Below are 260,191 nucleotides of genomic sequence, written 5' to 3'. Positions count from 1 at the left end.
TGGGAAATCCATAGCATGCTTGATGATTAATGAAGCAGACTATATTATCCAACATTCCAATAAGATAAAATAATCAAAATGATTTCTTTTTTGGAAAAATGTTTCTCTTAATTCTCCTATATTATTGTTTTGTTTTTTTTTCTTAAACAGGAAAGATGGTTAATATCTGTAAAAACGCAAAGCTTTTGGGCTGGGTGCAGTGGCTGACACCTGTAATCCCAGCACCTTGGGAGCCTGAGGCGGGTGGATCACCTGAGGTCAGGAGTTCGAGACCAGCCTGGCCTCCATGGTGAAACCCCGTCTCTACTAAAAATACAAAAACCAGTCAGGGGTGGTGGTGGGTGCCTGTAATCCTAGCTATTCAGGAGGCTGAGGCAGGAGAATCATTTGAACCCGGGAGACAGAGGTTGCAGTGATCCAAGCTCACGCCACTACACTCCAGCCTGGGTGACAGAGCGAGACTCCATCTCAAAAGAAATACAATACAATACAATGCAAAATAAATTTAAAAAGCTTTCAATTTAATAAGCACTCAAAGCTCTTCACCGGTTTAAAACAAATACAAGGCCCATTTTTCTACAATCACCTGGACTCTCTAAGCCTTGCAAAGGAAACTGAATCTCTCACTCGATACTTGGCTATGAGTTGCAATCATGAAAACCAAGAATTGTGTTATGTCACTGTGTACTGCTTGTTACGTGAATTTCACACGAGGCTGGGATCAAGGGTTTAATCGTTCATGATTGGCTCCATAACCTGTGTGCTTCTTACCCCAGAACAAACTCAGCTTTTGTCTAGAGTTCTACAATTTATAGTTAGTAGACAAGAGCGGTTCTCAGTAATGTAGTCTCTGGACTAGCAGCACCAGCAGCACCTGAGAACTTTTTATAAGAGCAAATTCTCAGGCCCTACCCTGGACCTGGTGAATCAGAAACTCTGGAGAAGGGCTCAGCAATCTGTGCTGCAATAACCCCTCCAGGTGCTCAGGAACCTCTGGCATACAGCAGGTAGAAAAATGTGTTTCCTTCTGTAGGTCCAAAGCCAGGGATACTATATGTTCTGTCTCGATATGAAACAATGACATGCAATTAAAACACGTAACTCTCCTTGCTACTCCCACCCTCTATCCAATGTGATTTATTTTTATGAGTTCAATAAGAAAACAAGTGGCAATCAGACGTTTAGTCTAAAAAGTATATTTACAAGTATTAGTTGTCATCCAGCCTGATCTCATACGAAACCACTTACATCCTCTTACAGCTAAAGTTTTAAAAAAGTATCTTCACAATGTAAGTCTCGGGCACATTAGGAGTTCTATAACAAAACACCAAGTAGATCAGAATGTCCATGCTTACTAGAGAAGAAAAGTGGAATCATTGGCTATATTTTCAAATTGCGTTCAAAGGAAATTTAAGTTCTGAATTTTTTTCACCTTCATACTTTCAAGTTAATAGAATTTAACCAGAACACTCCATTCCTTCAATCAAAGCCTCTAGCCCGGCTAAGTTTTACTGTACTATTTCTTGCTTTCAATGGATGTAAAGCAGCGTCCTGGTAGGCACATTTTGTATACCTGCAAAGATGCAGAACTAAACAGTTCTTCCATCTGTTCCATATTAAAACAAAAGTCCTGTAAACCTTGGATGGTGAGTGTAATACTTCAGCACTGGCACCAATGCCTCAAATAGGAAAAGATACCAAGAACATCACTAGCAAAGAAAACTAAACTCTCAGCCAGGAGCAGCAGTTCACATCTGGAATCCCAGCACTTTGACAAGCCAAGGTGGGAGGATTACCTGAAGTCAGGAGTTCAAGACAAGCCTGGGAAGCATAGCGAATTCACATCTCCACACAAAATTTAAAAAAACAGCTGGGCGTGGTGGCACACACCTGTCGTCCTAGCTACTCGGCAGGCTGAGGTGGGAAAACTGCTTCTGCCCAGGAGTTCGAGGCTGCAGTAGCTATGATTATGGCACTGCACTCCAGCCTGGGTGACAGAGTGAGACCTAGATAATTACATTCTCTCCTGCTCCTGTTTACACTAAAATCACTAAGTTAAAACGCTTTCCAATTTGGCAGGATAAAAATTAAGTGAAATGTGACTTTGGAGTTTGGAGGGAGAAAGAAGGAAGGAAGGAAGGGATGGAGGGAGGGAGGGAGCAAAGGAATGAAGGAAGGAAGGGGAAAAGGAAGAGGAAAAAGAAAAGAAAGGAAAGGAAAGGAAGAAGGAAAAAGGAAGGAAAAAGGAAGGAAAAGGAAAGAAAGGAAGGAAACAAAAGAAAAAAAGGAAAGAAAAAAGAAAAGAAAGGAAAGGAACAGAAAGAAACTAAAGAAAAGGAAAGGGAAGGGAAGGAAGAAAGAAAAAAATGAAATGACAAATTACTTACTGGGAGAAAGTTTTAGTAAACTCAATGACAAATAAAAGGTTAGTATCCTTAGCCTATAAAGAAATCTTTAACATTACTCAGAAAAAAAAATGATTTTCAATAGAAAATGGGCAATGGAGAATCACGCACTTCTCACAAAAATAAAAATGGCCAGTAGGTATATAAAAAAGATTCAAAAGCACTAGAAATCAAGGAAATGTCATGAAAACAATGACATTTTCTGTATAAAGGTGCAAAGATGACAAATGGAAGGGGGAACCTGGAGCTCTGTCCCTGTTGGTGGGAGTGTAAACTGAGCCACTTTTTCTGGAGGATAATTTGAAAATTTCTATTCAAGACCCTAAACATTATTACCCTCCAGAAATTCTACTTCTATGAATTCAGTCCAAAAATGCTTGCTTGAGTCCATTCAAATGTATATATAAGAAAATTCACCTCTGCGGTAGCAATGATTCAATTAATATACATCCAGCCATTAAAAATGATGATGCCAGGATATATTTACTGCCACAGAAATATGCCCAAAATATAGTAAGTGACAAAAGACTATCTAGTATGATTCTACTTTTTAAAATGTTTACATGCATAAAAAAGTATAAAAAGCAACAAACCAGAATGTTTTGAGTGAGAAATTAAAGACTTTTCTTAATATTTGTCATCCAAATTATTACAGAAAGAATGTGATTTCCTTTGTAATCAGGGAGAAGTGTTATTTTCATTTATTTATATTTAAATCTCTTTTTTTTTTCTTTTTTTTCTCCCGTATGTGTCCCATGTAGGCTAGAATCCCTGCCTCCTGAGGGAAACCAGCCCATTTTTGGGAAGTGCACTATATAAAGCTGCCCCATCTTCCTTTTATTTTAAGAGATCGGGAGACACTTTTATTTCAAATTGTTTTATTGTTCTCAGAATATATATTTTTTAATATATGAAATTGAGGAAAAGATAAAGGAAAGGCTGACTCCCCACCCTCCTGGGGCTACTCTTCCGATTTTTGCTGCTATTGTTATGTATCAGTATTCACTGGGTACTAAAAAGATGGGCAGCCCCTTAGATCCTTTTTTCTTATCTCTTTCTCATAATCCTACTTCATTCCTTTATTCACTTATTTTTAAAAGGGTCATGTGTACAAATACATAGTTCAGAAAATTCCTAAATGTAACTATCTATAAAAGTATGTGGCTAAATCCCATTCACAGTCTTATTCTCCTTGCGGCAAAATCCCATTCACAGTCTCATTCTCCTTCCACAGCCAAACACTTTTAATTGGTTTCTTATATATCATTTCAGAATTTATCTTTGCAAATACACACATACGACGCCATTCCTTCTTCCTTTTAAAAAATACATACATACAGACACACATACGATGCCATTCCTTCTTCCTTTTAAAAAATACATACAATATATCCGAGTTCTTCTACAAGAGTACAGGGGTCTTTCTCATTCTTCTTTGCAACTGCACAGTATGCATCATTTGGATGTACCACAGTTTACTTAACCAGTTCCCTGTTGGTGGACACCAAAATCATCCCTATCATTCTATTACAGGCAATAATGCCAAGCATAACCACCTACACATACCAAGTTCATTTCTGAATCTGCCTTTGATGAAGCCTCTGTTTCAATCACCAGAATGTCGCAAGGCTGAAAAATTAGCCTCTTTTATAGTATTCATTATGTACAGCAGTATGTAGCAAAAGACTCCCCCGGGCAAAGCAAATGTACTCTTTAGGGATTTACTTCATAACAATAAATGGATAAACAGAACACCAACGAGAACCATTTCTATTTAACCATGCATATGTATGTATACAATACATGCATATGCATAGAAAGCATAAATAAATCCATCAAAGCATTAAGCATTGTCCCACTACGGTGGATCTATGGAGTGCTTTATAGACCGCCCTCCTTGACTATCAACTCTTTCTAATTTCACAACAGTAAATATATACACCTTTGCAATATAAAATTTCAAAAAATGCCAACTCCAATTAAGTTGCATATATTCCTTCAGTCTTCCCTATATTTGTATGGTGCTTCAGAGTGCTCAAATATCACTTCATTAAAAACATTTATTTATTTATTTTTCACAGATATAGAGATGTCAAGGTCTTGCTCTGTTGACCAGGCTGGTCTTGAACTCCTAGATCCTCCTGGATACTCCCACTTTCACCTCCAGTAGTACAAGTGTGAGCCATCACCCCCGGCAGGCTTCATTTCAGAACTCTTTCCCCAGCACTCCATATATTATGAATAATTCCTTTCTTCTTCTTTGGATAGCATTTTAGTCATATCTCTATTACCTCACTTGTCACATGATAACCAGTGGCTCACCCATCCATCTCCCTTGATTGCTCATGAGCTCCTTGAGAAGAGTCTGATTTTCAGCACCTTGAACAGTGTGCGACACATACATGCTTCATACGCAGAGAAGGAAATGATTTCACTACAGTGTAATTATTCCCAGAATTCAATACCTGTATTTCTGAATTGTTCTAGATATTCTGCCAACAACCTGAGAATGTTATGTTTTTTTCCCTAAAACTTCCATCCATTACTGTGTGTCTATGGTCATAGTTAACTCAATTGTGACATCCCCTCTGGCCAAGCCCATTAATAGTTTTTTTTTTTTTAGGTGATTTTTAATTTTAATTTTTGATTTTAATTGTTTCATTTTTGTGTTTTAAATCTAGCAGTGTTTGGTAAACTTCAACATCTCTATATCCCTGTGTCTTTGCCCCAGCTGGTCTCTGCTTGGAATAATGTCTCAAGGTTTTAGTCACCTGGAAAAAATTTCTACTCACCCTTAAAGAATCAGCATAAATAGGCTGGGCATGGTGGCTCATGCCTGTAATCCAAGCACTTTGGGAGGCGAAAGTGGGCGGATCACCTGAGGTCAGTAGTTCCAAGACTAGCCTGCCCAACATGGTGAAACCCCGTCTCTACTAAAAATACAAAAAATAGCTGGGCATGGTGGCAGAGGCCTGTCATCTCAGCTACTCGGGAGGCTGAGGCAGGATAATTGCTTGAACCTGGGAGGCAGAGGTTGCAGTGAGCTGAGATCGTGCCATTGCACTCCATCTTGGGTGACAGACTGAGACATCATCTCAAAAATAAAAGCTTAAATAATACCTTCTCTGAGAAGCCTTTATATTTTCCTATTCTTTCAGGAAGTGTTGAAAATTCCTCAACTTTTGAAACATTTATGCCTCTATTACTATGTATCAGGCAGTGAACTGAGTGCCTAGGATAGAAAGATGAAACTGTAGATCCTGCCCTTATGGAGCTCATGGTCTAGTATGGAAAACAGCTGTATGAACAAATAACCACACTATAGGTCTTCAGAGCTCAAGTCCTATCCTAAATACTGCGAAATTAATGTTCTGTGAGGTTTTGAAAGTACGAGGGCCAGAGACAATATGGCTGCTTGGATGACTTTCCATCCAAGTTAACATTCGGCCCTCATCACAAAAGGAATACATGTGTGCCTCTTCCTTGCAACCCACCAGTGCCTAACACATCATATCACCACTTTTGAAATTAGGAAACAGGCTCAGAAGTCCAAGAGCTTGACCAAAGTAACTCAGCTGGTAGGTAGCAGAGCCAGGTCAGTATGATTCTTCTTCAATATCCTGCCAGCTACATGGGCAAGTGGCCTCAAAATCAACAAAAGTAGAGGTGGACATGCATCAATGGAGAGAGGCTCAAAAGGAGGATTTTATACACAAGAATAGAACAGAAATGTTCTGGAAGTATATCTGTGGATGTGAAGCAGGAGGGGGCACATCAGGTTTCACCCTGGCCAAGTGAATCTATAATTCCAACCTAGGCCTGGTCCCCTGAGCTCCAGACTTAGCTACCTGTCTTTCTTACTCTAATATAAAATCCACAGGGCAGGACCTTAATCTCTAGCTTGTTCACACAGATTAAAGCAGAGTCTGGCTTATAGTAAGTACTTAATAAATACATGAATGAATAAATAAACTATCAAAGAAGCTAAAGAAACATTCCACACTCTTGGGGGAAGGGATTACCATGAAACAGACCCTAGCAGTCACTTACAAATACAGTTGACCGTCATTATTTGTGTATCCCATATTTGCAAATTAGCTTACTTGCTAAAATGTCTTTGTACTCCCCAAATTAATACTTGTGGCACTTTCAAGGTGGCTCCTGGATAGACACACAGTAGTGAAAACTCTGTCACTCTTTGCACACGTCCCAAGCTAAGGTCAAATAAAGTGACCTTGGTCTGCTTGTTTCAACTCTCATACAAAGATGACCTGAGGACAGAGACAGTAGAGGACACTGCAGGGTAGTGCAAGAAGCTGTGGCTCTGGGGCCAGTTGGACGGGGTCTGAATTTTAACACTGGCACCTGTTAGTGGAGTGGCCTCAGACAAATCACTTACAATTCTGTACTTCCTTTATTCTTTTTGAAATAAAGAAAATTCAATCTACCAGGATGAGTTGTTTTTAGGAATTAAGATGATAACCTGCATGACATATGTATTTATGTACATATTTACACTGGAAACGAGGGTTTGCTATTTGGTTAATTCAGTGTTCTGGGCAACTTTATAGAATATTACTACTGCAAATAATAAGAGTTGGGTGTAATTATTTATAAAGAAATAACAGAGATGTAGACAAAACAATTATTTGGATGAGCTAGAGGCAGGCTTCAAGAAGCTTCTGAAGAAACAGAACTTCAGCAGGCACTTAAGGTGTAGAAAAGGCTTGCAAGGAGATAGAACAGCACCTACAGAGAGAGGTCCAGGTAGGGTCAGGAAACGGCATTTCAGGAAGTCTAGAGCAGTAGAAGATGAGGCCAGAACATGGTGCTACAGTGCTTCTCTGCGCCCTGTATACACCCTGTACTGCAGAACCTCACTCTCTGCATTTAATTCTTGGTTTCCTGTTCTCTCCTCCATTAAACTGTGAGCCCCTCAAGATCAAGGTCTCTAAGAAGAAACCATAGCTACAGTCCTCTAAATTTGAAAACGAGTTATTAAACACAGATACACCCAAGAAGACCATACAAGAATAATGCTGCATTTCAATTGCAGTCATAGAAATTCACAACTGGTATACATTTGCAATCTGTCCAGGATTTTTCTCTGATGACTGCTGTAACTCTGTCATAAACCCTTTTCATTGTTTTAGACACCGACACATTTGTTAGAATGTTTGAGAAAGACATTCTAAAAGAGCAAGAAAGATCTTGATCTTTTTTGTGTAACTGATTGATTGGTTGACTGACTGAGATGGGATCTCATTATGTAGCCCAGGCTGGTCTAAAACTCCTAGATTCAAGCGATCCTCCTGCCTCAGCCTCCCAAGTGGCTGAGATTACAGGCACATGCCACCATGCTGGGCTCTAGTGTGATGTATTTATAAGGCTTAAACATATGGTTCATTATACAAGGCTGCCACCTCAGAGTAAAGATTTTTTTAAATTCACCCTAATAGACTTATTTCTCTATATGCAAGATACAATTTTACCATAGTAAAACACAAGGAAACATACTGATATACATATATGTTACAAAGAGGATAAAAAAGCAATATAATTTTCTCCACAAAAGCTTGCAAAATCCTGGCCAAAACACAGTAAACAGGATGTTAAACTCACAGCTTACATTTCTCCACTGAGACCTACGAAAAACAATGCCAGTTTTTGTACAGTTACAAAACTAAGCACTGTGAGAATTTACAAGATTTGGTTAACTTGTATATTCTCCCCACCCCGACAGACAAGTCCCAAAGGAGCCTAGCAGTTTTACCCCAACATTTCAATCTCCTCCAACCTCCAAAATAAAACCCTCACAGTCCAATATCTGAATTTATATTTTCAAACGTCCAAAATCTTAATCAAAGAGCAGTGCATTAGCTTTGCCACCATAGAATTCTTGGTATAATTTTACTTAGGCACATCACAGATGGTACTATTACCTAAAAACATATGGGTAGAACCAACATTACTAGAAACCAAATCGAACATATTATGCAGGTGAAAGGGAATAGGGAGTGTTGTTTTTAAACAGATTCAACGCTGTGATTCTCCACTCATAGGTTAGGTGTGATCAAATCACATTGTGCTGTACAGCTAAGTACGTCCTATATTGTATGACAAAGTAGGGTAACCAATTATTTATTGAGGATGCGGTGGGTACACAGAGGCATGCCAGAAGCTGTAAAAGACTTCATTCTTGCCCTCAAGAAACTTCCAAGTTTGTAGACAGCCTGATAGAAGGTAGTCGAAAGCAAATACTTCAAGCACTATCCATCACAATTGCCTTAGATATTTACTCTACCCTTCTACAAGCCTGAATATTTCGAGGCCCCCTTTCCTATCTCCCATGGACTCTATGGCTCAACATTCTTTACAGCCACAGGCTTTCCTGGACTTCACGTTATTATTGAATCAACATGTCTCACTATCTGCCTCCTTCGCCAACTAAAATTCCACTTTCCATCCAACCACCACTTTGGCTTTGAAGCCACTGCCTGATACTGACACTTTGTCGATGTAGAATGACTATTCTTATACGTCTCTGTCTACTGATTAGGATCCTACTTTTAGTAGAAACAGTGCCATTGACTTCCAATCAACTAGTTTCAATAATATCCGAAATACTGGATAATATTTGACAATACTCCCAAAACAAATCATGAGTGATGTTCTCTCAAATACACGTATAATCAAATGTGAAATTGAGAAGATGGGGGCACCTTAGACTCAGAGATTGTATTCAGGCCTTTGTAGATGCATTTATTTGACATAATTATGCATTTAAAACATAAGTTAAATTGTCATCAGCCTGAAATTTATAGAGGCTTTTGTTGGTGAGAAACCTATTTTATATATCATCGTTTACCCATAGAAATGTTTTTGATTAATGTTATCTGTTAAAGACTTCAGTTCACAATATTTCCCCTGTTAATAGTATATATGTTTTTGGAGCTGATCTGGAGAATTCGAGGACCACGTTCTAATTGCTATCTGATGCTATTCTGGGAAGACAATTCATTGGCTTTGGGTTGCTGGGGGTTGGAACTTGAAGGCGCATCTGAGTCTAGAGATCTTGCCACTGACTTTGGAAACTCTGTTGATTCTACCTTTGGAAGTGCCTTTACATGCCTTATGGAAGGCCGGGCATGGTGGCTCACACCTGTAATCCCAGCAGCTTGGGGTTATTGATGAATAAATCAATTTGGGAAATGCTTGGTAAATTCAACAGGACCTCGCAGAGCAATGAATTTATATGGCCACGATGTTTTTTTTTTTTTTTCCAAAGAGCATTCGGAAGACTTTCTAGTACACCAGTTTGGGAACTGTTGGTGGAGGAATCAGGGTAATTAGGATTTGGACTATTCCAGGTACAGGTTGTCACCATATTCAAGGAATTTTTCTCAGTCTTTGTATATATCCGAATTAACTATAGCAAATTAACAAGCAGAAATATAAGAATTGGGCCTTGGAGGGAGGGAGAGGGCGAGAGAGGGGTAGATAGAAGTTTCCTATTTTAACTATGGTTCAATTCTAAGCATTCTACAATTTCATTGGATTTTTTAAACTAGGAATTACCAGGGTGTTTAACTTCCAAATTCATGTAGCTTTTGGTTAATCTCTTCATTATTAACTTCTAACCTTAATTGCTTCATATTTAAATTATAAGTTTTATGGTGTGGATGGTATGAATTGTTTTTCAATCCTCTGACTTGCTTAATGGGTTAATATATAATTAATGTTTCTCCCACAGTCCACATATGCTTGAGAAGAATATAGAATATCTGATTATTGGGTACAGAGGTCTATATTTGTCGATTGTATCATGTCCATTCACGGGTTATTCAAATCTATATATGGGCATTCTGTGTAACTTACTTATGGTAAGCCGGGTATGTTGAAATCTCCAAACACAATGGCAGACTTGTCAATTTCTCCCTGTGGTTTTATCAGTTTTTCCTCTGTATTTTGAGTCTATTTTGATAGGTAAATAAAATATGAAAATTGCTACATCCTAATTAATAGTCATTTAGCATCAAGTTGTTACTAATGCTTTGTGTTCCAAAATCCTATCTTGTTGAAACTGAAGCTCCATCACTTGTTTTTGGTTAATGTATACTGGCATATCTTTATCACTCTCTCTCCTTTATACAAACTTTCAATCTTTTCACATCCTCATATTTTCAATAAGATGGATTAAAACAGCTGGATATTGTTTTATTAGTTCCATCTGTCTAACTGGTAACTTTAGTCCATTTACATTTGTTGTGACTGATTAATGTGGACTTCCTTCTGTCACCTTTAGAACTTCTATTTCTCTCACTTTCCAATATAATTTTAATATCTCCTCCCGGGATTCCACTAAGACATATTTTAGAACTCATTCTGATCTCCCTCTCTCCTCCAACCCCACCAACTTCTGCCCTATCACTTATCCTCATGTCTGTCTGTGTAACATAAGGACTTACTTTTTGGAGATAATGGTCTAACCAATTAATCATTTCTTCTGGTGTCTAATCCACCCACTCAGTTTCTTATTTCAACAATTCCATTGTATATTTCCTTATTCCATTTTATTCTGAGACAAAGTCTCACTCTGTCACCCAGGCTGGACTGCAGGGGCACGCACCTGCCACCTTGGCCTCCTGGGCTCAAGTGATCCTCCTACCCCAGCCTCCTGAGTAGCTGGGACTATAGGCAGGTAGGTGCCCCATACACAGCTTTTTCCTTTTTATTTATTTATTTATTTTTGTTTTGGTGGTGGTGGGGTATTTTTTGGAGAAATGAGTTCTCACCATGCTGCCCAGGCTTGTCTGCAACTCCTGGGCTCATGCCATGCTCCTGCCTCAGCCTTGCAAAAAGTGCTGGGATTACAGGTGTGAGCCACCATACCCAGCTATATATTTTATTTCTGTAAGTTCTATTTCATCCATTTTCCTTTCAGGTCTTCCTCATCATTCCTGGTGGTCTTACTGCTCACTCAATTTTATGAGTCCATCTTTTTTTATATAATAGATTTATTTCACATATAACTATTTTTTCACAATTCTAATATTTGAAGTCTGTATTCTGTATCTGATAATTCCAAAACCTACAGTCTTTGGGAAACATATTATGCATTGTTTCTGATAATTCTCAAATATATTGGGTTAACTACTTGAATGCTATGATTTCACTGAATTCATAGTTGCCTGGCTTTAGTCTTTGGGAATCCTACAGGCTTAAGTTAGAGATGCTTTCCTACAAAAAGTAACTGTGTCTGCTTCTGATGAGAGCTGTGGAGACAACTAACATGAGACTACTTTACCACCGTACGTAATCCTGACATTCTCTTGGATTCTCTTGGAGAATGTCAGGATTACACAAGGTTCTCAAATTTGGCTCCCCAACCTTGCTCATTTATACACAGAAGACTAGACTGTTTAGTATAGGTGGTGACTCACTTCCTCCTACCCTGGAAAAAACAAAACAGATCTCTCATCTGAATGTGATCACAGACTAGGGAATTCCGAAGGTGAATAACTGGAGGCTGTAGGCAGCAGGGAAAGACAGGTGTCTTTCCTGACCATAGAAATAGGTCAGAAGCTGCCCTAAAGGCTGTGTGCTCCAGGATTTCACTATTTAGCTCAACTACCAGTCCCTCCCTAAGAGTGAACGGAAGCTTCTTAGAGCACCATGTTGCCTTTAAACCACAAATTCTTGCTAAAAGTCACGGTCATGGTAAAAAACCTATGGCTTTGGAAGGCTTTCTTGGTCATGTCCTAGAATTAAGGTTAAGCCTGCGTTTCATGGTAACTGAACAGGAAACCAGCCCGACCAACATCCTTCTCCCCCGTGGCTTGCTATCAGCTCCTCTTGGTCGGGCCTTGGGCAGCCAGACGGTCTGGTTTTAATCCTTGCTCTGCCACCTGTAACCCTGGACAAGTTACCTACCTTCAGTTACCTCATCCACAAGATGCAGATATTAGTAATACCCTCTTTTTAAGTTATTAAGAGGATTGAAAGAGTTAATAAAAAGCAAAAAATAAAAAGACTTGGTAAGCATAGGCACAGAGGGAGGAAAAAGCAATAATAAAGGAATGATACTTCCATATTTTCTACAGATCATCTTTGTAACAAGAAGAAAACAAAGCAAATAAAATGAAACAAATTCTCTGAAAAAGAATTAAGACAGGCAGAAGGCTCACAAAGTAATACAAAATATATCTTATGGTTTATGTAAAATTCTTTATAAAATACCTTCTTTGCTCCAAGCTGCACTCTGGCTTTGCCTTTGAGTCAGGTGGCATTTCTTTGTACGATGACTGGTTCTGTCGAGTAGGCACTGCTTCAGCCCTACAAAAAGAAGAAAACATCTCTAGGAAACCTGATTCCCACTTGGGAAGGCCTAACAAAATGGCATATGCCTCAACAGCAGCACATCAGTGTTAAAAAGTCTGGAGTCAAGGGGAAAAAGTAAAATTGGACCATTTCCAGAATCTCACCAAAAACAACAAACTGACGTTCCAAGTGGCCTACATGAGCAAATTAGAACCTTAAATAAAGGTCACTCTTAATGCCTATCCTAGCATAGATTCAGCACCAAGTACAATCTCATTTTACTGGTTTACCTTTTTCATTCTTGAAAGTAGGAGCTATGAAAAAAAAAACACTAAAATTTCTTTAAGAGAACCCTCTACTTACAACCTAACTTACGTAATCGAAACACTCTGTTGAGGGTGAAAATTGAGTATTATAAGAAAATAATCACCTGTTTTGTGAGAAGTTCAATACATAATGCTCCTCCACCCAATACATACCTTAAAAAGAAAAAAGGAAACATACAAAATTATCTCGAGAATTATTCTTGCTTAAACAATTTCTACATGCCATTACTAAGAAAGAATGCACACAGTAAACATGAGAAGAGAACATGCAAGCGCAAGCATGAACATACTTGTTAGGGATATAGGACAATGGGTAACTTAAAAACTCTGTTGGCATTACTCTCATGTAATTGCTCTGAAATTCTAGTCAATTGTTTGAAATGGCTCTTAGAACAGAATACTTTGAATTTTTATGATATCAAAAACTAAGAACTTAGCCCTAAGTATTCCAAAGAATAGGGGCAGAAGAACGCATTTCCTTAAAGTACTACCTCAGAATTCAATTCAGTAATTCCGATGTTGCCTGTAACATCAGAAAACAACTTCCTTAAAAGCATAGCAAGTCGGATTTACCAAGTTGCTGACCAGGTCGCATTCCCTCCTGCCCTCAATTCCATCTTTGTGTTATACTTTATCTCCAGTTCCATTTTGCTTAGTACTCATTGTGCTCAAGTTGTCACTGTGGACATCAGAGCCTATAAATATATATTGTTGCGGCTCCTTCCTCTACATCTTTCCAAGTCATACCTGCTATTCTCCAAAGTCTGTGAATCCCGATACTAACAACTTGGAAATTCAGTTTAAGGTCCTCTGCAGAAGGTCAGTTAGCTCAAGGCAATCACATTTTTCTCAGGACTCATAAGAAATACTCCAACCCCAGAAAAAGGCCCTTCTCTCTGGTATCAGGAGCCGTGGGCCACAAACACAAATCCGACAGAATTTCCATTTACCTCCCACATCGTCCCTTCCCTAACGTTCTAGATAAAGCAGGAAAAAAATCATGAAAACACCACCTGCAGTCATGAATCCTCCAGTTTCCTGGCCAAGATTTCATATTCCCTTCAAGATACCTCCCAAAGAGGACGTGACAAGGGAGGGGCACACAGAGTGCTACAGGTACCGAGAAGCTTTTATTTCTTTTATATATATATATATATTTTGAGACGGAGTTTCTCTTGTCACCAAAGCTGGAGTGCAATGGCACAATCTTGGCCCACTGCAACCCCTGCCTCCTGGGTTCAAGTGACTCTCCCACCCCAGCCTCCCATGAAGTGGGGGTTACATTACAGGCGCCCGCCACCATGCCCGGCTAATATTTTTGTATTTTTAGTAGAGACGGGGTTTCACCATATTGGCCAGACTGCTCTCGAACTCCTGACCTCAGGTGATCTGCCTGCCTTGGCTTCCCAAATTGCTAGGATTACAGGCGTGAGCCACCACGCCCAGCCAAAGGTTCTATTTCTTAAGTTTGATGTTGGGCATATGGATGTATGATTTAATGTTTTAAAAAAGAAAGATACCTTCCTAGTTTTTTTGTATTTTCTTTTTTTGTTTTAGGCCTGTGTGCTTTATTCGTTACCCCATATGAATCTGTAAAGAAGTAGCCATTAGCAAATTCAGGCAATACATACCGGATTCATACTTCAGGAAGACAACCCAGTTGACAACCACAACAATTCCTATGATAACAAAAGTGAGAGAAAATACTGACATTACGGTCATATCAAGAAAGTCATATCAAGAAAGTTCAATCATAAGATATATCCACAAGCAAAAATATACACAAAAAGCTAAGTACGAAGCTTTTAGAAAACTACTACCATTCTTAGAGTAAGTACAAGAAAGTATTCTTATATGTCTGTTTTTTTCATCAAAATACCGCATATAGCCATAGATTTTAAACCATTACATCTTATCTAGATTTTAAGCCATTACATCTTATCTAGATTCCATATTAGATTAACATTTCTTCTAGATTCCATCGTTATTCCTTTGTAACCTTTATTTTTAGTATCTTAAAAATATTTTATTAAATATAACACATACATTCAGAAAATTACATAAAATATACCTTAAGGTATACCTTAACAAGTTATTGTAAATTATTTGCCCATGTAACCACCAACCTGATCCAGAAATATATTCCAGCCAGTATCCAAGAAGCTCAGAGATGTCCCTTTCAGGTCACACATCCCTACCTCCCACCTGGATGGACTCCTTACCCTAACCTCTAAGTGATCACCTCTTTGTTCTTGATAGTTTTACTGCCCAAGTATGAATCCAGAAATAAGTGTTTCTCCGTTTTCTTTTCATTTTTGTCCCCCTAAGAAGCCTTTGTAGAAGTTTTCTTCCTAATTCTACCCCATGCCCCATGGAATTTTAACACCACAGATATATTTATGTCGGTTTATGTTATACGGCCCTTTGGAGGGCAGCAGACCAGTATAATAAGCAAGATTTTCTTTCACTCTGAGGACCAATTTTCACTCCACTGTAGACGATACTGCCTCCACTAAGAATGTATGCCCTAACCAACATTAGTTTTCCCTGTTGTTGAACTCTATATAGAGGAAATTGTACAAAATAGGTTTTGGGGGGTCTGGTCTCTTTTGCTTAACATAGTGTTCAAGGTTCGCCTGTCTTTCCCACATAGCTGTAAGCCATTTTATGAATACCACAATTCTTCATTTTCTTGGAATGAACACTTGGGTTATTTTCCGTTTGGGGCTATTATAAATGATGCTGCTCTAAACATTCCTGTGCCTCTTGGTGTCTATGTAACTCATTTCTTGTGGAGTATATATCCACAAGATTCCTGAACCATAGTGTATGAGTATCTTCCACTTTACCAAATTGTTTTCCATAACACTTGTACAAATATACACCCCCATTAGAAAAACAGAGAGTCCCGTAACAATTTCCTTACCTTAAAAGATAAGTTAAGCAAAATATCTCCTACACCTTCTTTTTCTTTGAAGATCTGAAGATCACTGTACAAAGGACTATCAGGGTCAACCCTAAGAATCACAAAAAAAAAACAGTTCAAACAAAAAGATAATTTTTTTTTTCAACTAACTCAAAAATGAACCAATCTGAAAGCTAAAATAGAGCACCTAGGGTAAGTTCAAGAAAGAGAAGATCTTAAGCTGCTCTATATCCCCAGGAAAAAAAGAGGTCACTATAGCTTCCAGCTCCTTTAGAATGAATGTCCAAAAGAGACCATGATAGCCTACATCTCATCTAATAAGGGGGTTTGGAGTTTGCAGTCATTCTAAAGGAAAAGTCACATGTATATAATTTTCTCAAGAATTCAAAAGAAGTTTAATACGCTTTCCTAAACTTGTATTATTAGCCAAGCGGTTCAAGGAGAACAATTTGCCATGGACGGAACTATGAAAAGTTAAATCACTAAAAAATCGGTATTTTTCCATAGCTGTCCTATATATAGATTTCTAATATGACTCCCACCCCCAACTCCCCCTTTGTCTTTTGTTTTTTGTTTTAAGAGACAGGGTGTCTCGCTCTCTCACCCAGGGTGGAATATAATGGTGCAATCACAGCTCATGTGCAGCCTTGACCTCTTCAAGCTCAAAAGATCTTCCTGCCTCAGCCTCCCACCATCTATAGTAGCTCACACTACAGGTGTACTACACCGACATATTTTAAAAGTAATAACATAACTACATCTACAATAAGAGTTAATTATGTTGCTTTCAAACCTGGGGGAAAAGTCATAAAAATCAGCTTGGCAATCATTCTCTGTATAATGAAATGTATTACTCTTACTTACTTTCCAACCAATGTTATTCAAGCTTGAGCTTTTTGCTACAAGATAAAAATCATGCAAGAGTTCACTCTATCAAGAAAATGACAAAAAAAATTCGATGGACATATAAAAACATTTTCAACACTCAACATTTCAAGAAGTAAAAAAAAAAAAAAGTCCAATTGAATGAAGCATTATGAAGTTTCAGAAAAATATAAAACTAGACACAAGTCTGGTTCATTTCCTATTTCTTATCATCTGAAAAACTCTAGCCAACATGTTCAGACCACCATGGACTCCATGATAGCACAGAATTCAGTATGAGTCTATTTCAAACCTCAGCAATTTGTGAAAATACTAGAAGACACTCAACGTGACACTAACTAAAAGAGACTTCCATTCATAAGACTACAAGCAAGAATATTACACAGATGGTCTAGTTCACACACTGACACACTGAGAAACACGTGTACCTACATGCAACTGGTTTCAGTTTTTCAGTGTGGGGACTTCTCTAAAGATGAAAACACATCCATATCTTATCCTAACACTAAGTAGAAATGGAACTACTTTTTAGTCATGTGAAACTAAAGGTTTTAAAGACTGCACTATACTTTGAAAAAGAAAAAAAAAATCAAGTTTACAAAGATCTTACTTCCTAGATATGTAACCATGACCTCATTTCCTATCTATAAAATATGAGAAGTTTCTCCTATCTCTAAAATATGAAGAGCACCTATTTCACACGGCGGCTATGAAGACTAAATGAGAGGATATATAAAGTATAAAGTACTTAGCATAGTATCGGTCATGCAAAAGTGTTCAATAATTTATACTTGTTTTGAAGATAAACTGGAATCGATCACCAGACACAGAAAATACAGTAACATTATTTCAAATGCTACAAACTCAGTTTTTTAAATAATCAAGATATGAGAAATTGACTAAATTTCTTTCCTCTAGGAAAAATTACTAATTAAATTAATATATAACTAAGACTGAAGGAGGGAGAGTAATCTATCTGGTTTCAACACTTGGCATCTACTTGCCTAACAATTCATTCCCTGTTTTGGAGAACCTGTGCCCAAGACAAAGTAACTGGTCCTCGGCTTTCGTGGAGTTGGTAAATAGCTCTAATACAAGGCACGAAGTAGTAAGTGTTCAGACAATCATCTGATGTTTCCCTACTCTGTCTGAGCATTTCATGTATATACACACATCATTCTCATTGATGTTTCACAGCAGTCATCCAAAAGGTATGGACTGTCTATCCATATTTGAGAGTTCAGCAAAGTGAAACCAAAAAAGGTGTGTTTGTCACCAAACTCAGTGTTCTTTCACATCCGGCCGCTTCACATAAAAGAGATTTTAAGTCAAAAGAGAAGAATTAGTTTTGATTTGGTCAGAGCAGGATGGACCAAAGTCAGCTTCATGAAGGAGAAATAATTTGAGTTGTGTTTTGTAGGAGAGAATGAATGTGAATATACAGATGCCACAGAAGGAAGGTAAGCAGAGAAAACAGCATAAACAGGCTGGAAAGGGGCATATACAGGGATCAGCAGGTGGTTCCAGGATGTGAAGAGCAGATGAACAGGGTAAAAAGTGGCTATTCATAGATGAGAAAGATAACCTTGGGCAAGAGAACATATGACCGTGGCTAGGGACGGTGGCTCATGCCTGTAATCCCAGCACTTTGGCAGGCTGAGGTAGGAGGATCGCATGAACTCAGGTGTTCCAGATCAGCATGGTCAACATAGTGAGACCCCATCTCTACTAAAAATCTAAAAAATTAGCCTGGTGTGGTGGCTCATGCCCATAGTAAGAGACACTTGGTAGGCTGAGGTAGGAGGATCGCTGGAGCCTGGGAGATCAAGGCTCCAGTGAGCTACGATTGTGCCACCACACTCTAGCCCAGGCGACAGAGCAAGACCCTGTCTCAAAACCAATAAACATATGACTGAATCTACCCCTAAGGTAGGGATGGAGGAGGAGAGCAGCTGAGATCGGCATGTTGATGAATTGCCTGGTATTAACTATAATTACTTAAACAAAAATCCAGGCTCTGGCTATTTATACACACTTACACAATTAAATGGTTTTGCCTTTCAGTCTTCCTAATTTTCTCTAATATTGCCAAATTTTCTTTTTCAATTCCTTCATCCTCCAACTTTTTCCCACTAATCGGCTCTGCTTTCATCTCGTAGTGATCTAAGTCTTCTATATCCTGCAAAAAGAAGAAAAATGTTAGCTTATTCAACCTATTTTTCTTCAGCAGTTTCTTCTGCCAGAAGTTAAATTATTCCTGACTCAATGGGGGACAAGAAACAGAATATATCTATCCTACGGGGAGAGAGAAAAAGCCCCCACATTCCATTCAAGAGGCTCCCGCCTTTTATATCCTAGATTTTATTTAAAAGCTAGACTCTGGGTAAAGCAGATTTAAAAGCTTTACAAAGTCATATCTATTATGAAATAAGCCATCATTTATTTATTTACTTCTTTAATTTTTATTTCCTTTTTTAAAATAGAGTCTCACTCTGTCACCCAGGTGGGCGTATACAGGGGTGATCTCTGCTCACTACAAACTCTGCCTCCCAGGTTCAAGTGATTCTCGTGCCTCAGTCTCCTGAGTAGCTGGGATTTCAGACATACATCACCACGCCCAGCTAATCTGTTTACATTTTTAGTAGAGACAGGGTTTCACCATGTTGGCCAGGCTGGTCTCAAACTTCTGATCTCAAGTGATCCACCCACCTCTGTCTCTCGAAGTGCTGGGATTACTGGCATGAGCCTCCACGCCCAGCCAAGCCATCTTTTAAATCTCCTCTTAAGAGGAACCTTTGAGACAGTTTAGCAGCGGGTGTCAAGAACCTTAACTGTTCATAGTTTGTTCCAGAAACTCGACTTCTAGAATTGTATTCCAAGAAACTAGTCTAAGATGTAAACACAAATTTAGGCATAAGGATACCTATCTCAACCTTGCAACCAAAAAAACAAACACAAAATCTGCATGTGCAAAAATAGCAAAACAGTTAACTCAATTCCACGAAATATTAACAGGCCACTGAAATACCAACACAGCATAATTTCTCCTGTATCAAAAAACTTTGAAATGAAAAATGGAATACACAAAGGAATAGAAGAATTTCAATTATGCTGAAATATGCATAGGAAAAGACCAGAAGAACTTATATTGAAATGTTAATTTCAATTAATTTTAGTTGTTCTCTCTGGAGACATTTGGTGCTTTCCCCTAATTTCAGTTTATGGTTTTATGTAGTAAGCATCTATTGATGTTAATAACTAAAAAGTGAGTGAGAAAAAGAATTTGATTTCAGGTGCTCGGGAGGCGGAAATAGAAGGCTCGTTTGGGCCCAGGAATTTGAGGCTGCAGTAAGCTATGATCATGCCACTGCACTCCAGCCTGGGTGACAGAGACCCTATCTCAAAAAACAATAATAATTTAAAAAGAATTTGAATAGTATCCCCCAGAACAACATCTTTATTCACATCATTCTGCTCCCTCCCTTCCCATACTATCTTGTTCTTACACACATACAAATATATGCAGATTTTTAAAAATCCTAACATTTTTCAATTACCTTATTTTTCTACTTTAAATGCCAAAATCTCTAAAGGAGTAGTTTATATTCATCTTGATTTTTTTTTTCCAAGCCGGCTAATTCACTGATTTCTAGACCAGGTTACCGACTACCTTCACTCAAACTCTGCCCATGACTCCATACTTCATGGAGCTCCCTTCTCCCTGTGTGCACCTTTCAGCCCTGATATTCCATCCTACGCTTCTTTTCCTCACAATGCTCACAAATGCCTTTGGCCTGTATTTCCTCCTATATGTTCAACCTCAGTCACGTTCCCATCCACAAAACTTCTCCACCTAAGTATTAATCAGCACATCACAAACAGAATTCAACACAACTTTCTAAAGCAATATCCTGAGCACACTGTTCCCTGCTTAAGGCCTTCCTATCAATAATCACACCAAATAGAAACACACGCCTGTCTTGAATTCAAGACTTCTAACCATCTGCCTTTTCTGGCCAATCTTGCTTTCCATGACTTCAACACATCAACTTTCCTTCTCAAAACAAAAGCATCCAATGCACCCCAACACACCATGTCCAAGGTTGCTCTGGGCCTGTTCCCACCTTATTTTAGGAGCCCAGAATATCTGCTTTTCACCTGTCCTAATCTGACATCTCCAAAGTCCAGTCTCTTACCTTTCTAGATTTCCCTCAACGTTGCGGTCCCTTGTTTATTATCTTAGAGGGGAAAATGAAAGGGTTCATGATCTTTAGTACAATGGCTGCCTGACCCACGGAAAATGTTTAATGTTTTCATGCAGTTTATTCCACCTCAGCTAAACTGCATAAAAACATTAGAACAAACTCTCATTCTAATTGGACAATTCTAAGAAGTATTTTACTCCCAGACTCATAAAACAAGCCTACAGCCAGGCACAGCGGCGCACGCCTGTAATCCCAGCACTTTGGGAGGCCGAGGTGGTGGATCACTTGAGGCCAGGAGTTCAAGACCAGCCTGGGCAACAGAGCAAGACTCAAAATCTACAAAAAATAAAAAAAAGCATTAGCTGGACGTGGGGCACCTGCCTGTAGTCCCAGCTGCTCAGGAGGATTGCTTGAACCTGGGAGTTGAAGGTTGCAGTGAGCCGTGACCACGCTACTGCACTCCAGCCTGGGTCACAGTGAGACCCTATCTCAAACAAACAAACAAACAAAAACAAGCCTATGACACTACTTCTTTAGTTTTGAAGCACTCGAAAGTATATTTTAGATTAATAATTTCCAAACCAAGAAAATGAAAGCCTAAATTAATTATAAGACCCCAAACAGAAAAAATCTTATAAAACAATCAAGACCATAACATTCACATACCTTCTATTTGGTCAATGCAGAGACACAGATCTTTGTTCCGAAATTTGCATTTAAATGCAAAGCTTCAGAGCCTGAAAACATCTAAAATTATACCCAGGACTGACAACTGGCCTAGGCTCAATGTCTTTGGAATGTGCTCTACTAAATTTGCTACCGTTTGAATGTGTTCCCTCCAAAATTCAGGTGTTTCTAATGTGATGATATTAAGAGGTAGGACCTTTAAGAGGTGACTAGGCCAAGAGGGCTCCTTCCTCCTTAATGGGATTAAGGCCCTGATGAATGAAGCTTCACACATTGGACTAGCTTGCTCTCCTGCCCTTCTGCCTTCTACCATGTGAGGCGGCAACAAGAAGGCCCTCAGACACCAAATGTTGGTATTTTCATCTTGGATTTCCCAGTCTCCAGAACTGTTGGAAAATAAATGTCTGTTCTTTATAAATTACCCAGTCTCTGGTATTCTGTTATAGCAGCATAAAACAGACTAAGAGAAAATTCCTGATGATTTTTCAATGAGACAGTTTCACTACTTCTGGTGAGTAGTCCCTAACATGTTCTCAAATTCTCTTTTTATGCAAACATAACATTTTTTAAACTTAGTAGTTCCTCTTCCTAAAAAGAACCAAATGCAGGTTAAGGACTGATCAGTATTACACAGAAATACAACTTTGGTACTAAAATTAAGGGCTTTTGTTATTCAGGAAATCAAATCCAAAGAATTCAGATAAAGCAATTTGCTCAAAGGTGTATCATCAGTTAAAGGTAAAGCCAGACTTCAGAAATTATATTCCATTCCAAATACAATGTGCTTTCAATTATTCCACATTAATAGTAGTTTACAAAGGAGACTTATGGAATTACTCAAATAAAAAATGACATTTATGAAATGTCATTCTTACATCAAATACCTACTTCAACCATCTCCTCTTCTTCCTCTTCCTCTGAAGTCACTTCTTCTGTTGTTCCATTCTGAAACAGAGAAACAATCTGCCAGGTCTACACAGGCTGAATACAGGGCGAGTCCATTAGAAGACCCATGCCATAGCTTTAGGGACAAACTCTCAAACATCTGTCAATGCAGTGCCGCTACCAGAGAGCTTATTAAAATTAAATGTTCATTTTTAAATCCAAGTTTGATTTGACAAACAACAGTTGTCAGCTTTTAAAAATGGAACAGAAAATAAAAGATTTAGGAATAAAGAAAAGCAGTCAAATATAAATGTAAAATACAAAAAATATAAGTCAAATATAAAGCAAAACTGAAAAAATATTAAAACAATCTAATTTGTTTATTTTTTAAAATTTAAAATAAGAAAAGATTTTACTTTCATGGCTACGTGTGTAAAATCAATGGCTTATTTTGTTTAAAATATCACAAGCTATCCATTCCTTAAAATAACTACCTGTTTAACTTTGAAAATCCTGAATCATTACATAAATTCAATTGCCTTACATTTTAAAAGATCAGATGTGTGATTTATAGACACTTCACAAAACTAAGAATTATGAAATGATTACCACCTTACTAAAAGGCAAATTTTAGTTTTCAAATCATGTTATTTACTACAAAATACCTCTCTACAAGACAGAATTTACCAACTGACGCAATTTACAATGATCAAGTTTAGAAATGAATTTAATGGGGTTTGAGGAAGTGCCTTCATACCCAGTTTGGGCAAAGTTCCAAAGATAAGCTTCCTGGCCAGGGCACAGTATATAAATGCATCTTTAACCATGAAGGCCACTTCAGGTTAGAACCCAGAATATGTAGAAGATCAAGAAACTAGGATCCAGAGATCAAGTAAGACCAACAAAGGTCTCAGCAGTTTCTAAGCATCTGTTTTTAGATACTCTGATGGAATAATTCTTAAGAAAAACAAACGCATGATCACAGAGGGTGTTAGAACTCTTCTGGATTAGTGAGCAGGAGAAAGCCATGTAGATAAACATACCCATGCAGAATTAACTTATATTTCCTTTAAATCTGCATCTCTTTAGACATTCTTTGTCTTCTAAAAACTAAATGGAAAAAGGAAGCAAGCAGCAACTTCCAAAACATAATTCACCCCTTCTTCATTTCCCTAAATTGTTATATTCCAAATCAAACTATTTTGGGTATCTAAAGAATATATACTTAGCCTAAAAGTCCCAAAGACTTTGGCTGCATCAGTGATTGAAAGAACATTTTTGAAATGCTCACTGGCCAGGCGTGGTGGCTCACGCCTGTAATCCCAGCACTTTGGGAGGCCGAGGTGGGCGGATCATGAGGTCAGGAGATCGAGACCATCCTGGCTAACACGGTAAAACCTTGTCTCTACTAAAAAATGCAAAAAATTAGCCGGGTGTGGCGTCCGGCACCTGTAGTCCCAGCTACTTGGGAGGCTGAGGCAGGAGAATGGCGTGAACCTGGGAGACGGAGCTTGCAGTGAGCTGAGATCGCGCCACTGCACTCCAGCCTTGGGGACAGAGCGAGACTCCATCGCAAAAAAAAAAAAAAAAAAGAAATGATCATTTCAAAGCCTACCCTGAGAATCTGGGTTTTTGTTGTTGTTGTTGTTTTTTGAGACGGAGTCTCGCTCTGTCGCCAGGCTGGAGTGCGGTGGCAGGATCTTGGCTCACTGTAATCTCCGCCTCCTGGGTTCAAGCGATTCTCCTACCTCAGCCTCCCGAGTAGCTGGGACTACAGGCATGTGCCACCACACCCAGCTAATTTTTGTATTTTTAGTAGAGACAGAGTTTCACCATGTTGGCCAGGATGGTCTTCATCTCTTGACCTCATGATCTGCCCACCTCGGCTTCCCAAAGTGCTGGGGGGAATCTGTTTTTAAAAAGCTCTCTGAGGTGATTCTGACATGCATCCATGTCTGTAACCATCAGTCCAGTTACTATCTTTCAGTTTACAAATGAGAAAGCTGAGCCCCCACCCCTCAAAAAGGGTAATTTAATCAAAACAAAAAGTGAGTTAGGGTTGTAAAATCCTAAGATGAATTTCATTTCAGGATGTGGCCTGGTCCTCTTTCCAAAACCCCACCAAAATGACAGTATTTTGTTAAAAAGAGTAAGTCTGCCGCAGCAGCAGAAAAATAACAAATACAAGGAGATTACCCTTAGTGAACCAAAACCACAGGGACATGCCGGAAGACAGAAAGCAGACGGAATCAGACTGCTGGGCTTGACAAAGCCAAAAACCCAATCCAAATAATGGAGGGACCACTTTTTTCCAGAAGAATCTAACATTCTTTATTGTACTTGTCCCAACTACAGTTGGTAAGGATCACCCTCAGATATAAGAAACCTATCTTGACGGCCTCTTACTATGAGTGTGAAAACCAGAGAGAAAAGACAGAATGTTTTTAATATAACTCAACGCAGCAGCAAAATCTTATAACAGACTCCATCTCTGCCTTTTAACTCAGGAGCTAGAAAGCTCTCCTGCCAGCACCTCTCCATCCTCGTGCCACAGGAGAAGCACGGGTCTGCAAACCAGGAGAGGGAGGTCACGGCAGAAAAGAGTGACAATTCTGAAGACACTTGTGATGGTTAATGCTGAGTGTCAAATTGATTGGATTGAAGGATTCAAAGTACTGATGCCGGCTCTGTGAGGTGTTGCCTAAGGAGATTAACATTTGAGTCAGTGGGCTTAGAGAGGCAGACCCACCCTTAATCTGAGTGGGCACCATCTAATCAGCTGCCAGCGAGGCTAGGATATAAAGCAGGCAAAAAAACGTGAAAAGACTAGACTGGCTCAGCTTCCCAGCCTGCATCTTTCTCCCATGCTGGATGCTTCCTGCCCTCGAACACCGGGCTTCAAGTTCTTCAGCTTTGAGACTAGGACTGGCTTCCTTGCTTTTCAGATTGCAGATGGCCTACTGTGGGACCTTGTGATTGTGTGAGCTTAATACTCCTTAATAAATACATATATGTGTCTGTATACATATATGCTTTAGTTCTGTCCCTTTAGAGAACTCTAATACAACACTCATATCAACAACTGATACTGATCAATGGTATACCTCATGTATAAATGAACAGATAACCATGCACCACAGAGAGTTGAAGAAAACTAGCAATCTGAGAGGAAGGTGCCAAGTCAAATAAGCACAAATGACCGGAAGCACTACTAATGAAGGAAATAATCAGAATTTAAAAACCTAATTGGAATCTTTAAGAGTAATTGAGAAGACTCTGTATCCACAAAATAAAAAACAGATTACTATGTAAAAGACAATTCTAGGAATGAAAGTAAGATACCCTCCCCCCGCAAAACAAAACAAAACAAACAAACAAAAAACCACCTGTAGAAGGGCCAGAGCACAATACACTTCTCAACAAAGCATTTATGATTAGGAAAATCAAACTGTGACATTCCCTTAGAACAGAGAAAAAAAGGCAATGGAAGGGAAAAAAAAGGGAATAGTTAAGGGACATGGAAGATACAGAGATCTAACATTCATCCAGAAGATGGAGGGGAATAGAAAGAAACAAAAGAGACAAATGCTGCTGAGCCAAAGAAAAACTTGAGAATATTAAGTGGCTCTGAATGCCCCAAAGGAATACTGAAAGCTAGACACAGTGGCTCATGCCTATAATACCAACACCCTCAGGAGGCCAAGGCAGGAGAATCACTCGAGCCCAGGAGTTCGAGGCTAGCTTGGGCAACATGGTAAAAACCCATGTCTACAAAAAAATTTTTAAAATTAGCCGTGCATGGTGGTGTGCACCTACAGTTCCAACTACTCAGGAGACTGAGGTGGGAGGACTACTTGTGCCCAGGAGGTAGAGGCTGCAGTCAGCCGTGATCACACCACTGCACTCCAGCCTGGGCAACAGAGCAAGACCCTATCTCAAAAAACAAAGAAATACTGAAAAGTAAAACCCCCACACTTTACAATTACAGAGAAAATCATACTAACTACCAGAAAGAAGTAAGAATCAGATAGGCATCAGATTTTCATTTGTAACAATAAATATCAGAAGGTAAAAGTGTAAAGAACTGGGAAGAGACTCAACTATAAACTGAAAATTCTATATCTAGCTCCATCAAGACAGGAAGCATCTCTGTGTATGTTCGCCTCCGGATTCTCCACACCAAAGTGGATATCATTCAGGGATATACTTGAGGGGCAGGGAGCAGGAGACATAATACAAGAAATAGCAATGAACAAAGACAACAGTAACACCAATAGTGAAGTCTAAACGATTGCTCATAGATCACAGGGCATATTCTCTGACTATATTGATGCACTAAAAGTAACTCAAAAACCATGTGAAAATGCTTTTTAAAAAGTTTTTTTTTCCCCAGATAATTCTTGGGTAAAAGAAGAAATTGATCCTCATGCCCCAGTCATCCAACTCCTAAGTACGTGCCCCAGGGAAATGCTGGCACAAGGGTACCATGAAATACAGACAAGAATAATCATAGCAGCATTCACTGTTTCTAACAACACTGGAAACAACACAGATGTCTGCATATAGTCAAAGGGATAAATGGCATGGTGTATTCAACAATGGAGTAAATACAGCAATGCAAAAGAACTATAGCTACACACAATAGGAACAAATTTCACACACAATGTTGAACATAACAAAGGTATGAAAAATACATAAAATATAATTTTCAAAAGCTCAAAAAATAGGCAACACTAAACTATATTGTTCAAGGATGCACACATGAGTGATAACACTAGAGAAAAGTAAGGAAAGATGAGTGTACAGAGAACAGTGATTTGGAAGCAGCCGGCAGATGGTTTCTGTAGTGCTAGCAATGTGCCTTCTCTTCACCTGGGTGCTATTTGATCAATGCAGAGACACAGATCTTTGTTCCGAAATTTGAACTTAAATGCAAAGCTTCAGAGCCTGAAAACATCTAAAATTATACCCAGGACTGACAACTGGCCTAGGCTCAATCTCTTTGGAATTTGCTCCACTAAATTTGCTACCGTTTGAATGTGTTCCCTCCAAAATTCAGGTGCTTCTAATGTGAATAGGATGCAAAAAGTGAAAACTTTATGCATCTTTACAACAGCCTAGAAGTATGGATGAAGCAATCTTTTTTTTTTTTTTTAAAGAATCTACAGTTACTAAAACTAACTGAAAAAGTGGGAAATCTGGAGACCAATACATAAAAGAAAAACGGCAGACAAAGAGTCACTCTCCAAATTGGACATTTATTTAAACCAGGGTTTCTCAGCCTCAGCAACATGTATATACTGGGCCAGACAATTTGTGGAGGGTTCTCCTGTGTGTTGTACGATGTTTAGTAACATCCCCTCTACCCAAGAAATGCCAATAGCACCTCCCATCATGACCAGTTGTGACAACCAAAAATGTCTCCAGATTATTTCCAAACATCCCATGGGGGCAAACATCTCCTTCAGTTGAAAACTACTGTGTAAACTACAGCTACATCCTAGATCTTAGAAAAAGATGTAAGCTTCCCAAGTCAGCCCTGCATACCATTGGTACGGAAATGAAATAAGAGCCTAGAAGGAAACAAACAGAACTATAATCTTATTTAATATAAAAGTAAAAATGCAAAAATAAAATACTACCATATCCATTCTAACAGTGTTTATTATAGGAATACAAGGATGATTCAAAATTAGGAAAATTTCATCAGGTAATTCACAAATTATATTTCTACATAGAATTGAAGGCACAGTCATGAAAAACAAAGCAGCTCTATATGCATTAAGTCCATGATCTATTCAGTGACAAACACAGGTTGCAGATGTCTTACAGAAGGAAAACTGAACACCAAACACGTATTTCTCCCATCTGCTCTTTGTCCTGAGGCTCCATGGGAATTACAGTGAAGAATAAACATTGTATAAACACACACAATTACAAAAAAAAAGGAATGGGGTTACCAACAGAAGAGAATTCACCTCCAATAGACAATGACAGTAAATGGGAAATGGTTAATTAATGAAGAAAAGCAAACAATGGAGGTTGGGGGATACCGATGACAAGGAGGCTAATTTGTCCCATAGTACCCTGGAGAGGCACTAGACTCAGACACCAGGTACCTCGGAGAGTGGGACTGATAGGCAAGACTGAAAACAGATTAACCAAAAGCCTACATACAGAACTCATTTTCCAGGCCCTGAAACACATTGTTCTCCCACATCTCCTTAAGCAGAACCCCAGCAAACATGCACCTACCTCAGGCAAGAGAACACAGATTTCACTTCCAGGGGAATGGAGTAGTTCCTGCCATCATTTATGATTGCACAAGGAGATAAGATAGAGGAGTGGGGATAACAATTGGGAATCAGCATAAATTCCCCCTAAAAACCCTTTCCCCTAAAAGCTATCAGTTGACAAGTCTTGGCCACAAAGAACTCCCAATCTTTTTTTTTTTTTGAGACAGTGTTTCACTCTTTCGCCCAGACTAGAAGGCAGTGCATGCATGATCACAGCTCACTGCAGCCTCAACCTCCTGGGCTCAAGCAATCCTCCCACCTCAGCCTTCTGAGTAGCTGGGACTACAGGCAGGCATCACCACATCTGGCTAATTTTTTATTTTTTGTAGAGATGGGGGTCTCACTATGTTGCCCAGGCTAGTCTTGAGCTCCTGGGCTCAAGTGATCCTCCCACCTCGGCCTCCCAAAGCGCTGAGATTATAGATGTGAGCTACCACACCCAGCCTCCCATTGTCTTTTAGTCCTTCTCTCAAACATGAATGAACAAAAGGGGGAATTTTAAAAGACTACAAATGATGAGCAATGTAGAACAGGTATTTGGGGAAAGGCTTTTGAAAGAAAAATAAGACCAAAATAAACTAAGAAAAAATTATTAAAGAAAAAAGACATGCTAGGGAGAGGACAAAAGAGTATCAAAATAGCTCCTTAAAGACACTTGTGAATATATTACATCTATAAAACAAAAAATAGAATATGAATAAGGAATAATCAGAGAAGAAAAAGTTCTCAGAACTCAGGCTTCATCTTTGGAGTTGGTCCCCAATGAGCCACAACTCCTGTCATTCACGTCCTCGGAAGGGACCATTCCACAGTGAATCTAGGTTGGCTCCGAGACTTACTTTAACCTATAGAATGTGGTAGAAATGAAACTGCACCTGTTCTAGGTCTAAGCCTTAAGAACAACTGACAGCTTGCACTTTTGTGCTTCTGGAAGCCAAAAAGAAGAACTGACTATTCTCTTGGAGAAAGAGAAGCTACATGAAGAGGGCCAAGAGTATGAGATGCTATGTAGAAAGGTCACACGAAGAAATGCCAAGGCAGCAGACCTGTGGGTGAAGAAGCCATCTCAGACATTTCACTGCAGCTGAGCATCCAGACGACCAGTCCCTGACACTGTCTAACCATGCGGTGAGAGCTGTCGAATGAGACCAGCAGAAAAACTGTCCAGCTAGCCCATTAACCCATACAATAGTGAGAGACAGACAAATTTGCGGTTTTATACCAAACCCTTGTGGAAGTCAGTGTGGCGATTCCTCAGGGATCTAGAACTAGAAATACCATTTGACCCAGCCATCCCATTACTGGGTATATACCCAAAGGACTATAAATCATGCTGCTATAAAGACACATGCACACGTATGTTTATTGTGGCACTATTCACAATAGCAAAGACTTGGAACCAACCCAAATGTCCAACGATAGATTGGATTAAGAAAATGTGGCACATATACACCATGGAATACTATGCAGCCATAAAAAATGATGAGTTCATGTCCTTTGTAAGGACATGGATGAAATTGGAAATCATCATTCTCAGTAAACTATCGCAAGAACAAAAAACCAAACACCGCATATTCTCACTCATAGGTGGGAATTGAACAACGAGAACACACAGACACAGGAAGGGGAACATCACACTCTGGGGACTGTTGTGGGGTGGGGGGAGGGGGGAGGGATAGCTTTAGGAGATATACCTAATGCTAAATGACGAGTTAATGGGTGCAGCACACCAGCATGGCACATGTATACGTACGTAACTAACCTGCACATTGTGCACATGTACCCTAAAACTTAAAGTATAATAATAATAAAATTAAAAAAAAAAGTTTTGGGATAATTGGTTAAGCAACAATAAATAACCAAAACAAAACTTAAAGTTATGACTAGCCAAATAAAATTTCCCAAAAGCTTGTACACACATGGTCACAGCAGCAGTATTCACATTAATCAAAAGGTAGAAACAACTCAAATGTCCCTCAGTGGATGAATGGATAAATAAAACTTAATATAGCCCTCCAGCTGCAGTGAGCCGAGATCATGTCACTGCACTCCAGCCTGGGTGACAAGAGTGAAACTCCGTCTCAAAAAATAAAAATAATTAAAAAAAAATAGCCATTCAGTGGAGTATCATTCAGCCTCAAAAATGAACGAAGTACTGACACATGCTACAACAGGGATGAACCCTGAAAACATTATGTTAGTGAAATAAGCCAGACACTAAAGGGTACATATTGTCTGATCCCGTCTTTATGGAATATCCAGAATAGGCAAATTCAAAGTGAGGGAAAACAGATTTTTCATTGTGGGGGCTGGGGGGAGAGGGAAGAATGGGGAATGACTGCTTAATAAGTACAGGGTCTCCTCTGGGGGCAGTGAAAACGTTCTGGAACTAAATATCAGAGGTGGCTGCACAACATTGTACTAAATGCCACTGAATTGTACACTTTAAAATGGTAAACTTTATGTTACAAGTGTATTACTACAATTTAACAATAATGGGAGAAGCAAGAGTAAGGAGAGCCCTCTAAGGGTCTCAAACATACTGCCCTATAAGAGTCCCTTCACCTAAGCTCTACGGAGGTCACCTCTCAGCTTGTACTGAGCTAACCCTCCAGTGACTCACACCCAGGCAAAGTGGGAGATGGTCCAGGGGAGGGGCTGGGTCATCCAGGCAGCAGAGGCAGCTGTCCGTCAACCACTGAAACCCCCTTCTCCTGGTCACCTGCCTCACATACCAGGTGCCACTCTGGGTCTATTTGTGGGGAAGGTGGGAGCTCCGCCGCTTACAGCCCCGAGAGTTGCAGAACTAGGGAGAATTCCATTTGGTTTTGTTCAATTCTCAAATGAGAAAATCTTCACCAACCCTTTCTAATACCATTGCTTAGGGGTCAGCATGGCTGCTTCTTCATGCTTGCTGCAAACACCTGCAATTTTTCCATCCTGCTAACTTAAAGGCAAGAAGCCCTGTGTGCATAGTTTAACGACAGCAACCTACTGGGGATAAAAATCATTCACGTGGCTCTATCGGAGGCTCAAGCCTGCAGTTCTCTCAGGAGGCTTGACCTGTGACCTCTCCTGTATTCACCCAGTGGCCTCCACACTCGGCCTCCAGCCCTGCACACATTCTGAGAAAACTAGCTTGACATCTGAAACATGAATGTAACGATGGTGCCCAAGCCAAAAGGAAATTAAATGACCAATAGTAAGTCAGCAGTAGACTTCAGTTTCCAGAGGGCATTTTCTACAGTATTTAACTTCCGCTCATTTACACAGGCCAGATCTCTGTTCTCCTAATATGAGGAGTCCACAGTTCCGGTCAATAAGATTAGTCCTAATAAGAAAAAAACTGAGTTTAGTCTCGATGGAACTGCCTAAGGCTACAGACATTAAAACAAAGTCCTATGACTCATAATTTGAAAAACAAGTTTCACCAGATGATCTATAAAGAAGATACCAATGATCCAGTTAACTTCACTAAATCTACCTGTCTACTTTTAGGAATATACACAATAGAATATCTGGGATATTTAAACTTGTGGAAAAGGTGACAGGATAGCAGAAATGGCTGTTATTTGATGGCGGATTTAATGATATATGTTTATTTTAATGACACTCACAAGGCATGACCACAATCACTTTACTATAAGCCACAGCCTGTGGGATCTACGTTCCTTCCACTCCCGCCAAGGGGGGATCATGACCCATACAAGACCTAGGAGAGAAGGGGAGGCTCCCCACTCCCACTCAGGATGTGGTTGTATTATTTACTCATGGCTCATTTTGGTCATGAATGTCCTCCTGACACCTCCCAGGGCTATGCCGACCCACCGCCCCACGACCACACACGCCAGGTCCACAGGCCTGAATGGGTGTAATCACAGCTTATCCCTACTGTGGCTACATTTAAATAGTTTTGATTTGGCCTAAAATGTTTTTGCTTGTTTGTGGGTGATACAGTTTGGATATTTGTCCCCACCTCAATCTCATATTGAAATGCAATCCCCAATGCTGGTGGTGGGGCCTGGTGGGAGGTAGGTGTCTGGATCATGGGACACATCTCTCATGAATGACGTGGGCCATCGTCTTGGTGATAGGTGAACCCTTGCTCTGAGTTCACAAGAGATCTGGTTGTTTAAAAGTGTGTAGCACGCCCCCTGCACAGCCCCCTGATCAATCAATCAATCTCTCTCTCTCTCCCCCATTCTCACCACGTGAAGTGCTAGAACAGCCTAATACAGTGTGATTCTGGCTACATGGGTTCAGACTGGTTCAGCTTAGATTTAGAGGGTCCAAACTGGCTCGAGCCCGTTCGTCATCCAAAAACCTTTTATTTCTTATGTCTTTTATTGTGGTAAGTATACATAATGTAAAATTTACCATCTTAACCATTTTTAGGTGTAGAGTTCAGTGGCATGAAGTGCATTCACACTGTTGTGCCATCTTCACCACCATGCATCTCCAGAACTTTTCCGTCTTCACAACTGCACCCATTAAACACCAGCTCCCCACTCCCTGCTCTCTCCAGCCCCGGCCACCCCCATTTTACTTCCCGTCTCTGTGACTCTACTGTGGGTGCCTCAGAGAAGTGGAATCACACAGGACTTGTCCTTTTGTGACTGGCTCTAGCAGGATGTCCTCAAGGTTCATCCATATTGTAGCCTGTGTCAGAACTTCCTTCCCTTTTCAGGGTGAATGAAATTCTATTGCATGTGAAATCCTTTTCTTTTGTATGGTGTTCGCTATGTCGGCGGCTCAGAAGAGCAAGAGGAGCCCTGACCCGCCACTGCTTTGTCTGTGGAGTGGGTTTTGAGGGCTGGGGAATGGCTGGATGACCCCCCCTCTCTTGAAGATGAACACAAATATTTCTAAAAGTGGTTAATATGCTACTGTTCACATACTTGGGACCCAATGAATGAATCAAGAGGGGGTAGACAGGCTCCAGAGGCAGAATCAGAGGCCACCTGCAAGCACATGAGCCGAAGGACAGAGGCTGATGAGACAAGAGGGTAAATGAGTGATGCCACCACACACAGCAACAGCCTCCACCCTGACATCGCACCCGAGCAGCTCTTGGGGAGCAATGTCTCCCCACCTTAAGTCCAGCTCAGGCTCCCTGACCTGCACAGCTTGGCTGCACCCAGAGCAGACCTGGAGGGACACCCTTGGGGCAGACCCAGAAGTGAGTCAGCACCCAGTGTCTCTTAAAAGGCCCAGTGTCTCTTCAAGGCTGAGTGCAGTAGCTAACACCTCTAACCCCAGCATTTTGGGAGGCTGAGGTGGGTGGATCACCTGAGGTCAGGAGTTCAAAACCAGCCTGGCCAGCATGGTGAAACCCCGTCTCTACAAAAATACAAAAAATAGCCGGGCATGATTGTGGGTGCCTGTAATCCCAGCTACTCGGGAGGTTGAGACAGGAGAACTGCTTGAGCCCAGGAGGCAGAGATTGCAGTGAGCTGAGATCACGCCATTGCACTCCAGCCTGGGCAACAGAGCAAGACTCCATCTGAAAAAAAAAGGACCAGGACCAGACAGAGGCCTGGACCATAGGCAGCTGTTGACACTGCAGGAGCGCAACGGCTTCTATGAGCCTAGCCCAAACATCCTTCAGCTCCAACAGTTTGGGCCTTGGCTTGGTCTCAGCTGGAGAGAGATCAACTTCTCTTCTGTGAAGGTTGACTGGGGAGTTGGGGGCAGACATGGGTGTGGCAGGTCCTGGAGGCCTCTATCAGCCCAGGGGGCTTCATTCCATTCCCCATCTCCTTTCTGCACATCTGAGTTATGCGTAGTTTTCCTGAGCTGCTCATGGTATTATCTGACATAGGATTAGGAGTTATTTTTGGTCAGCCCCCTATTACCATAGTCCCTTGGGGTAAAATTCCCATGCTTACTATCACCATGGGACCTCCTATGCATCCCACAGCCCCCTGTAAACACGGAATTGCTGTGAATGACAGGAACACCCCCAAAATGAAGTCAACTGACACTTAATGTGCTTTAGAGAGAAGACAAGACATTAAAATACAATTGCTGAAAATCCAGGAGTCAATATGATTTCCATTCCAAACCCAAGCTCTCAGTACACACACAAACACACACACACACACACACACACTCAAATTCATGAATTCTTCTCAGAAAAAAATAGTAGTTAAGGCTTAAAAAATATGAAAGCAGTCCACATAATTGGCCAAATAGAAGTTCCTTCACCCAAGTCCAATAATCACATCTTCTTTATATTCTCACAGTGAGGCTTTTTTTTGGAAGGTGGCTTTTCAAATGTGTTTATTAGAATGGACGCTGACTTTGCTATAATTAAAATACAGTTATGCTGACATCCACTGCCCTCATTAGCATGCGTTTCTTCCCCGAGGTTTTGCCAAACTTTCAAAAAATCCTTTCCCAAATAGGTATTCACAGCTAACTGCCCATCAGGTCAAGGCCCCCGGGCTTTAAGAGACCCGTCCATTGTGAAACGCACTCTGGCCCCGACCCCAGCCACCAGGCCACCCAACCCTGGCCGCAGCAGTGTGTGAGCACCAGCACCCCCATGTCTTTGCCACTGCCCTGCTGGTCTGAGTACACCCAAGGGGATTGAGGGGCTCTCCCACACATACTGCCCCACCATGAGCAGACCCAGGGCAGTGGGCAAGAAATCGAACCTCTCTTCTAGGGTGGGAGGAGGGGTGTCTTCTGCGAGACACGAGTCGCCACTCAGCCCTCAACCGGCTTTACTCCTGAGTCTGAGCGGTGGGCTTAAGAGTGGCCGGATCATCCACACAACATGTCTCCCAACTGGACCAATGAAGAGCTCAGCCACCATTAGAACTGTGAGGCACCCAGCACCCCCTACTGCCTCGCTTCAGCATCTGCGAGGCCTGTACCCTGAGGTCCGTTGCTCTAGGGCCCCTCTGCTCCCTTCCCCGGGACAGCCAGAGTCCTACCTGCTCGTGGGGCCACTTCAGCCTCTCTTCTGGGGTCCTGGTCTTGGGCTTGAAGCCTCTCTGGGGGTTTCCATGCTGCTTGGCCTCGGGAAGGAGGTTCAGCGACTTGGGCCTCACCTCGTGCCTGCTGGGTCTGCAGCTGGCCTTGACGGGTGGACAGGCCTCTGCAGAGCCTGCAGGCCCTGGCTCAGGCCCATGCTCGGGGCTGGCCTCACTGGTGCTGGTGATGCTGGTCATACTCAGGCTTATCTTGATCTCTGCCACGATCTGGTCGATGTCCTCCTCCTGGTCCTCCAGGTCCCCGTCCCCGCACCTCAGGGGGTAGGCAGAAGCGCTGGTGTTCCTGTTAGCCTCCGCAGGGTAGTAGTCCTGGCATCCCTCTTTGCTGGGACAGTAGTGACCATCTTCTTCCTGGTCGTGGGCCTCCATGACAGAGGGCTCATCCTCCGTGATGGGCAGTTGGCCATCAGGGTAGTCCTGGCTGCCTTTAGCCCCGTGACCATGGGGGTGCAGGCCCGTCTAGGCCGTCTACTCCACTGCATCCTGGCACCCGTCAATGTCCACTGGGTGTGGTGTGCGCCGTGAGCCAGGTACTCCTCCCTGTTGCAGTCCATGCTCTCCAGGTAGCTGTCATCCTCAGGGCAGTAGCGGATGTAGTAGGGGATGCCCTCCTCCTCCTCAGTGAGGCCCTTGTCATAGTCCTCCTCCTCAGAGGTGTTGTTCACGTAGTCAGAACTGGAGTCCCCATCGGGGCTGTGGTTGTGACACTCCTGTTCCTTAGGCATGGGGCTCTCAGTGAGTGAGGGTCTGTGCTACATTCCAGGAGGATCCAAATGTGAACACAGCTAGGTTCCAGCTCTGGGACTCGGGAAAAGGAGGCACAGGGAGCAGGATATGTGCTGCAAGGACATTAATGCTCCCGTGCTTCATTCACTCACTCATCCAACAACAGCGCTAAGGCTCCACTGTGTGCCAGGCACTTTTCTAGCCATTGGGGATCCAGAGGTGAAGAAAGTCTTTTACATTTGAGTGGTAAGAGACTGACAATAAACAAACAAGTATAGAAATAACACACCGAATGTTGAGTACTGAGGAGAAACACAAAGCAAGGTTAACAAGAGAAGGGGAAGTAACGTTAATTTATGTAGGGCTGTCAGGGAGCTGGCAATAAGTGAGGGGCCGGCCAGGTGGGCATCTGGGGGTGGCTGATGCCAAGGGGGTGGGAATAGCATGTGCAAAGGCCTGGAGGCAAGAGTGGCCTGGCAAATCTGAGGACCAAGGGATAAGAGGGAAAGAGCCCACATTCAGTTGGGATCTCCGGGATGGACATGGGCCAAGATGACAGGTGGGGATGGGGTGGGGACAACCCAGGGCAGATCTGGGCAATGAGCCTGTCTGCCTGGAGCTAGGACAGCCTGGAGGGGCCATTCTTGGGAGCGAGCGGGGGAACTTGAGAAAAATCAGGCTGAGTAACATGGATGTGGAGGGAGCACTGGAAAGCCACTGAAGGCCTGGGCAGTGGTGACACACCTGGCCTGGGCCAACTTGCAGACTCAGGGGTACCCCACAGCCCAACCTGGGAAACCTCACAGCCGGCACAGAAATCATAACGCACACAGCAATGGCACCCCGCCAGTACCTAGGGTTCCACAGAGAGAACCTGGCTGCATGACCTTGAGGTCACCTAACTCCCGGGCCTCCCTTGTGTGTCTGGACAGGGAGAGAGGGGAGGATTGGCTTCAGGAGAGGCGAGAAAAGACAGTGCCCACGACAGCTGACTCAGCCTGTGCCAGCAGGCTGCTCTGAGACATGAGCTGGACCCCACCCAGGCGGTGGGTGGCAGGCAGGTGGGGAGGAACTCTGGGAAAGGAAGGCGCCAGAGAAGCCACCCTGTGGGCGCTTGGGCCAACCACCACCCAAGGGAACAATGAGCACCCCCAGCCCCTGCCGGGTACACAGGCTGCCTCCTGGTGAGCAACCATCTCAAACTTGACCTACATCCGGGAGGCCTGCCTGGTGGTCAGTGGCTACCTTACACCCTACCTGTGCCTCCATGTTCCCAGTCCTCACGGCCACCTGGTAAGGGTGAGGAACTGAGACTGCAGGGGGAGGGCACACAGCCTGTGAGCAGTACAGCCAGGACCGCCGCCCAGGCCCAGAGCTCTCTCCATCCTGTCTGTTTCTCTAAGGACCAGGCTGCAAGGCAGGGCATGTGATCTCTGCCGAAGACATTCAAGCCACCCAGTGATGTGTGCTGGGTCTCAATTCCCACCGACCGCCAGTCCTCTCCTCCCCTGGATAGTAAAGGTTTCTCCAAGACTTCAGACCATGGTGTCCCCTGAGGCCCACACCTGTTGAGTCACCGGGACAGGTATGCGTGGCAGAGGACAGCCAGGAGCGCTGGAGAGGAGCTGAAGCCTGGAGGGGGCCTCTGCAGCCAGGCTCAACCTCCACTCTCCCCACTCCAACAGCCCTCACCGCAGCCACAGCGGCCCAATCCAAACACAGCCCAGGGTGATGCCAACCTTACCATCAACTGTTTTTCCTCTGACTTCCTCAGGTTTGTCTAGGAAAAATCAAGGTGTCTTATCCCACCTCTAAGCTTCCAGGGATGTGATCGGTGTCTTTTACAATTTTCTTTCACTTTTATCCAGCATTTCTTAGCTCAGTTGGCAAACTGGATATTTATGCACCTCCATTTCACAATCCATCCCCACCAATTATTCCTGTGAAACTAACATTTTGATTTTTTTTTAAAGGTTAGAACTACTTAAGAAGGTTATGTAAACAAGTTAACTAGCAGGCTACAACTTGGGTCTGGGGTGTCAGAGAAAACATGCAGGGTGGAAGAGAATGAGGAGCTGAAGGTCACCAGCTTTACCTCCTTCCAGCACACACTCCTGCTCACACACACACACCCCGTGGGACTCAGCCTGCAGCTTCTCCCAGCCCAAGAGCCAGACAGTGGGGAGGGGCACAGACCGCACTTCCTAACAAATGAGAGGGAAGACTTGGTGCCCCATTGCTACTGCCATCACCCAGTCGCAGCCCACCCAGGGAGCCCACTCCAAGGGCCCCCCTGCCAGTACTGGTAGGGCCCACCGAGGGCTGCCGGCACACAGCTGCAAGCTCCAGCTTTATCTACTCATGCCCTGGACAATGCCCGGAGCCCCAGCAGGTTCCACGTGTCCTTGTCACCCCAGCCCTCCTGCCCCACAGATCCTAAGCTCAGGAGACCCTCTCCAGCGCAGCCTGGGGGGGAAGGCAGCCCCCACAGTCACCCAGGAATCAGCGCAGAGGGCAAGGCATCCTGGACTCCCCGGACTGGGAAACCCAGTTCCTGTCCCCCTGCGTAGTGGCCACGCCTCTGGGAGGGGAAAAACCCCTGCCTCACCTCACCGGAGGGACCCTGACCCAGAGACCTGAGAAAAAGCCACCTGCAGGCTCCTGGCAACTGCCAACTGCACCTTAGGGAAACTTGTCCCACTTCAACCTGCAAAGCTCTCAGATCATTACTTCTAAAACCACTGTCCTTTCTCAAAGAGGAAGGAAAATAGAAAAAAAACAACAACAACAACAAACAAAAACAGAAAGAGGCACAGGAGGTTGAAGACGCCAGAAGCAGTTTAGCCCAAAAACAAAGTGCCAGACGCAAGATGCCAAGTTTGGGGCGCTTCATCCACCGCATGCCGGTTTAGGAGCTAACTGCACTCAACTACAGATTCACGTCTGCTGTCCGCCAGGTCGTATCTGAAGAGATCTGAAGAAATAAGCCTTCCTTCTGCCAGTAAATACTAAGACTAGCAGGCCCCTCTAAGGCTCTGCTCTCCACTGGGGTACCGCAGGACAGGCCTCTCAGCGGGCGTTCCCCGCACCCTCCCTCCGCGTCGGCCCCGGGGAAAAGAAGTTCGCCCCTCGCCTGGGCTTACCAAGGCCCGCCGCCCGGCTCATGGAGCCCTGCTTGGGGACCGGGGGCCTCGATGTTCTCCTTCACCATCTGCGGCCAGATCTCCCTCCAGCAGCCTTGCCAGGCAGTGCCTGGCGTGGAGAAGGGGCCCTGCCGAGGGGCAGGTCCGCGCCGTGCCCCCAACCCGGCGCCTGCAGCCCAGGGGCAACAAGCTGTGGGGTTTTTAATTGAGAAGTTTTTCCCTCTGGGCCTTATTATACAGGGAAAGGGAAGGGGCGAAGATCCGGGCTCGGGTTCTCCCGGGGCAGCGAACCCAGAGGCGACCCCAAACTCAGTAGTTGCCCGGCACGGGGACTTGATGCCGGCGCCAAGCGGAGTAGCAGAACGCACCAGCGGCCCCGCCAGCCCGGCGAGACCCAAGCGGGCCGCCCCGCCAGGCAGCGCCACTTGCCCGCGCCGAGGGTGGCCCCTCGCCCCGGTGAGCCCCTCCCGGGATGCGAAAGCCATCGCCTGGTCCCCGCCGCACCCGCCCGCCCGTCGTGGGAGGAGGATGGGCCGGTCCGAGAGGCATAGGGCCGCAGGCTGCACCCCTAGATCCCAGCGGCGGCCTCCCCGCAGCCCCGTCGAGTCCGGGGGGCAGCGCTCGGGAGCTCTTGGCCCGCAGCTTCCGCGCCGCCCCCCACGCGTCCGGGTCCCCGCGGCGCCGCTGGCAGCCCCAGGCTGCCGCCGTCAGCGAGTCAGGCAGCCAAGGTTCCCCAGCTTACCTGGCCAGGGCGCGGGGCTGCCCCGGTGCGCCACCGTCCTCGCCGCGCCGCCGCCCGCTCCGTCCGGGAGGCTGAGCTCCTGCAGAGCCCGCGCCTAGCCGCACACTGCGACTGCTAATTAGCCCGACAGCTGAATAGCGGCGGGGATGTACCGCGAGCGGAGTACGGAAAGCCCGCAGGGCCGCGCTACAGGGCGCACGCGCACTGAGCTGCATAGCTATGTAACAAACGTGCAAGTTCTGCACATGTATCCCAGAACTTAAAGCATGACAAATTTTTTTTTTTTTTTAAACCTGATTCCATTATTAGGAACAATTGGAATAGTTCAGTCACAACCCATATGCTGGCTTCTGGTGTCTCAACTTTTCCTGGCAAAACTTGTAAAGCAATATTATGTCAGTCCTTATATGCTTATCCATCTCCAATCTGGAAAGACAAGCCTTATATGTTTCCTTTTTAGTCCCGTAATTTCTCTTTATGACACAAATCCAGTTGGCAGTATTAAAGAGGGGGCTGATTCTCCTTTACTTATCTGGAATATGCTACCATTCCAGATAAGTAATAGTAAAATGGCCATTTCCTCTTGCTAATCAAATGTCGTTTTTGAACACAAAGCCACTGGGTTTGGAGTATAAAACATAAAGATAAAACGTATCATACACTATCTGTGAGGTTTTCATAAACTCACATGATCCTTTTATATTTTTCTTTTATATAAAACGAAATATTTTACATTAAAAATTATTGAGATAATTAAATGAGAAAATGCTTGCCAATGTTATTAAAATATAAAATTTTCTTATTTATTCAAAGAAAATTGTCACTTTTGGTTTGTGCTAAAAAATAACGGTAACACTAGAGGCCTGCTTTAAAATATTTTAAGTGTGCAATACCATATTACTTCTCATTTACTCTTTGCATTTCTAGACAGCCAAGTTTATTTTTTTTCTCAATTCAGTTTAAAATCAGAGGGAACAAAATTTAAAACGTGACATAATATCAAGGTTAACATGCTAGCTATGTAATAACTGTAAAATTTGGCCACAAATGCATTTGCTTTGAGAAAAATAATCATGTGAAATTCCTAAATATTTGGGCCATATGGAAGATGATATCAGAAGAATAATATATTCTTCTCTGTATGTCAAAGGAGGAGGAGAATAAAAACCATAGTCATTAGGTTAGTACAAAAACAATTACAGTATTCGTCATTGCCAAAAATTGCAATTGTTTTGCAGCAACGTAATAATAAAAGTATGGTTGAGTTTCGGTAGAATTCTGGCAAAGGATGAGCATCCTTAATCTGAAATCCAAAACTCTCCCAAATTTGAAATTTTTTGGGTGCCCATATGATGCTGCAAGTGCAAAATTCTACACCTGACCTCATGCAATGTATCATAGCCAAAGCACAGGTACACAACACACAGTTTATTCAGTGTTTTCAAGAGAAAATTAAAATTAACATGAGGCTACATATAAATAAATTTTGTTTTTAGACTTGGGTCCCATCCCAAGATCTCTCATTATGTCTATGCAAATATTCCAAAATTCAAAAAAATCCACAATTTTGGATTTTTCAGGTCCCAAGCATTTTGATTAAGAGATACTCAACCTGTCCCTGTTTGGAAACAGTTCCCTCTAGATAGATTACACTGGCCTAACAGAGACAAAAGGTAGTATCTGTTGCTGGACTTGAGAAAGAATAAATATTTACATACAAAAGTGAGGGCAAAAGAAGACTACAAAAACATTCTTATTGAAATTAAATAAAATTATGCTCTTTTCTCTATGTAGCTCTTTGGCCAGTTTGAACAATGAATACCAAGAGCCAATGACTGAATTCTAATTATATATTTGGTGATTATGCTCAGATAGACTTGAAGAGAGCAATTTCATAAGCATCATTTTGGCATTTGATTTTCTAATAACAGAGCATCTTCAAAATATTTTTATTCTTCATAATTCCCAGAATTTTTTTTTTTTGGTAAATCTTGCATATGGCTCCAACGTGCAAGTTATTTGTAACACTACCAATAACTTTTCTATTCTTTTGGAGGAGAAAATATTCCATATATGTATATGTATATATATACACACTACACTACATACATAGTTTATATATTCCGATTCTGCCCTATTAATCTATAAATGTATGCATTAAGAAAATATGTAATTACTAGGACTGTAAGCGATATTTATATCAGATAAAATAGATAAATAATTCTATTAGTTTTATTTTTCAAATATATCTGTGTATTAGGCCGTTTCCTCACAGCTGATAAAGACATACCTGAGACTGGACAATTTACAAAAGAAAGAGGCTTAGTTGAACTCACAGTTCCACGTGGCCGGGAAGGCCTCACAATCATGGCGAAAGGCAAGGAGGAGCAAGTCACATTTTACGTGGCTGGCAGCAGACAAAGAGAGCTTATGCAGAGAAACCCCCAGTTTTAAAAACCATCACATCTCGTTGATGAGATGAGAACATGTGGGAATTGTGGGAGTTACAATTCAAGATGAGATTTGGGTGGAGACACAGCTAAACCATATCAATCAATTTCCTGAAATTTGCTCTTTGATAAAAAGTTAAGAGTCAGATTACCTGAGTCAAAAAAGATATAAACCGGCATTTTAGCTTAGCTAATTATAAAAGTATAGGTTAATTTAAGAAAAGCTGAGGGTTTTAAAAGAATATTTAGTTTTACGCATAGAAAAAAGGTATAAAAGTAAAAACCTGCTGCTCATTTGGGTATTAAAGGTATAAGTGTTTAGTATAAATGTTATATGTTCTAATTGGCTAGTAATTTATGTACTTTTATTTATATCTTTTTGTACATTAATTTTTCCCAAAACATACTGAAAGTTTTCGTTTTAATACTTTTCTATTGATTTTCACAATTTTCAACTTCTTCAATCCAAATTTATCAATTAGTAATGATGTTGCTTTTTTCTTTTTAAGTTTTTACCTATTGTGTTTTCTGCCATATTAATCAGTGTTTTAAAAAATCACTAATGGCTGTAATAGGCGACACACACAATTTGTTTGTTAATGAGAATGCATCAAGTTTCTCACCATTAAGGGTAATGTTTATCTGTCTTCATATAGCCATATATGTTTTATATATGTGTGCATGTGTTGCATATGTGTGTGTAGTTATGTGATGACATACCATATTCTTTATTAAACTCATTGAAATTAAGAAATGTTAATATTTTCAGATGCATTTTGGTATCTTTGGAGATAATACTGTAATACTTCTTCAGTAATATGATATGATGAAAAATATTAACAAAACTATCCTCACATTGTTGCCAATAATCTCTCGTGGTCATCGACTATCTTTTTTTTTTTGAGACAGAGGCTCGCTCTGTCACCCAAGGCTGGAGTGCAGTGGCGTGATCTCAGCTCACTGCAAGCTCTGCTTCCTGGGTTCATGCTATTCTCCTTCCTCAGCCTCCCGAGTAGCTGGGACTACAGGCACCCACCACCACGCCCAGCTAATTTTTTTGTATTTTTAGTAGAGACAGGGTTTCACCGTATTAGCCAGGATGGTCTCGATCTCCTGACCTCGTGATCCACCCGCCTCGGCCTCCTAAAGTGCTGGGATTACAGGCGTGAGCCACTGCGCCTGGCTGGACTATCATTTTTAATAGCATGCTCAATTCAATTTGCTAGTATTTTATTTGGTGCTTTTGGGCATACATTTTCAGGTTTTTAACTGGAATGCAATGTCATGCTGACTTCATAAACATAATTCCAAGATTACCTTTCTCTGCAAATATTCTGAAACATTGTAATTATCAAGGGAATTATCTGTTCCTGAAGTTTGGATAAATATTACTCAAAATACTGATGAACCCTGGTATCTATTACTGGAATAGGGGAAGTGATGAGAATAAAAAGGTGAGACCTTTTGTATCTTGGTGATATTCTCTTTTTATTTATTTTGTCTTTATTCAGTAATCTGCTTTGATATCCTGAATCAGTATTTCCTTAGGTGGAGAGAGTTTTCTTATATGGAATATTAGATTCTTTCTCCAATTTTACTTTTAGAACTATAGTTACCATTCTGTATTTAGATCTCCACAACTTATTCATCCTGCCTAACTGAAACTTTGTACAGTTTGACACATATCTCTTCATTTTTTCTTAGCTCCTCATTTATTCTCTTTTTCTATTTTCTAGAAACACTGACTTTTACTTGGGGTATACCTTTTTATTCCCCCATATATATCCTTTTCTTTCTTATCTCTTATTGTCTCTTTGCCCCTTTCCCTTGGATCCTAAGGAAGACTCCTACGTTTTCATTGACATCATTTAGTATTCTATAGCTTTAATTCTTTTCTTCATTGGTTCCAATGCAGCCTCTAGTGTTCCTTTAATATTTTAAGTTTCCTTACAATGCTACCTTCACTCAGCTCTCTTTTTCTTGCCCTGTAATAAGTCAGAAAAAATATTTGCTGTAGTTTATATTTTATATCATGTTTTTCATTTTAAAATATTTTACACTGTTATATATTTTAAAATATCTTACTTTTAAATATTTTAATATATTTTAACACAATAAAATATTTTATCTGAAAGATACATTATATTTCTTGTAATTATTTTATTCACAGATAAACCTTTTATCTGATGTTTTGTTTTCTTATTACATTGTTAAACATTTCTGAAATTATCACGTACTATATATATATGTATATACTTATCATTAAATAAGGCAGGATCTACCCATTTTTTTGATACCCCATAAACAGAGTATACAAGTGTATCTTGGTTCCCTCTCTATCCATCTGTCTCAGCTAATTTTATGCTGCCATAACAGAATACCACAGACTGGGTAATTTATTTAAAAAACAGAAATTTATTGGCTCATATTTCTGGAAATTCAGAAGACAGAGCATGGCACCAGCATGTAGAGAGGGCTTTCTTATTTCTTCATCTTATTTCTTCATGTTATGGAACGCAAAATATGAAAAGATGAAAAGTGACAATGTACAAACCATGTATGTATGTGTATATGTACCTAAAGGTCCCACTTCTCACCACTGTAGCATTGGTGACTGATATGTTTCTAATACATGAACTTTGGTGGACACATTCAAACTATAACCCCATCTGATTATTCGTAGAGTTCTCAACAGATCTCAGGCAGAAGGCTTTTTAATAGATCCAGCCCTTTATCAATTGTAGATAATTAGAAGTGATACACATCTTTACCAGGCTTAATGCCTTCCTTCTGCCAAGCTTACATTCCTAAACATAAAGCACATCCTCATTCACTTGAGTTTTTCACCTATATTGAGCTTCTTGGAATTCTAGGCCTCAAATCAATGCAGAATAAAAGGAGATGATAGTAAATTTGAAGAATTAAATGATCATGACCATTTTTAAGTCAGGTCTTTTGCAATGGCACTGGTCAATAATGGCCAAGACAAATGGAGACGAATTATAAATAGAGTGAATACATTAAAATGTCATCTACTCTTCTTTCTCCAGAAGGCTTCACTGTTCTATGTGGGCGTCTCATCTGCCTTTTTATTAATTAACCTTTCTACTGAAGTCTGGATGATCTCCAACTAGTATTCCTAGTTTGTGGCATTGTAGAAATATATTTTTGTGTTTTAATGAGTCAACAAAGCATTTGTAAGAAATCATCATAAAAATCTATTAAGCATTCATTTTGCATCAAACATTTATTGCATAAAATAAGTAGATACAATGAAAATTCTTCTTGATGGTGGAAAGGTATCACTAAAAAATCATTATCATCTTGGGTTGCAATACAGCAGTAAACACAGAGATTTTGATATACGTAGGATCTATATTGCTGAGCTTAGCTATGCTCTCTGTATTTTGTTTCTTTGCCCTTCTTGTCAAGTTGTCAGCAATCACTTCACACTACTGAAAATATAACTGCCTTTAGCAGTTCCCTCCCTGCTTCTAACCTTATACTTTGAAGCAGAAGCAGAAAATTACTTTGGCTGAGAGTTAGAGCTAAGCTGAATGTTGTATTAAGTAGAGGTCAAAAGTCTCTGAAAATGTACTGGGGGCTTTTTTATGGATGAAACGGTATAAAACCTTTGTTTTATTGATCTGCGCTTCCTACCTTTTATACTTACAATCATTGTCCATAATTTTATATATTGCTTCAGATGTCTTGTATTCCACACCAATGGAAGGTACTGCGTCTTATTCATCCTTCACCTCCAAGTTCCTACCAAAGTGCCTGACATGATAGGTACTTAGTGAAAATTGAATGGAATCAACTTAGTGATTATTCTCCCTTGGATATCTCACATGCATCTGAAACTTAGTATGTGGGAAACTGAGCTCATTTTCCTTTTTCCATGCTCAACATTGTCTTTTCCCTCCTGTGTTTCCTATTTTGATGAACAGCCCATATTCTCAACCAATTACCTGGGCCAAGAGCCTTGGAGCCAGCCTTTCTCTTTTCCCCTCACTACTCACAATTAATTGATAACCAACTCTTGTCTAACCCCCCTGTCCCCCAACCCCCCCCCAAAAAAAACAGCAGATTAATCCACGACCTCCTCTCCACTCTCACTGCACTGCTTTGGTCACGACCCTCACAATTCTTCATCTGGAATGTAATATCTCCTAATAGTCCTATCAATTCCAATTCACTTTCCAGATTCCTGACAAAAATAATTTTTCTGAAGAGAAATCTGATCATTAAATTTAGTTGATTGATCGCAAAATTAAGTTCTGCATGTTAGAGATGAGAGTTTGGGAAAAACAGCAAGAATTCACAAAGAAGAATAACAGAGATCAGAAAACTATCCACAGAGACAGCTTCAGAGATTTTCAGGGGTTGTGCAGATTTATTGAATCTTCCAATTAATACTGATCAACACAAGTATGTGAGGAAATGATCAAGGCCAGGGTACAAACCACTAGAAAGGGAAGGCAAAAAAGTCTCCAGAATTCACATAGGGTCATATGTAATTTGTGTTTCCACTAGCCAGGGTAGAAAATCCTCGGATCAGTTAGAGTACTCAGAAGGGTATTGTCTCACTAATGTGGAAAAAATTCTATCTAGACTGAAAGGTGCTCTGGTTCTACCAAGCAAAGCTTAAAAGCAAACTTCAACATAAGCAAATGATTCCTAAGTAATTTAACTGCATCCCAGAATAAAGCTTAACTATTCAGCACAAAATAAGGTAAAATTCACTATGTCCAGCATTTGATAAGAATATATCAGGCATACAAATAAGCAGAAAAATATGATACATATTGAAGAGAAAAAAATCAATCAAGAGAAACAGACCCACAATGACACAGTTGCTAAAATTAGTAGATAATGACATTAAAACAGGTATCTATGTTTGAAAAGGTAGAGGAAAGCATCAAATGAGAGACATGGAAGAGACAGCAAAATGTGAAATCAACTTCTAGGGATTAATCAAACAAACATGGGAACAATGTCTTAGATGAAAACTATACTGGATGAAATCAAAAGCAGATTATCAATTGCAGTAAAAAAAAACAGTGAATGTAATTGTTTAACAATAGAAAGTATCTGAAATGAAAAATAAAAATGGGAAGAGAACATCAGTGGGATAACTTCAGTGGCCTATTATAAGGGTAACTGGATTCCCCAAAGGATATGAGAGAAAAAAGTTTTCAGGAAATAATGTATGAAAGAATAATTACTGAAAACAATTAAATTTAATAAATTGAGCTTTCCTCAGACTAATGAGTGTCAAAAGTCTCTTCTTTTCTTGGACTTTCTGCTGACCTGAACATTGCTTTGAGACAAGTCTACATGAAAAAAAAATGAGGCAAAGGTAAAGAAAAGGAAACCTTCTCTTGGTCAATCGGATGAGATGGCTGAAAAGAATGCCAAATCCTCACCACAAGTGATGGAGTGAATGGTCACCTTGGTCCGGAGTGAGAAGACTGTGAGCCTCAGGATGGTTCTAACACAGGATTACCCACTCACCTGGCTGCAGTCCCTGTAATTCAGACCCATCTTTAGGGCTTTTCCTCGGATCCACAAGTCAGCTTCCTGTTTTCTCTTATACTCCTCCTGTCTCAGATCTTCTTAGTCTCTCTCTAAGCTCTACAGAAGCGTCCTCCTTGTTGTTTCCTTATATACTTTATATCTACCTATGAATTACCATCCCCTGAATGTTACGGCTTCTATGAAAGATAATGCAATAATGTTTGTAATCTAGTTATTTCTTAGGGACCACCACCACTCACTCTTGTCTGTGTTTAGCACAAAGAGCAAGGGGCAGAGTACTCGTCAACTCAGGGGGAGGAGGAGTCAGTAGAGAAAGCATTCATGAAAAAAGGTTTACATCTCAGCAATCTCTAGGCACAAAAGACTTATGAAATTCTAATATTTTATTTTGACACAGTTCTTTTTTAGTATTTTGTTAGATACAAATACAGATTTTGAAAAATCATTTTATAATAATTATAGTATTTGCCAATCTGTTTAAACCACGTAAATTCTATGTATAAATAGGTGGAGAGGTAGTCATAATATTGAGGGGCACGTTGCATAGTATCTTGCATCATAGCTCACTATCTTTTACATAATATGCTTTAGTATGTTCAGTAAAAATTTTTAGTAAAGGGCTCAGAAATTATGATAGAGTAATACCAGTCACAGAATCAAGAAAGGCATCTAGTTTTATCTACAAAAGATTTTAGAAATAATCTTGTAACATATCCACTAACCTGAATGATGAACATTAGACCACTTTTATTCCATTATAATCTTATTTTCTCTCATAACGCTATCCATTAAAGAACAGATTCTATTGTAAAAGCTTCTAAAAAAAAGTATCAAATCTTCCTTTGTTCCATTCCAGCTGTGTTTCTCACCTGTTCTGTGCTTGCTAAAAGTAAAATGAGAAAATAAAATGACTATCTAAAGTGGTTTTACAAAAGACTGTATCATAGATCCTGTGAAATCCTTCCTGATTTAAATCCTTTGAGTGGCTGCATATCTTGAAATGGCAAATGAATTGGCCACAGAATGTGCACACTATTAAAGGTTTGTTCATGGAGTCTTTTTTTATTTTTTATTTTATTTATTTATTTATTTTTTGAGACAGAGACTCGCTCTGTCGCCCAGTCTGGAGTGCAGTGTTGTGATCTTGGCTCACTGCAAGCTCCGCCTCCCGGGTTCACACCATTCTCCTGCCTCAGCCTCCCAAGTAGCTGGGACTACAGGTGCCCACCACCACGTCCGGCTAATTTTTTGTATTTTTAGTAGAGACGGGGTTTCACCACGTTAGCCAGGATGGTCTCGATCTCCTGACCTCATGATCTGCCCGCCTCGGCCTCCCAAAGTGCTGGGATTACAGGCTTGAGCCACCACACCTGGCCATGGAGTTTTATCACAGTGATCTGTGGGCATAACATAATCTATACAGTGTTCATTTTTCTCTGAGTTGGTCTGGGCATTCTTTTTCTTTTTTTTTTTTTTGAGACGGAGTCTCGCTCTGTTGCCCAGGCTGGAGTGCAGTGGCGTGATCTCGGCTCACTGCAAGCTCTGCCTCCAGGGTTCACACCATTCTCCTGCCTCAGCCTCCCGAGTAGCTGGGATTACAGGTGCCCGCCACCACGCCCGGCTAATTTTTTGTATTTTTTTTTTTTTCAGTAGAGACGGGGTTTCACCGTGTTAGCCAGGATGGTCTCTATCTCCTGACCTCGTGATTCACCCGCCTTGGCCTCCCAAAGAGCTGGGATTACAGGCTTGAGCCACTGTGCCTGGCCCATCTGGGCATTATTAAACCATTTATTCAAACACTATCTTTTCAGTTCTACCTTATAATTTTTATTTCTAAATCGAAGTGAGCACAGACCAGGTACCTGTACCTGGGTAGTGGTTTTCTAGGATATAGTAAAATGCAGGAGACATTGAAAAGCAAATGGGTGCAGATGAATTGAAAACTCTTCCCTCCCCACATCGAAGCCTGGTTGAAGGTTGGCATTTGAACAGAAAACATCTTTATAGAGACGAATGGGAAAAGTTAATGCTCAGAGTCCAGAAGTAAAATGCAACCACTCCTACTCACTGCTTCTAGAAATCACTTTATAAGTGATCCTGAGGAATTCTTTCTCTCTCTCTCTCTCTCACTCTCCCTCCTCCCTCATGTCTTCCCTCTCCTAATTCTGGCTGAAACTGGCACCTAAGTCAAATGTAGCTAAGCAAACAGACTAGAGTCTCAGTATGAGACAGATAGATATGTATGCACAATACACATATATACTTACATGTATATATATACACACACACATATATATGTATTATTTTTCTCCTAATTCTACCCACAAAAGAAGCACTAATACCTTAAGAGCCATAAGTGAATTTTGTGCCCAGATGGTTTTTAATACCTGTCCCTACTGAAAGGAACAAGAGCCTCTTGGAGCAATGTCTGGTTCCAGGGCTGGGACAAAGAAGGTGCATGATGAAACTGGAACACCTTTTTGTGCCAGAAAGAAAGGGAGTGCTCAGGAAAACAACAGGGACATGTCAAAAAGAAATAGGCCATAGCTTCAAGGGATTCCCACTGACCAAATCCAGGGACAATTTGAGTACCAAAATAAATGAGGATTGCAATGGATTCTAACAATTACATAAAATAGGATGATTAAATAAAGTAGGAAAGTATTTGTTTATTATAATAAGCAAACAAACAGATACATGCATACATAAATGGATAAATAGGCAGAAGAGAAAAGAGAACATTTCTTTAAATTAGTATGCCAGCTGATACATGTGAAAGGAAGAGTCATGGAGTGGCCGGGTGGAGGGAGGTGGGGTGGGGAATACCATTTGCAACTATGGTGGTAAAGAATAATTTAGGCAAGAAGTATCAGGAGAATACTTATCTTTGGGAAGAGCTGGATGAGAAGCAGGCTGCTTGCATGTTCTCAAAGTATCTCCTCAGACTGCTATTCATTACAAGGAGAAAAGTACTAATTAAACAGTGAAGAATGCAAATGACACTTTGACCTTTTGCTGCAAAGTAACCTCACCAATAAGAGGTATGTAGATGTCTTGCATTTGGGGACCCTGGTACCCCAAGAAGGACACCACATCACTGCTGCATTATTCCATTTGCAGCTGTATAACCGAGTCTAATCATGAGAACACATCAATCAAGCTCAAATGAAGAAACATTCTGTAAAATTACTAGCCTGAATTTTTCAAAACTCCCAATGCCTTGATAAAGGCAGAGAAATGCTGATAGAATAAAGAAGGTGAAAGAGATATAAAAACTAAATGCAGTATGTGATTCTAGACATGGAATATGGACTACATAGATTAGATGAAAATATTACTTCAGTGTTAAATTTCTTGAATTTTATTATCTTCAGATGCTTATTTGAGGATATTTAATTCAGTCTGGAGAGTTTTATTGCAGTTTATCTTTCTTCCTAGTTGGTTTGGGGGGAAGAATTTCTTCAGCTGAAATGTTTTGACTCATATTTTCTGTTTTCTACAGTAGCTTTTATATTGCAGTTTTTGTAGTTATGTTTTTTATTCTGTTCCCAGGTATCATAGAAATGGAGTTCATAGTTCCAGAGCATCCTTTTCTATAAATAGAGTAAAATGCAGTTTATTTAATAAGAGATGTTGGTACTTTGGGCAGAAAGGGAGTGGTAGGCACGTGGCACTTCTCTTTCGTCTGGACATATTCCTTAATTTTACCTCCTTTTTTTCCTTTCTGTGCCATGACTCCTGATCAATCAAATAGACAACTGAAATTATTTGCAGATCTGAAACGTTTTATTATTTGTTACCAGATTTGTAGCTCTTCAAAGCATGTTTAACCTGTGCACATAGTCTAATTTTCACTGCTGGTATTGACAGAAAAAAATATTTCAAAAATGGAAGCTGAGGTTTGTAATATAGTGTAGGTATATAATGGCAATGGCACTATTTCTGCTTTTCCTGTGCTTTGGGTCTACCTGAACAGTAGTGTGCACTTGCTGTGAATGGTAGAGCCCACCTACATTAGATTGATGATTTATTGTTGAAGTCAAAAAAACTAGTGAAATTTTACTGAGTAGACTCTTGATCAGCAGGGTAGCAGATGTCTCCCAGAATATTTTCCTTCTCAAATTTACAGGGCTTCTACCTTTCATAGAAAACCATCCTCACCTGTGACTCATGTGACTTATCTTTGGGTATTGCCTCCTCTTGGCAATCTTTGGGACTACCTCAAAGCAGAATTAATCCTACCCTGCTTAGTGTTCCCTCGACTCTTCTTCCGTTACATGGTAGTCCACTGGTGTCTCAAAAGGTCTGTACATTATCAGACTGTGAGCTCCCTGCTCCCTCAACCAGATAGAGATTGAAGAGGACACCATCTCTTTCAACTAAATTGTGTGAGGCCATTACAAATGGCCAATATTTGTAGGCCACTACATATGGGCTAGTACTCACTTGTGTTTTAGCCCAGCGCTTGAGTTTGTAAAGTGCGTTGGGTTAAATTTGTAGTTAGACAATTTAGCCAAGTGAAGCTTAAATGTTCTGTGTAGAGCAGTGGGAGAAATATGTTCTTGTTATTTTTGCTGTTCCTGAAACAAAGGAAACAGAAAAGGGAGAAAAGAGGTGAAGAATAAATAAGAAAGAGAAGTAGAAATGCAGTCTGCAACAGATGACGGCAGACTGAAGCTAGCAGACCAGGCCAAGGAACTTTATGATTTTAAGGAGGATGGCTAACACACAACTTGAGGTGTTGGCAGTGCTACAGTGGTCAGTTGTATACATTTTTCTGGCCCTCAAAAACTTAAGTTCAGTTAAAACACACATAGCATGAGTAAGAATCTTGATTTTATGAACACTAAGGAAAATGCTGTGTTTGTTACATGATAGGCCAAAATAATTAGAAAAAGAACCCTACACAGAACAGTTGCATAATTTTGAAACGAAGTTAAATCAGAGGAAGTGTGGGGGGGTAGGAGGAGAATGACCACAAAATTATAAGCCTACAGATAATTTGGAAAAATCCTGAGGAGGATTTTTAAGAAAGTGTTCAGTGAAAGCTTGGAGCAATCTCATCCAGTGTTTAAGAAAAAGGATTTCCTTGCTGATTTCTATGATGTGTTTTTATTCATACACAGGTACAGCACCTATGTAGCACGTAATAGGCTATTTACTTAGATAGCAGGTGAGTCCAAATATAATACCTGTACTTTAGCTGTTATCTTTAGAAATAAACATCTAATAGGATCTATTTTGGCACTGCAATGGAAACTATCAAAATTGGAAAACTACTAAGTAAGTGTTCAACAATAGAGAAATGACTAAACAAATTACAGTATATTTGCTCTATTTTGTGCATGTCACAATCATAAGATTGAAATCCATCTATATAAGCTGACATGTTAAATTCCCTTACACATAATGCCATGTGACAAAAAAATATGTTGCCCTACTATACAACTGCCCTACTTATGCAAATGTTCAGAAAACTATGTATTAACAACAATTGTCCCCAGTTGAAGGATTTGATTGGAGGGAAAAAAAGCAGATCTTCACTTTCCTCTTCCTATCCTTTTATGTTACACAAAATTTTGTCATGAGAATTTATATATATGCACACAATATTAATATATTTATATTAATAGTTATCTTATTAATATATTAATATATTTATATATTAATATATTTATACCAATACTTATATAATTAATATATTTATATTTATATAATTAATATATTATATTATTAATATATTGGTAATATAATTATTGTTACATTAATATTTTAACATATTAATACATACATTAATACATGTACACTATAAAACAGAACATCTGTTTTTGGAACATGGTTAGTTGAGCTAATTCAAAATGCTTTCTGTTACAATTAACATGGTGGAGAATTGTAAAACTTGTGCATAGTGCTGGGAGTTCACAGAAAAGAAATGGAGATGGCAACCCATAGATATTGTGAAAAAATGGAAAGAGGTGAGAACCATATAAGGTAAACTTTGTTGGACTTATGACTCAAAATTGGCTCTCAAAAATATAGGTTTGGAAGTCTCCTTTTATTCAACTTTACTGCAGAATTTCAGAAGGTGACATCCACTAATTCTACTTGCACAGTTCAACAAGTTTTGATAAAAGCATAGTTACATAGGCCCTACCACATTCAACCCTTAAAACAATCCCAGCCAGAAACTCCTCTGGTGCCCCTACATAGTCAATTCCTTTCTACCACGCCCAGCTTCTGTGCCCAGGCTGGAGTCCAGTGGCACGATCTCAGCTCACTGCAACCTCCGCCTCCAAGGTTCCAGCCATTCTCCTGCCTCAGCCTCCCAAGTAGCTGGGACTGCAGGTGCCCACCACCACGCCTGGCTAATTTTTGTATTTTTAGTAGGGACAGGGTTTCACCATGTTGGCCAGGCTGGTTTTGAACTCCTGACTGGGAATCTTTAAATGAATTTTTGTCCTTGTAGTTTTGTGTTTTCTAGAATTTCATATAAAGGAAATCATACATGAAGAAGTAAGTCAAAATCTAACATTTTTATTAGCATAATGCATTTTAAAGTAAGTCTTGTCTTTATATGTATTAGTACTTCATTACTTTTTTTTTTTTGGTTAAATAGTATTTCATTGCATGGATATGCCCCAATGAGTTTATTTATTTACCAATTAATGGACACTACAGTTGTTTTCAGTTTGGGGTTGTTCCATAGAAAATTGCTATAAACATTCATGTACAGATACTGTATAGATTTACATTTTTATTTTCCTTGGTAAAAACCTGGAAATGGAATTCCTCAGTCATACAATAAGTGCATGTATGAATTTATAACATAAAGTGCTAATCTGCTTTCCAAAGTGGCTATAGTAATTTACATTCTCATCAAAAACATATGAGCGTTGGGTTGTTCATCCTTACCAGAACATGGTTTTGTTATCTTATCTTTATTTTTATTTTAAATGTTCCAATAAATAGTGATTTTCCTTAAGATTTTAATTTGCATTCCCCTAATGATTAATAATGTTGATCATCTTTTTGTTTGTCATCACTATCATTGTTTTTTGGTGAAGTGTCTTTTCAAATATTTTACCTAATTTTTTTAACCAAATTGTTTGGCTTCTTGAGTTGTAAGAATTCTTTGTATATTCTGGATACAAATTCCTTATCTGATATATGATTTGCAAATATTTTCTCCCATTCTGTGGATTATCTTTTAATTTTCTTAATGGTGATTTTTAACAGCAGGAGTTCTTAATTTGTATAAAGTCCAATTTTTCTATTTTTAATTTTTTTATTTATCCCATTTTCTTGCCTTATCTAAGAAATCTTTCCCTAACCATGTTCATAAAGATTTTCTCAAATATTTTCTTCTAGAAGTTCTAGAGTTTGACATGTTACATTCAGGTCTCTGATCTATTTCAACTTAATATTTCTTATAACAAGAAAGGTGAAGATCAAGACTCATCTTTTTTCATATGATCACCAAGTTAATCAAGCATCATTTGTAAAAAACTCTCTTCTTTCACCATTGAGAATCAATCATTGTAGAATACTAGCTGACTATATATGTGTAGATCCATGTTTAGACACTATATTCTGTTCCAAATTATTCTGTACATTTCTATACTTTATCTCAACGCAATCTTATCTTACTATAGCTTTGTAGTGTGACTTTAAGTCAAACCATATGAATCCTCCACATTTGTTCTTTTAAAATATTGTTTTAGTTATTCTCAAGGTTTGCATTTTCATATAAGTTTTCAAATCAGCTTGTCAATTCAACAAAAATACCTGATGGGATTTTGATAGGGACTGAATTGAATTTATAAATTAATTTTGGGTAGAATTGAGATTTAAATACTATTCAGTCTTTTATTCCATAAACATAGTGTATCTCTCCATTGCTTTATTTTTATGTTGATTTTTTATCAATGATCTTTAATTTCCAGCACACAAACCTTGCTTATATTTTACTAGATCTATTCTGAATAATTTCATGTTTTTGATATATTGCAAATGGTATTATGTTTTCTAATTTCAATTTTCAGTTATTTTTAGCTCATCTACAAGGGTGTGATTATACATATATAAACATATATATAATATAAACATATATTATATATATATGCTGACATGGCATTCTCTGACCATAGAACTTTCACGTTTAAATCAGTTTAGCATTTTTGTAGCCTTTTTGAGATTTTCTAAATAGCTAATTATAACATCTTTTAATAAAGACAGTTTTGTTTTTCCCAGTTTGCATGCCTCTATCTCTTTTTCTTCCCTTATTATTTTCACTAAGACCTCAGCCTAATGTTGAATAGAAATGGTGAGAAAAGACATCCTTACCTAGTTCTCAACCTTAGGGGGTACTCATCAGTCTTTCAAAATTTAGTATTATATTCACTGTAGGTTTTGTCAACTTGAAAGTGTTCCTTATCTTTCTGATTTGCTAAGATCTTTATAACTGTAACTAACAAATGTTGAATTTTATCAAGTGCATTTCTGCATGTATTGAGATCCTCCAGGTGCTTGGATGTCAGTGCTCCTGTTGCAGGGCCGGGCAATAAGATCTGTATGTGCTTTCAAGCAAAAAGCTGAATCTAAGCTGCCTACATAGGCCCAGGAATAAATGCAGCACCCTCAGTTGACAGGGACTAGAAAATTCCTCCTCTCCAGTTGGAGACATGACAAGGAATCTTGGTTCTGCTCTGATTCTGGACACCAAGCAGATAATCAAACCTCAAGCAGATTTTGAACTCTAATCTGAAATACAATGATAATAATAGAGTTCCTGATTTCAGACATTAACATCAAAGTTGTTTTTGAGTTCATTATAGAATCAAAGGCTAAAGGTTCTGAAGAGACATTTCTGCCATACAGGCCACATGATATCTTTAGTTGAGAATAATGGAAGCTAACTCTCCTAAACTCTTCTTACTGTATTGAAATTTAAGTAGAATATATGACAGAGTATATATTTTTTTCATTCATTCAACAAATATTTATTGAATGTGTCTGTTAGGGGTCCAAGCATTTTTCAGACTCTGATATGATGAAAGGAAAACATGAAAAACCATGTCTTGATCCAAGGGGAGATTATTATTATTATTTACATGGTACTGCAGCCAAATGTGTTCATCTTATTAGAGTACATATTGACTGAATATAACATGATAGCCTCTCTTAGGATATACAGTACTTTTATATCCTAAAATGTTTGTGAGACCTTTTCTAAATAATCACTAATAATCTAAAATATATACATATATGATTTATATATATATATCTTCACTTCATTATTATTTTCAATAATAATATAAAAACTGGCTTTGTTCTTGGAAGTTACTTTGCTTTGTAATGTTTCTGCATTTATTTATCCTCTATACACCTCTTACTAGATAGAATTATGCTGAGTTGCTACAAATGAAATAAGCCAACTTCTATACATTATTTGTTTTGTCAAATAACACCATGTTCAGTCGTTGCAATGTATCTATTCTTCTGGGGTTATTTTAAGATACATACTTCAGTTTATATTGATAGCACCATACTAATCATTTCATAAAAATATATCAAATTTAATTGCTGATATTCAATATTAGACATATTTTATGCTATTTTATCCACCAAAGTAAAGCCTCCTCCTAGTGCAGATCTGAGTAACCACCATTCCCCTCTGCTATCAAATATTTCCAAATTAATTACAGTTATTTCAATGTTTTTGCCCTATTTTGATTTGTTCAACTATTTAATTTCAAATTAAACTCATTTTACCTAAGTTACAAACTAAGTGGATGTCTAGATTGGTTGTTTCCAGATTTATTTCAGACATTAAGAAAGCTACATTCGGTCTTTAATATACTTAACAGAACAAAACTCAAGTTGTTGTTTTGCTAATTATTCTCTATGTAGATTAAAACATTAATCCCTGTTAAAATCATGCTATTTAGTACTAAGTTTTGTTGGATGAAGGGACGATCAAACTGGGGCATGTCATTTTTTTTGACATCAGAGTTAACTGAGTGAGTGGCTCTGAATCGCTCATTAGGTGTAACTTTCCTCTAACACTGTTACATGCGAGCTTCCGGTAGGAGTGCCTTCTCATGGAGAGGGTGGTTATTCATCAGTCAAGAGGATTTAAGTGTGTATAATCACCAGCTAGCACATTCAGTATGCAACAGGCTTCCTTCTGCCTTCGTGTGTAATAGTGGTCTTTAAAGCTGGAGCTTTTGCTGAATGTTGTTGATATATTACAACAATATCCAGAAAATGCAACTCTATTTCCTCACTAATCCAAAGCGGACAATGGAATATTTCTAAATTAATAAGAACACTGAAAACCACAAACATTTAATTCCAAAATCTTGTTGCTGACATTGGGATACATGTAAAAATTTAATCCAAGTTCAACTTAAATACTTCCAACAGTTTTTGTTTGGTTGCTGTGGAGTTTTATAGGAAATTCAGATAGCTATAGGTTTCCCGTATAAGTTCTCTTCAATAATTTGATTCTTGCCAATAATAAATCTGTCCATCATGGTAAGTGATGCTTTTGTTATTCACATTGCCTTATGTTTATTTCACACAAAAGTCTATTTGTATATCTCCACTGAAGTCCTTGGTAATTTTTGATTGTCCATTAAATTGTGTTTTAAAATTGGCATTGAGTTTCAAATCATACTGTATAAACTGCCAGTGGTAAGACACTCACTGTTTATTTTAAAGCCATGATAAGTATAATTCACTTTTCTGCTAAATGGACTCAGTTCCAAGTAGAATTACAAAGGATACCAAAATGTCTTTGAAATAAACTTTGTAGCAGAGAACAAAGTAAACAATCCTTGATAAGAATCAAGAAATTTACATTATCCTCCTGGCCAAGCAACCACCTGCCTATAATTTTGTAAAACAAAGTTGACTTCATTGATGTCTCTCTCCTTGTCAGTAAAGTAAGAGAGAAATAATTGAATTCATTATTCTCCCTATCAGTAAATAGTTTATTACTTTTAAAACCTAATTTCCTTAAACTTTGAAACTATGACTTTATGGTTATTGTCTTTAATTATTGGTAATACTTTGAATAATTTAAAAATGCTAGGCAAGGCATGTCCATTGTACTCATTTTATGCCTCAAAAATATTCACAGTTGATGGATTAGTCGTATTTAGGAAAACATGCATAGCTTTAAGCATAAAAATGCAATGTCAATTTGAGGGTTTTTTGTTGCTGTTTCTCATCATAAGTTCACCTGTAAGATCTTACTTTCAATGTAGCATAGTATCATTGACTTTACTTATGTCTGTTATTTTTCATTTTTCACTGAGTATACAATATATCTAATTCTTCAGTGTCATTATTGTTTATTATGTCAGGTAGCAATGCTGAACATTTAGGGTTTGGAATTTTTCAAAGCCTATAGCATTTTGAAGTCAATGCCGTAGGCCTTCAGGATAACAAATGAAACAGCAAAAGGACTCATTTTCCATTTGATGTCTTATAAATATAATTATATAAGGAAATTCCCTTTATCCATTATAGGATTCTGCCCTCAGAAATGTCTCTGTTTCCAGAGATTTTCAGAGCAAATGGCCTGCAAATGAAAATCTCACTTAATACAAACATGCTTCCAAATGTTTTAGACATGTTACCAATTTTAGTTCAAATTTAATATTTTAATAATTGTGTTATGAATACTAGTACTAAAGCATCAATTATACATCAGTATTAGGGTCTATGCTGGAAATACAGTGCATATATAGGCCAGATATTCTTGAAAAACCACATAATAGTAGAGCTTATGCTTGAATAGTTTAAGACCTTCTGGGAAAAATCAACCTGATAAATTAAAATTTGCATATATTTATGAAAGTCTCTAAGGAGATTTTGCCCATTAATAGACTTTAAAAAAAGACAGCATACCTCTTGTATGAATAATAATTGGTGATGTACAGTGACATTTTTCTTTTAGGGTTTTCTTTTTTAAGTTTTTTTAAAATTGTACTTTATGTTCTGGGATACATGTGCAGAACGTGGAGGTTTGTTACATAAGTATACGTGTACCATGGTGGTGTGCTGCATCTATTAACCCATCCTCTAAGTTTCCTCCCCTTGCCCTGATGTGTGTTGTTCCCCTCCCTGTGTCCATGTGTTCTTATTGTTCAACTCCCACTTATGAGTGAGAACATGCAGTGTCTGGTTTTCTGTTTCTGTGTTAGTTTGCTGAGGATGATGGCTTCCAGCTTCATCCATGTCCCTGCAAAGGACATGATCTCATTCCTTTTTATGGCTTCATAGTATTCCATGGTGTATATGTACCACATTTTCTTTATCCTGTCTATCATTGATGGGCATTTGGGTTGTTGGTTCCATGACTTTGCTATTGTAAATAGTACTGCAATAAACATACACGTGCATGTGTCTTTACAGCAGAATGACTTATATTCCTTTGGGTATATACCCAGTAATGGGATTGCTGGGTCAAATGGTATTTCTGGTTCCTAGATCCTTGAGGAATTGCCATACTGTCTTCCACAATGGATGAACTGATTTATATACCCCACCAACAGTGTAAAAGTATTCCTATGTCTCCACAACCTTGCCAGCATCTATTGTTTCTTGACTTTTTAATAATTGCAATTCTGACTGGTGTGAGATAGTATCTCACTGTGGTTTTGATTCGCATTTCTCTAATGATCAGTGATGTTGAGCTTTTTTTCATGTGTTTGTTGGCTGTGTAAATATCTTCTCTTGAGAACTGTCTTTCAGTGAATTTTTATTTACCTTCCTTTAATTTCCAGAAACTTTTCAAGATTACTTCCCTGATTGTTTTGTTGATATGTTGCTTTACTGAGAGTAATATATATGTTTAGAGATATTTTTGTATGCACGTAATATTACTTTTGATACTTAGACCATTTCTAATTTTATGATTTACTGATACTGACTCCCTCTAGCTCAACTGTGGTTATAGCCAATTAGAGTAATTCCAATCTCTTCCCATCAACATTCATCAACTACCTAAGGGTTATCTCATCTCAGCCTCCTTCACTTTTCCTGATGCTTGTTTTTCAAAGTTGATTCCACTAGTTTATTGCCAGTTTTACTTTTATTTTTTTCAGCCTCCAGTTCCCTGGTTTTTTGTTTGTTTTTGCTAATATTTCCACATATAAGTAAATCGAGGTCTATTTTTACTAAAACCATAACTTCTAAATTGAGGTAAAGGATAACAGGAATGATTTCAGAATAATTAACTGGAATTAATATCTACAAACAATATCCATCATCTGAATTCATAGCTTCTTAGGCATTATATCATCTTAAAAAGTAACTGATTTGATAAACATCTACAAAAAATCCTGCATTATACTTAATGGTGTGGAACTGGAAGTGTTTTTGTTAGGTTTAGAAGCAAGTCTAGGATGCCCTCTCTTATAACTCCTATCCCAGATTTTATTGGAAGAAATAGCTGATGTAATATGTGAAAAAGAAGGAAAATGTTTATAGATTGCAAAGGAATGGAATAAAATGTCTTCCTTTGTAGATGACATGGCTTGCCATGGAGAAAATTCCAAAGAAATGTTAAAAAATAAAAATACCACCAAGATCAATAAAGTCAATAGAATACAAAGTTAATATATAAAATAAATTTCTTTCCTATATTCCATAAACAAACATTTCAGAATTTTAAAAAAGAATGATGCAATCACAATAGCACCAAAAAACTTTCTCGTTAGCACCAAAAAATGAATTACTTATGTATAAATATATAGAGAGTCTATATGTAGAAATCTACAAAACATGATAAAAGACAAAAAGAAGATCTAAATAAATGGAGAAATATTCCATATTCGTGGACTGGAAGACTCAATATTGTTTGATGTCAACTGAATATATAGATTTAAAATAAAAGCAATAAAAAAATTGTATTTAATAGCTCTTAGCAAATTGATTCTAAAGTCTATGTTAAAAAGAAAAAGACCTAAAATAGGCAAGATAATACTGAAGAGAAACAAAGTTTGAAGACTCATGCTACCTGGTTTTAGTATTTAGTATAAAGCTACCATAATCAAGACAGCATGGTATTGGTTAAAATAAAATACACAGATCAGTAGAAGAGAAGAGACAGTCTAGAAGGAGCACACACAAATATAGTCAGCTATCTTTGAAAAAGGTGAAAAGACAACTCCATGGAGAAAGAATTATATTTTCAACAAATGATGCTGAAGCAGATACACATATGTAGGAAAAAAAAAGAACCTAGCAACAAACCTTATACATGTTGCAATAATCAACTCAGAACAGATCACAGATCTAACTGTACAATATAAAGCTATAAAAATTCTAGAATAAAATCCATGAGAAAAATCCACATGAACATGGGGTTGGTTATGCTTTTAGCTTTAATACCAAGAGCACAATTTGTGGAAGAAAAGTTTGATGTTGGACTTTATTCAAACTAAAAGTGCCTGTTCTGCAAAAGACAAGTTAAGAAAATGGAAACACAAGCCACAAACTGGGAAAAAATGTTTGCATAGCAAAAATCTGATAAAGGACTGGTATTCAGCATATACAAACACTTCTTAAAAGGCAACACTAAAATAACAAACATCCTAATTTAAAAATGGGCAAAAGATCTGAACAGACATCTTACCCAGGATGATATACAGATAACAAATAAGCACATGAAAATACACTCTAATAATCTGTCATTAAGGAATTGCAAATGAAAACAACAACCAGATACGCACTTATCAGAATGGCTAATATCCAAAAAACTGAAAATACCAATTGCTGATGATATGGAACAACAGGAAATCTCATTCCTTGCTGATAGTAATGTAAAATGATACAGTCACTTTGGAAAACACAGCGTGGCAGTTTCTAACAAAGGTAAATATAGTATTATCATTTGACCCAGCAGTCATGCTTCTGGGTATTTACTGAATGTTTTTTAAACACATGACCACACAAAAACCTGCAGGTAAATGTTTATAGTGGCTATATTCATAATAGCCAAATTTGGAATCAACCAAAATGTTCTTAATTAGGCATATAAACACACTATTATACTTTGATGCAATGGAATATTATTCAACAATAAAATGTAAGGAGCTATCAAACCATGTAAGCACATGGCTAAGTATTAAAGTACATATTGTTAAGTGAAATAAACCAGGCTGGGCCGGGTGCTCATGCCTGTAATCCCAGCACTTTGAGAGGCCAAGTCGGTTGGATCACGAGGTCAGGAGTTCGAGACCAGCCTGGCCAACATGGTGAAACCCCATCTCTACTAAAGATACCAAAAATTAGCTGGGCGTGGTGGCGTGTGCCTGTAATCCCAGCTACTCTGGAGGCTGAGGCAGAAGAATCGCTTGAACCTGGGAAGTGGAGGTTGCAGTGAGCCGAGATCACGCCATTGCACTCCAGCCTGGGCAAAAAGAGCAAAACTCCATCACACACATACACACACACACAAATAAAATAAAATAAAAATTATTTAGAGGTCAAGGGCATCCGTGGATAGAATGCAGAATGTGACAAAAGGATCTAACTACATTACAAGCTCTCCGAGGGTGGGGAGGATGGGAGTGCTGAAGTAAGGAAGTGCTAAAGCAAAGCAAAGCAAAACAAAACAAAACAAACAAAAATACCCTAAAATGCTCAGTGATGAGGATATGTCAGGGACAAAGAAACCAACTGAAGGAGTTCTCAACAAAAGCTATAGCAATTTGAGCAACAGAAAAAAATACAGTAGTATTGGATTATAACTCAAAGTATAAATAACTATGAATTCATACAAACAATAAATGATGTGTAAATAAATAAATGGGAAAAACGGATAAATATTCTGGTCAGAAGAAGTCCAAATAGCTTATGTGGATACTCTGCCCTCAGTGAGAAAGGGCATAACTCCTTGTTTTTTAAGTATGGGCTGTGCATAAGGACCTCTTTCCAAAGACTGCCATATGTGAGAGTTAATATTGAGTGTCAACTTGATTGAATTGAAGGATGCAGGGTGTTGATTCCTATGTGTGTCTGTGGGTTGTTACCAAAGGAGATCAGCATTTGAGTCAGTGGGCCGGGGAAGGTGGACCCACCCTTAATCTGGTGGGCACAGTCTAATCAACTGCCAGCGAATATAAAGCAGGCAGGGAAACATGAAAGGAGAGATGGACCTAGCATCCCAGCCTACATCTTTCTCCTGGGCTGGATGCTTCCTGGCCTCGAACACTGGACTCCAAGTTCTTCAGTTTGGGGACTCAGACTGGCTCTCCTTGCTCCTCAGCTTGCAGACAGCCTGTTGAGGGACCTTGTGGTCACGTAAGCTAATACTTAATAAACTCCCCTTTATATATATGTATAGCTATCCTGTTAGTTGTGTCCCTCTAAGAGAACCCTGATGAATACACCATATGAAAACTGAAAAAAAAAAATCGAGTAACTTCGCAGTGGAGAAATTTGACAAACACTACCCCAGCCAAGTAATCAAAGTGAAAATCAACAGCGATATGCCTTGTTGATAATATGTCATTGAAATGGTGTGATGAAATGGCACTTCTCCACTGTGGTCTTCTCCAGAACACATGACGTCAGCCTAATCATGGGAGAAACATCAATCAAATCCCAGTTGAGGGTCATTCTACAAAATACCTATCAAGGACTTCTCAGAACTATCACGGTCATCAATAACATGAAGACTGGCAAAACTGTCACAGCCAAGAGGAGCCTATAGAGACATGACAAACAAATGGAATATATTATTGTGGTTGGGATCCTGGAACAGAAAGAGGATACTAGAGAAAAACTAAGGAAATCTGAATAAAGTGTGGGCTTTAGTTAATAATATATCAATATTGATTCATTAATTGTAAAAAATGTACCATATTAATGAGAAATGTTAATAATAGGAGAAATTTGATGTGGGCTGTATAGAAGTCTCTGTACTATCTTAGTAATTTTTTGGTAAATCTAAAACTATTTTAAAATTGGAAGCTTATTAAAAATAAATTTAAAATGTGATTGATAATTAAAGTAGTATAATTATGCAGCTGATGTTATAATTAAACTAGTAAGAAGAATATAATTAGATTCGTGTGTACTGATATGGAAGAAAGCCAAAGATACATTATGCTAAAAAAAGCAAATTGCAAAAACATCGATTGCTGTGACGCACTTTATGCAAAAATGTGAACACATATGCGTACACCCAAATAGTTGAAGAGTACACACTAAAGTATGGTTACTTTAAAGATAGCAGTAACATTGACGTGGTGGTAGAAAATGGGGTGAATGTGGGCATAGGCCTTTTTTCTATACATTTCTCTTATTTGAATATTTTATAACAAACATGTATTTGTAGATACATGTAAGTTATTTATGATTTAAAACGCTTTTCTTAGATATATTTTAACTTCTTTTTGCTACCAAGCCTGCCTTAATCCATTTTTCCCTTTCATTAATGTAACATCAAGTGTCTTCTCCAGTGCTTCTTTTTGCTAGGCACGTAAACAAGAATAAGTTTCTCCCAGGTTAAAGAGGAAAATAACAAAACAAAATAAAACAAAAAGCTACCTTATGCCTTTCAGTTACCCTGTATTTTTTTTCTGCCAAATTCCCTGAAGGTGTTGTCTATGGTCATTATTTCTAGTTCCCTATGTAGTTTTCTCTGTCAGTTCACCACAGGCTGTCTTCTGCCTTTACCTCTCTACTCAGTCCAGTGTATGGCAACCTTCCTGACAGTGTGGTGGAGAGGGTAAAGCTCTGGGCAGATTTGGGCTCTGTGTCTGAGAATTTGCATATTTTAGTTTACTTTCCTAATCTCAATTTCCTTATGTCTAAAATGAGGACAGTATCCTTCTTGCTAACTTCTAGTATAGAAACTGATACATAACATATTTTAAAAAATATTGATCAGATGATCTAAAAAGCAATCTCATCATAGCATCATGGCAAAGATGTAATCCCTCATCATCTTTCCTCTAGATTCTTGCGGTGGTCTACCAGTGTTATAGATGAACTAACCTCCCTAAAGAGTCTCAGTGTGTCTGCCCTCACAACTCTTCAAATCTCTGTCAACACAATATCCAGAGTGGGCCCACTGAAGCCTAAAATTGTGCATGTCTCCTCTCCTCAGAACCTTCCAGAGCTTACTATTGCACAAGAATGTGTTTGTGTAGTGTTTGTATGGCATGTGTATATGTGTGTGTGAGAGAGAATGTGTATTTGTGGAGGTAATCCTAGGAATCAACAACACTGGAGTGGAAAATTATGGCATGGAAGAAACGAAGCCAATAAAGTTTTCTTATCAAGCAGCGTACTGCTGTGGGCACCAGGTGCCTAGGCTCAGTAGGAAACTCAGAAGGATAGGGTGAATATGACCCAGAGGAGTTCCAACCAAGGTTCCAAGAAGCTGAGAATTTGGTCCACATTATCTGGCAGTTTTTGGTTGATGGCTGCCTTGGGGAAGGATGTGGAAAGAATGCATTAGTTTCTAACATGCCCAATCTACTTTATCTTTAAGCCCGGCAAACTGCAGCAGCCAAAGAGAGTGCTCAGTTGAAGAGTTGTCAATAGGGAGCATACCCAAGAATGGTGAAAGCCAAGGAGATATGGATGGGTTGCTGACAGCATCTACTAAAATGTCTTTTTTTTCAAATATCTAATGTATTTGTATTTCCTTTCTAACCCTATGCATCATGTAAGGTTCTTTAGGAAACAGAAGGCATAGTCAAAGGGGATAATTAAAGAGAATTTAACAAAATGGCTATTTATAAATATGTAAGCAGTTTTCAAGAATTTCACAAGTTAGAAGAAGCTAGATGGACTAAAGCTATTTCCATTGTCTAAAGGAGCAAGGGTAAGGAACAGACAATTGAACCTATTAGATGTGGCCTTAAGTAACAGAAATCAGGCACTGCCAAGCTATGCCTCAGCAGGGAAGGATCCTGAGAAATCACACTCAGACTGATCTCTCCTCCAAACTCTGATCTGCTCTGTCTTTTGTTGGTCAAAGCAATACCAAGCCAGAGTATAGAAAGTGAAGCAGTACTTAGGAGTCAGTGGCCAGAGCTCAAACCTCACTGAAGTATGAGAAGTGGAACCAGAGGAGCAGGTGGAGAATATTCAGCATGACTAGGGCAGTGTAAGTTGCAAGAGAGCCTGATTTTTGTCCCCCTGTTTCCTGCACTATCCCCTACAAATAGAACAGTGCGTCATATATAGTCGGTACTAAATAGGTATTTGTTGAATGTTTCAGTCCATTCACAATACTTTTGCTATTCATTGTAAATTATTCCAGGATTGCACTTCATTTAACTTTTGCCTTCCGAAAAGTACGAATTGATATCTCAATATTGTGAATGAATACCCTTAAAATGTTTAAGTGCTTCATCATAGGGGAGTGTCACAGCTTCTAATAATCATGATGTAAAGACTGGTTTTTTAAAAAAGTCATCTTCTTTTGTAACTCAATATTTTCATTTCCTCTTCTCAATGAAGCAATAAAATGGTTTTCCTGAGTTGCCAGATAAAGTCCTTATTCAAAAACTGTTTGACTTCCATGAACCCAAAATAATTCCATTTGATAAAGTATATTTTATTAGTATTTACCATCACTTTTAAGGAAAGGCATATGTAGGAGATTGCCTAGTGTTGATATTGGATGACCATATATCAGAAAAATATATATTAAATTACACTTGATCATTTCTATATTTCTAACTTGAGAGAATATTTCTGTCAGTCAGTGATTCAGGATCCTGTATTTAATTAGCTGTTAAACATTTATTACAATTTTTGATTTTGTCATTTTTTATTATAATAGTTTTAACAAACATGATTCATTGAAAATAATATTCTCATCCCATATTAAAGATAGTTTTCTACTTTTATTTTTTCTACTCAACTCTTTTCACCTTATATTCATCAAAGAAAAGTAGAAGTAAATGTATTCCCCCAAAATTCATTTCTACCTGGGCTCTGTGAATGTGACTTTATTTGAAAATAGGATATTTTCAAATATAATAAAGTTAAGATGAATTTACACTGGATTGCTAAAGATCTGAAATCCAGTATGACTGATGTTCTTATAAGAAGTGGGAAATTTAGAGACGGACACAGGCACATAGAAGAGATGTGTGTATAGATGGAGACAGAGGTTGGAGTTAGGTTGCCACTGGCAAGAGTACCAAAGATTGATGGCAACCACCAAAAACTAGGGAAGAAGCATGAGCTCGATTTTCCCTCAGAGCCCTCAGAAGAAGCCAATCCTATTCACACCTTCATTTCAAATGTTCAGACTCCAGAACCACAAGAGAATGAATATATCTGTTGTTTGAAGTCACCAGGTTTGTGGTGATTTGTTACAGCAGTCCAAAGAAATATATACAGAATAAAATACAGTACCAGATCTGTTCTCATCCACTGACAAACATTTTTTGGAATATTAATTCTGGAAATGAAGAGTTGATTGCCACTTTTTTTTTTTTTTTTTGAGATGGAGTCTCGCTCTTGTCACCTAGGCTGGAGTGCAATGGCACAATCTTGGCTCACCGCAACCTCTGCCTCCTGGGTTCAAGTGATTCTCCTGCCTCAGCCTGCCGAGTAGCTGGGATTACATGCATGCTCCACCATGCCTGGCTAATTTTTGTATTTTTAGTAGAGATGGGGTTTCACCATGTTGGCCAGGCTGGTCTTGAACTCCTGACCTCCGGCGATCCACCCCGCTTTGGCCTCCTAATGTGCTGGGATTACAGGTGTGAGCCACCGTACCCAGCCAATTGCCACTTTTGGAGTATCAAGAGTTGGCCTTTATTAGCAAGTATTTCTATCTGCCAGTTTGGGTTGAGCAAAATTAGAACTGACAACGGACCAGATGCTTCTATTACCAGTATTTCAACCTCCAGAGGATCTGGATAACAGTTTTCAAGTAACTCTCATAGTAGCCTAAGCTTACTTAAACTCTAAAATGAAAGAATAGAAGTAGACTCAGGATGCCAAAAAGTCATATATTTATCTGATTTAAACTCATCAAACTGAAATTTAAAATAAAAATTATCTTGAAAATCTGCTACATAGCAAACACTCTGTTAGGTTCTGGGAATACAACACTGAATAAGACAATTTCCCTGACTTCAAGGAATTTGAAGTATGACTGTAATATACAATGAAATATACAATGAAAAGGGAAACAGGAGGCTACAGAAATAAAATGAGGCATATCATGTTCAGCTATATGCTGAAGGCATTTGCAAGTCATTGAGGAGTTTGAAGCTGGGAAGCAACAGGATAAAATTTGTTGTTTAGAAAACAGCACAGGGTAGAGTGGAGGGCAGTTTGGGCAGATGCAAGCCTGGAATGACTGGGAGATGAGCTAGGCCATTATAGCTGACATTTTGAGAAAAAGTTGAGGTGGCTTCACATAGAGAGCTAGCAATGAAAAAATGAAAGTGAAAAAACGGACGGAATAAAAGGATGTTTAAATGGTTAATCAGCAAAGTTGAGGGATTTAATTGGGGTAGAGATGGGAAGGAAAGAGAGTGGGAAGGGAAAGGCAGATTCCAGTTAGTGGAAGTTAGTGGCATCATGGTGCAGTTTTCTCCAGGCAGGAGGCCCAAGATGAAGGGCAGGGTCCAGATACACAATGGAGAGGCAGGTACAATGGGTGACATTCAAGGAAACAGATTTTCTGTTATTTACATTCAAGTTATTTTTATACACACCCACTCACAAACACTTTTTTATTCTATCAAATGAATTTTAGCCTACTTCTTTCTATTTATGAACACATTTGATGGATTTGGCTCACTATTTAACTAAACTAAGTTCAGTCAACTTTCAAAAATAGCAAAAACAGGCCAAAGTGGGAGGATCACTTGAGGCCAGGAGTTTGAGACCAGCCTAGGCAATATAGTGAGACCCCTGTTTCTACAAAAACAAAACAACAACAACAACAAAAAGTATCCATGCCTGGTGGCATGCATTTGTAATCCCAAATTACAAAGGCTGAGGACAGATGATGGCTCGAGCTCAAGTGTTCAAGGCTGCAGTGAGCTATGCTGTCACCACTGCAATGCAGCCTGGGTGACAGAGACCCTGTCTCAAAAAAAAAAAAAAGTTTTTGGTATTACACAGCTAGATATTTTCAAAACATAATTAAAAAATAAAAGAAATAATTTGAGGTAATTGTAAAAGACATAATTTTAAGTAAAATTTAAAAATCTACATGAATATTCCTTGCTCTCATTAGATGGTGAATATTTAACTGAACTTTGTAGGTGATGGCAAAGACAGGCTAATAATAAACATGATGACTTGAAGTAGTAACTCAATTTATTATTTTAAGGTATATTAAGTATGATAAATTTATTTAAACTAAAAGAAAAAGTCATATTTAATTTCTTGGAAATACTAAACAAATAAAAAGTACAAACATTATTCCAGAAATAAAACTGCAACCCTTTAATGATCTGACCTGAGGCCTCAACCTGGCTCTCAGTTCTAAAGTCTTTTCATTCTAAGTGTTTGCTCTAACACTGGATCCCTGTGTGTTTCACTCCAAATCCAGATCCCAGGGTGCAAGGATAAGACAAATCGCATATAATCAAAAGGGAAAAACCAGTAACTATGACTAAATTAGAGAAACAACTGGCACGCAAGAGCGTGAGTCAGAACTACTAGTTTTCTAGAAGGCTTTTTTTTTCTTAAATTCAAAAATTGAAGTATGGACAGGTGTATTCTGTGTCCTGTGAAGCTGTGGGGCAATTTTAAAGGCCATCCTTTCAGTAGCATCAACATTGGTAACCTACATGTAACCACATGCTCTGCACAATGAATACTTCAAATTTTCCAAGATGAGTCTGCAGAAAACAGGAAATGGATTCTTCACTCTGCAATTTTTTATTTCTAAGGTTACATTCTTTTAACTTTTCAGACTGTTACTACAGTCTATATCATATACTGAGTGTTTCCTAGAAAACTCATAAAGTTGAGATCATCTGAATTGCTTTTCTATTTTTCTGCACACGGGTATGAATCATACTTCTCTAAGCAAATATGTTCCTTAATGTATTACTTTTCTTACTTTGAAAACTCTAAAACTACCTACTTTAATTTATAATATCACAGAACTTTACTCTGTGTTTATTATACATTTACCTACATTCTATCATTTTTATTCTACATACAATCCTCATCAGATTGTCACTGTCTTTCTTATCATCTGTGTGGGTATTAGTCACGAGACTGGAAACTTATTGGGGTAAAAAAATCCCAATATTCGTAATTATATTGGCTAGCTTCCAGCATCATACATGACATAGGTATTTTATCTATTGTTTGAAATTGACAGCCTTATAAAACCATAAAATCACTCATTGGCTTGGCACTCTACATGGCAATATTTAACAATGACTATGAAGAGCAAGACACAATACAAAGTGTGTATTCAATCTTATAGAGAGCATTTGGGGACATCTATGTTGTTGCAGAATTTAGAGTTCTATTTATTTGGATTTGAGAATGATAATGTGACATGCATGCCATTTTAAAGTCACACTGGTTCCAGCACTGGGCGGTACCACGTTTTGCCTCCCATGTTTCCAGATCAGGTGTTGCCACCAAATGAGTTCAAGCTGTGTCAAGTTTTGTTGTGTAATACAATATTTAAAAATCTTCTAGTTTTAAGAGCTGGTATTTTGGTTTTACTGTTGTTGCTGTTGTTTCAGGATTTTAAACTGTGGAACACATTGTCAGACAAACAGTGATCTGAAGAAGGAAGAGATAGGCGTTTCAGGAAAATGACATAAAGCGTAAGAAAACAGAGATGAGGGGAAAAAAAAGAGATACTTTAGAAAAGACCTGTAACCCAGAGAGCTGGGAGTATAGATCTTGGGAAGGGGTCAAGTGCATTACAGCTGGAGCAAGGCATCAAGGTTGAATTACAGGAGATGTATGTTTTGCTCCTGTTTTCTTCCCTGCTTTATTGAGATATAATTGACAAATAAAAGTTGTATATGTTTAAGGTATACAACATAATGAGTTAATATGTTTATGTGTTGTGAAGTGATTACCACAATCAAGCTAATTAAAATGCCCATCACCTCACATAGTTACTGGTTTTCTGTGTGTGGTGAGAACACTTGAGATCTACTCTCGGCAAATTTCAATTATACAACACAGGGTCATTAACTAGAGTCACCATGCGTACATTACATCACTCAAACCTATTAATCTTATAACTGGAAGTTTATATCCTTTGGTCAATTTCTCCTCATTTTCCCAACTTCCTAGCCCCTGACAAACATCATTCTACTCTCTGTCTCTGTGAATTCGACTTCTTTAGATTCCACATATAAGTGAGACCATACAGGATTTGTCTTTCTGTGTCTACTTTATTTCACCTAGCATAATATTCTCCAGGTTCATCCATGTTGTCACAAGTGGCAAGATTTCCTCTGTTTCATAGCTAATATTGTACTGTGTATATACCACATTTTCTTCATCCATTCATCTGTTGGCAGATGCTTTAGTCTGTTTCCATATCTTGGCTATTATGAATAATACTGCAGTGAACATGGGAGTGCAGGTATCTCTTCAAGATACTGATATATTTTCCTTTGCATATATACCAACAAGTGAGATTGCTGGATCATAAGGCAGTTCACTTTTTATTTACTTATTTATTTTTAAGGAACCTCCAATGATTTTCCATAATGACCATACCCAATTAAATTTTCATCAATAGTGTAGAAAGATTCCTCTGTCTCCACACCCTTGCCAATGCTTGTTATTTCTTGTCTCTTTTTAAATAATAGGCATCCTAACGTGTGAAATGACAAATCCTTATGATTTTGATTTGAATTTCCATGATGGCTTGTGATGTTAAGCGTTTTTTCACACACCTATTGGCCATTTTTATGTTTTCTTTAGAAAAATATCAGTCTTGTGCACATGTGCCCTAGAACTTAAAGTGTAATAATAAAAAAAAAAATAGAGAAAAATGTAATTCCAGTCCTTTGCCCATTTTTAACCTGGTTTTTCTTTTGCTATTGAGTTGTAGTTTCATATATAATTTGGATATTAACCCCTTAACAGACATCTGGTTTGCAAATATTTTCTTTCACTCCCTGGGTTGCCTTTTCATTTGGTTGACTTTTTTTTTTTTTTTTTGCCTCTTCCAGAGCAATTAAATACACTATTAGCTATGCTAGCCCTTATTTATTCATGACTCCCTATCTCTAGACAGAAAACTCTGAGGAACAACTGTTCCCTATATCCTCCCACTTACTAGATGTGCATATTGTATAGACACTTCAAATTCAATTTGTCTAACCATATTCATCCATTAATTTAATAAGCCATTATTAGCCAATGTATAAGACATTGGAGGTTCAATGGTGAAAGTCATACCAATTGCATTTTTGGTGCAATTTCTTCAATAATGTCAGACATTACAAAATTACAAACTGAGGCATACTCTGATGGAAGGAATGAATGTCCTCCTCAGAGAGTATATACGAAGGTAGCTTTTCCACATCTGGTAGGGCTGATGTTCTCTGAGGAAGTGAAAGCTGATCTGGGATATGAGAGTGAAAAGGAAAGGAAGGAAGGCTACCAGAATGGGAACAAGCATGTGCAAAACCCCCGTGGTAAGGCAGAGTGGAAGGAATCAGAGAAAGTGAAAGAAACCCGTGTGGAAAGAAAGCCAAGGAACCACTGCTTGTATATGAAACCATCACTGTTGGCCCTCTAGAAGCCTTCTGTCTGCTCTTCCAGTCACAGCCCCCTTTCTTCCACTGAAGGAATAGTAACTACACTGTTCAAATATTTATGGCAATAATTCCTTATTATATTTAGTTACCACTCTTAAGAATTTCCTTTTAAGTTTATATAAATGGAACCATAAAGCATATAGTCTTTGTGTGTGATTTTACCTACAGTACATTTTGTTTTCCAATTCGTTTATGTTCTTGAGTCACATATTTCATTCATTTTGGATGCTCGATAGGATTCTTTGTTTGAATAAACAATAATTCATGAACCTAATGCTTTGATGATGAACAGTTTTGATGTTTCTGTGTTTCTAGTGATCACAAATCATATATGATGAAACATCTAGGCACACATATGCACGTCATTTCTCTAGAATAAACAGCAAGAAGTATATATATGTGTATATATATATATATGAACATGAACATATGCAAACACAAGTTCATGCATAATACTAATATAAAATTATGTACTATTCTATCTCCTTTCACACATTTTCTGTTTTTGTCTCTCTTTTCATTATTGATGTTTTCTTCTTCCCTTTCTTGCATTTAATGATCTCTCTGCATCTTATCCATTGAATTCTTAATTTAGGCTATTTCACGTATTACATTTAGTTCTAGAATTTCTATTACTTTCTTTTCTGAAAAATCTGCCTGATGGATCTCTTAGTCTACACAATCTAACACAATTTTCTATTATGATGGAAATATTCTATAAATCAGTATTGCACAACACAGTATTAACCAACCACACATAGCTATTCAGCTCTTGACTAAAGAATTGAATTTTTATTTTTATTTATTTATAATTATTTCAAAGTTAACATCGGTAGCAACTTCTATATTAGATAGAAGGTCTTCTATGATTCTATTTTCACCATCCACTTACACTTAAAAGTAAAAAAAAACGTAACTCACTCAGGGCAGGCAGGGTGGCTCATGCCTGCAGTCACAGCACTTTGGGAGGCCAAGGCAGGAAGGTTGCTTGACTCAGGAGTTTGAGACCAGCCTGGGCAACAAAGTAAAACCACAACTGTAGTAATAATAACAAATCATTAGCGGGGAGTATTGGCGTGCACCTATGCTCCCAGCTATTAGGGAGGCTGAGATGGGAGGATCACTTGAGCCCGAGAGGTGAAGGCTGCAGTGAGACACATCATGCCACCGCACTCTGACCTGGGCAACAGAACAAGACCCTCTCTCAAAAAACACAAAAAACATAAAAACTACTATGCTCAATCATAAAAATTTGAAAAAATAGACAACCATAATCAATTAAGACTCAATGGTCAACATTCATATTTAGTGTATAAATTATATACACTAAATGAGATTGCATACATACCATCCATATCTACACATATGCACATAATATAAACAAAATAAATTTTGTAATGTTGGTGTATATATTTTATAGCCTATTTTTTCAAACAATATTTATAAAATAATTTTATGGCATTAAATAGTGTCTAAAATCATAGACTGTAATGATTATGTGAGATTTTACCCTTTGGTTCTACAATAATATTCTTGTATTACTCGACATTCAGACTACGATTTTGACACTGCTGCTAACATGATTATTTCTAGTTGATTTCTTAGGATTATTGAGATGAAAGTAAGATTGCTGGAATAAAATATCCAAATATTAAAACATTTTTGGTATTTATTATCAAATTGATTTTTGGAAAAGTTATACCAGCTTAAATTGCCATTAGAGTAAGATAAGAATGCAGTGTGAATTTAAGTCCTGTTTCTCCTCTACCTTTTCCTATCTCCTCTTTTTCTGTATCACCATATGACATTTGTCATAGTCCTGTTCTTCAATATCTTTTTTCCATAACCTCTGTTTTAAAGGTTCCTTCTCCCCATTCCATGTTCAGCTCTGTCTTTTTTTTTTTTTTTTTTTTGAGACAGGGTCTCACTCTGTCACCCAGGCTGGAGTGCAGTGGCCCGATCTTGGCTCACTGCAAGTTCCGCCTCCCGGGTTCACGCCATTCTCCTGCCTCAGCCTCCCGAGTAGCTGGGACTACAGGCGCCCGCCACCATGCTCGGCTAATTTTTTTGTATTTTTAGTAGAGACGGGGTTTCACCGTGTTAGCCAGGATGGTCTCAATCTCCTGACCTCGTGATCCGCCCACCTCGGCCTCCCTCCTGTCTTAAATGCTAAATCTCACATCCATATTTCCAATCCATCAGGTCTTCCAAGATCAAGTAACACTTTTCCAATACGTCTGCTTTATAAATGTGTGCTCGTCCCTACTGACTCTCATCACCTCTAGACCTCAATTTTTAACATTATCTCTTCCCCCAGCCTATCCTAATAACTCAGATCCCCATGTGTTCAGATTTTCCTTTTCTGAAAGCAATCCTACTGTCACTTGAGCACAAAATCCCCACTCTTTGCTCTTTTCCTTTATCTCACAAATGCCGACACTCATCAAGAATGATGAAATTTTCATTTCCCGTATGAATCCAAGGCATATTTTACCTTGCATACTGCTGCTTCCATGCTAGAACTGGCCTTTATCACCATGGCAATTTTCTTTTAAATATTGTTCCTGCATTTCCACTTTCCTTCCATTAATCTATTCTACTTAATGCTTCTAAACTAATCTACTTAATTTAACATTTTGAGGGTACCACTGTCTTCATCAAAAGTCTTCAATGTCCCCCTGTTGTCTTTTAAGCAACCCCAAGTTGTGTAATTTGTCATTTATCCATTTGTCCTGCCAGCCAGCCATTCAAAATTTATTGAGTGCCTACATGATTTTTTTTCCTTTGGAGAACTGCCATTCAGCTACTGGAGCTACTGGCCCTTGCTTAAAAAGGGTGTGAAGTGCCTGGGAGTTTATATCCCCTTGAGATTTCCACTAACCAGTGACTGAAAGATGCTGACGAAAGCCTCACATCCATAGTCTGGATTATAATAGCTCTGAAGCTTAGTTTACACTCCAGTTTCCCTGTGGAATCAGGCTCAAGGCTGTTCTTGGGCTTTGCATGGTGATCACACTCTTGCCTGACTTCCTTGTCTTCCTTGCCCTACTTCACTAGTTGCCTTATTTATCTACCCTGGAGCCCTTCCTTAATAAATTATTTTTACGTGAATTCTTCTCTTAGGTTCTGCTTCTGGAAAATCCAAAGAAAACCACTTTTGTTAAGAACCAAAGACATGATCACTACTGCGAATGAACTCACGCTGAGTAGAAAAATAGACATGCAAGCCAGCAATTTAAATTTTAATATGCTATCTACCATAATAGTGAGATTTGCAAAGTCCTGTGAGATGAGGAAACAATAAATACCTATCTCAGGTAAGGGAAGTCGGACTGCAAGTCTTCACCTAAACTAATATCTGATCTGAAATTCAGATAAGTTTTTTTTTTGGCAGAAATAATAGGTAAACTGGTTATAACAAATAATGTGGGAAAAATTTAATGTTATAAGAACATGAAATTCTTCAGGAACTACAAATAACTCAACTTATTCTTATCAGAGACAATATGTGATACAAGAGAGGGGGAGGGAACTGATTCGAATAGGTGAGTAAGATGGTAGAAATGTGAATTCAAAACATTCTCTGAGTGTTGTAAAAAGAGCTCATCTAGTTTATCTGTCAAAGATGGCAAACAATATAGAGAACCCAGAAGGGCAATGCCTTCAATTATAGAGTTGTAGCTGTTGCTCTGGCAGTATTGTGGAGGACTGCATGTGGAAGTTGCAAGTTAGGGCTAGTTTGGAGAAAGAATAATCAGAAATCAAATACCATGGTGAGCACAAAGGACTGAGAAGAGACAGAATGTGATATACTAGAGGAAGAAATTGGCGGTAGTTGGTGATTGATTGGGTCTGTGGTAAGATTCTAGGCTTTGGATCACCCTGCCAGTCACCAAATCTGAGAGAATTTTCTTTTGACTTACTTTATCAAGATAGCAGCATTTTCCTTCCTTCTTCAGCTTCCTGTTCGATTGTTTTGCTAACTTTTGTACATTTTCCAAATTATCCATATTGACAATACATTATTCTTTTATTTGCAAAGTGGAGTAGGTGGTAAAAATGAAATCATAGCATATAGACAACTTACTAAAAATTATTGTGTTAATCAGAAAAAGTATGTTGATAATTAAAATACATGTGAAAAAAAGTCCAAGCTCAATCATAACTGTTTAAAAAATGTCAATTGAAACAGTAAGAATATCAGATTAACAAAAATCTTGGTTGTAAAACATTCAATTTTAGCAAAGATAAAGGAAAGAAACATGCTAATGCACTACCTGTGAGAGTATAATAGGTCCAAATTTTTGAAGAGCCATTGCAAATATGTGGCAAATTAAAACACTCACTTCCTTTCATCCAGCAATGGCACCACTAATAATTTACACCAAGAATCAATATAGATGAATATATATGAAGATGCTTATTACAGTATTATTTATAACAGCAAAAAGTCCACTAATATAAACTCATTAGCTACACTATAAAATGACCATTCCATGGAATATTATGCAGACGTTATAAAGAATATGTTAATATAAATGTGGTCAATAAATATTGCATTACAAAAAGAAGAGTAGAAATTGAGTTTGTAGAGAATAATTTCATCACCACATAATGTGAATATATATATACTGAAAATTTCTGAAAGGATCCATCCAAAACTGCTAACATTATTTACCACTGGGGCTTGAAAATGATGGAGATTTGCTCTTGTCATTTATTTTTTTCCCCAAGAACAACAGTAATTTGGCCATAAAATTAATGAAAAGAAAGAGGCATTAACAGGATAATTGAGGGACAGTGTTTAGTTTTTCCATGTTTGTGGAAGGAGGAGATGAGAAATTAAAACTTTATATAATTCTGTTGAAATAAAATAAAAATAAAATCCTTAGAGTCACAACTCTAAGAAAGGAAAAGTACTTACAGATAGGAAAATAGAGGCTAATCCCAAATCCTGTAAGAGTCAAACCAAGGACTAGGATTCAGCTCTCCAGACCCTTGCCCCAGTGCTCTTTCTATGATCCTAAGCAATAGTATATCTATGCCTAGAAAAATCAAGCCAACTGAGCTGGAAAAGATCTCAGCCATTATTTGTGTCTGCTCTGAATATACAGGATTGATTTTGAGTTCATAAATAAATAAGAAATGTTGAAGGGTTGTCCATGGGACACTAAATTCCACTGCATTCGGAATCAGAATTTCTTAATTCAGTACCATTGCTCTAAAAGGATGCTTTCTCAAGCACTGAAAAATATGGTCCCATTTATGTCCCTAATTTAAGGGAAGAGACATTTTGAATTGGAGGCAAATAATCTCTGTTGTAACACTTCAAAGCCAGGTCAGGAAGCTTATGCTAAATGCCTTGTGTGTACTTGTGATTTTTGTATTCTGACCTTGAATGTATTTCACACATAAGCTGACATGTCTCCATTAATTTTCCTGCTAAGTACAGTATAAATGAAATGTTAGCACATATTATCTGGGCACCCCACCAACTGATCAGTTCGTTGCTATAAAGTGCAAATGCCCAATCATATAAAATTCCAAGCATTGCTCTGCTGAAAATGAGAAGGCATCACTAGAATGTGAGTGAAAAGAATATTATGTGCTTCCCTTTTCTATATGTTAGATTGCTTCACACTGAAAAAATAAGTTCACTCTGGGAGGCCGAGGCGGGCGGATCACAAGGTCAAGAGATCGAGACCATCCTGGCCAACATGGTGAAACCCTGTCTCTACTAAAAATACAAAAATTAGCTGGGCGTGGTGACGTACGCCTGTAGTCCTAGCTACTCGGGAGGCTGAGGCAGGAGAATCGCTTGAACCTGGGAGGCAGAGGTTGCAGTGAGCTGAGATCATAAATAGGCTGCACTCCAGCCTGACGACAGAGATAGCCTCCGTCTCAAAAAACTTAAAAAAATAAGATAAATAAAAAATAAAAAATAAGTTAAACAATATGCTAACCAAAAACTTGTAAATTACCTTATCCATCTATTTCTAGGAAATTACAAAGAATAAATTTCATTATTTTAGCATAACAGGGATGGATTTTCTTTTGTAATTTTCAATATATTAACAATATATGTTTTTCCTAGTGTTCTTTAGGATACTTCCTGTAATGCTTCATTCAAATTATCAGTGATTTTTACTATGTATTGTAAATGATACATAGCCACCATATACAAATATTTGCTGAATTCAAGATTACTAAGTTAAGAAACTGGGGAAAATAAAATGGAAACAAGACATCCGTGAATATTTAAGGATGTAATCTCGCAATTGCATGTTTCTGCTGGCTTTTCATCATATAATAAACCTTGTTTTTTCTTCTAATTAAAAAAATGCTATCAATAATAAAAATGCTAATTATACATAATCAATATTTTTATACATATGGCAATTCTTACAAATGTTCGAATTTCAGTTTAGTAAATTGATGTGTAAATATACTTTGTAAGACAGACAATTTTTTTTCTATTTATAGGTATTTTATTTTTATGATATTGTAAATAATATGTATATATTTTTTACTTTTATTATACTTTAAGTTTTAGGGTACATGTGCACAACGTGCAGGTTTGTTGCATATGTATACACATGCCATGTTGGTGTGCTGCACTCATTAACTCATCATTTACATTAGGTATATCTTCTAATGCTATCCCTTTCCCCTCCCCCAAACCCACGACAGGCCCTGGTGTGTGATATTCCCCTTCCAAGACAGACAATTTTATAAGAAGATTAACTTGAAGTTATAAGTGGACTAATGAATTAAAATTTCCATTTCCTATGCTGCAGAGCACTTTTAGTGCAATTTGGAGGGAGAACATCAGTGTTCAGCATTTATAATTTATCATTTGACATTTGGACAGAAACTCTAAGTGTATAGAAGAATTACATATATTTCTTAAATTTCCAGTACTACACATGCTACCATAATGCAGGGTTTTACAAAGAGATTAGTGTAATTCAATGGTTAATCATATTTCAAAAAGGAGCTACATTGTGGACCTTATATTCCCCTCATAGTTGCTTCAGGAAGGGATCTCACTTGTCACTCCTTCTTGGCATTGAGTTCTATTCAGTTCTTAATTGAAAATAGGAAAAAATGCTACCCTATACTGAAGCATTTCAACACAATTGGAAACATTATGCATAATTTTCAATAGATGAGGATATACATTTACAAAGTATTCACAAAAAGATATTTTTGGCCAAAATTTGAATTTGTTGAAAGAAAGTACATCTCTGATCTACTTTTTTAGAACTTTCTGGGTTTCAAGGTCTTTAACAGAGGTGTGTGTGTGTGTGTGTGTGTGTGTGCATGTGTGTGTCTGTGGGTGTACGGAAATGTACTGTGTTCATAAAAATGCCAGTGTTGGTGTTTCCAAAGTGAAGCTACTAAAAAACAGAGAATTGGTGTAATCTAGAGGGGAGAGGAATTGATAATGCAGAGAGCACTCGGAAAATAAAACTATGGAAAAGAGGCCACAGTATGGACCAGAGGTAATTACCTGATCACTAAAAAAGAGAGAAGAGAAAGAAAAAGACACAGGAAAACGGTCAGAGAGGCAGAAAGTGAAAAATCTAACAGTGTATTTGGCACTGCAGAGAGTAAAAGAATGAGAGGTTTTTCCCCTTTCTGTTCATGGGTTATGAAATTGAGGTTTTCCATATAATTAAGAAAGGATGGATCTTGGTGAAGGGCATATTGTCATCTATGAGAGAGCTGCAAGAAGTATAGGGAAGATTGGAGAAGACGGCTGACATTGCTGCTTTGGGGTAGTTGCTCTAAAACTTCTGCCATTCAGCCACGCGGAGGAGGTGAACAGGTATTTGGGGACATGTGTGACACTTGATCACATGTAACAATAATATATATTACATGTAGAACAATTCATATCATAATTTATGTGTGGAGCAGGATGTAGCTCAACAACGAATGTTCAGAAACTTTACCTAAAAGCCAATTCATAAGTTCTTCTAAAATTGTTGTTAACCTGGTGGGCATATTTTCTAGGGATTTCAAGTGAGCAAAAATTGTCAAGAAATAAAAGCCGTCAGGAATAACGTCTGCTTGGCCTATGAATCATAGACACACTTAAGAGGCATTTAACATTTTAGTTACAGCTAGAAATGATCTTTGCTTTAAAATTTAAAAATGTGTTTTCTTTAAACTTTGGTTTCATTTTCTTAGGCATTTCTTCAAATAATACATATGTGTGAATGTATGTGATTTTTAGACTATAAAATACTTTGAAACTCTTAGATAAATCTTTGCTAATAATACAGTTCATTATGGAAGAATTTTAGGATTCCTTTTGCTCTCAGCATTGACTACTGTCATTGTAGTAGTTCTGACAATATGATGATTATATGAAGACTCTGAGTTCAAATGCATCATCCTAAGGCAATGCAAACATATTTTCATGTTCTTGTTTTATCATATTTATGTATAACAGAAATGGGAAGACTAAAAGATTTCATTATCACAATTTTGGAGGGCAGAGAAAATACCGACAATCTGCATTTCCAGGCTAAGTTTCAGCTATTTAGAAGCCAAACCTTCTCACTAGTCAGCTGGCAGATCACATTCAGCGAGAAAATGTTTCAGGTTTTTCATAGCTATGTTTAACTTTAAATAAGAGATTACATAATTAATGCTAAAATTGCCTGTCACTATTATATTCCTTAAGGTTTTCCATTCTTTCTTAGCTTAAGTCCTGATTTTTATTTTCATTATTGTCATTGTTATTTTTCTTTTCATAGAAAAGTACTGCTTAGCTCTATAATCTTTTGTTTGACATTAAGGGATAAATATTTTTGACAAAGCAAAAATATGCTTGAATAAGTTTGTGGTCTTCTGTAAAGGTTTAACCTTATGTAGTTGGATTTTTTACACTTTTGATAATAATAATGATTACATAAACTTTATCCAAAAATTGTTATAATTATTCAGATTAATTTTGAATCAATTAAAAAGTTTTAAAATAAATATTATTTGAAGTGTTTATCAGATCAGAAAACAAATGAAAAGATTCATGGTTATACATCAATAATTGCTTATAGTGTAAATGAAAACATTTGTTAATTTCTAGAAATTTATCACATATTTGATTTTACTTTCCAGGCAGTATTCCCACATTTTAAGTTTGTCTTCATTTTAATAAAACTGTATCCAGAAAAATAATAAAACTATAATCTGAATATACAAAAATTTCAAATAATGACTCCATATATGCTCAGGAAGTTTAATGTCTTGACTTTAATCATACCAAAGACTTCTTATGCTAATATAATTTTGTATATATGCAAGGGTTTCACTTCTGTACGCAATCAAGAACTCAGCTAAGCTGTTTATCCTCTCCATGTTCTTCCAGAACATTCTGCCTTAAGGATCTAATTCATGGTTACTTCCTACTCCGTTTTTAAATTTCACCATGATTATGCATCTCATTTACATTTTATTTCCTGGGTCTTTCCTCCCCTCTCAAAAACTACCCAGAGAGCATGATAGCGGCCTTTTCTTGACTTCCACGCCTTACACACACACACACACACACACACACACACACTCTCTTACTTTCACAAATATGTGATAATGGGGACAGTGTTGCTACATTTATATTATTCTTCACAAATGAAACTGGTCAACTGTTTGCTGTATATCATAGTCTTGGCCAACATCAGGCAGATGCTGCCCAGATGGCCTTTCTTCATCTAGAAACATGGAGCCATGGTGGCCACCTCACTTTCCTCACACCCTCAACCTAATTGTATCCAGGTCCTAACCAGCAGTTGAATCCATTTCCTTTCCTTCATTTTCCTTTCTGCTATCCAGGCATTTGTCCTCTTGGAAAGCAAGACGAGGCCTTCCTACCTCATGCTTAATCTGCTCCAGTGGCATTAGCCTACACTCACTCCTCAAAGAGAACAGATCCTTCCTAACTCAGAATTTCACACAAGGCACGTACCCAGGAGTCCTCGCCACTCTATTCCATCCCATGTCTCCTCATATTCAATAGCCATAGGCTTTAGTCTAGAGGTGACACCTCTGGGACAATGTACCTGAAGCCCTAGACAAGGAGCTTTGTTATTTGCCATCACATATTCTATGTTTTTCTACATGACATTTATAGCAATAATTTTTGTTTAAATAATTTTTAATATTTTAGTCCCTCTCCTCAACATATACACTTCTAAAAATCAGTATGTTGCTCACTACTGATTTCCAGCACCCAGCACAGCCCTTAGCATATGGTTGGAACTCACTGAATTTCAGCATTATAAAGAAATGAATTAAATGGATGTTGCACACATGTGTGAGGAGCCACGTGGAATGTAAACGGCAGCACACCTATGTGTAAAGTTGTCAGAATCAAGGAAATGGAGCTAAATTGGGAGCCAGAAAGCTAATCCATATGGATGTCGAGGAGATGAGGCTTGAGACACAGAGCAGTGAGCAATGTGAGGGATCCAAAGGCTAGGGAAGTCCCACAGGAACACAGGAGATGATTCAAAGAACCCTTGGTTGTCCTGAAACATTGCTTTTCTTCATGGGCTAGAGGACTTTCTTGACAGAGGGCTGAAGACAAATGCATGCAAAAGTGCTTTCTCTAAATGTCTCACTAGCTTATGTTTTGAATGTATAATTCCAGAACTATGTATCACCCATCTCTCTGTGCTGTTCAGTTCTTTTCGTCCTGCTAAATCTTTTCTGCATCTCTATTTAGATGATTTCTCATTCTTTCCATCTGAGACTGATGGTTATTTCCATGTGGGGATGTTACTAAGAAGACTATATAGGGTCTAGTTAGCAAAAACAGACCATAGAAATTTTTTTTTAAAGTCTGCCCAGCATTTAAGAAGATATCAACCTGGTCTCCAAGTGTCCAGTCCTATCTCGTGTCTACCAGCTTTTAGCCTTTTTCTTTTTCTAAGGATAAGCTCTCACTTTTCAAATTCTGTGTGACATTTTTAAGGCCACATACATGAACACATTTTCATGTATTCCATCTTGCAGTCCTGAAGCAGTAACATGACTACCTGTTGTGACAAAAAGGCTGCTCCTTGGTCTGATCTGCATCTTCCAGGGAACTTGCTTGGCGGTCTATGATCCATCAAATTTTCCCCTTAGTAAATCTCAAAAAAAGATCACCCATAAGCATAGTACAGGGGTATTCTGAGGTTTGACTAGTATTTCAGAGTGCTGTAGATCCTAAGATGAAAGCAGTAAGAAAGTTGAAAGAACAGTATTATTTATTCAACAGACATGCTAGAAATCTCAGAGCTTCCCTAGTCCCTATTTTCTGTCCTATGTATATAACATAAAACTCTGCAAAATCAGAACTGAGTTCTCTGTAAAGACATTCAGAAAGAAACAACACCAGCCTTGAAGGGAAGGCCTTGTAATCCATGGTTTATTCTCCTTTTCTTGTTATGGCCGATGGCAGCACCTAGATTAGAGTAGGTTCTCAGCCGCGGATTCACTGAAATAATGCTTTAAAAATATACTAATAAAGAAGAAAAGAGAGAAGAATCAAATAGATGCAATAAATAATGATAAAGGGGATATCACCACCAATCCCACAGAAATACAAACTACCGTCAGAGAGTACTATAAACACCTCTATGCAAATAAACTAGAAAATCTAGTAGAAATGGATAAATTCCTGGCACATACACCCTCCCAAGACTAAACCAAGAAGAAGTTGAATCCCTGAATAGACCAAAAACAGGCTCTGAAATTGAGGCAATAGTTAATAGCCTACCAACAAAAAAATGTCCAGGAACAGACAGATTCACAGCCAAATTCTACCAGAGGTACAAGGAGGAGCCGGTACTATTCCTTCTGAAACTATTCCAGTCAATAGAAAAGAGGGAATCCTCCCTTACTCATTCTATGAGGCCAGCATCATCCTGACACCAAAGCCTGGCAGAGACACAACAAAAAAAGAGAATTTTAGACCAATATCCTTGATGAACATTGATGCAAAAATCCTCGATAAAATACTGGCAAACCAAACCCAGCAGCACATCAAAAAGCTTATCCACCATGATCAAGTGGGCTTCATCGCTGGGATGCAAGGCTGGTTCAACATATGCAAATCAATAAACGTAATCCAACATATAAACAGAACCAAAGACAAAAACCACATGATTATTTCAATAGATGCAGAAAAGGCCTTTGACAAAATTCAACAGCCCTTCATGCAAAAAACTCTCTATAAATTAGGTATTGATGGGATGTATCTCAAAATAATAAGAGCTATTTATGACAAACCCACAGCCAATATTACACTGAATGAGCAAAAACTGGAAGCATTCCCTTTGAAAACTGGCACAAGACAGGGATGCCCTCTCTCACCACTCCTATTCAACATAGTGTTGGAAGTTCTGGCCAGGGCAATCAGGCAGGAGAAAGAAATAAAAGGTATTCAATTAGGAAAAGAGAAAGTCAAATTTTCCCTGTTTGCAGATGACATGATTGCATATTTAGAAAACCCCATCGTCTCAGTCCGAAATCTCCTTAAGCTGATAAGCAACTTCAGCAAAGTCTCAGGATACAAAATCAATGTGTAGAAATCACAAGCATTCTTATACACCAATAACAGACAAACAGAGGGCCAAATCATGAGTGGACTCCCATTCACAATTGCTTCAAAGAGAATAAAATACCTAGGAATACAACTTACAAGGGATGTGAAGGACCTCTTCAAGGAGAACTACAAACCACTGCTCAATGAAATAAAAGAGGATACAAACAAATGGAAGGACATTCCATGCTCATGGATAGGAAGAATCAATATCGTGAAAATGGCCATACTGTCCAAGATAATTTATAGATCCAGTGCCATCACCATCAAGCTACCAAAGACTTCCTTCACAGAATTGGAAAAAACTACTTTAAAGTTCATATGGAACCAAAAAAGAGCCCGCATTGCCAAGACAATCCTAAGCAAAAAGAACAAAGCTGGAGGCATCATGGTACCTGACTTCAAACTATACTACAAGGCTACAGTAACCAAAACAGCATAGTACTGGTACCAAAACAGAGATATAGACCAATGGAACAGAACAGAGCCCTCAGAAATAATACCACACATCTACAACCATGTGATCTTTGACAAGCCTGACAAAAACAAGCAATGGGGAAAGGATTCCCTATTTAACAAATGATGCTGGGAAAACTGGCTAGCCATATGGAGAAAGCTGAAACTGGATCCCTTCCTTGGACCTTATACAAAAATTAATTCAAGATGGATTAAAGACTTAAATGTTAGACCTAAAACCATAAAAACCCTAGAAGAAAACCTAGGCAATACCATTCAGGACATAGGCATGGGCAAGGACTTCATGTCTAAAACACCAAAAGCAATGGCAACACAAGCCAAAATTGACAAATGGGATCTAATTAAACTAAAGAGCTTTTGCACAGCAAAAGAAACTACCATCAGAGTAAACAGGCAACGTACAGAGTGAACAGGCAACCTACAGAATGGAAGGAAATTTTTGCAATCTGCTCATCTGACAAAGGGCTAATATCCAGAATTTACAAAGAACTCAAACAAACTTAGAAGAAAAAAACAAACAACCCCATCAAAAAATGGATGGAGGATATGAACAGACACTTCTCAAAAGAAGACATTTATGCAGTCAACAGATGCATGAAAAAATGCTCATCATCACTGGCCATCAGAGAAATGCAAATCAGAACCACAAATGAGACACCATCTCACACCAGTTAGAATGGCGATCATTAAAAAATCAGGAAACAATAGGTGCTAGAGAGGATGTGGAGAAATAGGAACACTTTTACACTGTTGGTGGGACTGTAAACTAGTTCAACCCTTGTGGAAGACAGTGTGGCTATTCCTCAAGGATCTAGAACTAGAAATACCATTTGACCCAGCCATCCCATTACTGGGCATATACCCAAAGGATTATAAATCATGCTGCTATAAAGACACATGCACACATATGTTTATTGCGGCACTATTCACAATAGCAAAGACTTGGAACCAACCCAAATGTCCATCAATGATAGACTGGATTAAGAAAATGTGGCACATATACACCATGGAATACTATGCAGCCATAAAAAATGATGAGTTCATGTCCTTTGTAGGGACATGGATGAAGCTGGAAACCATCATTCTCAGCAAACTATCGCAAGGATAAAAAACCAAACACTGCATGTTCTCACTCTTAGGTGGGAATTGAACAATGAGGACACTTGGACACAGGAAGGGGAACATCAAACACCGGGGCCTGTTTTGGGGTGGGGGGAGGGGGGAGAGGTAGCATTAGGAGATATACCTAATGTAAATGACGAGTTAATGGATGCAGCACAGCACATGGCACATGTATACATATGTAACAAACCTGCACGTTGTGCACATGTACCGTAGAACTTAAAGTATATAAAAAAAGTATACTAATTCACAGAAATCCTCCGCACTTCCAATTACAATAAAACCATCTATTACTCTAAAATTTGTGAATATTAATCATTCTATCCTTCTAGCTTTTATTCTGCATTTGTGACCCCTTTGTACTATTTTTTCTGTTAGGATACAGTCAAGAAAACTGAAATCATGGTAGTAAGTACTTTAAAGACGGAATTGGTTACCACATGTTAGAAAGCTCCAGAAGTTCTTGAGCAGGAGTAATTATAGACATCAGTTTACCTTAAATGGGCAGAATTCAGATAGATAACAACAACAACAAAAAGAGACTGTGGAGGTTATTCATAGTGGGCTAATTTGTTTGGGAAAAATAAGTAGCTATAAATCAGTATATTCTAGTATCTTTGAGACAACAAATATGGGAAATTATTTTTCTTTTCTTTTTTTTTCCCAGCAAGCGCTGTGTTTATTTTCCAAACAATTTTATTGAAATGTGCCAAGAGTACATGGGTAGCACAAATGTATGAACAGGAAAAAAAAAATCACATGTACAACAATTTTTTAAAAGTGAAGGTTAATTTTGGGAGATATCAGTTCCCCTCTCCCTCCCCCTGCAGACTTCCAGCGTTTCCATTAAGGTTAAGCCTCTACGAACCTAGCATTAAAAAAAAAAAAAAAAAAAAAAAAGGAATACAAGATCTTTTGCAAATAACAAAAACAAAAAACAAAAAATGGCATAAAGGACAGAGAAATGTCTTCCTGCTTAGATGGCACTCTTCCTAGGCACCTAATTAGGAGGCGTGCTGAGCGGTGGAGAAACACAACTTCAGAGTGTAAGGGTATGGACCATTGGGTTTTTCATCTGGTAATGGTTCAGGAAGCCCAGAGTCTCCAGGGCATCGCTCTTGGATTCCCACTGCAGCAGTCCAGAGGAGCTGCGCTCACTTTTGCTGAGAATACTTTCACAGAAGATGGCCGTTTCACTCCAAGCTCATCGCAGATCTCAAAGAAGTTCTCCTCAGTCACCTCCAGCGGGGTGTTGAAGAAATGCAGCACGTTGCTGGGGTGCTGGATGCGGTTCTTGGCTGCCTGCTCTGGGGTGGAGAACCGATTGTTCTGGGATTCACTGAAGTCTTTGTAACTGCAAGACCCGTCTTCCAACCCGTATGACTGACCGGGCATGATGGCTGGCTGCTTGGAGACACAGACATTCAGCTTCTGCCCAAACATGAAGTTGTTGTTGAGGTGGGTAATGGCCCGGTCCACAGCGTAGCCATCAGCCATCTCCACCATGGCGGCCCCCGGCTTGCTTTTCATGAATTTCACCTTCTCCACATTGCCATACAAGCAGAAGACATTGAAGACTCGGTCACAGTTCATCTTAGATTGATCCAAGCCATAGACCACGAGCACAGGGCTGTGGGCATGAGGGCCATACTCGGGTGGTGGGGGAGGGGGTGGGGGGGTGCCCATACTGGGGGCCGTAGCGACTTGGGCCCCGACGGTGACCCCCCACTGGTGGACCCATCCTTCTCCCTTAGTAGTGAGGGGTGCGGGGCCGTAGCCCTCATCATGGTAATGGCTGTGGTATCCACCGTGGGGCCCTCCATATTCTGCTGGGTGATCTCCCAGGAGAGGGGGCTGCCTCTGGCGTTTGTTGGGGTTGCTGCCAGGATCACCTTGTCCACTGAGATTGGGGTTTGTGTAGTCCCAAGTATCCTGATCACTCTTGAACACATTCAAGCGTGTAGGCTTTGCGTATTCCATCTTCAGAGCACAACAGCCAGAATAGATATCAGCCCCATTGAGAGAGGCCTTGGCCCACTGGGCACTTTGAACAGAGTCGAATTCCACCATCGCCTGAACTCCATTCTTCCTGAAAATGACAATTCTCTGGACAGGGCCACAAGGATTACAGATAGCGTAAAGAACATCCGTGGTGATCGAATAAATGGGGTTCAGGATGGTAAAGAGAAGCACACTGTTCACGCTCCGGGAGTCATCCGAGTCCCCGGGGCGGGAGATCTTCTGGATGGTAGAGTAGTTGACAAAAGCTGGGTGGCCGGCAATGCATATTTGGTTGTCGGCTGCGTAGCTCACTGCGTTGCAAGCCCCCAACACATCTTCAAACTCCACCAGTGCTTGTCTCTTTTTAGGCATTACCACCACAGAGCTGATGGGTCCAAACTCCTGCAAGTCCTCCACAAGGTCAGCTTCCACCACACCCTCAATCAGGCCCCTGATGTGGACAACTGGGGAGGCAGGGGTTTTGTGCGGGTCATCGTAGTTCTTCCCGCCGCCGCTCGCCGCCCCGCCTCCTCCACCGCCACCGCCACCGCCACCGCCACCGCCTCCGTGCTGGTCGCCGGCGTTGCCAGTCTTGAGCCGCTTAGTGGTCCCGCCGCCCTCACTGACGCCGCCCTGGTATCGGCCACTGCCGCCTCCGCCGCCCGCCACCGCCATCTTCACCGTCGCTCCGGACCGCCTCTGCTGCTCGTCCGGTTGCTGCCTCTGCTCCAGCCGCCGACGCCGCTTCTCCCGGGAAATTATTTTTCTAAGTTAGTTTGGTAAAGTTTAAAAGGGTTGTACTTTATCCTGTAGACAATTGAGAGTAGTTTGCTGTATTTAAGAAGGATAAATAAACTGTTCTGTGTGCAGGGCGGATTAGAAATGGAAGACATTGGAAGCAGAGAGAAGTTAAGGAAGAATGTTGACATTATCTTAAAGTGTTAAGAACCTGAACGAAACTCATTGCAAAATCATTGCCAGGGAATACAATGTAGGGCCATTGACTGACTCTAGTGGTGGATGAGGACAACTCACAGAGAGAAATCTGACAATCCATGCTTAGCAGAGGGAAGGAAGCCAGAAATAGTTATTATTAAGTGCAAGACTTCAGTTTTGTTGGTTTTTTGTTTTTTACTCCCAGCAAGCTAAATTTGACAATAATGTAGCTCAATTTCTCCCAATCTCATTTTGTTAATCTCTATAATCTTGCCCCAGAAAAGCCCCAGCTCAGAAAATTCTGTATTCATTTGTCTTCATAAGATTGTAAAAATTTCAAAACTGTCTGTTCATGATAATTAGAGAAATACAAATCAAGACCACAATGAGATACCATCTTATACCAACCAGAATGGCTATTACTAAAAAGTCAAAAAATAACAGATGCTGGTGAAGTTGTGAAGAAAAAGGGATGCTTATACACTGTTGGTGGGAGTGTAAATTAGTTCATCCATTGTGGAAAACAGTGTGGCAATTCCTCAAAAGCCTAAAGACAGAAATAGCATTTGACCCTGCAATCCCATTACTGGGTATATACTTAAAGGAATATAAATCATTCTATTATAAAGACACATGCATGCATATGTACACTGCAGCACTGTTCACAATAGCAAAGACATGGAATCAACCAAAATGGCAATCAGTGACACACTGGATCAAGAAAACGTGGTACATATACACCATGGAATACTACGCAGCCATAAAAAAGAACAGAGATCATGTCTTTTGCAGGGAAATGGATGGAGCTGGAGGCTATTATCCTTAGCAAACTAACATAGGAACAGAAAAACACCGCATGTTCTCACTTGTAAGTGGGAGCTAAATGATGAGAACTCACATGGACACACAGAGGGGAACAACACACACTGGGGACTTTCAGAGAGAGGAGGCAGAGAGATGGGAGATCATCAGGGAAAATAACTAATGGGTGCTAGGCTTAATACCTGGATGATGAAAGAATCTGTACCACAAACCCCCATGACAAAAGTTTACCTATGTAACAAACGTGCACTTGTACCCCTGAACCTAAAATAAAAGTTCAAAAAGGAAGCAAAAAAAAAAAAAACTTTAAAGTAGCTCAATAAGTTTTATATTAATGTCAACTTTAAATAATTTTTATGCACAATACGTTATGAAAATTCATTTACCTTTTTTAAAAAAAGAATGCGAAATTTTAGCAGAGTTTTCAACAACAATGTTATAGTTAACAAGAGAAAAGCATCCTGATGTTTTACAAACTGGTGTTTCAATGAATTACTCTTTTTTTTTCTGAGAGGGGATCTCGCTCTGTTGCCCAGGCTGGAGTGCAGTGGCATGATCTCGGCTCACTGCAACCTCCACCTCCCAGGTTCAAGTGATTCTCCTGCCTCAGCCTTCCAGTACCAGAAGGCATGCACCATGACGCCTAGCTACATTTTGTATTTTTAGTAGAGACAGGGTTTCACCAGGTTGGCCAGGCTGGTCTCTAACTCCTGAGCTCCCAAACTGCTGGTAGTACATGCATGAGCCACCGTACCCAGCCAAAATGAATTACTCTTGTGTTCTATTCATTTGTTTTTCCTGCATTTTCATTTCATTTCACTTTGACAAACCAACAGAAATACCCGATGCAATACAGTGACAGCTTCAAAAGCTTCATGTTAACAAAGTTATCATTTCACAGTAGATAAAATAATATGTGAAAGTAATGAGAATTTAGGAATTCCTCTAAAATCAGAATTTAAAGACATACCACTTACCCTTTGTTAAAATAGCTTACAGCACAGAAGTCTTAGAAAATGGGCATTAGAGTGTCAGAAAGCTAGTCATGTTAAAAAAAACCTTTCAAATCAAGGCTAGCCACCTCATTAAATAATAAAATGAAGAAACTGCTTATAAAACCGGTGTTCCATTTTCAATTTTAAAAAAATGTTGATAGTAAAATAACCATTAATTTAAAATATTTTTCTGCTCACTTCTAGAAGGTGACCTATTTAAGCCCCACTAAACCACTTAAGTGACCTACTTAAGCCCCACTAAAGCAAATAGCATATATTGGGATTGGATTACCAAAAGTATGCCTTCCATTTGATTGGCCATATACCTTTTGTTTCATGCAGGGATAATGGCTTTTCTCCTTCTTCAGTAACCCAAAGGAAAAGCTGACATTCTAACCTGGAGCTGCACATTCAAGCTTTGACACATGCCTCTCGCTGGTTTCGTCTAATGCTTATAATAAACCTGTAGAGTCAGCAACTTTAGAAAGATGGGTTGAAGAAGTGTCTTTGTCATAGTTTGTATTTTTCTCTGAGGCACTTGGCAGAGTCACCTCTGGTGTTTCAAATGTGCTTGAAAGTTATCTGTCTGCCCTCTGAGAAGTTTGCATAAAACCTGCTTTACTTAAAAGCAGGCAAAATTAAGGTTTCTGTAACAAAACCATAGGCACTGCATTGAGATAGGACAAAGACCAAATATCCTGCTTCCATGTGGCAGAGAAATAATGAATAACTTGGTTCAAGAGCTCATGGAGTGGCATATCATCACGCCATTATTAATAGAGAACATTGCTAATTTCTAAAGGGGCTTAATGTCATGATTATTTTATCCTCTTCTTTCTGTTGAATTTTTAACATGTATGTCTACTGCAAAGTACACAAAGGAAATAAATTAGCACTAAAAAAAGGGCTTCTTCACAACCGCAAATTATATATATATTTCTTTCAGAACATCACTTTAGAGAGAAAATAGCAAAAATTCAGCATCATCACTTTTGTGACACTTCACTAACCAATCCAAATATAGAAAAAGAAAGAGAAATTGAGTACATTTGCATTCACTGTACATTTTTAGCTGTTTGTGTAGAAGAAAAACAATTAGCTTATTTAAAAACCCTAAGGTGAGTACGCAGTTTTTAATTATTATCTTTGCTGTTGTGATTTGTATTTGTATTTTATTTATGTATAAACCCAGTATATAAACCTATGTCAAATACTTCTTTATTTTTGATACTAGTTCAAAATATTGGTGACTTTTTTAGATATGAATATCTCATATGTATCTTTTAGAAATTATCAGAGTTATAAAATAATATTTGGGAGGTAAGGAAGGCACTAGACATAAGAAACTTGTGTAGACAAATACTTTGTCACCAAAGTTGTATATTTAAAAGTCCCTATTCTTTGTCTCTTATCAATTCAAAATTAATTCACTAGAAAACAATTTTCCTCAACATTTAATCCCTAGTTGTTCATCTTTTTCACTAGTTTGTATTGCATTACTCATTGCTTCATAGCTAAACTCTGTTTAAATCTGTTAACTGAAATGATTTTAAAAACCTTTTGGTGGAGCGCTGCGGAGGGCGCGTGCGGGCCGCCGCCGCCGAACAAAGGAGCAGGGGCGCCGCCGCGGGGACCCGCCACCCACCTCCCGGGGCCTCACCGCGGCCTCCCGTCCACCGCCACCATGACCGCCAACGGCACAGCCGAGGCAGTGCAGATCCAGTTCGGCCTCATCAACTGCGGCAACAAGTACCTGACGGCCGAGGCATTCGGGTTCAAGGTTAACGCGTTGGCCAGCAGCCTGAAGAAGCAGCAGATCTGGACGCCGGAGCAGGCCCCTGACGAGGCGGGCAGCGCGGCCGTGTGCCTGCGCAGCCACCTGGGCCGCTACCTGGCGGCGGACAAGGACGGCAACGTGACCTGCGAGCGCGAGGTGCCCGGTCCCGACTGCCGCTTCCTCATCGTGGCGCACGACGACGGCCGCTGGTCGCTGCAGTCCGAGGAGCACCGGCGCTACTTCGGAGGCACCGAGGACCGCCTGTCGTGCTTCGCGCAGACGGTGTCCCCCGCCGAGAAGCGGAGCGTGCACATCGCCATGCACCCTCAGGTCAACATCTACAGCGTCACCCGTAGGCGCTAGGCGCACCTGAGCCGGCGGCCGGCCGACGAGATCGCCGTGGACAGCGACGTGCCCTGGGGCATCGACTCGCTCATCATCCTCGCCTTCCAGGACCAGCGCTACAGCGTGCAGACCGCCGACCACCGCTTCCTGCGCCATGACGGGCGCCTGGTGGCGAGCCCCGAGCCGGCCACTGGCTACACGCTGGAGTTCCGCTTCGGCAAGGTGGCCTTCGGCGGCTGCGAGGGTCCTTACCTGGCGCCGTCGGGGCCCAGCAGCACGCTCAAGGCCGGCAAGGCCACCAAGGCGGGCAAAGACGAGCTCTTTGCCCTGGAGCAGAGCTGCGCCCAGGTCGTGCTGCAGGCGGCCAACGAGAGGAATGTGTCCACGCGCCAGGGTATGGACCTGTCTGCCAATCAGGACGAGGAGACCGACCAGGAGACCTTCCAGCTGGAGATCGACTGCGACACCAAAAAGTGTGCCTTCCGTACCCACACGGGCAAGTACTGGACGCTGACGGCCACTGGGGGCGTGCAGTCCACCGCCTCCACCCAGAATGCCAGCTGCTACTTCGACATTGAGCGGCGTGACCGGCGCGTCACACTGCGGGCGTCCAATGGCAAGTTTGTGACATCTAAGAAGAATGGGCAGCTGGCCGCCTCGGTGGAGACAGCAGGGGACTCAGAGCTCTTCTTCATGAAGCTCATCGACCGCCCCATCATCGTGTTCCGCGGGGAGCACGGCTTCATCGGCTGCCGCAAGGTCAGGGGCACCCTGGACGCCAACCGCTCCAGCTATGACGCCTTCCAGCTGGAGTTCAACGATGGCGCCTACAACATCAAAGACTCCACAGGCAAATACTGGACGGTGGGCAGTGACTCCGCGGTCACCAGCAGCGGCGACCCTCCTGTGGACTTCTTCTTCGAGTTCTGCGACAACAAGGTGGCCGTCAAGGTGGGCGGGCGCTACCTGAAGGGCGACCACGCAGGGGTCCTGAAGGCCTCCGCGGAGACCGTGGACCGCGCCTCGCTCTGGCAGTACTAGGGCCCGCCCGCCCCGCCCTTCCCCGCCCCTGCCCACGTGGCAGCTCCTTCCAACCCTCCCTGCTAACCCCTTCTCCTCCAGGTGGGCTCCCCGGGGCGGGAGGCAAGCCCCTTGCCTTTCAAACTGGAAACCCCAGAGAAAACGGTGCCCCCGCCTGTCGCCTCTATGGACTCCCCACTCTCCCCTCCGCCCGGGTTCCCTCCTCCCCTCGGGTCAGCGGCTGCGGCCTGGCCCTGGGAGGGATTTCAGATGCCCCTGCCCTCTTGTCTGCCACGGGGCGAGTATGGCACCTCTTTCTTCTGACCTCAGACGGCTCTGAGCCTTACTTCTCTGGAAGCGGCTAAGGGACGGTTGGGGGCTGGGAGCCCTGGGCGTGTAGTGTAACTGGAATCTCTTGCCCCTCCTGGCCACCTCCTCCCAGCCCCCCAGGAGCTGGGCACGTGTCCCAAGCCTGTCAGTGGCCCTCCCTGGTGCACTGTCCGGAAACCCCTGCTTGGGAAGGGAAGCCGTCGGGTGGGCTAGGACTGACCCTCGGTGTTTTTTTGGGTAGTGGCTGGAAACAGCCCCTCTCCCACGTGGCAGAGGCTCAGCCTGGCTCCCTTCCGTGGAGCGGCAGGGCGTGACAGCCACAGGGTCTGCCCGCTGCATGTTCTGCCAGGGTGGTGGTGGCGGGGGGTAGGGGTGTGGGGGCCATCTTCCTCCTGTCTCTTTCCTTTCACCCTAGCCTGACTGGAAACAGAAAATGACCAAATCAGTATTTTTTTAGATGAAATATTGTTGCTGGAGGCGTCCCAGGCAAGCCTGGCTGTAGTAGTGAGTGATCTGGGTGGGGCGTCTCAGCACCCTCCCCAGCGGGTGTATCTCAGCCCTCTCTTTCCGTCCTTCCCGTCCAGCCCCAGCCCTGGGCCTGGGCTGCGGGACGCCTAGGCCAGAGCCCCTACTGTGATTGGTGCTCCCTGGGCCTCCTGGGTGGATGAAGCCAGGCGTCACCCCCTCGGGGAGCCCTGGGGTGAGCCGCCGGGGCCCACCTGCTGCCAGCCTCCCTCGTCCCTGACATGCATCTCACTCTGGGTGTCTTGGTCTTTTATTTTTTGTAAGTGTTATTTGTATAACTCTAAACGCCCATGATAGTAGCTTCAAACTGGAAATAGTGAAATAAAATAACTCAGTCTGCAGCCTTCCCCCCCCAAAAAAAACTTTTTGTCCATTTTTTACCTATTCCATTTGACATTGGTCTCATATGATATCATGATACAAAGGAAAATGACCCTACGATGATATGATTCATAATTCCACTATAAATTTCCTTGATGCTTTGAGAGTGTGATTTATTTTGCCCCCGCTCCATTTTTTTTTAACTATAAAGCAAGTACATGTACAATAATGCCACTTTTTTTCCAACCCCAAATAAATAGAAACAGCTATAGGACTGAAGTTTCTAATATGAATCTTATAGTTTACTTAGCACATGCTTTAATAAAGTTTCCTCTTCAGGAAACTAGAATATTGTGTCTGGTGCAAGACTAGATGTTTTGTCAAAAACATATGTAATATTCATATAGCAGAGCTTTGGCTTTATGCCATGAACAAGCAGGAGGTGTTTTTGGAACTGTCCTATTGATTTTCACACGTTATTTATTGGAAATGACTGCTGCCATTCCCACATAGTCCTAAGTGTGAATATTTACCATATGTATGTGGCTTCAAGATTATTTTGTTGTTCACAAAATCACCTATGTCCTCCCATCAAAATACTGTCCTCATCTTAAAGTAAATGGCACTGTTTTATTCAATGATTTACATTTTGGAATCCTAACCAGATATTTTTTTCCTTAAATTTCAAGCACTGCATTACTTCCAAAGGCATGCTATGGGTATGTGGAAATTATATCAAACATGAGTAAATTTTGTTGACCAAGACTACAGAAATAACAATACCATCACATAAATATATGAATACAGACATTGACGGTTGGTGAAAATTACCTCCAAATGTCCAATGCCATGAGTATATTTTGAATAGCTAGTTTGATTTTTATTAATATTATATGAAGGTTATTTCTAAGCCTGCAGACATAATTTATGGAATATACTACTCAGATATTTGACAATGTACTACTTCAATGTTTGGATATATTTATTCCAAATATATCTCCACTGTGATTTTTTAGGAGATACAATTGCCATCACAGAAAGATATTGCTGATTCCGATGAAATTTTTAATTAAGTAGAAAAATCAAAGAACGCAATTCTTTTTCAAGATTTCTTCAAATAAAGAAATAAGCAAAATTAGGCTGTGGTGTTGTGAATAACACTAAGAAGTATGGAGTCAGGCAAGCCTCAGGTTCTGTCACAGTTCTACTGTGAAGTAGATAATTCTAAAGGTGCGTTTCTGTGTCTTAGGTTTGTGGAGACCTACAGTAGCATTCCACAGACCAACACTGAGCCTACCCCACGACTATTCAACCTGCCCATTATTGGGTAGCTTTCATATAACCAGTTAGAAAGAAAACATCTATGAAAACTATTTACTAAAGAATTATATATTTTAATTAAGGGTACCGAACATGGTCAAGTTAGAGAACAATAGAGTAGAAACCTTCTATTCAAATATAATTGAGACCAGTTTTTTGATAGTTAATCTAAAAAGTGAGTTAAGGAGGAGGATCATGGGGTTAAAAAAAAAACCAGAAATGTAAATTATTTGGCCAATATTTTGATATAAGTCCAGGACCCTTTGATTATTACTCTATTAACTGGAGTTTCTATACATTGTCTTCTTTGTATAAATTATGATCATAACAAGTCAGTCATAATTCTAAATTTTTACCTGTTTAAAGTAGAACAAAAAAAAGTAATTGAGGTGCAAAAACCTTTTAGCTTGTTAAAATTTTGCTATTCTGGTTATTCTAATTTTATAATTTTTTCTTAAAATTTTTACATTGCTTAGCCCTCCTATGAATCAACTTAGCTTTTTCTAATCTTTTCAAGACCCAAATATTTTTACATAAATAGTACCACTATATTATAATCACATCACTGATTTTATTTATGTCACAAAAGCCCAACTTGAATACAACCTAAATAAACTGTCTGGTAGGTAAGTTAACATAACGCCAAGTTGAGGCAACAGACTTACATAGGCATAATAGAAAACACACTGTTATTTTACAGGGAGAATGTACAGTGTCAGTTCATTCAACAAGTTGGTTAAACACAACTCAACTAAAACAATGTCATTGAAAAGTAGCAAATTCTGTTTTTGTTCCATGGACTTACAGCCAGTGAGTCCTGAGAAAGAAGAGAGAATTTAAAGAGCTTCATTGGCAGGTGAATCTGTACTTGGCCTTTTAGCTTAGAGACTGCAACTCCATATTAAAAGCAGGAGACTAGTGAGACATCCCATATAAAGAAAGAAATCAGAACAGACATGCAGGGGCAAAAGTAGCCATGGTCTGCGTCCTGGCTCAGGAGGACAGTATGTGTTGAAGAGCAAAGCCTAGAATGGGCTGATGCCTGTAACCTCACCCCATCCCATTGCTTTATCTACTCACACTGCTTGCCCAGAAAATCTGGTGCCCCACAGTGAGAACAGGAACTGGGCATCCCAGCTAATCTTCAGCTGGGTAGGTCTCATAGGGTTGTCAGATTTGAAAAAAATAACAATAGGCTTTGAAGAAAAAGACTTGGAGATGAAGCAGAATGCTCTTGCCAAAGCTTCCCTCAATTGACATAAGAGGAGCAAATTTATTTCCCAAATTAGTTATGGTATAATTTACCAGGTATCCAAATAAATTTGTTTAGAAACTAAGAGTTTTCCCCTGGAATAATGTCTGACTATAATTTTACATATAATTCTTTTATTCAACAAATGCTCAATGTATGTTTGTTTTATACCAAACACTTTTAAGGAATTAGGAATACCATTGTGAATAAAATAGACAGTCTCTACTAAATGCTTAGTTATGATGGGAGGCAAACAAATACGTAAGAAAATAATTAAGAAATACAGTTTTATGCCTAATTATGTCAGATGATAGTAAGTGCTGTGTCCCCAAAACACTTACTCATTTTCTCAAACTATTCTAAAACAGGAAAGGTGCATAAAGAGTGCTGGACATGGGACTGAAGATTCTGTTTTAAATATGGTTGCCAGGGAAATCCTCACTGTGTAAGAACATTCCATCAAGGACTTGAAGGAGATGAGGGAAGTCATCAAGAGGATGGGAAAAAGAACACTCCCAGTAATAGGACCAGCAAATGCAAAGACCAGAGGAGAAAGACATCTGCTTTGTTTAAGGGACAGCAAACAGGTCTCCCTGCTACAGCAGAGTAAATACAGTGGTAATGGTAGAAGAGTTTTTAGTTGTAAGGCAAGAAGGGGACCAACCATGGAGAGTCTTAGATGTCATTGTGGAGATTTCGATTTTACTGGAGGTGAAATGGAAGCCACTGAAGGCACTTGAAATGGAGGCTGATATGGTTCACAGCTTTAATAGTCTGCTGTCTGCTGAGATAAGAATTGACGACAGGACAAAGGGTAGATCTAGGTAGTGAGATGTTATTGCAATCACCTAGGAAAAAGACAGGATGATTTGAACTAGAGTGGTACTGGTAAGAGGTGGTCATATTTTGAAAATATTTTTGAAGTAGAGTTGACAGGATTTGGTGATGAATTTGACATGGGATGTGAGTCAAATTTCATAGCCAGAGCCAAACATCCCTATTTAATTACATTGAATATAATAGAAAAGGTGGAGGGAAATGGATCAGGAAAAGAAAGAATAGAAGTTTGGTGTGGGAAACAGTAAGGTGAAGAAACCAGTAGAGATGTTACATATCTAAATCTCAGTTCAGGAGCTTTGAATGCATAGAAAAGTTGATCATTAGCATGGGGCTGGAATTTGAAGCCATGAGACTGGACAACGTCATTTTAGTTTAGTGTATTTCCACAGATTATATTTCAAGCATCATGCTAGATACTTTAACGTTTGGCCATTTTAAAAGCCCCTTGGTAAATTTCACAGGAATGAGGATTTGACTGACCTGTTTTTCTCAGATGTCTGACCTCAGTAGGATGCATGATTTTATTATATTTAATTCCCTATAAAATTCCAAAATATCAAAATGAGACCTATATTTATTAGCAGGATTTTTCAGGTACAATATTCCTACTCAGATAGAACTATATCACTTAATTTCACAGAAATATCCTTCCCTGGGGTGATGATACTATTATATCACCAATCATGAAATCATGCTGACTTGCAGGCAACAATGGAGCTCACATTTTGATCTAAGCTAATTTGCATGACTTACTTAAATTATGAAAATACACACTTTTAGAGAGCAGACAGATTTTGTTAATTCTGAATTATGTCAAAGTATCACTTAATTCTCAAGGGCCCAACTCTGGCGAAACAAGATGCCGCAGTGTATGTGTTTCCTATTCCCTTCCAACTTTTTTCATCATGATTCATCAGCGAATGCTATGAAGTCTAGAAATTTAATTAATGGATCTCAGGGCCACTGGACCATGCATTTACACAAATTGCTCTGTGAAGAAGGAGCACTCACTCTCTCTCTCTCTCTACCCGCCCCTGCCCTTTCTCCCCCTCTTTCTCTTTCAAGAGCAGAACATTTTAGTGACCTCCAGTTAACTGGCTGAACTAAGCAGCGATCTCTTAGGTAATAATGCACTGCTAACAAACCTCAGCATAGACTATAACGCTACCACTAAAGCTTCCGTTCATGTTGTTCTAGGGCTAATAAAATGGAATATTGTATTCTAGCTCTGAGGAAATTTGAGATTGTCTCATATTTTCTCAGTTAAACCAGAAAATAATTAATTTTAGGGAAGGGACAAGAATTGCTGTGGCAGAGCCAGCCTGATAAATAATTTCTATTCATTCTCAATGTATTATCTGTTTTCTCCCTACAGGCTCCTTTTTGTTACTCTTATATCAAAATCCCACTTAATTTTCTTGCCATCACAACTCAAAAATCATACCTACAAAAGAGCTAAAGTTTTCATCTTTTTGCTTTGGCACAAACTCTATGCCGGCTATGAGAGTGTAAGCTTTATAGTTATATATAGATATTTTTATTTATAATCTTTCTTCTGCAAAAAAGGATTAAAGTGAAGCAAAAAGAACATGTAATAAGATGAATAATGAATAGAAAAATAAATTGCTTTTAAGACAAAGTAAAGGAAACTATAAAAGGGAGATGACTAGAACTATTTAGCAAGAAGAGACCTCATTCTTTCTATCAAATAGTGCGGTGTAATTTGCACAATGTACCCAATGGTTAATGAATACATATTTGTTGAGGATAGCATTAATAAATAACATGACCAATGAAAAACTATAACAAAAGATTCTTACTCTTCAGGAAGTAATTATTAGGTAGGTATTTTAAATTCTAACTTTAAAAGATAGAGGAAAAGATATATTGAGCTGGCCCATAAATGCAACAGGAAGACAGAGTAACAATTACTGCAGGTGAATTTCAGCTCTCGGTCTATCTACCAACCAGTGTCACCAGGAACCTTCTTCAGACCCGTGTATCCAACTGCTTATTTATCTTTTGCACCTGGATATCCCTCAGCTACCTCCATTTAATTCATCTTCTTCCTCCAAACTGGTCAGCATCCAAGCAGATCCAGAGAACTGTGAGGAGCTATTCTAGTCTCTGCCTTCTCCCCTGTTGCTGATCCAGTTAAGAGGGCCAAAGAATATAGTTGAGAGGACACCAGCCCTGTATCTAGTAGATTTAGTTTTAACCTCATCCCTTAACTTAAAATTGGCATGGCCTTCAGTAAGCGATTTAACTCCTCTGAATATCAATTGATAAAATTTAAAAAAAGTCAAAAATTCATTGTAGTGAGGATTAAAATATCATGTTTGGTACATCATGAGCTCTCAATAAACAACTGCAGTATTATTCAAATTGGTACACAGGCCTGTCCCTTCTCCTTCCTTTTAGATTTCTTTTTCCTTCTGTTTTTGCCTCTGAATGCCCCAACCCAATCTCTCTTCCTTGATCATCTTTTTAGGAAATCCATCCCCACCCCACTCACCCCACCACTCCTCATACTCCTTTCTCTCCTACCCCGGCCTCCAGCTCCTCCATTCCCGCTTGTAATCCAGCCTCTGCACCACTATCAGCGCTGCGGTTCTGAAATGCAAATCTCATCATGTTGCACCTTATAACATCTCTGACACCTACTTGTCTCCTGATAAATTCTCAGCTTCTTAGTTTTAGGTTGACCATGACCATTTGTGATCCGACCCTGTCCGTCTCTCCCTCCTGATTCTCATTTCTCTCACCAAATACTCCCCCCTTTGTACTGAACAATGTGGCTGTACTTTCATCTCTTCAGACTTATATTTTTTCCTTGATCCTTAACTTTGCTCACAATGGTCCTCCCATCTGGAATAGCATTTTCCCTGTGGGCCTGGAAAATTTGACTCTTCCTTTGTGACGCAATTCAGTCTTCACTTCCCCGTGAGTGACCTTCTTAGGACAAACTGACAGTATCTTATATTGTAGTCCCACAGTCCATTAGGCAGTCTTCAAGTGTCCAATATGACAGTGCATGATATTAGTTGTTTATATGCCTATTTCTCCCACTGGCTTTGAGAAACTTGAGGGATTGTTGTAACCATTTGTATCCCCAGTGTGTAGCATAGCGTGCATCTATTTGTGTTTTGAATGAGTGAGTGAATTAATGAATGATGAGAAAGCAATGACCTATGTTTTGTCTCTACCAGTCTTACATGAGACTACAAATAGACTGATTCAGCTGAAGATTCCAGGTCCTATTCCTTTTGCAGTTGCTATTGTATATGTTAGCAAAAAGCTTCATCCCTTCCAAAAATTTTTTCAGTGGTAGCAATAAATTCATTGTCTTCTGGGAGCAACTTTCTGCTCTCTCTCTCTCCTCTCTCTCTCTCCCTGATTTGCCTATCGCTACTTTGAAGAGTATGTGTTTATGACTTTATAATTTGTTACAGTGAATGTAATAGGAGTCCTTCTGTTTCTTCATAAGTGGTTATGAAAAAATATTCACACTTGCTTATTATTCTCTCTTACTGTTCTTAATGTAATGCTTCTAAATTAGATATACAAAAGTGCTCATCTAGAAGATAATGGAAGCATAAGCAAAACACAGAAAAAGGCTTACCAAGAATGAATTATAACTAACAAACAAATGTTAGTTTTATTCCAATCGAATTACTGAATTAGTACATGATGGAACAAAAAATCTATAACAAGTTTAGATGTCAGTAATTTATTGGACATGGATTGTATACACTGTACCCACAAAATTCTATCAAATTGTTTCTATTTCAAGAAATTTTCAGTTTATTCATGTTCAATACAAAAGTTAATTATACATGAAATATAAACTGAATGGAAAACATTGGCATTGTATTTCCTGGCTTTCTTGGAAGAATGCGGGAGTAGGGTTAATATTGAAATGCAAGAGAAAACTCTTCACGCCTCTCCTTGTTCCCAGGATAGGACAAAATACACACGGCCAAGAATGAGGAAAGTAGGACAAAACCCAACGTAGTCAAGAGAGTTATGACCCTGAGGTGTGAGGTAAGATCTGGCCCTGGGAATGTTGACTGACACTGCAATATTTAGTATCTAGACTGGAATGATTAAATATGAAGTGGGTTGACCTGGAGTCTTTAGAGATGGCGCTATTCCCAGAAAGATAAATGAGATCCAGTCCTAGGACAAAAGGACAAACATCATTGGTTGGAAAAAGAAAAAATGATTTAGAAAAAATGAGAAAGAGAAACAAAATGTAGAGGAGAAGAAGAAATCCCAAGGATGGAGACCAAAGGGTTTGCCAACAGTCTGTTCCTTGGGAATGTGAGTTACACAGCAACCTAGAAGATGATGCTACTTCCAAGCCCATGATTCTGTCTCCATGACTTAGGACACTAGTCACAAAGAAATAGAACACACCTTTCTCTTTTGAGATCTCATTGTCCGTTGAAGAACTGCTACTCATGGCCTGCAAGAGTGAAACTCACTGGTTCTAGGAATGAATGAAATTGGACTGGCTGGAGGCCTTTAATTATTATGTGGGCCTCAGAACTGATGAGGATTGATGTGGGTGTTATTTCAATAAAGTGTTATAAACAATTCATATATGAAAAATTTATTTTCTTAATTTATAGTTAAATACACTTATATTGTATTTCAATGTTGTTATTCAAATTAAAGACCATGTCAGTTCTTAGACACAATCTCTCACTGTGTATTAATCTCAATAAGACATTGTAGTAACCACATATATATTTATATATATATAAATTAATAGATATTACTTTTTGAGCTATTTTATGTTTACAGGCAAAAATTAGTGAAAGTTAAAATGCCTGTCTGTAGACTCTCTCACTCCACCCCCATTTCTCCGATTTTTAACATCTTGTGGTATTTTTAACATTAGTATCTTACATTTGTTACAGGTGATGAGAAAATGTTGATAAATTATTTTTATCTAAAGTTCATAATTATATTAGGGTTCACTCTTTGTGGTGTCCATTTTATGGATTTTAACAGAGATGTACCCACCATGACAATGTTACACAAAATAATAGTTTCACTGCCCTAAAAATCCCCTGTGTGCTACCTAGTTATTCCTCCTTTCTTTCCTCCCCAGGAACCCCTGGAAATGACTGATCTTTTTACTGTCTCCACAGTTTTGCCTTTTTCAAAATGTCATATACTTGAAACCACATAGTGTGTAGGCTTTCATATTGGCTTCTTTCACTCAGTAATATGCATTTAAAGTTCTTCCATTCCTTTTTGTGGCTTGATAGCTCTTTTTTTTATATAGAACTGATTAATATTCCATTGTATGGCTACACCATAGAGTGTTAGTCTATTTGCCTATTGAAAGGTACTTTGGTTGTTTCTGTCTTGGTAATTATGAATAACACTGGTATAAACATTTGTGTGTATGTTTTGTGTGGGCATAAGTTTTCAAATCATTTGGCAAATACCAAGAAGCACAATTATGGAATCATAGGCTAAGAGTGTGCTTAGTGCCATAAAAAACTGCTAAACCATCTTCCAAAGTGGATGTACCATTTTGCATCCCAACTAGCAATGAATAAGAGTTATTTCTGCTCATTGTTCTTACCAGCACTCAGTAGTGTTACTATTTTGGATTTTGGCCATTATAAGAGCTATGTAGTAGCATCTCATTGTTTTGGTTTGCAGTTTTCTAATGACATATGATACTGAGTATCTTTTCATTGCTTATTTACCATTAGTAATATGTTGCCATCAGTAACTTTCCTTTCCCTTTCCATTGCCAGTGAGATCCAGCATTTTTTTTTTCTTTTGAGACATAGTCTCACTCTGTCGCCCATGCTGGAGGGCAGTAGTGCAATCTTACTGCAACCTCCACCTCCCAGGTTCAAGGGATTCTCCCTGCCTCAGCCTCCCAAGCAGCTAGGATTACAGGCACCCACCACCACGCCTGGCTAATTTTTTTTTTTTTTTTTAGTAGAGGGGGTTTTCACCATGTTGATAGGGCTGGTCTTGAACTCCTGACCTCAGGTGATCTGCCCTCCTCAGCCTCCCAAAGTGCTGGGATTACAGGCATGAGCCACTGCGCCTGGCCAGATCCATTATTTCTTAATGGAAACGAAAAATTCACCAGTTACTGCATTTTTCCCCATATATTTGTAATACGTTCCGATGTCTGATAAGGCAAGTCCAACCCTCTGCATTTTTAAAAATTAATCATTATTTATTAAAAATTAATATTCTATGCACATTTTAAAATCAATGACCATATTAGATTTATTGAAAAAATAATGTAATTTAATATTAATTTATCACATCGATTGACATGATAATTCTCCACTTATTTGGATTTCCTTTAAGATCAGTTCCTAAAATTTTCTATATAGATGGCTTTAGAATTTTTTTTTTGTAGCTTAACTACAAGATACTTTGTAGTGTCTCAATTTTTATTACAGTTTTACCCCTTCAATTCAATTATTGCTGACATAGAAAAACTTTTCTTTCAACATCTATTTTAGATTTAGTGGGTACATATGCAGATTTTTTACATGGGATACTACTTGATACGCAGGTTTGGAGTACACATGTATCCATTAATCAGATGGTGAGCATAGTATGCAATAGTTACTTTTTCAACCCTTGTCCTTTTTCTTCCATCCCCCATATAATAGTCTGTTACTTTGTACTGTTTTCTATTATAAATTGGGGAGAAGCCATTATTATTATATATTAGCTTCAGAACAACTAGGTTCAAGTCATGGAAAACAATTTTGCACAAACAACTTTAGGAAACACTGCTTTGAAAACTGTAATCTGAATTATAGCCGAGGCCACAGAAACAAAATATTTACTGAAGGTTCTTTTAAGAAAAACAAGTTAGCCAGGAATGGTGGCTCATGCCTGTAATCCCAGCACTTTGGGAGGCCGAGGTGGGTGGATCACGAGGTCAGGAGATTGAGACCATCCTGGCAAACATGGTGAAACCCTGTTTCTACTAAAATAAGAAAAAATTAGCTGGGCATGGTGGCACATGCCTGTAGTCCCAGCTACTCAGGAGGGTGATACAGGGGAATCGCTTGAACCAGGGAGGCGGAGGTTGCAGTGAGCTGAGATTGTGCCACTGCACTCCAGCCTGGGACAGAGCAAGACTCTGTCTCAAAAAAAAAAAAAGAAAAGAAAAAAGAAAAAAGCAAGTTTTATTGAAAGAGGACATCATTAACAGTATACCTCTTCAATAATGGTTTATTTTACTATATTCTCATTCCTCTCTTACTGTGTCCCAAATCTCTTTACAGGCTAAAAGAAACTGTTCAGAATTAATCCTATTCATAAAGAACAGCACTTACTGAGTATTGCATTTTCTTCTTCAAATTCTTCAGCATACATTGGGACTACACCATACGGGACCATTTTTATGTTTTCAGTTTTGGGTTTTTTTTTTTTTTTTTTGCTAAAGAAACTGCAACTAGATTTAGGACCTCATTCTATTAGGTCAGTATTTGTCTAATAAACTTCAGCTTAAGCAAAATAAAATATGTGTTGCTCTGAACTGAAACTCCTCAAAAACATATTTTTAAAATTACAGAAAAAATTAAATGAAATTATGTTTTTAAAAATCTTGTAGATGAAAAGATATGATATATAGTAGGTTTAAGTACCTATTTCAATGGTTCCCAAAGTGGGGCCCTCAGACATCCAGGTTCAAACTATTTTAACAGGAATACTAACATAGTGACATTTGCTGTAAAGGTGCAAATACAATAGTGGGTAAAAATGCTGGCACTTTAGCACAAATAAAGGCAGTAACACCAAACTACTAGTAGTCATGGTATTCTTCACTATGCACAGGAAAGGTTTGAAATGGAAGGGCAGGCCAGGCATGATGTCTCATGCCTGTAAGCCCAGCAATTTCAGAGGCCAAGCGGGGAGGATCACCAGAGGTCAGGAGTTTGAGACCAGCCTGGCCAACATGGTGAAACCCCATCTCCACAAAAAATACAAAATTTAGCTGGACATGGTGGTTGCATGCCTGTAGTCCCAGCTACTTGGAAGGCTGAGGCAGGAGGATTGAGCCCAGAAGGTCGAGGCTACAGTGAGCTGTGATCATGCTACTGCACTCCGGCCTGGGTGACAGAACAAGTCCCTGCCTCAAAAATAAAAAGAATGTCTGTGATGAAGCAGTGAAAATTTTACTATATCTTAATCCTTGAATATCTCTTTTTAATATTTCAAGTGATGAAATTGGAAGCACACATAAGCATTCCTACAGACTGCCTGAGAAAAAACCCTTGTGTGACTAAGTCATGAAGTGAATTAACCACTTTAATGGAATATCATTTTTACTTGAAAAGAGTACTGACAAACAATGTTATTTCAACTGGGGTTTTTGGGAGACACTTTCTCAAAAAATGAGATTCTGTCATTTCAAGAAAAACAACAGACAGGCCATAATAAAATTCAATAATAAAACTGCTAATAATAAGATTCAAGCTTCTGAACAGAAAATTAGAATTTTAGAAAACTTATATCTACCATTGCTTTCCAAATGTATTCTAATGAGATTGTTGGTGATATTGATGAATGTATTTTGATACTGTATCATCAAACGTATCAACATGTAGAAGATCTCGGTGAACCATTATTTTCTAAATGACCAATGCATGATGTTACAATATCACGCAAGGGTAAAAGATCCAAAGTTCAAGAAAAACCAAGTTTTGATGGAGTATCAAAAAAGAAGCCTAGGCAACATGGCAAAACCCTGTCCCTACAAAAAAAAAAAATACAAAAAATTATCCAGGTGTGGTGATACACACCTGTAGTCCCAACTAATCTAGAGGCTGAGGTGGGAGGATCACCTAAGTCCCCAGAGACTGAGGCTGCAGTAAGCTGTGATCACACCACTGCATTCCAGTCTGGGTGACAGAGCAAGACCCCATCTCAAAAAAAAATTTATATATACATAAATATATAAATACATATATCCACAGTGATCTAAAATGGCTATCTGTATGAGATTGGACATTGTTCACATTTTTTCAAGCAAATATCACACAATAAATTAAATGCAGATGAAAATGACATGGCAGACATCAAGGAAATTTGCAAAAAATATAAGATTGTGCTACTTTGGGTTTAGAAATTTTTTCATAAGAACATTTATAACAATATGTGGTGAACTTTTAAAGAATAATTTTAATATTTCTGATTTAATTTCTAATGATAAATACCAATAGATATAACCTACATAAACCAAAGCTCCTTGGGCCCTCAATATATTTTTAAGAATGTAAAGGAGTCCTGATTCCAAAACTTTGAGAACTGCTGCCTTCCCCTCCACTTTCCTTCCTTCCCTAGAATTTCTTCCTTGGAAGAAACATCCCTTTGCCATTTTAACTTACAGAGTTCCATTCAGGCCAGTTTTGCTACTACCTCCCTCCCATCTTTCCACTTCCCTCTCTTGACACAAAATCTGACCAAAGGACTCTACCAGCCCACCCCATTTCCAGTGATTAGCTGTCAAGGTGGGCTAAGCCAAGAAAATCTGGGTTTTCTCTGAGACTAGACCTCTTTTTCTGGGAGATCTGCAATCACAGGGACAAGGTTGGCCACCTTGGCGTAGTCAGAATTCATCTTGCCTCAATGGGGAGAGGTTAGGCAAGTTTCTACAAAGCCAAACTGCTTCCTAGAAAGTCAAAGATAATTATACTTTGTGCCACAACTGTGAGAATGCCCATTTTATTGCACACTTTCTAACATTTTTACCAAACTGATAAATAAAAGCTGGTACCTAGAAGAAAAAAAGGCCAGGTGCGGTGGCTCATGCCTGTAATCCCAGCACTTTAGGAGGCCGAGGTGGGTGGATCACCTGAGGTCCGGAGTTTGAGATCAGCCTGGCCAACATGGTGAAATCCCGTCTCTACTAAAAATACAAAAATTAGCCAGGTGTGGTGGCAGGCACCTGTGATCCCAGCTACTTGGGAGGCTGAGGCAGGAGAATTGCTTGAACCCAGGAGGTGGAGGTTGCAGTGAGCTGAGATCATGCCATTGCACTCCAGCCTGAGCGACAAGAGCGAGACTTCATCTCAAAAAAAAAAAAAGTTTCCATAAAATATAATTTGTTCCATCTCTAGAAACCAATTCAGCAATGAGAACTGAAAGCCACCACTTGGAAGGTTTCAAGGATTTAGCTCTACCTAATGATGTCTAAAGCATTAGTTAAGGTAGAAAAAATACAACACACACACACACACACACACACACACCCCTACGTATTTAGTACCAGGAAACATGACTGACTAGATGGTATAGTCATCCAACAGAAAGCACACAATAACTGAAGCTACTGTAGAGGAATAAGTTATGACATGGATCTACAATATCGTTGAGTGAAAAAGCAGATTACAAAAAAAAAATCTGATTTTTCAAGGGAGAGGGAACATATACAAGCACAGGAGAAATAAGATGAGCAGATGACTGGAAAAATACAAAATTCTGATAATAGTACCTTCTGAGTGGGAGAATTCTCGGCAACATTTTCTAGTTTTGCCTAAAATTTTCTAAATGTCTTAAAATAAGAAGGTTTTGTTATCCATATTATAAAATATCCACCACCCCAGGAAACCTAACCTTCAGCACAAATGCTACAACATGTTCAAAGTTTGTTCAGTTTAAGAGACAATCAATTTTGAAAGACATCTAAAATGATGACCAATATGTAAACCTATGCATTAATGTTTTTCAATCATATGCTTTAAATTTTGTAATTTTGATAAGTTTAAGCTTTATATCCATCTTGAAAAAAGTTTTCTATTTGTCTTTAAAATATGACCTACAATATACCAGTTTTTAAACAACGAATGGTGCTCAAAAATTGCAATATAAATTCAGGCAGTGTTCCTTACATAGAATGTTTAAGTGCTTCTAACCCTGCTCTTTCTCACCGGTTATGAAAACACATTACAATTATCTAAGCATCTAATTATTCAGGTCCTTTGTTTCTCCTCTATTCTATTAATTTTATAGTAATTTTAAGGCCTGTGAGGATGAAGTTGTCTGGGACAGCTACCACAAAGGTTATTATAAGTGGACAAATTTCAAACAAGTTTATCACCACTACCATCCCCACCATAAAACTATCTTAATCAAGGGCAACACATTTCAAGGTTAACCAAGACAACCTCTTTACTTGTCACTGCTTAAGAAAAGGATTTTTTGGTCTTATTTAGAAATAACTTTCTCTATCTATTTTTCTCCATAAATCCACTGAGACCAATGTATGGCTCTATCTCAAGCACCAGTAAGCAAAACTGCCTGCCAGAATGTTCAGTTTTTGTATCTTTCCAAATGTAGGACACAGCTATCTTTTGACATCACAATTTTTAAAAAATTGATGCACAAACTTCTTCTTGAAAGTTCAGCCAGGCATGGTGGCTCACGCCTGTAATCCCAGCACTTTAGGAGGCCGAGGCAGGTGGATCACGAGGTCAGGAGTTCAAGACCAGCCTGGCCAAGATGGCTGTTTCTACTAAAACTGCAAAAATTAGCCGGGTGGGGTGGCAGGTGCCTGTAATCCCAGCTACTCAGGAGGCTGAGGCAGGAGAATCTCTTGAACCTGAGTGGCGGAGTTTGCAGTGTGATGAGATTGCATCACTGCACTCCAGCCTGGGTGACAGAGTGAGACTCCATCTCAAAAAACAAAAACAAAAGCAAAAACAAAACAAACAAAAAAAAAAGGAAAAGAAAATAAAGTTCAGACATACAGCAGTTGTAATTCTTCTGAAGGCTGGTTATGGGACACACTAGTTTCATACTTTGCTGTTCAATAAATGTGGGCTGGAGAATAAAGTAAACTGACAGAATTACCATATAAAATAAAATTCTAAGTGTTCTGACAACAAAACAACCTTAAAATACACACACACACAAACACACACACACAGACACACACAGAGTTTTTCCTGCTGATCATTTTACAACTAAACAACCAAGTGACTAAAGCAGAGCCCACAAAATCAGCGTAAAAATTCTAACACTTGGTAAAATAAAAACGCACATACACCCCTGTGATCTAAAAAAAAAATGCTTAAGTATTCAAAGACAGCAATTACAGGTACTGAGAACATCGCTGTAAGCAAACTGAGGCAGAGAAAACAAAGGTGCTGATGAGGATTTGAACCACCTAACATGCAGAAACCCACTGGGTGATTTCCTAGGTTCCAAGTTGGCATCATCTTTCAGAATGATCTTCTAGAAGAGGACACATAACACTGTTACAAAGGATCTGGAGAAAGAGACCCTTGCTTTATCACTCCAGCTCTCCAGTCATGCTTCACATTTTCGCTTCTTCCACTCTTTCACATGAAGTCAATTTACAGACTTCCATCAAGCCCTTAGAGACCTTTTTGTACTATCCCTGACAAGTTCTGGATGTTATCTCTGCACTTTTGACAACTTCTTAGCAGTTAACTTACAGGGCAGTTAAGATTTTGGTTCAAGCACAATATAGCTAGAATAGGGTCATATACTCAATAAAACAAATATTTACCAAGCATTTATTGAGTGGAAGATAAAAAGCACAAAGCATAATTACAAAATATTCTCCCCTGCCACCATAAAAGAATTTTTTTAAAGGCTTACAGAATATAGCATAACGTGACCAAAGCAAAAATTGGGGGGAGGAAGGGAAAATATCAGCATGAACTCAATACGACCCAGAAGAGCCTTGATGGTGAGACATGTAAAGACAAGTTGGGTAGGGTTAAGGGGTGGAGGTCAGGGGCACAGGTCACAGGCACATTCTACAAGGGAAAAACAGCTGATACAGAAGCCTGAAAGGAAAAGTGGGCACAGCACCTGTACAGGACTCTTACCTGCGGCATCTACCATACAATGCGCCTTTCCAGAACACAGCAGTGCGCAGCCAGACCCGGGGGAGAGTGATCACTCAAACAGCACCAGAGGCTGCATTCCAACTTTTCTTCCATCAACGAGTCCGTTCTCATTGTTAGTTTCTCCTTCAACAGAAACTTAAAACTAATTGGCTGAACACGCGGGAGCAAGGAAAACCTGACTGAAGAATGAGGCCTTAAAACTTAAGGGCCTTGGGTCCTGGCACGGTGGCTCACGCCTGGAATCCCAGCACTTTGGGAGGCAGAGGTAGGTCATTTGAGGTCAGGAGTTTGACAGCAGCCTGGCCAACACGGTGAAACCCCGTCTCTACTAAAAACACGTTAGCCAGGCGTGGTGGCGGGCGCCTGTAATCCCAGCTACTCGGGAGGCTGAGGCAGCAGAATCGCTTTAACCAGTGGACTGTCAAGAGACATAGGCTGCAATGAGCCCAGATCGCGCCACTGCACTCCAGCCTGGGTGACAGAGTGAGACTCCCTCAAAAGAAAAAATAATTTTTTTTTTGAGAGAAGGTCTCCCTCTTATCCCCCAAGTTTGAGTGCAACGGCTGGATCTCGGCTCACTGCAACCTCCGCCTCTCGGGTTCAAACGATTCTCTTGCCTCTGCCTCTCAAGTAGCGGGGATTAAGTCGCCTGCCAACACGCCTGGATAATTTTTGTACATTTTAGTAGAGACGGGGTTTCACCATGTTGGCCAGGCTGGTCTCTTAACTCCTGACCTCAGGTGATCCGCGCGCCTCTGCCTCCCAAAGTGAGGGGATTACAGGGGTGAGCCACTGCGCCCAGCCAAAATACCGAAAATCTTAAAGGTCTTTCCCCTTCCCCGCCTGGGCTCAAAAAACGCCGGAGCCGCCCTGCACCGCCCTGTCGCGGTCTCCGGAGCAGGCAGGCCGACTGAGGGCGACCATGGGTCCCAAGAAGGCTCCGGCAGTCGCGGGCTCCCACCTCGGGGCGCGGCGACGGGGGCCTAGAGGGGCCAACAGCCCCCAAGCCTACCCCACGCGAGGAGTCGGAGAGACGCGCCCTCCGTCTCCTCCCACCCAAGCCTCCCGCAGTCCCGGCCGGGGCCGGGCCAGTCGCGGAAGAAAGGGGCGGGGAAGTGGGGCCTCTCTGGGGAAGGCTCCCCTTTGTCCTGGGACTCCCGGCGCCCCCTCTCTGCCCTCGCCGTGCCCCGCGAGGCCGCCGCCGGGCGCCTCACAGTCATGTTGCAGTGGAGCGTGAGCGGGGGCTGCGGCTCCTGGTTCTTGTGGAAGATAGACCCAGAAACTTCACTTTGGCCTTGAACCCTGACACGGACATCTTCCACTCATCTAAGGCGGCAGGGGCGCGAAGGGGAGCCTGTCCGGAGCCGCTGTCACGGCGGCGAGTACCCTGTGGGGCCGCCCAGCCGAGCTTTCGCGACTCTGCCTCTGCCTGCCGCCTGGACCCTTGTGGGAGCGTGGCTGGAAAATGGCAAGGTGCCCGGAAGCCTTGGCGGGAGCTGTGTGGTGGCCTGCGGGGCTGCTCCTTTTGTAAGGGACTCCACCCACAGGAGGCGCGGCTCCTGTCAAGCCGCAGCTTCAAAGGGCAACATAACCACTGCCCCCACTACCGCCTGGGAAAGGGCTGCCCCTACCCCGCCCCCGTCACCCTCACCCCTCACGCCTCAACCAGGCGGGCCCTGCCCGCACCAGTTTCGGCGGGTGCACGAGTCCAGAGCGTGCGCGCGCTCCCGGCTGCCGCCTCCTCCCTTGACCCAGCACCTTTCTGCCCGACCCATCTGGTCCCTTCCTCACACTCGCCAACTGGAGGCTCAGGGCGGCACAGCCACTAACTCTGTGTGTGTGTGTGTGTGTTCGTGTGTGTGTGTGTGTGTGTGTGTGTGTGTGTGTGTGTGTGTGTGTGTGTGTGTCCCAAGGGAACAGAGCACTGCTGAGTTCAGGCAGATGATTAACTCGTGGACGGTCAGCAAAATACAGTCACAAGAAGGCTATGTGTTGATTTGTCTTTTGCAGTGACATCATGTTGCGCATGTTTTATGTTTTTCGGAGTGCATTAGTTTCTTTTTGTTCTCAGTTAATATCCAGCTTAATAGATTGTGTAAGTAGAATACCCCCAAACTGAAAGTCACCTACATAAAATATAGTGAAAAATATGTCACGCATTTAAACTATAGTTGAAAATGTGTACACTTTAGTTTTGCGTAGCCAACACTGGAGAGTGGGTAAGGACACAGGATCCCAGGGCTAGACTGCCTGGGTTCAAGTTCCAACTTAGGCACTTGCTGGCTGTGAAATACTTGACAACTTTAAGCCCCAGTTTCTTTTTTTGTTTTAACTTAATCCCAAATGTGATAGTAAGTCTCAGTTTCTTGATCTGAAAAAGAGAAATGATTCAATGAGAGTCTAGTGAAAACTTTAAAGTTGTAAAGCCACTACCTGGCTAAGGAAAGTCCTCAGCCTTAGCCGTTATTAGCTATGATTATTATTGTGTTGGCTACACGTGCATTAATGAGGCAGGAAAATGCTCAAGGATAACAACCACGTATCCAAATTATCTCATCAGACCGAGAGAGAGGCATATGTGTGCATGCTCATGTTTCAGCTCAGAGCCCTTTGTCTAGAAGGCTCTTGAACTCAGAGGTGCAAGCACTATCAACTTTGCAGTGGAGCCATCACTTTTGTTGATGAATGAAATTGACATAATGCTTTTTTTTTTTTAAGCACCAACCGTGTGCCTCAAGCTAACTGTCAAGAAAAGCATGCTTCAGTTGGCTGGAGTGAGCAATTCAACTTGTGGAGGAATGAGAAATGTTAGCGTTGAGACGAGAAACATAAAACCCCAGAGTAAGGTAGGAATCACTGAAAGTCAGGCAAAGGAACTGGCATCCAGTAATGAGTTAGGCTTTGCCGGGCTCTGGCCCTACAGATGGCTCTTTGGAGAGGAAAAAATTAAGCCAGGCCTGAGGGCGCAGATCCTAAGGGAATGCTGGCTGCTTTAGGCTGTCTATGGAAGAGAAGCAGAGGGTGACGCCTGGTTGAAAGAGGGGGCTGGGGGACATAGCTTCAGCCCGTGTTTACAGATGGAGTCCCCTGATTCCTGCGACTGGGAAAAGAGATCGTGCCCGGATCAGGGGACCTCAAATCAGAACTCTTCCCACCCACACCCCTTCTTTTCAGGGCGTCTGTCACTGCAACCAACAGGTAAACTAGTTGGAAAGCTCGGCAGATTCTCATGGTGGTGCCTAGCAGGCCAGGCCTAGCTGCCCTTTAACCTGTGACTGAGGATGATGCCACTGGCCTGTAAGCACACATTGGAAAATCTTTACATCCATGGACACGCCATGCCCCACAGAGACAGCTGTGCAGGGTTCTTTAGGTTCGGGGTGCTGTGCTGGCAGTTGCCTTATAAATACGTAGGATTAAAATGGGATGCCCTGGAGCTTAGCTAACCTTTATCCTCCCCCCACTCCCCACCCCAAAATGAAGGGGCTGCTAGTTTTGTTTGCTTTATGAAAGATGGATCTACGATTGTTTTTAGAATCTTTGGAGAAAGATTTCTTGGGAGGAAGCTATCCTGAACCCCTAGAGATTTTTGTCATTTACTGGCACAACAGCTTTAGAGTCCTAGGTCTTCATCTTGGCTCAGCCACCCTCCAACTGTGTGACCTTTGAGAAGTTGTTTGACTAAACTGAATCTCGTTGTCACCTATGAGAGGAGGTTGCTCCATTGTTACCGTGTGGAGCACCTACACCCAGGCACTCTTATCAGGTGATGGTGAAGATTAAATGCAACAAAAAGGAAGAAGGAGGAGGCTGGCTTGAAGCCGGGAGTTCAAGACTAGCCTGGGCAACAAAGTCAAACCTCATTTATTTAAAATGTTTATTTAAAGATGTTTATTTAAAAATTAGCTGCACTTGGTGACTTATGCCTGTAATCCCAGGTACTCGGGGGGCTGAGGTGAGACCAATTGAGCCCAGGAGTTTGAGGCTGCAGTGAGCCATGATCGCACCACTGCACTCCAGCCCAGGCAACAGAAAGGGACCCTATCTCAAATAAATGAATAAGTAAGTAAGTAAGTAAATAAATAAATAAAATAATGCATGCAATTAGTACACTTGTACATGCTCAGGCACATGATAAATGCTGGATAAATGGTAGCCCAAATAAACTTTGTAATGTTTTGGGAGAGGATGTCCTTTGGACTCAGCCCAGTGACAAAAGCATTTGAAAAGACTGATGTGTATGATGGCTATTCCCTACAGGTACAAGTCTGTACCTCCAGGGACCCAAGGCATTGGCTCCACCCGGTAACTTGTTCTGTTTATTCTTGTTTTGGGTGGCACCGATTGCCCTAGGGCTAAGCAGGACTGCCAACCCAGACTCGATTGCCAAGAGTATCCCCCTCCCCAAGCTAGCCATGGGAAAGCCACTTGCATCATAAGACTACAGGAAATCAAAGGGAAGAAAAAGCACAATTTAGTCAGCTACCCTCCAGTTGATGGGCAATAAGTGTTTGCTATTTTGAACAGAGCTGCATGCCTTGTCCACATCCCCTGTTTTATATAGGCAAGAATTTGTCTTGGATGCAGAGTAGAGTTGCTGGGCTGGGAGGAGTGTGAATATTCAACCTTATGAGATGGAGCCAAACTGTTTTCTAAGCTGGTCATACCAGTGTATGCTCTCAGCAGCAGGAGGCAGCAGTTCCTTTTTTTTTTTTTTTCGACAGGGTCCGCCCAGGCTAGAGTGCAGTGGCACGATCTCGCCTCATTGCAGAAGAGGCCACCAGGTGCAGACTGGAGAGGGAGGCAAGGGGACAGAACGGAAGATGCCTGGGGTGGGTGGAAGTCAGTGCCCTTAGGTGCTGGTACCTGTCTTCCCGGCCACTGCTGCATCAGGCTTCTAGGCCTGTTGGCTGTCAGGGCTGGACTGCACCCCATAGGCTCCATGGCAGTCCCCATGGAATCCCCCAGGCGCCACCAGGCAGCATACAGGTAACACGCCTGGAAGGTCCCCAACAGCCTAGCTGGACATGTTCAAGACACTGGGGCTCCTTGTTTGGTGGCACAAACTCCAGGACCCAGTGAGGGAAATGGGAACACACCAGGCCGAGCAGTATGGCTAAATCCGTTTTGTCCAAAATAAAAAGCAAAATAAACAGGAGTCGCATGACCAGGGAGCCATGACCCCATCCCCGCCCCCTTCCTCTGTCCTATACTAGCAATAAATAAGTTTCCCAGCCACAAATAATTATTAGAACCTCCTCCCCATGTGCCAGCTCCAACCTCAGCTAGGTATGATACGGGGCGGCCCTACCCTCTGGAATATACAAAACCTTACACAGACACAATATGTACACTGGGGAAGGGGGGCCACCCCAGCAGCCCGTGCCCTCGCCTGGTCCACAGTTAGCCCCACTGTCCTGCCTCTCTGAATAAGAAGGGAGCCCCCCTGAGGGAAAAGTTGCTATGGTGAGAGTAAGGGGGCCATCAGGCCTCCTCCAAACAAACCAACTCCACCAGCCTCTGGCTCTTAAATAACAATCATCATCACCCAGAAATTTAGGGACTCAGCCTTGGTCAAGGTGGCAAAGGGTCTGTTTGTCTTTCCCCATTAGACAGAGGTCTTGTCCTGCTACCGTAATTGTAAAGGGGTGCCTGGGAAGGGGTGGTAGGGACATGGTGGCGGTGGAGACTCCAGCCCCACTTCTCCAGGCTTTGCTAACAGGGGCCTGCTTATAATTTTAATTTTTTTTCATGACTTTTAAAAAAAAATCCCATAACTTCTTTTTCATAACTTTTTTTGTAACTTTTCATAAAAATTTTTTCTACTTTTTTTCCACAACTTTTGTACATTTTTTATCCCATAACTTTTTAACCTCATAATTTTTTCTAATCCCATAACTTTTTTATTTTGTGTTCTTTCAATAAACACTTGCATAGTTATGTTACAATTTTGTGAAAAAATGAAACATATTATCTCATGTGAAGCATGCCCAGCAGTTGCACGTATCAATACCTTTAATACTATAGTTTTCAAGAAATGCAAAATAAAATTTTAAGGCAAAAACAATACTTTGAAACAATTTAATGATTTATTACATTACAGTAGCATCACACCAGCAGTCAATAATGCCTCTCTAGGGAAAAATCTTTCTGTATTTCCATGACACATTCTGTTCACAAGAATTCATAAATTGGTAAAATTCATTCTAAGAAAACTTGGCAAATAAAGCTTTGGACTGGAATTGCCATTTCATTCTCTGCTTTTCCTTCCCACCGTTTCTTTCTTTTACACTACAGTATTCATATTTTAAAATGTTTTAACTTATTTCAGAACATTAAGATAGCAGTTACATTTTTTAATAGTTATATTATTTTAAAATGACTCTTCAAGATAAAGTTTTACAGAAAATATATTATGGATAGGGCTGATTTACATTTTCAAATTTTCTAAAAATCAGCTTTGGTTTTAGAGCTGATATTTTTTCATTTCTGGAAAATCTATCAGGTTTAATCAAATACTTTTAAAATAATTATTATAAACTGCAATCTTTAGGTGTTCTGGTTCTTCCTACAGAAACTCAAATGTATTCAGCGGAACTCACATTTTAAAATTCTATGTTTCTGATGAACTCTAACATTCCAATGTTGCCTTCTAAGCAAACTGAAAGCTGCCTTATACTGAATGAGGAAGAGCACAAATACTTGGCTGAATGGGGTATCGCAAAAGACGGCATGCACTTTGAAGAAAGACTTAAGTTATTGTCATACAGTTTCCATTCTTTTTAGCTTTTTCTTAAATATATGACAAATACCTACACAAAGAGTGGTATTTCAGTCAATATAGTAAATTTATTTTCCAGACTGACCTTCAGCTTAAATATGCCAGTGTGTGATTTAATCCATAGGCACCTGATGAACACATTATTGTCAGATTGGTTACAGATGCTAAACGCTATCTGAAGGTCATTCGTAGTCACTGATGTTTATCAGGGTAAAGTGAAGTGATTTCAATGATAAAAGTATCTTTGAAATAATTTATCAATGTATTAGATAAACCCAGTTTCAGAATGATAAAAGAAAAAATGTTAGACCAAATAATGTGGCTAATTAACAGTGGTCCGATTTCTAGCACATGGGTTTAAAATGCTCTTAAAGTAACTGTCTTTAAACTGAACACAAAGAATGCAAAAGCAGCAAGTTCAGAAAATAAAAGGCAAGAACAGGACTTTAAGTGCATTTTAAACCCACGGGCTAGAAATCGTACCACTGTTAATTAGCCACATTATTTGGTCTAACATTTTTTCTTTATCATTCTGAAACTGGGTTTATCTAATACATTGATACATTCATAAAATTTGGAAGAGTCAGTTGAAGTCACAAGGACCGAATATTTGCCCTCTTTCAGTGAATGCCGGCAAATCTGTTATTCCATCGGTAAAATCGTATTGCTGCTCTCCTGTTAATGTCATAGAAGTATCATGAGGATGCCAAATGCTAAATATGGAGATGGTCTAGTAACTAGAAATCCCCACACCAGGGAGCACACATACATATCTCCCTACATCCTAATAATGTGATGTGTTCTGGAATACAGACATTAAAACTTCATGAAGTTTTCCCAAGCATCAAGTTATGATTTAGGCAATATATGACTGAAATGCATTCATTCATCATGCGTAGGCACAATCACATGAATATTGCACTAAATATGTCCCTGACTGAAACAGAGAGGTACAAAAACATATTTCACTCTTTGTAAAGAAGTCTGTGAGAAAATATAACTGTGTGACGGTATAGACACGTTTCCTGATAATACATTGACATTCACAAACAGTAGATTGCACTGCAGTTTGGAAACATTTTAAGTTTCATAACCTTCTCCTTGATTTTCAAACATAGTATAATACTGTGTACTAAAATTCCTTTTTGTTTCAACTAAGCACTCTCACATATATTAGTTTATAATAATGTTTCTATTATTTTTTAAAGTGTTTTCCATTCAAGGAAAAGAAGTAAATTCCTATGTCAGAGTAACCAAGGTGGTTGAAGAATAGGTATTAGCCAGAGACGTCTAGATGGTAAAATCAATCTTCAAGCCTCAAAGAAGCTCCATGAACAGAGAGGAATGCCAGGCACCACACAGCTTTCCTTCACTCTAATTCATTCTTGACTAGAGCCTGTATGCCTGTTCCAGGGACATTTGAACTCGTAAAGGATTCTTATGATCTTCACTAAATACATTAAGAAGAACGCCCACCAGTGCCCTTTTGTGAACTGAGGCATGTAGTCGTGTGATTAAAACAGGGAACATGAACTCTGACTTTAAAATGTATTGTAGATACAAATGCTCTAAGCTAGGAAAGGTTTTCCACATCCACAGTCAACGATGGGAACCTTTCATTCCTCAGAAATAAGCCCTTTTTAGGTCATCAAAAAAGAGTACAACTGCTGCAGCTCCTGATGCAATATCTTCATGAGCCCAGAGCACATACAAATCCTAAGGGAACCACCATAATACAGCGCTAATTCTTCGCACTGGAACAGATGAAACACACTCTGTCCTGCACATACCTGCCAGAGGAGGCCACTTTCCTCTTCTGTGAGATTTAAAAAGCTCCCCCAAAAGGTTATTACTCCCATCACCAACACACAGAAAATGGAGGAAAGGCTGTTTCCAGTTCTCAGCCTTTAAACAACTCTAAATGTCAGTACTCATAGTGGCATATTACAAAGTAATAAACAGTGCACACTTGGGGGCAAACTACATATTGAGCTAATGAAGAGCTCACTGTGATTAAGATTAGATCAAACAACAGTAGAACATAGGCAAATTTTGTCTCAATTCTGTAGTGAATATACATGCTGCAATAACATTAAAGAAGCATGGCAGCCTATTCCAAACCAACGAGAACAATTTTCTGCAAAGAGTGGGTCTTTGTGTGTTTGAACTCCCACCACATAAGGGCAAACTGGATATGCATGCTAATGACCTACAATTATGAAATTAAAAAAGAAAAATGCTAAAGGATGCCAGAGTGAACATCAGTGAGAGCCACAGAGACCCACTCTCTTTTAACTTTTTACAAATAAACTTAAACTATAAATTAGAAACACAAATAATCATGAGTGACTCTAACATTCAAATGAAGTAAATGTATTGTGTAGGAGATTAACCCCATAACTTGGTTTCTTATTTAAAAATTTCTTGAGCAGCTCTTTGATGACAGTGATGTTTATCTCCTTCTTCTCAGCAGCCAAGCCCAGCAAAAGAATGGCACACAGCAGTTGCTGCCCAAGCCTGGGTGCTCCTGGTGGTCCTGCACGATTGGCTGTGTGGTAGGGTTGTCATAGAGAGGACCCTCCCTGGCCTCTCCTTGAGCAGAGGAGGTGAGGCTCACTTCACAAAGATCTTTGGAGAGAGGGAGGCGGGGATCTGAGCACAGTGGGAGAACCCCTCTTCCTGCCTGCCCACCCCGCCTGAGGGCTCTACTCACCACCCTGCTTGTCTGCAGCCCCAAGTTCCTGGGGGGCTGGGGCTCCTGGACCGGGCTCATCAGCAGGGTTCTGGGCAGCAGCCAGGAATTTTCTGTGACTATTGTTGTAGTTGCTATAAGCCGCAATACCATCTGCTGCAGCTCCAGCAGCTTCACCTGGAGGGAGGGGTGCTCAGCTGTCATGCCGCTGCCTGCACCCACCCTCACACCCACCCCCACCCCCACCCCCACAGAGATGTTGCACACCCTACCTTCATCTCCTCCCTGTCCTGGGCCAGCCTGATGATGTCCTCCTCCCAGTGCCGCATCTTTGGCACTGCCCCCTGGCTCTGTTAAAACGTGATGGATTTTCCTGCAAGAAGACAGGGCTCAGATGCTGGGGTCCCTCTGACGGCCCTGCAGCTCCCCCTGTGGTGCCCTGGCCTCCCACTCACTGATGGCATCTCTCTCGCCAGTAGTGGATGAAGCGAAGTTCTTGTTTGTTCACCAGCTCACTCAGGTCTGCCTTCTCCTCCAGGTGGTCCATAAAGCCGCTCTGGAGCCAAAATATTGCGGTCACATCTCGGCAGCGACCTGCCCTCAGGTGGCATTTTCAAGTCATGGAGAAGGTGGAGGTGAGTCCTGGCATGGGCCAGCTTCTCCATGACTTCCTGCAGGGCCCAGTGGGTCTCCCCACTCACAGACTTGCCCCCAGTCCCTGGGGCTGGGACCACTGCCTCTGGCTCCTTCAGGGCAGGGGACACCGGGTGAGCCAGGCACTGGCAGCACACCCTCTGCTTTTTCACCTGCTCTTGTAACCGTGCTTGCTCCTCCTGGACACTGGCTCCAGCGGACTTGAAAATCGCCACCTGAGGGCAAGACATGAGCATTCTTGTAGGGGCATACACACAGCAAATGGGGCAGAGAGGTGGAGTGCAGCCCCTTCCCTTGGGGCCTCAGAGAGTACACATTTGTTACGGGTGAAATGGTGTCTGACCACTGGCTCCCAGAAGGGGTGAGGGTCCAGAGAAACCAGAATGCAGGGAAACTAAGAGCATAAAGGGGTCTTGGAGGGACCACAGAGGAAGGTGGCAAAATGGGTGCAGGGGGAGTCAGGCTCACCATGGCCTCCCTGCCCTCCAGGTCCTCTGAGATGCTTGGCATGGGCCGAGGTGCCTCCTCCTCCTCACTGTCCAGATGTCCTCCTCCATCTCCTGTGGGGGGTGGCCAGAGGGGTCTTCAGACAACCCAACAAGGGAGGTACTGTGGGCCCACCTCTGCCTCCACCCTCACTGTGTAACCCTGAGCCAGCCCCTCCCCAGAGAGGAATGAGCTGCTCTTCTTTATTTGTACTTTTAAGAATCAAAATCTTGCTATTCCACCCAGGCACACTCCCACTACTGGTCGATGTGGGAGTTCTGACCTGCTCTCTTTCTGACCTGGGCCAGTTCAGCCATCCTTAGGCAACTTGGTGGCCCCCTGCTCACAGGAGGTCAACACACTGATGCCGAACTTAGTGCAGGCACCCGGTCGGCATAATGACCAGCTGTTCTAAAGGTCTCTTCCAACTCCTCAATCCTATGCTGCTAACAGTCCCCCCTTCCTCCTGGGGCTCTCTCCTCTTCCTCTGAGCGGTCTCCCGTACCTTCCCCAGGGAGAGCCATGAGGCTCAGCTGGGTTGTTAGCTGCTGGTTCTGCTGGCTGGTAGCTTCCAGGTGCTCCTAAGGGGACAGGAAAGAGTGAGAAGGGATGGAGTTTGCCAGGTCATCCCCTTCACGGCCCTGTCCTCCACAGCTCCCTCCCCTGGGTCTCCTGCAACTTTTGGCAGGCCATCTCGGCCACCGCTTTGCCCCAAGCTTCCTGCTGCTGCAGCTGGTTCATGAGCTGGGTCTGCTGCAGTCACTGCCTGGGCAGCGCCTCCTTCTCAGAGGTCAGCTGCTGATAGGCGGCCACCTGCTGCTGATAGGTGGCCACGTACTGCTGCAGGTGACCCAGGTAATGGTCTGGCTGCTGCTGCAGACTCTGAGCCTCTTGGCTCTTCAGCTCCACCTGCAGGAAGATCCTGGGCGTGAGAGCACGTGGTGGCTGGTTTCCAGATTCTGGGCCCATTAGTGGGGTAGTGAGGGCACTGTGGGGCTCTGTCCCCTGCCCAGGCCCCTGGCCCCTTGCTCGAGGCCTAAGTGACTGCCTCCCTTTCCTAGAACCCCATGCCTCCTTCCCCAGCCTCAAATCTCATACCCTCTTCTCATTTAATCCTCAGCACCTCTGTAAGGAAAATGCTAACTTCCCTTTGAAGTTAAAGAAACAGACTTTGAGATGAAAAGTACTTGAATGGTGACCAGTGGAACCAGGCTGGAATCCAGTTTTAATCTAAGGAGTCTTTTTGTTTTGTTTTGAGACAAGAGTGTCACTCTGTGGCCCAGGCTGGAGTGCAGTGGTGCAATCTCAGCTCACTGCAACCTGCACCCCCTGAGCTCAAGCGATTCTCATGCCTCAGCCTCCTGAGTAGGTGGAATTACAGGCATGTGCCACAATGCCCTGCTAATATTTATTTTATTTTTTTGTAATTTTAGTAGACATGAGGTTTTACCATGTTGGCCAGGCTGATCTCAAACTCCCGACCTCAAGTGATTCTCCTGCCTCAGTCTCCCAAAGTGCTGGGATTATAGGCATGAGCCACTGCACCTGGCATAAGGAGCCTGTTATACCACCGTCTCTTCCCCTGTGATTGGGGGCTCCATGCCTCTAGCTGGGATGATGATGTCCAGACCTGAGAGGAGCCCAGGGCTACCCACCTCTAAAAGTCAGAGGGCAGGAAGCAAGAAACAGTCACAGTACTGCTCTGGAGAGTGCTGGGGTCACCTGCCCCCAGGCTGGAGCTGCCCCTGGCTTGGCACCTCCCCTCCCCAGAGGCTGCTGCCCGCCTCACAGCCCTTCTTGGATGGGGTGGAGGTTTCTGTCTCCTTCACCTCACCAAGCTTCTCCTGTAGCTCCTTTACTTGCTGCTTCAACTGCAGTGCGCTCTTGTGCTCATTGTTCTGGACATAGAGAAGCAATCAGCAGCCACCCACTGCAGCTGGAAACCCCAGAACTTGGTGTCTGCCTCCCATGGCACCAGGAAGGGTGGAGGCAGGTTAGAAAAATCATCCCCTCTTTCCCACAGCCACCTGGCTCACGGGTGCCCTTAGAAGTAACATTTCACATGAGGGCTACACTGCCCCATTTTAGAGGTGGGGAAACAAAGGCCCGGAGGGCTAGGGAGGAGGGCAGGCTCCCCCGGTGGGGCAACGCACCAGCTCCTCAAAGATGCTCTGTGGCTTGGCCAGCTGCTGAAGCCTCTCCTGCTGCTCCTCAAGCCTCTCCTCCTGCTTCCGAAGTCTCTCTTCCTGCACCTGAATCCTCTCTTCTTGTCCCCGGTTCAGGAGGCTTATGCGCTGATTGTTTTTGACTTGGGCCTGGAGCTCTCCTGCCACTCTCTCTAGTTCCTTCCTCAGGTGCTGCAGCTCCACCTTGGAGGACATTGCTGGGGGCTCTGGGGGCTCTGGGGGCAGGGGTTCAGCTGAGAAAGGAAGCAGATAATAAGGGCCTCTGGATTCTCAAAAAAACAAAACAAAACAAAAACCCTCCTCTTGGTGCACAGCTCCTCTCAGACTCCCCAAACTTGGCCTCACTGCTTATGATTCCACGCACCGGGATGGTAGCCAGTCTTCCAAACCAGTTTCAAAAAAAGAGCACTGCGGGTGACTGACAGTGGGCCCTCCTTGCTGATGGGGACACTGAGACACTGAGACTTATTGAGATGACAAGACTTGCCATCTCCTGGCACAGACCTCTTTCCCTCTGCCTCAAAGCCCTTGCATCCACCTACCTCCCTGGGGCATTCTAAGCCACCCTCACAGCCCTCTGATGCCAATCCTGCTCCCAGGTCATGCCAGCCCCATCTTACCCATCTGGTTTTTCAGTTTGGACAAGCTCCTCTCCAGCTTTTCTATCCGACGCATATCATTCTTCTTTTCATTCTTTAATGTGCAAACCTGCCGAAAGCACAAGGGGAAAGGGCCCTGGAGAGAGGGGCTGGTGGCTGGACAGGCTGCCATCTCCCTCTCTGACCCCACCTCCACAAAGCCCAGACCCATGACCACCTCTGGCTGTACTATTGCCATTTTAAAGATGCCCAGAAAGATCCAGTGACCTATCTAAGGTGGGGGTGCTGAAGGGTCAGATCTCACCTCCTGCGACATTTTTCTCATCCTCTGCTGCCACCGGGCCCTCTCTCCTTTTAGATGTTGCACACACTCGTCTCTTTCTAATTGGGCTTGTTTAAATGACTCCTTCAACTGCAAGAATGGGCACAGAAGTTAGGAAGGGCTGTCACTGGTCCTCTCCTGCTCCTGGCCACCTGGGGTCATCTTCCTTCCACATCCATCCCTCAGAAAACCTCACCTGTGTCACCTGCGCTTTCAGCAGTGCCTGCTCCTGGATGGAGTGCTCTAACTTCCACTCCATACGTGCTTTACTGTGGCTGGAAAACTGGATGGTGAAGAGTGACCAGTTTCAATCTGGTGAGCCCGGGCCATTCCACACAGTGCCCCTTAAAAGGGCTAGGGCTAGGCCCAATATACAACTTGCTCAGTAAAGATCAAGGCATTTCCAAGCCCGTGGTCTGGTTTTTAAAAGAACTCAGTAAAGTTGGAAGGGACAGGGAATGAGATTGAATTTATAGCTGGCTAACAGAGGCCCAGAGAGATCAGATAATATTGCTATTGTTATTACTGTTATTATTACCACTGTTTGAACCTTTGTGGAATGCTTCACCAGGTACAGTGCTAACAATCCCGTTTAATCCTCACAACCACCATAGGAGACAGTTACTATGATTACCTCTTCTGTATAGATGAAAAAACATGGAGTATTTGAGGTTAAGTGCTTGCCTGAGTTCACTTAGGCAGAGCTGGGATATAAACACCCAGGTCTATCCAATTCTCTAAGCCCATTTTTCTTGCTGGGGATGGGGGCACAGATAGGAGGGGGAAAATTAATCTTTTGTTCACTTTTTGAAAGGATGATACATTCGCATAGTCCAAAACTCAGAAGGTACAGAAGGGAAGTATCTCCCAGCCAACTTGTTGCTCTCTCCTGAATTTTTTATGAATGCTTGCAGACATGTTTTATGTATATTATCATAGTATGTACACAAACACACACATGCACACATTTCCTCTTTCTATAGAAATGGTAACATACTAGAAGTACTCTTCTGTACCTTCACAGTACAAGTACCCAATACCCCACCTAGGACTTGCCCAAGACCACAGCCAGGTAAGGGCGGGGCAGGCACTTGGCCTCCAAGCTCTGCGTCCAGTGCTCACTCCACACAGTGCCCCTCAACTCACCCACAGCAGCTGACTCAGCCCCAAGCTGCCACTAAAAACCTTTTAAAAAAGCAGCAAGAAATGGCCATGCTGCCTTCTGGGCAGGACACTCCATCCTGCAGAAGGGACCTTTAGGCTCACTCCTCCATCTGTGAAGCCAGGCTCCCAGGGGATGGGGCAGGTGGTTGGACTCACCTGGTTTGCCTTCTTCTTCTGTGTGGCGGTGACAGCAGAGAGAGCCTGCTCTAACTCTCTTTTACGCTGCAATGAATGTTGCAGGTGGATAGCCAGATCCTTTGACTCTTCTGTAATGAGAGAGTTGAGATGGGTCCCAAAGGACTCCCCCTGAAGACCTGTCAAAGTGCCAGGTTGAAGGATGACAGGGTGCCCAGATTCTCACCTTCAAAGTATCTGAGAGAACGTTTCATGTGGTACAGGTGTGTATTTAGCTTCCCTTTCTCTATGTTCAATGTCTGGATTTGAACCTTTGGGAGAAAAGCCAAGCAAGTGCTGAAAGAGAAGGAAAGAAACATTCTCCGGAGGACAGGAGGAAACTTCACACCCTCCACTCACCTCTAGCTCCCTTTCGGCTTTCTGTTTCTTGTTGTTTGCTTTCTTTTCCTGTAGGAAGAGGAAGACAGAGCTCTCACCAGGGAGAGGCAGAGATGGCACAGCAAGAGACGTGCACCCAGAATGTCACCAATGCCCCAGGACAGGCCCACCCATGGGACCAGGTTATCAGGGGCCCTGTGGGGATGGGGTGGAATCTGAGGAGTGAGCCTTCTTCCCCAGGCTGGGAGTAGGTGAGACGAGACTGGGGCCTCTATGTCTGAGTGCCCCCCAAACCCTGCAGTCATCTCGTGAGCAAACAAAGAAATCATGTTACTTCTTCCAGCTGATGTTCCACTTGTTTCTTCTGTTGTTTCTGTGGGGAAAGTCAAATTAAGGTGATGGAGGGTGGCCCCCTCAACTCTATTCCCCAGACCAGGAAGCGGTAGGCAGGGGCCAGGAATGGATTTTCAAGGCAAAATTCTCAGACATAATGGGAACACGAACTGGTAAACTCTCCTCAAGCTCCCAAGGACAGAGGATTTGGGTCTTTGTTGGCTTTTGCCCACAGCCACAGAACTCAAAGTCTGAATCTGGAATCTCTTGAGAGGACAGCAACATAAACCTCTAGAGACGGAGTTTCAGAAAGGCCCCTCCTTCTGGCAGCTTGTGATTTAGAAAAGTGGGTTCATTCAATAAACATGTACTGAGCACGTACAGGCCAGGTATGGTTCTTCACAGCAGATATAGGATGGAAAAGGACAGACAGGAGCCCTTGGCCCTGAGGTTTCCTTTCTAGTGGGCCTTTAAATCTCAGACTCAAGAGCTAACAGAGACCTTTGATACTCACTACCTCCTCGGAAACACGAGCCTAAAAAGGAGAGGTGGCTTGTTGAGAATCAAAGAGCAAATTAGGGACTGAGTCATGGCAGAAATACAGGGCCCCTGATAACCAGTCAGGCTACCAATTCCCCGAGAGGCAACAACCCCAGGGCTTGTGTAGCAAGGACTCGAGCACGGGTGTCTGGAGAGGAGAGAGTTGGCAAAGAGGGCAGCAAAAGAAGAGCCATGCTGCATGCTCTGGGGTCCCTCCAGGTGAGGCCTGGGCGCCCCAGCTCCCTATTTGTCCTGGGCACCAGGGGCCCCCAGCCCCTTTCTTCAGGGCCCCAAGGGGAAACTGGAGCCCAGGATTGGCAGTGTGGAATCAGGGGACCCCACTGGACTCTTACCAAAGATTTGATGGTGTTCTTCAGTTGACTGATTTTTACGGACCTTGAATCCAGAACTACTGCTAGTTCTTGGCATGGGCTCTGAGGCACATGCAGAGAGGAAGAGGTGGAGGAGGAGTTGGGGGAGAGGTAGAGAGAATAATCATTAGGGCTGGGGTGTGTGTGGGCTGTCTCAGCTGGCAGAGGGGCACCCAGTCCCACCTGGAGGAGGAGGTTGGAGGGTTGACCTGAAGGGTCACAGCACCTGTGCCCAGAGCCTCTTACCTCCAGATCCTTCAGGGTAGCAGATGATGTAGGGCCTTCCCTGTGGAAATCTCTTGCTGACTACAAGAGATGAGAGCGCATATGGAGATGTTCTGTCCCCCACAGTGTCTGAGTCCTCTGACTTCCTTTCTTCCCCATCAACTGGCAACATTTTCTTTTCTGCCTGTCTTGGATCCTTTGTCCCATAACTCCTTTATGCTAACTTCTCTCATGGTTCTTATCTCCCCACCATCCCATCCTGGGGCCCTTTCAGTGATTCCTGATGGCAAGTGACTGTTCTCATTGTCCTGGCTTCCCCTTGAGACTGGGGATGAGGAAACTCAAACAGCAATGACCATATCCTGGGTGTCCTGAGTGTTTACAGCAGGCCATGTACTAGGGATTAACATAAAAACAACAATAACAAATCTCATTTAAACTTCACAAGTGGAAGTCAAACAGTATCACCTCTGTTATACAGATGTGAAAAGAGAGGCCCAATTAGGTCAAGCATCTTGCCCTAAATCATAGCCCTAGCAGAGCAGATGGAGAGGCAGGATTCAAACCCAGAATTCCTTTTTTTCTTTTTTTTGAGACAGAGTCTTGCTCTGTCACCAGGCTGGAGTGCAGTGGCACAATCTTGGCTACTGGAAGCTCCACCTCCCAGGTTCACACCATTCTCTTGCCTCAGCCTTCTGAGTAGCTGGGACTACAGGCACATGCCACCATGCTTGGCTAATTTTTTTGTATTTTTAGTAGAGACAGGGTTTCACCGTGTTAACCAGGATGGTCTGGATCTCCTGACCTCATGATCTGCCTGCCTTGGCCTCCCAAATTTCTAGGATTACAGGCATGGGCCACCACACCCAGCTAAAGCCAGAATTCTTAACCAGTACCCAGCAGTCCATCTACAATCTTAACAATTACCCTCTATTGCCCCTTGGCCCCCCTGTCCCCAGAAGCCTGGCCAGCCAAGACTCACATCCCCAGGTGACTGGCAACCACCAGAAGTGGCTGTCTCAGGGATACTGCCATTTGTTTTCCTGTTCCTGTTCACTCCTGCTGGAACTCTAGGGCTGTTTTTCTGCCAATATTCTTTTAACTGTTGGAAAGAAGAGCAGTAATACTCATGAGAACTGTCAGCCCCTACAGCCACATCCTCCTTTACAGTTTTTACAAAATACACTTACACACCATCTGATTTAATGACGCCAACAACAGTACAAGGTGTTGTCACACTCACTTAGTGACTGAGAGGGATTGATATCATGGCTAGAAAAAAAAAAGAAAAAGGCAATACTGGAACTTTGAAACTCAGTCTTCTGACTCCAAGCTCTGAGGTTTTGCCAAGAATCAGCAGCTGCCAGGGACCAAACCCAGAGGCGGAGGTAGAAAAGTAAACGTTAAGTAGGCAGGAACTGTATGCCATGTGGTTTAGAGTCATACATCCTCACACATCTGTTAGTGTGAAGAAGTGCACCAGTACCCCTCAAACTTTTATATCAATGTGTCCTCATGGCAGAAGGCAGCCTTTCTCTTAAATCAGAATTTATCAGAAAGAGGACAACCCAAGCCTCATTTCAGAGAGAAGTCTGGTATGCTCTTAGAAACCTAAGTGACTGTCATCCCTAAGTACATTCATGTTTTTTCTCTTGATCTCAAGAGAATCAAGGGAAACTGATGCTTCAGAAAGATGTCCCACATTTATCCTGTGGCACTCAAAGTACCCAAGGTTGAGATAATATGAGGAAGATTCAAGGTGTCAAGTTCAGTTTCCCAAGATCTATTCCACAGAAGATGAGCGAATCTCACTTCAGAGACCACTGACTGAAGGGCAGTCTGGTCCCAGAACCATGGAGAATGAGAATATGAGGTGGAGAACTCAGAAAAAAATGTTAAAATCTCTCTGGAAAGTAGAAGCCTGGGAGAAAACCAAACCAAACCCATTCTCTCATTGCCACCCAGAGATACTGTCAACGTTTTGAGTTCACGGGGGAAGTGTAGGATTTTCCCACCATCAACATCTGTAAGGGAGTGAGGCAGCCTGAAACCACTTGCTCCTAGGTCCCAGTCTCCATTCCCCTTCCAGCTGGAAATTTGTGCTGTGACCAGAGGAACCAGAAATGGGGTGAGAATGCTTAGGGGACTGGGTCATAAGATCAAAGGCCAGTCTTGCAGTAATGACAGTTACAGGTGGACTGTGACATCACTACATTCCACTCCTCCTGGTGGGGGGAGGGACCATGTCAGCACCATGTCCAAGTCTCCGCTCCATGATGGGGGAGGGAAGTACAGGGTTGGGACCCAGCTCCTTGGAGATGCCAGCACAAAGAACCCAGGGAGGTCGACCTTGAGGCAACAGGAGGGGAGGGCAGAGTCTGCAGCAGGGAGTCCCAGCAGTCACCAGACCAAAGGGGGTGGGGCCTGGATCCTTGGAGATGAGAGTCCAAAGAGCCCAGGGAGATCAAGCTTGGGGCAGCAGGAGATGAAGGCCCAGTAATGGAGTGGGAAGCCCCAAGAGTCACCCACCCAATTCACCCTGGGGTGATTGGTGAGGGCAAGGACTGGGCTGTTTGCTGAAGGGGTGGGGCTGACTGACAAAACTTTGGTGGGGGTAGCCCAGAGGCACCGGGGTTGGGGGGCCCAGTCCAGTGTGCTTCAGGAGTTGTATGGACTCTGGCAGGGGTCTTGTCATCAGAGGGGATCTGTGGCTGGTTTGAGGGGCTATGACCTAGTGCGTTTTTACCTTTTTCTTGGCTGCCGCCAATTTGTTCTGTTGAGTTTCTTCTGCCATCGCAGGGTGGGTAGGGAGGCAGGGTTGGGGCCACGTCAGCGAAATCCCAGTGAGCACTAATCAACACCTCCAGTCACCTACCAGGCAGCTGTGTGACTGAGCCAGAGGAGGCGTAACCAGGGCCCCAGTAGAATGTGGAATAGGGGTGTGGCCTTAATGCTCCAAGCCCATTGGTCAATGAGAAAGATGAAAGGGAAAGGGGGTGTGGCCAGACAGCAGTGTGTCCAGAGGGAACTGTGGCTCACAAGGAAAGCTGCCCATGCAACCGCTGTCCCCACCCACTCTAAGAGAGGGAAGAGGCCTCCCACTCTGGAAGAGAAGAGGGGCCGGCTTTTGCTTTAAAAGCTTTCAAACTTTAAAAAATATGTGTGTGTATACTTTATATATATGTGTGTCCGTGTGTGTGTATCTATGTTTTTCTCCATAGCTGTCTTCATTATCCAGCTTCTATGCAAGGTCTATGATTTTGGCCTACAGTTTTCATCTTTGATTACAGTACAAAAATTACCAGTATTACCTTAACTGAGATACAGATCCTATAAAAATGGAAAACCCATAGCATGCTTGATGATTAATGAGGCAGACTATATTATCCAACATTCTAATAAGATAAAATAATCACAATGATTTCTCTTTTTTGGAAAAATGTTTCTCTTATTCTCCTACGTTTTTGTTAAGATTTTTTTTCTTAAACATGTCTAATATCTGTAAAAACACAAAGCTTTTGGGCTGGGCGCAGTGGCTCATGTCTGTAATTCTGGGACTTTGAGAGCCCAAGGTGGGTGGATCATGAGGTCAGGAGATCGAGACCATCCTGGCTAACGCAGTGAAACCCCATCTGTACTAAAAATACAAAAATGTCCGGACATGGTGGCAGACACCTGTAGTCTCAGCTACTTGGGAGGCTAAGGCAGGAGAATGACATGAACCCCCGAGGTGGAGCTTGCAGTGAGCCAAGATCATGCCACTGCACTCCAGCCTGGGCTACAGAGCAAGACTCTATCTCAATAAATAAATAAATAAATTCATTAATTAATTAAAATAAAAAATTAATAGTAAGAGCAATGTGAACAAAAGATGCAATGAAATAATTTAGAAAGTACAAACTATTAAAAAGTAGATTTTAAAACTTGTGCAATGAAGTCAAACAGCACCCAACGAAAACGTATACCCTTACATATTTGTTTAAAAAGCAATTTAAATTACATTGATCCACTAAACTAGGAAAAGCAAAACAAACAAAAAGGGGGAAATAATTAAGACATAAGGAAAAAGTAAAAAAGAAAAACCACTAGATTTAAAAAATAAAACTAAAGGAGAATTCTTTCAAAAGACTGAGATTAAAACAGTCAAGCCTCTGATAAGTAATCAAGATAAAGAAAACTTTGAAGAGAAAAAGGCATATAGCCACATGTGAATATGATGCAAAAAGTGAAAACTTTGCACATCTTTACAACACCTTAGAAGTATGGATGACATGTTCATTTTTTTTTTTTTCTCAGACAGAGTCTCGCTCTGTCACCCACGCTGGAGTGCAGTGGCACGACAAGCTCCACCTCCCGGGTTCACGCCACTCTCCTGCCTCAACCTCCCGAGTAGCTGGGGCTACAGGTGCCCGCCACCACGCCTGGCTAATTTTTTGTATTTTGGCTTAGTAGAGATGGGGCATCACCATGTTAGCCAGGATGGTCTCGATTTCCTGCCCTCGTGATCCACCAGCCTCGGCCTCCCAAAGTGCTGGGATTACAGGCATGAGCCATCGCACCCGGCCAAAGTGTTCATTTTTTTTTTTTTAAGAATCTACAGTTATGAAAACTAACTGAAGTAGTGGAAAATCTGGGGACCAATACGCAGAAGAAGGAAAAAGACAAAGACTCATCCTCCATATTGGATACTTATTTAAACCAGAATTTGTCAGCCTCAGCAATATTGATATATTGGGCCAGATAATTCTTTGTGGAGGGTTCTCCTGGTGTGTTGTCGGACATTTAGTAACATTCCCTCTACCCACAGAATGCCAATAAGACCTCCCGACCATGACCAGTTGTGACCACAAAAATGTCTCCAGATATTTCCAAACGTCCCATAGGAGGCAAAATACTCCTGCCATTGAAAATTACTGTGTAAACCAGATCTACATCCTAGATCTTAGAAAAAAGATGTAAAGCTTCCCAACTCAGCCCTGCATACCCTTGATACTGAAATGAAATAACAGCCTTAAAGGAAGCAAACAAAACTATAACCTTATTTAATACAGAAGTAAAAATGCAAAAATAAAATATTACCATAGCCATTCTAACAGTGTTTACTATAGGAATGCAAAGATAATTCAAAATTAGGAAAACTTCATCAGGCAATTCACAAATTATATTTCTACATATAATTGAAGGCACAATCATGACAAACAAAGTAGCTCTATATGCATTAGGTCCATGATCTATTCAGTGAAAAACACAAGTTGCAGATGTCTTACAGAAGGAAAACTTAACACTGAACACATATTTTCACCATTTACTCTTTGTCCTGAGGCTCCAATAGAAATACAGTGAAGAATAAACATTGTATGAGCACACAATTACAAAAAAGGAATGGGGTTACCAACAGAAGAGAATTCATCTTCATTAGACAATGACAGTAAATGGAAAATGGTTAATTAATGGAGCAAAGCAAACAAAGGTGGAGGTCAGGAGGATACTGAGAACAACGAGGCTAATTTGTCCCACAGCAACCTGGAAATGATCTAGACTCAGACACGAGGTACCCCCGAGAGTGGGACTGATAGGCAAGACTGAAAACAGAGATTAACCAAAAGCCCGGACAGAGAACACGTTTTCCAGGCCCTGAAACACACTGCTGGCCCCATCTCCTTAAACAGAACCCAAGCAAACATATCTACCTCAGGCAAGAGAATGTAGATTTTACATCCAGAGGAATGGAGTAGTTCCAGCCATCATTTATGATTGCACCAGGAGATAAGATAGAAGGATGGAGGATAACAATTAGGAATCAGCATACATTCCTCCTAAAAGCTATCAGTTGACAAGTCTTTGCCACAAAGAACTCCCAATCAATTTTTATTTATTTTTACTTTTATTTTTATTTATTTATTTTTTTGAGACAGGGTCTTGCTCTTTCACCCAGGCTGGAATGCAGGAATGCAGTGGCATGATCACAGCTCACTGCAGCCTCAATCTCCTGGGCTCAAGCAATCCTCCTGCCTCAGCCTCCCAAGTAGCTGAGACTGCAGATGGGTGTCACCACACTTAGCTATTTTTTTTTTTGGTAAAGATGGGGTCCCACTATGTTGCCCAAACTAGTATTGAGCTCCTGGGCTCAAGAGATCCTCCCACTTCGGTCTCCCAAAGCACTGAGATTATAGGTGTGAGTCACCACACCCCACCTCCCAGTCTTTTAGTACCTCTCTCAAATATGAATGAACAAATAAAAAATGAAAAAAAGACTACAGGTCAGGCACGGTGGCTCATGTCTGTAATCCCAGCACTTTGGGAGGCTGAGGTGGGTGGATCACCTGAGGTTGGGAGTTCCAGACCAGACTGACCAACATGGAGAAATCCCATCTCTACTAAAAATACACAAATTAGCTGGGCATGGTAGCACATGCCTGTAATCTCAGCTACTTGGGAGGCTGAGGCAGGAGAACTGCTTGAACCTGGGAGGCAGAGGTTGTGGTGAGCCGAGATCACATCATTGTACTCCAGCCTAGGCAACAAGAACAAAACTGGGTCTCAAAAAAAAAAAAAAAAAGACTACAAATGATAAGCAACATAGAATAGATATTTAAGGAAAGGCTTTAAAAAGAAAAATAAGACCAGAATAAACTAAGAAAAAAATTATTAAAGAACAAAGAGATGCCAGGGAGAAGACAGAGTATCAAAATCACTTCATAAGGACACTTGTGAATATATTACATGTATAAAACAAAACAGAATATGAATAAGAAATAATCAGAGAAGAAAAAGTTCTTAGAACTCATGCTTCATCTTGGGAGTTGGTCGCCAATGAGCCATACCTCCTGTCATCATGTCCTTAGACAGGCCCATCCATAGTCAATCTGGGTTGGCCCCAACACTCACTTTAACCTATAGCATGTCGTAGAAATGACACTGGAGCTGTTCCAGGTCTAAGCCTTAAGAACCTCTGGCAGCTTCATTTCTGTGCTTCTGGAAGCCAAACATAAGAATTGACTACCCTCTTGGAGAAAGAAAAGCCACATGAAGAGACCCGAGACGATGAGATGTTATGCAGAGAGAAAGGCCACATCAAGAAACACCAAGGCAGCAGACCTGTGGGTGAAGAAGCCATCTCAGACATTCGACTACAGCTGAGCATCCAGATGACCAGTCCCTGACACTGTCTAACTGCACAGTGAGAGCTGCCAAATGAGACCAGAAGAAAAACTGTCCAGCTAGCCCCAGTTAATCCATACAGTAGTGACAGATAGACAGATGTGTAGTTTTATGCCATTAAGTTTTGAGAAAATTGGTTAAGCAACAATAAATAACCAAAACAAAACTTAAAGTTATTACAGTCCAAATAAAATTTCCTGAAAGTCAAAAGATAAGAAAATATTCCAGAACTTTAAATTTAAAAAAAAATTAGAAATAACTTGAAATACAAGACTCAAGACATGAGGTCCAAAATCCAATTAATAGACACTTCAAAATGAACAAATAAAATGGAAAAGAGAAAGTTAACACCAAAAATATGACAAGATTCAAGACTCCAACTTTGAAAGAGCCTATCCATAGGCCTGTTCATTTGGTGTACCCAGCACAATGAATGAAAAAAGACCCACACTAAGTACATTGTTGTGCTATTTCAGCTCACCAAGGAAAGGACAAATTCCTAAAAGCTTCCAGGGAGAAAGTCATGCATAAACAAGTGAAACTCAGGATGGCATGAGGTTTCACCACCACGACTGGTTAGAAGACAAAAGCACAGACTTTGAAATTCTAAGGTAAAATTATCCTCAACCTAGAAATACATAATCAAGCAAACTATCAATCAAGTGTGAGGATAGAATATGAGAGACGTGAATACTGATGGGGATGTGGTATGCAGCAGGCACTGTTCTAAATGGTTTACATGTACCAAACCAATTAAGAAACTTAAAGTACACACCACACACACACACACACACACACACACACACACACACAGTTCTTCCTGCTAATCACTGTACAATGAAACAACCAAGTAGCTAACCCAGAGCCCACAAAGGCAGAGTAAAAATTCTAACACTTGGTAAAATAAAAATGCACATATACCCTGTGACCTAAAAAAAAAATGCTTAAGTATTCAAAGACAGACAGCAATTACAGCTACTGAGAACATCATTGTAAGCAAACTGAGGCAGAGAAAACAAAGGTGCTAATGAGGGTTTGAACCACCTAACCTGCGGAAACCAACTGGATGCTTTCCTAGGTTCCGAGCTGGCATTGTCTTTCAGAATGATCTAGAAGAGGTCACATGACACTGTTACAAAGGATCTGGAGAAAGGGACCCTTGCTTTATCACTCCGGTGCTCCAGTCATGCTTCATATTTTCACTTCTTACACTCTTTCACATGAAGTCAATTTGCAGACTTCCATCAAGCACTTAGGTAGCTTTTTGTAATGTTCATGACAAGTTCTGGATGTTATCTCTGCACTTTTGACAAATTCTTAGCAGTTAACTTACAAGGCAGTTAACATTTTTGTTCAAACACAGTATAGCTAGAACAGGGTCATATACTCAATAAAACAAATATTTACCAAGCATTCATTGAGTGGAAGATAAAATGCACAAAGCATAATTATAAAATATTCTCCCCTGCCACGATACAACAAAATTTTTAAAGGCTTACGGAATATAGCATAACATGACCAAAGCAAAAACAGTAAGGACTAAAGAAGGGAGGAAGGGAAAATATCAGCATGAACTGAATATGACCCAGAAGAGGCTTGATGGTCAGACATGTAAAGATGTTTTGGGTAGGGTTAAGGGGTGGAAGTCAGGGGCACAGGTCAGAGGCACATTCTACAAGGGAAAAACAGCTGATACAGAAGCCTGAAAGGTAAAGTGGGCAGAGCACCTGTACAGGACTCTTACCTGCCGCAGAAAGGTTACAATGCACCTTACCAGAACACAGCAGCACACAGCCAGGCCTGGGGCAGAGGGATCACTCAAACAGCACCAGAGGCTGCATTCCTACTTTTCTTCTGTCAACAAGTCCATTTTCATTGTTAGTTTCTCCTTCAACACAAACATAAAAACAATTGGCTGAACACACGGGAACAAGGAAAATCTGACTGAAGAATGAGACATTAAAACTTAAGGGCCTTGGGTCCTGGTGCGGTGGCTCATGCCTGGAATCCCAGCACTTTGGGAGGCAGAGGTGGGTCATTTGAGGTCAGGAGTTCAAGACTAGTCTGGCCAACACGGTGAAACCCCGTCTCTACTAAAAACACAAAAGTTAGCCAGGTGTGGTGGTGGGCACCTGTAATTTCAGCTACTTGGGAGGCTGAGGCAGGAGAATTGCTTTAACCAGTGGACTGTCAAGAGAGGTAGGCTGCAGTGAACTGAGATCGCACCACTGCACTCCAGCCTGGGTTACACAGTGAGACTCTGTCTCAAAAAAAAAAAAAAAAAGTCATGGTCATGGTAAAAAACCTATGGCTTTGGAAGGCTTTCTCGGTAATGTCCTAGAATTAAGGTTAAGCCTACGTTTCATGGTAACTGAACAGGAAACCAGCCTGACCAACATCCTTCTGCCAAGTGGCTTGCTCTCAGCTCCTCTTGGTTGGGCCTTGGGCAGCCAGACTGTCTGGTTTTAATCCTTGCTCTGCCACCTGTGACCTTGGACAAGTTACCTACCTTCAGTTACCTCATCTACAAGATGCAGATATTAATAATACCCTCTTTTTAATTTATTCAGAGGATTAAAAGAGTTAATAAAAAGTAAAAAATAAAAAGACTTGGTAAGCATAGGCACAGAGGAAAAAAAAAGTAAAAATAAATAATTAAATAAAAAGACCAGTGCCTAGCACATAAAAGTTCATCACGAATTAATTCTATAATATGAACTCAATTTTGCAAAACTTCAAAGTACATATAACTTTTAACTTACTAGGGTATACATACCAATAATAAATTTACAACGGTAGACATGTTTGCCTACTGGAAATACAACAAAGACTAAACAAGCAGATACTAAATCATTAAGCAGTTATGAGTTAGTATCTTTAATTTTCTTATACTTCTATATTTTCTATAGATCATCTTTGTAACAAGAAGAAAACAAACCAAATGAAAATGAAATGAATTCTCTCAAAAAGAATTAAGTCAAGACACGAAGAAGGCTGACAAAGTAATATAAAATATATCTTATGGTTTATGTAAAATTCTTAATAAAATACCTTCTTTCCTCCAAGCTGCACTCTGGCTTTGCCTTTGAGTCAGGTGGCTTTTCTTTGCATGATGACTGGTTCTGTCGAGTAGGCACTGCTTCAGCCCTACAGGAAGAACAAAACATCTCTGGAACACAGCAGCATTCCTGATTCCCACTTGAGAAGGCCTAACAAAATGGCATATGCCTCAACAGCAGCCCATCAGTGTTAAAAAGTCTGGAGTCAAGGGGAAAAAGTAAAATTGGACCATTTCCAGAATCGCACAAAAAGCAACAAACTGATGTTCTAAGTGCCCAACGTGAGCAAATTAGAACCTTAAATAAAGGTCACTCTTAATGCCTATCCCAGCATAGATTCAGTACCAAGAACAGCATCATTTTACTGGTTTACCTTTTTCATTCTTGAAAGTAGGAGCTATGAAAAAAAAAACACTAAAATTTCTCCAAGAGAACCTTCTACTTTCTATCTAACTTACATAATCAAAACACTCTATGGAGGTTGAAAATTGAGTATTATAAGAAAATAATCACCTGTTCTGTGAGAAGTTCAATACATAATGCTCCTCCACCCAATACATACCTTAAAAAGAAAAAAGGAAACATACAAAATTATCTCGAGAATTATTCCTGCTTAAACAATTTCTATGTGCCATTACTAAGAAAGTAGACACACAGTAAAGATGAGAAGAGAACATGCAAACATGAACATACTTGTTAGGGATATAGGACTATGGGTAATTTAAAAATTTTCATGGTATTACTCTCATGTAATTGCTCTGAAATTCTAGTCAGTTGTTTGAAATGGCTCTTAGAACAGAATACTTTGACATTTTTATGATGTCAAAAACTAAGAACTTAGCTCTAAATATTCCAAAGAATAGGGGCAGAAGAACCCCTTTCCTTAAATGGCATTTGAGTATTCTTTACAACTCAAACTTTCTCTCCCATCCTGTGATGGCCAAGAGTTTTTCCTCTGACAATGGCATTGACCTTACCCTATCCAAAATATGAACATCTGCATGGTTTCCTGGTTCAAATTGTTTTTATCCATTCTGTCGTGAGCATCAAATGGTTCAGACCAGGCAGCACCTCTCTGGGACTCCTCAAGTCCTTTCTAGATCTGAAAGACTATTCTCTGAACCAAAAACAACTTCTGGGGGTGTACCAAATCTCCCATTAGAAAATTATTTAGATCCATATGTTTTAACTTTTTAACTCTTTCTCAAACAAAATAATTTCATTTCTCCTTTACTGTTATTTTAAATTTCAAAATACACAGATAGTATGTCTAAAATAAAATCAAGGGAATGACAGTTGTAGAACACAAACTGTGGTAATTTTGAAAACACAAAAGCTAAGACCACTAATTAGGTCTATGTGGACACCAAGTCCACCACAACCTGTTCTGTCCTCCGGGGCTCTGCCCACACCTTTCCCTTGCCTGAGATTCCTTCTGCTTCCTACCCTTCCAAATGCTGTATTTCCCCCTGGAAGACTTACCAAGACCACTCTAGCCTGCACATCTTCCATTCCAGCTAACCAAAGGCATCCTCGGGTTGACTAAACCAAATTATTTTGCAGAGAAGGCATCTAAAAACTTCTACTGTAGACTATTCACCTTAATAACTGTTATTGTAACATTATTCAATAATAAAATGAGGGAAAGAAGTCCTCTTCAATCCCTTATCCTGGAGAATCTAAGCAAGTGTCTTTCTCACTTGCTTTGCCCAAACCCTGGGACCTTTCAAAGTAGAAGTTTAATGGAAGGGAAAGAAAATCTAAAAGAAAAACTCTCCAAAAAATTAAACTTGGGCAAAGAATCATGGGATTAAAAATGTTTATTCTTTGTGTATTTGATTTCTGAAACATAGAAATCTATCACCCACTCCTTAAATCTGCCACCGGGCTAAGAGAGTGTTGTATGGAATATGCACTCACTGACTTAACAGAATTAGAACATCCAGGCACTCGGTGAGATTTTGCTTCCACAACCGCTCAAAATCTAGTCATTAGTTAATGAGTTAACACCACACCTGATCTTCAAATTTTGGAAATGCTGACGGTAGACAGGGACTTGTTTTGGGAAAGGAAGTACACAGTAGACATTGTTACCCATGACCCAACCACCACCACCTTTCCTTTAAAGTACCCCACTCTTCCTTTAAGGTTGCAGAGTCTCAGAAAGTGGGAAGAAAGGAAGTTTTTGCATTTTTGGGTCAAAACAAAGTACATTTGTGCAACCACATAATGCCCATGCAAAGGTTTGTTGAAATCTAAACACAAGACAGAAGTAGTTCTAGCACCTCCACCAAAAGTAAGGTAGGTAAACTTTTCCTTAATGTACACTTTCAGCAGCATCAACACCTAAAAGTGGTTGACTTTACTACTGTACTAAATTAAATTACATTCATTTTGTCAACATGTGTTCCAAATTCATACTGATCTTTGTCTCCAAGGGGTTCCTGCTGAATATTGAGACAGTTGAAGATTACTAGGGGAAAAAATTCTTAATAATTGAAGTTAGGGTCATCTAAGGATAATATGCCACATATACAGACACAGCCATATTTTCAACTTTAAAAAAGTTCAGTTGTCCAAGTTGTACATCAAACACTCTCCTAAGCTTAGCATCTTCAGGCATTTGATTTATAATCTCTGTAAAGAAAAACCAGTCACAGAATGCCACATTTGGTATGATTCTATTTATATGAAATGCCCAGGATAGGCAAACCTACAGAGATAGAAATTAGATTAGAGGTTGCCAGGATCAACAGTGGGGAAGACGGGTACAGGGAGTGACTGCTAGTGGGTACAGGGTTTCTTTTTGGGGAGATGAAAATGTTCTGAAATTAGGGAGTGATAATGTCTGCAGAACTCTGAATATACTAAAAACCACTGAACTGTACACTTGAAGGGTGAGGCTTATTATATAAAAACCGTATCACAATAAAGCTCTTAGTTTAAAAAATGTTTGTCTATGTCAAGAAACAAAGAAATAGGGTCATAGCTAGAACATATGGGATATAAAATATGGGAACAAAACTGCTTAATAATCTATCTAGAATTACACAATGCTTAGTCTTTATCCTGACTAAAATCACGAGCTTTGTGTTTTATCGATATTTCACATTTTTTACTTCTTCTAAGTCAGCCAGTAATTCCTCCTTCTCACTTAATAGTTGACTACAAAGACCAAGCCATTTTGATTCTGCCGCTAATGAGCTTTCACATTTCTTTCCTCCTTCCATCCCCATGACTACCAAACCAATGTAGGTTCTCCTCACTTCACTCTAAGACGACAGTGTGGCCCTCAAACACTGTCACACTCTTCAAGGCTCTGTGAGGACAATGTGACTCATATTCTCTTCTGCTGTCACCAGATTTATTCTAAGACAGTTTCTTTACTGTTCCTCCCATTTCTCCACCAGTTACACAGAAAGATGACTATCCAGACATTGTGTCATGTGCCTGTGGTCCCAGCTACTCAGGAGGCTGAGGTGGCAGGAGCACTTGAGAATGTGAGATTCAGACTGCAGTGAGACATGATCATGCCACCGCACTCCAGCCTGGGCAACACAGTGAGATTGTCTCAATAAATAAATAAATAAATAAATAAATAAATAAATAAATGTGGTCTATCCATGCAACAGAATATTATAAAATTATCAGCCTTAAAAAAGAAAGAAGCCCTGTCACATGCTACAATATAGATGAACCTTGAAAACATCATACTAATAGAAATCAGCCAGTCACACAAAGACAAATAGTGTATGATTTCTCTTACCTTAGGTTCGATATTAGTCAAACTCATAGAAACAGAAAATAGAACGGTTGTTTCCAGAAGCCAGGGGATAGAGAAATGGGGAGTTGTTGTATAGTGGCTATAGTTTCAGTTCTCCAAGAGAAGCAAGTTCTAGAAACTTGTTACTCAACAACATGTATATACTTAACACTACTGCACCGTATACATACACATGGTTAATATGGTAAATTTTATGTTGTGTGTTATTATCATAATGTTTTTAAAAGAAGGGGCTTGTGTTTCCCTTCATTGTGATCACTCATTTTTCACTTCAGCATTTTGAACTTCAGATTTCCTGTAGCTGTTTTACTGAGCCCTGGAATTACCAGCTCAGAATGTCTCCACCACCTTGTAACCTTGTAGGCAGACACTTTTCAGCATCTTATTGGGCTCCGTGTGCTTGATGCTTAAAGTGACATGGGGACATGCCACTTGCTGAGAGGCAAAGAAAGGCAAAAGGTGATTGCTTTCCTGGCATCGATGAAGGCAGAGAGAAGGGATCTTGGAGGCACAGATGTTAAGCCATAAGCAATAACAAGAGTTGCCAAAAAGAGAACTAACCACTCTCCTGGTAACATTTGCAGGTGTTTTTCACAGGGCCAGTGGATTTCACAATGTGAGTGCTGTCCAGCACCAAAGGGAATGGCCAACAGGCATGGAGGAGCAGCCTGCAGCATCCAGCACCCAGGAGGATGGCCAGCACACATGGAGCAGCTTGCAGTGTCCAGCACCCAGTAGGATGGCCAGGAGGCATGGAGCAGCCTGCCTGTCCCAGGAAAGCAGGAGTCACCGGACACAACTGGACCCCAGTAGGCATGTACATTAGTTTCCTGTGGCTATTAGAGCAAATTACCAAAAAGTTGGTGAATCAAAACAACAGAAATTTATCTTCTCACAGTTTTGGATATCAGAAGTCCAAAGTCAGTATCACTGGGCTGAAGTCTAGGTATCAGCAGAGCCAGTGCTCTCAGAGGCTGAGGGGAAAATCCATTCTCTGGCTTTCCCAGCTTCTGGTGGCTGCTGGCATTCATTGGCTTGCAGCTGCACCACTCCTGGCTCTGCCTCCTTGGTCACAGGGCCTCCTTCTCTTCTGTCTGAAGTTAAATCTCCTTTATCTCCCTCTTATAAGGATATATGTGCCAGGATTTAATGCCCACAGAGACAATCCAGGATAATCTCTCCTCAAGATCCTTAACTTAATCATACCTGAAAATATGCTTTTTCCAAATGAGGTAACATTTACAGGTTCTAGGAATTAGGACTTAATTATTAGCTCCCACTTATAAGTGAGAACATGCAGTATTTGGTTTTCTGTCTCTGTGTTAGTTTCCTGAGGATTATGGCCTCCAACTGCATCCATGTTGCTGAAAAGGACATGATTTTGTTCCTTTTTATAGCTTCATAGTATTCCATGTTGTATATGTCCCACATTTTCTTAAAAAGAGATTTATTATGGAAGCTGAAACACTCAGGAAAATTGGTGATTTAATTCTGTCCAAGTCAGAAGGCCTGAGAACCAGGAGAGCTGATGGTGTACATCCCAGTCCCAGGGCAGAAGATGAGATGTCCCAGCACAAGCAAAGAGGCAGAAAGAAAGGGGGCAAATTTCCCCTTCCTCCCTTTGTTCTACTCAAGCCCTCACCAGGTTGGACGATGTCCATCTCCATGGGGCCATCTATGTTACTGAATTCACTGACTCAAAAGCTAATGTCATCTGGAAACACTCACAAACACACCCAGAAACAATGTTTAATCTGAGCACCCTGTGGCCCAGTCAAGTTGGCACATAAAATTAACCCTCACAGTGTAATCCCAGGAGCGAGGCAGATCGCTTGAGCCTGGGAGTTCCAGACCCACCTGGGCAAAATGGTGAAACCTGTTTTTTTGTTATTGTTTGTTTGTTTTTCAGATGGAGTTTCGCTCTTGTTGCCCAGGCTGGAGTAAATGACGGCTCACTACAACCTCCACCTCCCAGTTTTAAGTGATCTTCCCACCTCAGCCTCCCAAGTGGCTGGGATTGCAGGAGTGAGCCACCATGCCTGGCTGATTTTTTTTTTTTTTTTGGTGGAGACAGGTTTCTCCATATTGGTCAGGCTGGTCTCAAACTCCCAACCTCAGGTTATCCACCCACCTCAGCCTCCCGGGGGTGCTGGGATTGCAGGCATGAGCCACCATGCCTGGCCCAATTTATTAATCAGAAAGGCATAGATCAGCCTGGCGTGGTGGCTCACCCTTGTGATCCTAGGACTTTGGACGGCCGAGCGCAGCAGATCACTTGAACCTAGGAGTTCCAGACCGGCCTGGGCAACATGGTGAACACGGTCTTTTTTTTTTTTTGAGTGGAGTTTCACTCTTGTTTTCCAGGCTGCAGTGCAGTGGCGCGGTCTCAACTCACTGCGGCCTCCACCTCCCAGGTTTAGGTGGTTCTCCTGCCTCAGCCTCCTGAGTGGCTGGGATTGCAGGCATGAGCCACCATGCCAGCTAATTTTGGTTTTTTTTTTGGTACAGATGGGGTTTCTCCGTGTTGGTCGGGCTGATCTCGAGCTCCTGACCTCGGGTGATCCACCTGCCTCCACCTCCCTGGGTGCTGGGATTGCATGCGTGAGCCACCATGCCCGGCTTTTTTTTTTTTTGGTAGAGACAGGGTTTCTCACTGTTGGTCAGGCTGGTCTCAAACTCCGGACCTCAGGTGATCCACCCGCCTCGCCTACCGGGGTGCTGGGGTTGCAGGCATGAGCCACCACGCCTGGTCCAATTTACTAATCAGAAAGGAATAGATCAACCTGGCGTGGTAGCTCACGCTTGTGATCCCAGTAATTTGGATGGCCGAGCGCGGCAGATCGATTGAGCCTAGGACTTCCAGACCGGCCTGGGCAACGTGGTGAAACATGGTCTTTTTTTTCTTTTTTTTTTTTTTTGAGTGGAGTTTCGCTCTTGTTTTCCAGGCTGGAGGGCAGTCGCTCGGTCTCAGCTCACCGTGGCCTTTGCCTCCCAGGTTTAGGTGGTTCTCCTGCCTCAGCCTCCTGAGTGGCTGGGATTGCAGGCATGAGCCACCATGCCAGCTAATTTTGGTTTTATTTTTTTTGGTACAGACGGGGTTTCTCCGTGTTGGTCGGGCTGATCTCGAGCTCCTGATCTTGGGTGATCCACCTGCCTCGACCTCCCTGGGTGCTGGGATTGCAGGCGTGAGCCACCATGCCCGGCTTTTTTTTTTTTTTTCTTTGGTAGAGACTGAGTTTCTCTCTGTTAGTCAGGCTGGTCTCAAACTCCGGACCTCAGGTGATCCGCCCGCCTCGCCTCCTGGGGTGCTGGGATTGCAGGCGTGAGCCACCACACCCGGTCCAATTTATTAATCACAAAGGAATAGATTGGCCTGGTGTAGTGCCTGCCCCTTGTGATCCCAGGACTTTGGACGGCTGAGAGTGGCAGATCGCTCCAGCCTAGGAGTTCCAGATCGCCTGGGCAACATGGTGAAACTGGTCTGTGTTTTGAGATGGAGTTTCACTCTTGTTGTCCAGGCTGGAGTGCAATGGTGTGATCTCGCTCACCGCAACCTCCGCCTCCTGGGTTTAGGTGATTCTCCTGCCTAGGCCTCCCTAGTAGCTGGGATTACAGGCATGAGCCACCATGTCCAGCTAATTTTTTTTTTTTTTTCAGTAGAGATGGTGTTTCTTCAGGTTGGTCAGGCTGGTCTCCCACCTCGGGTGATCCGCCCGCCTCTGCCTTCCAAAGTGCTGGGATTGCAGGGGTGAGCCACTGCGCCTGGCGGAAACCCAGAAGGGAAAAACAAAACAAAGCCCACAAAGATTAGCCGGGGGTGGTGGGCCGTGCAGGTAGTCCCAGCTACTCTGAAGGCTGATATGGGAGGATTGCTTCAACCCAGGCGTCTAGGTGGCAGTGAGCTATGATGGCGCTGCTGCCCTCCAGACTGGGTGACAGAGAGGGACTCTGTGGAAGGAAAAGGGAAAGGAAAAAAAAAAAAGAAAAAGAATGTAAATAAAATTGCTAACTCAAGGGACAGCTTGACAGTGTATTATTGAGATAAATAGAGGCAAAGGTTAGCAGACACCAGTGTTCACTTAGTGGGAACTGCAGGTGTTCCCCCCATAGGAGGCTGCTACTTTCCCACAAGAAATCCATTACTGACTACCGATAAAAGAATACATTGTAGGTTTCTTACAATATACAAATAGCTAAACTTTATATAGCCACGACCATATTCTAGCACTGCTCTAAGCCATTTCCTCCTCTGAAATACCTACTATTGTTACCTCCATTGTTGAGAAAACAGATGCCCAGGTTGCTGTGGAAGGGCCAGGGAAACTGACTATGGAATTGACTTGTTGTAAGTTTTGGACTTAAAGGTTCTTCCTGCTCTGCTCCTTACATTGCCACATTTTAGTTAAGGTACCTCGTACAATACTGGCCCTTTCTGTATTTGGAGGGACTTCTCTTGCAAATTGAAGTTTTTTCTTGTGCTAAGCATTTGGTCATAAGATTATCTGTGTTTTACATCAGTTTAAGTACCTCTTTAGACGTTGTTCAGTTAGGAATGTAAATAGGAGCTAACGTGTGTAAAAGGAAAGAACATCTGCTTACAACCATTTTTGTTTCATAATACAAATATAAATCAATATGTTATTGGAAATGCAGGCTGGGAGGGGAGGGAAAATATGCAGAGAGAAAATCCCCATCTCTGCTTGGAGTTCAGCACTGGGTCTCTTTTTCCTTTCCACCTTCCTTGTCAAGGCTGCCCCACAGTGACAGAAGCACACAGGGCTGCCTTTTAGTGACACCTGCTGGGACCGACCTGGCAGAACGAATTGCAGATTTGCATGTTTCATGGCTGCCTCTGCTAGCCTGAGCCAGCAGCCCACTCCAATTCATGCTGAGCTTGGACAGCTCAGGTTTGAAAAATTACCCCTTCCCTTGGAGCAACCGCTTGCCAGCCTCCTCATCATTCCTAAAGGAGAATGACCTACATGCCAGCATGACAGATATCCAGAAATTTATAGAAGCTTCAGTGTGAGCCTAAATCCTTAACACAGGCTCAAACTGCCAACACCGAATGAACAGAGAGGTTTTGCATTAAAGCAGGAAGTCATTAAAATAATGAATTACCCGGCTAGCTTTTGAGCTCCTTTCCCAATTTAAGGGAAAGTTTTATTGTCTTTACAATGTACACTTTCATAAATTTTGCATAAATTTATTATTCACATCTTAATATAGGTAACTCCTTTGTGTTTTATCACTGAGCAAATTATATGTAGCAAAACAATCCTATATTTTGGTGAACTCATAGCTTAGAAAATACTAAAGACTCATTGTAAACTGAGGACAGCATTAAGCAAATTATATTTACTTTTGTGACTGCAAAACTTAACGATTCAATGCTTTTCCCATGAAATTTATCTTTCAATACTGATAGCTTTTTAAACAAAAAATATGAATTAAATATCGATTAAAACTTTATCATTGTTTTTAGAAACTGTGACTTCACTAGTTATGAACAGACTTGAGACATATAGTTTTTAAATTTGGAAATTCTTTATAGTTTCATTTACTTTTCCAGGAAGGGAGTGAGATATTTTTTGCCACTTTTGCCTGGTTTTTGTTTGTTTTTTGATGATAAACAAAACTTAATGGAGCCCCAAATCTCCTAACTCGGTCCTCCTTTGGCAATATGCCTATTTCTGATTTCTAGATATTACTTGATATTTGTAAGACACTAATTTTATTATTTAAAAATTTATAAAAGTACTAAAATGTAAGAAGCAAATTAAATTTGAAACCTTAGTATTAATACCATCATCCAAAGTCATCAATAATATTTTGGCATATATTATTTTAAAATGCATTTTAGCATAGTTTAGTTATATTTGTTATATCTGTGTCAATAAACTGTTTTCCTATGTCATTACTTTTATGGATATAATTTTTAACGTGTGACTAATACTAAATCTTATATACTTGCTATACGGTTGACCTTGTGAGACATTTAGATTTTCAACTGTTTAGTACTTTAATAACCAGTTTTTATTCTAATATCTTATTATTAGAATATTACTATAGTATTGTTTTTATTGTAGCAATAACTTGTTTTTAGAATAAATATCCTATTTCTCATTTAACTTGATTGGATCTGTGCATGGACAATTATGTTGGGAACATAGAATGTAACTGGCCCTGTTTCAACCCCTTAGATGTGGCCTTCAGTTCAGGGAAGGAAGGAGTTCTCTACTGGGCTGATAAAGCAGAACTCAGAAACATTGTTTTCTTCCTTACCTGGTGTTTTACAACACCAGAAGATGTAGGTGTGACTCGTAAAGGCAAGAGCATGTATATTATGCAAAAGCAGCCTGAAATATTTTATTCACAGATAGTCGATGCTTGACTCCCTGCTAATCTGAAATACTTTGTGGGGAGGGGCCAGGGAAATCAAAACAAAATTTCAGAAGTAGAATGAGCTATTTGGTGTATGTCTCCAAGGCCAATAAATAATAACAAGAAGGAAAAATAAATTTCTTTGCTAACAACAAGAAGGAGAAATAAATTTTTTTGCTCTAAAACATTTTCTGATTATCTCCATGACACTGGAGGGAAGGACTAACAAAAAAAAAAAAGAAAAAGAAAAAGAAAAGAAAAGAAAAAAAAAAAGCTGGGGCACGGTGGCTCATGCCTGTAATCCCAGCACTTTGGGAGGCCGAGGCAGATGGATCATGAGGTCAGGAGATCGAGACCATCCTGGCTAACATGGTGAAACCCCAGCTCTACTAAAAATACAAAAAATTAGCCACAGGTGCCTGTAGTCCCAGCTACTTGGGAGGCTGAGGCAGGAGAATGGCATGAACCCGGGAGGCAGAGCTTGCAGTGAGCTGAGATGGCACCACTGCACTCCAGCCTGGGCCACAGAGCAAGACTCCATCTAAAAAAAAAATAAAAAAAAAATAAAAAATTAACCATCACAGAGGGGCAGAGAAAAACCTTCTGAAGGAAAGAAGTCATTGATTTATTTCCATCATGGCACAAGCTCCTTAATTCTGTAACTTGTCCAGAATGGTTCCCTGTCACTGTAGACTCCGCATCAGAACATCCTCTTATGCAAAGCTAAAAGACTCCAAACCACCTCTGTTAACTATGCAATGCTCCATGGTTTCACACAGTCCAGAGCTGCTTGTGTTTATCAAAAATGAAGCTGAAAACAAAATTCTTCCTTCACACAACAACTACATTCCATTGCACATTTACCAAAGACATTTACCACATTGGCATTATTTGTGCATCCATCAAGAAGTGCTGAAAAGCATTCCCCTCGCATGCTGCATGTGTCCTGTGAGTGGATCTTCCATTTCACTTACCAGCTCTGGAAAACTTTGAATTTGTGTGTCGATGGAAAATTAAAATTTAGTGGCATCTTTGCCCCACATTCACCCAACTTTTCTAAGGAAGTATTTCAATGCTATTTTTCACTAGTGTCACTTTTCAGTCTTAGCCTCCTGGAGTACAACTTTATTAGAAGCCAGTAAAGCACTAGTGTTAAAATGAGAAATAGTAAACATCTGATTCTGTTGTCTTTTAACTCCACGCTTTTCTCTAATGTTTCATTGTTTTGAATTTAATTCTTTGTGCTTCCCACATGAATGCAACTTACATTTTGAATGTCTTCTTTCTTCACTAGCCGATGCACCTGTGCCAGTAACACACTGTGATTCTATCCTTCCACCTTTAGTTATGCCTGTAAAACCAAATTCAAGACAGATGATCCTCAACTCACAAAGGAGTTATAGCTCATCATCAGTTGAAAATCTAAGCCAAAAATGCACTTAAGGCCGGGTGCAGTGGCTCAGCCTGTAATCCCAACTCTTTGGGAGGCTGAGGCAGGTGGATTACCTCAGGTCAGGAGTTTGATACCAGCCTGGCCAACATGGTGAAATCCTGTCTCTACTAAAACCACAAAAATTAGCCAGGCATGTTGGTACGCACCTGTAATCCCAGCTACTGGGGAGGCTGAGGCAAGAAAATCGCTTGAACCCAAGAGGCAGAGGTTGCAGTGAGCTGAGATCACACCATTGCACTCCAGCCTGGGTGACAAGAGCAAAACACTGTCTCAAAAAATTAAATTAAATTAAATTAAATTAAATTAAAATGCATTTAATACACCTAAGCTAACATCATAGCTTAGCCTAGCTTACCTTAAACATTCTCAGAAAATTTACATTCACCTTCCGTTGGGCAAAAATTATCTCCCACAAACCCATTTTAAAGTGCTGAATATCTTGTGTAGTTTATTGAATACAGAAGTATGGTTTCTGCTGAATGCATATCACTTTCACACCATCATAAAGTCAAAAAATTGTAAGTCAAACCATTGTATGTCAGGGATCATCTGTTCATTAGAAATAGTACTTCTGAGTAAAACCAGGACAAACTCCTTTGGTCTTCATTTCCTCAGAATCACTTTCATAATCATCTCTTGGTTTACAAGGTGCATCTTTTATTGGTTAAAAAAATTAATACAATTTGTTTCACTCTCAAATTAGGTTTAATAATAAATAATACAACTTTCTTTTGTTTTCACTAATAATGCTAACATTGGCTTGATTTAAAATTAAAATTATTGCAAAAATAAGACTTTATAGAGTAGATGTTCCCATTTTTCAGATGTGTGAGATTATACTATAGTTGACAAACTATCCTTAAAGAACGCAGCTTGCAATGTGGTCCCTGTGCATGTGACTCGTTTGCAGCTCACAGACTCTGCATGTTTCCATCGAGTCTGACAAAACCTGAGTTGGTCTGTAACTGCTCATTGAGACAAGTCCCCTGATGTCACATACAGATGCTGGGAGAATGACAAGTTTCTATAGAAATTTCTAAACCTTTACCCTGAATTTCTATGTTTCTATCATTACATAGAGATGACAGAGTGTTGACAGATTTTGAGTGGTCTTTAGTAATGAATTGTTGAAAGTCTGGTTTAGCTAAACTAGTTCATAAATAACTCAGCAGGTGCCTTTGCTGCCAGAATTCTCAGAGTCTCTATAAACTAATGAGCATTGGAAATCTGCAGGGGGGAAACAGAGTATGCAGTATCCCCCATCATGATTCAACCCCAGATTTTATTTTTCACTGAGCATCTCACACTTAGCAGTGTGTCTTTTCTATGCATTGGGCACTGGGAGATGATGTGTAGTCATCTCAACACAGACCTGGCCTTCAGACTCCACCACTCACTGCTGCTCTGTCCAGGTGAGCATCAACTTGCACTGTTTCAGAAGCAAAAGGAAAATGAACCACAGCCATTGAAGTCCCTCAGAACTGAGGAAAAGTTACTGACTTTCCTGATTTGTGTTCAGTCTGGCTGGCCATGGGTACAGACACAGCTGGTTTCCCCATTTGTGAGTTGGACAGATTTCATTCCTGGGTGTTTGAATGATATATTCCCTCATCAGTGAAACCAACAGAGTAAATCAACTTAATTTTCTCTTCCTATGGCCATTTATACCCATTCAATTACGCCTGTGTCAATTAAACCAAACATTCTTACTGTCTCTATTTCTAATAAAAAGTGGTAAATACTCGAAAAACCTTTTCATAAATAGGCATGTATAAAAGCAATGACCCTAATAAAAATGTTGGACTTAATAAAAGTATTTTAAAAAACAGTGGGAACCCTAATATAATAAAGGCCTTGGCCAGGCGTGGTGGCTCACACCTGTAATCCTAGCACTTTGGGAGGTGGAGGCGGGTGGATCACAAGGTCAGGGGATCGAGACCATCCTGGCTAACACGGTGAAACCCTGTCTCTACTAAAAACACAAAAAGTTAGCCGGGCGTGGTGGTGGGTGCCTGTGGTCCCAGCTACTTGGGAGGCTGAGGCAGAAGAATGGTGTGAACCCAGGAGGCAGAGTTTGCAATGAGCAGAGATTGTGCCACGGCACTCCAGCCTGGGCGACAGAGCGAGACTCCGTCTCAAAAAAAAAATATATATATATATAATATAATATACATAATATATATATTATATAATATATATTATATAATATACATAATATATATATTATATAATATATATTATATAATATACATAATATATATATTATATAATATATATTATACATTATATTATATATATATTATATATATAAAGGCCTCATTTTGCAGGTGAGGACACTGAGGAGTATAGAAGTAAGACGGGCTTCGTGCAAAACCGCATTCCTTATTGTTGGTGGAACTGAGCCCACAACCTGGAACTCAAGTTTCTCTGCTTTTAGTAGACGCTCAAAGAATTATAATAATTTACAACAACGTCATAATCATTTGACATTTCTGAGCTGTTCATGTTTTATTTCATGTGTACTTCTCCCCTCAACAATTACTGTGCCCTTGGCAATTTAATAAAGCATGATAATATTCAACTCAGTGACCTACAACTTGACAAGCATCTCCTACTCCCAGAAAACAGAAGGTGTTGTTGTCAAACTAATACTAAATAATAATTTTCTGTAGTCCTAGAACCTCTGGACTTCCCAATTACACAGCCAATAAACCCCCTCATTGTTGAAGCCAGTCTGAGCTGGGCAGCCTGACTGGAAGTCTAGAACATCCTAACTCGCACAAAGGCCCTTAAGATGACCCCAATCCACCTGTCTGGCTTTCTCTATTGTCACTTCCTTCTACATCCTCTCTTCAACAACCAAATTAGATTACTCACCATTCCCCACACTGCCTTGCGATTTTCTTTCTTTCTTTCTTTCTTTCTTTGAGATGGAGTTTTACTCTTGTTGCCCAGGCTGGAGTGCAGTGGTGTGATCTCGGCTCACTGCAATCTCTGCCTCCTGGGTTCAAGTGATTCTCTTGCCTCAGCCTCCCCAGTAGCTGGAATTACAGGTGCCTACCACCACGCCCAGCTAATTTTTGTATTTTTAGGAGAGACAGCATTTCACCATGTTGGCTAGGGTAGTCTCAAACTCCTGACCTCAGGCGATCCACCTGCCTTGGTCTCCCAAAGTGGATTTTCTTTTTTTACCCATACATTTGCCAAAGCAGACTTTCCAGCTAAAACCTTTCCCCTGGCCTTGCATCCTCTATATCCATCTGTCCAAACTTCCCTCACTCTCCAAAGTCTCATTTCAAATGTCGCTTTTCCCTGAAGCTTCTCCCGGAATGACCCATCTCTCCCTCTTCATTCTGATCATTTCCTCTTTGAATTCCCATAGCGTTTGGTGTGCCCTCCTCTTCCAGCACTGAATCCAGCCTTGCCTCAAATTAGAGTCACTTGTACACCTGACCTTAATCCCCCGAGGGCAGGGATAGTTTGTGTTTATCCCAAAGACCTGAAACAACTAGTACAGAACCTGAGACACAGGAAGGCCCCAGAATTGCCTACTGAATAGAACAGTGATAGTGTTGAATTTGGTTCCTCCTTTAACCTGTGTGACCCCAGACGTTTGTTTTCTATGAAGCCTCAAAACATGGTTATGTTTCCTAATTTACAACTAACACGTGGAAACCCATGTTTTGAAAATGGGGGTGGGGAGGAGGAACTGAAGGCAGCCTCTTCACCCAAGTTCCAAAGGCCAGGTGGCCCACTGTGAACCTTGTTTAACCACACAGAACACACAAATAGCTAGAACAAGGGATCTAACAGTTACCAGAATATTTTCAGAAAGGTGACTTCAGAAGTGCCACACTTCAGGAAGACCTGGACTGAGAAGGGATCAGACAACTTTAGGAAAGTAGGTGCCAAACAGCCCTTTTACAGTTTACACACAGGCCTTGGTGTCAGAAAAATACTGGTTTGAGTACTGGTTATGCATCAGAGATGTCACTCTGGACAAGATCCTTACGCTCTCTGGGACTCAGCTTTCTCATCTAAAAAATGGGGATAATAGTCGGGCACGGTGGCTCATGCCTGTAATCCCAGCACTTTGGAAGGTGGAGAGGGGTTGATCACCTGAGGTCAGGAGTTTGAGACCAGCCTGGCCAACATGGCAAAACCCATCCCTGCTAAAAATACAAAAATTAGATGGATGTGATGGCTCACACCTGTACTTGCAGCTACTTGGGAAGCAGAGGCAGGAGAATTGCTTGAACCTGGGAGGCAGAGGTTGCAGTGAGCTGAGATCGCACCACTGCACTCCACCCTGGGCAACAGAGTGAGACTCTGTCTCAAAAAAAAAAAAAAAAAAAAAAAGGAGGGGTGGATAATAATAGTGCCTACCTCAAGAGGTTGCTGTGAACACCAGAAGAAGCAATACACACCAAGTGCCTATAGATAGTAAGCACTTGGTAAAAATGTAACTGCCATTAACAATAAATATGATGCTCACAGGGTCAGTGGAAAAAGGAGTGGAAAGTAGGAGTGGTGGGAACAGAATAGGAGGGAACAAAGCACCTCTGAGTAGACATTTCTGTATAGCTCCAACTCTTTTTATGTTTCACCCTAATAATTCATTAAAACTAGGATAGGAAGGCTGAGGGTGTTTTTGGAATAGAAACACTAATGAACCAAACTGCATTATAAATAATGGCCACACTGAAAGGGATGAAGAAGAAAATAACTGATTTTGGAAAACAGCATTTTGACTGGATACTATAAGGCAAGCTTGTCCAACCTGCAGCCCAGGATGGCTTTGAATGTGGCCCAAAACAAATTAGTAAACTTTCTTACAACATTATGAAACTTTTTTGTGATTTTTTTTTAGCTCCTCAGATATTGTTAGTGTTAGTGTATTTTATGTGTGGCCCAAGACAATTCTTCTTTTTCCAGTGTGACCCAGGGAAGCCAAAAGTTTGGCCACCCCTGCTGTGAGGCTTAGGGTGAAAATATCTGTCCACAAACAATGGACTCCAGTTAGTCAACCTGTCACAGGCATATGGAACTACTTTATGATACTAGGGTCAAACAAATAAGTGAATAAAGTGTACATAACAAGAGCCACACTTCCCACTGTTGAAAAGGCTAAAAAGAAGGAAGAGGGGGAGGCTAGGATGAAATCTGTGCTTGGATTAAAGCAGAAACATTCGTTATCAACTCATGTTTATTTTAATATGTATACAGACAGATACAGAAACAGATGTAGATGTGTGTGTATGTGTGGTTAGTATGCATGTTTTATTTCCTAATCCTATTCACTGGGAGGACCTACAAAAAATTGACAAATTGTTTATATGACACTCCAATAGAAATGAGCATGCCTAGCACCAGATCCTGGTTTCTAACAGCATTCTCCAGTAACGGAAGCAGGGCTCCTTGAAGTAATGGCTGATTGTGGGTCAGGGTAGGGAAAACACAAGATGAGCCTGTAATGTCTTGTATGCCAGAAAATAGACACACTCAAGAAGGGGTAGTGGCATGGCAAGAGGACACAGGGGGCGATTGGAAGATGCGGGGCAAAAAGTTCCAGGCAGAGGAAAAAAGTTCCAAGTTTGGCAGAGGGCAAAAATTTCCAGCCACATGAAAAATATTCAAACCCTTGACATATGTTCAGAGCTCTGAGATATTGCCATAATTAAAGGAACAGAAAAAACTGTTGGGAAAGGAAGTTCTACTGAAAAGCTACCAAGTTTGAATGTCACTTAACTCATGAATCATGTTGAGGAAGTCCATTATGAAGTACATCCGTATTGTGTAAAGAGAAAACTTGAAATTTTCTTTATTTTTGTTTGTTTGTTTGTTTGTTTCTGAGAAGAGCCTCGCTCTGTTGCCCATGCTGGAGTGCAGTGGAACGATTTTGGCTCACTGCAACCTCCACCTCCTGAGTTCTAGAGATTCTCCTGCCTCAGCCTCCTAAGTAACTGGGATTACAGGCACCCGCCACCACACCTGGGTAATTTTGTATTTTTTTTAGTACACACGGGGATTCATTATTTTGGCCAGGCTGGTCTCCAACTCCTAACCTCAGGTGATCTGCCTGCCTCAGCCTCCCAAAGTGCTCGGATTATAGGCATAAGCCATCTCGCCCAGCTGATTTATTTCTATTATAGGTTGAATTACATACATTTCTGATGCTATGCCACTGCACTCCATTGCACTCCATAACCTAAAAAAAATGGCAATTTCATATGCATTAGCCTAACACATTATCTAGGGTCTCCAGTGCCATGTTCAGTAGAGACATCGATAGAAGGTACCATTGTCTATGTCCTAACTTTGATGAAAAGCACTTCTAAAATTTTACTATTAAGTATGATAATTGCTTTACACTAAGGAAGATAGGGCTGGGTGTGGTGGCACGCACCTGTAACCTCAGCACTTTGGAAGGCTGTGGGGAGGATTGCTTGAGCTGGGGAGATGGAGGTTGCAGTGAGCCAAGATGTTGACACTGCACCCCAGCCTGAGTGGCAGTCAGAACTTGTCTTAAAACAAAAGGAAGCTAGCTTGCTAATAGTGCAGTATCTGATGTTGACTCTGCCCTTGCATTATTGTAATAAAACCTAATTCACCATGATGCATTATTTGTGTGTGTACATTGTTGTATTCAACTTGGTATTATTTTACTTAAAATTTTGGAATTCATGTTCCTAAAAGTTAATAATAGCTAACATCTATTTGGTTTTCTATGTTCTGGGTATTGTTAAGTGACTTTCCTTGAATTATTTCATTTCATCCTAGAAGGCTTATTGTAAAGGTTATTTCCCCCTTTATCGATGAGGAAGTGAAGGCCCAGTGAAGGCGAGTCCTTTTCCCGAAGGTCACAGGGAAGATAAGTAGTGGCAGCAGGAATACAAATCCGGATTGCCTGGCTCCAGAGGCCGAGCACTAAGCACTGCCCTGTGCCCTCTCCTGTGACAAAGACTCGCCATTCAGACTGTTCCATCGTGAACTTTCCTTGGACATCCTTGTTCCAGTTTTGTACCAAGATTATATTATTCTCCATAGATAATTAGATAGCTCTTCTTTTTCTTTTACTAAAAAAACTTATCAAACTTTTATAAAAACCTATTTAATCCTATCACATTTGCTAGCCTGACGTTGACAGTTTTGTAGTGTCCTCCAGGTTTTATGGCATTTCCAAGCTCCTGTCCTGGGGACACTGGAGAGGTATACATCCCATAAAGCCAGGGATACAGACCACAGATCAGTTTTGTTTTTTTTTAAGGCTAGTCAAGTGAAGCAGTGGGAGTGGAGAAGAAACAAATCTGTAACTAGTTACAATCAGTTGTAAACACCACCACACTATGATCAGCCAAGTATTCCTTTTCATCTCTTCTACTCACTATTCAGTAATTACTCTCGTTTTTCAGTTTGTTTTTTTTTTCTGGATAGTCTTCCAATTATAATAGTATGCATAAATTATCAGAAGTAACCTTTAATCAACATTATACTATTTCACATACGTGTAAGTACATATACAATATTAGCTGTATTATGGGCTATACAGGGCATGGTGGCTGGTGCCTATAATCCCAGCACTTTGGGAGGCTAAGGCAGATGAATCACCTGAGAACAGGAGTTCAGGACCAGCCTGGCCAACATGATGAAACCCCAACTCTACTAAAAAATAAAATTAAAAATTAGCCAGGCATGGTAGCACACACCTGTAATCCCAGTTATTCGGCAGGTTGAGGCACAAGAATCACTTGAATCCAGGAGACAGAGGTGCAGTGAGCCAAGATCATGCCACTGCACTCCAGCCTGGGTAACTGAGTGAGACTCTCTCAAAAAATAACAGAAAAAAAAAAGAAAAAAAAAACCTCACACATACAATATATACATAAAACAATATACACATAAAATATAGAGATACGATAAAATTCACATTAAACACGTCACATATGTTCCTCCAACCCTTTATACAATTGCTGTCATATATTTTACTTCTACTTATGTTATAAAACACACAATCCATTTTTCTGGCCTTAAACAATAGATTTAACAAGTTATGAAAAATTGTTTATTGTCCAACATATTTATCACTATAGCACTCTTCAATTATTCTTGTAAACCCAGGTTTATATTTGCTCATTTAACTTTAACATGAAAAATTCATTTTAACATCTCCAGTCAAATTCTCTCAGTTTGGAGACTAATTTACCCATTTTATTCTTTATTTCCTTTTTATTTTTGAGAATACTTTGGCAAAATATAGAATTCTGGGATAGCAATTTTTTTCTTTGAATACTTTAAAAATATTGTTCCACTGTCTAATGGCATCTATGGTTTCAAATGAGAAGTCAGCACACATTCATACAACTGTTTCCCAACATGGACTATATAGGATTTCTCTAATTGCTTTTAGGATTTTTCTCTGTAGTTTTGATTTTAAGCAGTTTGACTATGATAAGCCTAGATGTAGTCCTCTTTGGTTTAACTTGGTCAGGGTTCAATGTGATTCTTGGGAATGTGAGCTGACATTATCATCAATTTGGAAACATTTTCAACAATTATTCCTTCAAATATTCCTTCTATCTCATTCTTTCATCTCCTTCTGAGAATCAAATCATGTGACTGTTAGATAATTTTATATCATATTATTCCACAAAGTCTCAGACACTGTGTTCTGTTTTCTTCATTCTTTTTGCTTTGTGTGTCAGTTTGAGTCATTTCTATTAAACAGACCTATAATTCACTGATTCTTTCTTTTATTATGTTCTGTGATGTCCATCCAATAAGTGTTTTTGAACTTTTATTGTGAAATAATTATAAACTCACAGGGAATAGAAAAAGCAGTACAAAGAAGTCCCATATGCCCTTCCTCCAGTTTCCCATAATGGTAACATCTTACATAATTATAGAACAATATCAAAGCCAAAAGTCTGCCATTGGTACAATGTGCATATATAATTCTACATCACTTTACCACATGTGTAGATTCACACAACCACCTCTGCAATCAAAGTACAGAACCAATCAATCATGATGAAGATCTCCCTCATGTAATCCTTATGCACTCAAACTCTCCCTCTTCCCCCAATATACCTAACCCCTGGCAACAACTGTGATATAGTTTGGCTCTATGTCCCCACCCAAAGCTCACCCTGAATCATAATAATCCCCACATGTCAAGGTTGGGACCAGGTGGAGATAACTGAATCATGGGGGTGGTTTCCCTCATGCTGTTTTCACAATAGTAAGTTCTTACAAGAAGAGCTGATGGTTTTATAAGGGGCTTCCCCCTCCACTCGGCACTCATTCTCTCCTCCCGCCATGTGAAGAAGTGCCATCTGCCATGATTGTAAGTTTCCTGAGGCCTCCCCAGCCACGTGGAACTGTGAGTCAATTAAATCTCTTTTCCCTATAAATTACCCAGTCTTGGGTATTTCTTCATAGCAGCATAAGAATGGACTAATACACGCTGATCTGTTTTCTCACACTGTCATTTCAAGAATGGTATATTAATATGACATTTCACTCATCTAATGCCCTTGAAAGCCATCCAAGTTGTTGGGTATCAATAGTTCATTTCACTTTACTAAGCAGTATTCCATTCCAAGGATGTAACACAGTTTGTTTAATCATTCACAAACTGAGTGACATTCTAGTGTTTCCAGTTTCAGTTTATTACAAATAAAGCTAGGATGAATAGTCATATATAGATATTGGCATGAACATAAGATTTCACACCTCTGAAAAAAAGCTCAAAGTGAATATGTAATATGTATATTCATATGGATATGTAATATGGAGTTAAAATATGGTAAGTAAATGTTTAGTTTACCAAATGGCCAAAATGTTTCCAGAGTAGTTGTACGATTTTACACTCCCATCAGCAATGTACAGAGCTAGTTTTTCAGCATCCTTGACAGCACTTGGTACTGCCACTATTATACTGTTTTAATAGGCATATAGTTGCAGAATTAGTTTGCTTTTCTTTAACAGGTAACAATGACAAATATATTCTCATGTACTCATCTGCTATTCATATAGCCTCTTTGGTAAAATATTTCTCATGTCTTCTGCCCATTTTCTAATTGAATGTTTTTTGCGTTGAGGTTTGAGACATACTCCAGATATGAGTCCTTTGTCAGATATGTAGCTTTTAAAGATTTTATCCATGTGTCTATCTTGTCTTTTCATCATTTTAACAGGGTCTGTGGTGGAGCAAATGTTTTTAATTTTGATGAAGACAAATTTATTAACTTTTTTCTTATATAGATGATGCTCTTGGTGTTAAGTCTAAAATCTCTTTATCTAAGTCACAGTCACCAAGAGTTTCTCCTCTGAACCTTCAGGATAATATATACTAAAGACTCTCGATAACCTTATTTTCCTCCACAGAGCACTGAGTTGTGTTCTGGCAAGTAGCGTCTGGCCAGTCACCTCAATCCTGTGAAGGCTTCTTTTCGCTTTTGTTAGTACTAGTCTTTTCTTGTTTTTCCTTTAGCCCTAGGATGTAACCCTTAGTCCCGTTACATGATTCTTAGTCCTAAAGTGTGGCATGGCCCTTCTCACATTTCAATGGAAAATTCAAGGTGTTTACCAAGCCCCTCTTAACTTGGTGAGACTTTACCTCCAAACTCTATCTCCCTAGCTCGAGCAACTGCTGGAATTTCTGCTCAAATCTTTAACCTCCCAGCTGCTGCTTTCTGCTGGCTTCCACAGGGTGTCATTCAGCACATGCACAATGTCAAAGTTAGCCAATGACTGTAGAGGAACTTGTACACATATTTTGTGACTCTGCTCTCACTATGATTTTTCCCTACTCATTCTCCACCACTCTTTCCCAGCAGGGACAAATTCCAACCTCAGCTCCTTGCCCCAGGAAGAAGTCACTTCCTGCCTAAACTCTATTCCCTTGGTGTGAACTTAGCGCATCTGCAGGATAAACCAGTTAAATGTACAGCTCAGCCAGGTCACTTCCCTTCCTTCAAGTAGTGTGTTGCCTCCAGTTTCCATCTACTTTTGTTTTTATATTCCATGCAGATCTTTTATTATTATTATTATTATTATTATTATGATTAGCAAGAGGGTAAGCCCAATACAGCTCCTCGACCATTACCAGAACCAGAAGCCCAGGTGTGGTTGTTATGTTAATTTCCCAGTTTGGGAGAAGTATAATTTCATACCCCAAAACATGACGAAAATTGAAAACAAAAAACTGCAGTTGAAAATTTATATGGAAGACTTTTTTCCCTCTTTCTAGAGTTGAAGATAAAAATCAACAAACTGGCTGGGCGCCATGGCTCATGTCTGTAATCCCAGCACTTTGGGAGGCCAAGGCGAGTGGATCACAAGGTCAGGAGTTTAAGACCAGCCTGGCCAAGATGGTGAAACCCAGTATCTACTAAAAATACAAAAACTAGACGGGTGTGGTGGTAGGTGCCTGTAATCCCAGCTACTCGGGAGGCCGAAGCAGAGAATTGCTTGAATCCAGGAGGCAGAGGTAGCAGTGAGCCAAGACTGCACCACTGCACTCCAGCCTGGGTGACAGGGTGAGACTCAGTCTTAAATAAATAAATAAACAAACAAACTTCTTTGTTATCTCTCTGTGTAGGTAATAAGTGGGTTGCTTTTTTTTTTTTTTCAAATTCCCCATTTTATTAAAAGAATAGCCTTCAAGGCTCTCAGCTCCACCTAACTGTTTCAGGCAAACCTCAGACCTCATCTTCTATTCTTAAATTGCATCAAACCTCAAAACTATTATACAACAGCAATAACTACCATCTCATCTTGTCCCAGGCAGCCTTAAAGTGTTACCATTTCAGGATTTTAGTTGCCCCCATTTCTGACTTTTGAAAATTTCCCTCACTTTCTTGTTCATTCCCATGTGTATTCCAAAGTCTTTTTGTTACATTTTACCTTGCATTTTTAGGTTTGTTTGTTTTGTGTTTTTTTGTTTTTGAGATGCAGTTTCACTCTGTCACCCAGGCTGGAGTGAAGTGTTGTGATCTCGGCTCACTGCAACCTCTGCCTCCCAGGTTCAAGCAATTCTCCTGTCTCAGCCTCCTGAGTAGCTGGGACTACAGGCACATGCCACCAGGCCCAGTTAATTTTTGTATTTTCAGTAGAGACAGGGTTTCACCATATTGGTCAGGCTGGTCTCAAACTCCCGACCTCAGTTGATCTACTCGCCTTGGCCTCCCAAAGTGCTGGGATTACAGGTGTGAGCCACTGAGCCCACCCTCTATGTTCGTTTTTGTGGTTTTTTTTCTTTTGATGTGGGAGGATCACACATAATTTGCAAGATTATTTCAATAGCTAAATTGCCATAATTAGAAGACCACATGTTATTTTTATAATTAGAATATTTACAAAATCATAATAAATGCTACATGGAAAAACTATAGGGAAAAATAAGTCTGTATATATGTATATATAATTCATACATCTCAGAAAGTGCAACAAGTGCTGTTTGTTCTTAAAAAAGATTATAAATTGAAAATGAGGACTATAGAAAATAAGGAGAATGACAGAACTGACATTGTGTAGTTGTTCTAGAAATGAAAAGCAACACTAGTCAAGCTAGGAGACAGAGAACAGGAAGTAGTGCCATTGTGCATCTTAACATGGAGCAAGAGCCCAAAGTGGAGCCCACAGTCTCACAGCCTTTGAAACGGATTTGTCATATGCTATGTTTAGAGTTTCCAAAAGCACACACTTTTCAGAAAGAACTAAGTTAATTAATGCTTCCAATCACCATATATCCACTTTTAACATAAAATTCAATTCTATAACTAACTCAGTAGAAAGATAAAGAACACAGTACCAATATACTTAAGTCACTAATTCTTATGATATTTCACTCTTTTAAAGAACTGAATCATAAAGTGTGACCATCCCACAAAAAAAAATGACGACATAGAATGTAAAATAAATTTTTCAAATTAAATTAGAGGCCAGCATTATTCTAAGGAAGTAACTCAGGAATAGAAATCCAAATATCTTATGTTCCCAATTATAAGTGGGGGCTAAGCTATGGGTATGCAAATGCATACGGAGAGTTATAATGGACACTGGAGACTCACAAGTGAGGGAGGGGAGAGGGAATTAAAAAATTACATATTGAGCACAATCTACACTACTCGGGTGACCAGTGCACTAAAAACTCAGACTTCACTGTTATACAGCTTATCCATGTAATCAGAAATCACTTGTACTCCAAAAGAAAATGAAATAAAAAATATACATTAAAATATATTAATTAATAAATTAATTAGAGGTCAGGTGCAATGGATCATGCCTGTAATCCCAGCACTTTGGAAGGCTGAGGCAGGTGGATTGCTTGTCACCAGAAGTTATTTCCCAGCCTGGGAAATAATACAAGACACCATCTCTACTAAAAGTAAAAATTAAAAGATTAGCCACGCATGGTGGCAGGGACCTGTAGTCCCAGCTGCTAGGGTGGCTGAGGTGGGAGGGTCAGTTGAGCCCAGGAGTGTGAAGTTGCAGTGAGCCATGATCATGCTACTGCACTCTGGGCAACAGAGCAACACTCTGCCTCAAAAAACGAAAATTAAGTTAGATTAATTTCAAAAACAATCATAGTGATAGTGAATTAATAATCTGTTGAGGCCAGGTGTGATGGCTCATGCCTGTAATCCCAATACTTTGGGAGGCTCAGATGGATGGATCACTTGAACCTGGGAGTTTAAGACCAGCCTGGCACCTGGTACACAGTAAGCATTCAATAAAGCTTGGCTAAAATGATATTTTTAAAACTAAGAAGACCAGCCTGGGCAACATAGGAAGACTACATCTCTCCAAAAAAAAAGAACAAACAAAAACAGCTGGGCATGGTGGCAAACACCTGTAGTACTAGCTACTTAGGAGGCTGAGGTGGGAAGATGGCTTAAGCCCAAGTAGTGAGCTGTGATTGTGCCATTGTAGTCCAGCCTGAACAACGCAATGAAACTCCAGCTCAAAAATAAAAATAGTAATAATCTGTTGAAAATAAAGAGAAAATGCAATGGCGATTAATGATAATATAATGATTAACATTTCCTGAACTAAAATTGTATGTTTTATATTAGAAAAATGTTAAAACAGCAGTTATAATCTACATGATTTTTAATATTATGTTCTTATTGCATACATCACATGAATGGTAAAGTGGCACTGCAAAGGAAAAGATGTACCTTTACAATGGAGCTCTCTGGCAGCACCACTTTAATCAAATGGTCAAAGTAGGCACAACTAATAAAACCTGACACTGCATGCTTCCTGATGAGTTGAAATATGAAGTACACAATATTACCTATGGTATGTTCTTATCAAAAAAAAAAAAGGGTTAACATGAATCTAATGAAGCTTCCAGACCTAACTTACACTTTATATGGAATGTGTGGACTAGAGGAATAAGTTGGCAATACCAAGAAAAAGCAAGCAGACAAATCTGGAATGTGGAACATTCTACAGGACAAACAGCCTGGACTCTCCAAGAGTCAATGTAATGTGGCAAGAAAAAATAGAGGAATCATTCTAGAAAAAAACATTAGGAAAGAGACTCCAAAAGTGAATTATAGAGAGCACCAAGTTGTTTCTTCTGAAGATGCAAAGGAGATTTATTTTTAAGAATTCCATTAATATAATCCACCTATTAATAGAGATAGGAAGAAAAATTCTATACTCGTATCTTCAGATGTCATACCAAACTCAATAACCATTAATGTTGAAAACAAAGAGGAAACTGGTAAATACTTATTTAACATGATTTTATGCCAACACCAAGCATTAATGAGAATATAGAGCACTGAGCATTCTTTCATTAGTCAAAGCATTTTAACTTCTACAACCTTTTTGGAAAAGAGTTTAGATTACCCCCTAAAGTTGAACACACACATGTCCTATAATCTACCAATTTTATTCCTACACATACCCAACAGAGAGCTTGCGCGAATGCATGAAAATGTGTATGCAAGGTTTATAATAGCCAAATACAGAAAACAATCCAAATGCCCATTGCCAGTGATGTAGTATACTCATGCACTAAAAATGAACTACAGATACCTGCAACAAGGATGATTCCATAAACATAATATGAAATAAGAGAAGCCAGATACCAAAGTATACATATCATATGACTCAATTTAAATAAAATTCAAAAGCAGGCAAAATCATCATAGAGTTGGAAGTTATGGTAACTTCCTTTGGCACAAACGGAGAGAACAGCGATTGGGAGAGGGCACAAGAGGGTCCCCGGGTATGCTGGCAACGTCGTACTCAATGTTCTGTTTCTTGACCCGGTGGCAGTTTCTTAGGTTTTCACACTTGCCAATAATTCATTAAGCAGTACATTTACCTCTTGTACATATTTCTGTATATTTCTAACACTTCAATAAAAAAGAATTATAAATTTTAAACCAGAAAGAAAGTACAAAGTCATCTCTAAATATCTAAAAAAAAAGAAAAGAAACATATATAACTATATATCATATTGGTGACAGAAGTAGGAAGTGAAGAATTATTTAAATTGATTTCAAAACTCAGTGTTTTGACTGTATGTATCATCCAGTGGGATATATCACCAGGGAAAAAAAGTACTTACAATGTACTTTGTAGTTTTGTTGTTAGTAACAATACATGTACTACTGTTTTTCAACTATTCTAAACTTTAAGCTAAAAAAAATAGATCATTATGTTAATGTTATTAATGGTCAAGATTTTTCTTTTTTTTTTTTTTGAGACAGAGTCTCACTCTGTTACCAAGGCTCAAATACAGTGGTGTGATCCCAGTAGCCACTGCCTCCTGGGTTCAAGCAATTCCCATGCCCCAGCCTCCCGAGTTGCCAGGATTACAGGTGTGCACCACCATGCTCAGCTAATTTTTATATTTTTAGTAAAGATGGTATTTTGCCATGTTGACCAGCTGATCTCAAACTTCTGAACTCAAGTAATCCACCTGCCTCGGCTCCCAAAGTGCTGGAATTACAGGTATGAGCCTCTGTGCCCAGCCAGGATTTTTAGCTTATAAAAAGAAAAATAAAAATTGTAAATCAAGAGGTACAAACAAATTTTAAATCTGAATTGGAGCCAGGTGCAGTGGCTCACACCTGTAATCCTAGCACCTTGGGAGGCCAAGGCGGGCAGATCACCTGAGCTCAGGAGTTTGAGACCAGCCTGGCCAACATGGTGAAACCCTGTCCCTACTAAAAATACAAAATTAGTCAGGCATGATGGTGCATGCCTGTAATCCCAGACACTCGGGAGGCTGAGGCAGGAGAATCACTTGAATCAGGGAGGCAGAGATTGCGGTGAGCCGAGATCGTGCCATTGCACTCCATCCTGGGCAACAAGAGTGAAACTCCATCTCAATAAAAAAATCTGAATTGGAAAGGTATCAATAAACTCAGAATTTCTCTCTTTTTAAGAAACAACAGTACCCAGACCTGACTTCTGAAAATCTCTACAAGAAGAAAAAAAAATCCTAGAGAACCCAGACTGCATTCTCTAACTACATCTTCTAAAAAAAAGTAAATGAGATTCCTTATGGAAGTGGTTTCAAAACTAGGAGCTGACTATTCCCAAAACAAGCCTGTGATAGCTCACTGCCAAGAAGCCCGCAAGCTATCAGAGACAGGAGTAGGCTCATGTCAAAGGGAAAAAGGAGCAAACTTGAATGGCTCCCACTGGATGGAGAGGAAACAATTTAAACATCAAAAAGACTAATGACTGCAAAGCACTAGATGACATACATATACATATATACATCTATAAGTTCTTAAGACTATAAAATCAATTTCACTGGACATTTATGGAGATTTCTAAGGTACCAACTCACTGGACATTTACGGAGATTTCTATGGTACCAACTCTTTATTCTGAAAACTGACCTACCAAGAGAAACAATCAAGCTTTTATCCTGCCTTGAGAAACAAATTCTATTTTAGGATAACCAAATAGTTGATCAGGGAAAGCTCTTCTGTAAGAAAACTTCCAACTACAAATAGAAAGGAAATTACAGAATAAGAAAATTATCATTTTGCATCTCTAAAGGATTATTACATGTAGACAATAATCGATTGATGTTAAAACTATAAAAGAGTGATGAGTTCCTGGCTCACAGATGAAGATATGAAGAAAGAAAAGAGTGATGGGAATATTTATAATAAGGCCGACAACATCTGACTCCAGTGATCAACTTTAACCCCTCTAATAGGGGCATATAATGTTTAGTTGTCTCACTTTCTATGAAGTAATAGGAAAAATACAGCACCAACTATGAAAAATTCCTATTTCCCTAAGCCATCCCCCCAAAAGAGCACTGAACCAAGGGTCCACGTATAAGCAGCCACGTGCAAGAAAGGAGAGGCAGGTGATAAAGGACTCTGTTAAATAACACCAAAAGGGTGCAATAAAGCTTCTGATGTTCCCATTTGGGCCAAGACAAGGGACAATTTGTAACAAATAAATGACACTAAAAAAAGAGACCAGGAATTAAGAGACTTAGGGATCACATTACCTAAACACAATCCTGGCTCAAAGAAAAATTACAAAATGACATGTATGAAACCATCAAGAAAATCTGAACACTAACTGGGTATTAGATGATATTCAGGGACTACCGTTGAACGTATTGGGAGTGATAATGAAATTGTGGTTATATATTTTTCTAATCTTTTTCTGTTAGAAAAATATATTTGCTAATGAAATGATATCATTTTATTTAAAATACTCCAGTCAGAGAGAGAGGGGGAGAAAAAGGGAGAGGGAGAATGAAAGCAGGAGACATAGATGAAACAAGATTAGCCAGTATTGATGATTGCTGGAAGTGAATGATGCTACCTCATTATTCTAGTCTCTCTACTTCTATATATGTTGAAATTTTCCATAATAATAAAAAAAGATTTTGAGACAGGCTCTTGCTCTGTTACCCAGCTGGAGTGCAGTAGCATGATAATAGCCCACTGCAGCCTCAACCTCCCAGGGTCATGTCTCAGCCTCCTGAGTAGCTGGGACCACAGATCCGCACCACCACGCTAGACTGTTTCTATTTTTTCTAGAGACAGGGTCTCTAGACACAGTCTCTACCATGTTGCCCAGGCTGGTGTCAAACTCCTAGGTTCAAGTTATCCTGCCACCTCAGCCTCCCAAAGTACTGGGATTACACCCATGAGTCACCATGCCCAACCAATAATAAAGAAATTTAGTGAATGGGTTAACCTAAAATGTCTGTTAATATTCCTTTTGGCCGGGCATGGTGGCTCACGCCTGGAATCCCAGCACTTTGGGAGGCTGAGATGGGTGGATTATTTGAGGTCAAGAGTTCCAGACCAGCCTGGCCAACATGGTGAAACCCTGTCTCTACTAAAAATACTAAAAAAATTAGCTGGGTATGGCAGTGCATGCCTGTAATCCCGGCTACTCGGGAGGCTGAGGCAGGAGAATGTCATGAACCTGGGTGATGAAGATTGCAGTGAGCCAAAATCGCGCCACTGCACTACAGCCTGGCTGACAGAATGAGACTTGGTCACCAAAAAAGAAAAAAAAAAATTCCTTTCAGTTATTGCATTTGATGAGTCTGTATTAAATTTCCTATAATATATCCACTGCATGCTTCACACTAAATATATTGGCTTAATAAGAGAAATATTTATTTAAATTATTACATATAGAAACCACAATGATTACACACTGGTAAATGTGTTATCTAGGAAAATAAGCTTCAGATAGTTATATTTTCCTGTGAAAAAGATACAGATGCCAATAAAGGCTTCTAAATGCATAAAGGAGATCATGGCTAGTTATTTTCTGTAGCTGCTGATGAGAGAATAAGATGAAAGAGACTTAAATTATATTACAAGGACAGTAAAATAGATTTTTGCTTCATTTTTTCTTTCTCTTTGTAACAAATTACACCATCATACTCTTCTAACATTCTTTTAATCATTCATTAAACCCTTCAGCTTTGACTGAGTGCCTGAAATACACATTACTTTGCTGGCTCGGCACTGTGGGGTACAAAGGTGAGTAACAAAATGAGGTTCTATGCCTTTAAAATGCTTATAGGGGCCAGGTGCAGTGGCTCACACCTGTAATCCCAGCACTTTGGGAGGCCGAGGCAAGTGGATCACTTGAGGCCAGGGGTTCAAGACCAGCCTGGCCAACATGGTGAAAACCTATCTCTAGTAAAAATACAAAAATTAGTGGGACATGGTGGCATAAGCCTGCAGTCCCAGCTACTCATGAGGCTGAGGCTGAGAATCTCTTGAACCCGGGAAGCAGAGGTTGCAGCGAACTGACATTACACCACTGCACTACAGCCTGGGCAACACAGAGAGACTCTGTCTCAAAAAATAAATGAGTAAATAAGTAAAATAAAAACTAAAATAAAGTGCTTATGAGATCTTCAACCACAATTTTTCTTGTTCACTGATAGTAAACCTAATAGAGAATTCAGGATTTATCTTACACTTGAAATTTTGTTACTGATTACTGAAGAATTATCTACAAGCACCCAACTCTGAGTTTTACAGAAACCTGGCCTCAGGAGTTCTGAACCAAAGATTCACCAGTGGACTCCACAGGGTTTTCAGATCCCCTGAAATCATGTGCTAGGTGCTGACTGAATTTTTCTGGAGAGGCTATAATGGTTTTCATTCATCTGATTCCTCTCAAATAGTAAAAATCACCAATGGAATGGAGCCACACATCCTGTAGCAGAAACTTCTAAAAAAACAGGAAAAAGATAAAACATGGTACCATGTAACTGCTCAGCCTCCACAGATCCTGCTTCTGGAAGTTGAAACATAAATTCTTAAAACTTGCACAACCTTTTTTCTAGTGCTTGAATGACCTCTAGTGGCTATTTAAATTATCACAGCCAATTGCTCACAGCAAGAATTAGGTTGGTGCAAAAGTTATTACGGTTTTTGCCATTAAAAGTAGTGAACTAAAGAACTAAAAGGTGTTGAGAAATAACAAAATTAAGACGGCATCACAAGGGAGCACCTGGCTCAATTTCAAGTTATTATATAAGCTCCCTACTATCCAACCAAATGTAGTTCACAATACAATGTGTGTGATACAAAACAGTCCACCAGATAGTTCAGTACACACCATTTTTTTAAATGAAATAAGTATGATTTTCCCTAAGTTCTTGCATTTCAAATTAATAAAGCATCAGCAAACACGCATGAAGAGAACAGTACCGGAATAAAAGATATAACAAGAACCTCGGGAATTAACACCCACACTTTCCTTTCAGTTGAGGCAGGACCAGAAATAATACAACGTCGACAAAGTACAACAACTGGAGTAGGAGAAACACTTTGAGAATACACACTGGCCACAGAACTCAACCTGAGTGAGCACAGGTAACAAATATGGTTCAGGAACTGCTGGGCCAAACTCTCCAAGTGGGAGTGCAGCAGCCGCAACAGCAAGTACCAGTAGAATGAGGGCAGCACATCACCCAGGGTGACCAGCAGGTCCCAGGTTACTTCACGTGCCCTCTGCCCACTCCCTTGAGAATTCATGCAGCAGCAAAACATACCATCTTCCAGGCCCTGCTACAGGGAGTCCCAAGAATACTGATACACTTTCATTCACTTATTCTGAAATATTTGTCAGTATCTAGATATACACAAGACACTGTCTAGGCACTGGGGTGGAGTGTGGAATGAGACAGTTCACAATCCCTGTTCCAATGGAGCTTGTAGTCTAGTGTGGAAAGAGAAATAAATACATAAAATGCCAGGTGGTGATATATGCTGTGAAAAAGATCAAGTAGAACAATGGGGTTTGGAAATTACAGGGTGCCCATAGTATTCTTTTCTATAAGTTGGTCATCTCAATTCAAACTAGCTGTTCTTGAAGTGCTCAATACCTACAGTGGCTGGTGGCTACTATAGTAGATAGCACAACAAATCTGAAACTACCATTCATGCCTTTTTAGTTCATAATCTTTATCCTCTTTCTTTCTGAATGCTCAGAGAATTCATCCAACTGATCTTCAAATTCACTAACTCAGCTTCCTGAAGTATCCATACTCTACTGCAACTACTGAATCATTTAATTCAACAGTCATATTTTACACATTCGGAGACTCTTTCTTCACAGCTCCTGAGCAACACATGCCTGCTCTGACAATGCAGGAATATCCTCTAAAATCTTGAGACTTTCTCTTGGATTTTATGTTCTCTCCCATCTCCTACAGCTACTCCATCTCACTGGAGACCTTTTGCTCTGAGCCATCAGAAGGAACCATTTTTGAGATGCTAAGCCTTCTTACCTTCCTGGTAATACTGCCGTACATGCTCTTATCTTTTAGATAAAAATCTACTCGACACATCTCTGGGAACAAAGTTGGGTACCATTGGTAATCATATAGGTCACAATTCATTTATTTTAAGCCCCCACCAAAAAGGAAAAAATTAGACTTAGTGGCATTTTACTAGTAGCTCAGATATCCAACAATTTGCAGGAAATAGAGATGGAATTGTAAGCAATGGAAATACAATGAAATTAAATTAATCTCCACCCAGACACTGTAAGGACAGCTGGGATACTATCCCAGCAATTGGCTACTGCAGTGAACGGCACAGAGAGAAAAGTTTCCAATTTCCCTTAAGGCTCCAAATACCAGCTGGCTACTATAGTGGACAACATGTTGCGGGAAGTCAGGGACCCCAAACAGAGGAACCGGCTGAAGCCATGACAGAAGAACATGGATTATGAAGATTTTATGGACATTTATTAGTTCCCCAAATTAATACTTTTGTAATTTCTTATGCCTGTTTTTACTGCAATCTCTCAACATAAATTGTAAAGATTTCATGGACACTTACCACTTCCCCAATCAATAACCTTGTGATTTCCTATGCCTGTCTTTACTTTAATCTCTTAATCCTGTCAGTTGAGGAGGATGTATATTGTTCCAGGACCCTGTAATAATTGCGTTAACTACAAAAATTGTCCAGCATGTGTGTTTGAGCAATATGAAATGTGGGCACCCTGAAAAAAGAACAGGATAACAGCAATTGTTCAGGGAATAAGAGAGATAACCTTAAACTCTGACTGCCAGTGAGCCGGGCAGAACAGAGCCAATTTCTCTTCTTTCAAAAGCAAATGGGAGAAATATCGCTGAATTCTTTTTCTCAGCATGGGATATCCCTGAGAAACAGAATGCACAGCTAGGGGTAGGTCTCTGAATGGGCCCCCCTGGGGCGTATCTGTATCTTACGGTTGAGACTGCAGGGGTGAAATAAACTCCAGTCTCCCATAGCACTCCCAGGCTTATTAGGAAGAGGAAATTCCCACCTAATAAATTTTGGTCAGACTGGTTGATCTCAAAACCCTGTCTCTTGATAAGATGTTATCAATGACAATGGTGCCCAAAACTTCATTAGCAATTTTAATGTCGCCTCGGTCCTGTGGTCCTGTGATCTCACCCTGCCTCCACTTGCCTTGTGATATTCTATTTCCCTGTTAAGTACTTGATGTCTGTGACCCACACCTATTCGTTACTCCCTCCCCTTTTGAAACTCCCTAATAAAAATTGCTGGTTTTTGTGGCTTGTGGGGCATCACGGATCCCACCAATGTGTGATGTCTCCCCCAGACACCCATCTTTAAAATTTCTCTCTTTTGTACTCTGTCCTTTTATTTCTCAAGCCAGCTGACGCTTAGGAAAATAGAAAAGAACCTACGTGATTATCGGGGCAGGTCCCCCGATAACAACACAGACACAGAAAGTTTTCCAATTCCTCTTAAAGCCCCAAATACCACACAACCAGCTTCAGCTCTACAAAATACCCTCTCCTTACCCCTTTTTAACCTCCTTCAGGACCTCTTGCTATGTCCCATAAAAAGTCTTGGTTCTTTTCACCTACACTGACTCTTGAGCCTCTCCCAGTTCAAGGGATAAAACTCTATTACCAATTAAGTGTAATATACATTAACAGAATAGGTAGAAAGTAATCTTTTATACTAAAACACTAAATTCAAGGTGAAAAGCCAGAAGGATTTGAATTTTGAATTATAAGCTATGATTTAACTAGCAAATACATTAGCTGTAACAAAATGTTGGACAGACTATAAGAAAACTGGAAATGAAAAGTCTTATTGAAAAACAAATGAAATAATGATGAGTAGAGTTCACAAGCGTTGTTAACTCTGCTGTGCCATTTTAATGATGGACTACATTGTAAATGAGCTGCTGTGTTTAAGCCTAAAGGTCCGTTGAGGTGATAGTTCTAGAACAATTTCCACAATCCCACAAAGAAAAATCAAGTGAAGGTCAAGGAAAGCTGCATGTTCTAAATTACAGAATCAACAACAGTATTTCTTGTCATTCATCACATTTCAGTCATAAAAGACATTACCTCAACAACAGGTGTATTTTCCTGGAGCTCAGTTGTGTGAGAAGCCAGTAAACCAATCACCCAAGCAACGTTGGCCCGTCTGTAAATGGAGAGAAAACAGGCTCTGAAGAGTAGGTACTGAGGAAACTAACCCCAGCTAGTTACATTATGCAACGATGAGCATTAGATATAAGACGGTGAAACAAAAGTTGAATGTGACAGGTCAGGCCCACATTCCCCATTCACTGGGCATCTACACAGCCCAGAGAATCTCTCCCTCGTATACACAGGGAGACATGAACTGTAATGTCTGCTGCAATTCTGCAATAGCAACAAAATTTAAACAAGTTGTGGTGTAATAGTAAAAGGAAAAATAAAATTTTTTAAAAGCCTTAACGAGAGAAAAGAGCAAAACAGTAATTAATCATTTTATTGCTGAATACAGAGACATTTGGCTAAAGGTCTCTTTTCTAATTGTTAGTAGATCAGTGAGTTTCTATGTAAGTGCTAAATATCTGAACAATAACATATCTGTATGCATTAAGTTTAAAAGAAATTTTTACAATCCAAACTTTTTACAGTATTGTACTATTTGCATAAACACTAGTCTTAATGAGGTGTTCCTTTAGTATCCAGCAGAAAACTGAATTTGATAAATCACTATTAATAAATCACATTCAGTATGATTTGAAAAGGTATTTCATACAGAAAAATTAGTTTTGATGACTTTTTTTCTAATTGAAATGAATGGTGAGTTGATGAGAACTGCACTCATTTAGTGATGTCTGCATGTTGTCTGGGATAATCAGTATGTACTTTAGTCAGCTTTTATTTTTTACCTTCTTAAAGTAAACCTATGTGTGGCCAGGCGTGGCGGCTCACGCCTGTAATCCCAGCACTTTGGGAAGCTGAGGTGGGCAATCACAATGTCAGGAGATCGAGACCATCCTGGCTAACACAGTGAAATCCCGTCTCTACTAAAAATACAAAAAACTTAGCTGGGTGTGGTGGCAAGCACCTGTAGTCCCAGCTACTTGGGAGGCTGAGGCAGAAGAATGGCATGAACCTGGGAGGCGGAGCTTGCAATGAGCCGAGATCGCGGCACTGCACTCCAGCCTGGGCAACAAAGCGAGATTCTGTCTCAAAATAAATAAATAAATAAATAAATAAATAAATAAACCTATGTGGCACCCATGGAGGAAAACAAATCAGACTCAGAGAAGCACTACAGGGAAAAGGTCTGGGTTATCACAACTCTAACATACAGAGATAATTCTTAGAAATTTCAACACTTATTAAATTGCCCATTAAAATTTCTTAACGTACACAAATTAAAGAAGTTCTAGGCAATTGTAGAGTTAGCATCCCACCTCTGAATAAAAAGATTATAGTTTAAAAGTAATCATTTTGAAAAATATCTGTAGGATAATTGGAAAAGCCATCCTCCCACCTCAACCTCCCAAGTAGCTGGGACTACAGGCGTGCACCACCATGCTCAGCTAATTTTTTCAGCTTTTGTAGAGATTGGGGTCTTATTATGATGCCCAGGCTGGCCTTGAACTCCTGACAAACAATCCTCCCATCTCAGCCTCCCAAACTGCTGGGATTACAGGACTGAGCCATTGCACCTGCCTATCTCTTTTCAAAGACAAGCTCAAAATATTTTGAAACACTGAACCATTTTTTAATCTATGAAAGTAAAACAGCTACCAGATTTAATCAACTAAAATAAAAATGTATCAACATGCCAGTTATTTTTCCTAATATGACCAAAACAATTCCTATTACAACAAAAGAAAATGCACTACCTAAAAATCCTATATTTTTAAAATAGAAACTTTAAATAGCTTATGAATAGTCACTTTTTACCAAAATCCTAAATACAAGTACCACATGCCCTGTAGGCAACACCCTCACAGTACAGATACCTTCTCAAAATTCAGGTTTTCTCAGGTCACCACTCCAGGTGCCCCCAGTGACTTGACACTGTACCTCAGAAACAACCCATCTCCATGACAGCGTCTAAGGCACCACTGTTTACCAAACCTTCATGCACTGACAAATGTCCCACATCTGCACTGTTCAATCCAGTATCCACTAGACACATGACTATCAAGCACATAAAATATGACAGATGCAAGTGAGGAACAAAATATTTATTTAAATTAATTTTTTTTTTTTTTTTTTTGGAGACAGGATCATCCAAGCTAGAGAGCAGTGGCTCAGTCTCCACTAACTGCAATGCCTCCTGGGCTCAAGTAATCCTCCAAACTCAGCCTCCCAAGTAGCCGGGACTATAGGTGTGTGTCACACACCTGGCTAATTTTTGTATTTTTAGTAAAAACGGGGTTTTGCCATGTTGTCCAGGCTGGTTTTGAGCTCCTGAGCTCAACTGATCTGCCCACCTTGGCCTCCCAAAGTGCTGGGATTACAGGCATTAGCCACTGCATCTGGCCTTAACTTTTATTTTAAAAATTACCCCCACAGTTGAGGGTGAGGGAGACAGTACCCTGGGGCCTGGTAGGCACAACAAGTAGGACGAATAACAATACATACCTCACGTCGTTAAAAGAAACAAAGGATACAATACATGTGCAGAAAGTACCATTGTGTCTGACAATACGTGCTGAATGAGTAAGCTATTAATTTTTCATTTAAATAGCCCCCATGAAGTGAATGGCTACCACATTAGAGCAGAACTAAAATTTTGTTGTTACTTTTTCATTCGTTGACTTGTTTATTATCTGTCTCCCCAAGCAGCCCAGAAGATCCATGAAGGCTGGGCTGTATCCCGATCACCACTGTGACACTAGACAGTGCTTGGAGCACACTCGGGCATCTGAAAATGTATGTTGAACAAACGTATCAACATCGAAAGGAAAATAAACACATTAGTAGGAAAGGAGTGCATAAAAGTATGGCTGTACAAGGCAAACAAAATGCAAACAGGATTGCCAATGTAAATCTCAGTAGAATTCAAGGCTAAACTCTTCAGAAAAAGATTCCCTTTAAACTAAAAACTGTATGACCTACAAAAGATCTAAGGTGCGAATCTTTATACACCAAATAACAAAGCATGCAATGTAAACCCATAGCAGTGGTAAACTTCAATTTTCTTCTCCTCCAAGCACAGAGAGAAGGCAATAATGAATATATTAATCAATACATTCACACATTCAGGTATCCTAAATAAAAACTAATGAAGTCAAAGTAACAGACGTATCAAACTCTACACCCTACAAACAGTGACCACCCTTATTCAGTGGGAGGCTGCATAGGATGGTGTCTAACACTCTAGAATTCAAAGTCTTGGACCTAGCTCTGGCCCACCATTGGAGGTGAGGGAGACAGTACCCTGGGATAATTACTCATCTTTCATGGGCCTGGTAGGCACAACAAGTAGGACCAATAATAATATGTACCTCATGTTGTTCTAAGAATCAGGAGATAATCCACATGCAGAAATTACCATTGGGTCAAGACAACTGGTGCTGACTGAGCAAGCTACTATTACTACATTATTATAGATAGTTGACTACATTCATGGCATACATTAAAAATGATTTTATATTAGACCACAAAGATAAATTTTTAGAATTCCCTAGGGCAGAAATTATAAAGGACTCATTTTGATGTAGTAAAAGGAGAAAAGTAAAAATAGCAAATATAACCCAAAAAGCCTAAACACTTGTGGAATTAAAAGCACTTCTGCCAGACATGGTGGCTCATGCCTGTAATCCCAGCACTTTGGGAGACTGAGGCGGGTGGATCACTTGAGGTCAGAAGTCCAAAACCAGCCTGGCCAACATGGTGAAACGCCATCTCTACTAAAAACTACAAAAATTAGCTGGGTGTAATGGTGGGCGCCTGTAATCCCAGCTACTCGGGAGGCTGAGGCAGGAGAATTGTTGAACCCAGGAGGCGGAGGTTGCAGTGAGCTGAGATCATGCCACTGCACTCCAGCCTGGGCAACAGAGCAAGACTCCCTCTCATAAATAAATAAATAAATAAGTAAATAAAGCACTTCTATATACCTTATACCTCATATTAAAAAGTGAAAACTTTGGCCGGGTACAGTGGCTCACACCTGTAATCCCCAGCACTTTAGGAGGACAAGATGGAATGATCACTAAGGCCAGGAGTTCAAGACCAGCCTGGCCAACAAAGTGAGACTCTGTCTCTACAAAAAAAAAAAAAAAAAAAAAAAAAAATTGTAATTTAGCCAGGCATGATGGCATGTACCTGTAGTCCCATTCCAGCCTGGGGCACACAGTGAGACCCTATTTTTTTTAGAGTAAGTCTCTAAAAATAATAACAATAAAATAAATAAATGAAACAAAAGAAAAAATAAAAGGGAAAGGGAAAGAAAGAAAGCGTCCGTAAATCACAATCATGTAAGTAACACAGATCCAAACTTATGAGACATTCTTTGTCTTTAATGGTTGCAGACTAAACACTCAACACTCACTTTTCTGAACCCTCTAGAGTCTCTAAAATACAAGCTCTTTTTATTAAAGGAAAATTGGAAACAAAAAGGAGGGCTAAAAGTGGACTAGAAAGTTTGAGAAAATCTCAGATGCCAGACATGCAAAAATAAAATTAAGACTGACAGAGAATCAACAAAGGAATCCCCTGTCTAAGAACCACAGGTAGACAGACGTTCCCAAGGAAGCCTCAGGGACTTGGAATAAACTAAGACAAAAAGAAAGAATGAGCCACAAGACAATCATCAGATTAAACAACTGCACAAGGAAAAATTGTGTCCTTGTACAAGGAACAGTTGAGCCAATCAGACCGTGTCTCTTTTCCATCTCCCTTCCCTGGTACATGGAATAAACCCTGCAGCCCTGGCCTCCTGGGTAAATGCGGAAAATTGTTCCTACAGTGAGCAATCCACCTTGCTCACTGGATGGATGGATGCAGGAAGCAGCGACTGTGGTCCTCCACATACTGAAGCGGGGAAGGGGTTAAATGAGGAAAGCCAGCTCCACTGCAAAGAAAAACCCACCCTGGCAATTGCAGAGGCCTCCAGCCTGCCTATCTGATCTTCAGCCAGCTGGAACCCCAAATTAAACTCTACCAGTCAACAGGCCTCACCTACCCACATACCAGCCCTTTCTTTACAGGAGAGGCTATTGGAGAAAGAGACTTAGGCAAGAATAAAGGAAACTCGTATTGCCAACTTCTATACCAATCAATTTCATCATTTATTCATAATATAAACGAAGAACCAGAGATCACCAGGCATTTGAGAAATAAACAGCATTAAAAAGCAGGACCATGATGAAAAAGAAGTGACCTACAAGGTCAAGAGAGAAGAATACAATGTTTATAATCCAAATTTTGTTCCCTTTTTATCAAAGTCCAGGTTCCAGGCTTATATTATATAATCCTAACGTTTAGCCTTAAACATTAATAACAATATTTAATTCTAAATTCTGCTCCAAAAAGAGAATTTTTATAATCCTAATATTTATCCTCAAATTCAAAAGTACACACCAAATATAGGCAGCTAGGAAAAAGGACCAATCAGAGAAAAAGAACATGAACAAAAACTTTCAAATATGATTGCTCAAATTAAAAAATTAACTGGAAATCCTAAATAATAAAATGAGTGGGGATAAATACCAAGCTTGAGAGCTCAAAGATAAAGTCAAGGAAGGGCAATAAAAGAAGAAAGTTTGCATGGATACAAACAGGGAACAATCGACACTGGGGCCTATTTAGGGTGGACGGTGGGAGGAAGGAGAGCATCAGAAAAAATAACGATTGCTCCTTACTAAGCTTAGTGCCTGGGTGACCAAATAATCCGTACAACAAACCCCCATAACATGAGTTTACCTATATAACAAACCTGCATATGTACCCCTGAACCTAAAATAAAAGTTTAACAAAGAGAGTTTGGCAGTTCTTCAAACAGCTGAACACAGAGTTACCATTTTATCCAGCAATCTCACTACTGCAGGAGAAATAAAATTGTATATGTTCACACAAAACCTTGTGGACAAATGTTCAGAGCGCCATTATTCCTAACAGCCAAATGTGGAAACAACCCCAAATGTCCATCAAGACCACATAAGCAAAATGTGGAACAGCCATACAAAGATTATGCAGGTAGAAAAAGAATGAAGTACTCACACATTCCACAATATGGAGGAACCTTGAAAACATTATGCTAAGTGACAGAAGCTAGACACAAAAGGCCACATACTGTATGATTCCATTTATATGAAATATGAAGAATAGGCAAATCAGCCAACAGGAAGCAGATTAGTTGTTGCCAGGGGTTGGAGAAGAATGGGTACTGGGTTTCACTGGGTGAGAAAACTGTTCTGAATTTAGATAGTGGCAATGGTTGAACAACTTTCAGTATACTGACACCTACTGAACTGCACACATTAAAATGGTGAATTTTATGGTATGTGAATTATATCTCAATAAACAAGAGAAAGTGAGAAAGCAAAAGAAAATTTGAAAAAAGAGTCAAGAGACACAAACCCGCACACCCATCCTGTAGGGGTTTCAGGAACAGAAAAAGGATGAAATAAGAGAGGAAGAAATCTAAGAAGTAATATAAAAGCTAAAGGAGGAGTGAAGAGGATAGGCATTGTGGCTTACACCTATAATCTCAGCACTTTGGGAGGCCAAGGCAAGTGGATCACTTGAGGTCAGGGGTTCGAGACCAGCCTGGCCAACATGGTGAAAACCAATCTCTACTGAAAACACAAAAATTAACTGGGCATGGTGGCACACACCTGTAATCCCAGCTACTCAGGAGGCTGAGGCAGGAGAATCACTTGAACCTGGGAGGTGGAGGTTGCAGTGAGCCAAGATTACCTCACTGCACTCCAGCCTGGGTGACAGAGCAATACTCTATCTCAATATAAATGGAAAGAAAAGAAGGGAAGGAAGGGATGGGAGAGGGGAAGGAAGGCATGGGAGAAGGGAAGGAAGGGGAAGAAGGGGAGAGAGGAAGGGAGAGAGGGAGGGAGGGAGGGAGGGAGGGAGGCAGGAAGGCAGGCAGGCAGAAGCAAATTAGTAAAAAGAGATGGCAGGAAGGCAGGCTGAAGCAAATTAGTAAAAGAGATTCCTAGAGACAATCTAGTAAAATCTACAGGCCTGGAATAAAAAGAAATGCTAACTCAAACAAGACACACAAAAGCGGGGGAAAAAAAGGTAAGGTTGACCCCCAAGTCCTACAGAGCTACAGTTAGTACAGGGAAGAGAGCTCAAACACCAAAGCATGGCAAAGAGGTAAGCCACTGAGAGGTCTTCTTCAAAAGAAAGCAAAACAAAAAATCTACCAGCCGGGCATGGTGGCTCAGGCCTATAATCCCAGCACTTTGGGAGGCCGAAGCGGGTGGATCACCTGAGGTCAGGAGTTCAAGACCATCTGGTCAACACGGTGAAACCCCGTCTCTACAAAAATACAAAAATTGCCAGGCATGATGGCAGGTGCCTGTAATCCCAGCTACTCGGCAGGCAGACACAGAAGAATCGCTTGAACCTAGGAAGCAGAGATTGCCGTGAGCTGAGATTGCGCCACTGCACTCCAGCCTTGGCGACAGAGCGAGACTCCGTCTCAAACAACAAAAAAACCCTATCCAATGATAAAATATAATCAACGAAGAGGAGAACTACAGCAAAGAAACAGGAAAACTGTGTTTTTATTAAAAAATTAATGATGGATGAGCATTTACTTTACCTTATTCAAGTATAAAACTCTTATTTAAAAAATAGAAAAATTCTTCCTAAATTCATATCTCAAAAAGGCACTTGCCACAGTAAAAAGCAACCAGTGTAATGAGAGAATATATTTGCAATCACTTATCTGACACGGGGTTAATATCTAGAATATATAAAAAATACCTACAACTCAACAACATAAAACTCAATATAAAAATTGGCAAATGATTTGATTAGACCTTTCTCCAAATAGCCAACAATCAAACAAAAAGATGTTCAACATCACTAGTCACAAAATACAAATCAAAACCATGAGATACTACTTCACACCCATAGGGATAGCTGTCAGCAAAAAACAAAAACAGAAAACACTAATGTTCATAGCAGCATTGTTCACAATAGCCAAAAGATATAAACAAGCCAGTGCCCAACAACAGATGAAAAAATAAACAAACTGTGGTATATACATACAAAGGGATATGATTCAGCCTTAAAAAGGAATGAAATGCTGACACGTTAGTTGCAACATGGATGAAACTTGCAAATGAAAGCAGCCCAATTGTCCTATAGAACTGATGCTTACGGTCTTTTAAAATAAACATAGAAATTGAGCCTCCCAGTCTTAAAACTTGAGAAAGTTACATTTGTCTTATCTGAATTCCTTTGTTGGGAAACCAACCATCAGGCCTCCCAGATAGTTATCAAGGAACTGAAACTTACCAGATCACCACATCTGGACCATAAGACACCAGACCACCTCACTCATCACAATTGCCTAACCAACTACCTGCTTCCTGTCGACCAACTTCTCTTCCCCACCCTTCCCTAACTCCTGTTTTCCCATACATGGTTACATTTCTTCCCTGCTAAATAAACCTCTGGTTTTAGTCAGTTGAGGTGACAAATTTGAGATTGATCTCCCATCTCCTTAGCTGCAGCACCCAGTTGAAGCCTTCTTCCCTAGCAACACTCATCGTCTCCGTGATTGGCTTTCTGTGCTGTGAGCAACAGGACCTAGACCAAACTCCTTGATGTTTTGGTAGCAATATGAGGTACTCACCATAAGCAAATTCACCAAGATAGAATAAGTAGAGTACAGGTCACCAGGACTGGGGAAGGGAAAGGGAAAGTTACCGTTTAATGGGTAAAGAGCTTCTGTTTAAGATGGTGAAAAAGTTCTGGAAATGAATAGTGGTGATGGTTATACAACAATGGGAATGAACTAAATGCCACTGTACACATAAAAATGGCTAAAATGGAACATTTTAAATTATGCATAATTTACAATTAACACATTTTAAAAATTACAGTATTACACTATTACTATATATGAATTATACCTCACAAAGTTGATTGGCAAGGAGAGAAGGATATACAATTTGATAAATACTCAATGTTGGAAGTTCTAACAAAAGGCATTTTAAACACATTGACTGGGATTATATATTGACACAATTTATTTGAGCACTTCAGCAATTTTTCAGAAGTCACAATGATATTTACTGCCTTCTACCCATTTGTTCTAATTTGTTCTAATTCTATGAATCTTCCCTAAAGGGAAAAAGAAAAAGCGGGCACAAAGATTTAATCTCAAAAATGTTCATCACAATGTTGTTTCCAACATTATAATACTATCCAAAATTAGTAAGCAAAATGATCAGATATTCACAACATATAAAAAGTTTACCTTAATTATTATGTATTTTATTTTTAAATGTTAATAACATTAAAAATACATAATATATGTGTTATGGGGGAAAACAAACATAAAATTATATCATGTGATTCTAATTTTTATAGGAAAAACAAAACTAAGAAATAAATATACCTACTTCAATAATAATTATCTCCCAGACTAAGTTAAGGACCCTTTATCATATGCTATGAAGGTAATATAACCTGAGATCAGAGAAAACCTCACTAGAAGTGGCTTTGAATGAAGGAGAATAAAAGAAGATTCCTACCAGAGAAATTGTCTACCTCAGTATCATTTTATTCAAATTAAAACAGTTTTACAATCAAACTTCATTAAAAGCAGAGGAAAAATAGTATGTGTGAATTTTGGTATCCAAGGGGATACTAGAACCAGTCTCCGGGCTGATACAGAGGGATAACTGTACTTGGAAATGATTTGGGATATCTGTTTGAAAATGTTAGCAGGGGGCACCCCATTCAAAGATATAACACGTTTTAAATAAAAGTGTTTAAATAAATATTTCATTGATTCATTTTTAATGAGCATACCATAAGCCTTCTCAAAGTATTAAATGCTCAAAGTATTAAATCCTACTTTCTATTACCAGATTTTACTTTGGGAGAGTAACATTACAAGATGTATAATAAGAATTACCCTTATTATTAAGCATTTTCTAAACTCCTATTGTTTCACCCATATTTTACCAGCATAGAAGAATAATTATTATACTACTGCCACAATTCACAAAATCCTTTCACCTCCGATTTTTCATGTGCTTGTCCTAACAATCATGAGATAAGCAAGCTTCATGATAATAACTGCAACTTCTACAACCCCAACCCCACTGTAAATGAAATACCCACTAAGAATCAGGCACTATATAAAGTACCTCATATATTTACCACATTCAAAGTGGAATAATTACCAAAAATCTATGAAGTGGTTATCTCATCCCCATCCCAATTTTATAGATGAGGAAACTGCGGCTCAGCAATTAAAGTAATTGGCCCAGAAAGCAGATCTTTGATCCACACCCAGGTCTGTCTGAATCCTAAACCTATGCCATTTCCTTGTTCCACCCACCCTCCCCAGGAAACAGAGAATGAGAAAAAGATAATCATTTGGCCGAGTCTTATAGGCAACTGGAACCCAGAGCCTTCTAACACTTGATCTATGGTGTTTTCTACCTGGTATGTCACTTCTACAAAAATCAAGGACACTTCCTTCCATCGGGAGTTTATAAATCATAATCTCATTAGATTATAAATAACATCATAGGGAAGCTATGTGCTACATGAGGGACAGATAAGCATGGCCAAGGGAAATTTTGAGGAAGTATAACTAAATTAATACACAGGGATCAGGGTTGAAGTATTTTAAAACCAATACTCAAAACAGTTATCAGCCTGGTGCAGTGGCTCACACCTGTAATCCTAACACTTTGGGAGTCAGAGATCAGAGAATCACTTGAGCCCAGGAGTTCAAAACCAACTTGGGCAACATAGTGAGAGACCTTGACTCTATGAAAATAAAAAAACAAGAACACTTAAAGTTTCCAGGAGTAGCTTAGATAATCCCAGCATTGTATATTAGGAGAAGGGCTATTTTTAAATATTCTAGAGTTTATCATTGGAATGCCCATAAAAATTGCCTATGAGTAGAGTCATCATTATGTCAGAAAAATTTATGATAATTATTTAGGACTCTGCTTTTGATAAGTATGTATGCTGTAACTACTTAATAAAGTCACGAAAAAAATTTTAAAATATAAATGTTACTTACATATCGCAGTTTAGAGCTATCTGCGAATGCTGGATTACCAATTGGAACTAGAGTAAAAAATGTAAGTGTAAAAAAAGAAAAAATTAAAATATTTAAGTCACGAAACACAGAAAGTGACAGCAAAGTTAACAGCTCAGATCTTCATAAAAAGGAAATTTATACTGTACACCAAAAGTGATATTTACTAAATTACAAAGGCACTTGTATATGAATAAGATTAAAATAAAAACGAAGAACAGTACTTTTAGTTTCTCCTACCACTTTATATTCTCTAAATGACTGCCCTTACCTGATAGACACACACCAACTATAGAAAAAAGTAAACTTAATAATATCCTGGAAGCAAATGAACTTAAATTCTTTCAAGCCAATTCCCAAATGAGGGCCAACTACAGAAAACACCTCTGAACCACCATAATTCCTTTCTGAGGATGACCCCAAACACTCTGCCAACCGATGCTAAACATGAGCCAAAAGAAACAAAAAACAAAAAAAAACTCTGACAAATTCCCATGAGCTTACCAATGGACCAAGATAGTCCAAAAAGTAATATTCCCAGAGGATAGGAAAAAAATTTCTTAGAGGATTGATGTCTTCCTTCAAGGTCACAGCAGAAACCTTGCAGGTTACCAGATGACCCAGTAAAGGAACCAACACCCACAACCCATTCCACATGGGCAGTTCATTCCAGTCACTGATGAGAAGGGAAAAGGTCTTATGATATCACGTGTTTTTTTTTTTTTTTTCTTTTGAGATGGAGCTTCGCTCTTTTTGCCCAGGCTGGAGTGCAATGGCGCGATCTCAGCTCACTGCAACCTCTGGCTCCCAGGTTCAAGTGTTTCTCCTGCCTCAGCCTCCCCAGTAGCTGGGATTAGAGGAGTGCACCACCATGCCAGGCTAATTTTGTATTTTTCATAGAGACGGGGTTTCACCATGTTGGCCAGGCTGGTTTCAAACTGCTGACCTCAGGTGATCCACCAACCTCAGCCTCCCAAAGTGCTGGGATTACAGGCATGAGCCACTGCACCTGGCCCAATTTCATATATATATATATATATATATATATATATATATATATATTTTTTTTTTTTTAAGACGGAGTCTCGCTGTTGCCCAGGCTGGAGTGCAGTGGCACAATCTTGGCTCACTGCAGGCTCAGCCCCCCAACCGGGGTTCACGCCATTTTCCTGCCTCAGCCTACATATTTTTTTAAAATCTTACAAGTTAACATAAAATGGAAATCTGAGTATTACAAGCAACAACAACAACAACAACAGAAAGTTCAAAATCACCATCTACTCTCATCTACTGTAAGACCTAAGGATTAAGCAGAGGATAATTTCCATAAACCTAAAATCATGATAAATCAGTTTTTTCATGGTAGTTAAATCAAATTGCTATTTTAGCACTTGTTTGAGCCTCTAAAAAACATAAATTTAAATGCATAAGTCACATCACAGAGGCCTGCCAGTGGGGAATGGAGTAGCCTGGTGGCCACCTCCTGGTGACCAGCCACCACGCACAAACAGCAAAGGAGATTAAGCTTGGCTCAGGAGGTCCTCGAGCTCTTCGCAATGGAGTCGATCTGTGAGCACACTTCTTGCAAAAAAGTCATTCCAATCTTGGTCTTTCAGAAATTATAACTTATCCAGTGCCAAGGAAAGAAAATAACAGAAGTATGAATGATGAGAAAGACAACTACTGGAAACACTACATGAGAAATAAACACAGAATTATGACAGCTAAGATGAGGACAAAGAAAACACGACACTGTCAAAACCAAAAATACTCCAAAGATGACACTACTTCTATTTGTCCTTCTATATTTCCCATCTCTTTATCTATCCATGGAAACTTTTTAACCACTTCAATGGAAAACTATGCTTTCAAACCAAGCAGATGTCTAAAGCAGAATTGTCACACAACCTAGACTATAACAAAATGTAAAGTTGAATACAACTGGAGTAAAAGACAAAAGAGCCTTTGTATAAATAAATCAAGCCTCAAATATTGCAAAAAGCACAAATCCCACCGTTATTAAAAAGATCCAATAAAATTACTGTAAAAAATGACGAGGAAAACATGATAGCTAAAATCACCTGAAATGCCTACCTCCAAATCCGTATACAAAAAAAGGGCAAAATCTAGGAAATGTGATACCCCCTAAAATTAACATATTTTTGGCTGATCTCAATCTTTAGACAAAAGATATTATAAATATAATTTCCCAAATAACTCAAAGAAGAAAAAGGAAATAGTATTTCCCGGTAATAATTCTCTAGGTTTGCATAAATAGACCTACTTGGCACTGAAAGCACTATTATTAATATTTGGCTTCACTTTGGTCTTTAAACGTCCTTCTCCACAGGTTTTTCTGGTTGTTTTTATCGGTAATTAAGTTGACTGATATAAACCCTTAGCTGGTTTATTGAAACCTAAATATATTTTAAATTTACTTCAAATCATAGATTCTACTCTAGCCACAATGAATAATTTTCCCCAAATTGAGTTCAACAGCTTAAAATATAATTTGTTAAACAAACAAACAAAAAAAAAAGTTTAAGGTATGTAAAAATTTCTGACTTTCACCCTAAATAAGATTTTCATTAGCTCAACAGAAATGTAATAATTATCCCTTAAGTATCTCCACTACCACACCATCTCCACAGTCATGAAACACCTAGTCCCATTCTCAAATGTTCTGGTCCCACCAATAGAATCCCAATCCTTCCTTGTTGTCCCCAACCCTGTGCACCTACACCTGCCATAAATGGTGGAAATTCAACCAGCTCTATGAAGGGAAGGGAGGAGACCCTCCCCCAACCCACTCTACAGGAAAACTTGCCCAGATCTATAGGAACCTCCCCACACACAAGAGGACAGGACAGCCCAGACTCAGCTGAGAAATGTCAACAGCTGGCACATATGAATTACAGATTATTTACAATTCACATTAACACTGCTCCAAGAATATAACCAACTGTCAAGACAAAAAAAATTTAGTTATTCACATACAAATATTCCATTTCTGAATAAATTTCACATTTGTATCTGTATACAAAGAGTCTACATGTTCGATAACTCCTTTATGATCTTACCTGAAAATGCTGGTAGATGCAATATTTTTGGATCAAATTTAACTGATGGTGGTTTTTTCGTTACCTGTGGTTAAAAAAAAAAAAACTTTTGAGACAATTTTTAAGATGGATATCTGTCTCCTTATATGTCCCTTATATCAGATAATAAATCAATGAGGACAAAAAAAGAATGTGTAAAATTTGTTACCAAAAAGAATAAGAACGATGCCTTTTCAGATTAAAACATATATATATAGATAATAATTTATTTTCTAAAATAATTTCAATTGATATCTGTAACAAAATACAGACTCAAAGAAAAAATTCACCCCTATCTTGGCTTACTCTTTAGATAATTTACCTCTAATTAGAAATTCAGTCATTCAACAAATATCTATTGGGTACCTGCCAAGGTAAGGCTCTATGTCAAGGGTTAAGGGGGATACAAAAATATAAAACACACAATCCTATTTTCAGAGAGCTGACATTCTGGTTGGGAAGACGAGACAAACATTTGATAAACAACAAAATATTTCACAATTGAAAAGAGGTAGGACAAAACTACAGACAAAACCCTGGACAGAAAGAATTTTTTTGTAAATAGTAGTTTAGAGAATACAGCAAGCACTTTACTTGATATAGTTGAGACCGGGTTTGCAGAAGAGGTAGGGGGTGGGTTGAGGTCTTGAAGAATGGTTAGAACTTTATGGTTATATCAGAGAAGACACCATTCAAGGAAGCCATAATAGCATGAATTGGAAAGTGCACAATTTATTTGAGAAATGTGAAGAAACCATGTAGTTGGATCCATGAGCTTAGGATGGCCAGATACTGCATCTTGAGACTTTTAATTAAAAATTCAACCATTATTTCTATACCTAACTCCTGCAAAATTTCTATATGTAGTATTTTTAAAACCTTTACCAATTAAGTAACCAGCATTACCGTATTTACGGTAGTATTCTTACTAAAATGCATATTCTCATTCTAATCTCATAATCCAAATTCATAATCTCATTCTAATCATGAGAAACCCTTAGATAAGCCTAAATTAAGGGACATTCTTCAAAACACTGAACCAGTTACTCTTCAAAGTGTCAAGGACTTGAGTCATACGTTTTATAACCTGTATTACAAAAACATACAAAGGCCAGGTGCGGTGGCTCACACCTGTAATCCCAGCACTTTGGGAGGCATAGGCAGGTGAATCATGAGGTCAGGAATTCAAGACCAGCATGGCCAACATGGTAAAATCCCATCTCTACTAAAACCACAAAACTTAGACATGCGCAGTGGCAGGCTCCTGTAATCCTAGCTACTCAGGAGGCTGAGGCAGGAGAATAGCTTGAACCCAGTCGGCAGAGGATGCAGGGAGCTGAGATCACACCACTACACTCCAGCCTGGGTGACAGAGTGAGACTTCATCTCAAAAAAAAAAAAAAAAAAAAAAGACAAACTGTCAAGGTCATGAAAGGCAAGAAAAGTCTGAGAAATTCTGACAAAACCATGAAAGACTAGGACAGACTATAAGAGACTAAGGAGGCATAACAACTAACTGTAATGTGGGATCCTGGACAACAACAACAAAAAAGGACATTAGAGGCAACTGGTAGAATTCAAATAAATTTGGTAGTTTAGTTAACAGCACTATACTCATGTTTATTTTTCCTTTTTCAGAAAGAATTCAAAAGGAGCAATCAGGGTATTGCATGACATCATTACACAGAGATATGAATCAAGTATCATGCAACTCCAACTACCACATTCTACTGCCCTCCAAAACGAGGAACAGGTAAGGATTATCCTGCCTGACTAGCACTATACCAATGCTAATTCCCAGGTGTTCTTAACTATACTATAGACCTATAAGATGTGAACATTAAGAGCAGCTGGGCAAAAGGTATACAGGAACTCTCAACTATTTTTTAACTTTCTCTCTAAGACTAAAAGTAGTTTAAAATTAAAAGTTAAACACAAAAATGTCCACTGACTAAGGCTTCCCATAAACTATCAAATATGGTTATAAGAGGAAAAAAAGAAACAAAGAATATTGTCTAAAGCAAGCTTGTGCAACCCACAGCCCATGGGCTTCATGCGGCCCAAGACGGCTTTGAATGTGGCCCAACACAAATTCCTAAACTTTCTTAAAACATTGTAAGATGTTTTTTGCAATTTTTTTTGTTTGTTTTTTAGTTCATCAGCTATTGTTAGTGTATTTTATGTGTGACCCAAGACAATTCTTCTTCCAGTGCCGCCCAGGAAAGCCAAAAGACTGGACACCCCTGGGAAAGATATCACAAATTGTTCTAGAAAACCCACTTTGAAAATGCACCAATGCACATCAAACTTAGCATAATAAAGTTACTCTGCCAGACATATGAACTCACAAAAAGAATTAGCTCCATTATGAAAAATAGCTAAATAATCTATATAAAATGCTGTCTATCTAGAAAATAAACATGAATCCAAGAACGCTTTGGTCTAAACCACAGTAATGTTCCCAATGAGATATGAAAAGACAGTCATGAATTAATACAGAAACAGAGATTTAAAAAAGAAAAAGAAGGCTGGGCGTGGTGGCTTACACCTGTGATCCCAGCACTTTGGGAGGCGGAGGCGGGTAGATCACGAGGTCAGGAGATCAAGACCATCCTGGCTAACATGGTGAAACCCTGTCTCTACTAAAAATACAAAAAATTAGCTGGGTGTGGTGGCGGGCACCTGTAGTCCCAGCTACTCTGGAGGCTGAGGCAGGAGAATGGCGTGAACCCAGGAGGCGGAGCTTGCAGTGAGCCAAAATCAAACCACTGCATTCCAGCCTGGGTGACAGAGGGAGACTCCATCTCAAAAAAAAAAAAAAAAGTAACAGAAGCAGGAAAATTAAAATAGAGCGTAAGTAGTGGAATGTATGTTGTGGAGTTGGAAGTCAAGACAAAACACAGGGACTTAGAAATGCATCTGTTTTTTAAAGTAAATACTCATTTTCCCCTAGCAATAAAGTAATATATTCCAAAAGGCAAGAAGCAAAAAAACTCACAGTGGTTTAGAAGTACATTGTGAACCATGACTCCTCCAGCTCCCATAGTGTCTCCTCACCGTCTCCCATGCAGTCTTAACAACCTGTGAGAGGGCAGGGCTTCCGTGTGATCTGCCTGCCCAGCCCAGCCTGGTGAGCATTGCCCTCTGAGTGCTTCTGCCTTCAAAATACATCAGAGACTAGAATACTTAGAGTGATTCACATTAGTGCAGATGGAGAAACGATGGGACTGAGAGCTAAGGTCTGAGGTCAAGAGGCTGGCAACCCCTCTGTGGCATGTGGAAGAAAGCAGTAGTGAGAGGCAGAGCTGACTCATTCAAAACAGAGGGGAGAAAACTTAGAACTCCAGTGAAGTGGAAGTGAAGGCAGAGGAAAGGGTTGCAGACAGAGTGGGAGCTGGAAATGCAGACATGCAGCACAAATGAAACAGAAGCAGACAAGAGAAAAGGAAAGATTAGACAGTAAATAATATTCTGAATGAAAATCTCATGCAGATTTCAGATCTCAGTAAAGTCTACAACTCAGTTGTTAGAGTGCTTTCTGCACCTTTGGATTGTCGTTAATGGGGGTGACAACAAGATCTGAGTCCATGTAGATAAGCTCTCTCTCATCTGGGATTCCAGGTCCTGCTGACTCAGGTGTCCACTTGTAATCTGAAATGAGAACAAAAGAACAAAAATTAGACTTTGTTTCTGTGACTAATATAGAGCTTTAAAACACTGAACTAATAAGATGCTGAGGAAGACACCACTGTAAAATGTCACCTATATCAATGTACTTCAACTGCTATTCAAGACACTTGCAGTCTCACTTAATTTTCACAAAAATCCTAAACTGTACATACCATCATTTCCATTTTACAGATAAAAATATAAAACTCTGAGAAAGTAACTGAATTGCTCATGTTACCATTAAGCCTGGCCAGGACTAGAAAAAAGATCTTTACAATTCAATGTTCTAAACTGTGATGAGGTAAACTGGTTTTTCGATTATCAGCATGGGTTTTTTTTGTTTTGTTTTGTTTTTTAGGGATGGAGTCTCACTCTGTCACATAGGCTGGAGAGCAGTGGTGCAACCCTGGCTCACTGCAACCTCTGCCTCCCAGGTTCAAATGATTCTCCTGCCTCAGCCTCCTAAGCAGTGGAATGATGGGTGCACGCCACCATGCCCAGCTAATTTTTTTTTTTTTTGAGACAGAGTCTTGCTCTGTCACCAGGCTAGAGTGCAGTGGCACGATCTCAGCTCACCAGAACCACTGTCTCCTGGGTTCAAGTCATTCTCCTGGCTCTGCCTCTCGAGTAGCTGGGACGAGGTTTCACCACGTTGGCCAGGCTGGTCTCGAACTCCTGGCCTCAGGTGATCTGCCTGCCTCGGCCTCCCAAAGTGCTGGGATTATAGGTGTGAGCCACTGCACCCGACCCATGGCTTTATTTTTCATTCATAGAATGCTAATCAATTTATTTCTGCTTTACAGAATATTCAATGTGAAGTTGAAACTGTAACAGAGAAAAATTTTCAGACTTAAATACAGAACGGTTACCTAAGTGTTAAACCTCAATTATTTATTAAGCCTCATTAGAGTTGATACATAATAAAATGAATCACAATTCACCATCAGTTATTCCTTTGAGATGGTACTTTGTGCTCTATTTAAACATAATTTGTATTCCTAGTGCTATGCCCCAGTATTTCCCATCAGAAAAAAAAAAAAAAGAGGATTTATGCTTAAGAACCTTAAAAGATAAAGGAACAGAGTTAGCTAAGAAAATTCCTGGAAACCCAATGTGCCCCTTGCAACTCAGATGAAAGATATAAGAAAACACACAAAGAGGCTGGGCATGGTGGCTCAAGCCTGCAATCCCAGCACTTTGGGAGGCTGAGGTGGGCGGATCACAACATCAGGGGTTCAAGACCAGCCTGACTAACATGAGGAAACACCATCTCTACTAAAAATACAAAAATTAGCTGGGTGTGGTGGCATGCGCCTGTAATCCCAGCTATTCAGGAGGCTGAGACAGGAGAATCACTTGAACCCAGGAGGCAGAGGTTGCAGTGAGTTGAGATTCTGCCACTGCACCAATTAAAAAAAAATATGCAAAAATTAATTTCCTATAGGTAAATTGAATGTAGGCACAAATGCCAAGTTATAAGAAATATCCCACTCACAACAGCAAAAATATATATAACAAAATGTTGAGGAATAAACTAAATGATCAATAATTGCAATGAGATCATGATCATTCAATGAAAATAATCATTATAAAATTATACTCTCTTGTTTCAAAGTGAACACATTATGTATAAAACCAGAAGTAGTGATATCAAAATGTATGAGATGTATGAGGTTACAGTGAACTATGATCATGCCACTGCACTCCAGCCTGAGCAACAGGCTCTTAAAAAAAAAAAATGTAATCGGTGTTTACCTGGGAATTTCATCATAAATAATTTTTCTATTGTCTTTTTCCTCTTTTATATTTTACAAGTTTTTTACAATTATCTATGTTTTGTAATAGAATAAAAAGTATCATTTAAAAATTATAAAACATAAGGCCAACACAGTGGCTTACACCTGTAATCCCAGCTCTTTGGGAGGCCAAGGCGGGCAGATCACGTGAGTCCAGGAGTCTGAGACTAGCCTGGGCAACATGGGGAAACCTCTACTAAAAATACAAAAAATTAGCCATGCATGGTGGCGCACACCTGTAGTCGCAGCTACTCAGGAGGCTGAGATGAGAGACTCACCTAAGCCCAAGAAGTTCAGGCTGCAATGAGCCATGATCATGCCACTCCACTCCACCCTGGGTGACAGGAGTGAGGCTCTGTCTCAAAAATATATAAATACCGAGATATATATGTAAAATAAACTACCTTAGGTATTCACATTATTGATTATATTTTCTCAATAGAATGATTATATATTCCTCTTTATAACCATCTGCCAGAAGAGCTTCAACATCTATCGCATTTCAGAATGAATTTTTTTTTGAGATGCAGTCTAACTCTGTCGCCCAGGCTGGAGTGCAGTGGCGCGATCTCGGCTCACCGCAACCTCCGCCTCCCAGGTTCACACCATTCTCCTGCCTCAGCCTCTTGTGTAGCTGGGACTACAGGCGCCCACCACCACACCCAGCTAATTTTTTTGTATTTTTAGTAGAGAAGGGCTTTCACTGTGTTAGCCAGGAAGGTCTCCATCTCCTGACCTTGTAATCTGCCCTCCTCAGCTTCCCACAGTGCTTGGATTACAGGTGTGAGCCACCGCGCCCGGCCCAGAATAAATTTTTAAATTTACATTGATTTTCTATTTCACATAACCAAAAAATTAGCACAGTGAGATTTTATTATAACCCATTTATATTAAATTTCAAAGCAGAAATAAGCTTCACATGGTCCAAATACACTTCACATTACATCAAAACTAGTTAAAAACTAAAAGGAATTATATTTGTCAAGCAATAAGTAGCATAAAAATAACTTAGAATTAATTCAAAGTAGGTCTGCATTCAACACAACTATGATTGAAAGAAATTAAAGTAAGACCTAAATAAGTACAAATACATCCTGTGTTCATGGAGGAAAACTTAATATTGTTAAAATGGCAGTACTTCCTAAGTTCATCTACATATTCAATGCAACTCTGATTAAAATCCCAGCTGGCTCCTTTGCAGAAACTGACAAGCTGATCTTAAAATTCATATGGAAATGCAAGTGACCCAGAACAGCCAAACCCACCTTAAAAAACTTTCTGGAGGATTCATACTTTCTGATGTCAAAGCTTACCAAACAGCTACAGTAATCAAGAGTGTGCTACTGGTATAAGGACAGATGAACAGATGAAAGAATAGAATCCAGAAATAAACTTTCACATATACAGTCAGTTGATCTTCAATAAGGGTTCCAAGACAATTCAATGGGGAAAGAATAAGCTTTTCAACAGATAGTTCTGAGATAACTGGATGTCTAGGTGCAAACAATGAAGCTATACCCCCCTACTTCATGCCACATGCAAAAATTAACTCAAATGGATAAAAGAGCTCAATATAAGAGATATTGACAAAACTATAAAACTCATAGAAAAAAACATAGACAGAAACCTTTGTGACCTTGGTGTAGCAATGTCTTTTTAGATATTACACCAAAAGCACAAGGAGCAAAAAAACACAAACGAAGAAAGATAAATTGGACTATATCAAAATTTAAAATCTTTGTGCTTCAAAGGACACCATCAAGAAAGAAAAAAAGACAATCCAGAAAAAGGGAGAAAATTGTTATAACTCCTATCTAGAATATGTAAAAACTTCTTACAACTAAATAATAAAGAGATACATAACCCACTTAAAAATAGGTTAAATTTTGGAATAAATATTTCCCCAAAGAAAATAGACAAATGGCCAATAAACACATAAAAAGATACTCAACATCATTAGCCATCACGTAAATGCAAATCAAAACCACTAAGACATAGAAATTCACACCTACTAGCTGGGCGCAGTGACTCACACCTGTAATCCAAATACTTTGGGAGGCGGAGACAGGTGGATCATTTGAGGTCAGGAGTTCGAGACCAGCATGGCCAACATGGTGAAACCCCGTCTCTACTAAAAATACAAAAATTAGCCAGCTGGTAGTGGTGCATGCCTATAATCCCAGCTACTCGGAAGGCTGAGGCTGAGGCAGAAGAATTGCTTGAGCCTGGGAGATGGAGGTTGCAGTGAGCCAAGATCATGCCACTGCACTCCAGACTGGGCAACAGTCAGACCCTGTCTCAATCAATCAATCAATCAATCAATGGAATTTCACACCTGCTAGATGTGAAATAGGATGGCGATCATGACAAAGACAGGCAATGCGAAACTATTCACAACAGCCAACAGGTGGCTGCAACCCAAGCATTCATCAACAGATGAAAAGATAACAAGGCGTATTAAATACATACAAGGGAATATTATTCAGCCTTAAAAACAAATGAAATTCTGGCACATGCTACAACATGCATGAACGTTAAAGACATTATGCTAAGTGAAATAAGCCAGGCACAAAAGGACAAATACTATATGAGACCACTTATGCCAGCAGTCCCCAAACTTTTTGGCATCAGGAACCAGTTTTGCAGAAGACAATTTTTCCACAGACAAGGTTGGGGGAGATGATTTTGGGATGATTCGAGGACATTGCATTTATTGTGCATTTTATTTCTATTATTATTACATTGTAACATATAAGGAAATAATTGTACAACTCACTATAATATAGAATCAGGGCTGGGCGCGGTGGCTCACGCCTGTAATCCCAGCACTTTGGGAGGCCAAGGTGGGAGATCATGAGGTCAGGAGATCGAGACCATCCTGGCTAACACGGTGAAACCCCGTCTCTGCTAAAAAATACAAAAAATTGGCGGGGCGTGGTGGCTGGCCCCTGTAGTCCCAGCTACTCAGGAGGCTGAGGCGGGAGAATGGCGTGAACCCGGGAGGCGAAGCTTGCAGTGAGCCCATATTGCGCCACTGCACTCCAGCCTGGGTGACAGAGCAAGACTCTCTCTCTCAAAAAAAAAAAAAAAAAAAAGACTACAAATGATAAGCAACATAGAATAGATATTTAAGGAAAGGCTTTGAAAAGGAAAATAAGATCAAAATAAACTAACAAAATTATTACAGAACAAAGAGATTCTAGGGAGAAGACAAAAGAGTATCAAAATCACTTTGTAAAGATACTTGTGAATATATTACATGTATAAAACAAAACAGAGGCCGGGCGCGGTGGCTCACGCTTGTAATCCCAGCACTTTGGGAGGCTAAGGCGGGCGGATCATGAGGTCAGAAGATCAAGACCATTCTGACTAACATGGTGAAACCGCGTCTCTACTAAAAATCCGTCTCTACTAAAAACACAAAAGTTAGCCAGGCGTGGTGGCGGGCGCCTGTAATCTCAGCTACTCTGGAGGCTGAGGCAGGAGAATCGCTTTAACCAGTGGACTGTCAAGAGAGGTAGGCTGCAGCAAGCCGAGATCGCGCCACTGCACTCCAGCCTGGGCGACAGAGTGAGTGAGACTCTGTCTCAACAAAAAGAAAGAAAACTTTTTTTTGAGAGAGAGAGAGAGAAGTCTCGCTCTTCTCCCCTGGGTTTGAGTGCAACGGCTCGATCTCAGCTCACTGCCACCTCCGCCTCCTGGGTTCAAACCATTCTCCTGCCTCTGCCTCCCAAATAGCTGGGATTAAGTCGCCTGCCAACACGACCGGCTAATTTTTCTATTTTTTAGTAGAGACGGGTTTCAGCATGTTGGCCAGGCTGGTCTCCAACTCCTGACCTCAAGTGATCAGCCCGGTTGGCCTCCCAAAGTGCTGGGATTACAGGCGTGAGCCACTACGCCTCGCCAAAAAACCGAAAATCTTAAAGGTCTTTCCCCTTCCCCGCCTGGGCTCCAACAACTCGGGAGCCGCCCTGCCCCGCCCTGTCGCGGTCCCCAGAGCAGGTGGGCTCACTGAGGGCGACCATGGGTCCCAAGAGGGCTCCGGCAGCCGCGGGCTCCCACCTCGAAGCGCAGCGACAGGGGCCGAGAGGGGCCAGCAGCCCCCAAGCCAGCCCCGCGCTAGGAGTTGGAGAGACGCGCCCTCTGCCTTCTCCCACCCAAGCCTGGCCCAGTGCCCGGCGGGCCAGTTGCGGGAGAAAAGGGCGGGGAACCGGGGCCTCTCTGGGGCAGGTTCCCCTTTGTCCTGGGACTCTGGGCACCCCCTTTCCGCCCTCGCCCTGCGCCGCGAGGCCGCCACCCGGCGACTCACCTTGATGTTGCGGTGCAGCGTGAGCCGCGGCTGTGGCTCCTGGTTCTCGTGGAAGATAGAGGCCGGCAACTTCAGTTTGGCCTTGAACGCTGACAGGGACATCTTCCCCTCATCTCAGGCGGGAGGGGCGCGGAAAAGGAACCGGTCCCGAGCCGCTGTCATGGCCGCGACCACCCGGCGGGGCCCCCGGCCGAGCTCTCGCGGCTCCACCTCTCCCCGCCGCCATGACCCTCGTGGGAGCGCGGCTGGAAAATGGCAAGGGACACCGAGGACTTGGCGGGAGCTGTGTGGCGGCCTGGGGGGCTGCTCCCTTTATAACCGACTCCACCGACAGGAGGCGCGGCTCCCGTCAAGCCGCAGCTTAAAAGGGCAACAGCACCAGCGCCCCCGCTACCGCCTGGGAAAGGGCTGCCCCTACCCCGCCCTGGTCCTCGTGGCCCCTCACCTCTTACCCCTCACCCCTCACCCTTCACCCCTCAACCCGGCGCACCCCGCGTGTGCGCGCTCCCGGCTGCCCCCTCCTCTCTTGACCCAGCACCTTTCTGCCCGACCCATCTGGTCCCTTCTTCACACTCGCGACTGGGCGCCACAACCACCAAATCTCTGTGTGTGTGTGTGTGTGTGTGTGTGTGTGTGTGTGTGTGTGTGTGTGTGTGTGTGTGTGTGTGTGTCCCTGTCCCAAGGGGGCGTGGCTCACGCCTGTAATCCCACCACTTTGGGAGACTAAGGCGGGCGAATCAGGAGGTCAGGAGAGAAGACCATCCTGGCTAACACGGTAAAAATCCCATCTCTACCAAAAAAAATACAAAAAAATTAGCCGAGCGTGTGGCAGACGCCTGTAGTCCCAGCTACTTGGGAGGCTGAGGCAGGAGAATGGCATGAACCCGGGAGGTGGAGCTTGCAGTGAGCTGAGATCGCGCCACTGCACTCCCGCCTGGGCGACAGATCAAGACTCCATATCAAAAAAAAAAGAAAAAAAGAAAAATAAACCTCAAAGGATCACTAGTGGTCAGCAATTATATGCAAATAAATAGGAAAACGTACTAAAAATGGATAAATTTCCAGACACATCTAACCTACCAAGATTGAACCATGATGAAACCCAAAACCTGAACAAACTAATAACAAATAATGGGATCAAAGTGGTAATAAAAAGTCTCCCAGCAAAGAAAAGCCTGAATTCTAGCAAACATTTAAACAAGAACTAATACCAACCTTACCACGCCCGGCCTGTGGAGAGTCAGCCCCCGCCATCCCTCCCATCCCCCCACCATCCCTCCCATCCCCCCACCAAGCATGGGAGTGCTGTGAAGGCAGCTGTGTGTCCTGACAGTCTCTACCAGTCCTACTGTCCCTTGGCTGAGAATCAAACCCATTTCTGGATGACGGGGAAGTGTGTCCTCTGCTGGCTCTGTTCTCTGTGGAGCTCAGGGGAGGGGAAAGGCCAAGCCATTTTTAGGGTGCTGTTTAGAGGGGTGAAAAGGCCATAGCCTTTCCAAGGGACACTTCCTGGAAAGCCCCTGGAACTTAGCTGGCTCTTGTCCTGTGAAGCTGGCTCTGGCCACCACGGGGCAGGGCCACGAACTCAGCCTGAAGGGAGCCTGCGGGGCAGCCCAGCACTCTGGAGGGACAGACAGAACAGGCCATCAGGTGCAGACAGGGGAGGGAGGCAAGGGGACGGAAGGGAAGACGCCTTGGATGGGTGGAAGTCAGTGCCCTTAGGTGCTGGTACCTGTCTTCCCGGCCACCGCTACAACAGGCTTCTGAGCCTGTTGGCTGTCAGGGCTGGACTGTGCCCCATAGGTGACATGGCAGTCCCCGTGGAATCCCCCAGGCGCCACTAGGCAGCATACAGGTAACACACCTGGAAGGTCCCTAACAGCCTAGCTGGACATACTCAAGACACTCTAGGGCTCCTCGTTTGGTGGCACAAACTCCAGGACCCAGTGAGGGAAACGGGAACACACCAGGCCGGGCAGTACAGCTAAATCAATATATTCCAAAATAAAAAGCAAAATAAACAGGAGTCGCATCACCAGGGAACCACGACCCCATCCCCGCCTCCTTCCTCTGTCCTTTGCTAGCAATAAATAAGTTTCCCAGCCACAAATAATTATTAGAACCTCCTCCCCATGTGCCAGCTCCAACCTCTGCTAGGTACGATACAGGGGCGGCCCTACCCTCTGGAATATACAAAACCTTACACAGACACAATATGTACACCGGAGAAGGGTGGCCACCCCAGCAGCCCGTGCCCTCGCCTGGTCCACAGTTAGCCCCACTGTCCTGCCTCTCTGAATAAGAAGGGAGCCCCCCTGAGGGAAAAGTTGCTATGGTGAGAGTAAGGGGGCCATCAGGCCTCCTCCAAACAAACCAACTCCACCAGCCTCTGGCTCTTAAATAACAATCATCACCATCCAGAAATTTAGGGACTCAGCCCTGGTCAAGGTGGCAAAGGGTCTGTTTGTCTTTCCCCATTAGACAGAGGTCTTGTCTTGCTACCCTAATTGTAAAGGGGTGACTCGGAAGGGGTGGTAGGGACATGGTGGCAGTGGAGACTCCAGCCCCACTTCTCTAGGCTTTGCTGACAGTGGTCTGCTTTTTCCCATGACTTTTTTTTTTTTTAAATCCCATAACTTCTTTTTCGTAACTTTTTTTTGGTAACATTTCAGAAAGTTTTTTCTACTTTTCTGCCACATTTTTACAATTTTTATCCGATAACTTTTTCACCCCATAACTTTTTAAATCCCATACCTTTTTTATTTTGTGCTCTTTTAATAAACACTTGCATAGTTATACTACAATTTTGTGAAAATGAAACAGATTATCTCATGCCAAGCATGCCCAGTATTTGCACAGTATCAATACCTTTAATACTATAGTTTTCAAGACACACAAAATAAAATTTTAAGGCAAAAACAGCACTTTGCAACAACTTAATAATTTATTACATTACAGTAGCATCACGCCAGCAGTCAATAATGCCACTTTAGGCAAAAGTTTTCAGTATTTCCGTTACACATTCTGTTAACAAGAACTCATACATTGGTAAAATTCCTTCTAAGAAAACTTGGCAAATAAAGCTTTGGACTGGAATTGGCATTTCTTTCTCTACTTTTCCTTCCCACCATTTCTTTCTTTTAAACTACAGTATTCACATTTTAAAATGTTTTAACTTATTTCATAACATAAAGATAGCAGTTACATTTTTAAATATTTATATTATTTTAAAATGACTCTTTAAGGTACAGTTTTAAACCCACGGGCTAGAAATCATACCACTGTTAATTAGCCACATTATTTGGTCTAATATTTTTTCTTTATCATTCTGAAACTGGGTTTATCTAATACATTGATAAATTCATACAATTTGGAAGAGTCAGTTGAAGTCACAAGGACCCAATATGTGCCCTCTTTCATTGAATGCTGGCAAATCTGTTATTCCATTGGCAAAATCATATTGCTGCTCTCCTGTTCATCTCATATTTATAAAAGGATCATGAGGATGCCAAATGCTAAAAATGGAGATGGTCTAGTGAGTAGAAAATCCCCACCCCAGGGAGCACACATACATCTCTCCCTACAACCTAATAATGTGATGTGTTTTGGAACACAGACATTAGAACTTCACGAAGTTTTAACTGTTGATTCTTTCCCAAGCATCATCAAGTTATGATTTAGGCAATGTATGACTGAAATGCGTTCATTCATCACTCATAGGCACAATCACATAAATATTGCACAAAATATGTCCCTGACTGAAACTGAGAGGTACAAAAACATATTTCACTCTTCGTAAAGAAGTTTGTGAGGAACTACAACTCTGCGATTGTATAAACACGTTTCCTGATAATACACTGACATTCACAAACGGTAGATTGCACCACAGTGTGTAAACATTTTAAGTTGCATAAACTTCTCCTTGATTTTCAAAGATAACATAATACTGTCTACTAAAATTCCTTTTTGTTTCAACTAAGTACTCTCACATATATTAGCTTATAATAATGTTTGTTATTAAAGTGTTTTCCACTCAAGGAAAAGAAGTAAATTCCTATGTCAGAGTAACCAAGGTGGTTGAAGAATAGGTATTAGCCAGAGACGTCTAGATGGTAACATCAATCTTCAAGCCTCAAAGAAGCTCCATGAACAGAGAGGAACGCCAGGTGTCACACAGCTTTCCTTCACTCTAATTCATTCTTGACCAGAGCCTGTATGCCTGTTCCAGGGACATTTAAACTCTTAAAGGATTTCTTATGATCTTCACTAAATACATTAAAAAGAATGCCAACCAGCGCCCTTTTGTGAACTGGGACAGGAAGTCATGTGATTAAAACAGGTAACATGAACTCTGACTTTAAAATGTATTATAGATACAAATGCTCTAAGCTAGGAAAGGTTTTCCACATCCACAGCCAATGATGGGAGCCTTTCATTCCTCGGAAATAAGCCCTTTTTAGGTCATTGGAAAAGAGTACAACTGCTGCAGCTCACGATGCAATATCTTCATGATCCCAGAGCATATAAAAATCCTAAGGGAACTGCCACAGTACAGTGCTCATTCTCGGCACCGGAACAAATGAAACACACTTTATCCTGCACATACCTGCCAGAGCAGGCCACTTTCCTCTTCTGTGAGATTTAAAAAGCTCCCCCAAAAGGTTATTACTCCCATCACCAATACACAGAAAATGGAGGAAAGGCTGTTTCCAGTTCTCGGCCTTTAAACAGCTCTAAATGTCAGTACTCATAGTGGCATATTACAAAGTAATAAACAGTGCACACTTGAGGGCAAAGCACATATTGAGCTCTTGAAGAGCTCACTGTGATTAAGATGAGATCAAGCATAATAGCAGAACATAAGCAAATTTTATCTGAATTCTGTAATGAATATGCACACTGCAATAACATTTAAAAAGCACGGGAGCCTATTTCAAACCAGAGAGAAGAGTTTTGTGCGACGACTGGGTCTTTGTGTGTTTGAACTCCCACCATGTAAGGGCAAACTCGATATGCATGCTAATGCCCTACAATTATGAAATTAAAAAGAAAAATGCTAAAGGATGCCAGAGTGAACATCCGTGAGAGCCACAGAGACCCACTCTCCTTTAATTTTCTACAAATAAACTTAAACTATAAATTAGAAACACAAATAATCATGAGTGGCTGTAACATTCAAATGAAGTAAATGAATTGTGTAGGAGATTAACCCCGTAACTTTGTTTCGTTTTTAACAATGTCTTGAGCAGCTCTTTGATGATGGTGGTATTTATCTCCTTCTGGGCAGCCAAGCCCAGCAAAAGCATGGCACACAGGGGTTGCTGCCCAAGCCTGGGTGCTCTTGGTGGTCCTGCATCTCACCAAGGAGCTGCACGATTGGCTGTGCAGTAGGGTTGTCCTGGGAAGAACCCTCCCTGGCTTCTCCTTGCGCAGGCTTCACGCTGTTGGTGAGGCTCATCTCACAAAGATCTTTGGAGAGAGGGAGGCGAGGATCTGAGTGGAGTGCTAGCCCCCCATGCTCCTGCCTGCTCACCCCACCTGGGGGCTCTACTCACCACCATGCATGTCGGCAGCCCCAAGCTCCTGGGGGGCTGGGGCTCCTGGACCGGGTTCAGCAGCAGGGTTCCGGGCAGCGGCCAGGAATTTGCCGTGCCCCTCGTTATAGTTGGCACAAGCCGCAACACCATCTCCTGCAGCTCCAGCAGCTTCACCTGAAGGGAGGGGTGCTCAGCTGTCAGGCCGCTGCTGGTGCTCACCCTCATGCCCACCCCCACCCGCACCCCCACCCCTACCCCCACAGGGATGTTGCACACCCTACCTTCCCCTCCTCCTTGTCCTGGGCCAGGCTGATGATGTCCTCCTCCAGGTGCCGCGTCTTTGGCACTGCCCCCTGGCTCTGTTAGAAGGCGATGCACTTTCCTGCGGGAGGAAAGGGCTCAGACGCTGGGGCCCCTCCCACAGCCCTGCAGCTCTCCCTGCCGTGCCCTGGTCTCCCACTCACTGATGGCATCTCTCTCTCCAGTACTGGATGAATCGAACTTCCAGTTTCTCCACATGCTCCCTCAGGTCCGCCTTCTCCTCCAGGAGGTCCATAAGGCCGCTCTGGAGCCAAAATTATGGGGTCACATCTCAGCAGCGACCTGCCCCACCCCTGCCCTTCTTGGCCCATGCTAGGACTCACTCACCTCCAGCTTCTCCATGACTTCCCGCAGGGCCGGGAGGGTCTCCCCACTCACAGACTCGCCCCCAGCCCCCGAGGCTGGGGCTGCTGCCTCTGGCTCCTTCTGGGCCGAGGTGACCGTCTCCGTCACCTGGCCCAGCTTCTCCTGCAGCTCCTTTACTTGCTGCTCCAACTGCAGGGCGCTCTTGTCCTCGTTCTTCTGGACAGAGAGAAGCAAGTTCTGCAGCTGGAGACCCCAGAACTTGGTGTCTGCCTCCCATGGCACCGGGAAGGGTGGAGGCAGGTTAGAAAAATACTCTCCTCTCTCCCACAGCCACCAGAGCAAAGCTCTGACTCACGGGTGCCTTTGGAAGTAATATTTCATGTGAGGGCTGCACTGCCCCATTTTACAGGTGGGGAAACAAAGGCCTGGAGGGCTAGGGAGGCGGGCAGGCTCCCCAGGTGAGGCAACCCACCAGCTCCTCGTAGTCACTCTGTGGCTCGGCCAGCTGCTGAAGCCTCTTCTCCTGTTCCCGAAGCCTCTCCTGCTGCTCCTGAAGCCACTCCTCCTGCTCGCAAAGCCTCTCCTTTTGCCCACGGTTCAGGACATTGATGTGCCGATTGTTTTCCACCTGAGCCTGGAGCTCTCCTGCCACTCTCTCCAGCTCCTTCCTCAGGTCTTGCAGCTCCACCTCAGAGGGCACTGCTGGGGGATCCGGGGGCAGTGGTTCAGCTGAGAAAGGAAGCAGACCATAAGGGCCTCTGGATTCTCAAAACAAAAAAAACAAAAAACAACAAAACACCCTCCTCTTGGCGCAGAGCTCCTCTCAGTCCCCCCAAACTTGGCCTCACTGCTAATGATTCCTCGCACCCGGATGGTAGCCAATCTTCCAAACCACTTTCAGATAAAGAGCACTGTGGGTGGCTGACAATGGGCCCTCTTTGCTCATTAGGACACTGAGGCTCATGGAGATGACAAGACTTGTCTCCTGGCACAGACCTCTTTCCCTCTGCCTCAAAGCCCTGCCATCCACCCACCTTCCTGGGGCATTCTAAGCCACCCCCACAGCCCTCTGATGCCAGTCCTGCTGCCAGGTCATGCCGGTCACATCTTACCCATCTGGTTTTTGAGTTTGGACAAACTCCTCTCCAGCTCTTCTACCCGATGCGTATCATGCTTCTTCGCCTCCTTCAATGTGCAAACCTGCCCAAAGCACAGGGGGAAAGGGCCCTGGAGAGAGGGGCTGGTGGCTGGACAGGCTCCCATCTCCCTCTCTGCCCCCACCTCCACAAAGCCCAGACCCAGGACCACCTCTGGCTGCACTATTCCCATTTTAAAGATGCCCAGAAAGATCCAGTGACCTATCTAAGTTGTTGGGGGGGCGAGAGGCTGAAGGGTCAGATCTCACCTCCTGTGACATTTTCCTCATCCTCTGCTGCCACTGGGCCCTCTCTCCTTTTATTTGTTGCGCATATTGATCTCTCTCCAGCTGGACTTCTTTAAGCGACTCCTTCAACTGCAAGAATGGGCACAGAAGTTAGGAAAGGCTGTCACTGGTCCTCACCTGCTCCTGGCCACCTGGGGTCATCTTCCTTCCACATCCCTCCCTCTGCAAAACCTCACCTGTGTCACGTGTCGTTTCAGCAGTATCTGCTCCCTTATGGACTGCTCTAACTGCATCTTCATAAGTGCTTTACTGCGGCTCGAGAACTGGATGGTGAAGAGTGAGAAGTTTCGATCTGGGGAGCCTGGGCCATTCCACACAGTGCCCCTTAAAAGGGCTAGGGCTAGACCCAATATACAACTTGGCCAGTAAAGATCAAGGCATTTCCAAGCCCGTGGTCTGGTTTTGAAAAAAACTCAGTGAAGTTGGAAGGGACGAGGAGAGAGATTAGATAATATTGCTATTGTTATGACTATCACTGTTGGAACCTTTATGGAGTGCTTCAGCAGGTACCTTGCTAGCAATCCCATTGAATCCTCGCAACCACCATAGGAGACAGTTACTATGATTACCTCTCTTGGGTAGATGAAAAAACATGGAGTATTTGAGGTTAAGTGCTTGCCTAAGATCACTTAGGCAGAGCTAGGATTTGAATACCCAGGTCTATCAGATTCTCTAAGCCCATTTTTCTTGCTGGGGGTGGGGGCAGAGTCAGGAAGGGGAAAATTAATCTTTTATTCACTTTTTGAAAGGATGATACATTCACATAGTCCAAAACTCAGAAGGAATAAAAGGGAAGTATCTGCTAGCCACCCCGTTGCTCTCTTCTGAGTTGTTTATGAACACTTGCAGACATGTTTTATGTATATTATCATAGTGTGTACACACACACACACACACACACGTTTCCTCTCTCTACAGAAATGGTAACATACTAAAGATACCCTTCTGTACCTTCACAGTATAAGTACCCAATACCCCACACCCCACCTAGGACTTGGCCAAGACCACGGCCAGGTAAGGGCAGGGCAGCCACTTGGCCTCCAAGCTCTGCATCCAGTGCTCGCTCCCCACCGCGCCCCCCAACTCACCCACAGCAGCTGACTCAGCCTCAGGCTGCCTCTAACAACCATACACAAAAGCAGTGAGAAATGGCCATGCTGCCTTCTGGGCAGGACACTCCATCCTGCAGAAGGGACCTTTAGGCTCCCTCCTCCATCTGTGAAGCCGGGCTCCCAGGGGACAGCGCAGGTGGTTGGACTCACCCCATCCGGCTTCTTCTGCGTGGCGGCGACAGCACAGAGAGCCCGCTCTAACTCTCCTGTACGCTGTGATGAATGTTGCAGGCGGCTGGCCAGATCCCTGGACTCTTCTGTAATGACAGAGTTGAGATGGGGCTCAAAGGACTCCCCCTACAGACCTGTCAAAGTGCCAGGTTGAAGGATGACAGGGTGCCCAGATTCCCACCTTCAAAGTATCTGAGAGAACGTTTCGTGCGATACAGGTCCGTATTTAGTTTCTTGTTCTCTATGTTCAATCTCTGGATTTGAACCTTTGGGAGAAAAGCCAAGCAAGTGCTGAAATGGAAAGAAACACTCTCCGGAGGACAGGAGGAAACTTCACACCCTCCACTCACCTCTAGCTCCCTTTGGGCTTTCTGTTTCTCATTGTTTGCTTCCTTTTCCTATAAGAAGAGGAAGACAGAGCTCTTACCAGGGAGAGGCAGAGATGGCACGGCAAGAGACATGCCCCCAGAATGCCACCAATGCCCCAGGACAGACCCACCCATGGGACCAGGTTATCAGGGGCCCTGTGGGGATGGGGTGGAATCTGAGGAGTGAGCCTTCTTCCCCAGGCTGGGAGTAGGCGAAATGAGACTGGGGCCTCTACATCTGAGTGTCCCCCAAACCCAGCAGTCATGTCACGAGCACACGAAGAAATCACGTTACTTCTTCCAGCTGATGTTCCACTTGTTTCTTCTGTTGTTTCTGTGGGGTGAGTCAAATTAAGGTGATGGAAGGTGGCCCCCTCAACTCTATTCCCCAGAGAGGAAGCGGTAGGCAGGGGCCAGGAATGGATTTTAAAGGCAAAGTTCTCAGACCCAATGGGAACAGGAACAACATGTTCCTAAGCTCCCAAGGACAGAGGATTTGGGTCTTTGTTGGTTTTCAGCCACAGCCACAGAACTCAAAGTCTGAATCAGGAATCTCTTGAGAGGACAGCAACATAAACCTCTAGAGATGGAGTTTGAGAAAGGCTCCCCCTTCTGCCACCTTGTGATTTAGAAAAGTGTGTTCATTTAATAAACATTTACTGAGCACGTATGGGCCAGGTACGGTTCTTCACAGCAGATATAGGATGGAAAAGGACAGACAGGAGCCCTTGGCCCTGAGGTTTCCATTCTAGGGGGTCTTTAAATCTCAGACTCTTAGAGCTAACAGAGACCTTTGATACTCACTACCTCCTCTGGAAACACTAGCCCAAAAAGGAGAGGTGGCTTGTCCAGAATCAAAGATCAAATTAGGGACTGAGTCGTGGCAGAAATACAGGGCCCCTGACAACCAGTCAGGCCAGCACTTCCCCAAGAGGCAACAACGCCAGGGCATGTGTAGTAAGGACTCGAGTAGGGGCGTCTGGAGGGGAGAGAGTCGGCAAAGAGGGCAGCAAAAGAAGAGCCATGCTGCATGCCCTGGGGTCCCTCCAGGTGAGTCCTGGGTGCCCCAGCTCCCTATCTGCCCTTGACGCCAGGGGCCCCCAGCCCCCTTCTTCAGGGCCCCAAGGGGAAACCGGAGCCTAGGATTGGCAGCGTGGAAACAGGGGACCCCACTGGACTCTTACCAAAGATTTGATGGTGTTATTCAGTCGACTGATTTTTACGGATCTCGAGTCCAGGACTGCTGCTTGTTCTTCGCATGGGTTCTGAGGTGCATGCAGAGAGGAGGAGGTGCAGGAGGAGTTGGGGGAGAGGTAGAGAGAGCAATCATTAGGGCTGGGGTGTGTGTGGGCTGTCTCAGCTGGCAGAAGGGCACCCAGTCCCCGTTGTGGGAGGAGGGTGGAGGGCTGGCCTGCGGGGTCACTGCACTTCTGCCCAGAGCCTCCTACCTCCAGATCCTTCAGGGTAGCAGATGATGTAGGGCCCTCCCCGTGGATACCTGTTGCTGACTACAAGAGATGAGAGTGCACATGGAGATGTTCTGTCCCCCAGTGTCTGAGCCCTCCGACTTCCTTTCTTCCCCATCAACTGGCAACATTTTCTTTTCTGCCTATCTTGGACCTTTGTCCCATAACTCCTTTATGCCAACTTCTCTCCTGGTTCTTATCTCCGCACCATCCCACCCTGGGGCCCTTTCAGTGACTCCTGATGGCAAGTGACTGTTCTCATTGTCCTGGCTTCCCCTTGAGACTGGGGATGAGGAAACTCAAACAGCAAAGACCATATCCTGGGTGTCCTGGGTGTTGACAGCAGGCCATGTACTAGGGATTAACATAAAATCGACAATAATAAATCTCATTTAAACTGCACAAATACAAGTCAAACAATACCACCTCTATTATACAGATGTGAAAAGAGAGGCCCAAAGAGCTCAAGCAACTTGCCCTAAATCATATCCCTAGCAGACGGAGAGGCAGGATTCAAACCCAGAATTCTTTTTTTTTTTGAAACGGAGTCTCTGTCTTCCAGGCTGGAGTGCAGTGGCATGATCTAGGCTCACTGCAAGCTCCGCCTCCTAGGTTCACGCCATTCTCCTCCCTCAGACTCCACAGAAGCTGGGACTACAGGCGCCCGCCACCACGCCCGGCTTTTTTTGGTATTTTTTAGTAGAGACGGGCTTTCACCGTGTTAGTCTGGATGGTCTCGATCTCCTGACCTTGGGATCCACCTGCCTGGGTCTCCCAAAGTGTTGGGATTACAGGAGTGAGCCACCGTGCCCGGCCAAATCCAGAAACCTTGACTAGCACCCAACAGTCCATCCACAATCTTAACAATTGCCCTCTACTGCCCCTTGGGCCCCCTGTCCCCAGGAGCCTGTCCAGGCAAGACTCACAGCCTCAGATGAGTGGCAACCACCAGAAGCGGCTGTCTCAGGGTTACTGCCATTTGCTTTCCTGTTCCTCTTCGCTGCTGCTGGAACACCAGGGCTGTTTCTCTGCCAATATTCTTTTAACTGTGGGAAAGAAGAGCAGTAATACTCATGAGAACTATCAGCCCCTACAGCCACATCCTCCTTTATAGTTTTTATAAAAGACTCTTATATACCATCTGATTTAATGACACCAACCACTCTATAAGGTGTCACAATCATTTAGGGACAGAGAAGGATTGATATCATGGCTAGAAAAAAAGAAAAAAGAAAAAGAAAAAGGTGATACTGGAACTTGGAAACCCAGTCTTCTGACTCTAAGCTCTGGGGTTTTGCCAAGAATCAGCAGCTGCCAGGGACCAAACCCAGAGGCAGAGGTAGAAAAGGAAACATTAAGTAGGCAGGAGCTGTATGTCATGTGGTTTAGAGTCATACATCCTCACATGTCTGTTAGTGGGAAGAACTGCACCAGTACCTCCCAAACTTTTATATCAATGTGTCCTCATGGCAGAAGGCAGCCTTTCAGTGAAATCTGGGAATTTACCAGAAAGAGGACAACCCAAGCCTCATTTCAGAGAGAAGTCTGGTATACTCTTAGAAACCTATGGGACTGCCATCCCTAAGTACATTCATGTTTGTTCTCTTGATCTCAAGAGAATTAAAGGAAACTGATGCTTCAGAAAGATGTCCCACATTTATCCTGTGGCACTCAAAGTACCCAAGGTTGAGATAATATGAGGAAGATTCAAACTGTCAAGTTCAGTTTCCCAAGGTCTATTCCACAGAAGATGAGGAAATCTCACTTCAGAGACCACTGACCGAAGGGCAGTCTGGTCCCAGAACCATGGAGAATGAGAATATGAGGTGGAGAACTCGGAAAAAAATGTTAAAATCTCTCTGGAAAGTAGAAGCCTGGGAGAAAACCAAACCAAACCAAACCCATTCTCCAATTGCCATCCAGAGATACTGTCAACATTTTGAGTTCACGGGGGAAGTGTAGGCTTTTCCCACCATCAACATCTGTAAGGGAGTGAGGCAGCCTGAAACCTCTTGCTCCTGGGTCCCATAGTCTCCATTCCCCTTCCAGCTGGAAATTTCTGCTGTGACCAGAAGAACCAGAAATGGGGTGACAACGCTTAGGGGACTGGGCCATAAGACCAAAGCCAGTCTTGCAGTAATGACAGTTAGTAGACAGACTGTGACATCACTACATTCCACTCCTCCTAGTGCGGGGGAGGGACCACATCAGCGCGATGTCCGAGTTGCCGCTCCACGATGCGGGAGGGAAACACAGGGTTGTGACCCAGGTCCTTAGAGACGCCAGCGCAAAGAGCCCAGGGAGGTCGACCTTGAGGCAGCAGGAGGGGAGGGCAGAGTCTGCAGCAGGGAGCCCCAGGAGTCACCAGCCCAATGTCACCCAGGGACAACTGGTGAGGGCGGGGCCTGGGGCTGGGGGGCCCAGGTCCTTGGAGATGTGAGCCCAAAGAGCCCAGGGAGGTCCAACTTGGGGTGGCAAGAGGTGAGGGCCCAGTAATGGAGTGGGCAGCTCCAGGAGGCACCCGCCCAAAGTCACCCTGGGGTGATTGGCGAGGGCAGGGACTGAGCTGTTTGCTGAAGGGGCAGGGCTGACTGACAAGACTTTTGTAGGGGGAGCCCAGAAGCGCCGGTGTTGGGGGGCAAAGTCCAGTGTGCCTCAGGAGTAGTATGGACTCTGGCAGCGGTCTTGTCGTCGGAGGGAATCTGTGGCTGAGTTGGGGGGCCATGACCTGGTACGTCTTTACCTTTTTCTTGGCTGCAGCTAATTTGCTCTGTCCAGTTTCTTCTGCCATTGTGGGGTGGGGAGGGAGGCGGGGTTGGGGCCACGTCAGCAAAATCCCAGCGAGCACCGATCAACGCCTCCAGTCACCTAGCAGGCAGCTGCGTAACTGAGCCAGAGGAGGCGTAACCAGGGCCCCAGTAGAATGCGGAATAGGGGTGTGGCCTTAATGCTCCAAGCCCATTGGTCAATGAGAAAGATGAAAGGGAAAGGGGGCGTGGCCAGGCAGCAGTGTGTCCAGAGGGACCTGTGGCTCATCAAGAAAGCTGCCCATGCAACCGCTGTCCCCACCCACTCTGAGAGAGGGGAGGGGCCACCCACTCTGAGAGAGGGGAGGGGCTGGCTTTTGCTTTAAAACTTTAAAAAACATATGTGTGTATACTTTATATATATATGTGCGTCTCTCTGTGTGTATCTATGTGTTCCTCCAGAGCTGTCTTCATTAACCAGCTTCTACGCAAGGTCTATGATTTTGGCCTATACCTTTCATCTTCAAATACTGTACAAAAATTACCAGTATTACCTGAACTGAGATACAGATCCTATAAAAGTGGGAAATCCATAGCATGCTTGATGATTAATGAAGCAGACTATATTATCCAACATTCCAATAAGATAAAATAATCAAAATGATTTCTTTTTTGGAAAAATGTTTCTCTTAATTCTCCTATATTATTGTTTTGTTTTTTTTTCTTAAACAGGAAAGATGGTTAATATCTGTAAAAACGCAAAGCTTTTGGGCTGGGTGCAGTGGCTGACACCTGTAATCCCAGCACCTTGGGAGCCTGAGGCGGGTGGATCACCTGAGGTCAGGAGTTCGAGACCAGCCTGGCCTCCATGGTGAAACCCCGTCTCTACTAAAAATACAAAAACCAGTCAGGGGTGGTGGTGGGTGCCTGTAATCCTAGCTATTCAGGAGGCTGAGGCAGGAGAATCATTTGAACCCGGGAGACAGAGGTTGCAGTGATCCAAGCTCACGCCACTACACTCCAGCCTGGGTGACAGAGCGAGACTCCATCTCAAAAGAAATACAATACAATACAATGCAAAATAAATTTAAAAAGCTTTCAATTTAATAAGCACTCAAAGCTCTTCACCGGTTTAAAACAAATACAAGGCCCATTTTTCTACAATCACCTGGACTCTCTAAGCCTTGCAAAGGAAACTGAATCTCTCACTTGATACTTGGCTATGAGTTGCAATCATGAAAACCAAGAATTGTGTTATGTCACTGTGTACTGCTTGTTACGTGAATTTCACACGAGGCTGGGATCAAGGGTTTAATCGTTCATGATTGGCTCCATAACCTGTGTGCTTCTTACCCCAGAACAAACTCAGCTTTTGTCTAGAGTTCTACAATTTATAGTTAGTAGACAAGAGCGGTTCTCAGTAATGTAGTCTCTGGACTAGCAGCACCAGCAGCACCTGAGAACTTTTTATAAGAGCAAATTCTCAGGCCCTACCCTGGACCTGGTGAATCAGAAACTCTGGAGAAGGGCTCAGCAATCTGTGCTGCAATAACCCCTCCAGGTGCTCAGGAACCTCTGGCATACAGCAGGTAGAAAAATGTGTTTCCTTCTGTAGGTCCAAAGCCAGGGATACTATATGTTCTGTCTCGATATGAAACAATGACATGCAATTAAAACACGTAACTCTCCTTGCTACTCCCACCCTCTATCCAATGTGATTTATTTTTATGAGTTCAATAAGAAAACAAGTGGCAATCAGACGTTTAGTCTAAAAAGTATATTTACAAGTATTAGTTGTCATCCAGCCTGATCTCATACGAAACCACTTACATCCTCTTACAGCTAAAGTTTTAAAAAAGTATCTTCACAATGTAAGTCTCGGGCACATTAGGAGTTCTATAACAAAACACCAAGTAGATCAGAATGTCCATGCTTACTAGAGAAGAAAAGTGGAATCATTGGCTATATTTTCAAATTGCGTTCAAAGGAAATTTAAGTTCTGAATTTTTTTCACCTTCATACTTTCAAGTTAATAGAATTTAACCAGAACACTCCATTCCTTCAATCAAAGCCTCTAGCCCGGCTAAGTTTTACTGTACTATTTCTTGCTTTCAATGGATGTAAAGCAGCGTCCTGGTAGGCACATTTTGTATACCTGCAAAGATGCAGAACTAAACAGTTCTTCCATCTGTTCCATATTAAAACAAAAGTCCTGTAAACCTTGGATGGTGAGTGTAATACTTCAGCACTGGCACCAATGCCTCAAATAGGAAAAGATACCAAGAACATCACTAGCAAAGAAAACTCAACTCTCAGCCAGGAGCAGCAGTTCACATCTGGAATCCCAGCACTTTGACAAGCCAAGGTGGGAGGATTACCTGAAGTCAGGAGTTCAAGACAAGCCTGGGAAGCATAGCGAATTCACATCTCCACACAAAATTTAAAAAAACAGCTGGGCGTGGTGGCACACACCTGTCGTCCTAGCTACTCGGCAGGCTGAGGTGGGAAAACTGCTTCTGCCCAGGAGTTCGAGGCTGCAGTAGCTATGATTATGGCACTGCACTCCAGCCTGGGTGACAGAGTGAGACCTAGATAATTACATTCTCTCCTGCTCCTGTTTACACTAAAATCACTAAGTTAAAACGCTTTCCAATTTGGCAGGATAAAAATTAAGTGAAATGTGACTTTGGAGTTTGGAGGGAGAAAGAAGGAAGGAAGGAAGGGATGGAGGGAGGGAGGGAGCAAAGGAATGAAGGAAGGAAGGGGAAAAGGAAGAGGAAAAAGAAAAGAAAGGAAAGGAAAGGAAGAAGGAAAAAGGAAGGAAAAAGGAAGGAAAAGGAAAGAAAGGAAGGAAACAAAAGAAAAAAAGGAAAGAAAAAAGAAAAGAAAGGAAAGGAACAGAAAGAAACTAAAGAAAAGGAAAGGGAAGGGAAGGAAGAAAGAAAAAAATGAAATGACAAATTACTTACTGGGAGAAAGTTTTAGTAAACTCAATGACAAATAAAAGGTTAGTATCCTTAGCCTATAAAGAAATCTTTAACATTACTCAGAAAAAAAAATGATTTTCAATAGAAAATGGGCAATGGAGAATCACGCACTTCTCACAAAAATAAAAATGGCCAGTAGGTATATAAAAAAGATTCAAAAGCACTAGAAATCAAGGAAATGTCATGAAAACAATGACATTTTCTGTATAAAGGTGCAAAGATGACAAATGGAAGGGGGAACCTGGAGCTCTGTCCCTGTTGGTGGGAGTGTAAACTGAGCCACTTTTTCTGGAGGATAATTTGAAAATTTCTATTCAAGACCCTAAACATTATTACCCTCCAGAAATTCTACTTCTATGAATTCAGTCCAAAAATGCTTGCTTGAGTCCATTCAAATGTATATATAAGAAAATTCACCTCTGCGGTAGCAATGATTCAATTAATATACATCCAGCCATTAAAAATGATGATGCCAGGATATATTTACTGCCACAGAAATATGCCCAAAATATAGTAAGTGACAAAAGACTATCTAGTATGATTCTACTTTTTAAAATGTTTACATGCATAAAAAAGTATAAAAAGCAACAAACCAGAATGTTTTGAGTGAGAAATTAAAGACTTTTCTTAATATTTGTCATCCAAATTATTACAGAAAGAATGTGATTTCCTTTGTAATCAGGGAGAAGTGTTATTTTCATTTATTTATATTTAAATCTCTTTTTTTTTTCTTTTTTTTCTCCCGTATGTGTCCCATGTAGGCTAGAATCCCTGCCTCCTGAGGGAAACCAGCCCATTTTTGGGAAGTGCACTATATAAAGCTGCCCCATCTTCCTTTTATTTTAAGAGATCGGGAGACACTTTTATTTCAAATTGTTTTATTGTTCTCAGAATATATATTTTTTAATATATGAAATTGAGGAAAAGATAAAGGAAAGGCTGACTCCCCACCCTCCTGGGGCTACTCTTCCGATTTTTGCTGCTATTGTTATGTATCAGTATTCACTGGGTACTAAAAAGATGGGCAGCCCCTTAGATCCTTTTTTCTTATCTCTTTCTCATAATCCTACTTCATTCCTTTATTCACTTATTTTTAAAAGGGTCATGTGTACAAATACATAGTTCAGAAAATTCCTAAATGTAACTATCTATAAAAGTATGTGGCTAAATCCCATTCACAGTCTTATTCTCCTTGCGGCAAAATCCCATTCACAGTCTCATTCTCCTTCCACAGCCAAACACTTTTAATTGGTTTCTTATATATCATTTCAGAATTTATCTTTGCAAATACACACATACGACGCCATTCCTTCTTCCTTTTAAAAAATACATACATACAGACACACATACGATGCCATTCCTTCTTCCTTTTAAAAAATACATACAATATATCCGAGTTCTTCTACAAGAGTACAGGGGTCTTTCTCATTCTTCTTTGCAACTGCACAGTATGCATCATTTGGATGTACCACAGTTTACTTAACCAGTTCCCTGTTGGTGGACACCAAAATCATCCCTATCATTCTATTACAGGCAATAATGCCAAGCATAACCACCTACACATACCAAGTTCATTTCTGAATCTGCCTTTGATGAAGCCTCTGTTTCAATCACCAGAATGTCGCAAGGCTGAAAAATTAGCCTCTTTTATAGTATTCATTATGTACAGCAGTATGTAGCAAAAGACTCCCCCGGGCAAAGCAAATGTACTCTTTAGGGATTTACTTCATAACAATAAATGGATAAACGGAACACCAACGAGAACCATTTCTATTTAACCATGCATATGTATGTATACAATACATGCATATGCATAGAAAGCATAAATAAATCCATCAAAGCATTAAGCATTGTCCCACTACGGTGGATCTATGGAGTGCTTTATAGACCGCCCTCCTTGACTATCAACTCTTTCTAATTTCACAACAGTAAATATATACACCTTTGCAATATAAAATTTCAAAAAATGCCAACTCCAATTAAGTTGCATATATTCCTTCAGTCTTCCCTATATTTGTATGGTGCTTCAGAGTGCTCAAATATCACTTCATTAAAAACATTTATTTATTTATTTTTCACAGATATAGAGATGTCAAGGTCTTGCTCTGTTGACCAGGCTGGTCTTGAACTCCTAGATCCTCCTGGATACTCCCACTTTCACCTCCAGTAGTACAAGTGTGAGCCATCACCCCCGGCAGGCTTCATTTCAGAACTCTTTCCCCAGCACTCCATATATTATGAATAATTCCTTTCTTCTTCTTTGGATAGCATTTTAGTCATATCTCTATTACCTCACTTGTCACATGATAACCAGTGGCTCACCCATCCATCTCCCTTGATTGCTCATGAGCTCCTTGAGAAGAGTCTGATTTTCAGCACCTTGAACAGTGTGCGACACATACATGCTTCATACGCAGAGAAGGAAATGATTTCACTACAGTGTAATTATTCCCAGAATTCAATACCTGTATTTCTGAATTGTTCTAGATATTCTGCCAACAACCTGAGAATGTTATGTTTTTTTCCCTAAAACTTCCATCCATTACTGTGTGTCTATGGTCATAGTTAACTCAATTGTGACATCCCCTCTGGCCAAGCCCATTAATAGTTTTTTTTTTTTTAGGTGATTTTTAATTTTAATTTTTGATTTTAATTGTTTCATTTTTGTGTTTTAAATCTAGCAGTGTTTGGTAAACTTCAACATCTCTATATCCCTGTGTCTTTGCCCCAGCTGGTCTCTGCTTGGAATAATGTCTCAAGGTTTTAGTCACCTGGAAAAAATTTCTACTCACCCTTAAAGAATCAGCATAAATAGGCTGGGCATGGTGGCTCATGCCTGTAATCCAAGCACTTTGGGAGGCGAAAGTGGGCGGATCACCTGAGGTCAGTAGTTCCAAGACTAGCCTGCCCAACATGGTGAAACCCCGTCTCTACTAAAAATACAAAAAATAGCTGGGCATGGTGGCAGAGGCCTGTCATCTCAGCTACTCGGGAGGCTGAGGCAGGATAATTGCTTGAACCTGGGAGGCAGAGGTTGCAGTGAGCTGAGATCGTGCCATTGCACTCCATCTTGGGTGACAGACTGAGACATCATCTCAAAAATAAAAGCTTAAATAATACCTTCTCTGAGAAGCCTTTATATTTTCCTATTCTTTCAGGAAGTGTTGAAAATTCCTCAACTTTTGAAACATTTATGCCTCTATTACTATGTATCAGGCAGTGAACTGAGTGCCTAGGATAGAAAGATGAAACTGTAGATCCTGCCCTTATGGAGCTCATGGTCTAGTATGGAAAACAGCTGTATGAACAAATAACCACACTATAGGTCTTCAGAGCTCAAGTCCTATCCTAAATACTGTGAAATTAATGTTCTGTGAGGTTTTGAAAGTACGAGGGCCAGAGACAATATGGCTGCTTGGATGACTTTCCATCCAAGTTAACATTCGGCCCTCATCACAAAAGGAATACATGTGTGCCTCTTCCTTGCAACCCACCAGTGCCTAACACATCATATCACCACTTTTGAAATTAGGAAACAGGCTCAGAAGTCCAAGAGCTTGACCAAAGTAACTCAGCTGGTAGGTAGCAGAGCCAGGTCAGTATGATTCTTCTTCAATATCCTGCCAGCTACATGGGCAAGTGGCCTCAAAATCAACAAAAGTAGAGGTGGACATGCATCAATGGAGAGAGGCTCAAAAGGAGGATTTTATACACAAGAATAGAACAGAAATGTTCTGGAAGTATATCTGTGGATGTGAAGCAGGAGGGGGCACATCAGGTTTCACCCTGGCCAAGTGAATCTATAATTCCAACCTAGGCCTGGTCCCCTGAGCTCCAGACTTAGCTACCTGTCTTTCTTACTCTAATATAAAATCCACAGGGCAGGACCTTAATCTCTAGCTTGTTCACACAGATTAAAGCAGAGTCTGGCTTATAGTAAGTACTTAATAAATACATGAATGAATAAATAAACTATCAAAGAAGCTAAAGAAACATTCCACACTCTTGGGGGAAGGGATTACCATGAAACAGACCCTAGCAGTCACTTACAAATACAGTTGACCGTCATTATTTGTGTATCCCATATTTGCAAATTAGCTTACTTGCTAAAATGTCTTTGTACTCCCCAAATTAATACTTGTGGCACTTTCAAGGTGGCTCCTGGATAGACACACAGTAGTGAAAACTCTGTCACTCTTTGCACACGTCCCAAGCTAAGGTCAAATAAAGTGACCTTGGTCTGCTTGTTTCAACTCTCATACAAAGATGACCTGAGGACAGAGACAGTAGAGGACACTGCAGGGTAGTGCAAGAAGCTGTGGCTCTGGGGCCAGTTGGACGGGGTCTGAATTTTAACACTGGCACCTGTTAGTGGAGTGGCCTCAGACAAATCACTTACAATTCTGTACTTCCTTTATTCTTTTTGAAATAAAGAAAATTCAATCTACCAGGATGAGTTGTTTTTAGGAATTAAGATGATAATCTGCATGACATATGTATTTATGTACATATTTACACTGGAAACGAGGGTTTGCTATTTGGTTAATTCAGTGTTCTGGGCAACTTTATAGAATATTACTACTGCAAATAATAAGAGTTGGGTGTAATTATTTATAAAGAAATAACAGAGATGTAGACAAAACAATTATTTGGATGAGCTAGAGGCAGGCTTCAAGAAGCTTCTGAAGAAACAGAACTTCAGCAGGCACTTAAGGTGTAGAAAAGGCTTGCAAGGAGATAGAACAGCACCTACAGAGAGAGGTCCAGGTAGGGTCAGGAAACGGCATTTCAGGAAGTCTAGAGCAGTAGAAGATGAGGCCAGAACATGGTGCTACAGTGCTTCTCTGCACCCTGTATACACCCTGTACTGCAGAACCTCACTCTCTGCATTTAATTCTTGGTTTCCTGTTCTCTCTTCCATTAAACTGTGAGCCCCTCAAGATCAAGGTCTCTAAGAAGAAACTATAGCTACAGTCCTCTAAACTTGAAAACGAGTTATTAAACACAGATACACCCAAGAAGACCGTACAAAAATAATGCTGGATTTCAATTGCAGTCATAGAAATTCACAACTGGTATACATTTGCAATCTGTCCAGGATTTTTCTCTGATGACTGCTGTAACTCTGTCATAAACCCTTTTCATTGTTTTAGACACCGAAACATTTGTTAGAATGTTTGGGAAAGACATTCTAAAAGAGCAAGAAAGATCTTGATCTTTTTTGTGTAACTGATTGATTGGTTGACTGACTGAGATGGGATCTCATTATGTAGCCCAGGCTGGTCTAAAACTCCTAGATTCAAGCGATCCTCCTGCCTCAGCCTCCCAAGTGGCTGAGATTACAGGCACATGCCACCATGCTGGGCTCTAGTGTGATGTATTTATAAGGCTTAAACATATGGTTCATTATACAAGGCTGCCACCTCAGAGTAAAGATTTTTTTAAATTCACCCTAATAGACTTCTTTCTCTATATGCAAGATACAATTTTACCATAGTAAAACACAAGGAAACATACTGATATACATATATGTTACAAAGAGGATAAAAAAAGCAATATAATTTTCTCCACAAAAGCTTGCAAAATCCTGGCCAAAACACAGTAAACAGGATGTTAAACTCACAGCTTACATTTCTCCACTGAGACCTACGAAAAACAATGCCAGTTTTTGTACAGTCACAAAACGAAGCACTGTGAGAATTTACAAGATTTGGTTAACTTGTATATTCTCCCCACCCCGACAGACAAGTCCCAAAGGAGCCTAGCAGTTTTACCCCAACATTTCAATCTCCTCCAACCTCCAAAATAAAACCCTCACAGTCCAATATCTGAATTTATATTTTCAAACATCCAAAATCTTAATCAAAACAAAGAGCAGTGCATTAGCTTTGCCGCCATAGAATTCTTGGTATAATTTTACTTAGGCACATCACAGATGGTACTATTACCTAAAAACATATAGGTAGAACCAACATTACTAGAAACCAAATCGAACATATTATGCAGGTGAAAGGGAATAGGGAGTGTTGTTTTTAAACAGATTCAACGCTGTGATTCTCCACTCATAGGTTAGGTGTGATCAAATCACACTGTGCTGTCCAGCTAAGTACGTCCTATATTGTATGACAAAGTAGGGTAACCAATTATTTATTGAGGATGTGGTGGGTACAGAGAGGCATGCCAGAAGCTGTAAAAGACTTCATTCTTGCCCTCAACAAACTTCCAAGTTTGTAGACAGCCTGATAGAAGGTAGTCGAAAGCAAATACTTCAAGCACTATCCATCACAATTGCCTTAGATATTTACTCTACCCTTCTACAAGCCTGAATATTTCGAGGCCCCCTTTCCTATCTCCCATGGACTCTATGGCTCAACATTCTTTAGAGCCACAGGCTTTCCTGGACTTCACGTTATTATTGAATCAACATGTCTCACTATCTGCCTCCTTCGCCAACTAAAATTCCACTTTCCATCCAACCACCACTTTGGCTTTGAAGCCACTGCCTGATACTGACACTTTGTCGATGTAGAATGACTATTCTTATACGTCTCTGTCTACTGATTAGGATCCTACTTTTAGTAGAAACAGTGCCATTGACTTCCAATCAACTAGTTTCAATAATATCTGAAATACTGGGTAATATTTGACAATACTCCCAAAACAAATAATGAGTGATGTTCTCTCAAATACACGTATAATCAAATGTGAAATTGAGAAGACGGGGGTACCTTAGACTCAGAGATTGTATTCAGGCCTTTGTAGATGCATTTATTTGACATAATTATGCATTTAAAACATAAGTTAAATTGTCATCAGCCTGAAATTTATAGAGGCTTTTGTTGGTGAGAAACCTATTTTATATATCATCGTTTACCCATAGAAATGTTTTTGATTAATGTTATCTGTTAAAGACTTCAGTTCACAATATTTCCCCTGTTAATAGTATATATGTTTTTGGAGCTGATCTGGAGAATTCGAGGACCACGTTCTAATTGCTATCTGATGCTATTCTGGGAAGACAATTCATTGGCTTTGGGTTGCTGGGGGTTGGAACTTGAAGGCGCATCTGAGTCTAGAGATCTTGCCACTGACTTTGGAAACTCTGTTGATTCTACCTTTGGAAGTGCCTTTACATGCCTTATGGAAGGCCGGGCATGGTGGCTCACACCTGTAATCCCAGCAGCTTGGGGTTATTGATGAATAAATCAATTTGGGAAATGCTTGGTAAATTCAACAGGACCTCGCAGAGCAATGAATTTATATGGCCACGATGTTTTTTTTTTTTTTTCCAAAGAGCATTCGGAAGACTTTCTAGTACACCAGTTTGGGAACTGTTGGTGGAGGAATCAGGGTAATTAGGATTTGGACTATTCCAGGTACAGGTTGTCACCATATTCAAGGAATTTTTCTCAGTCTTTGTATATATCCGAATTAACTATAGCAAATTAACAAGCAGAAATATAAGAATTGGGCCTTGGAGGGAGGGAGAGGGCGAGAGAGGGGTAGATAGAAGTTTCCTATTTTAACTATGGTTCAATTCTAAGCATTCTACAATTTCATTGGATTTTTTAAACTAGGAATTACCAGGGTGTTTAACTTCCAAATTCATGTAGCTTTTGGTTAATCTCTTCATTATTAACTTCTAACCTTAATTGCTTCATATTTAAATTATAAGTTTTATGGTGTGGATGGTATGAATTGTTTTTCAATCCTGTGACTTGCTTAATGGGTTAATATATAATTAATGTTTCTCCCACAGTCCACATATGCTTGAGAAGAATATAGAATATCTGATTATTGGGTACAGAGGTCTATATTTGTCGATTGTATCATGTCCATTCACGGGTTATTCAAATCTATATATGGGCATTCTGTGTAACTTACTTATGGTAAGCCGGGTATGTTGAAATCTCCAAACACAATGGCAGACTTGTCAATTTCTCCCTGTGGTTTTATCAGTTTTTCCTCTGTATTTTGAGTCTATTTTGATAGGTAAATAAAATATGAAAATTGCTACATCCTAATTAATAGTCATTTAGCATCAAGTTGTTACTAATGCTTTGTGTTCCAAAATCCTATCTTGTTGAAACTGAAGCTCCATCACTTGTTTTTGGTTAATGTATACTGGCATATCTTTATCACTCTCTCTCCTTTATACAAACTTTCAATCTTTTCACATCCTCATATTTTCAATAAGATGGATTAAAACAGCTGGATATTGTTTTATTAGTTCCATCTGTCTAACTGGTAACTTTAGTCCATTTACATTTGTTGTGACTGATTAATGTGGACTTCCTTCTGTCACCTTTAGAACTTCTATTTCTCTCACTTTCCAATATAATTTTAATATCTCCTCCCGGGATTCCACTAAGACATATTTTAGAACTCATTCTGATCTCCCTCTCTCCTCCAACCCCACCAACTTCTGCCCTATCACTTATCCTCATGTCTGTCTGTGTAACATAAGGACTTACTTTTTGGAGATAATGGTCTAACCAATTAATCATTTCTTCTGGTGTCTAATCCACCCACTCAGTTTCTTATTTCAACAATTCCATTGTATATTTCCTTATTCCATTTTATTCTGAGACAAAGTCTCACTCTGTCACCCAGGCTGGACTGCAGGGGCACGCACCTGCCACCTTGGCCTCCTGGGCTCAAGTGATCCTCCTACCCCAGCCTCCTGAGTAGCTGGGACTATAGGCAGGTAGGTGCCCCATACACAGCTTTTTCCTTTTTATTTATTTATTTATTTTTGTTTTGGTGGTGGTGGGGTATTTTTTGGAGAAATGAGTTCTCACCATGCTGCCCAGGCTTGTCTGCAACTCCTGGGCTCATGCCATGCTCCTGCCTCAGGCTTGCAAAAAGTGCTGGGATTACAGGTGTGAGCCACCATACCCAGCTATATATTTTATTTCTGTAAGTTCTATTTCATCCATTTTCCTTTCAGGTCTTCCTCATCATTCCTGGTGGTCTTACTGCTCACTCAATTTTATGAGTCCATCTTTTTTTATATAATAGATTTATTTCACATATAACTATTTTTTCACAATTCTAATATTTGAAGTCTGTATTCTGTATCTGATAATTCCAAAACCTACAGTCTTTGGGAAACATATTATGCATTGTTTCTGATAATTCTCAAATATATTGGGTTAACTACTTGAATGCTATGATTTCACTGAATTCATAGTTGCCTGGCTTTAGTCTTTGGGAATCCTACAGGCTTAAGTTAGAGATGCTTTCCTACAAAAAGTAACTGTGTCTGCTTCTGATGAGAGCTGTGGAGACAACTAACATGAGACTACTTTACCACCGTACGTAATCCTGACATTCTCTTGGATTCTCTTGGAGAATGTCAGGATTACACAAGGTTCTCAAATTTGGCTCCCCAACCTTGCTCATTTATACACAGAAGACTAGACTGTTTAGTATAGGTGGTGACTCACTTCCTCCTACCCTGGAAAAAACAAAACAGATCTCTCATCTGAATGTGATCACAGACTAGGGAATTCCGAAGGTGAATAACTGGAGGCTGTAGGCAGCAGGGAAAGACAGGTGTCTTTCCTGACCATAGAAATAGGTCAGAAGCTGCCCTAAAGGCTGTGTGCTCCAGGATTTCACTATTTAGCTCAACTACCAGTCCCTCCCTAAGAGTGAACGGAAGCTTCTTAGAGCACCATGTTGCCTTTAAACCACAAATTCTTGCTAAAAGTCACGGTCATGGTAAAAAACCTATGGCTTTGGAAGGCTTTCTTGGTCATGTCCTAGAATTAAGGTTAAGCCTGCGTTTCATGGTAACTGAACAGGAAACCAGCCCGACCAACATCCTTCTCCCCCGTGGCTTGCTATCAGCTCCTCTTGGTCGGGCCTTGGGCAGCCAGACGGTCTGGTTTTAATCCTTGCTCTGCCACCTGTAACCCTGGACAAGTTACCTACCTTCAGTTACCTCATCCACAAGATGCAGATATTAGTAATACCCTCTTTTTAAGTTATTAAGAGGATTGAAAGAGTTAATAAAAAGCAAAAAATAAAAAGACTTGGTAAGCATAGGCACAGAGGGAGGAAAAAGCAATAATAAAGGAATGATACTTCCATATTTTCCACAGATCATCTTTGTAACAAGAAGAAAACAAAGCAAATAAAATGAAACAAATTCTCTGAAAAAGAATTAACACAGGCAGAAGGCTCACAAAGTAATACAAAATATATCTTATGGTTTATGTAAAATTCTTTATAAAATACCTTCTTTGCTCCAAGCTGCACTCTGGCTTTGCCTTTGAGTCAGGTGGCATTTCTTTGTACGATGACTGGTTCTGTCGAGTAGGCACTGCTTCAGCCCTACAAAAAGAAGAAAACATCTCTAGAAAACCTGATTCCCACTTGGGAAGGCCTAACAAAATGGCATATGCCTCAACAGCAGCACATCAGTGTTAAAAAGTCTGGAGTCAAGGGGAAAAAGTAAAATTGGACCATTTCCAGAATCTCACCAAAAACAACAAACTGACGTTCCAAGTGGCCTACATGAGCAAATTAGAACCTTAAATAAAGGTCACTCTTAATGCCTATCCTAGCATAGATTCAGCACCAAGTACAATCTCATTTTACTGGTTTACCTTTTTCATTCTTGAAAGTAGGAGCTATGAAAAAAAAAACACTAAAATTTCTTTAAGAGAACCCTCTACTTACAACCTAACTTACGTAATCGAAACACTCTGTTGAGGGTGAAAATTGAGTATTATAAGAAAATAATCACCTGTTTTGTGAGAAGTTCAATACATAATGCTCCTCCACCCAATACATACCTTAAAAAGAAAAAAGGAAACATACAAAATTATCTCGAGAATTATTCTTGCTTAAACAATTTCTACATGCCATTACTAAGAAAGAATGCACACAGTAAACATGAGAAGAGAACATGCAAGCATGAACATACTTGTTAGGGATATAGGACAATGGGTAACTTAAAAACTCTGTTGGCATTACTCTCATGTAATTGCTCTGAAATTCTAGTCAATTGTTTGAAATGGCTCTTAGAACAGAATACTTTGAATTTTTATGATATCAAAAACTAAGAACTTAGCCCTAAGTATTCCAAAGAATAGGGGCAGAAGAACGCATTTCCTTAAAGTACTACCTCAGAATTCAATTCAGTAATTCCGATGTTGCCTGTAACATCAGAAAACAACTTCCTTAAAAGCATAGCAAGTCGGATTTACCAAGTTGCTGACCAGGTCGCATTCCCTCCTGCCCTCAATTCCATCTTTGTGTTATACTTTATCTCCAGTTCCATTTTGCTTAGTACTCATTGTGCTCAAGTTGTCACTGTGGACATCAAAGCCTATAAATATATATTGTTGCGGCTCCTTCCTCTACATCTTTCCAAGTCATACCTGCTATTCTCCAAAGTCTGTGAATCCCGATACTAACAACTTGGAAATTCAGTTTAAGGTCCTCTGCAGAAGGTCAGTTAGCTCAAGGCAATCACATTTTTCTCAGGACTCATAAGAAATACTCCAACCCCAGAAAAAGGCCCTTCTCTCTGGTATCAGGAGCCGTGGGCCACAAACACAAATCCGACAGAATTTCCATTTACCTCCCACATCGTCCCTTCCCTAACGTTCTAGCTAAAGCAGGAAAAAAATCATGAAAACACCACCTGCAGTCATGAATCCTCCAGTTTCCTGGCCAAGATTTCATATTCCCTTCAAGATACCTCCCAAAGAGGACGTGGCAAGGGAGGGGCACACAGAGTGCTACAGGTACCGAGAAGCTTTTATTTCTTTTATATATATATATATATTTTGAGACGGAGTTTCTCTTGTCACCAAAGCTGGAGTGCAATGGCACAATCTTGGCCCACTGCAACCCCTGCCTCCTGGGTTCAAGTGACTCTCCCACCCCAGCCTCCCATGAAGTGGGGGTTACATTACAGGCGCCCGCCACCATGCCCGGCTAATATTTTTGTATTTTTAGTAGAGACGGGGTTTCACCATATTGGCCAGGCTGCTCTCGAACTCCTGACCTCAGGTGATCTGCCTGCCTTGGCTTCCCAAATTGCTAGGATTACAGGCGTGAGCCACCACGCCCAGCCAAAGGTTCTATTTCTTAAGTTTGATGTTGGGCATATGGATGTATGATTTAATGTTTTAAAAAAGAAAGATACCTTCCTAGTTTTTTTGTATTTTCTTTTTTTGTTTTAGGCCTGTGTGCTTTATTCGTTACCCCATATGAATCTGTAAAGAAGTAGCCATTAGCAAATTCAGGCAATACATACCGGATTCATACTTCAGGAAGACAACCCAATTGACAACCACAACAATTCCTATGATAACAAAAGTGAGAGAAAATACTGACATTACGGTCATATCAAGAAAGTCATATCAAGAAAGTTCAATCATAAGATATATCCACAAGCAAAAATATACACAAAAAGCTAAGTACGAAGCTTTTAGAAAACTACTACCATTCTTAGAGTAAGTACAAGAAAGTATTCTTTTATGTCTGTTTTTTTCATCAAAATACCGCATATAGCCATAGATTTTAAACCATTACATCTTATCTAGATTTTAAACCATTACATCTTATCTAGATTCCATATTAGATTAACATTTCTTCTAGATTCCATCGTTATTCCTTTGTAACCTTTATTTTTAGTATCTTAAAAATATTTTATTAAATATAACACATACATTCAGAAAATTACATGAAATATACCTTAAGGTATACCTTAACAAGTTATTGTAAATTATTTGCCCATGTAACCACCAACCTGATCCAGAAATATATTCCAGCCAGTATCCAAGAAGCTCAGAGATGTCCCTTTCAGGTCACACATCCCTACCTCCCACCTGGATGGACTCCTTACCCTAACCTCTAAGTGATCACCTCTTTGTTCTTGATAGTTTTACTGCCCAAGTATGAATCCAGAAATAAGTGTTTCTCCGTTTTCTTTTCATTTTTGTCCCCCTAAGAAGCCTTTTTAGAAGTTTTCTTCCTAATTCTACCCCACGCCCCATGGAATTTTAACACCACAGATATATTTATGTCGGTTTATGTTATACGGCCCTTTGGAGGGCAGCAGACCAGTATAATAAGCAAGATTTTCTTTCACTCTAAGGACCAATTTTCACTCCACTGTAGGCGATATTGCCTCCACTAAGAATGTATGCCCTAACCAACATTAGTTTTCCCTGTTGTTGAACTCTATATAGAGGAAATTGTACAAAATAGGTTTTGGGGGGTCTGGTCTCTTTTGCTTAACACAGTGTTCAAGGTTCGCCCGTCTTTCCCACATAGCTGTAAGCCATTTTATGAATACCACAATTCTTCATTTTCTTGGAATGAACACTTGGGTTATTTTCCGTTTGGGGCTATTATAAATGATGCTGCTCTAAACATTCCCGTGCCTCTTGGTGCCTACGTAACTCATTTCTTGTGGAGTATATATCCACAAGATTCCTGAACCATAGTGTATGAGTATCTTCCACTTTACCAAATTGTTTTCCAAAACACTTGTACAAATATACACCCCCATTAGAAAAATAGAGAGTCCCGTAACAATTTCCTTACCTTAAAAGATAAGTTAAGCAAAATATCTCCTACGCCTTCTTTTTCTTTGAAGATCTGAAGATCACTGTGCAAAGGACTATCAGGGTCAACCCTAAGAATCACAAAAAAAAACCAGTTCAAACAAAAAGATAATTTTTTTTTCCAACTAACTCAAAAATGAACCAATCTGAAAGCTAAAATAGAGCACCTAGGGTAAGTTCAAGAAAGAGAAGATCTTAAGCTGCTCTATATCCCCAGGAAAAAAAGAGGTCACTATAGCTTCCAGCTCCTTTAGAATGAATGTCCAAAAGAGACCATGATAGCCTACATCTCATCTAATAAGGGGGTTTGGAGTTTGCAGTCATTCTAAAGGAAAAGTCACATGTATATAATTTTCTCAAGAATTCAAAAGAAGTTTAATACGCTTTCCTAAACTTGTATTATTAGCCAAGCGGTTCAAGGAGAACAATTTGCCATGGACGGAACTATGAAAAGTTAAATCACTAAAAAATCGGTATTTTTCCATAACTGTCCTATATATAGATTTCTAATATGACTCCCACCCCCAACTACCCCTTTGTCTTTTGTTTTTTAAGAGACAGGGTGTCTCGCTCTCTCACCCAGGGTGGAATATAATGGTGCAATCATAGCTCATGTGCAGCCTTGACCTCTTCAAGCTCAAAAGATCTTCCTGCCTCAGCCTCCCACCATCTATAGTAGCTCACACTACAGGGGTACTACACCGACATATTTTAAAAGTAATAACATAACTACATCTACAATAAGAGTTAATTATGTTGCTTTCAAACCTGGGGGAAAAGTCATAAAAATCAGCTTGGCAATCATTCTCTGTATAACGAAATGTATTACTCTTACTTACTTTCCAACCAATGTTATTCAAGCTTGAGCTTTTTGCTACAAGATAAAAATCATGCAAGAGTTCACTCTATCAAGAAAATGACAAAAAAAATTCGATGGACATATAAAAACATTTTCAACACTCAACATTTCAAGAAGTAAAAAAAAAAAAAAGTCCAATTGAATGAAGCATTATGAAGTTTCAGAAAAATATAAAACTAGACACAAGTCTGGTTCATTTCCTATTTCTTATCATCTGAAAAACTCTAGCCAACATGTTCAGACCACCATGGACTCCATGATAGCACAGAATTCAGTATGAGTCTATTTCAAACCTCAGCAATTTGTGAAAATACTAGAAGACACTCAACGTGACACATTACTAACTAAAAGAGACTTCCATTCATAAGACTACAAGCAAGAATATTACGCAGATGGTCTAGTTCACACACTGACACACTGAGAAACACGTGTACCTACATGCAACTGGTTTCAGTTTTTCAGTGTGGGGACTTCTCTAAAGATGAAAACACATCGATATCTTATCCTAACACTAAGTAGAAATGGAACTACTTTTTAGTCATGTGAAACTAAAGGTTTTAAAGACTGCACTATACTTTGAAAAAGAAAAAAAAATCAAGTTTACAAAGATCTTACTTCCTAGATATGTAACCATGACCTCATTTCCTATCTATAAAATATGAGAAGTTTCTCCTATCTCTAAAATATGAAGAGCACTTATTTCACACAGCGGCTATGAAGACTAAATGAGAGGATATATAAAGTATAAAGTACTTAGCATAGTATCGGTCATGCAAAAGTGTTCAATAATTTATACTTGTTTTGAAGATAAACTGGAATCGATCACAAGACACGGAAAATACAGTAACATTATTTCAAATGCTACAAACTCAGTTTTTTAAATAATCAAGATATGAGAAATTGACTAAATTTCTTTCCTCTAGGAAAAATTACTAATTAAATTAATATATAACTAAGACTGAAGGAGGGAGAGTAATCTATCTGGTTTCAACACTTGGCATCTACTTGCCTAACAATTCATTCCCTGTTTTGGAGAACCTGTGCCCAAGACAAAGTAACTGGTCCTCGGCTTTCGTGGAGTTGGTAAATAGCTCTAATACAAGGCATGAAGTAGTAAGTGTTCAGACAATCATCTGATGTTTCCCTACTCTGTCTGAGCATTTCATGTATATACACACATCATTCTCATTGATGTTTCACAGCAGTCATCCAAAAGGTATGTACTGTCTATCCATATTTGAGAGTTCAGCAAAGTGAAACCAAAAAAGGTGTGTTTGTCACCAAACTCAGTGTTCTTTCACATCCTGCCGCTTCACATAAAAGAGATGTTAAGTTAAAAGAGAAGAATTTTGATTTGGTCAGAGCAGGATGGACCAAAGTCAGCTTCATGAAGGAGAAATAATTTGAGTTGTGTTTTGTAGGAGAGAATGAATGTGAATATACAGATGCCACAGAAGGAAGGTAAGCAGAGAAAACAGCATAAACAGGCTGGAAAGGGGCATATACAGGGATCAGCAGGTGGTTCCAGGATGTGAAGAGCAGATGAACAGGGTAAAAAGTGGCTATTCATAGATGAGAAAGATAACCTTGGGCAAGAGAACATATGACCGTGGCTAGGGACGGTGGCTCATGCCTGTAATCCCAGCACTTTGGCAGGCTGAGGTAGGAGGATCGCATGAACTCAGGTGTTCCAGATCAGCATGGTCAACATAGTGAGACCCCATCTCTACTAAAAATCTAAAAAATTAGCCTGGTGTGGTGGCTCATGCCCATAGTAAGAGACACTTGGTAGGCTGAGGTAGGAGGATCGCTGGAGCCTGGGAGATCAAGGCTCCAGTGAGCTACGATTGTGCCACCACACTCTAGCCCAGGCGACAGAGCAAGACCCTGTCTCAAAACCAATAAACATGTGACTGAATCTACCCCTAAGGCAGGGATGGAGGAGGAGAGCAGCTGAGATCGGCATGTTGATGAATTGCCTGGTATTAACTATAATTACTTAAACAAAAATCCAGGCTCTGGCTATTTATACACACTTACACAATTAAATGGTTTTGCCTTTCAGTCTTCCTAATTTTCTCTAATATTGCCAAATTTTCTTTTTCAATTCCTTCATCCTCCAACTTTTTCCCACTAATCGGCTCTGCTTTCATCTCATAGTGATCTAAGTCTTCTATATCCTGCAAAAAGAAGAAAAATGTTAGCTTATTCAACCTATTTTTCTTCAGCAGTTTCTTCTGCCAGAAGTTAAATTATTCTTGACTCAATGGGGGACAAGAAACAGAATATATCTATCCTACGGGGAGAGAGAAAAAGCCCCCACATTCCATTCAAGAGGCTCCCGCCTTTTATATCCTAGATTTTATTTAAAAGCTAGACTCTGGGTAAAGCAGATTTAAAAGCTTTACAAAGTCATATCTATTATGAAATAAGCCATCATTTATTTATTTACTTCTTTAATTTTTATTTCCTTTTTTAAAATAGAGTCTCACTCTGTCACCCAGGTGGGCATATACAGGGGTGATCTCTGCTCACTACAAACTCTGCCTCCCAGGTTCAAGTGATTCTCGTGCCTCAGTCTCCTGAGTAGCTGGGATTTCAGACATACATCACCACGCCCAGCTAATCTCTTTACATTTTTAGTAGAGAGAGGGTTTCACCATGTTGGCCAGGCTGGTCTCAAACTTCTGATCTCAAGTGATCCACCCACCTCTGTCTCTCGAAGTGCTGGGATTACTGGCATGAGCCTCCACGCCCAGCCAAGCCATCTTTTAAATCTCCTCTTAAGAGGAACCTTTGAGACAGTTTGGCAGCGGGTGTCAAGAACCTTAACTGTTCATAGTTTGTTCCAGAAACTCGACTTCTAGAATTGTATTCCAAGAAACTAGTCTAAGATGTAAACACAAATTTAGGCATAAGGATACCTATCTCAACCTTGCAACCAAAAAAACAAACACAAAATCTGCATGTGCAAAAATAGCAAAACAGTTAACTCAATTCCACGAAATATTAACAGGCCACTGAAATACCAACACAGCATAATTTCTCCTGTATCAAAAAACTTTGAAATGAAAAATGGAATACACAAAGGAATAGAAGAATTTCAATTATGCTGAAATATGCATACGAAAAGACCAGAAGAACTTATATTGAAATGTTAATTTCAATTAATTTTAGTTGTTATCTCTGGAGACATTTGGTGCTTTCCCCTAATTTCAGTTTATGGTTTTATGTAGTAAGCATCTATTGATGTTAATAACTAAAAAGTGAGTTAGAAAAAGAATTTGATTTCAGGTGCTCGGGAGGCGGAAATAGAAGGCTCGTTTGGGCCCAGGAATTTGAGGCTGCAGTAAGCTATGATCATGCCACTGCACTCCAGCCTGGGTGACAGAGACCCTATCTCAAAAAACAATAATAATTTAAAAAGAATTTGGATAGTATCCCCCAGAACAACATCTTCATTCACATCATTCTGCTCCCTCCCTTCCCATACTATCTTGTTCTTACACACATACAAATATAAGCAGATTTTTAAAAATCCTAACCTTTTTCAATTACCTTATTTTTCTACTTTAAATGCCAAAATCTCTAAAGGAGTAGTTTATATTCATCTTGATTTTTTTTTTCCAAGCCGGCTAATTCACTGATTTCTAGACCAGGTTACCGACTACCTTCACTCAAACTCTGCCCATGACTCCATACTTCATGGAGCTCCCTTCTCCCTGTGTGCACCTTTCAGCCCTGATATTCCATCCTATGCTTGTTTTCCTCACAATGCTCACAAATGCCTTTGGCCTGTATTTCCTCCTATATGTTCAACCTCAGTCATGTTCCCATCCACAAAACTTCTCCACCTAAGTATTAATCAGCACATCACAAACAGAATTCAACACAACTTTCTAAAGCAATATCCTGAGCACACTGTTCCCTGCTTAAGGCCTTCCTATCAATAATCACACCAAATAGAAACACACGCCTGTCTTGAATTCAAGACTTCTAACCATCTGCCTTTTCTGGCCAATCTTGCTTTCCATGACTTCAACACATCAACTTTCCTTCTCAAAACAAAAGCATCCAATGCACCCCAACACACCATGTCCAAGGTTGCTCTGGGCCTGTTCCCACCTTATTTTAGGAGCCCAGAATATCTGCTTTTCACCTGTCCTAATCTGACATCTCCAAAGTCCAGTCTCTTACCTTTCTAGATTTCCCTCAACGTTGCGGTCCCTTGTTTATTATCTTAGAGGGGAAAATGAAAGGGTTCATGATCTTTAGTACAATGGCTGCCTGACCCACGGAAAACGTTTAATGTTTTCATGCAGTTTATTCCACCTCAGCTAAACTGCATAAAAACATTAAAACAAACTCTCATTCTAATTGGACAATTCTAAGAAGTATTTTACTCCCAGACTCATAAAACAAGCCTACAGCCAGGCACAGTGGCGCACGCCTGTAATCCCAGCACTTTGGGAGGCCGAGGTGGTGGATCACTTGAGGCCAGGAGTTCAAGACCAGCCTGGGCAACAGAGCAAGACTCAAAATCTACAAAAAATAAAAAAAAGCATTAGCTGGACGTGGGGCACCTGCCTGTAGTCCCAGCTGCTCAGGAGGATTGCTTGAACCTGGGAGTTGAAGGTTGCAGTGAGCCGTGACCACGCTACTGCACTCCAGCCTGGGTCACAGTGAGACCCTATCTCAAACAAACAAACAAACAAAAACAAGCCTATGACACTACTTCTTTAGTTTTGAAGCACTCGAAAGTATATTTTAGATTAATAATTTCCAAACCAAGAAAATGAAAGCCTAAATTAATTATAAGACCCCAAACCGAAAAAATCTTGTCAAACAATCAAGACCATAACATTCACATACCTTCTATTTGGTCAATGCAGAGACACAGATCTTTGTTCCGAAATTTGCATTTAAATGCAAAGCTTCAGAGCCTGAAAACATCTAAAATTATACCCAGGACTGACAACTGGCCTAGGCTCAATGTCTTTGGAATGTGCTCTACTAAATTTGCTACCGTTTGAATGTGTTCCCTCCAAAATTCAGGTGTTTCTAATGTGATGATATTAAGAGGTAGGACCTTTAAGAGGTGACTAGGCCAAGAGGGCTCCTTCCTCCTTAATGGGATTAAGGCCCTGATGAATGAGGCTTCACACATTGGACTAGCTTGCTCTCCTGCCCTTCTGCCTTCTACCATGTGAGGCGGCAACAAGAAGGCCCTCAGACACCAAATGTTGGTATTTTCATCTTGGATTTCCCAGTCTCCAGAACTGTTGGAAAATAAATGTCTGTTCTTTATAAATTACCCAGTCTCTGGTATTCTGTTATAGCAGCATAAAACAGACTAAGAGAAAATTCCTGATGATTTTTCAATGACACAGTTTCACTACTTCTGGTGAGTAGTCCCTAACATGTTCTCAAATTCTCTTTTTATGCAAACATAACATTTTTAAAACTTAGTAGTTCCTCTTCCTAAAAAGAACCAAATGCAGGTTAAGGACTGATCAGTATTACACAGAAATACAACTTTGGTGCTAAAATTAAGGGCTTTTGTTATTCAGGAAATCAAATCCAAAGAATTCAGATAAAGCAATTTGCTCAAAGGTGTATCATCAGTTAAAGGTAAAGCCAGACTTCAGAAATTATATTCCATTCCAAATACAATGTGCTTTCAATTATTCCACATTAATAGTAGTTTACAAAGGAGACTTATGGAATTACTCAAATAAAAAATGACATTTATGAAATGTCATTCTTACATCAAATACCTACTTCAGCCATCTCCTCTTCTTCCTCTTCCTCTGAAGTCACTTCTTCTGTTGTCCCATTCTGAAACAGAGAAAGAATCTGCCAGGTCTACACAGGCTGAATACAGGGCGAGTCCATTAGAAGACCCATGCCATAGCTTTAGGGACAAACTCTCAAACATCTGTCAATGCAGTGCCGCTACCAGAGAGCTTATTAAAATTAAATGTTCATTTTTAAATCCAAGTTTGATTTGACAAACAACAGTTATCAGCGTTTAAAAATGGAACAGAAAATAAAAGATTTAGGAATAAAGAAAAGCAGTCAAATATAAATGTAAAATACAAAAAATATAAGTCAAATATAAAGCAAAACTGAAAAAATATTAAAACAATCTAATTTGTTTATTTTTTAAAATTTAAAATAAGAAAACATTTTACTTTCATGGCTACGTGTGTAAAATCAATGGCTTATTTTGTTTAAAATATCACAAACTATCCATTCCTTAAAATAACTACCTGTTTAACTTTGAAAAGCCTGAATCATTACATAAATTCAATTGCCTTACATTTTAAAAGATCAGATGTGTGATTTATAGACACTTCACAAAACTAAGAATTATGAAATGATTACCACCTTACTAAAAGTCAAATTTTAGTTTTCAAATCATGTTATTTACTACAAAATACCTCTCTACAAGGCAGAATTTACCAACTGACACAATTTACAATTTACAAGTTTAGAAATGAATTTAATGGGGTTTGAGGAAGTGCCTTCATACCCAGTTTGGGCAAAGTTCCAAAGATAAGCTTCCTGGCCAGGGCACAGTATATAAATGCATCTTTAACCATGAAGGCCAGTTCAGGTTAGAACCCAGAATATGTAGAAGATCAAGAAACTGGGATCCAGAGATCAAGTAAGACCAACAAAGGTCTCAGCAGTTTCTAAGCATCTGTTTTTAGATACTCTGATGGAATAATTCTTAAGAAAAACAAATGCATGATCACAGAGGGTGTTAGAACTCTTCTGGATTAGTGAGCAGGAGAAAGCCATGTAGATAAACATACCCATGCAGAATTAACTTATATTTCCTTTAAATCTGCATCTCTTTAGACATTCTTTGTCTTCTAAAAACTAAATGGAAAAAGGAAGCAAGCAGCAGCTTCCAAAACATAATTCACCCCTTCTTCATTTCCCTAAATTGTTATATTCCAAATCAAACTATTTTGGGTATCTAAAGAATATATACTTAGCCTAAAAGTCCCAAAGACTTTGGCTGCATCAGTGATTGAAAGAACATTTTTGAAATGCTCACTGGCCAGGCGTGGTGGCTCACGCCTGTAATCCCAGCACTTTCGGAGGCCGACGTGGGCGGATCATGAGGTCAGGAGATCGAGACCATCCTGGCTAACATGGTAAAACCTTGTCTCTGCTAAAAAATGCAAAAAATTAGCTGGGTGTGGCGTCGGGCACCTGTAGTCCCAGCTACTTGGGAGGTTGAGGCAGGAGAACGGCGTGAACCTGGGAGACAGAGCTTGCAGTGAGCTGAGATCGTGCCACTGCACTCCAGCCTTGGGGACAGAGTGAGACTCCATTGCAAAAAAAAAAAAAAAAAAAGAAATGATCATTTCAAAGCCTACCCTGAGAATCTGGGTTTTTGTTGTTGTTGTTGTTTTTTGAGATGGAGTCTCGCTCTGTCGCCAGGCTGGAATGCGGTGACAGGATCTTGGCTCACTGTAATCTCCGCCTCCTGGGTTCAAGCGATTCTCCTACCTCAGCCTCCCGAGTAGCTGGGACTACAGGCATGTGCCACCACACCCAGCTAATTTTTGTATTTTTAGTAGAGACAGAGTTTCACCATGTTGGCCAGGATGGTCTTCATCTCTTGACCTCATGATCTGCCCACCTCGGCTTCCCAAAGTGCTGGGGGGAATCTGTTTTTAAAAAGCTCTCTGAGGTGATTCTGACATGCATCCATGTCTGTAACCATCAGTCCAGTTACTATCTTTCACTTTACAAATGACAAAGCTGAGCCCCACCCCTCAAAAAGGGTAATTTAATCAAAACAAAAAGTGAGTTAGGGTTGTAAAATCCTAAGATGAATTTCATTTCAGGATGTGGCCTGGTCCTCTTTCCAAAACCCCACCAAAATGACAGTATTTTGTTAAAAAGAGTAAGTCTGCCGCAGCAGCAGAAAAATAACAGATACAAGGAGATTACCCTTAGTGAACCAAAACCACAGGGACATGCCGGAAGACAGAAAGCTGACGGAATCAGACTGCTGGGCTTGACAAAGCCAAAAACCCAATCCAAATAATGGAGGGACCACTTTTTTCCAGAAGAATCTAACATTCTTTATTGTACTTGTCCCAACTACAGTTGGTAAGGATCACCCTCGGATATAAGAAACCTATCTTGATGGCCTCTTACTATGAGTGTGAAAATCAGAGAGAAAAGACAGAATGTTTTTAATATAACTCAACGCAGCAGCAAAATCTTATAACAGACTCCATCTCTGCCTTTTAACTCAGGAGCTAGAAAGCTCTCCTGCCAGCACCTCCCCATCCTTGTGCCACAGGAGGAGCACGGGTCTGCAAACCAGGAGAGGGAGGTCACGGCAGAAAAGAGTGACAATTCTGAAGACACTTGTGATGGTTAATGCTGAGTGTCAAATTGATTGGATTGAAGGATTCAAAGTACTGATGCCGGCTCTGTGAGGTGTTGCCAAAGGAGATTAACATTTGAGTCAGTGGGCTTAGAGAGGCAGACCCACCCTTAATCTGAGTGGGCACCACCTAATCAGCTGCCAGCGAGGCTAGGATATAAAGCAGGCAAAAAAACGTGAAAAGACTAGACTGGCTCGGCTTCCCAGCCTGCATCTTTCTCCCATGCTGGATGCTTCCTGCCCTCGAACACTGGGCTTCAAGTTCTTCAGCTTTGAGACTAGGACTGGCTTCCTTGCTTTTCAGATTGCAGATGGCCTACTGTGGGACCTTGTGATTGTGTGAGCTTAATACTCCTTAATAAATACATATATGTGTGTGTGTATATATATACTTTAGTTCTGTCCCTTTAGAGAACTCTAATACAACACTCATATCAACAACTGATACTGATCAATGGTATACCTCATGTATAAATGAACAGATAACCATGCACCACAGAGAGTTGAAGAAAACTAGCAATCTGAGAGGAAGGTGCCAAGTCAAATAAGCACAAATGACCGGAAGCACTACTAATGAAGGAAATAATCAGAATTTAAAAACCTAATTGGAATCTTTAAGAGTAATTGAGAAGACTCTGTATCCACAAAATAAAAAACAGATTACTATGTAAAAGACAATTCTAGGAATGAAAATAAGATACCCTCCCCCCGCAAAAAAACAGAACAAAACAAAACAAACAAACAAAAAAAACCACCTGTAGAAGGGTCAGAGCACAATACACTTCTCAACAAAGCATTTATGATTAGGAAAATCAAACTGTGACATTCCCTTAGAACAGAGAGAAAAAGGAAATGGAAGGGAAAAAAAAGGGAATAGTTAAGGGACATGGAAGATACAGAGATCTAACATTCATCCAGAAGATGGAGGAGAATAGAAAGAAACAAAAGAGACAAATGCTGCTGAGCCAAAGAAAAACTTGAGAATATTAAGTGGCTCTGAATGCCTCGAAGGAATACTGAAAGCTAGACACACTGGCTCATGCCTATAATACCAACACCCTCAGGAGGCCAAGGCAGGAGAATCACTCGAGCCCAGGAGTTCGAGGCTAGCTTGGGCAACATGGTAAAAACCCATGTCTACAAAAAAATTTTTAAAATTAGCCGTGCATGGTGGTGTGCACCTGCAGTTCCAACTACTCAGGAGACTGAGGTGGGAGGACTGCTTGTGCCCAGGAGGTAGAGGCTGCAGTCAGCCATGATCACACCACTGCACTCCAGCCTGGGCAACAGAGCAAGACCCTATCTCAAAAAACAAAGAAATACTGAAAAGTAAAACCCCCACACTTTACAATTACAGAGAAAATCATACTAACTACCAGAAAGAAGTAAGAATCAGATAGGCATCAGATTTTCATTTGTAACAATAAATATCAGAAGGTAAAAGTGTAAAGAACTGGGAAGAGACTCAACTATAAACTGAAAATTCTATATCTAGCTCCATCAAGACAGGAAGCATCTCTGTGTATGTTCGCCTCCGGATTCTCCACACCAAAGTGGATATCATTCAGGGATATACTTGAGGGGCAGGGAGCAGGAGACATAATACAAGAAATAGCAATGAACAAAGACAACAGTAACACCAATAGTGAAGTCTAAACGATTGCTCATAGATCACAGGGCATATTCTCTGACTATATTGATGCACTAAAAATAACTCAAAAACCATGTGAAAATGCTTTTTAAAAAGTTTTTTTTTCCCCAGATAATTCTTGGGTAAAAGAAGAAATTGATCCTCATGCCCCAGTCATCCAACTCCTAAGTACGTGCCCCAGGGAAATGCTGGCACAAGGGTACCATGAAATACAGACAAGAATAATCATAGCAGCATTCACTGTTTCTAACAACACTGGAAACAACACAGATGTCTGCATATAGTCAAAGGGATAAATGGTATGGTGTATTCAACAATGGAGTAAATACAGCAATGCAAAAGAACTATAGCTACACCAATAAGAACAAATTTCACACACAATGTTGAACACAACAAAGGTATGAAAAATACATAAAATATAATTTTCAAAAGCTCAAAAAATAGGCAACACTAAACTATATTGTTCAAGGATGCACACATGAGTGATAACACTAGAGAAAAGTAAGGAAAGATGAGTGTACAGAGAACAGTGATTTGGAAGCAGCCAGCAGATGGTTTCTGTAGTGCTAGAAATGTGCCTTCTCTTCACCTGGGTGCTATTTGGTCAATGCAGAGACACAGATCTTTGTTCTGAAATTTGAACTTAAATGCAAAGCTTCAGAGCCTGAAAACATCTAAAATTATACCCAGGACTGACAACTGGCCTAGGCTCAATCTCTTTGGAATTTGCTCCACTAAGTTTGCTACCGTTTGAATGTGTTCCCTCCAAAATTCAGGTGTTTCTAATGTGAATAGGATGCAAAAAGTGAAAACTTTATGCATCTTTACAACAGCCTAGAAGTATGGATGAAGCAATACTTTTTTTTTTTTTTTTTTTTTTTTTAAGAATCTACAGTTACTAAAACTAACTGAAAAAGTGGGAAATCTGGAGACCAACACATAGAAGAAAAACGGCAGTCAAAGAGTCACTCTCCAAATTGGACATTTATTTAAACCAGGGTTTCTCAGCCTCAGCAATATGTATATACTGGGCCAGACAATTTGTGGAGGGTTCTCCTGTGTGTTGTAGGATGTTTAGTAACATCCCCTCTACCCAAGAAATGCCAATAGCACCTCCCATCATGACCAGTTGTGACAACCAAAAATGTCTCCAGATTATTTCCAAACATCCCATGGGGGCAAAAATCTCCTTCAGTTGAAAATTACTGTGTAAACTAGAGCTACATCCTAGATCTTAGAAAAAGATGTAAGCTTCCCAAGTCAGCCCTGCATACCATTGGTACGGAAATGAAATAAGAGCCTAGAAGGAAACAAACAAAACTATAATCTTATTTAATATAAAAGTAAAAATGCAAAAATAAAATACTACCATATCCATTCTAACAGTGTTTATTATAGGAATACAAGGATGATTCAAAATTAGGAAAATTTCATCAGGTAATTCACAAATTATATTTCTACATAGAATTGAAGGCACAATCATGAAAAACAAAGCAGCTCTATATGCATTAAGTCCATGATCTATTCAGTGATAAACACAGGTTGCAGATGTCTTACAGAAGGAAAACTGAACACCAAACACGTATTTCTCCCATCTGCTCTTTGTCCTGAGGCTCCATGGGAATTACAGTGAAGAATAAACATTGTATAAACACACACAATTACAAAAAAAAAGGAATGGGGTTACCAACAGAAGAGAATTCACCTCCAATAGACAATGACAGTAAATGGGAAATGGTTAATTAATGAAGAAAAGCAAACAGTGGAGGTTAGGGGGATACCGATGACAAGGAAGCTAATTTGTCCCATAGTACCCTGGAGAGGCACTAGACTCAGACACCAGGTACCTCGGAGAGTGGGACTGATAGGCAAGACTGAAAACAGATTAACCAAAAGCCTACATACAGAACTCATTTTCCAGGCCCTGAAACACATTGTTCTCCCACATCTCCTTAAGCAGAACCCCAGCAAACATGCATCTACCTCAGGCAAGAGAACATAGATTTCACTTCTAGAGGAATGGAGTAGTTCCTGCCATCATTTATGATTGCACAAGGAGATAAGATAGAGGAGTGGGGATAACAATTGGGAATCAGCATAAATTCCTCCTAAAAACCCTTTCCCCTAAAAGCTATCAGTTGACAAGTCTTGGCCACAAAGAACTCCCAATCTTTTTTTTTTTTTTTTTTTTGAGACAGTGTCTCACTCTTTCGCCCAGACTAGAAGGCAGTGCATGCATGATCACAGCTCACTGCAGCCTCAACCTCCTGGGCTCAAGCAATCCTCCCACCTCAGCCTTCTGAGTAGCTGGGACTACAGGCAGGCATCACCACATCCGGCTAATTTTTTATTTTTTGTAGAGATGGGGGTCTCACGATGTTGCCCAGGCTAGTCTTGAGCTCCTGGGCTCAAGTGATCCTCCCACCTCGGCCTCCCAAAGCGCTGAGATTATAGATGTGAGCTACCACACCCAGCCTCCCATTGTCTTTTAGTCCTTCTCTCAAACACGAATGAACAAAAGGGGGAATTTTAAAAGACTACAAATGATGAGCAATGTAGAATAGATATTTGGGGAAAGGCTTTTGAAAGAAAAATAAGACCAAAATAAACTAAGAAAAAATTATTAAAGAAAAAAGACATGCTAAGGAGAGGACAAAAGAGTATCAAAATAGCTCCTTAAAGACACTTGTGAATATATTACATCTATAAAACAAAAAATAGAATATGAATAAGGAATAATCAGAGAAGAAAAAGTTCTCAGAACTCAGGCTTCATCTTTGGAGTTGGTCCCCAATGAGCCACAACTCCTGTCATTCACGTCCTCAGAAGGGACCATTCCACAGTGAATCTAGGTTGGCTCTGAGACTTTCTTTAACCTCTAGAATGTGGTAGAAATGAAACTGCACCTGTTCTAGGTCTAAGCCTTAAGAACAACTGACAGCTTGCACTTTTGTGCTTCTGGAAGCCAAAAAGAACTGACTATTCTCTTGGAGAAAGAGAAGCTACATGAAGAGGGCCAAGAGTATGAGATGCTATGTAGAAAGGCCACATGAAGAAACACCAAGGCAGCAGACCTGTGGGTGAAGAAGCCATCTCAGACATTCCACTGCAGCTGAGCATCCAGACGACCAGTCCCTGACACTGTCTAACCATGCGGTGAGAGCTGTCGAATGAGACCAGCAGAAAAACTGTCCAGCTAGCCCATTAACCCATACAATAGTGAGAGACAGACAAATTTGTGGTTTTATGCCAAACCCTTGTGGAAGTCAGTGTGGTGATTCCTCAGGGATCTAGAACTAGAAATACCATTTGACCCAGCCATCCCATTACTGGGTATATACCCAAAGGACTATAAATCATGCTGCTATAAAGACACATGCACACGTATGTTTATTGCGGCACTATTCACAATAGCAAAGACTTGGAACCAACCCAAATGTCCAACGATAGATTGGATTAAGAAAATGTGGTACATATACACCATGGAATACTATGCAGCCATAAAAAATGATGAGTTCATGTCCTTTGTAAGGACATGGATGAAATTGGAAATCATCATTCTCAGTAAACTATCGCAAGAACAAAAAACCAAACACCGCATATTCTCACTCATAGGTGGGAATTGAACAACGAGAACACATGGACACAGGAAGGGGAACATCACACTCTGGGGACTGTTGTGGGGTGGGGGGAGGGGGGAGGGATAGCTTTAGGAGATATACCTAATGCTAAATGATGAGTTAATGGGTGCAGCACACCAGCATGGCACATGTATACATACGTAACTAACCTGCACATTGTGCACATGTACCCTAAAACTTAAAGGATAATAATAATAAAATTAAAAAAAAAGTTTTGGGATAATTGGTTAAGCAACAATAAATAACCAAAACAAAACTTAAAGTTATGACTAGCCAAATAAAATTTCCCAAAAGCTTGTACACACATGGTCACAGCAGCAGTATTCACATTAACCAAAAGGTAGAAACAACTCAAATGTCCCTCAGTGGATGAATGGATAAATAAAACTTAATATAGCCCTCCAGCTGCAGTGAGCTGAGATCATGCCACTGCACTCCAGCCTGGGCGACAAGAGTGAAACTCCGTCTCAAAAAATAAAAATAATAAAAAAAATAGCCATTCAGTGGAATATCATTCAGCCTCAAAGATGAACGAAGTACTGACACATGCTACAACAGGGATGAACCCTGAAAACATTATGTTGGTGAAATAAGCCAGACACTAAAGGGTACATATTGTCTGATCCCATCTTTATGGAATATCCGGAATAGGCAAATCCAAAGTGAGGGAAAACTGATTTTTCATTGTGGGGGCTGGGGGGAGAGAGAAGAATGGGGAGTGACTGCTTAATAAGTACAGGGTCTCCTCTGGGGGCAGTGAAAATGTTCTGGAACTAAATATCAGAGGTGGCTGCACAACATTCTACTAAATGGTACTGAATTGTACACTTTAAAATGGTAAACTTTATGTTACAAGTGCCTTACTACAATTTAACAATAATGGGAGAAGCAAGAGTAAGGAGAGCCCTCTAAGGGTCTCAAACATACTGCCCTATGAGAATCCCTTCACCTAAGCTCTACGGAGGTCACCTGCCAGCTTGTACTGAGCTAACCCTCCAGTGACTCACACCCAGGCAAAGTGGGAGATGGTCCAGGGGAGGGGCTGGGTCATCCAGGCAGCAGAGGCAGCTGTCCGTCAACCACTGAAACCCCCTTCTCCTGGTCACCTGCCTCACATACCAGGTGCCACTCTGGGTCTATTTGTGGGGAAGGTGGGAGCTCTGCCACTTACAGCCCCCAGAGTTGCAGAACTAGGGAGAATTCCATTTGGTTTTGTTCAATTCTCAAATGAGAAAATCTTCACCAACCCTTTCTAATACCATTGCTTAGGGGTCAGCATGGCTGCTTCTTCATGCTTGCTGCAAACACCTGCAATTTTTCCATCCTGCTAACTTAAAGGCAAGAAGCCCTGTGTGCATAGTTTAATGACAGCAACCTACTGGGGATAAAAATCATTCATGTGGCTCTATCGGAGGCTCAAGCCTGCAGTTCTCTCAGGAGGCTTGACCTGTGACCTCTCCTGTATTCACCCAGTGGCCTCCACACTCGGCCTCCAGCCCTGCACACATTCTGAGAAAACTAGCTTGACATCTGAAACATGAATGTAACGATGGTGCCCAAGCCAAAAGGAAATTAAATGACCAATAGTAAGTCAGCATTAGACTTCAGTTTCCAGAGGGCATTTTCTACAGTATTTAACTTCCACTCATTTACACAGGCCAGATCTCTGTTCTCCTAATATGGGGAGTCCACAGTTCCGGTCAATAAGATTAGTCCTAATAAGAAAAAAACTGAGTTTAGTCTCGATGGAACTGCCTAAGGCTATAGACATTAAAACAAAGTCCTACGACTCATAATTTGAAAAACAAGTTTCACCAGATGATCTATAAAGAAGATACCAATGATCCAGTTAACTTCACTAAATCTACCTGTCTACTTTTAGGAATATACACAGTAGAATATCTGGGATATTTAAACTTGTGGAAAAGGCAAGAGGATAGCAGAAAGAGCTGTTATTTAATGGTGGATTTAACGATATATGTTTATTTTAATGACACTCACAAGGCATGACCACAATCACTTTACTATAAGCCACAGCCTGTGGGATCTATGTTCCTTCCACTCCCGCCAAGGGGGGATCATGACCCATACAAGACCTAGGAGAGAAGGGGAGGCTCCCCACTCCCACTCAGGATGTGGTTGTATTATTTACTCATGGCTTATTTTGGTCGTGAATGTCTTCCTGACACCTCCCAGGGCTATGCCGACCCACCGCCCCACGACCACACACGCCAGGTCCACAGGCCTGAATGGGTGTAATCACAGCTCGTCCCTACTGTGGCTACATCTAAATAGTTTTGATTTGGCCCAAAATGTTTTTGCTTGTTTGTGGGTGATACAGTTTGGATATTTGTCCCCACCTCAATCTCATATTGAAATGCAATCCCCAATGCTGGTGGTGGGGCCTGGTGGGAGGTAGGTGTCTGGATCATGGGACACATCTCTCATGAATGACATGGGCCATCGTCTTGGTGATAGGTGAACTCTTGCTCTGAGTTCACAAGAGATCTGGTTGTTTAAAAGTGTGTAGCACGCCCCCTGCACAGCCCCCTGATCAATCTCTCTCTCTCCCCCATTCTCACCACGTGAAGTGCTAGAACAGCCTAATACAGTGTGATTCTGGCTACATGGGTTCAGCCTGGCTCAGCTTAGCTTTAGAGGGTCCAAACTGGCTCGAGCCCGTTCGTCATCCAAAAACCTTTTATTTCTTATGTCTTTTATTGTGGTAAGTATACATAATGTAAAATTTACCATCTTAACCATTTTTAGGTGTAGAGTTCAGTGGCATGAAGTGCATTCACACTGTTTTGCCATCTTCACCACCACGCATCTCCAGAACTTTTCCATCTTCACAACTGCACCCATTAAACACCAGCTCCCCACTCCCTGCTCTCTCCAGCCCCGGCCACCCCCATTCTACTTCCCGTCTCTGTGACTCTACTGTGGGTGCCTCAGAGAAGTGGAATCACACAGGACTTGTCCTTTTGTGACTGGCTCTAGCAGGATGTCCTCAAGGTTCATCCATATTGTAGCCTGTGTCAGAACTTCCTTCCCTTTTCAGGGTGAATGAAATTCTATTGCATGTGAAATCCTTTTCTTTTGTATGGTGTTCGCTATGCCGGCGGCTCAGAAGAGCAAGAGGAGCCCTGACCCGCCACTGCTTTGTCTGTGGAGTGGGTTTTGAGGGCTGGGGAATGGCTGGATGACCCCCCCTCTCTTGAAGATGAACACAAATATTTCTAAAAGTGGCTAACATGCTACTGTTCACATACTTGGGACCCAATGAATGAATCAAGAGGGGGCAGACAGGCTCCAGAGGCAGAATCAGAGGCCACCTGCAAGCACATGAGCCGAAGGACAGAGGCTGATGAGACAAGAGGGTAAATGAGTGATGCCGCCACACACAGCAACAGCCTCCACCCTGACATCGCACCCGAGCAGCTCTTGGGGAGCAATGTCTCCCCACCTTAAGTCCAGCTCAGGCTCCCTGACCTGCACAGCTTGGCTGCACCCAGAGCAGACCTGGAGGGACACCCTTGGGGCAGACCCAGAAGTGAGTCAGCACCCAGTGTCTCTTAAAAGGCCCAGTGTCTCTTCAAGGCTGAGTGTGGTGGCTAACACCTCTAACCCCAGCATTTTGGGAGGCTGAGGTGGGTCGATCACCTGAGGTCAGGAGTTCAAAACCAGCCTGGCCAGCATGGTGAAACCCCGTCTCTACAAAAATACAAAAAATAGCCGGGCATGATTGTGGGTGCCTGTAATCCCAGCTACTCGGGAGGTTGAGACAGGAGAACTGCTTGAGCCCAGGAGGCAGAGATTGCAGTGAGCTGAGATCACGCCATTGCACTCCAGCCTGGGCAACAGAGCAAGACTCCATCTCAAAAAAAAAGGACCAGGACCAGGACCAGACAGAGGCCTGGACCATAGGCAGCTGTTGACACTGCAGGAGCGCGATGGCTTCTATGAGCCTAGCCCAAACATCCTTCAGCTCCAACAGTTTGGGCCTTGGCTTGGTCTCAGCTGGAGAGAGATCAACTTCTCTTCTGTGAAGGTTGACTGGGGAGTTGGGGGCAGACATGGGTGTGGCAGGTACTGGAGGCCTCTATCAGCCCAGGGGGCTTCATTCCATTCCCCATCTCCTTTCTGCACATCTGAGTTATGCGTAGTTTTCCTGAGCTGCTCATGGTATTATCTGACATAGGATTAGGAGTTATTTTTGGTCAGCCCCCTATTACCATAGTCCCTTGGGGTAAAATTCCCGTGCTTACTATGACCATGGGACCTCCTATGCATCCCACAGCCCCCTGTAAACACGGAATTGCTGTGAATGACAGGAACACCCCCAAAATGAAGTCAACTGACACTTAATGTGCTTTAGAGAGAAGACAAGACATTAAAATACAATTGCTGAAAATCCAGGAGTCAATATGATTTCCATTCCAAACCCAAGCTCTCAGTACACACACAAACACACACACACACACACACACTCAAATTCATGAATTCTTCTCAGAAAAAAATAGTAGTTAAGGCTTAAAAAATATGAAAGCAGTCCACATAATTGGCCAAATAGAAGTTCCTTCACCCAAGTCCAATAATCACATCTTCTTTACATACTCACAGTGAGGCTTTTTTTTGGAAGGCGGCTTTTCAAATGTGTTTATTAGAATGCACGCTGACTTTGCTATAATTAAAATACAGTTATGCTGACATCCACTGCCCTCATTAGCATGCGTTTCTTCCCCGAGGTTTTGCCAAACTTTCAAAAAATCCTTTCCCAAATAGGTATTCACAGCTGACTGCCCATCAGGTCAAGGCCCCCGGGCTTTCAGAGACCCGTCCATTGTGAAACGCACTCTGGCCCCGACCCCAGCCACCAGGCCACCCAACCCTGGCCACAGCAGTGTGTGAGCACCAGCACCCCCAAGTCTTTGCGACTGCCCTGCTGGTCTGAGTACACCCATGAGGATTGAGGGGCTCTCCCACACATACTGCCCCACCATGAGCAGACCCAGGGCAGTGGGCAAGAAATTGAACCTCTCTTCTAGGGTGGGAGGAGGGGTGTCTTCTGCGAGACACGAGTCGCCACTCAGCCCTCAACCGGCTTTACTCCTGAGTCTGAGCGGTGAGCCTAAGAGTGGCCGGAACATCCACACAACATGTCTCCCAACTGGACCAATGAAGAGCTCAGCCACCATTAGAACTGTGAGGCACCCAGCACCCCCTACTGCCTCGCTTCAGCATCTGCGAGGCCTGTACCCTGAGGTCCCTTGCTCTAGGGCCCCTCTGCTCCCTTCCCCGGACAGCCAGAGTCCTACCTGCTCGTGGGGCCACTTCAACCTCTCTTCTGGGGTCCTGGGCTTGGGCTTGAAGCCTCTCTGGGGGTCTCCGTGGTGCTTGGCCTCGGGAAGGAGGTTCAGCGACTTGGGCCTCGCCTCGTGCCTGCTGGGGCTGCAGCTGGCCTTGATGGGTGGACAGGCCTCTGCAGAGCCTGCAGGCCCTGGCTCAGGCCCATGCTCGGGGCTGGCCTCACTGGTGCTGGTGATGCTGGTCATACTCAGGCTTATCTTGATCTCTGCCACGATCTGGTCGATGTCCTCCTCCTGGTCCTCCAGGTCCCCGTCCCCGCGCCTCAGGGGGTAGGCAGAAGCGCTGGTGTTCCCGTTAGCCTCCGCAGGGTAGTAGTCCTGGCAGCCCTCTTTGCTGGGACAGTAGTGACTGTCTTCTTCCTGGTCGTGGGCCTCCAGGACAGAGAGCTCATCCTCCGTGATGGGCAGCTGGCCATCAGGGTAGTCCTGGCTGCCTTTAGCCCCGTGACCATGGGGGTGCAGGCCCGTCCAGGCCGTCTACTCCACTGCATCCTGGCACCCGTCAATGTCCACTGGGTGTGCGCCGTGAGCCAGGTACTCCTCCCTGTTGCAGTCCATGCTCTCCAGGTAGCTGTCATCCTCAGGGCAGTAGCGGATGTATTAGGGGATGCCCTCCTCCTCCTCAGCGAGGCCCTCGTCATAGTCCTCCTCCTCAGAGGTGTTGTTCACGTAGTCAGAACTGGAGTCCCCATCGGGGCTGTGGTTGTGGCACTCCTGTTCCTTAGGCGTGGGGCTCTCAGTGAGTGAGGGTCTGTGCTACATTCCAGGAGGATCCAAATGTGAACACAGCTAGGTTCCAGCTCTGGGACTCGGGAAAAGGAGGCACAGGGAGCAGGACATGTGCTGCAAGGACATTAATGCTCCCGTGCTTCATTCACTCACTCATCCAACAACAGCGCTAAGGCTCCACTGTGTGCCAGGCACTTTTCTAGCCACTGGGGATCCAGAGGTGAAGAAAGTCTTTTACATTCGAGTGGTAAGAGACTGACAATAAACAAACAAGTATACAAATAACACACTGAATGTTGAGTACTGAGGAGAAACACAAAGCAAGGTTAACAAGAGAAGGGGAAGTAACGCTAATTTATGTAGGGCTGTCAGGGAGCCGGCAATAAGTGAGGGGCCGGCCAGGTGGGCATCTGGGGGTGGCTGATGCCAAGGGGGTGGGAATAGCATGTGCAAAGGCCTGGAGGCAAGAGTGGCCTGGCAAATCTGAGGACCAAGGGATAAGAGGGAAAGAGCCCACATTCAGTTGGGATCTCCGGGATGAACATGGGCCAAGATGACAGGTGGGGATGGGGTGGGGACAACCCAGGGCAGATCTGGGCAATGAGCCTGTCTGCCTGGAGCTAGGACAGCCTGGAGGGGCCATTCTTGGGAGCGAGCGGGGGAACTTGAGAAAAATCAGGCTGAGTAACATGGATGTGGAGGGAGCAATGGAAAGCCACTGAAGGCCTGGGCAGTGGTGACACACCTGGCCTGGGCCAACTTGCAGACTCAGGGGTACCCCACAGCCCAATCTGGGAAACCTCACAGCTGGCACAGAAATCATAACACACACAGCAATGGCACCCCGCCAGTACGTAGCATTCCACAGACAGAGCCTGGCTGCATGACCTTGAGGTCACCTAACTCCCGGGCCTCCCTGGTGTGTCTGGACAGGGACAGAGGGGAGGATTGGCTTCAGGAGAGGCGAGAAAAGACAGTGCCCACGACAGCTGACTCAGCCTGTGCCAGCAGGCTGCTCTGAGACACGAGCTGGACCCAACCCAGGCGGTGGGTGGCAGGCGGGTGGGGAGGAACTCTGGGAAAGGAAGGCGCCAGAGAAGCCACCCTGTGGGCGCTCGGGCCAACCACCACCCAAGGGAACAATGAGCACCCCCAGCCCCTGCCGGGCACACAGGCTGCCTCCTGGTGAGCAACCGTCTCAAACTTGACCTACATCCGGGAGGCCTGCCTGGTGGTCAGTGGCTACCTTACACCCTACCTGTGCCTCCACGTTCCCAGTCCTCACGGCCACCTGGTAAGGGTGAGGAACTGAGACTGCAGGGGGAGGGCACACAGCCTGTGAGCAGTACAGCCAGGACCGCCGCCCAGGCCCAGAGCTCTCTCCATCCTGTCTGTTTCTCTAAGGACCAGGCTGCAAGGCAGGGCATGTGATCTCTGCCGAAGACATTCAAGCCACCCAGTGATGTGTGCTGGGTCTCAATTCCCACCGACCGCCAGTCCTCTCCTCCCCTGGATAGTAAAGGTTTCTCCAAGACTTCAGACAATGGTGTCCCCTGAGGCCCACACCTGTTGAGTCACCGGGACAGGTATGCGTGGCAGAGGACAACCAGGAGCGCCGGAGAGGAGCTGAAGCCTGGAGGGGGCCTCTGCAGCCAGGCTCAACCCCCACTCTCCCCACTCCAACAGCCCTCACCGCAGCCACAGCGGCCCAATCCAAACACAGCCCAGGGTGATGCCAACCTTACCATCAACTGTTTTTCCTCTGACTTCCTCAGTTTTGTCTAGGAAAAATCAGGGTGTCTTATCCCACCTCTAAGCTTCCAGGGATGTGATCGGTGTCTTTTACAATTTTCTTTCACTTTTATCCAGCATTTCTTAGCTCAGTTGGCAAACTGGATACTTATGCACCTCCATTTCACAATCCATCCCCACCAATTATTCCTGTGAAACTAACATTTTGATTTTTTTTTAAAGGTTAGAACTACTTAAGAAGGTTATGTAAACAAGTTAACTAGCAGGCCACAACTTGGGTCTGGGGTGTCAGAGAAAACATGCAAGGTGGAAGAGAATGAGGAGCTGAAGGTCACCAGCTTTACCTCCTTCCAGCACACACTCCTGCTCACACACACACACCCCGTGGGACTCAGCCTGCAGCTTCTCCCAGCCCAAGAGCCAGACAGTGGGGAGGGGCACAGACCGACCGCACTTCCTAACAAATGAGAGGGAAGACTTGGTGCCCCATTGCTACTGCCATCACCCAGTCGCAGCCCAGCCAGGGAGCCCACTCCAAGGGCCCCCCAGCCAGTACTGGTAGGGCCCACCGAGGGCTGCCGGCACACAGCTGCAAGCTCCAGCTTTATCTACTCATGCCCTGGACAATGCCCGGAGCCCCAGCAGGTTCCACGTGTCCTTGTCACCCCAGCCCTCCTGCCCCACAGATCCTAAGCTCAGGAGACCCTCTCCAGCGCAGCCTGGGGGGGAAGGCAGCCCCCACAGTCACCCAGGAATCAGCGCAGAGGGCAAGGCATCCTGGACTCCCCGGACTGGGAAACCCAGTTCCTGTCCCCCTGCGTAGTGGCCACACCTCTGGGAGGGGAGAAACCCCTGCCTCACCTCACTGGAGGGACCCTGACCCAGAGACCTGAGAAAAAGCCACCTGCAGGCTCCTGGCAACTGCCAACTGCACCTTAGGGAAACTTGTCCCACTTCAGCCTGCAAAGCTCTCAGGTCATTACCTCTAAAACCACTGTCCTTTCTCAAAGAGGAAGGAAAATAGAAAAACAACAACAACAACCAAACAAAAACAGAAAGAGGCACAGGAGGTTGAAGACGCCAGAAGCAGTTTAGCCCAAAAACAAAGTGCCAGACGCAAGATGCCAAGTTTGGGGCGCTTCATCCACCGCATGCCCGTTTAGGAGCTGACTGCACTCAACCACAGATTTACATCTGCTGCCCGCCAGGTCGTATCTGAAGAGATCTGAAGAAATAAGCCTTCCTTCTGCCAGTAAATACTAAGACTAGCAGGCCCCTCTAAGGCTCTGCTCTCCACTGGGGTACCGCAGGACAGGCCTCTCAGCGGGCGTTCCCCGCACCCTCCCTCCGCGTCGGCCCCGGGGAAAAGAAGTTCGCCCCTCGCCTGGGCTTACCAAGGCCCGCCGCCGGGCTCATGGAGCCCTGCTTGGGGACCGGGGGCCTCGATGTTCTCCTTCACCATCTGCGGCCAGATCTCCCTCCAGCAGCCTTGCCAGGCAGTGCCTGGCGTGGAGAAGGGACCCTGCCGAGGGGCAGGTCCGCGCCGTGCCCCCAACCCGGCGCCTGCAGCCCAGGGGCAACAAGCTATGGGGTTTTTAATTGAAAAGTTTTTCCCTCTGGGCCTTATTATACAGGGAAAGGGAAGGGGCGAAGATCCGGGCTCGGGTTCTCCCGGGGCAGCGAACCCAGAGGCGACCCCAAACTCAGTAGTTGCCCGGCACGGGGACTTGATGCCGGCGCCAAGCGGGGTAGCGGAACGCACCAGCAGCCCCGCCAGCCCGGCGAGACCCGAGCGGGCTGCCCCGCCAGGCAGCGCCACTTGCCCGCGCCGAGGGTGGCCCCTCGCCCCGGTGAGCCCCTCCCGGGATGCGAAAGCCATCGCCTGGTCCCCGCCGCACCCGCCCGCCCGTCGTGGGAGGAGGATGGGCCGGTCCGAGAGGCATAGGGCCGCGGGCTGCACCCCTAGATCCCAGCGGCGGCCTCCCCGCAGCCCCGTCGAGTCCGGGGGGCAGCGCTCGGGAGCTCTTGGCCCGCAGCTTCCGCGCTGCCCCCCACGCGTCCGGGTCCCCGCGGCGCCGCTGGCAGCCCCAGGCTGCCGCCGTCAGCGAGTCAGGCAGCCAAGGTTCCCCAGCTTACCTGGCCAGGGCGCGGGGCTGCCCCGGTGCGCCACCGTCCTCGCCGCGCCGCCGCCCGCTCCGTCCGGGAGGCTGAGCTCCTGCAGAGCCCGCGCCTAGCCGCACACTGCGACTGCTAATTAGCCCGACAGCTGAATAGCGGCGGGGATGTACCGCGAGCGGAGTACGGAAAGCCCGCAGGGCCGCGCTACAGGGCGCACGCGCACTGAGCTGCATACCTATGTAACAAACGTGCATGTTCTGCACATGTATCCCAGAACTTAAAGCATGACAAAAAAAATTTTTTTTTTAAACCTGATTCCATTATTAGGAACAATTGGAATAGTTCAGTCACAACCCATATGCTGGCTTCTGGTGTCTCAACTTTTCCTGGCAAAACTTGTAAAGCAATATTATGTCAGTCCTTATATGCTTATCCATCTCCAATCTGGAAAGACAAGGCTTATATGTTTCCTTTTTAGTCCCGTAATTTCTCTTTATGACACAAATCCAGTTGGCAGTATTAAAGACGGGGCTGATTCTCCTTTACTTATCTGGAATATGCTACCATTCCAGATAAGTAATAGTAAAATGGCCATTTCCTCTTGCTAATCAAATGTCGTTTTTGAACACAAAGCCACTGGGTTTGGAGTATAAAACATAAACATAAAACGTATCATACACTATCTGTGAGGTTTTCATAAACTCACATGATCCTTTTATATTTTTCTTTTATATAAAACGAAATATTTTACATTAAAAATTATTGAGATAATTAAATGAGAAAATGCTTGCCAATGTTATTAAAATATAAAATTTTCTTATTTATTCAAAGAAAATTGTCACTTTTGGTTTGTGCTAAAAAATAACGGTAACACTAGAAGCCTGCTTTAAAATATTTTAAGTGTGCAATACCATATTACTTCTCATTTACTCTTTGCATTTCTAGACAGCCAAGTTTATTTTTTTTCTCAATTCAGTTTAAAATCAGAGGGAACAAAATTTAAAACGTGACATAATATCAAGGTTAACATGCTAGCTATGTAATAACTGTAAAATTTGGCCACAAATGCATTTGCTTTGAGAAAAATAATCATGTGAAATTCCTAAATATTTGGGCCATATGGAAGATGATATCAGAAGAATAATATATTCTTCTCTGTATGTCAAAGGAGGAGGAGAATAAAAACCGTAGTCATTAGGTTAGTACAAAAACAATTACAGTATTCGTCATTGCCAAAAATTGCAATTGCTTTTGCAGCAACGTAATAATAAAAGTATGGTTGAGTTTCGGTAGAATTCTGGCAAAGGATGAGCATCCTTAATCTGAAATCCAAAACTCTCCCAAATTTGAAATTTTTTGGGTGCCCATATGATGCTGCAAGTGCAAAATTCTACACCTGACCTCATGCAATGTATCATAGCCAAAGCACAGGTACACAACACACAGTTTATTCAGTGTTTTCAAGAGAAAATTAAAATTAACATGAGGCTACATATAAATAAATTTTGTTTTTAGACTTGGGTCCCATCCCAAGATCTCTCATTATGTCTATGCAAATATTCCAAAATTCAAAAAAATCCACAATTTAGGATTTTTCAGGTCCCAAGCATTTTGATTAAGAGATACTCAACCTGTCCCTGTTTGGAAACAGTTCCCTCTAGATAGATTACACTGGCCTAACAGAGACAAAAGGTAGTATCTGTTGCTGGACTTGAGAAAGAATAAATATTTACATACAAAAGTGAGGGCAAAAGAAGACTACAAAAACATTCTTATTGAAATTAAATAAAATTATGCTCTTTTCTCTATGTAGCTCTTTGGCCAGTTTGAACAATGAATACCAAGAGCCAATGACTGAATTCTAATTATATATTTGGTGATTATGCTCAGATAGACTTGAAGAGAGCAATTTCATAAGCATCATTTTGGCATTTGATTTTCTAATAACAGAGCATCTTCAAAATATTTTTATTCTTCATAATTCCCAGAATTTTTTTTTTTTGGTAAATCTTGCATATGGCTCCAACGTGCAAGTTATTTGTAACACTACCAATAACTTTTCTATTCTTTTGGAGGAGAAAATATTCCATATATGTATATGTATATATATACACACTACACTACATACATAGTTTATATATTCCGATTCTGCCCTATTAATCTATAAATGTATGCATTAAGAAAATATGTAATTACTAGGACTGTAAGCGATATTTATATCAGATAAAATAGATAAATAATTCTATTAGTTTTATTTTTCAAATATATCTGTGTATTAGGCCGTTTCCTCACAGCTGATAAAGACATACCTGAGACTGGACAATTTACAAAAGAAAGAGGTTTAGTTGAACTCACAGTTCCACGTGGCTGGGAAGGCCTCACAATCATGGCGAAAGGCAAGGAGGAGCAAGTCACATTTTATGTGGCTGGCAGCAGACAAAGAGAGCTTATGCAGAGAAACCTCCAGTTTTAAAAACCATCACATCTCGTTGATGAGATGAGAACATGTGGGAATTGTGGGAGTTACAATTCAAGATGAGATTTGGGTGGAGACACAGCTAAACCATATCATTCCATTTCCTGAAATTTGCTCTTTGATCAAGTTAAGAGTCAGATTACCTGAGTCAAAAAAAGATATAAACTGGCATTTTAGCTTAGCTAATTATAAAAGTATAGGTTAATTTAAGAAAAGCTGAGGGTTTTAAAAGAATATTTAGTTTTATGCATAGAAAAAAGGTATAAAAGTAAAAACCTGCTGCTCATTTGGGTATTAAAGGTATAAGTGTTTAGTATAAATGTTATATGTTCTAATTGGCTAGTAATTTATGTACTTTTATTTATATCTTTTTGTATATTAATTTTTCCCAAAACATACTGAAAGTTTTTGTTTTAATACTTTTCTATTGATTTTCATAATTTTCAACTTCTTCAATCCAAATTTATCAATTAGTAATGATGTTGCTTTTTTCTTTTTAAGTTTTTACCTATTGTGTTTTCTGCCATATTAATCAGTATTTTAAAAAATCACTAATGGCTGTAATAGGCAACACACACAATTTGTTTGTTAATGAGAATGCACCAAGTTTCTCAACATTAAGGGTAATGTTTATCTGTCTTCATATAGCCATATATGTTTTATATATGTGTGCAAGTGTTGCATTTGTGTGTGTAGTTATGTGACGACATACCATATTCTGTATTAAACTCATTGAAATTAAGAAATGTTAATATTTTCAGATGCATTTTGGTATCTTTGGAGATAATACTGTAATACTTCTTCAGTAATATGATATGATGAAAAATATTAACAAAACTATCCTCACATTGTTGCCAATAATCTCTCGTGGTCATCGACTATCTTTTTTTTTGAGACAGAGGCTCGCTCTGTCACCCAAGGCTGGAGTGCAGTGGCGTGATCTCAGCTCACTGCAAGCTCTGCTTCCTGGGTTCATGCTATTCTCCTGCCTCAGCCTCCCCAGTAGCTGGGACTACAGGCACCCGCCACCACGCCCAGCTAATTTTTTTGTATTTTTAGTAGAGACAGGGTTTCACCGTATTAGCCAGGATGGTCTCGATCTCCTGACCTCGTGATCCACCCGCCTCGGCCTCCTAAAGTGCTGGGATTACAGACGTGAGCCACTGCGCCTGGCTGGACTATCATTTTTAATAGCATGCTCAATTCAATTTGCTAGTATTTTATTTGGTGCTTTTGGGCATACATTTTCAGGTTTTTAACTGGAATGCAATGTCATGCTGACTTCATAAACATAATTCCAAGATTACCTTTCTCTGCAAATATTCTGAAACATTGTAATTATCAAGGGAATTATCTGTTCCTGAAGTTTGGATAAATATTACTCAAAATACTGATGAACCCTGGTATCTATTACTGGAATAGGGGAAGTGATGAGAATAAAAAGGTGAGACCTTTTGTATCTTGGTGATATTCTCTTTTTATTTATTTTGTCTTTATTCAGTAATCTGCTTTGATATCCTGAATCAGTATTTCCTTAGGTGGAGAGAGTTTTCTTATATGGAATATTAGATTCTTTCTCCAATTTTACTTTTAGAACTATAGTTACCATTCTGTATTTAGATCTCCACAACTTATTCATCCTGCCTAACTGAAACTTTGTACAGTTTGACACATATCTCTTCATTTTTTCTTAGCTCCTCATTTATTCTCTTTTTCTATTTTCTAGAAACACTGACTTTTACTTGGGGTATACCTTTTTATTCCCCCATATATATCCTTTTCTTTCTTATCTCTTATTGTCTCTTTGCCCCTTTCCCTTGGATCCTAAGGAAGACTCCTACGTTTTCATTGACATCATTTAGTATTCTATAGCTTTAATTCTTTTCTTCATTGGTTCCAATGCAGCCTCTAGTGTTCCTTTAATATTTTAAGTTTCCTTACAATGCTACCTTCACTCAGCTCTCTTTTTCTTGCCCTGTAATAAGTCAGAAAAAATATTTGCTGTATTTTATATTTTATATCATGTTTTCCATTTTAAAATATTTTACACTGTTACATATTTTAAAATATCTTACTTTTAAATATTTTAATATATTTTAACACAATAAAATATTTTATCTGAAAGATACATTATATTTCTTGTAATTATTTTATTCACAGATAAACCTTTTATCTGATGTTTTGTTTTCTTATTACATTGTTAAACATTTCTGAAATTATCACGTACCATATATATATGTATATACTTATCATTAAATAAGGCAGGATCTACCCATTTTTTTGATACCCCATAAACAGAGTATACACGTGTATCTTGGTTCCCTCTCTATCCATCTGTCTCAGCTCATTTTATGCTGCCATAACAGAATACCACAGACTGGGTAATTTATTTAAAAAACAGAAATTTATTGGCTCATATTTCTGGAAATTCAGAAGACAGAGCATGGCACCAGCATGTAGAGAGGGCTTTCTTATTTCTTCATCTTATTTCTTCATGTTATGGAACGCAAAATATGAAAAGATGAAAAGTGACAATGTACAAACCATGTATGTATGTGTATATGTACCTAAAGGTCCCACTTCTCACCACTGTAGCATTGGTGACTGATAAAAGTTTCTAATACATGAACTTTGGCGGACACATTCAAACTATAACCCCATCTGATTTTTTGTAGAGTTCTCAACAGATCTCAGTCAGAAGGCTTTTTAATAGATCCAGCCCTTTATCAATTGTAGATAATTAGAAGTGATACACATCTTTACCAGGCTTCATGCCTTCCTTCTGCCAAGCTTACATTCGTAAACATAAAGCACATCCTCATTCACTTGATTTTTCACCTATATTGAGCTTCTTGGAATTCTAGGCCTCAAATCAATGCAGAATAAAAGGAGATGATAGTAAATTTGAAGAATTAAATGATCATGACCATTTTTAAGTCAGGTCTTTTGCAATGGCCTTGGTCAATAATGGCCAAGACAAATGGAGACGATTTATAAATAGAGTGAATACATTAAAATGTCATCTACTCTTCTTTCTCCAGAAGGCTTCACTGTTCTATGTGGGCGTCTCATCTGCCTTTTTATTAATTAACCTTTCTACTGAAGTCTGGATGATCTCCAACCAGTATTCCTAGTTTGTGGTATTGTAG

General features: G+C 41.1%; 7 protein-coding genes, 1 long non-coding RNA gene, 1 other non-coding gene and 2 pseudogenes across 13 annotated transcripts; 2 read left to right on the top strand and 9 right to left on the bottom strand.

Moving 5' to 3' along the window:
- Positions 1-12,641: 12,641 nt before the first annotated feature.
- On the bottom strand, positions 12,642-36,348 carry LOC129014239 (amyloid-beta A4 precursor protein-binding family A member 2-like). The gene is made up of 7 exons (XM_054451420.2): positions 35,877-36,348; positions 22,643-22,699; positions 18,902-19,041; positions 15,978-16,068; positions 14,683-14,730; positions 13,156-13,204; positions 12,642-12,740 (listed from the first exon to the last, which is right to left on the bottom strand). The coding sequence occupies exons 1-5, from the start codon at positions 36,303-36,305 to the stop codon at positions 14,695-14,697; spliced, it is 753 nt and encodes a 250-aa protein (XP_054307395.1). The 5' UTR covers positions 36,306-36,348; the 3' UTR covers positions 12,642-12,740; positions 13,156-13,204; positions 14,683-14,694.
- Positions 36,317-36,661, bottom strand: LOC134738220 (amyloid-beta A4 precursor protein-binding family A member 2-like; the record flags this gene model as incomplete). Its single annotated transcript, XM_063652346.1, has 1 exon — positions 36,317-36,661. A coding segment is annotated over exon 1 (345 nt), but the record flags the coding sequence as incomplete, so codon positions are not given.
- Positions 36,662-89,219: 52,558 nt separating this feature from the next.
- On the bottom strand, positions 89,220-91,008 carry LOC134738270 (heterogeneous nuclear ribonucleoprotein L-like; annotated as a pseudogene).
- Positions 91,009-94,436: 3,428 nt separating this feature from the next.
- On the top strand, positions 94,437-97,590 carry LOC134738272 (fascin-like). The gene has a single exon (XM_063652542.1). The coding sequence runs from the start codon at positions 95,771-95,773 to the stop codon at positions 96,413-96,415; it is 645 nt and encodes a 214-aa protein (XP_063508612.1). The 5' UTR covers positions 94,437-95,770; the 3' UTR covers positions 96,416-97,590.
- On the top strand, positions 94,796-97,590 carry LOC129014241 (fascin-like). Its single transcript, XM_054451422.1, has one exon. It carries the CDS (start codon positions 94,796-94,798, stop codon positions 95,390-95,392), a length of 597 nt encoding a protein of 198 aa, XP_054307397.1. The 3' UTR covers positions 95,393-97,590.
- Positions 97,591-107,077: 9,487 nt separating this feature from the next.
- Positions 107,078-115,644, bottom strand: LOC129013833 (uncharacterized; annotated as a pseudogene).
- Positions 115,645-119,943: 4,299 nt separating this feature from the next.
- Positions 119,944-133,733, bottom strand: LOC129014232 (golgin subfamily A member 8M-like). Of its 3 annotated transcripts, none has more exons than XM_054451414.2 (19): positions 133,482-133,733; positions 131,718-131,837; positions 130,757-130,816; positions 130,493-130,573; positions 129,601-129,639; positions 129,288-129,335; positions 129,115-129,199; positions 128,910-129,019; positions 127,786-127,872; positions 127,572-127,679; positions 127,289-127,376; positions 126,636-126,901; positions 124,988-125,063; positions 124,465-124,556; positions 124,149-124,211; positions 123,798-123,898; positions 123,615-123,715; positions 123,364-123,519; positions 119,944-123,278 (listed from the first exon to the last, which is right to left on the bottom strand). In XM_054451414.2, exons 1-19 carry the CDS (start codon positions 133,527-133,529, stop codon positions 123,103-123,105), a joined length of 1,905 nt encoding a protein of 634 aa, XP_054307389.1. In that variant the 5' UTR covers positions 133,530-133,733; the 3' UTR covers positions 119,944-123,102. The 3 variants fall into 3 exon arrangements, with proteins under 3 accessions (XP_054307389.1, XP_063508607.1, XP_054307390.1); XM_063652537.1 differs by lacking the exon at positions 124,149-124,211 and adding an exon at positions 126,312-126,380 and having other exon boundaries at positions 133,482-133,573; XM_054451415.2 differs by lacking the exon at positions 130,493-130,573.
- Positions 133,734-139,387: 5,654 nt separating this feature from the next.
- LOC129014243 (uncharacterized) lies at positions 139,388-200,342 on the bottom strand. The gene is made up of 9 exons (XR_010123930.1): positions 199,978-200,342; positions 193,748-193,854; positions 190,186-190,249; positions 175,945-176,023; positions 152,723-152,820; positions 152,391-152,474; positions 141,469-141,517; positions 140,948-141,043; positions 139,388-139,784 (listed from the first exon to the last, which is right to left on the bottom strand). It is a non-coding gene; the product is annotated as an uncharacterized LOC129014243 (long non-coding RNA).
- On the bottom strand, positions 191,848-191,979 carry LOC129014786 (U8 small nucleolar RNA). The gene has a single exon (XR_008494321.1). It is a non-coding gene; the product is annotated as a U8 small nucleolar RNA (small nucleolar RNA).
- Positions 200,343-202,902: 2,560 nt separating the features above from the next.
- On the bottom strand, positions 202,903-213,651 carry LOC129014228 (golgin subfamily A member 8B-like). Of its 3 annotated transcripts, XM_054451401.2 has the most exons (17): positions 213,446-213,651; positions 211,629-211,748; positions 210,685-210,744; positions 210,421-210,501; positions 209,532-209,570; positions 209,219-209,266; positions 209,050-209,134; positions 208,848-208,954; positions 207,762-207,848; positions 207,547-207,654; positions 207,254-207,341; positions 206,614-206,870; positions 206,163-206,357; positions 205,979-206,079; positions 205,796-205,896; positions 205,533-205,688; positions 202,903-205,446 (listed from the first exon to the last, which is right to left on the bottom strand). In XM_054451401.2, exons 1-17 carry the CDS (start codon positions 213,491-213,493, stop codon positions 205,247-205,249), a joined length of 1,881 nt encoding a protein of 626 aa, XP_054307376.1. In that variant the 5' UTR covers positions 213,494-213,651; the 3' UTR covers positions 202,903-205,246. The 3 variants fall into 3 exon arrangements, with proteins under 3 accessions (XP_054307376.1, XP_054307378.1, XP_054307377.1); XM_054451403.2 differs by lacking the exon at positions 210,685-210,744 and having other exon boundaries at positions 206,163-206,354; positions 213,446-213,650; XM_054451402.2 differs by lacking the exon at positions 210,685-210,744 and having other exon boundaries at positions 213,446-213,649.
- A 13,027-nt stretch (positions 213,652-226,678) lies between these two features.
- LOC134738273 (ubiquitin-conjugating enzyme E2 Q2-like) lies at positions 226,679-254,735 on the bottom strand. Its single transcript, XM_063652543.1, has 8 exons — positions 254,585-254,735; positions 249,917-250,951; positions 236,669-236,725; positions 232,928-233,067; positions 230,009-230,099; positions 228,714-228,761; positions 227,193-227,241; positions 226,679-226,777 (listed from the first exon to the last, which is right to left on the bottom strand). The coding sequence occupies exons 2-6, from the start codon at positions 250,151-250,153 to the stop codon at positions 228,726-228,728; spliced, it is 561 nt and encodes a 186-aa protein (XP_063508613.1). The 5' UTR covers positions 250,154-250,951; positions 254,585-254,735; the 3' UTR covers positions 226,679-226,777; positions 227,193-227,241; positions 228,714-228,725.
- Positions 254,736-260,191: the final 5,456 nt, after the last annotated feature.

This window comes from Pongo pygmaeus, chromosome 16 (assembly GCF_028885625.2).
Source record: "Pongo pygmaeus isolate AG05252 chromosome 16, NHGRI_mPonPyg2-v2.0_pri, whole genome shotgun sequence".
Classification (NCBI taxonomy): domain Eukaryota; kingdom Metazoa; phylum Chordata; class Mammalia; order Primates; family Hominidae; genus Pongo; species Pongo pygmaeus.
The sequence above is the reverse complement of the archived record's forward strand: the minus strand, read 5'-3'. Positions and strand labels throughout refer to the sequence as shown.

Excerpts from the sequence above, each read along its gene's own strand:
- LOC129014228 (XM_054451401.2), bottom strand. The coding sequence starts at position 213,493 with ATGGCAGAAGAAACTGGACAGAGCAAATTAGCTGCAGCCAAGAAAAAG. Across the intron at positions 210,502-210,684 it reads CTACCCTGAAGGATCTGGAG|AACCCATGCGAAGAACAAGC; the intron begins GTAGGAGGCTCT and ends CATGCACCTCAG. Across the intron at positions 207,655-207,761 it reads TGAAACGACACGTGACACAG|TTGAAGGAGTCGCTTAAAGA; the intron begins GTGAGGTTTTGC and ends CCATTCTTGCAG.
- LOC129014241 (XM_054451422.1), top strand. The coding sequence starts at position 94,796 with ATGATTTTAAAAACCTTTTGGTGGAGCGCTGCGGAGGGCGCGTGCGGG.
- LOC134738273 (XM_063652543.1), bottom strand. The coding sequence starts at position 250,153 with ATGACCAGCATCACCAGCACCAGTGAGGCCAGCCCCGAGCATGGGCCT. Across the intron at positions 236,726-249,916 it reads TGAAGTGGCCCCACGAGCAG|AATGGGACAACAGAAGAAGT; the intron begins GTAGGACTCTGG and ends TCTCTGTTTCAG. Across the intron at positions 230,100-232,927 it reads AGGCAAAACCATTTAATTGT|GGTTGACCCTGATAGTCCTT; the intron begins GTAAGTGTGTAT and ends TGTGATTCTTAG.
- LOC134738272 (XM_063652542.1), top strand. The coding sequence starts at position 95,771 with ATGGACCTGTCTGCCAATCAGGACGAGGAGACCGACCAGGAGACCTTC.
- LOC129014239 (XM_054451420.2), bottom strand. The coding sequence starts at position 36,305 with ATGGAGGCCCACGACCAGGAAGAAGATGGTCACTACTGTCCCAGCAAA. Across the intron at positions 22,700-35,876 it reads TGAAGTGGCCCCACGAGCAG|AATGGAACAACAGAAGAAGT; the intron begins GTAGGACTCTGG and ends TCTCTGTTTCAG. Across the intron at positions 14,731-15,977 it reads TGCTTAACTTATCTTTTAAG|GAATTGTTGTGGTTGTCAAC; the intron begins GTAAGGAAATTG and ends TTGTTATCATAG.
- LOC129014232 (XM_063652537.1), bottom strand. The coding sequence starts at position 133,529 with ATGGCAGAAGAAACTCAACAGAACAAATTGGCGGCAGCCAAGAAAAAG. Across the intron at positions 131,838-133,481 it reads TGGCGGCAGCCAAGAAAAAG|TTAAAAGAATATTGGCAGAA; the intron begins GTAAAAACGCAC and ends TCTTTCCAACAG. Across the intron at positions 127,680-127,785 it reads TGAAAGCGCAGGTGACACAG|TTGAAGGAGTCATTTAAACA; the intron begins GTGAGGTTTTCT and ends CCATTCTTGCAG.